Raw genomic sequence first — 249,349 nt, 5'->3', positions numbered from 1 at the left:
ACTCTATAAACACCTATTGAATGAATAAAAATGTATGAAGGTTATTTTATTTTAGCAACTTTTTCTTTTGTCTTCAGATCGTATATTCTTTATTAGCCCAGGAATTACTTCCCCAAGAAAGGTAAAGATAGTTTTAGGAAAGTGTTTAAATGTTGTGCTCAATCTTCACCTTATGTTTACTCTTTAGATTCATGAGAGCCTCATAATAATTTAAAAAATAATTAAATGAGAAAAAGTCCCATTAGAGCGGCTGAGAGCGGCGGCAGGAAATGAGTTTCAGGGACTTTGTTGGCCGGATCCAGCCTCCCACTATGTAATACAGTGATTCTCACCTAGGTGTGCATCTCCATTTTATCTAACAAGATGCAGTGGAATTCTGTCATTGTCATTGCAACTGATTTTGAATCATACAAAAAAAAAGCAAAATTTCATTTTTCCGTGTTGATGACCGTGCAGAAAACAGGACAATGTAACTTTTAAAAAGCTTGAAGATCAGGACTATCAAAAATAGAAAGCGAACTTCTATCGCCCATTAACCCAGTGATCAAAACATTCCGCGCACACTGAACTGTTTTTTCGGTGGTGGTGGTCCCTCGCCAGATTTTCAGCTTGTGATTCTCTCTGGTGTTTTTAGTGAGAGGAGTTACCAGTTTAGTACCAGCAGAGAGGAAATCGCCTCTCAATCTCTGGAGGTGGCCTCCTAGAAAGATCGCCGGGAGGGGAGGAGCCCTGATTGTCCTGGAAGAAAAGCATGGCCCCATCCGGGAAGTCACAGCTTGCTGGGAGGCTGGGGCTGGCGTCTCTGGGTCCTGGAGGTGGCAGACGCGGGAGCGGTCAGCCTCGGAGGGAGCTCAGTATGTGCAACTGAAAGACGCACAGCCGGACGGACAGGCGTGGGCTCTGGCCTCGCCACAGCCACGCACGTGTATGGGGCTGAAACTGACTAGGGCAATCTTTGCTTGGCGGACGCAACGGCTGCCTGGGGTCTGCTCCTGCACGGACTGGCGCCTCTGGGGGCCGGGAGCCCGGGGCCTCCGCGGGGCGCGGCAGCCCCTCCCCTCCGGAGCCCGCGCTTCCGCCTGAGACCCGGCGGCGGCCGTGACTGTGGCCGCGCCGCGCCTTCCGCCTGCGCCTGGGAGCTGCCGCCACCCGCCCGCGCCCCTGCGCGTCGCCCTCACAGGCCGCGGGAGTGGCGAGCGCCCGGGCCCAGGGTTTCCGCCACGCGCAGAAGATCCTCTCAGAGCGGGACGCTAGGAGGGGTTGGCTGGTCCTGCGTTTCGCTTCCAACAGGGATGGGCCACTCGGCACCTGCGGCCTCTCGAGAGCGGGGACTCGGCGGAGCCAAGGCCGGTGACTGCTTCCATGGCGAGCTGGGAGGGAGAACGGAGCCAGTGGAGACTCCTCCCTCACCCAGACTCGCAGCGACACCGGAGGGCCCGACCCCCAGCGCAGACGGGCGGGACCCTGGAGGGGACCAACTGGATTCTGGATCTCCTGCTCCACTGTCAGATTGGGGACGCCAGTACTAGCACTGTGAGCGTGTAGCGGGACTTTTCCGTTGTCGTTCTGAAGACCCTCTGCTTGGGTTGTCTTGCCACTTAAAGTGTGCGGTTTAAGATGATTCTCGTTCCTGACTCTCCCTTCCCCCACTCACCTTCGCTCACCTCTTGCCTTCTTCTCAAAAGGGCCAAGGCAAATATGGACAAGAATGAACAAGTTACGATACTGCAAAGTGTGTGTGTGTGGGTTCGCGCGTTTGCAGGGGGAGTGGTAGTGGGGTGAGAGAAAACAAAAAATTAGAACTATCAGAGTATTTAACACACACAGGTTCTCAGCTTGCTAGCGATCTCAGCTATGTGCAAAAGGACACAAATTTCACGCGTTCAGTCCTAAGAAAATTTTTTTACATGCACAAGGGTCAGTGGTAGCTTCCCTCTCAGTATTTACATTTCTGAAGCATATTCATATTCCCTCAAAGGGACCAGAAGAAATAATATGCTGTTGGGAGGCCATTCCTGGACACAGCTGGCGGCTTGGGGATGGTGGTTTTTGTCACCTCTGCAGCAGAGGTCACAGGACTTTGTTCAAGGTGTAATATAAAGGTACAGATGCTTCAGGGGCTCGGGAAAACGCCACGCTGGGCTCTAATGAATGTCCGTCCCCACTGAAGGCAAACGCTTTTTCATAAGGATAAGGTAGACTGGTGAACGGGAGGGTGGAAAACAAACTGACCCTTTGGGTATCCTGGCGCTCACCCTTCTGCCCCTCCCCAGCCGTCACCGAAGCAGCGTCAGATTGCTCTTCACAGTCCAACATCCTCTCCTTCATTTGTGAACATTTGTATTAAAATGCGGCTGTCAGAGCCGAGTGTCTGCGGAAAACAGGCACTCAGAGTCCTCTTCGCTGCTGCGTAGTCACGGAATATTCTTTTATTCAAGAGGCCCCTTCCAGTTGATTCTAACCGGATTCGGGTTATTGTTCGCCTCACCACCGATAGGGGGCAGCAGATGCCCTGCGGTGCCCTGGCGACGTGCTGGAAGAGCGTCCTGCTGACCCTGAGAATCCAGCTTAATTGAAGGTTTTTGGTAGAAGGCAAGACTTACCTTCTTTACGTACACCGCAGCAGCTCCCGGGCCTCGGGCCTCCGACACTGAGCCCCTGGGAGCGCCCTGTGCAAGGGATGGGCGAAGCCATCTGTGCACTAAGCAATGCCTGTAAACTTAGCGAGCGAACAGCATAAATTAGATGCATGCAAATGTTATGATTAAGAAAATATACAGACATTTGGAAGGGTTACAGAATCTATTGGTGCGTTTGATTATTTTTCGAAGTTTTCTTAATAGAAAATTTTAAAGTACGGGTACCACAGTCTGGATGGTAGCGGTGGTGGTGGTGGGGGTGGGGGTGGGGGTCTGTTAAAATGATTTTGAACTTAACAAGGGCTTCTTTCAGTAGAAGTTGGGAACTACTAGTGATCCAAAGAGTCGTCAGATTACTGTGGTAAAGATTCCAAGGCATTTCGGAAGGGAAACTGGGAGGATTTGGCAGGTTATACCAGGGTGTGTGTCTGCGAGCGCGGGGAGACATCTGCAGCGCAGCCCCTTTCTGAGATCGCGGAGCTGTGGCAGCTAGGGTTCGTCCAGACCCAAAGATTCGCCAGGGGCCGGATTTTCCTGAAAACCCACCTCCCTTGGTAGCCCCAGCACTGGAGTTTTCAGAATTGTCAAAGAGGCATTACACAGCTTCTCTAAAGCCTGTATTTCCTCAGAAATGAACACATTTTTTTTTTCTAAATTAAAAATACATTTGTGAACACACACACGAAAAACCCAAAGATGTAAAAATTTCGAGACTGGCTAGTACAGTCATCTAAATAGCTTTAACAAGTGAGAGCTTCTAAATTATTCTAATGAAAAAGTATGTAATAGTGGCGAGATCGTGCCCTTACTCTAGAATCTCATACACAATTAAAAGCCCTAATTAATCCCTGAAATGCCTTTGGAAGGTAGGGAAGAATTACAGTCTTTATTTATAGAATTTATCATAACATGATGCTTAGATTTTATTATAATTATAAACAAAACATATGATGATATCTACTTTTAATGTATTTTTTCTAACACCATCACAGATTCTAGAAATGCAGTTGTAACTACTAAAAGGAAGTTCGGTACACACTTAATTGACAGAAATTTCATTAATGTGGAAAGTTCATATCATGATGTAAGAATTTAGGATCTTTCCAAAATAATGATGAATGCTAATTAAGGTACTATAAAATTTGTAGGAAAATGTTAAATTCGTATTTGAGAGAGATGAGGAGGAATTAAGAAGAGGAGAAGGACTTCTGATCAATTTGGGGGAAAGAAAGTGAGTAAATCTAGGTGGGGGATTTCCTAATTGGGTTCAAAATCCGTAGAGAAAGCAGACCCAACTGCTTCTGTGGATAATCAGTCTTATAGCTGTTGAACCAGGGAACTGGCTCACCATGGGTTCTGATAACACAGATAGTTCTTTGTACCTAAAGATAAATCTGAGCAGTTTTAAGTGTGCCAAGGACCAATGCTATTTACCTTCAAATATATGTATTGAGTAAGCAATTACATACTAAGCATGGAAATATGTCTATTCCATGTTTTAAACGTGGCAAAAAGAAACCAACCGCAAAAGGTGTCCTTTTATAGAATCTCGAATTGGCAATAACATGAATATAAGTTTAACTTTTAAACAGTATATTGATATGTAACACAACTTATTTGTTACATTGCTATTAAGCTTATTTGCTTAATAATGATGGCCATCATTTTGTGTACCAACAACAGCTATGCAAAGCAGATGTCATTAGCTCCATTTTACATATAAGGACTCAAGTTCAAAGAGCTTAAGCTACTTGCCTAAATTTGCACAGCTATCAACTGGAAAGTCACTTTCTGATCCTAGAGCTCAGGTTTCTACACCCTCTCTTGCTGTAGACCTTAAGACTGCAGTGTATCCCTATAAAGGACAGAAATCCTGGACTCTCAAATGTCTGGTGACTGAGCAGAAATGGGCAAACTCATTTTTATCACATTCGAGACATTGTAAGGTATATTAATATTGAGTCACTACATTGTACACCTGAAACTAATATAATGTTGTGTACCAACTATACTTTAAAAAAAATTTAAGTCCCAAAACTAAATTTAAAATAAAAAATCACTACATGCACAGAGGCTTTCAACCTCGAGTTCCTGTATCCCAAATGATTTATGGAGGTAATAATGTGGTAGAGAGGATTCCACAACCTATTTTAAAATTTCAAATATCTAAACGGAAATTGCACGATTACTGCAGATAGGTGAACTAAAATTTCATTGTTTTTCCTTTGCCTGGCATTGCATGGATACAGAGCTGTATGCTCAGTCTAAAATAGGAAAATGAATTAATTGTGACTTAACCAATGTAGCTGGTTTGCTAGGCAATATAGATAAGGTCAATGGAGGGTTGTAAATGATAATAAATATTTAAAAAGAGAGTTTAGACATGAAAAGGAACCACTAATACATAGTAAAATCTCATAATACAATTAGTTGTTCTATGTGTAGTTATTAGTTTTGCTATTTAATAGTAGATCTCTGATTATATAGGGGTTTTGCTGCATTTGGGAGATTTTATATTGTATTTCCACAAGTATAACACATTGTTATGTGAACAACACTAGTGTAAATTGATCATATTTAAATAATACCATCCATTTGGGGCCTTAGAGGATTGCAGGGGAAGGAGTATGTTAGGAGATTACCCAGTACCTGGTCCCACGGAACAGTTTCCCAAGCTCCCCCTAATTGCTCCTTTATCTCTAGTCTAGCAATTCTCAAATATTTTGATTTCAGGACCCTAAAAACCTTTTGTTCCGTGGATTTATGTGAACTGCATCTATCGATGATCTTCATTGTATTAGACATTACAATTGGAGAGATATTTAAAATATTCATTTGTTACTTAATTTAAAATGATAAGCTCATTACATATTAAGATAAATGACATTTTAATGAAAAATAATGTTTTCCAAAACAAAAAAAAAAAAAGAGAAAAATTTTTTTTACATTTTGTAAATCTCTTTAATATCTACCTGGATTTACTATCTAGCTGGCTCTAAGCAGCTGGATTCTCACATTTATTTCTGCATTTCACCTATTGTGATACATTGTATAATTTGAAGTATATGAAGAAAATCTGGCTTCAAAGAAATGTATAGTTGGAAAAGTGAAGAGTATTTTAATAAATTTTTCAGATCATTATGAATATTCTTTAATACCACTTCAAAATTCTTCAAATGGTAATTTTTTAAAAGTTAGTTGCCATGTGAAATTAAAATCCATGTCAATACACTTTTCATACTCTGTTAGCACTAAAACGCATTGGTCTATTGGATGGACCTTTTACCCAGTCCTGATTTGTGATGTTATGCACTGGTCATTTGGAAACTATTGGTCATTTGGAAACTACTGATTCACTGAATTATGCAGATCTTCCAAGTGTTGACTAATTTCATATAATATAAAAAATATATTTATTAATTTCACCACTGATTTCATCAGGAAAAATTATACGTAATAAGATACAAGTTTTCTAAAATGCTATTTTTTGCTTGAAAATTCAAATTTTATCATTAGCAAGAAATACTGTTGGTTGTTTTTCTTGAAGTGACAGGCTCACTTTATTTCTGAGAAAATATCTGCCAAATACTTAAGTCTGAATAATCATAGTTTGTCAGTTGTTTTCAAATAAAAATGCTACCTTTTGGAAAAAGTGACTAGTTCCATTTGAAACTCAAGATAACCACTGAATGTAGCAGAAGCACTTCATGTATCCCTCCCATTTCGTCCCACAAACTATTAAAAGCATGCCTTGGTAGATCCAAATTTAATAAAATTAAAGATTTCACTGCTTTATTAAAGACATTCTTAAGTGAAACTGACTTTCTTCTTCTTTTTTACTGGAAGTGCTTGGTGGTTAAGAATACAACGACCGTTACTACAGCTGGATGCTACTGCCTTGCTCTGTGCTAAGGCAACCACAGTTAGACTATCAGTGACAACATCAACGTAATGAGAAAGGTAAATAGCATTTTTACATTATTATGCAAATAATTTTAACCTCACAGAACCCTTGAAAGGGTCTTGGGAACCTCCAGAGATCTGTGGACCCCACTTTGGGAACCACTGGAGACCTCCAGAACCACTGATCTCGTCCTATAGCAGTTGTTATTTGGATCATTCATCTGTATCATGACTACATGCTGCTTTATGTTGTTAGTTATCTTCTGCTGTCTATTAATCTAATCTACCTGATACGGAACTATATTATTCATATAATTGTATCCTGACAACTGTCGAAGTGCCTAGCACTCAATACGATTGAAGTTGTTCTTTTTTTAATTTTTTTTTTTTTTTTTGCTTTTGCATCCTGAGTTAGAAACCTAAAAGTGTAAATTGACCAAAATATTCTGAGTGTCAGGCCATGACCAGATTTAAAAAAATTTTTTTTTCACTATCTTTTCCCCTCTTCAACTTTGGCAACAAACAATTAAAATTTGATGACTGACAAGTTGGAATTAATGGTCCAAGTACATTCTTATATTATCACATACCACATTGTTGGTTTTGCTTTTTACTTATGTTAGTAAGTGAGGACGATAGTTTGAGGGGAAATACATTTATTCAGAAGCAGGAAAGGAGCATTTGTCAAGATATGTTAACATCACTGGCAGCCATGTTCATATTTATGTCCTATTTTAGCTGTTCCATTGCTAGTACTCAGGACATAACTTCACATAACCACTGTGCAAGTTCACTTGGTGATGTATTTAAAATATTGCAGTCACTAGCACCACCAGAGGAATTGCTTCAAACAAGAAAGGGCTTGTCCAGTTTGCATGGACAGACTGAAAAGCACAGCTGAGCTTTGGACAGTTTATTATTTTCCCTCCTTTGGGTCTTGCAAGACTTCTTAAATATGTGAGGAAATTCTGTTGCCCAGGTGGTTACAAAATACCTCTATTTTGCACTCTTCACACCTTCAGTTTTCACTATTAGAAATTGTATAGTGGCAAAATTATTCCTAAATCCAGTGACAGGAAGTGAAATTGTGCAGGCAATTTATTGCTGGGAGTAATACCTGATTTTCGGTATGGATATTTTCTTTTTGTAGATGAATTTGCTGAGAATAACTCATCTCATATGTGATTCAGCGATTTTAAAGAGTGGCCAAAAAAGTAGGTAAGGATCTATAATTTACATTCTTTTAACATAATTAAGAATTAGATTTGAACTTGCTAAGTAGTAAGTGTTAGGCCTGTTCTCCATAAAGTAGCATATCCAATGTCAATATTTCACTAGTAATCCCTTTCAGGAAGCAAGATGTCTAATAAGGTAAACTCTAGCCAAATGGGAAATGTGTCTAGTACAACTTAAGAACTTGATTTTTAATCTATTTAATTTTAATTTACTTAAATTTAAATTTAAAAACAGATTCTTAATTCAGTTATAGGAAAATTATGTTTGGAAAAAGTTGCGTATGTTAACCTACTTTTTCAATAGTAAATTTTATAAAATCTAAATCAAATATTTCCACTGAAAATTTAGCAACTAAATTTTTGTGCTACAAATGTAAAATTCACACCAAATACTTATAAAAAGGATAAAATATCTCAATTTTGGCCCTTTGAACCATGCTTCTCTTGCTCAGGCCCGCTTCCACATCTGGAAGTATACTTTCCCTTCTAATAAAGCTTTTCTTTTCTACTGTAAAAAAAGAAAAACAACTCAATTTTTAAATACTGATTACATGTTGGAATGATAATATTTGGCTATATTGAGTTAAATAAAATATATTATTAAATGTTATTTTACCCATTCTCTTTTACTATGCTTTTTACTGTGGCTCCCAGATAATTTAAAATTACATACGTATCTCATATTTCTATTGGACAGAGCTGTGACAGATCACTTTGGGTCCATCTGTTAGGATAAGAAAGCGAATGAAAAACTATTGTCTTAATTTTATGATCATTATGTGAGATACGGATTTCCTCAAAGCAATGATAAGCCAAAAATTTATTATGCACCTGATTAGCATACTTCAAAGGCTACACTAAATCAGTATTGTTTTTAAATTTCTACTTTGCATCCAATTTACATTCTGCGAATCTTTTTTTTTTTTTTACTTTTTGTTTTAGAGTAGTTTTAGGTTCATGGAAAAATGTAGCAGAAAGTACAGAGACTTGCTATATAAATCCTGTCCTAACACATGCCTCTGCCACTATCAACATCCTGTAACAGAGTGGGACTTTTGTTACAAGTGATGAATCTACTTTTATACACCTTATTACCTCAAATCCATAGTTTATATTAGAGTTCATTCTTGGTGTTGTATATTCTATGAGAATTGAAAATGGAATCATTTTTGGAAATGTATGTTACATATGATATCTCTGCTTTTCTATTAGTGTACCTGATTTAAAAATGGAATAGAAATAAGAGTTTTCATTGATTTATTCAGAAAAAAAATCGGTTGACAATTTATTGTTAGTCTCTTTTCTTTGTGTGTTATAAGTATACATTATAATTATTCTGTAATATAGTTTAATAACTTGCTTTAATCACTTTATAAATACGTGAGCATTTTCCAATCTAATTATTTCAGAAACTGAATAAATAACTGAATAGTATTCCATTATAGGTATGAACAATTATTTACTTTCCAATCTCTATTGTGATTATTCTTGTATATAAGTTTATTTTACATCTTGATCATTTCCTTGAACATAAAAGACTGTGTCCTACGGAACTGCTGGGTCAAAGGGTAGGAGCATATGAGTGCTATTTTTGCAACACATTTTCTGAAACCAGGTATTATAACTTAAAAAAATAATAATTGATTTTAGAGGCAAAAACTTGCTGGCTTAATTTGCATTTTTGATTACTAATGAGATTGAACAAAAAGATATATATGTTGAACAAGAATGTTTCTTTTGAATTGTCTATTCATAACCTTTGCTCATTTTCTGCTGTATGGGTATTAATCCTTTCTTATTTGTAGTACATCTTTAGATATAAGGATATTAAACCTTTATTACTGTTGAAAATTATTTTTCCAAGTTGCCATTTGAATTTTAATTATATTTATCATGTTGTTAACAGAGATGCTTTTAGTTTTCATGTTAACCTACATGTTAATCTTTTTTCTTTATTGTTTCTTTCTTATCTACATTATAATCCAATAAATATTCACTTGTATGTTAAAATGCCCTTTATTTTAAAATATGGTTCATTCCGCTTGGGATTTATTTTGGTGTATTTATGAGATAGAAGATCTAATTTTATTTTTTTCAAATAGTTAACCAATTGTCTATCTGCATTTATTAAATAAGCAATTTTCCCCACTTTTAAAAAATAATAAGTTTAACATGTGCTAAATTTTTATCTATGCTACGGTCTGTGTCTGCTCCATTCATCTGTTCTTTTCATACTGAGATTTTAATTTATACAATTTGTAAATTAATCTGGGGGGAGCTGACATCTTTGTAACTGTCTAATTACTTTAGAGGATAAAAATCGATTTTTTATGTGTTCTTTCTATTTGAGCTATGTGATTAGTGTTTTGTAGAATATTTATGACATTTCGCAGTGATTGTACTTAAAAAAACCCTGTGATTTTGAAACGTATTTGTTGGCATTGTCTGATAATATGGAATCGATTTTAAATAAAGAAAGCAGAAAGAGGGCATTGTATACGTTGCTTTTAAGACATAAAAGAAATGGGCAATGGACTTTCTAAATAAAGGAAAGGTAAACCAATGAAGAGAGGAGGACAACGGGGAAAAGATAGGAGAAAAAATAAGCAAAAGGAAAAGTAATAAAATTAGATCAAGAGCAGATTATGAAAATAGAAGCTGAATTTGTAGGAGGAAAAAAGAAAGTGGGAAGAAGAGTGAGTGGGCAAATTTTTGATGTAAGTGGGAATGCTCAATTTAAACATCAGAAAACTGGCACAGAGTTGCTTTTAATTTTTATGTTAACCCATAAATGAGGGAGGAACTAAATGTAAAAGGGAGGAAATGCTTCTATCTTAGAAGCCTCAAATTCATATGTTTAAGGAAATTTTTTTCTTATAAAATGTTTAAGTGGCTTTTGTAATTGATTTTTAAATCATGTACCTAGAAATTCTCTCTCTCTCTCTCTCTCTCTCTCTCTCTCTCTCTCTCTCTCTCTCTCTCTCTCTCTCACACACCACACACACACACACACACACACACACACTTTCTTTTTTTTTTTGAGCACAGAAAATATTTTGGAGCTTGTTCTTCATGCTTTTTATATAATTTAATGACTGAAGATCCCTGATCTTATTGAGATAGTTTTTATTTGATTAATAATAGTGAATTCTATTTATTATTTCTGGGCAACTTTTCAGTGTCTAGTTGTTTGGGAAAAAAAGAACTAATAAGGTAAGAAAAAGCATGCAAAATAAATTAGTAATCTTTAGATATGTAGGAAAAGTAACAGGTACTTTATAACTATGTTTAAAGAAAGGGAAGTTTGAAGTTTGGATTTAAGGGTCCCCACTTGAGAACGAAATTACAGACTTCCACATTTCTTCCTGCAGGTGGCAGTATTTCAGTGACTAAAACAGTGACGATGAGCTGAATAACTGTACCAAGAGCGCTAAGAGATCTACAAGGGTGTCATTTTGTGACGGGAAAGTCCCATCAGCAAAAATTTTCTGTTTCTTGGTTTGAATTATATTCTTGTACAGACACATGCTGCCTGTCTGCTGTCCAATGACTGCTTAGGATGTGGACTCTGGAGAATAAGGTAGAATTTTAATCCCTCAGATATTGGGGAAAAAAATTTGTTTGAATTGGAGAGAGAGGGAAAGGGAGAGAAAAGAAATATGTTACTAAATTTAGAATTTAGTGCAAAGTTGCAAATGTAAAGAGACAAGAAGCAGAGTGATGTGTTTTATGATTGTCAGCTACCATCTTTAATGGGTAAGTGGCTATATAATCCATGCTGTTATTTTTCTCAAAAGACAAACAAAATTTTCCAAATGTTTGGTAGATATAGACTATATAAATACAAATTTATTTTCGTCAGTAATTAACATATTACCAAAAGAAGTAAGAGCACTAAAAATTTTGGAACAAATATATTAATCAAAAGAAAATGAATTTTGTACATTTTAAGCAGCAAATTCTAAGAGGAGAATGTGTATATATTTATATGTATTAATTAAATAACATATGGAGAAGTAAATACACATAGGCAACAAAAGTCAATACAGTTAAGCAAAACTGATCTAAAAAGTGATTTTATTTTGATATTTTAAATAACCAGTAAACATTAACTATATTGATTAATGTTTAGAATTTAATTCATTATTTATTTTGATTAGTCAAAGCCAAATTAAACTGAAAATGTAATGGCTGATTTTTATTATTGTCTGGTACTTAAAATATCTGGATTATAGTTTTTACAAAGGAATTTGAAACTACAAAGCCCCATGGGATGCTGGGAATTGTAGTCCTCTGAAAATTGTCATCAGGAATGGAAACTGATTTTATTTTATTCAGTTAACAATATTTTTAAAAATTCTCTTGAAAATATTTCTTGTTTAGACTTTTCAACAATTCAGTGTAAAAACATACCTAAATAGAATTATAAATGCTTTTATGTATAATTAACTTTCCTCTTTTCTGTCCCAACAAAAAAATTAAGCCAATTTTGTTGGCAGTTTTAAAATCACTCACTATTTAGGGATGGCTTTGAAGGCAATGAGATGTTAATGTAGAGACAAACTCAAACACAAATGAAATATATCCTTGCCCTGTCTTTACCCTGACTCCTCCCTACACCTTCACTTTTAGCATGTGGAACTCAGCCTGGTGGTAGAAGGAACAGGATAAGCACAAGTTGATTACATTTCTTTTTTATGTTCTTTCTTTTAAGTGTTACAAAATATTTTTTTCAGATCTCAAATTACAGAATGTTCTTGAGCTATTAAATAATTTACCAGTGTGGTTAATTTTTCCACATGAATTCCCATCCCAGAAAGCTTAGAAAATAATTTTTTTGAGAGACTCTTGTTCTCTGTGACAAATATTAATCTTGAAATTCAGTAAGCAATACATGCTACTTTCCTAACTTTAGATCTCTAGAAAAATGGGTTTCTAATACTTTGTAGACATTGTTTCCATACTTTTATGCATAGAATAATATAACCTGATGAACATAAGGTTCAAAAATGATATAGAAATTCAGAGGTGAGTGAAATTATCTTGGTTGAGGTCTCAAAACAGAGATCAAGAAGCTAATGGCATTGAAGACAAACATTTTCAGGCCAGTAGTATCTATAATATCTTTAAAACTATACAATTTTTTTTAGTTGTTCCACTTTAAAGTTATTCTAATTACAAAAGTATTCATCATAATATCATTTAAAACAGCAAGAAAACTAACACTGGGAGTATAGGAAAAACAAAAACTGTTTTTTATCCTTTTGATGGTGAGCCAAGCAGCAATTTGTAATAACCTTGAAAATATTTGTCTTTCATTCCATTAGCTTCGTTATCTCTGTTTTGATCTCTTGACCAAAGGTAATTTCCCTCACCTATGAACTTTTACATTATTTTTAAACATTATACTTACCAGATTACAGAATATATATAATTATCTTATTGGTGCCCATTAAACTCTAAATGTCAAAGTGAGGGACATTGCCTTTCTCATCTGTGTTTTTCTTGAACGTGGTACACACTACTAGATTCTTAAAAAAAAAATACAGATAAAAAAGACATAGTCTCTCGAAGGCATTTCAGTTACCATGATTTAGTTACATTATACCTATCTCCCCAAAATATGATTCAAATTTCAGTTAACATGGTATGTTAATAGTGACTAATTGCATAAAGTACAAACTTTGCTGTCCTCTCTTCAGGCTTTAAATCACTTCCTAAATAGGAGAGCCACATTATGATCAGTGTGATCAGTCACATCACTGCTTTCAAAGACTGTTAGTGATTGGTCACTTTACATCTTTTATTCAGTTTATGCACAGACAGCAAAGCATGTTTAGCCTCCTTGTCTCCCAATGGTAAACCCAGACGACATTTTTATAAAAATGGATAGTCAAAAGAGGGAATTGGCCAAGAAAATGAACATGCACCAAAACAACAGAAAGTGGTGACAATGGAAGTGAAATTTGAATTAAATGTAAATGAAGTTATAGAAGAAAGAGCTGACCATGGGAATGTTGACACTGCTGATGTTCAAGTCTAGATGTGCAGCAGAGGCGAATAATGAAAGTGAATTTGTAGATATATATATCTGTCAACAAAATTAAGTTAAATACTTTCATTATTCTGCATTAATGTTAAGAGTATAAAGAAGAACTTATCAATAGTGTGCTAAGATTATACTGAATTTAAAAACATTATCAACATGAACATGCTAATATTCCTATAATAATTAGTTTTTAAAAAATTATCCCCATCTCTTCAGTTATGAAACTATAATAGTTTTATAGTTAAAAAATATATTAATAAAATAGAAAAATTAAGATAAGAAGCTAAGGTGAAAAACATTCCAAGTAAAAATTATTGCTTCACTTTGGAAAACAGAAAACCGTATACATCTCATTTACACTTATACTTACATGAGAAAATCCAGAGTTGCTTCTCCTTCCTTTTCTAATCTATTATTCCCTTTGTGATCAGAACTTTACATTCTCAAACTTCTCAACCTCTTTCCATCTCTAAGAACAAGACAGAAATTGGAATTCTACTGTGTGGCCCAGTCTTTGTTGCTCCTCAGTCCTCCTACTCAGTCTCTCCCCTGTATGGGCACTTTATCAAGAAACAGTTTCTTTGCCTTCTTTATACACTCCCAATTATCATCCACTGATATCAGGATGAGACAATATCATAAAATTGCTTTGTCCGGTCATGTTCATACTTTTTTTTCTTAAGGCAGCTGAATGTGTTTTTCAAAAGAATTCCAAAATGGAAGCTGAATGTAAGAATCAGATGAAAAATTAAGTAGAGAAGACTGGAGACCCATCTGATTTGGTTTCAAGAGAGGCCTCTGGGCCTCTGCCTGCAAACCTCCATGCTCGGGGTATTGTTGTTGCAACATCTCTGGCTCAACTCACCAATTATTCTTCAGCTACATATGCAGTTTTCCTACTATTTTAAGATTCCTTTTAAAGTCCCAGGTCTTTTCTACTTTGAACCTAACCTTAATAAAGCACATTCAAAAATGATTTTTAAATGGAGGTTTTACCACATGGAGGTGGAAAATTTAATATCTCTAATTTCCACTTACATGATCTGGCAGATACAGTAGACAAAGACACATTCAGTTTAGGATTTTCCAAGGTCAGTAATGCTGGTGGCATTAAAAGGCTAAGAGGAAACCAGTGTTTCAACTAGTTGCAAGATTGAAATTTAGGAAATGTAATTGGAGATGAATGAAATAGTGATGTATATTTTAAATAGTTACATTTGGTTTTTCAGGTGTCATGAGACTTTCAAATACACACCGACCATAGTTACTGTCCTATGAGACACACTGTAGGTAGACTGCACTTTCTCTTATAAGCTGCCATTTTGTTTAGTTTTGTTTTCCAAAATTCTTCTATTCACATATAGAAGCAAAGTCACCTAAAAGACTTCTCAGTGAAAACACAGTTACATTACCAAATGATATAGACTATATCTTTTATATCTTTCTTAAAAAATTATATATATGTATGTATGTATACATACATACATACATACATACATACATTACATACATATACCAAAAAGACAAAGAAAAGAATTTAGTAATAGTTTGCATAGCAGAGTCAACCAGGAGAAGCAGTTTGAGAACTTCAGGAAAAGGAAGGATTTTTTTTACTTTTACCTATGATTAAAATAACAAAATACATTTCAAATGTTATTGATTACATTGAATATTCTTAGACTTTTAAATTTGAAACCGTTTGCTCTTGTCTTTTTGTTTTCTTATTAGCAGTCCTATTTTAGACCAATTAGCTCTATTGATAAACAACTCATATTTTTGTCAAGCACCAGCTTTGAATTTTATTATATAACAAATATTATATGTAATTATAAATAAATTAATATATAATATATAATCCCGCTCCCAACATACTTAGAGCCGTAAGTAATATAAATAACATTTATATTTAATATAATAAATATAATAAATAATAAATAACATATTTAATCTCATTTGCTGAGAAAAATTGCTAATATTGTGAAAGTACTATACTAATTTAGGAATACTAAACTTTTGGAGAGGAAGACAAGTAGTTTAGTGCTGTGCTCTCTAACTTTTTTTTGACCATTCACTTCCCTATACCAACATTTTTTATTGCAGCTTCAATATATATTTATTTATAATTTGTAAGTTACATAAATAAATTACCGTATTATGTGTTATCAAGAACATTCAAAGATTGAAGAAATATATTAAATAATATTTAAATATACTTATTTTATTTTAATTTTGGTGGTATGTTGACATGTTTCATGAGAACACTATTAAATATACTTCATCATTTTAAAAAAGAAATTTTTTAGCATTTTTTTAAAAAGCAATTCAAAATTCTGGTTCTGTATTTTGTCTTAATCCTGTCTTCCTGAGGAAAAAAACTCACACAGATGCAGATTAAAAAGAAAAAATATCATTGGCTAAAAAATTTTAATTCAGACACCAATTTTTCAATTCAATTCACCAAGTTTTAGTTGAAATTTGTGTAGTAAATTACTATCTTCCGTCATGACAACCAGTTCTTACAAATTAAAATGAGGGTTTTATATTTTTTAACACTGGGCCCAAAATTTATTGGAACTCTTTATTTTATTATTATTTTTTAATTTTTCTCTTCAGCTAAGACAGCGTAAGAGGTCATTTTATGTACACGTTACATTCAGCCACAACTGAAAACAGAACTAGTCCAGAATGTCACAGGTCCAGAGCAAAGGACCATAAGGAACTTTGCTCTAGATCCATTGAGAAGTTCTAGAAAGCAGGCATACAGTCCAACAATTTATATCAGTGTCCCTGGGCTCCGGCTTTTCTTATTTCTGCTATGGCTTCCATCAACGCGCAAGCTAGCAAGATTACTTGGACCTCTGCCTCATCTTTCTTCTTTTGCGCTTCAGCCTGCTCATTCGCTTCTTCCTCCACTCGGCTCTCGTGGTGAGGAGGTTTCTAAGAAAATGGCGCTAAGGCCGAGAGCTGGAACTCTTTCTAAAGAGCATAGAAACTTGTTTCCAAGTTTTTGATTGTACACCTATGATGACTACTTTTTTAGCAACAAAATGATGGGAACATCTCCAACCACACATTTTCAAAATGCCTTCTCTATAGCACGAATTTCTTTCGAAAAAGAGTAATTATTTTCCTCATTACTTTTCCCTCAAAAGGAAAGATAAAATTTATGTATTTTTAAAAAATCTACTAAGTAACATACTATTCATAGCAATTTTTTTATTACAGAAGAGATCAGTAAATTAGGAGCACTTGTCAGTTGTAAAAGAACAATGTGTAACATGTCCTTAAGTTTAAGAACTCTCAAGTGAGAGTTCTTGGTCATGAGATAACTAAGGAACCTCAATTTTCAATGGCTCTCAACCCTTGGCTACATATTAGAATCACTTGGGCATCAAAAAACAAATAAATCAGAAACAAGCAAACAAAATAGTTTCTAGGGTCCACCACTGGAGATTAATATTTAATTAACATGGGGCAGGGGGACTTGGATGGTGCAGTTTTTCAAAAAATATCCTAGGTCGTTCTCACATGTATTCAGGATTGAGAACCACTATTATGTTTAGGACAAAGGTTTCCTTGAATATTTTCTATATCATTACAAAGTATTGTTGTATTCTATTTAAGCTAATATAATCTATAAATTCACTTAACTGAACCTAAGTCACAGCAGTATGTTGCAGTGTCCAAGAGGAGAAAGACTATGGCTGCCAATACAAATCTTCTGAATAACCTCGTACTTGCCTGTAGTTTTTTTTTTTTTTAATTAGTGGTAAAAAAAAAAATAGTACTGTCTTAATCATTTAAAATGTGCAATTCAGTGGTGTTGAGTATATTTATGAAATTATTGTAGAACAGATCTCTAGAACTTTTCCATTTTGTAAAACTGAAACTCTACACTCATCGAACAATGACTCCCCATTTCCTCCTCCCACCCAGTGCCAGGCAATCACCATTTTATTTTATGCTTCCATGGTTTTAACTCCTCTGGTTATCTTATATAAGTGGAATCATATCATATTTGTCCTTTTGTAACTCTCCAGTTATTTTGTAGACCTTATTTGTCATGTGGCCATCTCACAGAGGGAGGAATGAAAGAAGAGAGCTAGGTTTATATTGATTAGGTTAAATATTGATTAGGATTATTTTTCTTATTCTTTTAAACAAAAATTTTTAAATCAAAATTCCAGCATTTTCTTTCTCCAGCTCAGTGGATGGTCTTGCATAACTCACTGTCACTGCCCTCCAGCCAGAGACCACCAGGAATACACTTGTAGTTGAATAAGTTGGGTTTATTACTCATTGCAGCAAGGGAGAAACATGCACCATGGGAACAGTGGCACGTTTCAGTAAGAGGATGTTTAAACAAGGGATAGTACAGGATTGGGGGTTTCGATAGGTGATTTTGAGGAGGAGGGTCTAAGGAAGCAGAGATTCACTCTAGATGGAGGCTATCAAGAAGTACGGGCCATTCTGATTGGATAGCTCGATAAATCTTAACTGTGGAAATGGAAAGGATAAAGCTGTATTTGGCAAAGAAGTAGCAGAAACTTTATTATCCAGGAGAGAGGGCTGTTTGGTATTTTGTGAGTTTTTCTCAGTGACCATATTTTGGTCTGTGCTTAGACAAAATAATGAAATGGCCTTGTTTTATCTCTTTCTGTCATGGCCTCAGAGTGGCCTTGTTTGATGTTGATGTTCTGTGAAATTGTTTATGTGGAAAAGGAGGAAAGCATGGTCTGGATGCTGAATTCAGTCCAGTTTGTGATGACACTGAGACCTAGCTGCGAGTGTCAGAGCAGTTCCTAGATTTCAGGGGCAAACTATTATCTTCTTCTTCAAAGAAATGGAGGTTTGGAATCAGGAAACCTGTTATTCAACCTCAGTTTCACCACATACTGGCAGTGTGATCATGGTCAAAATGACTTACTCTCTGTCACTTCACTTTCCTACATGATACCTACCTCAAAGGAACATGGTGAGCATTAAATGAGATAAAGCATCTAGAATTCTGAGCAGGTTCTTATAGAGTGAGAACTCATATTAGCAAAAATAGTTCTCTCACATGGGAGATTCTTCTATTTATCTGAGAAACAGTTATTGGGTGACTACCCCATGCCAATCATTGTGCTAAGGAACCGTGCTAGGTAAACAGGACATATGAGGTCTCTGCTTTTACAGAACCGACAGTCCAGCATGAGTTTCAGAAAATAAAAAGAGCAATTAAATAGAGAGCGAAAGTCTGTATGGTAGTAGACTACAGGAGTCCCTAAAATAGCTTAGCGGGGCTGGAGAATTATCTCTAGGAGAAAATGATGTTTAAGTGATAGCTAATAGATGGACAGGAGTTATCTGGGGAAAGAATGCTCCCGGTAGAAGGAACAGTATAAACTAAGACAGAAAAGTGATAGAGAACATGGTACAGCCTATTTAGTGGGAAACAAATAAACAGACTAAAAAATAAGAACAGAAAGAAAAGAAACCTCACTTTTTAAGTATACTCTATGAAATGACTTCTTTCTTTTCAAATCTCACACACAGTTTTATACATTACTGCAATAGTAATCATCGCTCATTAATTAATGATGATACAATGCTTTGAAAATACTAAGTGCGACACATTTGCTAACAATTTGATGATTAACATGATTGCTGTTTCGATATAGCCTCTGTTTACTCTTTGCGCTTGGTTGTCCAACTGTCTGCTTGCCTTTATGCACCAAAGACAGCTGCTTCATAATAGGCTTGGTTTGGTGGCTATTTTCGGCCTTTCTTTCCCTGGGTTGTGAATGAGCCTAGGAATGACTAATAATGGAAAGAAAAAAAAGTAGTCTAAATGACTTCCAAAGTCCTTTGCTAATAAGTCATTCTGCAATGTTTATTGCTTTCCCAGTTTCTGATACATTAAATCTGGCTAAAAGTATTGGGAGTCTGTGCTGTAGGGTATCTGGTGAAGCAAACATACCAAGGGCTATTTTTGGTTATTTCAGTATATAAATTTCCTTGATTGGGGTCTACCAAATAAACATAACTTCTTGTAGATTCCACTCTACCATCACCTATAGTTTCAAGAGAAATAACTAAGCGGAATTCTAGCAGCTTGTATCTTTACCCTTGATAAGAAAGATCTCAATGTTATCATCTTCTTACATTAAAAATCAAAAACAGACCAACAAAAACCCCAGGTCTAATGAGTTTTGATTGTTGGTGTCCATCTGAAAGCAAATTTATAAATAAACACTATCAGAAGTATGTTTGTTTCAGCAGTGAATAACCAAGATAGGCAGAGTTGGTGGCGGCATCCTGCTAGTAAAAATTATGTTGGCCAGTAGACCCAGTTCCATCAAAATGTAGGCTTTAACCAAGTCTGAAGGAAGTTTCTGGTGAAATGTTCTTCTCTTGAGTGTGTAGAAAGCACTTCTTCTTTGTGTCAAGGGACTCATATATTTGGTTGGTTGCCTAGTTAGCTGATGGGAATTTGGCTTGGAGGGGCTGCACTAACCTAGGCCTGGATATGATTGAGGACATGTTTCTGTTGCAGTTGCTGAATGCTTGCAGCTATCTTTTGGCCTGAAGTATGGTCCTTACCATCAAGAACTTACTTCTAATAGGGGATAAAAGATGCATTTACAAATATGTTTATATTAAATTGGGTAGATGGTGACAAGTGCAGTAGGAATGGCTGAAAAAGGAGCAGGGAAGGGAGAGATTACTCTGAGCTTGGTAGTTTTCATGGCAGAGGTGGCTTTCAGAATAGGCCTTGAACAATAAGAATTATTTTAAACAACAGAGATGGGATTGTGGTTGGGGAAAGGGAGAGCATATCAGGACTTGGTAATGGCAATTGCAAGAACACAGAGGGAAGATGGTAATAGATGTTCAGTGCTGTCTATTCTATCTCTAAACTCTCATTAGGAAGAGTAGCCCAGTGTCCCAGTTTTCTTGGGATAATCTCAATTTATACTTTTGGCTATGGTAACTGTGGTAGGCCAAATAATGCCCCTCAAAGTTGTCTACGTCCTAATCCTCAGAACCTGGGAGTTTGTTACATTAAATGGTAAAAGAGATTTGAAAGATGTGATTATGTTAAGGATCTTGAGATGGGGATATTATCTTGGATTATCTAGATGGGCCCAATGTAATCACAAGAGTACTTCTGTAAGGGAGGCAGCAGTGTCAGAGTTAGTAGCAGTAGGTATGATGATACAGCATGAGGTAGGAGTGATGCAGGAAGGAGCCATGTCTCAAGCAATGCACACAGCTTTTAGAAGATAAAAAGGGCAAGAGAACAGATTCAACCCTCAGAGTGTCTACAAAGAGCCGGCCCTGGCAATGCCTTGAATTTAGCCCAGTGAGACCAATTTTGGACTTGAGACCTCTGGAACTATAAGCAGTATATATGTGTTGTTTTCAGTCACTAAGTTTGTAGGAATTTGTTGCACCAGCAATAGTTAACTAATCCAGTAACTATATTGAGCTCTTTTATTTCTTCACAAATAACCTGGTGCGGTGATAAATTATACGTTTTTTTTTTTTTATGCATAGGCCACAGCAGCTTGCAAGTCCATGATTATGTCAAAATAACTTTAGAAAGTAAAATTTAGATCCATTTACTCCACTTATCGGGGATTAGACCTTGGAGTTCTGAAAGGGGCTCACCTCTTGGAGGGTGGGGGATGGGTCGAGTTATATGTATACATACATTGGGGGAATTACCAACTAAGGAGAGTAAACGAGGTGAGATCCAGAGTATGCAAATGGGGAGATGGGAAGATACATGGAATTTTTACGTCAACAGCCCCCTGTGTTCAGATTTCCATGAGATCTTAATTAAAGGCTCAATATGGCTAAAACCATGTCTCATTCTGTTTGCTAGACTCCTACAGCAAAAAGAAATGTCTATTTCTTACAGACAAGAAATAGAAATTATGGAAAAATATTTTGAGAACCATATTTCCAAAACAGTTGGGAGTATTTATTTGCCTTTTAGATTCATGTAAACTCTTAAGAAGTTCATTTGCCCAACAGCATCTCACAGTTCATTTTCCAGAACTATATGGAAATGATATTTTTTTCTAAATAAATATCGCAGTTGTCTCTATTATCTATTTTTTAAAAAATGTGGTAACTTCTAATACCATGATTTCTTCAATCAAAAAATGTCTTGAAATATTTTAGTCAGAAAAATATCCTCCTGGGGCTAATTTCTGTAAGTTATATATTGCTTGAAAGATTAAATCTCTAGTCAGTTGTTTTATATTTATAAAATGTTTTGATTTCCCACAACTTTCTGAGGTATTCTTTGTAGGAGAATTAATTTAAGAAGGCATCTCATTCATATATGTACCATAATGGGTGTCTTGGCCCAGTTTATGATATAATAGAGAAATTCATTTCAGTAGTGACTAAGTAAAGCGGGAAAATAATTCTATCTTTGTGACACTATAAAAGCCAGCTATTTCTGTCTCATATTTGTTGAGCTTTTAAATTTGTTCGAATGACTATAAATGAGTGATTAAATTATATACTAATTTTAGTTTTCAGAAAGACCTTAAAAGACTTATTTTAATATTTTATGACCTTATAATGTGAGTCCTAGGAAAATTATCATTTGAACTTATAAATTGACTATTTTTATCCTTTGTGTTGACAGACTATTACTTTATACTATAATTATTCTACTAAAGAAGGCTACATCATTATTTAACTTTTCACAGCAGAGTATATATGGTCCCGATCTTTCTTTCATTTAGTTTTATTCTGTTGTAAATTTTAGACATTGTTTATTAATTATAGAAACTATGGAAAAAGGTCAATAGAAGAAACAAAGACAGCTATGTAAAAGCAAAATAAAAATTAGATTATGAAACAACAATGAGCACAAATTAAAATAGAATGCCAGTAATTCATGAGCAAGCTCTCAGAGTAAATAATTAAAGAAATATAACATGAAAGAAAAATTTCAACCATAGACTAACGTATTATTTTTAGTAAAAATTTCTTTATAAATATCCAAGACTTCAGGATTAAAAATATTAGATCTAAGAATCTATGAAAATAACATGAAATAATGCTAGATCATAGCTGGAAAAGAGCAAGCCAAAAGAAGAAAAAAACTGATTAAAAACAAATGTGTATACATCAAGACTAATAAAGCATATGAAAATACAATGACATAAAAATCAGTCTGAGTGGTGCAACCTCACATACTCAGTAATTAGTAAGCAAAAAGGCAATCCTAATTCCTCGGTTAACAGGAACTCAGTCCAAGATACCATTAGGACCATCTCCTTACCTTAACTTATTATTTTTTTCCTTGACTCTTTTAAGTGTTTTGTTAGAATGAACAAACTTTCATCAAAAGAGACAAAGCAACAATTAAACTGAAACAATTTACTGTGGCTTAAGCTATATTTTCAACAATACTCTGAAATCTCTTGCAAAGGTAAGGATTCATGATTCTCAGACAAGATACTCTATCACAAATAAGGAGATTCAGGCAATTGACTCCCAGTGTATCTCTGCTTCTTAATGAAGACAAATGGTCTAGTCTGGATATAGAGCTGAATTGCTTTGGAATTTTAGATACTTCACATAACTGAGATAACTTATTAATCTCCATTTATAGGTTTTGTAGAACATCATCTGAGTCTTTTGGGCAGTAGGCATATTTCTAAAGTTTGTGGGCTGTATTTGTAACATACCAGAGAAAGAATTTAGGACAGTCAGAGCCACTCAATAGTCTTGGCAAAAAAATAAGTGGGGATGACTCAAAGGTCACGTAAATATTGCACAAAAGCTCTGTGTGTATATGCAAAAGAAGGCTGAAAGTGTAAAACTCATGAACCAAGTGTTTTATGTTTCAAGTATTTATATACGTACATATGAAATTGTAATTATGAAGAGTAATTGCATTTATGACACCATTGGACTTGTAAATGCAAATCTAAATATATTTTAATGTTTCCTTAAAATCTGTCTCACAATTTGTATAAGTATTAGTGAATGATCGATTACTAGTAGAGTCATGTAAGTTACTCTTCAATTAACTGGGACTAGAAAATCATCAATTAAGTAGGTATTTCTTATACAAATGAGAAGATTCAAAGGAAAAAAGAAAAACTAGGAATATAAGAAGTATAAGCAAGTTTTGAACCATCAAATATACCTTAATAAACATCAGTTTCAACCCTTTGGATATAATTAATGTGGAAAATCTTTTGTGCCAACACACACACACACACACACACACACACACACACACACACACACACACACACACACACTCCTTTCCTTCCTCCCTCCCTCCACAGAATACCAGATGGTGAAGGTTTATGCATTGTTTACTGGGAAGAAACACGTTAGGTTTTATACCTGAAAAAAAAAAATCTTTAAAAATATCCACTCTAAACTATTTTACAATTAGAACCTGAGCCCCAAAAGGTGATTTCACATGCTTAGGTTTAGAAAACCACTAGGTGGCAGAAAATGTCATGTCACACGTAAGCCATGCTAATCACAGAAAGTTCCTTTAATTAACATTTGTTGAGTATTCAAAGAGTATCTGACTCTATGTGTTATAGATGTAGACAGGTTCTATAGAATGATATGGTGAGATTTAATTTAGTAGTCCAGATATCCACCCCAGCTTCTGTCCTAAATCTGATACCTCCTGGTAAGATGTCTCTCAAAATATTACTTAAGCTTCAATTATTACATCTATAAAATCATGATAATGGTACATGACATTCTTCACGGGAGATCATGTATGATCAAGTTTTATTAAGTATAAGACACATATAAGTTACCATCATTATATTCTGAGTTAATCCCTTTAGATGTAGTTAGACCAATGTTTATTGGGTTGAATAGAATTCAGAGTTTTATCAGAACCACAGGGGAAAAAAACTAATGAGCTTAATTCTCAAACTGGAGAATAAATGTAGAGAATATACTCTGACCCGTTAGGGAAAGCCTTCAGGGGTTCACATTGTACAAGGAGGATATGCCTTCTCTGTATGACCTTAGGCCAAATTTTTTTTCAAAAACAACAAGTGGAATTTATATATTACCATTTCCTCTGTACCTAGAGTTTCTTTCTTCTCAGAAGGTTTTTCAAGGTTCTTCTGCAATAGTGATTTTCTTTTTTTTCTCCAAATAACCACTCTTCCCATAATACTTGTCAATTGCTTGACTAGCCTAGATCTTGGCCTCTGTCCTTTTACAGTAATTTTTCTGGCTTGCCCTCCTCACATATTTCTTCTCTCAGTAGCTGGGATTTTCTTGTCCCCAGCTGTGGGTTCAGTCCCGCCTAAGGCTCTGAAATGAAACAATTAATCCTTTTCTTATACAAAAGAACTCGACCAAGGGTCTATTCAATCTTGCTATTTATATTTATGCCTAAGTTTTGGCAACCAGGATCCGCCTTGTTGGAGTCCAGGCTGCCAAACTATGCTCAGGTTCTAACCTTGGAGAAGCTGGATTTGCAGCAATGGAAGCAGGTTTCTTCCCATGAGAACATTCTGTAAAAATTAGAAAGTGTCAATATATTTTTTAAAAAGGTGATTATTACTATGATGAAAATACATTGATGAAGTAGTGGGAAATCAAAATATTGAGGAATATGAGAGTCAAATGGTGACTTCTTTTTAGATACTTAATCTCCCACCAAACATGAGCCCAGACCTTTCCCACATGTATCATATTGGAACCTTAGCTCTAAACCTCAGTTCCATGACTGTGTTCCTTCTAGATCTCTTTGATGTCAACTGCAACCTCCTTGGATCTCTAAGTTGTGCCTTCTTTCAAGGGAGACACAATGGTTGACATGCCCTGATTACATCTTCCTGGATGTCTCTGTCACCCACTGCTTATCAAAAGTACCACATATTGTTCATTACTGTATTGAAAAGATACACTATTTTGTCATCTCCACAGTCCTTCCTTGCAGACCTTATCTGCCTGGTCTTGTTTTAAAACCTAATCTCAAAGTATCACACAATACTAACATACTGTTTCTGAAAGATGGTGATAATGAGGTTGTTGGAGAAATGTTGGGTACAACTGGCCTGAATGTCGCCCACCCACCCTCTTTTTAAAAAAATGATTTAGACAATTGTCTGGGAATTTTCACTGAAATAAAACATGCAAGTTATCAGGCTGGCAAAATAATAAACCACCATCTTAGTTCCTTACTTGTTCTATATCAACAGATACTATGGCTAAAGTCAAGAATTCATGCCGCCTTTATCTCCCTTCAACATCTATAAATCAGTAAACCAACCCTTTGCTAAAAGTAATGCTAAATAATAAATGTTTAATGTTTTAGTATGGGTTCCCTGAAAAACAGACTCTGAGATGAAGATTTGTGTTCAGGAAATTTACTGGGGCATTCTCTACAGAACAATTGCTGTGAGGAAATGAGGGAAGGAATGTAGATGTGACAAAGGCTTCAGCTAATATCATAGGGCACTCTGGAGCTGGGATGGTTTTTTAGAGTTGTTCCGAATTGATGCAAAAAGGCCTAGCCTTTTTACACCCACATCGATTAGTCACTGAATGTGGACTGCCCCACAGGTATAAACTTGACTGATTCATTTCCCTTTCCCTGATGGCAGTTGCTAGAGACACCTGAGCTGTGAGCAGTCTTCTTCAGCCAATCTCCTTTGCAGCTGACAAAATGTGTACCTGAGTCATGAAGGGTAGATCTAGTTGGCTCCCAAGAGCATGTACATACACGTACACACACATATATTTATACACATACATACACACACATACACATACTTACACATATACATACATACATACAGACAGACAGACAGACACATACATGAACAGCTATATTGCTGCTTATCATAGTAACTTGACTTCACCCAACAGCTTCCTTGATCTTTTTATTTGAATACAGAATTCTTCAAGAGAGAAGTTAGTACTGTTTCTATAAGAAGTCTTGGAAATTCCAAGTTCAAATGAGGTTATTTTATACCATAGTCAGTATCAAAAAAGTCATTTTAGAGTCTTCAAAAATAGCATTCTCCCTACCTCCACATTCTCACCACTACCCCCCAGCCTTACCAGAAAGCCTTTATAATAAATTATTTGAAATGTTTCTGAAGGCATTTCTTTCACAGAGAGAACAATACCCTCATGTAAAAAAATCTATATCTCAGCTAATGGCTAAGGATTACAGTAACTAAGGCATAATGAGGTCACCATGTTGGGTTAATATTAAGGATATTTCTCTTTAGCCTTTTGGGCCTAAGTGTCGGAGTAGTTATTCCTCTGTGTTAAAAATCCTATATTCTTTCTCATTTATAATAAAAAATTCCATTAAAGCAGCACCCTGACCATAATCTCTAACCTTGACTAAATTGTAAAGTCCATTTTTGCTCCCAGCTGACACTGTCAAAAACTTAAAAAAAAAAAAAAAAGATTTAATGATACCAGTCTAAGACTAATTCTTTTATTGTTATTGTAGTGAATTTCTTATTGAATTGGTTTTATTAATTGGTTAAATGTCCTATCTTAGTATGAAAATACATTAACATAATATGTCTTATGACAAATTATATCTTACTGTAGTCACTGAAATGAATGTTTTTGGGACAAACTATGTTATACAATAATGTTTGAACTGATTACAATGTGAGTCAAATTGGTTATTAAGAGCTGGTGCTTTTCTTTACAAACATTGAATTTATTTTCCTCTGGTAACTTGTCAAGGTCAAGGTCACATTCTCCAATAATAGTCTTTCAGAGTGTCCAAGACACTCTGGACCAAAAATCTGAGTTCTCTCTTTTGACCTCTTGTGATTTCATTATCATTTGCATTATCATTTTTAATTACTATTATCTTTGGCACAATGATGGGCATTAAAGAAAATGATAAGATAAAAAGTTAAGGTAACAAGCTGAAAATGTGCTTGTAATTGAAGAGTGTAAAGCAATAGTCAATAGATAACATTTATAGAGTGCTTAATATGTGGCAAGCTGTGTTCTAAGAGCTTTAGTATTTTAAAAGTAGTATGAGGCAGGGATTATTTCTGAATTTTCAAATGAGGAGATCAAGGCACAGAGAGGATATGCCCAAGGTCACATATCTAGTGACCTTGTGATTTTAGCACAGACAACCTGGACCCAGAGTGAATGTTCTTAACCATTACACCAAAGTTGCTTCTAATTAAGAAATTATATTAGAAGTTTATATCACCCCCATTTCTATATTTTTGAATATTTTCACTGTGGTAAAAAATATTATTTATAATTTTTTTTCTTGAAATATAAAGGAGTGCTATGGGTAAAAGAACATTGGCCAAAACCCTATGATTAAAGTCGGAAGGCAAGATTTGAAATATAAGCAGATTATATGTAAGAAATTGGATCACTTTCCAATCTCTCCTCATAATAAGTCTAACACTTTGGGATATGGTGAGGAATGAGGTCAGAGCCAGAGATATTGGTGTTAAGTACTATGTTCACTTTTTAAAATTCTGGGCCTGTGGCTTGTCTAATGATTCTACTCAAACCTGAGACTGGGAAAAAGGTGCAATGGATTAACCAATAGCCGCATTTGTTGAAACTAATGATATGAAATTGGTCAATTCTGACTGACAAAACATTTACATCTGTGACCTGATTCTTGATTATTTTATAAATCTTTTGTATTCCAAACGGTATGAACCTCAGAAAAAGTCAATGTCCAACCCAAAGTAGCAAATTTATTTAGGGGGTAAAAGGGGATTTAGGCCCTGGAAAAATCGACCTCAACACGAATGTAATACTCATTGTCCCTGTCTGTTTCTCTTGACTGCTCCTTCAGAGGGAGGAGAAGAGCCTGTTTTATACCTCTGTTTATTGGCCATTGCTGTTTATCTTTTTAAATAAATAATAGTCTTAGTGCACTATGTCCAAAAGTCACCTTTTTAATACTACCCAGCTGTCTTAATCTGTTCAGGATGCTGTAACAAAATAGCAGACTGTGTAGCTTATAAACAGCAGAAATGTATTGCTCATAATTCTGGAGGCTAGTCCAAGAACCAGGGGGCCACATGGTTGGGAGAGAATTCTCAATGGTCTGAGACTTCTCATTGTATCCTCAAGTGGTAGAAAGGGATAGGGAGCTCTGTGGGATCTTTTTTATGAGAGCATGAATCCCATTCATGAGAACTCTACCCACATGTCCTAAGCACCTCCCAAAGGCCCCGCCTTCTAACACCATTTACATTAGGATTCAGGCATTTGAATTTTGGGGGGACACAAACATTCAGACTATAGCACCAGCTTATTTTTCTGTGTGCGTGTGTGTGTGCTTGTCAGCCTAATATTCTATACAGTAAATATTTTACCACTGATAGAATGTTTTACTTTTCTTTTGACACCTCCTTTCCCCCTAATTCAAGCAGTTAGGTTCTTTGAGCTCATTAACACATTGGAAGAATGTGACAAGGTGAGAAAGAGAAACCAAAAGTGTCTTCCTGTTTTGGTCTAAAAAACCCTATAATACCTTGGGGAACCATCACAATGAAAACAAGACCTCCTTCCCATGACTCCACAAAGGAAAAACATCCCCCAAACCTGTATTGAAGATGGAGAGAGACTGAGGAAATAGAAGAGAGGGTATTAGGATGAGAAGAAGATGGTTGAGTCTGAAAAGGCTAATCCAGCCAGACGTAAATGCTGTCTTAGAGCAGGAGCACTGTGAGAAGTTGTCAGATGTCCAAGGGCTTCCTGAGAGTAGAGCCTGTGTCTCCATTGTAGGGGCTCTGCTAGTTGCCTTTCCTATTGGAGCCTAATGAGGATTTCCCTTGCTGGCTGACTATCCAGGAGTGTTATCGCCCATCCTTGTGCAAGCCTTTAGTCAAATCCAACCTTTGTGCAACTACACAGTATAAATAAATTTCCCTCTTTCCCCTGGTTTTCACCATTTATAGAAGAAAATTGAGTCTTTGAAAACTTAGATCAAGTTGGTGGAATAGAAACTGTGAATGGAAATAGCTCAAAGTGCCCAACATTTCATAAGCAGTTACATAATATATAGCCCATAGTCCTGTTTGTATTTTTTTTTTTTAATTGAAGTAGCTATCTTACTTGAAAAAATGTCATTTGATTCTTCTTTTTTCCCCCTCTACTGTCTTACTTCTCTGGATGTTTCTTTCTACCATTGTTTGCTCCTTTTTCTCTGCAGATTATTTAAATGTTGGTGTTCCTTAGGTCCCCTTTCATTCTTCTTCTCTTTTGATTTTACACAATTTTGGGGAAATGAGCTCATTCACTCTCGTGACATTAACTGCCATTAATATTGTAAAGATTCTCAAATCTAGTCCACTAGACTAGACCTCTTCCTGAGCTCCAGGTCTACATATCAAGGTGCCAAATGAACATCTCTTTTCGAAGTAACACAATTTCAAAGTCAGAAAATCCATGAGTGAGCTTACTATCTTTCCCCACTCCCAAATTTCCTCCTGTATCTTAAAGAATGTCAACATTCTCCTATTCTTTCAGATTAGAAATCTGGCAATCCTCCTTGTGGTCTCTCCTGTCCTCCTGTTCATTTGACCTTCTAATTTATATCTTGCATTTGTAGAATTCTGACCCTCATATTTCCTTGTATGGATCAGTACCATAAACTCTGTATAGGACTCTGCCTATATTCTCCAATATTCTCAAAAATGCAAATCTATTTATGCTACTCTTCACATAGGCTTTGGGATAAAATCTGAGACCTTAACGAATCCTGCAAGGACCACTCTGAGATTAAAGGTTAGAGTGGTCTTGCTGAGGCCAAAGGTTGATAGACAGGAGGATAGGTTTATTAGCACTGAGCTGGCCTAGGGGCTAGGGATTTCAGCCTCTGGACATCAGTTTTTTATGTGGTACACGAGAGCAGACTGCTGGCCTCCTTCAGGCATAAGTTCAGTTTTTCAGTTTCTTTGGACATCTTTGGAAGTTTCAAAAACAGCATTTAGTACTACAATAATTTTATGTAAAAAGGACTATTTTCAAAGTATTAATATGCTTTAATCTTTTGCCATTTGGTGTACTTGGAAATATCTATTTGCTTCAAGGGCTGTTTAATGTGCAGGATTACATGTATTACATCAGAACTACAAAGAAAAAAGGGTTACTATCAGCTTCTAAAATTCAAAATAAGACTTTAAGCAAGATAGTATATTAGAAGATCAGCCTTTGTATAAAAGGATTATAAAAAGTCCTTCAGTAAATAAAAAACTGAGCCTGGAGGACTCAGAATTTAGTGTCTCTCCTATTGTGTAAAAAAATTTTCCTTTTCCTGTGACCTATATCATACAGCTTATTGTCATTCTCCCAGAGTTTACTATTCCTACTAGATATGTATCTGGATTATAGTTCTCAGCTTCCCTGGCATTCAGGTATAGCTGTGTTGCTGAGTTCTAGCCAATGGTACACAAGTGAAAGTGATTTGTGTCATTGCCACAACCTTATATGTTTCCTAGCAACCTTATATGTAGGATCCTTCAAGGACTAAGAAAAGATAAAATATGCATGATGAAAGAAACTTCGTCACTGTATGACCACATAGAAAGGGGTCTGACAGGATCACATGAATGGAACTGTGACACTGTGAGTGAGATATAAACTTTTGTTATGTTGTCTTAAATATTACAAGATATATTTGTTACAGTAACTAGTGTTCTCCTAACTACTACAAATATATGATTCAGAGGGCTTGAAAAGCTTTTACTGGGCAAATTAAAACCACAATGAGAAATCATCTCACACCTGTCAGAATGGCTATCATCAATAAATCAACAAACAAGTGTTGATGAGGATGTGGAAAAAAGGGAACCCTCATACATTGCTGGCGAGATTGTAAATTGGTACTGTCGAAAACAGTGTGGAGATTCCTCAAAAATTAAAAATAGAACTACCTTATGATTCAGATATTCCACTTCTGGGTATTTATCTAAAGAATTCCAAACACTAATTTGGAAAGATAAATGCATTCTTATCTTCACTGCAGCATTATTTGCCATAGCTGAGATATGGAAGCAACCTAAATGCCCATCAATAGACTATTGGATAAACAAGATGTGGTACATATACAATGGAATATTACTTGGCCATAAAAAGAATGAAATCTTGCCATTTACAACAGCATGGATGGACCTAGAGAGTATTATGCTAAGTGAAATAAGTCAGAAAGAGAAAGACAAATATCATATAATTTCACTTATATGTGGAATCTAAAAAGCAAAACAAACAGAACAGAACAGACTCACAGACACAGAAAACAAACTAATGGTTGCCAGATGGAAAGAGGTTAAGGGGGTTGGGTAAAGAGGTTAAGAAGTACAAATAGGCAGTTACAAAATAGTCACAGGGATGTAAAGTACAGCATAGGGAATATAGTCAATAATGTTGTAATAACTATAGTGCCAGGTGGGTACTAGACTTATTGGGGGATCACTTTGTAAATTATAGAAATGACTAACCATTATGCCCTACTCCTGAACTAATATACAATTATATTGAATGCCAACTGTAATTGAAAAGAAAAAGCTTTTACTGGGTTCAAGAGATTACGAGAAGGGAGGATGGAGATGGAGAGTAAGACTGGCAGGTGGTGAATTACCATCATCCCTCTCTAGGTGTTGGCTTGGACAGTATAGCTCTGGTGTGTTAGGAAGTTGAGGAAATATCAACTACCTCGTGGCCTTTCTTCACATGCAGAACTCAGGAAGGAGATGCCTTATAGACTGTCCCACACCAAGCTGTGAGTGATGGCATCAAAATACACTCAAAAGCTCAGCAAAGTTTGGAGGGGATGAAGAAATTCCAGTTATAACTGGGATCTAGATATTTTCTCCTATCCTCAAAGGGGAACCCAGAATTCCCTGTGAGGCTGGCTGGAGAGTTTGCAAGTGTATGGGAGGGGTATCATTGTGGAGGAGGGGGTGGGGTGCTTGAGACAAGGGCTAAAGGGTGGACAGAGCCAGGTGTGTGTGTGTGATCTGTAACAATAGAGAGGGTAAAGATGGGACTGAATCACCCAGGGAGGGATATTGGATCTTTACCACAGTACAGACCAGCATGTGAGTTACATCAATGTCCCAACATAAGCCACAAATACCAGAAGGCCACATGGTCAAGTGGTGGATAAAGGATTTGTTTTGGAGGCAGAGAGTAGAGCAAAGATCAGAGGACCTTTCTGCCTCTGTTATCTGTAGATTACATGAGCCACATACTTCCCATATTCTATATTCTAGATATCATTTTAGGGATGAGAAGGAGGAATAGCAGAAATCTGAAAGATATAAAACTGAGTCATCCAAAGGAGATTTTTAAAGCAGTTGGATAGGAAAATGAAATTCTCATAGATTAAACATTTAAAACAAATGCAGATAGTATAAACCAGAAAAATCAACAAGTATAAATTGCTGCCACTACTTAGCAGGATGGTAGTTTGAAAGGTTGAAAGGAAGATTCGGCATATTTTAGAGATTAAAGGAACCACAGATTATTTATGTATTTGAGTGTCTCTCCTTATGGTAGTGAGTCATCTGCCTTCTTCCTTCCCTTTTTTCCCTTTTTTCTTTCTTTTTCATCCTTCCTCCTTCTTTCCCTCCTAACCTCTCTCCCTCCTTTTCTCCCTCTCTCCCTTCCTACCTTCCTTCCTTCCTTCCTTCCTTCTTTCCATCTTTTCAATAAAAGCATTCCTTCTGTCAAAGCAAAGACTTCTATTTTCTTTTCCTCTTTTCCACTCTCACTTCTCATCTAAAATCAACTTTCTTGCTCAGCCTTGCCACATCCCACATCCCCTGGTCCACGGGAAAAAGGAGAAGTTTTCCTGTTGTATGCACTGGACTTTGTTTCAGGCCTCAATTTGCTTGAAATATGTTTTTGCCCTTACTTTTACCACTTCTTAAGACAGGAAAGCTGTTGCAATTAAAATATCTTACAGGTTTCCAGACAGAAGAGAGAGTTGCAGAATTGTGACTGTTGTCATTTCCTGAATATGTGTGAACTAAATGATGCATCATGATATCTCTTCATTCTGTTGTTTCTCAGTTGAGCTTTTCTTGTGCTAATAACAAGTGGTTGAATTTAACCTTAAATTTGGAGCCCCAATTCTTTGCTTATAATGTCTGCAAAATAATGTCTTTATGATGCGGCACTGAAATGAAAATAAGTTCTGTACATAAAAGATTGTCATATATAGTGGGTGATAGAATTAAAAGGTGTTGATCTTGCCAAATCTCTTGGAACAGATGACAGGCTTTTCAATAGGAAAAGTTGGTGAGATTAATTCATTTAAACAGGGACCATTATTTCATTATGGAATATTGACCTGTCAAAAGATTTTGGCTAACTTTTAGGAGAAGTTATTTGGTCTATAGTAATATGTAATTTAATAATGAAAAAACAAAACTCTGAGTTTAACCAAATAGGAAATACAGAAGAGGAAATCCTAATATAATTTGATATGTGTTGAAATTTACTGTTAATCTTTTAAAAAATCAAGACCACTGGCACCAGTGAAAAGCTTAATATGACCAACCTCCAAATGATCAAAAGTGATTTAAAAGGATCTCTAGACCCCCTAGATTCTCATAGACAAATATTGTCAAGAAGGTTTAGATGCAAATTGTGATTTAGGTATCAAAAAGAGTTTAGTTTTAAAAGAAATGAATACATTTAGTGTAATGTTTCCATTTTTTTCCCTTAAAAGCTCTTATAAAGTAGATAGCATGTCTTGTTGTCAGTGGCCTCTTAGACTCAAGAAAACATTGAAGTTATATTGCCCCCCCACTTCATGATCTTGTCTCTGTTTTCCAACGGATCTTTCAACACTCTTACCTTTCCTTGTACAATCTAGCAACCTTGAACAATTTCCAGCTCCATAAATATATTGTGCTTTCTCAACTTTTTATACCAAATGCACATCCTCTGTCCTTTTTCCCATCCTTTTTCTGGCACACTCATAGTCATACTTTAAGACTCAGCTCAGATATCACTTTTCTAGAAAATCTTCCCTGACTATGTACCATCTCCATATTGCACCCTGTGTTTATCTCTGGCACTGTACTTACAGTGCAAACTTATATTTTTCCTTGTATCAATCCAACAACACATAAACAAAAGCAAACACATTTTCCTTGCAGCATGGCCCCTGAATGGAAGCCAGATTCTTCATCTGGTGCTTAACTTAGGAATCTATTATCTGTTTTTGTACTAGGGGTGTGTGATCAGAGTATGTGATAGATTTGGTAGCTAGTACAGTTTGTTGTATAGAGTTGCAAGCTTCAATTTGCAAAGAAACAGAACTCATTCTAGATATTTTAAGCAGGGTGAGCTATAATTCAAGGAATCGGTCCCATATATATCCATCAAAGTGCTAAAGGCTTATGGCTGAATCTTTCAGAATAAGTTCCAGAATAATATTGCTACCTGGCCTACCAGAAGTGCTGCTGCTTCTCTGAGTCAGAAAGTGGAATTAAGAGCTCACTGCTGACCTGTTAAGTTCAAGAACACAGTGCCATAGTTGTCATTTAGGAGTCAAGAAGCCAACTCTATACCTACTGCACCTACCTCTAAACCTCCACAGAGCTTGAGACTGATACTAAAACACATTCAGGGAAAACCCAGAGTCTCTGAACAGCAAGTGGCAGGAAGGTGGGGTCTTCCTCACTTATCGGATTCAAGCTAATGCAAAGGACTGAGCAAATCTACACCAGAAAGCTTAGCAGCAAGGGATTCTGGGAAAAGTAGTTTTTGCTCTCCACTGGTGCAAGTCAGGAGGGTGCTCTAGGAAGCTGAATTGGATGTTGAGTGCTAATTCTCTGTTTACCATAATCAAGCGTACTGTGCATTTCAAGCAAGATTAGGACCTTTCTTGGGTAATTTTCTTTGCATTGAAACCTATGTAACTGAATACCTCACATAATTGCAAATCCATGGTAATTCTAAGACAACAGCCTTTGTCTTTTAGTGGATTTTCAGCTCTTATGAGACACTGTGCTATAGTCATCTTTGGAATGCAGTGTCTAGTGCTATGTCTTGTCTAATGAATTAGTGAATGTATGAGTCAATAAACCAGTGAATGATAGGAAAACTGTGACTTTTGGTGCTTTTTTGAATTGGCCAATCCATTTGACTCTTTCTAATTCACTGGAAATTTTTTCTCCCAGGGAACATTTGTTAATGTCTAAAGACATTTTCAAGTGTAATTATTTTTGGTTGGGGGAGCACCATTGGTATCCATTGGGTAGAGATCAAAGATGCTGCTAAATATCCTACAATGCATAGGACAGCCCCCTGCAACAAAGGGTTACCCAGAGTCAAATGTCAAAAGTGCCAAGATTGAAAAATATGCTCTAATTACTTCTTCCTCTCACTTCTGTCTGCCCAATATTCTTATGTCAATAGATCAGAACTCTTGAGAATTTGGACTTTCTCAGAATTCAAATCCTCATCAACATTTTTCCTTTTTGGCAAGGGCATTCCCTGTATTCTCTCTTTCCAAGTTAATCATTCTCTTCCCACTTCTATTTTTCATGGACTTCAGGGACACAGGCTGGCCTTTAAGTCTTTATATTAGAATTTTACTAGAGAAAATTTTGGGAGTATCACTCTTTAACTCCTTTTCTTATTTAATCTAAGAGCTCTAGATTGGGAATTAAAATTTCATTCAACTTAGAAAATGTCTCAAAAAAGTGAGAGATGTTATTCTAATATATTTTGAACCTCTATGGGCAATATACCAATTTTACTGAATTAGTCAATTTTTGACTTTTTTTCTTTTTTAAAAAAATACATGACGATTGCTTGGACAGCAGTCTTTAAGAACAATGAAATTCTGTCCCGAAAATTAGTTTTATAGAAAAATCCAGAACTTCTTTTAGTTTGTAGAAATATATCCTTTTTTATATTAAATACTTTGGAAGTATAAATTTATCACAAATAATTATCATAATTAAATACTTATAATTAAAACATAAATATTTAGTCATAAAGTCATATATGTCTGTGAACATAACAATAAGTCAATATAGGTCTAAAAGCAGAAATATATAAAGCTCAGTTTATGAATCCAACAAATGTATTGAGTACATACCACTCCCCTCTGCTTGCCATTGAGAATACGTTAATGAACACATTATACACAGTCTCTACCCTCATGGAGTTTACATTATCTAGGTAGGGTCTTCCTACTAGATAATCACACAAGTAGGATTTAATTACTATGATGAAAAGACCTAAAATTGAAAATTACAAGGCGGTATAAAAGTAAATAGGGAATCTATTTCTAACTTAATCAGGAGAGATTTTCTTAAGAAAATAGTAATTAAGCTCATACCTGGAAGATGAGTAAGAGTTAGCTATGCACGGTCTGGAAAAAAACCAGCATTCCTGGCATGTATAATGTCTAGAAGCAAAAATAAGAGCTTGTTTGTTCAGGAAAAACAAAGAAGGATTTTGGATTTCACACTTAGTACTGGGAAGCCATAAAATGGTTTTAGTAAAGGAATGATTTGATCAGATTTACATTTAAAGTGGTTGCTCTTACTGCTATGTGAAAAATGGGGTTGGATCAAGGAAAAATAGATTAGAGGAATCTAGTTAGAGAGTAATTCGAGTAGTCCAGGTGAGAGATGATGGTGACCTAAACTGGAAAGCAGATGGATTTAGGAGGCAATGTTTACTGGATTTGTGATTGATTTTGGGGAGTGGAGCTGGAGGAGAATCATTGAAGAAAGGGAAATGTTAAGGATGGCTCACAGGTTTCTGGCCGGAGCGCCTGGGAGGATGTTGGTACCATTTATCATGATAGGGTATGCAGTTTGGGGGCAAGATCATTAGAGATAATAAGTTTATTTGTGGGCAGGTTGTGTTTGAGAATCTTATAATGTATTCATGTGTCCCAAATGGAAATAGTATAAACATTTGGGTCTATGACTCTGTAACTCAGAAGAGCAGTCTGGGTTGGAGATATGATTTGAAAACAATTGCCTATATATGGTGTTTGAAGATATGGCAGTAGATATGAGATAACTTTGGGACAGAATGGAAGAGGGCCCAAGACCGAGTCCTAAGGATGGTCTACACATAAAGGTTGAATAGAGGAGAAGTAAGCAAAATGGTCTTACAATGAGTCAGAAGAAAAATAAACAGAGTATATGGACAAGGAAAGATGGAAAACGAGAGAAGAGACTTACTAGAGGGAGGTGTGGCAACCTATGTACAAAGGAAGCTGAGAGTTCAGATAAGATAGATATGAACAGTTTCATTGACTTGGCAACATGCAGGCCACTGGTGACAGAGTGCTAGAATTTAGGTGGTAAAAATAGAAACCAGATTGGAGTGGATTGAGAACTTAATAGCAAGAGGAAGTAAACTGAAGCTATATATAGCTGGGAGAATAGATAAGATTTTAGTTGGAGATTTGTAGTCTAGTAAAATTTAGATTTTTTGTTTGTTTTTTAAGATAGGAGAGACAATAGTATTTTTAAATGATAATAAACAAGGTCTTGCAAAAAAGGAGAGTTTGAAGTTATATAATAGACAATGGATATAATCCAGAGGAGGAGATTCCTGAGAAAGTTGGAAGAGATGGGATTCACAGCACAGATCAGGAGATTTTCTTATGACAAGAAAACACTTTTCATTTAGTAACATGAGGAAAGAAAGAGATAATGTGTGTGAAGTTTAGAATATTTAAATATGATTCTTTAGAATAAAAATATGACTTAAATTCTCTGGAATGAACGATCTCAGTGATCTGAGATCATTTGCATATATACCTCCAAAGTTCGAAATTAGTAATACGGATAATATTATTGGAGGGCATTTGTGGATGCCTTCCTATTAGGAGAGTATTTAAGAGATAAGGTGCCATAATCTTATTTGAGTGATTTGATATCTATGTCACTCCTCTGGCCTGGAGATTGAGTACCTACACATGTTGCAGCCCTCACTCCTCATACCCAGTCCCAATAGGTGATTTGGATAAGTATCCTCAGGTGAAAAACCACAATAAAAGTGGATGGGCACCAAACAACCAGGAGAGTCCTGATGTGCTGGTAGACTTTCTCAGGAATGAATAACACTTTGAGGTCAGTTTTATGCCCTTGTCTTGAATAGCATAGAAATAGAAAGATTCATGAAAGTCCTAGATGCAGAGACAGTTTTGGCTGTGATAGTGGCAGAGGCAATATCAGGAAGAATTGCATTTGACTGCAAGTTACCAAAAAAATCCAACTACACTGGCTTAAACAATATAGGTTTAATTCTCATATGATAAGCGCTCTGGTACAAGTTGCTGGTGTTTTAGTGGCTCAACACGTCAGGGCCAACATCTTTGTGATCCTTTTGATATTTCCTCATGTTCACAAGATAAGTGCTGAAGTTCTAGCCATTATTTCTGCTTTCAAAGCAAGAAAGAGAAACTTGGAAGTGTTTACCAGTAGCATGTGTCCCTTTTTATCAAGTAAGCATGCTTTTCTAGAATTCTCTCCAGCAGATCTCTGCTTACATCTGGGCCAGGGGATAAAAGGAAGCTGAAGAAGTATATATTTGATTATGTTGCCTCTGTATTTGGAGGCATCACAGTAGAAGAGGATGGGAAATGGCTTTGGGGAAGCTCAATCAACAGTATCTTCCACTTAACAATAGGAAGTCAAGGAAGCACCCTAGGAAGAGAAAGTAGTTCTCAAGGAAAGCGAGGGCCAGACTGAGAGTCACCACACAGCAGTGGCTCTGAAGAGGTTGAAAACAGTTGGCATCCACAAAAGTGTGAAGAGGAATCATCAGGAAGGCCAAAGCTCTGTGAGCCTCTATCCCATTCCCTGAGCCTCAGAATAGTATCATATCTGTTTTACTCACCAACATATTACCAAGTACTTAGCATGGTGCCTGTGATATAGTAGGCTTTCTCAACATTTGTTAAATTAATTAATGAATAAAAGAATCATCTATGACCATGCTGTGATAAACCCAAGAGTACCATAGTAGGAAATGGTGCTGCCTTGCTCAATTTGGGACTTACTTCAATGGAATTGGGTGATTTGGTAGATTAAAATTGTTAATTTTCACAGACTGGGAGGAGGACATAGCTTCTTCCTTTTCCTTTCCAATGTTCCTAGAAAGGGACTTATTTACAAAACCACACAGAATCACGGAGTTTGGGATTGAGATGTGTTTCAGGGCTTTGTGGGATTTGGATTCTTGTTCACTGTGGGGACTGTAGAGGAACACAGTGGAAGAGGGTTCTCATGTGGCCCAGTTCCATCATGTCTACACCCATCTTTCTTCTTTTTAAAGGACAGTCTGCACATTTAATTAACAAGAGACCAGAAGAGTTGACTGGAGAAATTTCACTCCTGATTAAAAATTCCATTTGTCTGTGAGTGGAACTTGTTTTAATAAAGTGAAAGAGAAACAAATCTGAGACTTGGTCCATTTAAATGAGTCATAGTGAATTGAATCTTTCCAGTTTTGCCAGTCTTCTTTAGGCTGTGTAGGCATATAATATTCCTAAAGTTATAAATACATTAAAATTGATTTTACAATTGTGAAAATTCAAAGCTATGAATTTTTTAAAAAGGCAGGAAGAAAAGGGGGAGCTACATAAGCTATCTTGTCTCAGATTCAGTAATTTCCAAAAATCTGAAATTTGTGTTTAATTACTTTGGTCATGTTATTTTTGTCTTTCTTTTCAGTGATACAGATAACAGAGTTAAGTTATAAGATCAGTGTTTCTGCAAAACGTGCTTTTCCTAAAAGCTATTTTCAGTGAACTGGAAAAAACAACCAAAATACCTTCTATCTCTGCTTACAAATTAAAAAAAATAATAATAATAACTTTTTAGACACCATAAAGGGACCGTATTATTAGAGCAAATAAAGAAAAGAAATTAGATTAAGATCTTTTTTCATATATTTTCTCAGGGTGGAGAGTTTTTTTCTCAGTTGACTATAGGAAAATAAGTAAAAACAACTACAATTAATGTTGTTTCCCTAGCTAAATTAGAACTTGTTCCATTCACCTGTGTTTGAAATTCAGCCTAAGGGACATTCAACTGTCTTCATTTTACAAAATAAATTCTATAATAAAATTTTATTCTATATTATGAGTAGCTCTGTGGTGGGGAAAAAAATGAAGGTTAGAGCAAAACCAGAAAGGCATGTGAGAAAAGTAGCATAGCGAGAATAACCAAAAATGAAGGAAGTAGTGAGTATTCGGGAAAGGTGTTTTAGGGGGCTACCCTAAAGAGTTAATCAGAGTGGAAATTCAATCCAAGATCAGAGCCATACAACGGGGAAAATCAGAGGGTGAAGTGTGGTTTCTGGCATGAATTAGAAACAGAAATCAGGGCCTGAGGAGGAAAGTTTGGGGAACCGATGCAGTATAAACAACCATACAGGGAAGTTGGAGCAAGAAGCCAGGCGTGAAGGTTAATTTTATGTGTCAGCTTGACTGGACTACCGCATGCCTAGATAAATGGTTAAATATTATTTCTGTGTGTGTTTGTGATGGTGTTTCTGGAAGAGATGAGCTTTTGGATGAACTGAGTAAAGCAGATGGCCTTCTCCAATGTGGGTGACCATCATCTAATCTGTTGAGGGCCCGAATAGAACAAAAAGATGGAGGAAGGTTGAATTGACTCTCTTCCTGACTGATGAGCTGGGACTTCGATCTTCTCCTGCCCTCAGAGCTCCTGGTTCTCAAGCCTTCAGACTCAGATTGGCTTCCCGGGCCTCCAGCTTGCAGATGGTAGATCATGGGACTTCTCAGCCTCCACTGTCAAGTGAGCCAATACCTTACACTTAATGTATATATTATATAATACATATGTGTGTGTATAGATATAATATGTGTTATATTATATGTAAATTTTAATATATTTTTTTGGTTCTGTTTCTGTAGAATTCTGGCTAATACACAAGAGATACCTGGAAGCAGAATCAGGAAGAATAGAGAAAGGTCAACATTAAGCCTCATGGGCTGAAACCAAGTAGGAGAAAAGAGAAAAGACAAGTGTATATGACCTTGTCTGGCAAGTGAATATATGTGTGACCACATGAGCTGCCACATCATCCTGAGAAAAACTGTGATGGAAGGAGGAAAGAGGGAGAGACACAGAAACAGAGAAAAAGAGGCAAAGAAGAGAGAAAAAACCATGGGTGAAAATAATAACATGTTATCAAAAAACACAGAAAAAGACATAAGGAAAGAGAAATACTCCATGTTTTAAAAATGGTGAGAAAGAAGACCGGGTAAGAATGGTTTACTAGGTTTTACCTTAAGTGTATTAATACATGTTTCTTTTCAAATTCTGTTGTTCCCTAGAATGACAGGCTTTGCAGTGTTATCATCGTGCTTTAAAACTTATATAAGAAGTTATTTTAACATTTTTCACAGCTCTTCAACTTTTAAAAAATACTTTAACATTTAGAGGTACTATTTGAGGCTTCTACCAGAAGTATGTGTATATATATGCTTATTATTATTACTTTTTTTTTAGCTCTAACTATGGTAACCAGAACAATATTGCTGATAATAGGCAAGGAAATTAATCAAAAGGTTTGTCTATACATATATATTTGGTATAGATATATATGTATACATATACCCAATATATAAGTATACATATATATTTAATGCCAGATATATGTATGTGTGTATATATATATGTATATGTGTGTGAATATATACACACAAACTATTGCCATATAATATTAGCATCTGATCTCTGATGAAATGATCACATAATAGAAGACCAACATGGCACATCTGGTATGAGAAAGGTCAAAGTTTCAAAGATAATAGAAAGCGGACTGAATGATCTGGGGAAGGAGGCTTTGGTTAGGTGATGGTAATTGTGGATTTCTTATCCTTGATCAATCTATTGCCCTATTTATGGAACATTACAGACCCTACACGAATGGTGAGAGGCACAGTTAAATGTGTCTTTGACCCCCAGGCCAGTGTATTACCTCTACATCTTGCTACTCCTTTATTTGCCAGAAGGCAAGAATTCAGTGTGGCCTAAAAAGCACCAGACCCACCATCTGGAGCCCTGGAATCTGGTCCAGACTTATAAGCTTGGTAACTTTCAGCAAGTTGTTTGCACCTCTGGATCTCAAGTTCTTCCTCAGTGGGTTGGACTGACTTTCTGGTCCTCGATCTTTTCCTACCTCAACATTCTGAATAGCTGCTGCCCAGCCCATTCAATAGTAATAATAGTAGAATTATGTATTAGTCAAGTTTCTGCAGAAAAACAGAACTAATAGAATAGTTATGATAAATAGAAAGAGATTTATTATGAGGGACTGGCTCACACGATTATGGAGGCCGAGCAGTCCCATGACCTGCAATCTGCAAGCAGGAGGCCTAAGAAAGCTGGTGGTGTGGTTCCAGTTCAAAACCAAAGGCCTGAGAACCAGGGGGAGCCAATGGTGTAAGTTCCAGTCTCAGCCAAGGCCCGAGAACTGGGGGACTGATGGTGTAAGTTCTCATCCAAGCCCAAAGGCCCAAAGCCGAGAATGCTAATGTCCAAGGGCAGGAGGAGATGGATGTCCCAGCTCAAGTAGAGAACAAATTCACCCTTTCTCCACCATTTTGTTCTATTCAGGCCCTCAACAGATTGGATGATGCCCACTGTATTGGGGAGGGCATCTTCTTTATTTGGTCTATAGATTCAAATCCTAATCTCATCCAGAAACCCTCACAGACACACCTAGAAATAATGTTTTTGCTAAATATCTGGGCATCCCTTGGCCCAATAAGTTACACATAAAATTAACCATCACAAGTTATATGGAACATTTATTGAATACTTACTATGTATCAGATGCTGAATGCAGGATTTTCCTCATATTGTCCTCAGCTCATAATTTTGTATTATATTGTATCATTATCTCCAACTTAGAAAAAAGAAAATTGGCTCAGAGAATTTAAGAAACTCATAAGGTCACACACCTGGTGACTAACATAGCCCTTTTAATTCATTCCTACCTAATATCTAGGTATTTGTTCTTAGTCCCTACATTTACTGTTCCTTGTAGTCATGATTCTCAAATGGAGTAGGGGGAAGGTTATGTCCCCCAGCCCATGGTCATATCATGATATTGGAGAGGGTTAATTTGCAAAAGTCTACTAGATTTAAAAAAGCCCCCTGGGGTACTCCTACTTGAATATCGCTGAAGTTGGTAATCTTTAGGCTTCTTTTATAGCCAGTCTTCTATGACTTTGGGATCCTACTCCTGAGAAGGAAGAAAATTTTCATTGTTATCGTTTGCAATAAGGTTGAATCTAGTAAATTCCATTGCTTTTTGTTGTTCTCCAAAAGCCTGCATAAATCTGCCAGTCATCAGTTCCTCTTTGTCTCCTTCAATAACTCACTGTCTTCAGAGCAGCCTCTGATCAGAAACATCATTAAATCAGCTCTGATTTGTCTTCTTATCTTACCTCTTAGATAACATATTAACTATGCCCACTGGATCACCTATGGTGCTTCTCTAATTAGACGGCCAAAGGCATAATTTTGTTCATATTGCTATAACAACAGATAACCGTGTCACTGATAGCTGTGATCCAATTATAAACTGTACATCAAGCAATTAATATCTTTAGGTTGGCAAATATAAGTTGACTGAGGGTCACTATAAATGAGTGACACCCACATTTTGATTTCTTATATCGGAAAGATGTGTTATACGTTCCAACAGGATATTGGCTCGTGAGAACTCCCCTTCTGAAAAGACTGGTGGAAAAGATCTGTCATCAGAATCAGACTATCGCCTGGGCATATTTTCATGTATTTCTCTTCCTGTCCTTAGTGAAAGTTGAGGAGAGGGGAAATATCTAAAAATAGGTGGCATCCTTAACTTAAGGAGACGATTGGAAGAGTCCTCTTGAGAGTCGTTCCTGGAAGCTTATGTAGATTTTTAAGAGCTAAAATGTAACATTAGAGTAGAAAAAGGATGACCATCACATTTGGTTAAACTGCCTGTGGAGGCACTGCCTTTTTTAGTATTTTCAGAGCACATGGTGGGGTGCCTTACCTCTGCCTGGTAGGAATATTCTTACTAGATGAAGGGCTGCACAAAACCTCAGCTGTTTCTCATTCCTAGTGGGGCTTTTCTTTCTTCTCCTTGCCCTTTCCCCTCTCCTCGACTCTGACTCTGGCTGTGCTGCATCTCCCCACACCTCACATCCTTGCACCTCAAGCTTTAGCTGAAAAGAATGGGGTGGGGAAGGGGAAAGATGAAGGGATATGCAAATCTATCTTATCTTTGTCACAAGAGCCCACTAGAGCAACACTTCTATCTGCACGTTCCATTGGTCCAACCATTAATCTGCTCCGCTAACTCAGTCTGTTTCTAACATTCATAGCTCAGGAATACTTGGAGTTTCATATTCATCACAAATAAAGTTATTTCCCAAGTACATTATATTCCAAATGTACAAATAAAGCAAAGCCTACAATTTTTGCCACTACCTCACTATCCACATTATCTCCATCACCATTTATTGAACACTACTGTGAACTTATGCTAAGTGCTTTACATGTATAATTCTCTCCCTTCTAGCTCAGCTTTTAATTTTTCATCACTGGAAGAGATCACCCTGATCAAACTTTGGCCCTTATTCCCTGGACTAGGTTCGCAGGAGCCGCATGGAACCCTTGTCTCCTTTCTTGCACAAGAACTCCCCATGTCAGCCTCTTATCTCTAGAGTTCCTGTCTTGGCCTTCATTAGATCCTGTTCTTTGTCCTTCTGTTCCCCAAAGTGTCCTCTTAATGTCATCAATATGTGAAATTTTCACTCTAATGTCAGGTAGAAGAGAGAGCAAAGAGAGTGGGACCTTCATTTAGCTGTCAGGATTACTGCTCTTGTAATTATTTCTTGAATACACTTTGCATAGGAATACACAAAAGCTTGGCACCACAGTTTCATTAATACCTTGGGTATATTGTAATTCAATTGGTTTTTACAGGTTAGCCAAAAAAAAAAAAAAAAATCCAACTCTAAGAATGTTTCTTTGTAATATACATGCTGACTTGTAAACACTGGATTTACAAATGACATTTTGGAGCATAATCCACTGATATGTTGGGTATGGTCTACATTTTTGGGGAGTATAGAGCAATACAGAAAAAGTTGCATTTTTGTGACTTGAAGAATTAACTTTAAAACATTACTTTTAGGAGTAGCAATGTCTTTTTCTACATGGGACTTGAGTTGTCCCATAAAAAAATGAAATTAAGTTTTAAGTGAAGTGTATAGTTTTCTACTCCAAATCTAAGCAACAGGCTAAAATACTTGGCAACTGGAGAGAACAACATTGGAAAGTATGTTTCTTCAGGACAAGACTGGTATCTTTTCCATCTCTGTTTCTTCATAGTCTAGTTTGGTTAGCTCCTGGCATAGAGTCAGATTTCAATAAATGTTAGTGAATGTGTTTTGAATGAACAGCTTTTAAAACAGACATTAATGTCTGTCTATGCAAGCAAGTATTCCAAACCTTAAACTCAGAGTAAGAACTAAATTATTTATCTTAAACTGAGTTTCTCCCTTTCTTCCAAATACTTTTCTCTGATGCCTATTTTTATAGTGTGCAATTAAAGGTTGGTGAATGGCTGTTACAAATGATGGAATATTGGTTGAATGCCTAGACTAGGAGGAGAGCTTCGCACCCTGTCTTATTCTTATCACACTATCTTTGGATGAGGGAGTCAAGAGTTGATTTGGAGTTTTTGTATTTAGGCTGTTACTTGGTTCATTATTTGTCTGGAGTCCTTTATGGCTGATAAACAAGAGGAAGAGTTCTCAATGTGGGCTCCTTGAGGCAAGATCATGTCTTGTTAATCTTCATGCCCCCTTTTAACATCTAGCCTAGAGAAGAAGACAACAACCACCATTTGTTAAGTACCTAATAACTGAGGCACTGTTCTGGGCAGGTTATACACATTGTGCCATTTAATTAACATAATAGTCTTATGACATAAATTGTTCTCAATTTAGAGTTGAGAAAACTAAAGAATACAGGCTTAAGGAATTTGCCCACATTACATAGTTATAAAGTTTACCATGGAACATCCAGGGCCTAGCTAGTACCTGATAACATAATAAATGTTTGATAGTAGCTGTTCTAAGGTCTGTTTTTCTTTGAATGTTCTGACTCTCCAATAATGTGTTTAATAGCAACAACAATGGTTTGAGACATTTTGGTGAATACACAATGGTTTTCGTGTTTGACATACACATTATAAACACTCATCTAATTATATATATAGACACAATTTTTTTTGTAAAGCAGAATGGTGGGGGTTTTCCATCTTTTTTTTTTTTTTTAATTTAAACACATTTTCTGAGAACCAACCAGTAAAACTGATTTTGGTATTTCAGATAAACAGGTATGTTTCTATCAGTATCATAAAAAGCTCAGTTTTGTGAGGGAGATAGACAGGTGAACAGAAAATGACAATGTGGTAGAAATGAATGCTATTCTTTTCTCGTGTGCATGTGTGTGTGTGTGTGTGTGTGTGTGTGTAATATATACATACATACATATATATGTGTAAAATCAATGGTTGGGTTTGTTGAGGGACTCCTCAGTTCTACCTCAGAGACTGAGATAGAGGAAAGTGTATTGAGGAAAAAATATTTGAATTGAGACTCAAATGACCAATTATTGCTTAATAGCCAGATAAAAGAAAGGCATTTAAGGCAGTAGGATCAGCAAGTACAAAGATAAAAGATATGAAAAAACCTGCAAGACATTTAGTTTGGCTGGATGGTGATTTGCATTTAAAGTTATCATGGGAAGATGAGGATGAGGAAGTAATAATAATAAATACCATTTATTGTGCATCAATTAAATTGCTAAGAGCTTCACATAATAATCTTCATTATTCCTGGCAACAACCCATGATTATTATTCTTATTTTAGGAATAAGGACACACAGGCCTTGGGGATTGAAACTTTGGCTTAGTTCCAAAGTTACACAGCGAGTGAGTGACAGAGCCAGATTTGAATCAGGTCAGTCTGATGCCAAAGATATTGTGCTTTACCACTATGGAACTCCCCTTTCCAAAGGTAAAAATGCAGCATTGAAAGAGTCATGTAGGCTCTGCTAATAAATTTGGATTTTATTTTGCTTGATATGAGGAGCAATGCAAAGATTTCAGAGCATTTTTTTTAAATCACTTTTTAAGAATTAGATTATGGACATCCTGGAGGATGGGATACCAAGGAGGAAAACTTTTCATTCAGAAAGAGATATTATTGAGGCTTGAACCAAAAGAGTAGAGGTGGGAACAGAGATAGAAATGGAGCCTATGAATTGCTCAAGATAAAGAGGGTAAGATTTGATGATTGATACATCAAGTGAGGGAGAAAAATGCTGAGAGTAATTCCCAGTGTGGAGATGTGGTTAACTTGCACTGTGATGCCATTAGCAGAGGATTACTGGAAAAGAAATGGGTTTGAGTCAAAAAAATGAAGAGTTACTAAGGTTAATTTTAAGAGTAAGGATTTTGAGACTGCTCTAGACGTCAAAGTGGAGAAGATAAATAGTCACTTGAGATGGAAGCTCAGGAGGTTCCAGAAGAGTCTGTGTTAGTTCTTTGATTCAGAAATCATTAAAGTGAAGCATAAATATTTTAAGGGAATGATTAGTGGCAGAGGAATCATCTAAGGAATTGCGAAGGATCTGCCAGGATGATGATGAGAGGACCAGAAAAGAGAGCATTGTTATGGACGAATACGATCTTATGAACAGTCAGGAAGAGAATGGGAAGTGGGGACAGGGAGGTGGGCTTCTCATGCAAACAGGGTGATGGGAAATCAGTAAGAGAGGAGGGAGACACAGGGACAAGGCGAACATATATTTTTGTAAGCCGAGTACAAAGAATTGGTAGTGGCGATTAAGACAGAAAAAGGAAGAAGACCCAGCAAGCCACTGGGGGAGGAATGTGGACCAGAGAGACCTGACCTCCTCTGAGCCAGGTAGGATGGAGGTGAGTTGAGTGAGAGGCAGGTGAATTTGAAAGCAAGGACTGGTGAAAAATTATTTTCTCACAAGAAGTTACGAGTTGAGTTTTAATTTTAATGAGTCATCGTCTAAGTGATGCTATTAAATAATCAACTCAAAAGCAAAATGCTCTTTCCTCACAAGGACCTTGGGTAAATTGACAGGACAGTCATCTTGAGGGAGTTTGAGACTCTGAGAAAGTCATGTAGTGTCCCTCTCACCTCCTCCACAAATATTCTTACATAGGTAAAAACAAACAAACAACAACAAAAAAACGAAAAAAGAGGTTAAAATGAACATGGTGCGGATCCCTGAAGAGAAATATGAGATCCATAAAGAGTTGAAATAATGGCCATACTTGGTAGCTTTTATTTCCCACAGTCCCTCCAGGCCCCACTCCTGTGCTCGTTTTTCCTTCTTTCTGGTACACTGCCTTCACCACAACTTTTTCTTCTTACCTTCTTACTACAAGCTCATCACCCTTTCTTCTCGGATACTGGGAGTACTTATTATATTGCTCTTTGCTGCCATCCCCACCTGTCATTCATTAGAACTATTATGTGTGCACACATTCTATTTATCCTATTTAATGTTATGTGTCTACTGTATAGGGAATGTTGTCTACTTTTTCGTTGATCCTCCATGATCCCTTGCTATTAGTGAACACTGAAGAAATATTTACTAAATTAATAGAACTATTAATTGACTCAAAAGAAAAATCCTCGTTCCTCACAAGGACTTTGGGTAAATTGACAGGACAATCATCTCGAAGGAGTCTGAGACTCTGAGAAAGTCATGTAGTGTCCCTTCCACCTCTTCCTCTAGGTAAAAACAAACAAACAAAAAACAACAACAACAACAACAACAACAGCAGATTAAAACAAACATGGTGGAGATGACAAAACAAATCCAGTTTAGATGAATAGAGCTTGTAAGTGTAGGACTTAAGACTGTTCAGAACTGTCTTGTGATTCCCAGACCTTATGCTCTTACCCTAAACTCTAGAAGGAATAAGCAAGTGCTAAGGGGGCGTGTAAGGGGAGGAAAAAGTGAAGGCATGCATTAAAATAGAGGCTCAGATGACCCAGGCAAATACCAGCAGTATCACTTTTTACTCTCCCAGAAGCCACTTGCGATGTTGTATGCCTGTGTCATAGCCTACCTAGTTACTCTCTGATGTGAGGACCATACCCAATGTGCTGATCTAGAACTCTGGCTGTTCTTTGTGGATGTCACTGATAGTAAATATAGATACATTGCTGCTGCCTTTACCAGAATGACACTTTGCTTTGTTTAGCACAATTATCCCATTTAAAACAAACTCATTTTATATATAGGCTTACTGTAAGTAGTTTAGAGTAGTATTATCTGTGCTGCACCTATCGCACATTGACATATTTTAAAAGTTATTTGTGTACACATCTGTACATTTGTAAAAAAGGGTCAAATAAAATGCATTTGTAAGTGAAAAAGTTGTAGTATATAATTACCAACAGACTGGCACCAGATAATATTGTGTCTTCTCATCATATTTCTCCCTTAGTTCCCTTTATAACCACACTAGTGCCTTTTTCTTCATTTGAAATTGGGTTGTTCTTAGCTAATTGCCAAAACTCTCTTTCAAATTATTAACTGAGAATAATTTAGAGTAGTACATTTACCAAGAATATTTGTAGTTTAACAGCATATGACTCTCTAATGGTAGATTTCATTTAGTGAATTACATGGTGAAGGAAGAATATTTTTGCAGTTATTCTGCATGATGTTCTTAAAAATTACATTTAGATAGCAACCACCTATTATGTCTAAAAATGAAGCCCACCTGGATAAGTAGTATATGAATCATACAAAAAGAAAGGCCTTGTCATATAAGAATCTATGGTAATATAGTGAGATTTAATTTGCTTCACTAATCCTTCCTTACATTCTGCCCCTCCCTTTTTCCTCTGTATCAAACAAGACATCATTTTTATCTCATTTTATGAAAATGTAAAAAATACTCAGTGCCATATTCAACCTTTTCCTTCTTTTCTAATTGTTTGGTAGAGATGAAACTGAAGTTGAAAAAAAAATCCCATTTTTGGAATAATATTTTTTCTGGCTTAACTTGTCCTGTCAATGCACTTCATTTTTATAGCTCTAACATTAGTAGCCTTGACAATGGGTATCTTTTTCACTCTACACTGTTTAAAATCTTGTTAGTAGAGTCTCTCTCTGGTATCACAAATCTTATTTCTAAAGGCCACTAAATTAAGAGTGTATAGAAAACTGACTCGGGGCTACCAAATGTGTTTCTCAGTCCCTTGACCCTTTATTTTGCTTCCAATTATCTATGAAATGGGCACCAGATGAGTCCTCATGAATTGCCTATAAGAAAACAAGAGCATTGAAAGAAAATGTGCCATAATTGCCCAAAGGGATGATATGCCTTCACTTACTGTTGACATATAGCATTTCATAGACAGTGGGCCCTCAGGGAGCAAACTACGAAGGCGTTTACAGCAACCACGAAGATACATGAATGCTTGGAGCCACCAGGTTACATTTATTTACTGCCAAGATACACAGAATACAATTCTATAGTCGAGTTACTTCCTCTTTTGAAGAACCAAAAAGACAGTAAATGTAGTTGAAAACAGAGAGACAGATTGTGGTCAAGCTCACAATAGGCCCAGTGAATGGACAATATCTCCGGGGTGTGAGTTGCGGTTCCTCAGGAGGGATGGTTGGTCTAGAAAGAAGCCACTGAATGAATTCTTCTAACTTGGTAGCACTGAGAAAAAATCTCCACTTTCCTCCATGGACAAAAGTTAGCTTGATCCATGTACTAAAGTCTGGGTAAATATAAATATTTGACTTTGCTTTTTTAAAGCTTAATGCATTTTGATGGTTATTTTTCTTCAAAACTTTAATTTGAGAAGAAATTGTTTTTTCTTCAAGGTGATCAGTGGGCTTGGAATAACTACACACTTTCTCTGGTTCTGCTGAAGAGATATCAGGGTCTGTAGAGGCCAATGTGTTTTTCAAAGTTTCCGGTTGTATGAGTTTGTGAAGCAGTTCCATGACCTCTTTACCCTTCTGTCCTTCCAGGATTTCTAAACAATGTATGCCTGAGCAAGAATTCTGGTTTTCCAGTTCTGTCACCTTCTTCTTTAAAGCATCAATGTCTTCTTTCATAGAGAAGATATCTTTAGTTATAGTGCATTGTTTGTCTTCGTTAACATTCATTCTGGTTTCTAGTACCTCCATCTGCTTCTGATAAAAGTCAATCTTTCCTTGGATTTTTGATATTGTGCTGACAACATCAGTCATTTGCCTGAGGATTTCAATTTGTGAAGTTTTAATATCTTGGAGCATTACTGTATGATTCATTTCTTCGTCAGTACTAATGTCATCTTGATCACAACCGTAGGAAGTCAAAGTTGGATTTCTAGTTGAATCTGGATGCTGGTTCTTACATTTATGGTAAACATTTTTAAGAGATTGTCTGATCTTGGAGAGATTTGAAGTCCACATCTGCCCAGCAGCAGCTTTTGCCCTTTTGGTTTGAAGTTTGTACATCTTTTACAGTGAAACAAGGGGCAAGATGTTGGGAGACCTGATGAGAATTAAAGAAAGGAGCAGTGTAAGAATGAAATGGTCTTTCTCTTACTATTTGTTGGCTGTCTTTCCTGGTAACATTGTAGAATGCCCCATGGAGAAAATCAAGGGCAATAGTAGGCACTCTAGGTGGTTAGCTTCCTACAGGGCAGTGCAATTGGAGAGCTCTGTGAAACAATGGTGTCCTGCATGGAATCCTTCAAGTGGTGGTTACTGACCTGATGCTGATGTCACAATGGCTGTAGGCTTAGAAAACATTTAACTTTAAAGCAGTATCTTCAAAATTTTTTGTCACAAGACTCTTTTTCCCTTATAAAAATTGAAGACCACAGAACTTTAATTTATGTGGGTTATATAAATTGATATTCTATATTAGATATTAAAACTAAATTAAAGAATTTTTAAAAGTCTTAAGATATTAATTTATTAAAATAAAGACCCATTACATGTTAACATAAATGACATATTTTATGAAAAATTATTACATTTTCCAAAAGAAAAAAATAGTAAGAGTGGCATTGTTTACATATTTGCAAATGTTTTAAATATCTGGATTAATAGAAGACACCTGGAACACCTGGATTCTACTTCTGCATTATATCTGTTGTGAAATGTTGTTTTGGTTGAAGTATATGAAGAAAATATGGCCTCACAGAAATATGTAAATGAAAAAGTGAGAGAATTTAATAGCCTTTTCAGGTAATTGAGGATTTTATTCTTTGCTACTTTGACAAAATTTGACAAATGATAATTGTTTAGAAGTTAGTCGCAATGTGTAATTTTAGACCAGATCGGTACTTTTACATTAAAATTCACTGGCCTTTCTTCCATTTTGAACAGATATATAATATCATGCACTGGTCATTTGGAAAATAATGATTCACTAAATTATGCAGATCTTACAAATGGTAACTTACTTTATTATATAATATCACATTCATTAATATCACCATCACTCTCACCAGAAAAGTCTTTGAGGCCAAGTTCATGGTGGCAGATAAAATTTTCCAAAATTTTAATTTTAGCTTAAAATTTATTAAGATTCTGTGTTGTTTTCCTCAAAGTGACAGGCTCCTAACATTCTTTATTTTTCCAAAAATGCTTGCTAAATAACCAAATATGAATATTATTGTATGCTGCCAGTTTTCAAGTAAAAATTGTATTTCATGAAAAAAGCAGCTAGTTCAGTTTGTAACTCAAATTAATACTTTTCCTGGAGACAACTTTGGTAAGCAGCAGACATGTTTATGTGTACTTCCCATTACATCACACAATATTAAAAAGATATACTGAAAGATTGATATTTAATAAAATTAAAAATGTTTACTGCTTCATCAAGAACATTCTAGAGCTAAATTGACTTTTTCTTGGTTTTTTTTTTTTTTTCCTATAATTTAATGGAGGTGAGAAATATAGTCACTATTGTTACAATTTAGGACCACTGCCTTGGTTTGTGCTAAGGTACCAACGATTTTATTCAACATTGTTTTTGCAATGCAATTTGAAAAATATAAATACCAACATAGTGAAAAAATCATATAGTGCCCTGATATTATTTTGAAATATTTTGCCCTTATGATCCATTGTATGCCACACTTTGAGAACCACTGCCTTAAGGCTTTAAAATAATATCATACATTTCTCATGTTTGTCTTACAGGTTTAAAAAAATATTTGAAATCCATTCCCTTTGAAATATTAAATATTTTATGCATTTTATATTTTGAGGTAAATCTTAATTTTTTAAAAAAATTTTCACATAAGACCGAATGTTTTGAGATTAAAATGACACGATAACCCTGTCTCTTAAGGTGCAACTCCGCTCTATTAAAGAGGATATTCTTTCTTGGGTCAGTGCCAGTTCCAGTCCTAACTTTTCTCCTCATTATGCCTAATTGCAGGACGAGCTTTGGCCTGGGTTTTGGTACAAACTCTGAATGTAGGCAAACTATGAACTGAGAATTTTGGCTCATCAGTGATGTCTGGGAAAGCTTTGAATCTCTGTTTACTAACCTTACAAAAACTTTTAGAAACCTTTTCAAAATCTTGCTGAGGAAAATGTTCTTCAGGAGGCAGACTATCAAAGGAACAGTATTTGGAGCCAGAAAAGGTAGCATTCAAAGCTGTTGCATTTACCTTAGCCGAGGCCATTCCATCCATCAAGGACTACGGACACAATGCTCAGGACCTATCAAGTTTTCAAGGGCCAATAAAAATATTTGAGACTAGGAAGAAAAAAATGGACTTAGAATATTAAAAGAAAGCTGTAAAATTGAAACAATGTTTAATTAAATATCTCGAAAGTATACTATTATATCATCTTCATTAATTGTTAAATTTAGTATTAAAATTTCATTACATTTGGAAGCAATTTGTAGATTAGGTATTCTCTCTTTACAGAATTCCCAATTAAATTAGAGAGACAGCTTGTAGCAAATACTCCCTGAGGGTTAGTAACAGCTAAGTCTTAATGAGTGCATACCAGACATGGTCCTAAATATTAGCCTATTTAACTGAAGTTTAGAGAAGTCAAATAATTTTTCTTTCTGCTAAAAAGTAGGCAGAGTCTATTTCAAATCTTTACTTTTTGGCTCCAGAGTCCATATATTTCACCTCTACTACTACACAATCATGATTAATAAAATACATATTTGTCAACTCAGAACAAGATGGACATTTCATTTTTAGAAAAATCACACTATAGAGTTATAGAAGACACTTTGATTACAATTTTATCTGTTTAGCAATCTGAAAAAGATTTGGTTGGTTATGTTTTATCAAAGCTACAGGAAGCAGAAATTTGTGAAGACGTTAGAAGTTGAACAATCTCTAATTCGAGTAAGTAAAGATGAACATTTAGAGGCTTTTCCTGACTTATTGTAGTAATAGTATAACAGCTGTAATAAAGAATAATAGATTTTTAAATTTTGCAACTAAAAATGTTCAGGTCTACTGATTATTTTTATAAAACAAATTAATCTACTAGGTTTGATACAAACATAAACCTGTCTGGGTTTCTAGTTACTTGCTTATCACTGTTAATGAAAGACACCTCGTCCTATCTGGGGCTTGTTGGACAGTGAAAAGCTGTAGTGAGAGGATATAAGCCTGTTGATTTGGGTGAAGTTGAGAGAGCAGTCAAAATGTGCATGACTAACAGGAAAAGAGCTGACTCCCTCTCTTTGAGTTCTTGCCAGAGATATGGAAACATTTAGAAATAAAATAGCATGGCAGACTGGAGCCTAGCAGTAGATTCTTACTGAGGAATATGTTCTCCAGGAAGCAGATTTTTACAGGAATGATATTTGGAGGCAGAGAGGTTAGACTTCAAGGCAGTCCCATTTACTGACTCTTGTACTCTCAGTCAAGTTATTAACCTTTCCCAAGCCTATAAAATGGGATAATACAGCACCTATTTCATAGAGTTGTTTTGAGGAGTAAAGTGCTCAATATTTGTAAACCCTTTTGCTCCTCCTTTCTGACCATCTCCTCCTCACTCTTCTTTCAAATGAAAGAAGGAATTGGTTAAGAGCTTTAAGTTTTAGCTTTACTTTCTCTCTCAGTCTCTTATTCTGCCTTTCATTCTTTCTCAGTAAAGAGGCCACTCCACCATCTGTATGACCAAGGCATAAAGCATGTACTGCTCGCTGTTCTATATACCACGTAGATAAAGAATTTGGATTAGAAGAATACCAGAATGCAGCAAACAAGATGGGACAAACCAGTATTCTGTCTCCTAGTATAGCTAGTACAGCTAGTACAACCAGCTATGGTGGTTAGGCAGACTGGCATGGAATAACTATTGGAGAGGTGGCTCTAATAATAGGTAATATAATTAATATTTAAAATGCTAGTGTTTTTGAGTAAGTTAACTATAAATTAATTATGGTAGAGCCAAGATTATCAATGTAAAAGCTTTTACATTGTCCTTTACCATATGCTTTTTTGAGTGAATGGGTAGAGTTATAGCTATCCTGCTAACAAACTGTACATTATTTCTAACCTTTATATTAAAACCTATAGTCTCTACTATTCCTTATGTACCCTAGTGGTTATAACCATAAAAAATTATCAACAGTCTTTTACTTCTCCCATAAAATTTGAGGGCCAGGTTTACAAGAACCTGAGCCCTCACTCCTGACTATCACCTGTCATGTGCAGAGTGAGATAAAAGATTGAGGGAACAGGAACCAGGAAGGTCTTTCAAATTTGATCAAGGTAGCTGACCCAAAGGGATAAGAATGTGTTAATCAGCAAGCTTAAATCTGGTGTTACATAAGCCAAGTAGTTATAAAGTATCCCAAAGTGAAGCCATCTTCTACTTTTCATTCTTTCTAGCCATGAGGAGTAGAAAAGAAAGATTGGCATCAGAGCTGTTGTTGCACTGGACCAAGGGATGGAGAGGAAAGCAAAGACATAGCATTTATAAGCAGGATGAGTCAGGCAATGATGTCTCACTATCTGCTGAATGATGCGATGGAGCTCAGTGACATTGATGAGGCAACCTGGCTAGAGTGATACTTGGGGTGAGAGGGCTGCTTCCATTCTGTGGTGTCAATAAATGTTCATGATGACACTTTAAAATCATATGAAACCTGGAGCCAAAACAATAAGATACACATCTCTAAAGAAAGGATGGAATAATAATTTTCATTCATATAATATTTGGTAGCGAGAATTTACTTTATCATATTAGTGAAAATTGTGGTCTATTTCTGGAATGCCCTTCATGTATTTTTCACCCAGGCAGATTTCTACTCTACCTTTAGGAGACATTCAGGTAACATTTTCTTGTCCTGCCTGTTCTCCATGATCCTCCATGCAGTCTTACTAGAGCTCCCAACAGGTTCTGAGTCTCCACCTAGCAGTGATCGACATACTGTATTGTTATTGTTGATGTTCCAATCCCCACTTGCTTTTCAATTCTATATCTCCAGTGTGAAAAGCTTAACACATAGTTGGTGCTCAATATATCTTTATTTAATGAATGAGTGAATGAATGTATTAGCGGATGATTGTTGATATACACTGGAACTTTCCTGAGCCTATTTCTTTTTACAAAAATTTTTATATTTGTATTTTTTTCAATTATAGTTGACATACAATATTATATTAGTTTCAGATGTACAACACAGTAGTTAGACACTTATATAACATATGAAGTGATCACCCCGATAAATCCAGTACCCATCTGACACCATACATAGTTATTACAATACTACTGACTATATACCCCATGTATGCTCTATATCCCCATGACTATTTTGTAACTACCGATTTGTACCTCTTAATCCTCTCCCGTCTTCATTCATCTTCCTGCCTCCCCAGTCTGACAACCATCAAAATATTCTCTATACCTATGAGTTTGTTTCTGTTTTGTTCGTTTATTTTTGTTTTGTTTTGTTTGTTTATTTTTGTTCTTTAGGTTCCACATGTGAGTAAAATCATATGGCATTCATCTTTCTCTGTCTGACATACTCCACTCAGCACCATACTCTTTAGGTCAATCCATTTTGTGGCAGATGGCAAGATTTTATTCTTTTTTTTATGGCTGAGTAATATACCATTGTATATATACATACCATCTCTTCTTTATCTATTCATCTTGCTGGACACCCAGGATGCCTCCATATCTTGGCTACTGTAAATAATGCTGGAATGAACGTAGGAATGCATATGTCCCTTCAAAGTAGTGTTTTGGATTACTTTGGCCTAATACCCAGAAGCAAGATTACTGGGTTCCTCTTTGTCTCTTGTTATAGCCTTTGTTTTAAAGTCTATATTGTCTAGTATAAGTATTGCTACCCCAGATTTATTTTTTTCATTTCATTTTCATGAACTAACTTTGCCCATCACTTTACTTTCAGTCTGTGTATGCCTTTCAATCTGAAGTGAGTTTCCTATAGGCAGCATATGTAAGGGTTTTGTTTTCTTATCCAATCAGCCACTCTATGTCTTTTGATTGGAGCATTTAATCCATGTACATTTAAAGTAATTATTGATAGGTATGCAGTTATTGCCATTAAATTATTCCTATTTTTGATCTTTTGTTTTTCTTCTTAAAGAAGTCTCTTTAAGTTTGGTGGTGATGAACTCCGTTTTTTTTTTTTGTCTGGGAAGCTCTTTGTCTGTCCTTTGATTCTAAATAAAAGCTTTGCTGGGTAGAATATCCTTGGTTCTAGGTCATTGCTTTTCATTGCTTTGACTATTTCATGCCAATCCCTTCTGGCCTGCAAAGTTTCTGTTGAGAAATCAGCTGACAGTCTTATGGGAGCTCCCTTATAGGTAACTAACTGCTTTTCTCTTGCTGCCTTTAAGATTTTTCTCTTTGTCTTTAACTTTTTTGCTTTTTAATTATGATGTATCTTGGTGTGGGCCTCTTTGGGTTCATCTTGTTTGAGACTCTACGCTTCCCGAGCTTGTATGTGAATTTCCTTCACCAGAGGTATTTTCCATCATTATTTCTTCAAATTAGTTTTCAATTCCTTGCTCTCTCTCTTCTCTTTCCAGTATCCCTATGGTGCAAATGTTGGTATGCTTGATGTTGTCACAGAGGCCCCTTAAACTATCTTAACTTTTTGGATTCATTCTTTCTTGTTGCTGTTCTGATTGGGTGTTTTCTGCTACCTTATTTTCTAAATCACTGATTTGATTCTCTACTTCATCTAATCCACTGTTAATTCCTCCTAAGGTATTCTTCATTTCCGACTGATTCTCTTTATGTTTTCTATCTCTTTGTTAAAGTTCTCATTCAGTTCATCTACACCTCCCCTAAGTTCATTGAGCATCCTTATAACAAGTTTTGAACTCTGCATCTGGTAGATTGCATGTCTCCATTTTGTTTAGTTCTTTTTCTGGAGCTTTGTTCTATTCTTTCACTTAGGACATTTCTTCATCTTCCCATTTTGACTGCCTACTTGTGTTTGTTTCTATGTATTAGGTAGGGCTCCTGTGTCTTCCAGTCTTAGTAGAGTGGCCTTATGTAGTAGGTGTGCTATGGGTCCCAGTGGCACAATCTTCCCTGGTCACCTGGGCTGGATACTCCAAGTATATCCCTTGTATGGGTTGTGCGTACTCTCCTGTTGTAGTTGAGCCTTGGTTGCTGTTTGCTTGTCAGTAGAAGGGACTAACCCTCAGGCTAATTGATTGTGATGACTGTCAGTGACCAGTGGAGGAACTGTCATATAGGGGCTGACCCTACAGAGCAGGATTTGCTTTAGCAAGGCTCTAGTGCCTGCCTTGTCTGCTTTTTTATGAGTCATCCTCAGATGCAACCCCAGGGGTTGCTCCAACTCAGATGATTGCTGGCCACTGGGCATGCAGGCCTAGGCCTCCTGGAAGGGGCCCTGCTGCAGGCCAAGTTCAGCCACAGCCTGGGTCCTATGTAGGATCACTTGGTATGAGCCACTAAGCAATCCACAGATGGCTGCCACCCACAGCGGGTTTGGAAGTGCCTCTAGAGGCCAAGTTGCAACCTGAGGCCTGCTGCCACTAGTGTGGGGCTTGGGCTGCTTAGCAAGAGGTATGGGTCATGCTGAGGCCAGATGCTGCTTGTTTAGGTTTTGTGAACCTTCTGTGCGTGGCTAGGGAACACATTGCTTTCTTCATAAAGGGATCTATGATAACTCTTTTCAGTTCCCAAGAGATCATTTAGCACTTTGGTATAGGGATTTAATAATTGCTTCCCCAAAGACCTGAAGCAGTTAAATAGCAGGAGAGGTAAATTGAAATCAGATAAGTGGAGGTAATTATGAACCTGGAAACAGCTATGGATGGCATGGATGAGAAAGAGAGCTCAGTAATGATGGTAATGGGACTGGTGTTAATGGCACTGATCATAGAGGTGACTAAGGTACCCAGCATATTTCCCTTTGTACTTCATATTAAGTCTTTCAGGCCTCAAGGGAACCACAAGTAATCAGTGTATTCTCCAAGCCCCTGGGGGAATGCCTGAGAATGCATTTGTCATCAACTTGGGTACTCAGGCACTTACCTCTTTATTCACATCATTTTAGATGCTGAACTCCACATTTACTCCACATTGACTATCTCTAGCTTATCTAGACATATCTTTCACCATTTAGTTCCAGAACCCTGGGGGCACATTAGTATTTTATGTAATCTCTTCTCCCTGTCATCTTCCTCCAGTTCTTTCTGTTATGCTTGGCTTTTGCTGGTAATATATTATATAAGGTTGTTTGGTTTCCTGTAATTCTCAACTTCACCTCTTGGTTTCCTTTCTCTAATATTACCTTTAAACCTCTGCTCCCTGTAGCTTATGATTGACACTATTTTTACAGGGCTTTATAAGTCCTGATATGCACAATTGATGTAACCATAAAAATAAATGGCCAGAAAAAGGAAGAGAAAGCTAAAGAGAAGTGTTTTTGCTTAACCATTCGCCTTCTTCCTTAAATGGAACTGGTGAATAAATTCAGTGAGCTAGTCTATTTAAACACCTCTGTTTCAGTGAATTTATATCATTTAGCAGATCTTTTTAGAAACAATTATGTGATGGGTGCAGCCCCAGATTAACTTGCTGTCTTGTTCCTGAATTGCAATGAACTTCTTTTGTACCCCAAATTAAAAGATATGGAATATATTGTGGTCATATAGGAAATAGGAATTTAAAATATAAACAAACTTAGAAATCATAAGGTATAAAAATTAAATAATGTTAGTTTTCTCATTTCTAATTATGAATATTGTGTAATTTGCAGTGCTGTCTTATTTGGATCTGTTACTATGTTAGTTTACCCATAATTTTAAGAAAAACTCTGTTTTAGTGTTTGGGTTTTCAGTTGTAATGATGCTCTATAAGACTTTGGACTACAAAATCCAGGGAGCTATCTTCTTCCATAGTTTAAAGTTTTAAAGATTATAATGTGAAAACTTGTACTGGATTCCTTTAATAATGCTTACCTGAAAGGCATCTATTATTATGGCATTTTTCGTTTCTGAGGGAATTTGCACCAGTATCTCTGTGAAGTAAATGTGTATTTGTCCCTTGGCTCTGCCTTTCTTTCTGTTATTAGTCTGCTCTCCATCCTGGGCATATTACTTCCCACTTATTTCATCTGTACAGTGAGAACAGAAATAATGCCATGTGCTAATATTTCAAGAGTACCATAAGATTAACATGAAAACGTCTAATTTTTAAATTTGTGTAACACCTCTTATTTAAGAATTGTAAAGTGTTATTATTATGCACTGTTTCTGCAGTGTTTTTTCTTCAGGAGTTTGATTTTAGAGTCATTTCTTTTCTCTCTGTAATGTTACATGCATCCTTTCTCCTGTACGAGTTTTATTACAAAGATCTTATTTAACTTTTCAAATATATTATTTCTCTTTATGCCTCTGATTACACACAAAATATAAAATGCTTAAAAGATAATCATAAAACTGAAAGTTTTCCCCTCCTCTTCTCTACATAGGCTTTTACAACTGTGATTTAAGGGGAGAAGTATTTACTCATTGCTTTAAATATTTATTGAAGGCTCCTTCCCCTTTCCAATCCCCAAACTATGTATTGCTGCTGCAGCTGTTTCTGGTGTGCTAAAGCCAACTAGACTCTAAAAGGTATTTAGGAATGTTTAACTGTAAGTTTGAGAATTGGGTTTTAAAATTCATCTCCTGTAAATTTGAGGTCTCTTTCTGATGGTCTTAATGTACTATAAGTATCAGATGACAGAAATGGAGAGTGACAAGGCAGTCTATTAGACACATATTTCAATAATTTTCAGCTTCAGTTTTTGGCACTAATGGCTATGATTCTCACTGTAACTTGTGAGAATTAATTACCACTCATTCTATTTAGGTGCCCAAGTTTCTCCTGAATGATATAGTGTAAAATGATAGCAAGCTGGCTTAAGCCCTAGGGTAATTTACATATTAAATAGGTAAAAATCTTTACCATAACCTCCATTAAACTTTATATTTAAAATTTTTAATGGCACTTAAAAACAAAAAGAACATATTCTTGGAAATCACATTCTTTGTTGTTAGAAATTAGAGCTAAAGTAAAATGGATGCCAAGCTCATTATAATGATTTAAAAAGTGACATAATTGCTTAAAACCTAGTAAAACAGAACATCTAACATTTTTGGCTCCAATATTCCTTTGAGAATCCAGAGAAAGCTTTACATGCTTCCTAAAGAAACAGCAATACTTATAATTTTGCATATAATTTTAAGAGATTCACAGACCTCCCTCTGGTGCCCTGCCCCAAAGGCATTTATGGACACTATAAATTATACCCAGCTAAAAATTCCTGACAAAAAGAGAAGAAGAATGGCTCAAGCTCCAGTATCTGTTTGTGAGTGTTTCGTTTTTAAGGGGCCTGGAGCCTTTAGGTAGTTTTGTTCCAGAACTTAGAATATACAAAGTGCTGAGAGTAAAGCATTTGATTATTCTGGGATCACAGGAGGAAGAGGCAGCAGAATGCAGTGGTTTTGGAAGGATTCCAGTGAGAACCTTTAAGAATGAGTGAGATTTGGGTAGATGAAAGTCAGAAGGGTCTTTTAGGATTTTTGCACCATGAAGTCGGGATCCATATTTGGTTTGTTCTTCACTGTCTTGCATGGTGCCTGCCATATGCCGCTAGGCTTTCAATAAATATTCATATAGTGTTTTGTGCCTCATTTCTAGTGAAAAGTTTGAACCAAGAGAAATGGCATTGATCCAGTGCTGGAGTTCTACCTATGACTCTGATGCAAAGTCAATGAAATGAATGTTGATGTCTCCTCTAGATAACTCTGGCGATCAGGAGGCATAGTGGGCATTTTATAAGTTATCGGGAGGTCAAAGCTGCATAATTAAGTGTTTTAATCTTGTTGCTAAGGAACTAGGAGACAATAGAAGGAATATCCAATATTTTGTTATGAAATTCTGAAAGCCCTTAGGACTAGAACTTGTATTGATTCCAAATCTGGGAACTGAACTGCTAGACCTAAATCCCCACAGCAGTGGAGAGGCTGCCAGTTCACTGTGGCTGTTCTAGCTTGCACTTTGCACCTGAGCCCTGAGCCTCATTTCTCAGAGTAGGGAGGGAAGAAAGGGAAGCTTTGTGGGACAACTAAGTCATTTTTAATTTTGACTTTTCCCTCTCTTCATCCAGAACCATTTTAAAAGGAGATGTTATCCTCAAACACAGACTCTGCTTCATCCCCACTCTCACCCCTTTTCTGCTCCTCCCTCCTCTTCCTATCTGTACAAAAGGTGGGCTCTCTGCTGAGTCATTGCTGCAAGGCAGTGAGCCAGCTGGTAGCTTTCTTTTATTCTGTAATGTAAATTAACCATTGCATACTTGATCTTGAGTTACTGGTGGGCATTTTTCTTTTTCTTTCTATATAACTTCAGATATTTACATATATTTGTCTGTCTTACACATATAATACAAGTGACAGTGAAGTTTTCCCTTTTTAAAACCTCAACTTTACCCACAGCAGAATTGTGTCAATTTATTTCTTATTCCCTACTGACTCTTATTAATAAAATGATCCTGTTCTGAAGTGCCTGAAGCCCAACATGTCCAAAATGAAGAGATCGGACTATATGACACTCCAGTACCATAGCACATATCTCTGTGTGTGTGTGTGTGTGTGTGTGTGTGTGAGACACATACATGGTAATACCTCCTTTCTCAGACTTCAAGGTTCCACAAGGGGGGACAAGAATTAGCATGTCACTCCTGCCCTATCTCCATCTTCTCAGGGGAGAAGAGTGCTTTTGCTTAATGTTGGATTGGGGATAGGGAACTGGGTATGCAAAACTCATAACTCATCTCCTTATTCCTTTTCTTTGTCTTTGGGATTTGCCTGCCTGGTGAAGGAGCTCTTCATTCTGTCCTCCATGTCACCAGCTGATCAAGGGAAGACTCTACTTCCACTTCTCCTCAACCCCCAATACCTACACAGGTGAGGGGTGGAGGACTAGGCTGAAGAGTAGAGAGACAATCCAGTTCTGAGATTGGGTATTAGGAAGACTACAGTTGCCACACATTTATGCCACATTCATCAAAAGGTGATATTTTTATCTCTGATTTACCATATTATTCTGCCTATTTTAATTGTGGAAACTGAGAAGGAAAAACAGCACAATTTATTTACCTTCTCTTACATCCGACACCAATGGGCTCATTTTTGGTTATTACAAATTTGAGTGACATTACTCAGCCTTCTGTTTTGGAAAAACCCAGAGTGAAGCCTATTTAAAGTGTGGACTGCATTTGGTAAGCAGCCTATGAATTTGAAATTTTGATTTTAGGTGCAGGCTTTATAATTTAGATATGACGGAACATTTTTTTTTCTTTTTTACCATAAACATGAAAAAAAAATCAAACTGACTTAATTTTTTAAGAGGACATTGTGAATAGTAACCTAAAATTACCAGATATAAGTGCTTCGGTTTCTTAAAATTTTCTACGCCCCTATTTCCTTATCTGTGATATAAGGATGGTACTACTTCACAAGCATGTTGAGAGGATTAAATTAAATGAGAAACTATATATGAGAAACAGTTCAGTACCTGGCCCATATAGGCATTTGATAAATGTTTCTTAAACATCTACGGTGTACTAGGTGTTGTGTCATAAAAAGACATTCTCTTTATATCAGTGGACTCAGTAACTCAGCAGTTTGTTGTCCTAAGAGTGACTTAAAAAGAGGGAAAAAGAAATGTCTATTACTGATGACCTCATATTTTTCCCTTCTATCTATTCTCTAAATTTCTCTTTTTACTTTTGATTCAACCAATGCCATCTCGATCCTGTAAGTCTGGAGTCAGGCATGGTAAGGTGGTAGAGAGAACTTCTCAGCAGAAAGCTCATCAGTGGAAGGCTCTGGTTCTGCTCTGTTATTAACTATCTGTAAGGAAATACACCTCATTCTCTGGGCTTCATGGTGATTTTCTGAAAAACAAAGGGACTAGACTTAATGGTCTCTTAATTCCAATGCAATTCCAATATTAGAAAAGGTATACCTTATGAGTCAGAAGGGGGCTTTAATTAACCTTCAGATTTCTGAATTTTAAAAACTGTCATGCATTTATGTATGATTAAATGTTAAATATTCTATTGTATACCATGTTCATAATGTAAACCCACTTTTATATGCTTATTAAGACCGAAGCTTTTAAAAATCACTTGATTGTTATCCAATATTTGATTATTAACAACTTAAATTAAATATTTGCATATTTAATTGAAAATGATCACATGTTGTGCAAAATATAGTAATCCCCTTTATCCATGATGAATATATTCCAAGACCCCCACTGGATGCTTGAAACTGTGGATAGAACCGAATCCTATATATACTGTGTTTTTTCCTATACATACCTACCTATGATAAAGTTTAACTTATAAATTAGGCACAGTAAGATATTAATAATAACTAATAATAAAATAGAACAATTATAATATGCTATAATAAAAGTTATGTGAATGTGGTCTCTCACTGTCTCTCAAAATATCTTATTGTACTGTCCTCACCCTTCTTGTGATGATGTGAGATAATAAAATGCCTATGTGATGAGGTGAAGTCAGGTGAATGAAGTATTCATTGTGACATAGTGTTGGGATTATTCCTATAAGGGTTACTTGAACACAAGCACTGTAATACCCTGACAGTTGATCTGATAACTGGGATGGTTACTTAGTGACTAACTTTTTTGGGGGAGAGGGGCAGAGTGTATACACAGAATGGATACACTGGACAGAGGGATGGTTCATGTCCCCAGCAGGTAGAAGTGGGATGGCATGGGATTTCATTACACAGAGTGATGTGTAATTTCAAATTTATAAATTGTTTATTTCTGGAATTTTCCATTTAATATTTTTGGACCCAGATTGAACTCCAGTAATTGAAACCATGGAAAGTGAAACCACAGATAAGGGGGACTATTGTAATTCAGAAATTGGAGACTCTTCCTTTATTAATGTCTGCTTCAGGTATTAGAAACACAAATTATCTGAGACTAGGAAATTCCAAGGTCATATAATACCAAATTTTATTAGATTAAAGATGCACTTTTTTTTACATTTTAATATCACCGAAATTGGAATTTGCCTAATAATAGAAGGCATCTTAACATTGTCTCATAGATTAATTGGTGAAATTTTTCTTAATGATACTTAAAATGCTTGTAATTAATGGCATTTTGTATTCATTGAAATACAGTAAATATTAATTTACTATAAATATCTAAATTTTAGACTAGCTTTGTAGTCTTACATAAATGCATGACACATGCTAATCCTCAAACTTAAATCAGCATTTCATGAACCTAATATATCCTAACATAATCATTTAAAGTACACAAAACTATATTGAACATTTTTCATTCAAGGGAAGTTCCAACTCGAACTTAAGCAGAGATTTAGTATGTATGGGCATGTTGTGTGAACCTGGGCATGCATATGAGATGTTAGTATAGATGAATTGATTTATATGGGGTTCTCTCAGAGGAAGAAGATTTCAGTGCCTGTGACAGGACACAGGGATATCAGTTGTGTTCTCTGGGAAGCAGACCCTGAGATAGATTTGGCAGTATGAACTGAAAAACATCCATGAACGATAAAAGTGAGAGAAAGCCTACAGATCTGACAGTGTTGGCCAATGCAATAGAGAGCTCTGGAGCAAAGATTGTTTGTGAGATTGATTCCCCTACTGAGCAGAAATGTCCTAGAACCCCCACCTTACTAACATTGTGGATGTAGCTGCCCAGGAAGGGTATGGTCTCTGTTTGAAAGCTGAGGTGGATCTTAAACATGCTACAGCTAGAGACTATTAGCCAACTGCATTCCCTGAAGATGAAATATAGGTTCTTTCTTGATGAGAGATCTGAGAACCGCTCAGAACAGCACAGTGTGTATCTTAGGTAGTGGTTCTTATTCAAGGATTTATATCTGAACCCAGTAGTGAGAGTTTTGTCAACAATTGTGTAGGGTCTAAGATTTTACCCTACTTTGAAACTAACAAGTTAGCCTGGCAAATGTGACGGATGCTGACAGAAGACATGAGACTCCTGTGTCAGAGACAAAGACCTTTATTATTCATGGCACAGTAGCTAGTATGTTTGCATGTTCTCCCATGGTAATGCAAAGAGGGCTAGGTGATGTCTGCGCACACAGTGGGGTGTGTTACCAGAGAACCTCAAGCTTAGGGAACCTGAATCTTTCATAATGTGCGGGCAGCAAGCCTGCCTGACTTTTGCCCCTAGGATAGTTAACAAATCTGCCCTTTGCTCCAGAGGCAGATACAATATCTTCCAAAGCTTTTGACTATGCAAAAATCCTCTAAGAGATAATTCAGAACAAAGGCAGCCAGTGCCTCTGCTCATGAGATGTACAGAAATGTGAGAGACCCATGAAGAACCATCTCCCAACAAGGTATCCTAAGCAGAAGATGAAAAAAAATTTCATGAGTGACTTTGGAATACAAGGAGCACAAAGCAGAGAGACAACTCTGCCTTGTTTCTAAAGTGATGTATTGATACATAGTAGGGGGAGAAACATCCTTCCTACTTCTTGCAACACAGAGGGACCTTACCTCAGAGAAAATTATAGAAGAGGCCATGCCGTGTAGCCATCTCAAGTGTTTTCAGTTAGAGGAGCACCAACAAACAGCATTATTTGCACTAACATCAGCACTCTCAGTGTTTGTAGCAAGTTGGGCCATAGCCTGGAAATGATGAGAAGATTGTGAAAACTTGGAGATAGTCTTTCAGGACCTCTAGAAAGGGCTGGGCAGAGATGCAGGGGCTGACTTTTCATGGAACCACTTTTTTTTTATATATCTCCTATACAGGTGAGAATAAAAGGCAGAAAAATCCGAGATGTGACCATTAGTATTATCCTACTAGTACCCATATAGTGGGGAGACCTGCCTAAGGAAACTCAGGTCACCCCAGCAGTGCTTATTTAGTAGTTCTCATGAATTCTTTGACATATGAATGACTACGTTTAGTAACTATTTTCAGCTTAATTATAGTTGGCAGTGTGTCTATTTTCATTTTTGTCCCTTAACCTTCCTTTCTCCAGAATGTTAAAGGAAAGGTTGAGTAAGCAAATAATCTCTTCTAGGTATAAACAAACAAACAAACAAAAAATAAAGTTTAGAATTTATGAGAGAATTTCTCATTTGCATTTCAAAGGTCAGTTTAATATTTATCTCCTCCTTGAAGCTGGTTTATTCCAGATCAAAGTGGTTTCTTTCTCCTTTTACTCATACGATTAATTCTAGCGATGGCAAAAATGTTTCACCACCTATACTTAGTCATTTGGGTGTGACTAGCCAGACTACTTTGTTGAGAATTGTGAGACCATGTCCCAACTCTTGGGAAAGGCAGCTACGAGCAAGGTGGACCCTGAAGTTGGCATATGAGGTTGCATCATGCATGTTATATATTTAATAACACTTACTTGACTAGTTCTTTAAAATTTTTTCCACAGAAGACAGGTTTTTTTTACACAGAAGCAATGAAATCTCATGAAACAAGTGGGTTTTTTTTCCAAACAAATTTGGAAAACATTACAAAGTATGAAACTCTTGGGAATTCACAATGAACATTACCATACAAAAGCTATAAAAAATTATACATTAAAGAAACCTTGAATATATATTATCTAGAATCTAAGATAAAACACAGGTCTTGAAATAAAGAAACCTAGAGGTTTTTGAAGAAATTAAATTTTTTTTTTATTTTCAGTTTTATTGAGATATAATTGACAGAACATTGTGAAAGTTTAAGGTGTAAAATGTGATGATTTGAAACATATATCATGAAATGTTTACCACAATTAGGTTAAGTTAACACATCTTTCACATTGCCTAATTACCATTTTGTTGTTATGGTGAGAACATTAAAGCTCTATTTGCATAGAAACTTTAGTGTATATAATACAGTATTGTTGACTGTAGTCACCGTGCTGTACCTTAGATCCCTGGAACTTATTTATCTTAAAATTGAAGGTTTGTATCCTTTGTCCAACATCTCCTCATTTCTCCCATCCCCAAAGTCCTTGCCAACCAATATTCTACTGTCTCTTTCTATGAGGTTGATGTCTTTTAGATTCTATATGTAAGTGAGTTCATACAGTATTTGTTTTTCTCTTTCTGATTTATTTCACTTGGCTAATGTTAAGGCAACTTTTAAATAAAGACAATGGACTCATGTTGTTGCAGAAGAGAATAAAATAAAACACAGAGAAGAGCCTGACAAAGAGTGTTGTTTTCCTTAGAAGGGGTTATCTGAGATGGGGTCCCATCTGGACTGAATGTGCAGAATACTGTACTTTAGATCCCTGGAACTTATCCACCTTAAAATTGGGGGATCACTTTATAAGTTATATAAATGTCTAACCACTATACGGTATTATTGAAACTAATATAATATTGACCGTAAACTGTAATTGAAAATATTTTTAAAATAAAAGAAAACATAGATTCCAAATGTAATTATGAATTAAGAGGTAACTGGTTCTTTCAAGTACTATAGGATATGTTAGCTGGCTACATATCTGAATTGATGCTTTGTATATTTTTTATAATATATGCATATTTTCTTAAAGCTTCTATTATCTTAGGTATTAACTATTTCAAGATAAATTTCTTGTAGTCTACTTGTAGAGTCACTACTACTGTTTTCCAACTCTCAAGCATTTACATGCTTTTTTAAATAGCCATTTTTCTCTTTTTTTATTTTTAGAATTCATTATTTATTTCCTCCAACAGTACCAATGACTCCTTCCAAGTTTAACACTGTCAGGTTCAGAATTATGTATTTAAAACAATTTCTCAATTGTGTTACCGAAAATATCATAGATGATTGTAACAAAGATTCTTTAACACCCCATTTGTTTCTCGCTATTTCTGTTGGCTATTTATGGTTTACTCAATTTAGATAAAGCATAGACTGAGCACCAGCTTATGTCATTTTTGTTCCTTCAGAAACCACGAGGTCTATTTTGGAGCTTGGCTGGAGGACTGTCCCTCATAACACTATTATTCTTCAAGAAAAACATAGCGAAGAAAAAATAACTTGATAAACCACCTCAATTTTTTACTGTTTTTTAAGGACTTGTTTTTATATCTGAAAGTTTCATAACAACCTTATGAGGGAAATACTAACATATTTTACTAAGGATCTAGAAGCCTATAGAAGTTAAGAAACTAACCTAAAGTTGAATTGTTGTAACTAGTTGTACTAAGGTTTAAGCCTACAGGTCAATCTGATATGAGTCCCTAGTTTTAACACTACCCTGTGCCACATTTTACTCATAATCTTTGACACAGTGGTACAATTTTTATAGTTAACATGTGAATGATTAGGCAGCAGTAGGCCATTTTGGACTTTTCCTGCTGCCAGGACACTGGAATACCTCTCACTTTTCTTCAAAAGTACTCCAACTCTCTGGATACGTTTTAATCTTAAAACAAAACAAAACAAAACAAAACAAAAATGTTCCACTGCAATTTTTTAAAAACTGTAATTTGTTCTGTAGACTTGAGTCTAGTTGTCCTGCTTTCACATTCACTCAACATCTACTGAAAACTTCCATTCAGCTAGTAAGGTGTACACACAATTCTAAAACTTATGAATAAGAGAATTGGGATGTCTGCCTTTGTGTAAATCTTTTTTTAAGCCAGAGTTTGAGGTTTAAATAACTGCTTGTCTTGATTACCTACTTATCCCCGCTGTAAGATTAAGTTTTTATATCATTGACTTATCTGAGACTTATTAGTCATCTATAGAGCAACCAAAATATAATGAAGAAGAGGAAGAATTAATTATTTTGCTTGTGTTATAAAGTATTTCAAAAATATGTATTTTTCATTAGTGGAAATATGTGTTTTTGTTGACTATTAACTTTAAGCTTAAACTTGGCTTCCATCTGGTAAGTATTCTGAGAATGTTACCTTCCTCAGAAAGTTCACAAAACAATAACTTAGGAAAAAGAAGGCAGACATTTTTGTTTCTGGACCTTCCATCATATGATAAGAAGATTGTGCATAAATCCTGCATTAAGAAATTTTTCTTGCATCACTGAACTTGCAGGGAGAAAGAAAAATCTCCAAGAGCTCCAAAACCACAAAGACATGAAGAAAAAAAAAAAAAAAATAAAAAAAAAAATCTATGATGTAAAATCAGAGCAGTGAGTAAGCATTTGTGAAAAGACAGGGTTACCCTAGTTGTAATGCCAGTGCCACAGCTGAGGTACACTGAGTCTTAAGTGTACAATAAGGTTGAATGGCAGATACAATGATTCCTAGATTAAGCTGTGGATCCTGGAATGGGCTAGAATGTTCTCAAGTCAATAGTACCAGCTGGGCTCATGAGAAACAAATTTAATTCTTTCCTGGATGATAGTATATTTAAGTTAGGCCCCTGTGTTTTCCCAAAATATTGGAGAGCAGGGCCTATTAAGAGAAATGAGCAATGGTAGAATCCTCATGTTTTAAGTTAAGACCCTCTTCATTCAGTGTTATTTTTTCTGTTTCTTACTTTCTTTTCTTATTGCTTACAGAAAAACAGCTACACACTAGGAGCAGTGGTGAACCAGAGATGAAGCAAACCTCTGCAGTGACTGAAAACTAGCTCGTAATAATCTCAATTTCTAAAGTTCCATTAAGGGACCCCAGACTTTTAGAGCCCTTAACCACTTGCCAAAAACAATACAAAATCTCTCTCTGGAAAGATAATATAGGCCTAACTTTAATTCTAAAACTTTTCTATACACTATCTGGCGCTCGAGTAAATAAATCATGAAAAGGGGACATAAGTAGTGGAAAGTTAATGAATCAGAAGATAGTTCAAAGAAACATATATTTTTAAAGATATAAAATAGATAAAATAGTATAAGAAATGTGGGGGGTAGTCTGAGAAAGGTCTAACATTTGGAAAATTAGAGTTCCTGTAAAAGAGGAGAAAGAAAATAAAGCAGAAGTATATTTGAAGTGATAATGGACTTATAATTTTTCAAAAATGATTAAAGACATCAAACCATAGATTTAAAGTACATTATGAAACCTAAATAGGGTCAATAAAAGTAAAATCACATATAGACACATCACAGTTCAAAACTATTGAACTACAAAGACAGAGAAATACTGAAAAGCAGCCAGAAAAAAATTTTTTTTTATAATGCCAAGGGAATCAGAGTAGAATTAGCCATCTAAATTTGTGGTACGCAACTGAAGCCATGTTGAGAGAAATTTTTTGTTTTAAATACATATATTAGAATAGAAGAAAGATTAAAGTCAATGAGCTAAATCAAAGCAATGGAAGCCAGAAGACAATGAAATAAGTGCTGAAAGAAAATAACTGCTAATCTAGAATTCCATTTTCAATGAAAATATTCTTTATGAATGAAAGTGAAATAAAAATATTTTCCATATGACCAAAAACTGAGAGAATTGATTACTAGCAGATCCACACTAAAAGAAATACTAAAGCATATCCTTTTTCAGAAAGACAGACAGGAGATTGGAAATGCAAGAAAAACTAAAAAGGGCTAAAAAGGGTAGGCAAACCTAAAGAAATATTTACCATAAAGTAATAATATAATTTTAACAATAATATCATCTTTAGAATTTAAAATATATAGTTAAAACACATGAAAAGTGTCATATAAATCTGAAGAGTGGTAAACTGAGGTCATGTGGTCTAAGCTTCCTGCATTGTTGTGGAAGAAGTAAAAGTAGTAAATTACATTAGACTGTGATAAATCAAGAATCCATGTTTTAGTCTCTCAGAGTAACCGCCTCTCTCAATTAAAAAAAAAAAAAAAAGTAGAGAGAATGTAACTAAAATAGTCGATTATTCAAAATGGTAAGAAACTGAAAAAGTAACACCGAATGGTGATATTTTTAGCTGGATTCTCTATGATCACAGAAAATTTGCTAAAATTAAATATGTACTAGATCAGAAAGCATGCCTTACCATATTTAAAGGGATTAAAATAAAATAGAGTACGCTCACTAACCACAGTGGAATTAAGATAAAAATCAATAATAGGATTAGTAGAAAATTCCTCAAATGCTTGGAAAACAAACAATATGTGTCTAAGTTATTTGTGAGTCAAAGAAGAAATTACAATGGAAATTAGAAAACATTTAAAAATGTTAATATACTACTTGTTAAGCTTGTGGTATGTAGCTAAAACCATGCTGAAAGAGAAATTTTTGGTTTTAAATACACATTAGAAGAGAAGAAAGGTTAAAGCCAATGAGGCAAGCATTGAGAAATTAGAAAAAACAGCAAATATTTTTTGAGAAGAGAGTAGAGAAAGAATAGAAATCATTAAGAGAAGAAACCAATGGTAGAGTTTTAGAAAATGAGATAAATCACCAAAACCAAAAGTAATACTTTGGAAAGAGTAATACAATTGATAAACCTTTTACGAGGCTGATTAAGGGAAAACAAGAGAGAGAGAAAGAATGCAGAAATACTTAACATTGGAAATGCAAGGTGATATTTCTACAGATCCTTATGTATTCAACTTCATGCCAAACGCATTTGAAAATTGAGATGAAATTAACAGTCCTTAGAAATATAACATTAAAACTGATGCAAGAAGAAATAAAATATGGATATTCTTGAATAAAGATATTTTCAGTAAATTTTATAAAATATTTAAGCAAAGAATGCGAATTTTATACCCTTTTATGAAGAATAAAATGGGAGAAAACACTCCCAGCTCACTTTATGAGGTCTGTATAATTTTTACAATAAAACGTTTAAAAGATTATTAAAAAAATGAAAATTATAGGCCAAACTGACTTATAGTTGTAAAAGTCCTAAAAGTTCAATAAGGAAACTGACTCAAACAATATATAAAAAGTGTAAAATACTGACCTTGTTTTATTTGTTCCACAAGTGTAAGGTAATTTTAATATTAGAAAATCAATAAGTGTAGTTTATGTTAATAGCATAAGAGAGAAAATGATATGATCATCTCAGTAGAATAAGAAACTATTTGATGACATTTAATGTTATTAATAATAAAGACTCTACTTTAACTAAGAATAGTATGAAAGTTACTTAACTGATACCAGACATTCTAAAACAAATTTAAAAAAAAACTTGAATAGTGATATTTTTGGTTTGATTCTCTGCAATCAGAGAAATTCACTAAAATTCAATATGTGTCCACTATAGCAGACATATTCAATAGTAAAATGGTGAAAGCTTTCTCTGAGGTAGGAACAATGTAAGGGTACTGGCTATCATTACTTTTAGTCAACCCTTTACTATAAGTTCTAGCCAGTGCAATAAATCAAAGAGAAAATAAAAATATTATAACTGGAAAGACAAGAAAGATTTTCATTATTTGTACATAATATAATTTTGTGTTTAGAAAATCCAAAAGAACCCCTGATAATTAGAATTAATAAATGATATTAGCAAGTTTGTTGTACACAAGGTTGATATGAAAACATCACTTGTATTTTTATATATCAGCAATGAGCCATAAAGTTTAATAAATTAACAATCATGGTAGCATTGAAAACACGCACAACAGGATAGTTTTGGCAAGCCATCCTGAGAAAAAAGAACAAGGCTGGAGGCATCACTCTGCCCGACTTCAAATTATATGACAAAGCAACAATAATCAAAACTGCATGATATTGGCAGAAAAACAGACACACAGACCAATGGAACAGAATCGAGAGTCCAGAAGTAAACTTATATTTATATGGGCAAATGATTTTTGATAAAAAAGCCAAAAACATACAGTGGAGAAAAAAAATCTCTTCAATAAATGGTGCTGGGAAAACTGGAAAGCTGCCTACAAAAGAATGAAAGTAGACTGTTTATCACCACACACCAAAATTAACTCGAAATGGATTAAGAACCTGAATATAAGACCTGAAACAATAAAATTCATAGAAGAAAACATAGGAACTAAACTCAAGGACCTTGGACTTAAAGAAGATTTTATGAATTTGACCTCAAAGGCAAAGGAAGTAAAAGCGAAAATAAATGAATGGGACTACATCAAACTGAAATGCTTCTGCACAGCAAAAGAAACCATCAACAAGATAAAAAGACAGCCATCCAAATGGGAAAATATATTTGCAAGCAATGCCTCTGATAAGGACCTAATATACAAATATACAAAAAACTCATACAACTCAATAACAACAAAAAAAACCAAACGATCCAATCAATGAATGAGCAGAAGACTTGAACAGACACTTCTCCCAAGAAGACATACAAATGGCCAAAAACATATGAAAAGATGCTCAACATCACTATTAGGGAAATGCAAATCAAAATCACAATGCGATACCATCTCACACCTGTTAGAATAGCTATAATCAACAGGACAAGTAATAATAAATGTTGGAGAGTATGCAGAGAAAGAGGAACCCTCATACACTGCTGGTGGGACTGCAAATTGGTACAGCCACTATGGAAAACAGTATAGAGGTTCCTCAAAAAACTAAGAATTGATCTACCATATGATCCAGCAATTCCTTTACTGGGTATTTACCCCAAAGACTTGAAAACTCATATCTGAAAAGATATTTGCACACTGATGTCCATAGCAGCATTACTCACAGTGGCCAAGACATGGAAGCAACCGAAGTGTTTTACAGTAGATGATTGGCTAAAGAAGCAGTGGTACATATATACAATGGAATATTACTCAGCCATAAGAAGAGATGAAATATTGCCATTTGTGACAACATGGATAGACCTTGAGATAATCATGCTAAGTGAAATAAGCCAGACAGAAAAAGTTGAAAATCACATGACATCACTTATTTGTGGGATATAAACCTAAAAGCAACAAATGAACAGGACAAACAAACAAAGACTCTTGGTCATGGACAATAGACTAGTGGTTATCAAAGGGTAGGGAGGAGTGGGTAGAGGGGAGGTAGATGGGGTAAAAGGAGTCAAATATATGGTAACAGAAAGAAATCTAACAATGGGAGGTGAACACACAATGTAAATATATATGCCTTACTGTTAAAGTGTATAGCTGAAACTTATTAGATTTTGTTAACCAATGTCACATAAACAAACAAATAAACAAACAAATAAATAAAACAGAACAAATACTTAGAAATAAATGTGAAAAAAATTGTGCAAAACCACTATTCAAAAAAACAATAAAAAATAAAAATAAAATTTTAAAAGGCCTAAGTAAACAGAGGAATATATCATATTCATGGCTTGAGTCAATATTTCAAAGATGTCATCTCTCCCCAGTATGAGCCACTGGATTTGGTGAAATCCTCATGAAAATTCTAACTGATTTTTATGTAGAAATCAACAAGGTGACCCTAAAACTTATATAGCAATGCAAAGACCCAAGAACCAGGAATAATCGACTATCTTAATGAAGAATAAAATAAGAAAACGTTGTCTATCTGACATTAAACTTATTATGAAGTTACAGTAATTATAATAATGTGGTGTTGGCACAAGGATGGATAAATAGACCATCATAAGAGAATAGTGCCCAGAAACAAACCCAAACATATATGTCTATTTATGATAAAGAAAGAACTACAGAACAGTGAATATAGGAAGATCTTTTCAATAAATGGTTCTGAAGGGTCAACTAGATATTTATATAGATAAAGGTGATACTTGATCCCTACCTGATACCACATGCAAGTATCAATTCCAAATGGATGTTAGATCTTTTTAAAAATTATATAAAATATTGTCATGACTTTGAAGATAGTGATAGATTTTTAAAGTAGCAGACACAAAACATTAATCATAAAAGCTTGATAAACTAGAGTACCTTATAATTAAGAACTGTTCATCAAATAAGTGAGAAGGCAGGCCACAGACTGGGAGAGAATATTAATTATACTTCTAATCAACAAAAATTGTATTCAGAACGTATAAAGAATTTTTAGAAATGGACAAAATATCGATAAAAATAAGAGATGTAAAAAAACCACAATTAATCTAAATAATGTAGAGAGAAAGAAATAGTAAAAATGTGCAATAGAAATGATCAACCATGTTAATTTCTGAAATATTAATAAAGTCAACAAGTTTTGGCTAGATTGACAAACAATGCATAAATAATATTATGAATAAAAATGGACATAATTATGGATTTTCTACAGAATAAAAAAAAAATGCAATGAACAACTTTGTGCCAGTATATTGAACACTTAGACAAAACGAATAATTTTTTAGAAAATTGACTTGCTAAAAACTGACTCAAGAAGAAATAGAAAACCTGAATAGTATTAGGATCATTATCATCAAAAAAAGAAAACAAGAACAAATACTTTTAGAGGAAACTTCTTTCAGACATTTAAGGCGCAGACGATTACAAGCTTACTAATGTTTTCTTGAGAATAATAAAAGAGGAAATATTTTAAACTCATGTTATTAGATTAGTTTGATCTTGATAACAAAATCATAAACAGGTGATAGTTAAAACATGTATGCAAATTCTCTGATACTCTTTCCATAGAGAGGTGGGTTTATATCACTCCTCTATGATATTCACTGCTTGTGACTGTTTTTACCAATAAAAGATGGAAGAAATGGTGCTATGCTTGTTCCTGACTTAGCTTATAAGAGAACCGACAGATGCTGCCTTGGTCTCATAAAGCCCTGAGCTACTATGTAAGAAGCATGTCTGTCCTGTTACACAGACCATGTGGAGAGGCCCTGAGATTACATGGAGGGGCCTAGCTGAGCCTAGCGTTCCAGCCTTCCCTGTTAAGGTGCCAGGCATTTGAATTTGTCTTGGACTTCAGCCCAGTCGAATCGCTAACTGAATACCACTGACTGATCCCAGTCAATGCCGTATGGAACTGAAAAATTTCCTAGTGAAGTCGCCCAAATTTCCAACAAAATCAGGAGACACAATAAAAGTGTTGTTGTTTTAAGGCCCTGTTTGGGAGAACTTTGTTATGCAGCAATAAATAACTGGAAAAGATTGTATGAGGGAGCACATTTGCAGTCCAATATCAGGCATGAACATAGATGCAAAAATTCTAAACAAATTATTGGCAAATCAAATCCAGTATAAAGTATAAAAAAGTACGTATTATGACCAAATGGGGTTTATTCCAAGCATGCAAGAGGATTTAATATTAGAAACATCATTAATGTAATTTACTGAATTAAAAGATTAAAAGAGAAAATCATCATTTTATTTCAATAAGTGCGAGTAAAGCACTTGACGTAAGTCAACACACATTCACTATAAAAACTCTTAGAAAAATAGAAATAGGTTATTTTTAATTTCGATAAAGTCTATCAAAAATGAATAGCATTCTTAATGCTAAAATGTATTAACATTTTATTTAAAATTAGGAAGTTGTCTATCATCAACATTTCTATTAACATGGTAATTCATGAAAAACAAATATAAAGCATTAAAAATATCACTTATAACAGTAACAAAATAGGTACAGAGTAACAAATCTAGCGAAAAGTAGGCAAACCTCCATGGAAATAATTTGAAATCTCGAATTTATTAAAGACCTATATAAATGAAAAGACATATTTTATGGCTAGAAATACTAAATATCATAAAGATTTGTGTTTTCCCCAAATTGATCTTTAGAATTAATGAAATTCTAAAAAAAATTCCAGCAGTTTTTTTAGTGAAGATTGATGAGTTAAGTCTAAAATTTTATATGAAAGATCAAACACCTAAGAATAGAAAGGATATTCTTGAAGAAAAATAATAAGAAAAAGTTGAAAGACTTGTCATATCAGATATCATGATATGTTATAAAGCTATAGTAGTTAATATATTTAATATTTGTGAAAAGATAGAGGCATATTGACCAATGTAATGGAATAGAAAGCCCCCAAATAATGTATAAAATATAATCTTTAATATTATATGTGTAATATCTATAATAATTAAAGAGTACTAAGTGTTACAGAGATATGTCGCTTGCAGCTTTAAATTAAGCCATTTGTCTATTTTTTAAAAAATCACTCATAAGGTATTGTATATCCCAGGAAATCCAATTTTCAAGGGCAGAAAATTCATGACAATTAGAATTGTTGTATCTGCACTTGAGCAGAACACATGTGTTACTGTGACACGGCCCCAGTGAACATTATGTCCCCTCGATTGCCTGACTAGTTCCTAATCATTTAAAAAAAATCCATTTTAGATGTTGAGATGTTCCCTGCTTAATTGTTTCTATGGGCTAGCTTAAAGATCAGTTCATCGGTCTCTTTGATGTACTGCCTTTGTGAGGAATACAAATTACTAATGTATTTTTGGACTTGAATCACAGTAATGTAATTATTTACATGTTTGCTCTGTCAGATTGAGTTTTTTGAAGATAGACATCACCTTTTATAGAGCAGTTTTTGCCAGTCTGTGTGCTAAGTATTAAAAATACAGAAGTAAATATGTATTGAGACATGGCTGAGTTCATTAAAAAAAAGTGAGAGAAAAAGGAAAGAAAAGAGGAAAGAATGGAGTGGTGGTACCATCTTTTGAATTATCTACTATGCTCTAAGCACTGTGCTAATCACATTTATGTATAGGGAGTCATGGAACTATAGAACTGTAATGGACTTTGAAGCCATCTATAAAATCATCTTATTTTACAGAAATAACTAAGTCTCAAATAGATTTTGTGACTCATCCAAGGTCACCTGGTTATTTGGTTGTAAAAAACACTGAAATCCAAACTTCCTGATTCTGAAGCCGGTCTTATTTCTCCTATATCATATTGTTCCTTGTTCTGGTCTTTCTAAAATAAAATGACAAAATTTAGCATCTCAAAATCCATGCATGTTATCTGACTATGACACACCACCAGAATGTCCTAATGTTTCCAAAAATAACAGTTTGCTTAAGAGGCTATGTGTCATTACCTTGCTTTGAGAAATCAGACACATATACCTATGGTTTATGTGATTTAATACTAAATTATGTGCCGTGGTTTAGTCTCTATATTATTTGTAAAACTCAAGTATCATTAGATTATTCTAATTTATGTTAGAGAAAAAAATATCTGTATGAACCCTGGGGTAGGTAAGTAGCATTATTCTTATTAAAAATTCAAGTGTATGTAAATTTATATAATTAAGCATTTTTAATGCCTAGATTATATGACTGTCTATAATTACATCAGGTCAAAACCTCTCCCTAAGATTTGGTTTCAACCTGGAATATATCTAATCAATAAATATACTTTGATTTAATATTTGTTTTTACAGTTTTCATAAAGTTTAATGATCCACTTAATTTGATTTAATTTTCTAAAGCCTGAGTGTTTATGAATAAGCTTTTGCCTTCCGTTCCTATTAGAATTCTTTTCCTTTCATAAAAAGTTGTTCTCATTTAGATTGCAAGACCTACACAGAAATAAAATATAATACTTTTCCTGGCTTATAATGATGTTTCAATATGAATCTGTACCATTAAGTCACCTAGTTAACTAAAAAAAATTCTACTAAATATCATGAATAATTCCAAAGTTTTAAATGTTAGGCCATTAGACACTTCTAAAAAACCACTGATTATTTGTCAGAGATATGAACTCAATAGAATTTCTTCGTTCCCTAGAGACAGAAGGTGAAGAAAGGGGAACCCTTATGAACAGAGACAATACCATCTAACTTCTGTTTCCTGGGTCACTGGAGATATTTTGACTAATATGTCCCCAGACTGTTGAGGAATGTGTTAGAAATTTTTTCCTCTCTTTCCTGACCTCTGCAAAAGCAGGTATTTGATTAATCCATTTAAAAGTCTGAAATTCTCAGCTTAAAACCAAATTTCTGAAAACCTTACTGTGTGAGTAATACATCACTGTGAGAGGTCTGTTTATTAAAATCTTCATAAATGATGCTGTTTGAATGTTAAGATGATTTGACTCTATTCCAGTTCCATCGTTCCACTGTGTGTATGTGTGTGTACATCTGTGGGCGTCTCTGTTTGTGTTAATCTGTGTTTTATTCTATTTTCTTATTTATGAGTGGGAAAAATAACTTTCCAGTAGCTGATAGCCAAGAAAGCTATTTTGAAGCAGGAATGATTGAGGTTTTGCTACTCCACCCTGACACTCTGCTCTTTTAGGAGAGGTGTTGTTATGGTTTTGCTGGGGGCTGCCAATCACACAATTACATCCAGTGCCTTGTCACAGAGGTAGATAATAAGCCTTATTGGGCCAATGACAGTGATTGCAGTGACCTGTCCAGGGGACAGCAAGGTGCCTAGACCAAGTTAACCAGTGTTCTTTTCTAGGATGTTCCAAACAGAAGTTGGAAAAGAAAAGGTATCTATCTATCTTCTGTATTCAGGAACTGTGAAAATGTGGCCATGTACCATGCCACATGAAAAAACAAAACAAAACAAAAAAAACAGAGAGTAACGTCATCCTGCAGTGATGAATAAAATAGGGCAGACAGAGAAACAAAAGACAGGGCTGATGACATCTGAGTCCCTGTGCCTGGCCTTGTTCCCAGACGGGTCCTTGTTCCTATTGTTCTTCTTCTAATTCTGGGGTATAATCCAGGATCTTCTGGAAATACTCTTTTCATACAAATGGATTTGAGTTGTATCTTCCTTGTAATACAATTAGCTACCTAACTATTCTTTTTTTTTTTTATTAAATGACAAAAATAAGAAAAGAAGACTGCTAAAAGTAGCATTTTTTAAGAGAGAAGTCTTGTATTTATATCTTATGTAGACAATGGATGAACAGCAACATGCTGGGGAGTTTCATCCTTGCTAGGTTAATTTATGGAGGTGTCAGTAGACTTTCAAATCAGAGAAAACGCCATTATATGACCTCTCTCTAGGGGTCTTCACTTCTCGTGATGGGCTCTTGGAAGTCAGACCACGTGATAGGGGATGGGGGAAGAGTCTGGCTGAGTTAACTACTCTTTCTAGGCAGCAGTACTTCTGGTCTAGACCAGTGTCCCAAAGCCACTCAGGAGTGCACTAAAGAGGAGTAATTTACTTATCCCCTTGGCCAAATTAGGATTGTACCAAAATGTGCTTTTATAGAAATCTGCAGCACTGATATATCAAAAGCATCTATTCTTGCTAGCACATTTATAAAAGACATTTTAAACAAAATATAACAAGATTTATGAACATAAATTAAAACAATTTTATGATAGTGTTGGTTCCTGTAGCTTTATAAAATTTTGGTGAGGTAGCTGGTAACATCCTATTTACTAGAGAGAGGGATAAAGAAGGGCAGAAGATAGATACTTGTTCCTAGTCATCTGAGTGATGTAAATGTAAGAGGAAGAACAGTGTGTTGAGAAATTAGATGGCATTCAGAGGTATAGCTTTGTCTTGAATTCATGTGCCTGTTCTGAAGTTTTTCCTGTGATAACAATACTGTAAGACATTCTTCTGAAAGATGTTACACCTCTGAAATGTACTGTAATAATATCGGCTTTTGGCAACGAAGCTGACATAATTCAGCCTGAAGACACACACACAGAAGTTATTTTAAAAGCCACAACCCAGCAATTACTCGTGATGTGATCCAACTTCATGCATCACATTGCTGGCTCTATCGAGCAGCAATTCTTAGGAGGAAATGTTGCATTTTAATTGATGGTACAATATGAAGTGTCACACAATAAAAGTGAAGTCAAGGAATGTCTATGTGTGGGGAAATTTTCCTGCACATTTTAGGTGGAGTTTTGTCTGTGTGTTGTTTGTTTATGTTGGAGTTTGAGTGTTTGAAGAGCATTGCCTGAGTACGTTTGTTCTTAATCATCATTATAATAGGCCAGTAATGTATATACTATAATGTTATATATAGTAGTATATTTTCTTTTGTGGGACTCAGGTTCATTTCATTTTCATGTCTTCCATGTTTCATTTGCTTTTACTAATGGATCATAATATAGTAATAAAATATTAATACATTGTGTTCATTTATATATTTCATTGGAAACAATGGGTAATCTTTCTTAATTACAAGACAAAATGAGTTCTAATGATCAAACTAAAAGATTGAGACACATTTAAGAAGTGAAACAAATATTCTTGACTAAATGCAGGTAGTGATGTAATTTCCATGCATGTTGTAAATGTCATTACTGAGCTATATATATATTTTTTTCTTTTATCTGAATTATATTTTTATGTTCATGTAATTTTGCGATTTATGTGTATGCCCTTGAAGGAACTTTCTTAAGAGAGTAGTTGTTTCAGACTGTGAGTAGATTAAATGAAAGTTTTTCATATAATATCATGTAAGCAAGTACCACCCAAAGTGTGGTGTGTGGACCTGCATCATCACCTGGGCGTTTGTTAGAAATTTAGAATCTCACTGAACCAAAATCTCTGTGTTGGTAAGGAGCTCAGGAATCTATGTTTTAACCGGCTGTCTCAGTGATTCAATGTATTCTAAAATTTGAGGACCTCTAATGTAGGTATGATAGCATTTCAGTTTCTCATGTATCAAAGTCGATTCAACCTTTGTATTCAAGATCCATCATAAGGTCTGAATTTTCCCCTTTCCCCCATGGACACTAAAAATAAATAATCAGATTCATTTAGAGAAGAACTGGGTCAATCACTACTATTGTGTTTGAAGTACTTTCTCCTGGGGAGCTAGTCATTCCTTCAGTTGATGGATTCTGAGTCTTAGAACTGGCTAAATTTTGGAAACTGTCAAGGGATTGTGACACTCCAGTGGGGCAAATGACTTCGAGCTAATGCTCATCCTTTTTTTTTTTTTTGTAAAGTTATAGAATTGTGTAACCATTACTATGATCCAGTTTTGGAACATTTTCTTCACACTCCAAATTCCCTTGAACCTATTTGAAGTCAATTTTTACTCCACCTCTAGTTCCAGGCCACCTCTGATCTGCTGTCTTTCTCTACAAATTTGTCTGTGTTGGACATTTTATATAAATAGAATCATAAAATATGTACTCTTTTGTGTCTGGCTTTTTTCAATTTGCATAATATTTTTGAGGTTCATCCATTTTATAGAATATATAAATATTTTTCCCTTTAATTGCTAAGTAGTATTCCATTGCATGGATATCACATTTTGTTTATTCATCCACCAATTGGTGGATATTATGAATAATACTGGTATGAACATTTATGTACAAACCTTTGGGTAGACATGTTTTCATTTCTTGTAGGTAGATATATAGAATGGAATTGCTGGGTTATGTGATAATCTTACATTTAAAATTTTAAAGAAATTACCCAGCTTATTTCCAAAGTGTCTATACCATTTATATTTCCATCAGCAGTGTATAAGGGTTTGAATTTCTCTACATCTTTGCTTACACTTGTTTTCTTTTATTAAATTTATCGAGGTGACATTGGTTAATAAAATTGTATAGATTTCAAGTGTACAATTTGATAATACATCATTTGCGTATTTCATTGTGTGTTTACCCAAAGTCAAATTTTCTTCCATCATCATATATTTGACTTCCTTTACTCTTATCTACCTGCTCCATTTTCCCCTTTCCCTCTGGTAACCACTAAACTGTTATCTATGTCTATGAATTTTTGTTTGTTTCTCTTGTTCGTTAGCTTTATATCCCACATATGAGTGAAAAAATTTGGTTCTCAACTTCTTTTGTCTGATTTATTTTGCTTAATATGATAATCTCAGGATCCATCCACGTTGTCACAAATGGCAGTATTTCATCTTTTCTTTTGGCTGAGTAATATTCCATTGTATACATATATCACATCTTCTTTATCCAATCACCTACTGACGGATTCCTTGGTTGTTTCCATGTCTATTTCTACCGTGAATAATGAGGTGATATCTCATTGTGGTTTTGATTTGCATTTCACTAATATCCAGTGTAGTTTAGCATCTTTTCATACATCTGTTGGCTGTTTGTATGTCTTCTTGGAAGAAGTCTCTGTTCAGGACCTCTGCCCATTTTTTAATTGGATTGTTTGGTTTTTGTTGTTGTTGTTGTTGAGTTATATGAGTTCTTTATGTATTTTGGGTATTAGCCCTTTATCGGAAGAACTCATATAACTTCTCTCATTAAGTTCGTTTTGTTGATGAGTTTCTTTTGCTGTGCAGAACTTTTTTAGTTTGATATAGTCCCATTCATTTATTTTTGCTTTTACTTCTCTTGCCTTTGAGATCAAATTCATAAAATCCTCTCTAAATCAGGGGTGGCTCCATAGTGTAGTGGTTAGCATGTCTGCTTTACATGCAGGAGGTCTTGCACCCCAGGTGGAGCCATGGACCATACCCTGGGTGTGCCAGGCCCCGGGTGCACTCCATGAGCGTGTGGGAGGAGACTCCCTGCCTTCAAAGTTCCAGTTTTTAAGGGGAAACAGCAACATCCATAGGTCAGAGGTGGAAGTGGGGGGCAGGAATTAAAGAGGGGGGAAAATAATCCTGTCTAAGTCAAAGATCTGTGAATTTTCATGGACCTTACTTACAGTTGTTATTGCCTGTATTTTTGATTATAACTATTCTAGTGGCTATGTAGTGGTATCTTATTGTGTTTGTAATTTGCACTTCACTAATAACTAATGATCTTTAGCATGTTTTTTATGTGGTTATAACCATTTTTATATTTTAATTGGTGAAATGTTTATTCAATCCTATTATTTAAATTTTTTTATTTAAATTTTTTTTATTAAGTTTATTGGGGTAACACTGGTTAATACAATTATATAATTTGCAGGGGTACATTGTAATTTCACATCTGTATACTCTATTGAGTGTTTACCACCCAAAGTCCAGTTTTCGATCCTATTTTTGTATTTGATTGTGTGTCTTCTTATTGAATTGTAAGAATTCTTTATATATTCTCAGTAAAAATCCTTTATCAAATACATGATTTGCAAATATTTTCTCCTGGTCTGTTTGTCTTCTCATTTTCTTACTGGTGTATTTGAAGCACAAAAGTTTTTGAATTTTAATGAATTACAATTCATCAGTTTTTTTCTGTTATAACTTGTGATTATTATATCATATCTAAGAACTTTTTGCCTAATCAATGTCACAGAAATTTTTATGCTGTTTTCTTCTAGAAGATTTATAGTTTTAGCTCTTTATGTCTGTGCTCCATTTTTGAGTTATTTTTATGTGAGCTAGTGAATTGACTTTATTAATGGTGTTAGTAAAGGGCTCATCTTTGTGTTTACAGACATTTAATTGACCCAGCAGCATTCATTGAAGAGAATGTATTTTCCCCATTGGTTGTCTTGGCACCCTTATCAAAGAAACTATTGAATATGAAGGTAAGGGTTTTTTCTGAATTTTCAGTCTTGCTCCATTGATTTCTATGCTTCTATGCCAATATCACACTGTTTCAATTACCATAATGTTATAGTAAGTTTTGATATCAGGTAGAATAAGACCTCTAACTTTGTTCTTTTTCAAAATTATTTTGAATACTGACATTGCTAGTAGAATTTCAAATCAGTCTGGAAGAAAGGTTAAATCTGTGATACAACCATATTAGGACCGGAAATGCAATATTATATAGATGTATCAACTTGAATGTATATGTAAGGGCTCCTGTCAGCATTGAGGGATCTAACAAATGATATATGACAGTAATTTCTGATTTTTAACTTATGCTAATTTTTTCACAAAGCCTGAGAAAGTTTTGAGAATGTAGAAGTCTGTATGTGATTGACAATTTTAATACATTTCTTAAATTTGTATGCATATCTCTACTGCCTAGGATTTCTCTGGATATAGCTGCAAGTATATGTGCAGAAACTCTACTGTACTAATCAAGTCTTCTTGTTAAAACAATCATCTTTGATACTTTTGTGTTTAGTCCAGTGACACTTCCTGTTTTTGTTATTGACTATCTGAATTCATCTATAAATTTTAAAAACACTTTTTTAGTTTTATAATTTGGCTGTGAAAAAGTTTTTATAGACTGCTTTATTCAGATTATGTCAGACAAAAAAAAAGAGATTATCCGACTGTATAATGTTAATGGATTCATCAGTCTGCAGAGAATTGTGTTGACTTAGTCATTCTCTGAATAATAATTATTGCTTTACTTTCTGTTCCTATCTGTAATTCTAAAGTAAACTCTGTTATTTGATAGAGGTATCTTATCAATCATTTTGTTTGCTTTGTTCCCAGCCATTGCTTTTGCCAATAGGATTCTGCATGTTTCACCAATTATTTCACAACACCATAAAGCTTTTGTATTCTTATTCTTATTATCTAACATGTTGGTTTCTAAGATGCTTGAATGTCCTATTTGCTTCAGAAATTTTGACAATTTCGCATAGCATTTTTTGTATGTGTCAAAATGACACTAGTGTTTCTAAACATAACACATAGTGAAACAGACTCACTCTCAGCTGGCAATGAAATACCAAATTTCAAATAATTTTCATCATATTTGTACAATATTTTGTGTTTTTTGTGGAAGCTGATATTTCTATAACACTAACAATTAATTCAGTCATTAATTTGATTTTATTACTATCATCACTAGTACTCATATTTGTTTTAAATCTCTTCTGTTATACCTAAACATCTTTTTAAAACTCTTAACAATCATAGTGTCAATTAAAAAACAAAGAACAATCCAGATTATAATTGCGATAGTACATATTCATACAGTAAACCGTGATTGACCTCCAGGGATGATGAATTGATATATTATTAAGATATACATGAAGATAATAGAAATTTGGTATATGAGACTCTATACCAGCCATTTATACATTCATATTATCCTTTCATCCAAAGCAGAAATTTTAATTAAATTAAAAATTTAATTATTTGACCCATTCTTGGATTTGCTGGAGTAACCAGACTTAATCTATGCAAAATGAATTACTATGGCACTAACTACTTTGGAACTTATTGCAAGTATTATCTGTAAGAGTAAGTTTTTCTGCTAGTTAATTTGTTTCCTTACTGATGTTAGAAATACATGATTATTAAAATGTTAGAACATATATAACTAGTAAAATGTTCAAATGTTAACTAAAAATCATCTTGTGGACCAGTGGTGGTACATGTGGTATGCTTTAGGTAATACTACCTTATTCTATAACACCAGAATCTTGAGTCACCTAACATACCCACTATCTTTAAGCATTTGACCATCTATACTATGCCATTCAAAGATATGAATTGTTATGGAGAATATCTGCCAATATCCTTGATTCCTGCTTCTGAATCTAACTTTTCCCCAATGAACAGTTGGTACTATTAACAGATGAAAGAGGCAAAGTATAAAATGGATAATAAAAACCTTTCACTTTCTCCTCTACATCTTTCTAACTGTGAAGCAATGAGCATGTTTTAAAAAATGTAGTTGGAGAAATAGCAATTCTAATCTAGATTTTTTTTTTTTTTTACCGGAGAGCTCTTCGGTAGCTCAAACTATTATATATGTGGTTACCTCCCATGTATATTGAAAATAATTGTATCTATTTCATAAGATTCTTGTGGGGCTTTAATTAACTATCAAATGTAGCATGCCTGGCATAGGGCTTGGAGCATAGTAGATGTTTAAAATATTAAAAATACATTTAATTATTGTTATTTTTTACTCTGGGCTAAGAATAACCTCCATACACTTTTTTGCTACTATAGAAACTAAATTATTTTGTTTGTAAAATTTCTCTAAGCTTCCTCTCTATGGAGAGTAAACAAGACTTTCTTTGAAAATTCCAAAGGCACAACAAATCTAAGAAGACAAATCATGGAAAAATGTAAACATTTCTAAAATATAGTACTTTCGTCATGAGTTAGCAAGGCCTAATAATATACAGTTGACTGTTGAACAGCATGGGTGTGAATTGCCTGAGTCTACTTACATGTGGATTTTTAAAAGAAAAAACAAATCTTCATATCCATGGATTTCACATCCGAGGATTAAACTGACCAAGGATTGAAAATAGTGTTTTCTCATTCCCAACCTCAGATTTCCAACTGCAGATTCTCAATGGCAGATTGAAAATACTGTCTTTGATCTGAGATTGATTGAATCCGTGGATGCGGGTGCAAAGGGCTGACCGTGGAATCAAAAGTTATAAGGGGATTTCAACAATGCTGAGTCGGCACCACATTGTTCAATGATCATCTATCTAAATTCATACTTTTTTTCCACCCGTTTATGTAATTTTTCACTTATCACAAATATTACGGGATGAGCCTAGAGCAAAGGGCCTTGACCTTAAAATGTCAGGAATATAAGAAACTATTGAAAAACCTTAACATCATTCAAAGACCACTGTTTCCTACAGGTATTAATGACACATAGTAATATGAAAGAATGTCACCCTTCTGAAATAGTGAGTGAGCTCAATGAACTTGTGTTTCATTCAGATCATGTATCTTTTTTTCTGGGCTGTTCAAAGTCACTATAAAAACTGAAATGGATTTACCAGGCAAATTTATTTTCTTTTTAGATCATTTAAATTGTTTTCTAAATTATTTTGAAATTTAAAATGTATATTTCTTAGTACAAAAGCATTTCGTAGTACAAGAGCAATGTGTGTTCACTGTACAAAAAACTAGATAACAGAGAAAAAATATATTTTGTATTCTGTGTTGAACATTCTTTTGTATAAATATTAATCTGTCTAAAAATGTTTCATCTTTTCCTCTCTATAAACATTTAATTTTTATGAAGGAATACATATTTTATTTTTTTATAGTGGGATCATCATTTTGCACATTATATTTAAAATCTGCCAACACAAGAAACAAGGAAAAAAAGATACAAATATACAAACAAAACCACACCAATAACCATCCAGCTGTAATCACTATTAACATGTTGGTTATATATCCTTCCAGAGTTTTCTCAATTTTTAAATCACTGTCAGAAATAATTAGGCTCTTAAATTTGTAAGCCAAGAGTGCATTGGCTCTGTGCATTCTAAAAGTGTACCTTCTTTCTTTCCTCCAGTACTCCATGTATTACTAAGAACTATTTTAAAAATTGCCTTCCAGAAGCTCATAGTTAAGTGAAGGAATCAGACAAGCAAATAACTGTTATCCTTCACAATATACTATAGGAACCTGAGAAGTGGCACCACTGAGCCCAGAGGAATGGGGATGTGGAGAGAGGCTTTACAGAGGAGATGGTGTTTGAGCTGAGTCTTGAATAAGGAGCAGGGAGATTATCATTCAGGCAAGTCAGAGGAGGCCATTTCTGGGAAGGAATATGTGCAAAGGCTGGGAGAGAATGTAAAATAGGGAGCCGCAGTAGGTCAATATGATGTATGATGGTGATAAATAAGTCTTGAAAGGTAAACAGAGACCTGACTGTTCAAAGGCCTGGATGCCCAGATGAGAATATAGGCTTTATCTGGTAGTTTATAGGAATCCACTTAGAGTGTGTGTGTATGGTATGCATGGGTACTATAAGAAGTTTACAAACTGCATATAGTGTCTTAGGTTTGGTTGCTAAAGGCATAGCTCAAGGATTCTTGAGAATCAAGGAAGAATGATAAAGTGAATGAAAAAGGCTAGGAGTGGCTATTTACTCCATAGGTTACTGATTTCTGTCTGATCCCATGGAGATGCTCTGGAGCACACCCTGTACCACAGAATTAGTCCAACACTGAAGCAAAGGGTTGTCCTTTAGCCCCTGGGTTAGTCATTGGGCATGGGGATTTTCTGTGTTGCAGGGGAAGGTCATGGAGCCTCTTGGGCTAGAATTGGATAAGAGCATTTCTCAGGAGAAAGGACATTAGTCAATATGCACAGCAGCTGGTGGATGTGTGCACAAGCAAGTAAGTTGGAGCAGAGCATCAACTACATCCTCTGCAGAGATCTTTAACACATCCGCACAAGCAGATTCCTGATAAACATTTCCGGCCTTTCCTTTGAAAGTTTGGAACCGTAATCGGTCTATGTCTTTCTGAATAGAAAAGGCCTGAGCTCTTTACAGCCAACTAATCATTTTATATTGATTCTTCCTTCCTGGCCCAAGGTAATATGCTCTTCTTTCTAATAAGTTACAAGGAAGAATTTGCTATCCACAAGGAGACACTTAGAATTGAAAAAAATCACATCTTGACATATAAGAATGCTAAACAGCAGTGGAAGAGTAGAGATTTCCATGAGGCAGCAGCACATGGGCTCTCAAAGAAATATAAGCCAAATTGTCAAATGAATGGTTATGAAAGGGCCACTTTTTTGCTTATTTAGAATACTTCTCTTTGAAATCATCTCATGATTCCTGAAGAGCAACATCAGCTTCGCCTACATTCGCTTACCTGCAGCACATATACAGTATGGGCATGGAAGCGATGATGGCTGCCTCTCAACATAAGGTACTCATTTATTCATTCATTTAACAAATATTATGTGGCATGCAGTATTCCAGGTGATAGGAATATTGCAATGAATAACAAAAAATCCCTAACTTTGGGGAGCTTACATTTTAGATGAGGGTGTTAAAGAAAAATTGTTCATGACACTTGTTAAAAATGATAAGGCATGCTTTATGCAAGGGGGGCTACAAATGGGGGTTTATATCCAAGAAACAGGGTGGAAATCAGTAGATGGGAAATTAGTAAGAGAAAACATTAGGGGTAAAAGGGATTCTTACTAGACTGACTCAACAGAATACTTATTGAGGGCAGGCCAGGGTAATAAAATATCAGAAGTGAGTGATTTTAGCTAAACTGATTTAGCAGAAAGTTTTCTTAAACTAGTCTACAAAGACAGAGAAAGAAGTCCAAGATTGGGTCTAGTCAAGCAAAGAACTCAGAGGAGGCTGATTAAAGTTAGGTCAAGGAGACAGGCTATGTCAAGAGGAGGCAGACAGACTATATATAAATAATTAAGGAAACATGATGTTAGCTTGTGATAAGTAAAAAATAAAACAAGATAAAGTAGGTAGAGAGTGCCAGCGTGTGGAGGAGTGGATGTGGGTTTCTACTTTATTTAGAGTGATTATAGAAGGCTTCAATTATAATGTGGCTTGAAAAACGCATGAGAACAAGTCATGCTAAGTTCATGTAAGAGTGTAGCAGTCAGAAGAGACAGCTATGCAAGGGCCCTAAGAATGAAAATACTCTGAGCATGTTTGAGGAATATCAAGGAGTGTATAAAAGGCAAAGTGATAGAATATGTAATCAGAGATGTGAGAGTGGGGTGGAAAGGGGTGTCATGTGGGTCCCTTGAGGCCACTGTAGGGCTTTACCTTTTACTCTGAATGAGAGGGGAAGCCTTTGTAGTGTCATGAACAGAGAAGTGATACAATCTGTCTTATAAATAAGCCTAATTGGATGTATTCAGGACTGACTACATAATTTATAGAACTCAGTGTAAAATGAAACTACATGGCCATTTTTCAAAAGTTATTGAATATTTCAAGATGGTGACAGATCATAAAACTGAGCACAATCATGATGCTGGTCCTAGGTGTGTTGAGTGTAGACCCTCAGGAGTGAAAGACAGCAGCAGTGAGACCTGTACGGAGGCAATGCAATAATCTAAAAGGGAATGGTGTTTTAGAGTACAAATATAGCAGTGGACATAGTAAAAAGGACATTGTTTTTAGGAACATAGAGCTGCTGGGATTAGATGATAGATTGGTTGAAATTTATTGAGGTGGGAAAGAAGAGAAATAGGTTTCATATTTGGACTTCAAGATGTCATTAGAAATAAAGTGAAGATCACATGTAGGCAGTTGGATATATGAGTCTGGAGTTGAGGGGAGAGATTCAGACTATAGGTGCAAATTTGGGAGACTCATCTCCATAAAAAAGGCATTTAACATAAGGTAAGATAAAATGATATGAGATAAGGAAGGGGTGGATGTAAGAAGGAGAAGGACTAGGATTGAGATATAAGATATTCTACTATTTAGAGATCAGAGCAGTAAGCAGGAACAATAAATGAGACCTAGAGCAGTGAATGAGGAGGAGGATCCAGAGGCCAAGTGAGAAAAATGCTTTCAGAATAAAGTGTAAATAGCATCAAGTGACCCAAATAAGTTGAGGACTGAACATTAGTTACTTGGGAGTTCTTGATATGATTGGTAGGAGCTATTTTGGCTGAGTGGTGGAGATAGAAACTTCTCTAGAGTGGAAACAATTTAGAATGAAGGGAGAGGAAATGAAGGATAGTAAATACAATCAACTCAAAGAGTTTTGGGGAAAAAAGAGAGACAAACTAGGAATGAATGGTGACTAGAGGGAAATGTAGGGCCAAGCAGTTGTTTTTTGGGAGAAATAGAAGTACGTTATTATGTGGAAGGACTTATCTAGTAGAGAGGAAAATTTTGATGATGGAAGAGCAAGAGGGGCAATTGGTAGAATGAGGTCCCTGAGTAGATGAGAAGGGATGAGGTCCAGGGCACCAGGGTAGGAGGGAGGAGGACCGGCTTTGGATCAAAGCACAGATAGTTCATTTACATTAATGAGAAGGAGAGCAGGAATATGAGTTCAGATTAAAAAAGGATGGGTAGATGTTATGTTGGGAGGTTATAGGAATTTTATTCAGATTAATTATAATTTTTCAGCAACATAGAAAGCAGGTTTATCAACAGAAACTAAGAATAAAAAGCATGGTGTTGTAGTTCAGTCTAGTTTCAATCAGAATGAACTCTAGTCACAAGCAAAGCTCTATGTCAGTCCAAATCGGCTGAATCTGAGGTTTCAAAGGAGAGTTTGCTACAGGCTGAATTGTGTCCTCTGTCATGTGTTAAAGTCCTAATACCCAATGCGTTGGCATTTGGAGATATGGCCTTCGGGAGGTAATTAGATTTACATGAGGACATGAGGTTGTGGCCCTCATGATGGAATTAGTATTCCTGTAAGAGACACTAGAGAGCTTGCTTTCTTTCTCTTCTCATTGCGTGAAGACAAAGGGAGAAGATGGCCATCTGGAACTCAGGAAGAGAGCTCTCACCAGAACCTGACCATCGTAGGTAACCTAATTTTGGACTTCCCAGCCTTCAGAACTGTAAGAAATGTTTCTGTTGTTTAATCCACCAAATCTATGGTATTTGCTATGTCACCCCAAGCAAACTAAGGCAAAAATAAAGGTATGATATAGTTGTCTAGGAGAAGACAACAGAAAAGGGTTAGAGAAATTAAAATTGCTAGTTAGCACTAGGGGCAAATTTGAGATTAGTATCAATACATTTAGAGTGAGACCTGGCAGCCTGAGAATGTTTTTTATGAGTTATCTGTTTCTGCACAGGTGCAGAGTTGCAGATGGTTATTTCTTTTTACTTCTCTTGTAGCAAGAGTTAATAAGAGCAGGATAAACTAAGCACTTAGTTTACATGTTTAACCACAGTGGAGATACCATAGGCAGATAGAATAAACAAATAAGAGGTCAAGAACCACAGCCTCAAACTCAATAGCAGAGCAGCATCTGTGGTTAAATGAAAACCGCAAATAGACTAGATAGCAGAATTTATGCCAAGGAGCTTCAAGGTCAGGATGCCCTGAATCCAGAAAAGCATGGATAATAGATTGCTTGCTCAGTTTTTATCTCTTATTTGGCATTCTATAGACTTAATCACAAATATGTCTTAGATGGAGTCATAAACAGTGTCAGGTGCTGGGACTCTTTAACTATTAACATTAGTCTAAAGGTGAATCTTCATAAGTACAGTCAATCTTCATTGTTCACAGATTCCATATTTGTGAAATCACCTGCTCACTAATATTTATTTGTAAGACCAAATTTATATTTGTGGTGTTTTCATGATCATTGGTAGACATGAATAGAATCATGAAAATGGGTGTTCTCTGATGTACACATCCCATCTTAGGTCAATAAAGGTGATGCTCTGCCTTCTTGTGTTATCATATTGTAAACAAGTGTCCTTTTCTAGGTCTATTTAGTGTCATGTTCTTTTGCATTTTTATGCTTTTCATTGGTGATTTTACTATTTAATATGGCTCACAAGTATAATAGTGTTTCTAAGTACAAGAAGGCTGGGATGTTCCTTATGGAGAAAATGTGTGTTATATAAGATTTGTTCAGGTGTAAGTTATAGTGCTATTGGCCATGAGTTCAATGTTAATAAATCAACAATATATGTTAAATAAGGTGTCTTTAAACAAAAACACACATAAAATAAGGTTGTATATTGATCAGCTGATGAAAATGTTATGATCAGAGACTTATAGGAACTTAACTCTATTTCCCCTAGGAGCAATGGTTTAAGTATTTGCTAATTTAGTATTTACAGAGACTTTATAGAACATAACTACCAAAAATAATGAGAATTGATTGTATCTGCTAGGTCATTCAGTAATTCATACTGTCATTTTCAGAAACACTCAGCTCCTGGTCTGTCTCATCCCCTTCCTTCCACCTGGGACTTACTCCATCACCTCCTCCCTGTTCTTTGGCCTTGTGGGCTTCCTATGTGCCCAACACTGTAGGTACCTTCCAACCCTGGCAGGGCTCTTCCTCCTCCTGTAAACACTGAACATTAGCCATTGTCATTTTGCAATGGAGTGTCCATTAGGGTTTTATGATTGTACTGCCCCTTTAATTATCTTTTAAAAGAAGCCATGAATGTTTCATCTCTTCTGTGTTCTTGCCCTTGGGATTGTCTTGGCTGTCCCACCATCTAGTCCCTGCCTTATGCCTTGTAGAATCCTCTTGGCTCCCTTGATAACTTTAGGATGTGTCGACTTGGCTAGAATGAAAAACAATCTACAGAATTCCCTTTCTAGTATGTTTCTGGTTGGGATGGGCTATAAGAGATATTCTCTTAGGACAGCTGAAGGACTGCAATTTTGTAGCTTACACACACCTTATTCCAGTTATTCACTGAAACATTAATCTAGGTTCTGCTCTGAAAGGATCGTGCAGATGTAATTAAAGTCCCTAATCAGTTGACCTTAAATTAGTCAAAATGAAAATGATTCTAGGTGCACCTAACTTAATCAGTTGGAAGGGCTTTAAAAGAGGGCTTAGGACTTATCCAAAGAAGTGGCTAGAAAGAGCTTTTGAGTCTGTAATTGTTCTCCCTGCTCCCCCTTCTTCCTTCCTGAATTTCACCCAAGGACAAGAAACTTTGAACTGTGTCTGTGATCTCCAAACCTGCTCAGAATCTTTTTCTCCTGCCTGCCTCTCCTACTGACTTCACACTTGCTTAGCCAGCCTCCATTATTGCATAAGTTGATTCATTGTTTTAAAAAAATCTCTTAATATGTATGTGTATATCAGCTACTGGTTTTGCTCCTCTTATTGAACTCTGACTGGTATACTTCCCATGTTGTAGGATGCCTCTCCTGTCATCCTCTCTTCCTCTATTAATATTTCACATTTTTATATGGTATAGGATAAATATTCAAATTCTGGTTCTGCCACTTTCAAGCTGTGTGAGTTCAGGAAAGTTGCTGGAACTTGCCGAGTCTCATTCTTTATCTGTAAGATGGGAATATTAACAGTATATATCTTAGAGAATTGTTGTGGTAATTAAATTAGTTAATTTGTGTAAAGCACTTAAAACAATATCTAGCATATTGAAAGCTATCAATGATTACAATTGCTATCATTATTATTATCCAGAGAAGTGGTCCCCAATATTTTTGGCACCGAGGACTGGTGCTTCTGTAAGAATCTAATGCCTGATGATCTGAGGTGGAGCTGAGGCAGTGATGCTATAGCTGGGAAGCGGCTGCAAATACAAATAAAGCTTCGCTTGCTCGCCTGCCACTCATCTCACCCAGTTCCTAACAGGCCACAGACCTATACCAGTCTGCAGCCTGGAGGTTGGGGACCTCTGATCTAGAGAATTTTATTTATTCCTTTCACATCCCCAGCACTGTGGAGAGCACAAAGGAAGCAGAAGACAGTTCTTTCTCTTTAGGATTTTGTAATGTGCTTGAGAAGAGAAGACAGAAATATGGACATTTATTTTCTGAGCCAAAAATAAAACCAGTAGATCTAATAGACTAGATTATATTTATAGAGACAATGGATACAGTATGTGAGATGTGTCGTCTAGGAGAGGTCAGATACTTAACCTTCTACTCTTCTCTTTTACTTCTGTTTCTTTATTTTTCTCAAGTAGAGGGGTTATTAATCTGGATACTTAGATTCAAGGACTCTGATTGGGTCATGTGCATTGGTAAACTGCAGTTAGTGTGCATTTCAAGGTCCCATGCATGTGCTTTTCCTGTTCTGCTCCTGCTTCCAAATTAGTAGGTAGACTATTGGAATGAGGCCTGTTTACACACTGGTGTCAGCTTCCTTTTTCCATAGGGTGACTCCCACATGACAAGATCTGTTCACCAGAGCTCTTCTTTCGTATGCACTTTAGAGTTCACTTTTTTAGTTTCTGTTCCATGTGGCTTACAAGAAATTGTTATAACATGAGATTTGGGTTTGGAGGTTAAGGCCATAGAGAAGCAAGACCAGGTAGCCAGAGCTCTCTACACTGGGGTTTTAGAAACCAGTCTTGCTAACAAGAAATTGATGCTTTGTTTTGTTTGGCTCTGTCTCCTGGGTGTATACATCCCTTAGGAATTTACAGGGAGGAGAAGGGCCTTGACCAAATCTTTCTATCTTTCAAAGCTTTGGAGACATATACATGGGATAAAAGCTGGCAACAGTATGTAGTGTGTCATCATTATTTGTAGTTTTATGTCCTTTTGGTAAAAATTCAAGTATGCTGAGCCATGTAGCTTTTTGCACAAATTATCAGCCTAAATGGCCCTCTTCCCGTACATTCAGATCCAACTCTTCAGATTTCATTACTCCAAAGATAAAGAGCCTCGCATGCCAAGAAGAAGAACTACGTAGAGATAGAAATTCTACTGTGATTAAATTGTAACAGAAGTCGCAGATGACCCTTTGGGGATCTCTGGAGCTGAGACAGCTCTTCAGAGTTATCCACAAATTGATGCTGGGGTAACGGGTCTCCATACTTTATATTTACCAGACATTGGATATAGGCTGCCCTAGGCCAATGATTGTAACTTTGGATGAGGTGGGTACCTTTGATAGAGGGCAATTCCAGAGGAGAGATGTGGCTATAAGATTTCAGCAGCAAATACTTCAGTGCCTTGGTTCTGGTATGAGTATCTGAATGGTGCACTTTAGCATCCAGTACAATACATGACACATTTCTACATTTATATGTTTATTTTAAGGTGATATTTATAAACTCCAAGAGAACAGGAAACTCGCCTGTCTCATACATTGCTCTATTCCCAGAATTTAGAACAGCCTGAGTTAGTATTTTCTCAATAAGTATTTGTTGACTAAATAATTGAACTAAATGAGTAATTAAAACATATTTATAGGTGCCACATTTTGTAAACTGACAATCACTTAGCACATCACAGGGAATACAAATAAATGTAAATGTAAATAGGAAAGCATTACTTCTCTACTCTCACATTTGAGTACAAAATCTCTAACATGAGATTTTTCTAGTTTTCTGAAATTGAGACCACTTCTAATGCGTTAAATGAATTGATGGATGGCATGGGCAATATACTCATTTTTAACTATGACCTTCTATTCTGATGTGGATTCTTAATGAAATGACTTGGCTGTTACTAGTGTTAAAGAATATTAAGAGGGAGATTATAATTGGATCAGCTCTTGTGGTTGGGTTGACTCACACAGGCAAATTTAGTTTTGCACCTAGATCTTTCAACTGCCTTCAAACAGATGTCTGGTTTTGATTTTGAACATAGATTTTTAAACATTTTTGTGATACTATAAACATATAGAATCTTCTGAAACTTTTTTCTAACATTGTTCTATTAAATATTGGTGCTTTCCCATATGGAGTGAGAAAAAAAGTAAGCCTGAAATGTCATCTTGTCCACTTTAAATATTTCTAATGCAAAATGTCACAAAAACTTGACATTAGTAAAAAATTTATGTTTCCTCATTTTAACAACGACCATGTGTGAGTTCATGTTTACAACTGAAAAGAAATGATTAGATAATTATGAAGAGCATGTATCAGGAATGGCAGCAGTGAGTTCTGTGGATCTACTCTCCAACCAAACAAGTGTGAACTGGTGGGAATTATTTTAAAAAAATTCAAGTCTCTGAAACTTGTGCTAAGGGCATGTAACAAATAAAGAAACATTTATTCAAGAAAATCTACTAAATCTTGGTAAGAATAGTAGATTCCTCTTGGCACTTGATCCATGACCCATTCTTTCACTCCCACCCCCAAGCACAGCTTGATTGAAACTCCATGCCGGTTGGGTATGGCCAAGAAGATGGAATTCCCTCTTTCCTAAACTCCCAGTCAAGAGATGCAGGATCCACATGGAGGGATGGGCTGCCAGCATTCCTCATACCTTCTTGTTCTAAGTTGCAGAGAATAACTTCCTGGTGAATATGGCTGAGAGATCAGAAGTGTCCTTCCTTCATCTAGTCTCCACTCATAGAGAGGAGGTTCTACCCCAGCGTGGCTGGCTGAGAATCCTGGGGCCCTATTTACTTTCACTCCAGCTCGCTACTGGGGTAGAAGTTTCATGCCGAGAGAGGCAAACTGAGAAGAGCAGAGGCTACCACTTTTGCCCAGAGCCCAGCATTGGCTCAGAGATTATTTTTCTAAGCAGAGAGGTAATCCATAAGAACAGACATTTACAAAGCTTTTCTTAAAGGATATGATTTTATTTGAAACACAATGTGGGGAAGTTTGAGACTAAGGGTGCTCTCGTAAAATATGGAGATTTTGGTGGACAGCAATTAAGAGGAAGTTGGTACATCTGTGAGAGCAGCAGCCAAAGCCAGAGGCCAGATAATTTACCAGAGAGACCAGCAAAAGAGACAGATCTGTTAAGAAGAGCCCTCCTGGGGCCAGAACAAACTTCAAAAACTGTCCTCCAAAAGTATTCCTGAAAAGGGGCCCAAATTCAATTAGATCAGACTATAGAATAATTTGTGCCCTAGGGCATTGTCAAAAACAATAGAGTGATCAGTCAATAAGTAATAGAGCAATCGGTCAGCAATTAATGGAGCGTTTGAACTTGATGTGATGCCAAAGGAGGCAGACAGCTTAACAGAGAGAACAGAGAAAGAGACAGTCAGAGAGTGCTGCTAAAACTGTTTTTCCAGAGTTACTATGTGCATGCCCAAAGCTGTTCCTTCTGAGGAGCAACATCAGATGTTTCACACTGAAGGAAATAAAATTCACAAAAATTGTGTAAGTCATTAAACAAATAAGCAAGCAAACAGCAATAACAACAACAAAACAAGCTCCAGAGAGGGGTTGGGGAATCAGTATCTAGTGTTGCTACAATAAATTACTTAAATGTCCAATTTTAGGAAAAAATTATGAGGCACTCAAAGGAACAGGAAAGTTCCTTTGAGGAAGGAAAAGCAGGCAACAGAAACTACCTGTGACCCGACGGTAATTCAAATCCACATAAAAAACAAAGAGCACCGGTAAGGGTAATTGTGCGATTATAAAAGACAGTATAAGTGCATATTTCACCTCCTGTCTTCTATGAACTGATTTAAAAGCAGCTGTAAGAATATATGTACAAAATTGTATTATTAGACCTATAATACAATATATTTGTCAATAAAAATAGAGCACAAAGAATGTGAGTGGGAGGAAGGCTATAGTGGACTAAAAAAGAGATACCAGGTGGTAACAAACCCATAAGTGAACAAGTGAAGTGAAAATGGTAAATAAGGTTAATATAACAAATTTTATATTCTTCCCTTTCTTTTCTCAGCTTCTTTAATAGACATAATTTTATTATATATATAATAGACATAATTTATTATATATAATAATGTATTGTTGGATTCAATACATGTACATGTTACATGCATAACAATAATACTACAAAAAAAAACAAGAGAGAATAGACCTATATAAGAATAACATTCACACAATGTAAATATATATGTCTTACCATTAAAATGTAAACAGCTGAAACTTATTGGATTTCATTAACCAGTGTCACCATAAAAAATAAATTAATGAATTTAAAAAAAGAACACTTCTATATTGCACTGCAATTAAATTAGTATAAATCTAATTATACTAATTAAATAATATGTTAACTTATCAGAAGTTAACATATATATGATAAGCCCTAGAGCAACCACTAAGAAATAACTTTTAAAAAAGTAAGAAAGATAATTAAAGACAGCCGTGTGAGGAAGGCAGAGATTGCAGTGATAAAGCTACATGACAAAGAATGCCAAGGGTTATCTGCAACCACAGAAAGTAGGAGGAAAAAGGAACACTTCTCTGGGGACTTCAGAGGGAATATGGACCTGCCAACACCTTGATCATGGACTTCTAACCTCCAGAACTGTGAGACACTAAATTTCCGTTGTTGTGAGTATTTTCTTAGGGCAAACTTTGCCAACTAGTATACCCATAATACTATTTCCAAGTTATGAAAACTATTAATTTTAGGTTTATCTATTTTTAGTTTCGTCTATAAATCTATAGATCTATATTACACATGTGTGTATATATGTATATATGTACTGCTATCCAAATATTAGAGGTAGATTCCTCTTAATAAAATTATGCAAAACTTGGAAATAAGGCAGAAAAATACTGTGTGACCTTCCAAACTCGTACTAGAGACTACCTAACAAGCTGGTCTGAGTCATCTGCCGATCAAGGGAAGGTGATTTTGATGTACTATTTACTAGTGATCAAGGCCCAGATTCTATAAAGTTGCATGTTAACTTGGAGAAGGTTGAAAAGGTGCAAATCACTTTTTTCTGGTAGAGATTTAAATGATTTTTGTGCTATAGAAGAGATAACCCCTAAAGGTTACAGCTTTATTGCCCTGTATATAAATTAGCAATCTTATTTCAGCTTTCTTTCTTTAGGTAACTCTCTTCCAATCTCTCATATTCTCCTTTGAAAAAGATTTACCATCCTGCTGATTCTCTCTTTTTGAGAAATTCTCTCAAAATTCTCTCAAGAAATCTTTGACATCTGTACACTATATATTTGTGTGAGTCATGATTTTAATTTTTTGAAAATTATACTTTGACATGCCTTAGATGAGCAGTTCCCAGACTTTCAGAGTTCACGAAGAAGAAAATTATTAAAATAAAATGAAGTTGGGTAACTGAGATAGTGTTGCCAATTTAAACTTTCCAAGCAATGTCATCACCATTTCATAAAAGGCAGTGCAGGGCTTTTAAAAACAAAAAGAGTAGACTAAAATGTAGTATAAACTATGTAACATTTTAAAATTTACCTCATGCTACTTATTTTTCTCATTGCACAGCATGTTTGTGAAAACAAGCATAATTTAAGAGACACTGCCTGCAGGCAACTGGTTTCCTTCCTACTTGGAAGGTTTCTTTTAATCACTTGTTTAAGGCCTTACTGAGGGCTTTCTATGTCCTAACAAAAGGGCACCAATTACACACTAAGAGAGCATCTTCTATGTACAAACATGGTTCCTGATATTGGGGAAAATATATTCTAGAGGTGAGAGATGCATTGAATAATGTCCCAAATAAATATATAATTAAAATTATGTTAAATATAATGAGCAAAGAGAGTAAGTTTAACAGTGTGCATTGAGCTGTTTATACACCAGTTACTTCTCAGTGAAAACTGCTGCCCTGATAGAAGAGCCTAGCAAATTATTCTCAGAGTTGCCTCTCTCAACAAAGGGGAGCCACATTTTTTCTTGTTAAGAGTTAGATATGTGACTGTGCTTGTAAGTAGCAGATTATCAATAGTAGATCAACAATAGACCTTGTCTTGCGTACCTATGTGGGCTTAGCAGAAACCCTCAAAGAGAGCAGAGACCTACCTCTCCCTTCCCTCTTCCTCCTCCTCCATGCCTAGAAGTAAGGAGCTGGGCACTGAAAGGTCTTGTCTAGATAAATTAAAATGAGGTCAGTTCATGGTATTTTTAAGAGACACAAAAGTACTTTGTTGTAGTTGATAATAGTGTTATATAGTTAATTGGCCCTCATTAGCTCAACAGCTCCACAGACTCAAGCCCTAAGGCTGTGAAGCAGTCATACGAGGGGAGAAGAACATTATCATGTGCAAATGTTCCTTATTATAAATTTTCTGGAGATAAATTTGACTCAATTGAATAAATGTGGACAATTTGGGCTTCAGGAGAGTTTGTAAATACACAAGAAAGGAACCACTAGCAGGCCAAACATTTCATGCTCTCCCATACTATGTCATGGAAAGTTGATGGAGAAGACTAAAAACCAAAACTCAGAAAAATTTAGAACCAAGAGACACTTGCTTTAGCAAAGATGAGAACGAATCTTAGAAGAGAAAGACCATCAGGTGTTTGGACTGAGAATCCAAGACTATGAAATTGTTGGAGGAGCATAGCGTGACTGACTCCTAGAAAACAAAGCATGCTTTGTTTGAAAGTGGTGGGTGGATTTCTCTTTGTTATATAATCAGGGAATACACCTATATGTTTGCATATAAAGATAATTCAACAAAATAGAACTTCGTAGGTTTGGCAGAGGAGTAAGGCAATGAATCATTTTCACATTCTTCTATCATCCCCAAGATTGACCTGCATTCCACTGTACTGTTCATACCCGAGAGATGAGCCATAGAGCTGAGGATCCCCAGAAGTGGGGATGAAAATCTATAAGCATCTGAGGAATCTTAAAGTATAATTATTTAATTTATAGAAAACCAGTCAGATAAGATATTCTGAGGACAAAGGCATGTTTTGCAACTTGGGGTAGGAAAAATGAAGTTTGACAAAAAGTTTAGTAGTGTCAACTCTCTACTCCCCAGTAGACTACTAGAGAAGACCATTGATCGACCAAGACTAAGTTTGTTAGACCTACAGCAGTGAAGGAGAATATCAACTTGAAAAAAAAAAAAAAAACCCAATAGCTTCTCAAAATGGGGAAATTATGGAAGAGTATTTACAGGGTTGTAGAGCCAACTACTTTAGGAAATTTCAAGCTGAATCCTATAGGTGGATAACTTCATCAGGATTGGGCAGAGTTTATGATATAACTTTGGATTGATGGGCACAAGAAGATAAGGATCTTGAAGAGAGTTGATAAATAAATTGCTAGTTTTGATAAGTAGGCTGTTAAGTTGGTTCACAGGCTTATCTTCTTGGAAGCGAGTAAATCCTGGAGCAAGCAAGTAGTTATTTTTGTTCTGCCCCGATATTATTTAACACAGGGACAGGAAAGTGCACCTGGTCCCAGTACTGTTTAACACAAGTACTGGGGATTATATCGCTTTCAGTTCTCAGGATTCCTTTTGGTCTTTCTCTAACCTAGGCTACGGGATAGGCCATAATTATCTAGGGATATGATCAGTCAAGATCTACATCACTGTTTGATGTGTCGTGGTCATGTCTTGAAGAGCTTCTGAAGGAGTTATTCCAAACTCTTGATGACAAATTTTCTTGTTCATTTTGTTGGAAGATTTGATTAGATCATTTGTTGGAGCAGCGACTGCACAGCAGAATTTAAGACTCTGAAGAGCACATATTTGGGAGTTGTAACATGGGCAGTTACTAAGAGAACAATAATGCTCTAAGCTTGTAATTACTTCTAAGACAAGAGCCAAAAATGACCAAATTAAACCACGAGAACTGGTACCATTTTCAATTTGCAAAGGCCACACAACCAGATATGTGGATATTAGTCAAATTACATAATTTTATGATTTTTATATTTGCCTCCCAGATAATTTAATGGTTGCAATCCAACAGTGGTCTGTAGCATTGTAAATACAGCATTCTGTTCCTAAGTCCTAAATCAGCACATGTTCCACTTTGATAAACCTCAATTTTGAACCACCACCTGTCCAAATTATGAACTTGTTGAGTGATGAGTTCTATGGCCTCAGTCCTGTTGTAATTTTCTGTACCATTACTTGTAAAATTCTGTTTACTTTTCGAGCCTCATGTAAAGTGTGAAATCAAGAAGAAAGCACTCTAAATTATTCATTTAGTGGTTATTTTTAAGTGTAAATCGAAGCTTAGAATTTGTTTCCTTTTTTAATTAAATTATCTAAATGTTTACTATTCTTAGAAGGGAAATTGTTGGGTCAGAATAGACCCAGGGTAATATTAAGAATTATTCTGAAGACTGCATCAGTTTACTGACATTACAGATACCTATCAAGTTTACAAATTTTAGATTGTAGCCAATAGTCTTTTGTGCTTCAAATACTCATATATATTGATGTTAAATAGAATAGACTGGCACAAATTTAATTACCTGGTGATAGGCCAATTCTATTTGACATCCACATATGAAAAGCTGATTATTGGGTGGCCCCTAACAACTAGTATTAGATTTGAAACACGAAAGTCTATTGACTGAAATCTGTAACTAGACAGGATGAGAATTTAGCTTAACTAATGTACCTTTCTTGCAAGGTCTGTAAAAGTGAGGTAAGCTCTCAAATATTTCATCTATTTCTTAGCTTTTTTCTATGCTCTATATCTGTGAAAGGCTATATCTGCAAACTAGCTTCTCTGTGTATTTTTTTTCTCCTATAGAAGAAGGAACGCCCTGTCTACATTTGACATACTAGAGACTCTAGATTGCTGTCTAATCTTTTGTGGGTTTGCCATCTAAATAAGTTGCTTGGTGGTTGAGTCCAATTAACAAAGATTAACAAGGAATTTATTTTGTCTGATTTGTAACAAGGGAATGGTACCAAATGAAGCTGGGTAGCACCCCAAGTAAAATGAGTACAAACCCAACAGTTTGATTTTATGGTTTAACCAAATCTCAATCAAATTATAGGTGGGGATGAGAAACATGCCAAGAAGTATGTATACAAAAAAATTATCAAGCATAGGAACTTTATAGGTATCATAGTTAATAAGTCATAGGGTCTGTTAATAACCAGATATCTTAAACTAGAAAAGAAGAGGAAACATCTAGGAAAATAGAGAACAAAATAATGTAAATTAAAGCAAGAGAATTAGTGGTTCTGGTCTTAAATGGAAGCTGTCTATTATTTATAGTTTTCTCCTTGATCTAAAGGTCTTTATTAGAAGCTGCCTCTACCCCAGATATCACGTGCTTCTGGAGGATTCCTAAAGATCCTCAGCTTGAAGTCCTCAGGCTGGGACAGTTTTTCACTGTTTCAAGAATGAATTATATCTCTTTAGTTGGGAGATGTAGATTTAAGGGTCTATACTTTATAGTTTTTTATTGTATTATTTATTAATAGGACCTAGTAAGGTGTTTTTTTTCCTCCATCAAACCTTGACAGTTTTTCTGTGGTGTCTCTTCTAAAGACTAAATCTCCTGGAGAATTAACAGAATAGAAGAAAGAATTTTTCTTGAGGTAGAAAACACAATACATTTATAAGGATATAGTCTTACCCTGGGAGTAAGAACATACTGTGAACAGTAAGGGCACTGACAATCTTCCAGGGCCTTTGATGTGTGCCATAAAATGTCCTATTATTACCCCAATTAACATAGCTATTGAGATTGAGTAACCTAGAAATTAAGTCTTTTTTAGACAAGTATACCAGTCTCTGCACATGGACATTAGTATGTTTCTTTAACATAAAAATGTACACAGTTATCGAAATATTTTGTTACATTAAGCTTAATACAATTAATTTAGTTTAAGGCAATATTTTGAAAACATACAATAATAAGTAAAAAAAATTATTAGTAACATTTTTTCTCAAAAATAAAAAACCTTTTGTTAAAACAAATGAAGAGTATCCCAGAAATTCAGAGAAATATCTTAGTGATAAAAAGGAAACTTTATTACTGAGCAAAGAATGGCTGAAAAATTTGAAAATTTGGTGAGGGAAAATAAATTGACATCCAACAAGCACAGCAAATTCCAAACAGGATAAACTTAAGAAAAATCTTCCAAACACATAGTAATCAAACTTTGGAAAACCAAATGTAAAAAAAAAATTGTTAAAAATGGCCATTGATAAGTGCCAACAATCAATACAAATGACTGAAAGTTTCTCATCAGAAACCAGGAGTTAGTGGAACAACATTTTTTTAAGTGCTGTATAAGAAAAGAACTGTCAACCACAAATTCTAGAGCCAATGAATATATCCTTCAGAAATGAAGGAAAATAAACACATTCTCAGGCGAAAGAAAACAGAGAATTTACTGTCATAACACCTTTAGCATAAAAGAAATGCTAAAAGCTCTTCAGGAAGAAGTGAAATGATAACGGTAAAATTTAGAAATTTGCAAATTAAGGAAGAACAACTGAAATGATAAATATCTGGGTGTATTAATTTCTTAAGACTGATGTAACAAATTACTACAAACCTGGTGGCTAAAACAACAGAAATATATTCCTTCACAGAAATCCACACACTCTCTAAGGATTCTAGAGGAGAAGGCTTCCTTGCCTCTCCCAGCTTCTGGTGGCTGTAGGCATTCCTTGGCTTCCTTGACTGTATCTCTTCAGTATCTGCATCTGTGGTCACATTATCTCCTCCACATTTGTGTCTTTGAATTTAGGGCTCATTCTGGCAATCCAGAATGATCTCATCTCAAGATCCTTAACTTTACATCTGCAAAGACTCTTTTCCAAATAAAGTCACATTAAGCTCTTACGTGCTAAAAAAAAAAATACACACATACATATATGTGTGTGTGTGTGTGTGTGTATGTATGTATGTATATATATATATATATATATATTTATACACACACACACACATATATATATAGCTTCTAAAATTAAAAATTATAACATTGTGAGATGGGGTTTTCTATGCATTTCTTTCTTGCATTACATGTAATATATATCACAATTATAGCATGGGGTGGATAAAAGGACATGTGAGCTGTAAGATTTTTTTATTTTGTCTGAAGTGGTAAAATAGAAACTGTAAGTTTATATTTTAAGTTAAGGAACTGAAAAATTAGGCATGTGTATTGTAATCCCAAGAGTAACCACTAAAAAAAATACATGGGGAGGTATAGCAAAAAAAAAACAATAATTAAAATGGTTTACTAAAAAATACTAAAGTAATCCAAAAGAATAGAAAAAAGGAGAAACACAAATGAAAGACAGAAAGACTACAGACAACTAATAATAACAGGGAAGGCCTAAATGCAATCACATTAATAACTGCATTAAATGTAAAAATTTTTTAATTAAGAAAAACAGGGATTTTCAGATTTGTTATAAAAACAAGACCTAATTATATGCTACCTACAAGAAACCCACTTGAAATATAATAATATAGATAAGTTAAAAGCAAAAGCCTGAAAAATGATATATCATGTAAACACTAATGAATTTTAAAAAGCTGGAATAGCTATATTTTTAGCAGACAAATAGACATCAGAACATGGAATATTATCAGGAAAATAGACTACCCAATGACAGAAGGCTCAATTTACCAAAAACACATCATAATTTTAATATGTGTGCATTTAACATCGGAGCTTAAAAAGTTCTATTTGACATGATGCAAAAACTGATAGAACTGAAAAGAGACATAGACAAGTCCATAAGTATAGACTTTACCATACCTCTCTCAGTAATTATATTAAAAAGTAAGTAGAAAATGACTAAGGGTACAGATGACTTGAACAATGCTATCAAACAATTTAATCTAATTATCATTTCTAGATCACTCTATTCAACAACAGAGTATACTAGTTTTCAAGTGCATATGGAATAGTCACCAAGATTGTCCATGTTCTGAGTCACATAAAAATATTAAATCAAAACAAGTGAAATAATACAAATTATATTCTCTGATCTTAAAGGAAATAAAATAGAAATCAACAACAGAAAGCCACCTGGAAAGTCCCTAAATACTTGCAAATTAAATAACATAGTTTTATTGGATATATTGGTCAAAGAGGACATCACAAGGAAAATCAGAAAATACGTTGATGAAAGTGAAATAGAACATATTAAAATTTGTGGGATGTTGTTAAAGCAGTTTTTAGGGGAAATTTATATCACTCAGTGCTTTTATTGGAAAACAAAATGGTCTCAAGCCAGTAAGTAAGCTTTCAGATTAATAAACTAGAAAATCAGTGCAAAGTACACCGAAAGCAAGTAGAAGGAAGGAAATAATAAAGATAAGAGCAGAAATTAGTGAAAACTGAAAAATAGAGCTAAAACAATAAATATCAAATAATATTTCCCTTAAAAGATTAACAAATTGCTATATCTCTAGGAAGACTGATGAAGAACAAAAGGAGAAGGCATACAATACCAATATTAGTAATGAGAGAAGAGATATTACTGCAGTCTCACGGATATTAGAATTATAAAGGATTGCTACGATCAACTCTATGCATATATATTTGACAGCTTAGATGAACTGATTTCTTGAAAGAAACATACAAGAATAGAGAGCTAAAGAGTTTTATATCTACTTAAGAAACTGAATTCATAGTTTAAAATATTAAAAACAAAACAAGACAAAACAAAACGACAACAACAAAACTCTACGCCCAGATGATTTCATTGGTGAATTATACCAAATATTTTTTGGAAGAAATAACACCAATTTTTCACAATCTCTTCCACAAAATAGAAGGACCATTTCCCAATTCATTTTATGAAGCCAGCATTTCCCTAATACTAAAACCAGACAAAGACAGTACAAGAAAACTATAGACCACTCCCTCTCATAAGCACAAATGCAAAAATTCTCAACAATAAGTAGCAAATTAAATTTAGCATAATATGAAAAGAATGATACATCATGACGAAATGGGGTTTGTCTTGGGAATGCAAGACTGGTTCACCATTCAAAAATCAATCAGTGCGATTCACCATTGATATTACATTCACCATCGATAGTATATCTGTCATGCTGTACTATCGATAGATATATATCCTATCAATAGATACATAGAAGTCATTTAATGACGTTCAATGTCCATATATGTTAAGATCTTCTCATAAACTTGAAGGAGGATGGAACTTTTGTAATAGAATAATGAGCATCTGCAATAAAGGATAAAACCAGAAAACAAACAAACGAACAAGAAAAACAACCTAGAACTAACATATAAACATCATGTCTGGTGTTAATGTAAAATGGAACAACTCTTTTGGAAAAATCTGGAAGTTTCTTATCAAGTTAAACACCTAACACATCTGCCTCCTAAGTACTTACTCTAGAGAAATAAAAACTTATGTTTACACAAAGGCCTGAACATGAATATTTATAAAGCATTATTAATAATTGCCCCAAACGAGAAACAAACTAAATATTCTTCAATGAGTAAATGGATAAACAAACCACAGAGTACTTCTCAGGTATAAGAAGTAATGAACTATTGGTACACACAACAGTGTGGTTGTATCTCAAATGTTTTATACTAAGCTAAAGAAGTCATTCTTAAAAGGTTAAATTTTTGCAACATCCTGGAAAGGGCAAAACTATAGGGACAGAGGCGCAGTGGTTACCAGGCTTAAGTATAAAGGGAGAGTGACTACCTTCTGGGCAGTAAAAGGGAATTTGGGGGAAGTTTTAAAATTGATCTGTTTCCTGTTCGTGTGGAGCTTACAAGAATCTGTGCAGGTGTTGAAACTTGGAAGTATGCACAAAAAAGTGAAATTTACTCTGTAAATAAAAAAGACTAACTTAGAGTTATAGTATATAAATATATTCATACATTTATTTATATATTTACATATATAAAATTTGTTTACATATATAAATTTATATAATTACAAATATAAAATTTATATATTTATATAAAAAACCATATAAATAAAATATTTTGAAAAACTCATATTTATTGTATATACATATTACAATTTCTTCAGTCAATTTTATTAATTATTGTGCTAAACAAAATTAACCAACACTATTTTTTCAAACACAAGAAAACTAGAAGATAAGAAATCAAGATCAGTGTAACTAATTTTTTCTGAGCATATATTTTATTTTACTTAAATAAATTAAGATGACAAACTAAATGTACTTGATATCATCTAAAGACATTAGCACATCTCCTTAATCTGTGTTCATTCTCTGTATAAAAATAAATAACAAGGAAAATTTAAAACTATATTTAATGACCAAAGTGTTAAATTTTTCTAACCGAGAAATGTCAAGGTATCTAAAGATTATTAAATAACGCAATTTAACATTGGTCTAAAATATTAAAATGACTAAAGGTCTGGAAAAACAATTTAAATCAGAACACCCTATGATTTGTAGCATTAGAAAACAAGATCAAACTCTTACAAATCTGTCAATTCAATTTTATTTATTAAAAATATTTTTATATTTTTTCCAATTTAAATAATTTCTGGAAAAAAAATTATACCTTCCAAGATCCATAAAACTAATGAAGGAAATTTCAAAAACAGAAATCATTACAAATTAAACTAATCTTATATTAATTAAAATTTTGCGCAAACATTTTCTTACATAGTGATAAAACCAAGTAGAAGACGTGGAGTTGTCTTTAAGCTAAAATTAAATCACTCTAATTTGTCCAAAGGCTCATCTATGTACCAGGCATATTTTAAGACTCTTGAATTAATCCCAAAACCTCTTGAGTGTCTAGCTTTTCTTTTAATGTGGCATTCAAGGTGATTAGCCAAATTCACAGTTAGACGTTTTCTTCTGAGTTACTGTTTAAGCCGGGAAAACATACAAAAGAAGCAGTTAACATTTTCTCTTTTCTTTTTGAAATTCTTGACTATGTGGAGTAGATACTTCCAGACTATATAAATTAGTCCAAAACAATTTTTCATGATCAATGAATCTCCTAACTTCCCGTAGGAGTAGGGAAAAGGAGAGGGAAAGAAAGGAAAAAGGAGAAAAGAAGCTGGCTTTAGACAAATATTAAAATTATCATTGTAAAAGTCTAATAATCTCCCCCTTTGCAAGGAGGGAGTAGGCTCAGATGCCAAAAAAACCCATCATCACACAAGGGGTGTGCACGTGTGCAAGCACACACATGGAGTCAGGAGAGGAAGGAGAGTGATAGAGGAAGAGATACAGAGAGCCAGACACACAGAGAGAGACTAAACCAGTTTAAACGGTAATTCAGGCCCTTAACATTCTAACTAAAAAAATTAGTTACAATGTACAGTTTAAAATGCTGATACTTTTTTAATCCCTGAAGTACAAAAACAAAAAAAGAGGATTTCTCCTTCGTTATCAAAGTGATCTCTCTTTTAGATCGACAAGACAGGGAATTTCTTCATGAGGATTTTCTCCCCGTTTTCTTTGAACGAAGCTCTCAAATGAACAACCTTATTCCTGTTACATTTTCCTCCAAGTGACCAGTGTGTATCTGTATCAGTGGTAGAATTGTACCAGTTGGAGAGAAATGCTCATGAAATTAAACAAAAAGCAAGAAAATATTGGACCAGGAAGGCAAACCAGATGGACAAGATCCTATCAGAATTGCAGTGATTACTAAGAACAATGCTTGTGCAAACCTCCGATCTCTACAAACTGCCCTAAGATTATTTGTCACCAGTTAGGGTCCAGTGAACCCTCCATCTCTAGGCAGACAAAGCAAAATGAAACGGTTCTCAATGATACAAAGAGACAAGACTGAGGAAGATTCTAATAAGGTGTCAAAAAGGTGACACAAGTCAAAGTGTGTCCAAGGAATTTGATCTGACAACTTTGGGACTTGTTGGTTCTTAGAGCTGACTTGAGGACACACTTATCAGGCCTATGTCTCTCCTCTTCCTAGACCCCGGGTCATATTAGACTCAAGCAGAAAGTAACAAGACAGGGAGGCAAGCAGAAGCAGGTTTCAACCACATGTGAAAATTTTCAGGGGAAGAGCTAATCAGTCATTGCATCTGGAGGACATCTCAGATCTTCTGATAAATGATCAAATGGTATTTTTTAAACTGATAGGAACAGATACTACCCTTGATCTTAGCCAAAAGGCTGAGAAGGCCAAGAAGCGATCAAATGGTATTTTATAGAACGTCAGACTAAAGGTTTCACCTGATCATGGAAATTATGGAATACGCGGTCCTCAATTTATCTGGGGTTGGGGTTGCTGAGGATTCCTTACTCATAAACTCACATTGAAATTATAATTCCTAGTTATTTATTTCAGTTTATTAGCTTATGAATAAATTGAGGTTTCCTTTCACTAAAAAGATTCTGGGGCATAAGAATATCATATGAAATACTTTAAAAGTGGTGATAAACTTGTGGTGATATAAATATGAAATAGTTATGTTGCAACCCTCAAGGGGTTTTTAGTCAAGGCAAAAAGACAATCATTTAAAATAACAAGAGGGCCTGCTTTTGTTGTTCCTGTCTTGAGGAGAATGTGTGTCCCAACGTTTAAAATTATGTTTACTACTAGTTTATGATAAATACCTTGTAAAAATCACATAATGGAAATGGTTGCGTTTAATCAAGTGTCTTCTGCATTTCTTGATATGATAATGTGATTTTCCACTTTAATAAATGTCTTAATATTGAACTGAGCTTTTATACGTGATGTAAAACACACTTGCTTTTATAGTTTATTACACTTCTGGAATAATTTTATGATGCTATTTCTAGGATTTTGGCATCTGTATTCATAGATGTGATTTCAAATTTTACTAGGCTAGTTTAACTACAGCTAGGAATTGTTTTAAAGAGCAAATAGGAATTCCTTGTTCCAGAAATGTTTGATGGAGCCTTTCTTAAAAGTCATCTAGTCCTGTTACATTTTGGGGTGAAAATCTTTTCATTTTTTTTCTTACCAATTTGATTCATTTAATGCCTCCCCAAGTATGTACTGAATGCCTATATCCAGTAAACTCTTCGAGGTGCTCTGGGTATGGGCAGTTACTGTGGTGAACACTGCAGCCACGACTCCTACCTTCTGCCTGTCTAAAGATCTTTTCAATTTTCCTACCTACTCTTGAATCAGTTTTGTAATTTTTGTTTTTCTAGTGTATGATATGTTTAATCTGCATTTTCAAATTTATCATCATAGAGTTTACAATGTGGTCTCTCAAAAATTTTTAAATGCTATATACTTCCCATATATTTCTAATAGTTTTTATTAGAAATAATAAACAGAAGGGTTTTATTTTTTCTCTTTTTATTTCTTGGTCAGGAGGTGGTACTTAAGATAATGCATCTAAAAAGTTGCATTATTAAAATAATAGCTGATACTTACATGGTACTTTCAATTTGGTCTATTTACCTGATATTACTTTGTGTAACCCTCACGAACTCTATAAGCTGGATCCAACTTAAAGTCTGCTCTTTTAAAGACCCCACACCAATTTCTATATCTGGCATATTGAAATCTGCTTTTCTGTGTTTTTTTTTCATTAATTCTTTTTCTTAAAGGAATATTTCCATTCTTTTTTATTTTTTATTATTCTTTTTTTTTTTTTAGCTTAAGTATTTCACTGTGTCTGTAAGGAATAATTACTAGAGAGAGAAAAAATGAGAACAGCAACAATAAAGAAAAAGACAGGTAATTTTCACAAAGAAATACTTCTTGCTATCTATTTCGTTTAGGAGCAAATGTTTATTTGTTAAATGACGAGAGTGAACATTCCAAAAACTCTTACAAGAAGAAGGCAGGAAAAAGCAGATGTACTGGAACTGTAAACATTACAAAGTCTGCTTGGGTGGACAGGAAACAATATAATATTCTTAAATATTTCTCCTAGCGAGGAGGTCCTAGAATTTAATTTGTATAGGTACAGAAGGCAGAACTAAACTGAGGAAAATTTACCAGGAAGCAGATATTGAAAAAAAAAGAGGAAGAATTGTAGCTTTTTTCTATGAACTGGAAGGACTGCCTCACAATGTAATGAATTTTATTCTCAGATGAGTGATCATGTAAAATTTCGAGAGTAAAATGGGGTGCTAATAATTATAGTTGCATAATTCTTGAAAAAATACTGATTGATAAATTGGTTTTATTTTATTGGTGAACTTATAAAAATTCTATTAAGACTATACTAAAAATAAAATTCTTAACAAATAAATAAGACATATCTATGCATATTAAAGCAAAATATAAAAAGTACATGTATGGATTATCTGTATATTAAAATTACATAAACAGAGTTGTGTTTTTTTTTTTTTTGGTCCTGTTTGAATACCTTTCTTTTTTCACATTTTTTGATACTTATTTGAATACTTTAATCAGTAACTTACAGGTTAGGACATCTTTGCCTTTATGTTCCCTGCATATTTTACATCTATCAGCCTTATAATTCTCCTATTTCCTACAGATGCCACAGACTGCCTTCAGGTGTCCTACTGGCTAGGGTGAGGACTGTGACAAGAATCACTGCCATCAGCTGCACCCTACTGGCTGGACCACCATGAAGCCAACAGGGCAGCAAGCACCAAGATGGCATTCAGTGCATTCCATTTTATTACTATCTTGCATGATGTCTTTGGGAGACTGGAGTTAGTTTCTTGGTTCTTAGAAAGGTTTGGATGTCTTTTAGATTTAACCATGTGCTAAAGTGCGAACTCTATTCACGACCCAAAGTCTCAATTACTCCTAGCTGAGTCCAAGCTGAAGCTGGAAAAGTGGAAAGCCCACCAGACCCATCTTAGCATTTGTAATGCAACTATTACTAATAATGCTAGATTAAAAATGAAAACCCAGAGCAAAAGCTAAACTGAACAGGCCAAGACTATGACAGAGTGTAGAAGGGGACCCTACCTGGCAAACCATCCGTGAAGATCTCAGACATGCAGAATCATTTTCTCTTTATTTAAGCATCAATTCTACCCAGACAGAAAGAATTCAAAGCAAATATTCATAGGCATTTTAAGTGTCTAAAATATGGTGATTCTAGTGCTGTTTTTTGGTGCATTACTCATTAGAAGTGTCCCTCCAGTCACGTAAGAGACTGGAGACATTGGAGACCTCCAGAAAGGGAGGAAATTATCTGACTGGTGGTGCTCAGTAACCTGCATTTGTATCTGGGCTCACTACTTGCTGGCCTTAAGCAAGTTCCTGTGTTCCGCTCACTCAGTATCTCATTTTCTCCTTTGTAAATTGGAGAAGGTTGCTAAGAGGGTTGAATGACCTAACAGTGTAAAATAGTATTTGTAATTTATTGTTTGTTAAATAAAATTGGCTCCAGAGCCATGTGGGAGGGAAAAGGAAATACGTCTTTTCCCAACTGTGTTCTGTTCTTCAAACTGTTGAACATTTCTCTTCACTCTCTACAAGGAAAGAATTGCCTTTTGTGGTAAACTAAGAATCCTATTTGATATGGTGACAAGACACAATGACATGATTGTTGCTACTCTTAAATGCTCTTTAATGCAAGAACCATCTTGCTTGTGATTCGAAACGTAATTAAGGGCTTTTAGGTCCTTGCACTCTGGTTAGGAGATATCTTTAAGATTTTGAAACTCAGAGCTATCCATGATACTTTCTGCAAAGAGCATCAGCCTCAGACATTAAGTAGCAGCTTCAAGAAGGAAAATTAGAATGAATTGAAAATCTCTTCAGACTCCCATCATAGTTACAAGGGAGAACAAAATGTTAGCACCATAAACAGGACTGTGACTCATCATCAGATGGTCCCTGAAATTATGGTCATGAAAACCAAAATACTGTATGTAAGAAATCCTATAGCAGCTTTGATATACTGTAAGATTATGCCATGATTCTGGTTTTAGATTTAACTGCCTATCATTCTGTGTTTATGCTAACCCCACACCACTGTAGGACATTCAGTATTTTTTTCATTCTAGAATAAAATGTTCTTTAACTGAAAAACCATTCAGATGAATCACAGCCTAAGAAGTGCACGTGGGCAGCACAAATAAAATAAAAGTATTACCTTTGCTAAAGCATCAGAATTTTTTTAAGCAGGATGCACTTATATTCAATGGTAATAATTATGTTTTTAAAAACAGCAGTTGAAAAAAAACTTGTATTACTGACTTGCTGACTCACCCGAATTTTGATGTCTCTAGATAATGCCAGGTTGATGGTTTTTGAAAGTAGCAGCCAAGATGTAGGCACAAATGAGGGTAATCTGGTCATGGCATTCACACTTCTCTGACACCACCCCTGTTCATTATCACCTAGTTAGGACAGTCTCAGTTCTGATTCTTATTCTTCTGACACTATGATGAAGAGATTTGAGACTATGTGTCAATAAATAGTTATGATCTCCATCAAAATCAAAGCCAAGCTCAAAGCATTTACCCATGGAGTGGACTTTGCTCAATTAAGACTTACTGAAAAGCTCTCTGCAGAGCTATGCAATAAACCAGTTAGTTGCTAAGGGATAAAGATCTGATCAGCCACACAGGAACATAGAAGCACTTCCACACACAGTTCACACACATTTCCATCTGTTCAGATTTTTAGACCCTTCAAAACAGAAGACTGAGAGTAAGAACATGGTAAATGAAGCTCTTCCTCTTTAATTTCAGAGCTTCCTAATATGCCCCATAATTTTACGTAGTAGAGAACAATTCGTTAGGCTGAGAACAAAATTCTTAAAAGGCGAGGTTTTGTTTGTGTAAGGAGAAGCTCTTGCATTTCAGATACTTGCAACAAAAGAATTTGAGTATTAACTTTATTGGTAAGACGTCAGATTTTTCGTGGCATAAATCCTTTATTGTTTCATCAATGAAAGACCAAGTAAGTTATATTTGAAGCTCAGACATAGAGTTGTGTTGATTTGATCAATGCAGAAGTTGGCACACCATGGCTTGCAGCCCCAATCCAGCCTTCACCTATTTCTGTAAATATTTGTTGGAACATAGCCACGCTCATTTGTTTACATATTGTCTACAGCTGCTTTCACTGAGACAACACAGGCAGAGTATAAAATAGTTGCTATCTGGTCCTTTACAGAAAAGTTTCTGATCTATGAAATAATACATACTTTCATAAAACTTTCTTAAAGACAGCCTAGGTTTTCTTTTGGTTGCTTATATAATAGATCCTGGGAGAGAGAGGAAAGTAATATAGGTACAACTGGGCTAAGATTCATTCAGTGGTATTATACTCTGTTTTCTTAGTTTACCCAGCCAAGCAAAGTTGATTCTTACTTCTTTTGTGTCTCTCTAGACTCTAGAAATAGGTCTATTTTTGTAGTCATTTGTTTAAATGTCTTTCCTTGTTGATATTGAATAACTTGAGAATAAAATTCATGCTCGATAATTTTTTATTCTCAAAATCAGATACAACACTTGGCATAACACTAAAAATTGTAAGGAATTGAATAAATTGGGCAGAATTTCTCAGGATCCCCGAACAGAAGCATTTTATGATAGGTGCAAAGAAAAGAGGCAGAGAATGCATTCTGTCTCATAGCAGTATGAATTATTTTTTAAAAAATTGAACACGAACTCTAACCCTATGGTTATATGGAAGATAAACAGAAACCGAAAGCCTCTGACGTGACTTGATCATATAGGTCAAAATAAGTAACCCAGAAGTATGTTTAACAAAGATGAAGATTTGTTTTGCTTCTGATTTTAATTTGTCTTTTAAAATAGTTAAACACTATGAATTCCTATTCATTGAAATGATTGAGGAAATGGGATTCTATAGTTAATTTAACAGTCTCTTTAATTATTATACATTAATAGGTTTTCAATTTTTAAGGAGAAAATAATGAGATAAAAAAATCATAAAACCATCTGGACAAATTTTAAATTTGCTTTAATGATTCAGAAGGCACTTTTAGATTTTGAAGTAACACAGTTATCGTAATGAACATAAATAGTGGGCGGTCAAATACTTATTGATTTATATTCTATACTTCAAAATGGACAGTCTAAGAAATTGGGCTGAAAATATGCTGACCCTGTGGTATATTTTGGAAATGGCTTCAAAAATTCCTGATATCATCTTATTCACTTGTCATTTGTATTTTTCTCATAGAGGTAAATTGCAGTTTAAAAAAAAAACTTCAGTTATTTGAGTTTCTTAGCTATTTGCATTGTAGATAAAGGGAAGTTTTATAGTTCTTAAATATCTTGAGAGTTAGCAGGCTTCTAAAGTACTTTTCCTTTCAATTTTGATACCAGTAATAAATATTAGTTTTTATCCATCTTAACCATCAGAAGCAAATATTCTACTATCAGTCTTCTTCCAAAATTGTTTTTCTGTTTCAATGTTCAAAGGGATGATTGTAATGTACTTAGACAGAGAGATGAGTTTAAATCCTCACTGAGCCACTTATTATATGTGTGATCATGGACAAGTTATTTAATCTTTCTGTGTTTCAGTTTTCTCATCTGTGTAATAAAGATCCTTTAATAAAAGGGTTATTAAGATAAGGATTAATAAATTAACGAATACAAAGCCTGTAGCTAACAAGTTTCTGGCACATAGAGATCTGAAAATGCTAACTATTTTTCTCTTTAGAGTTCAGATTATTTTTAAAAATTTAATTTTTAATTTTTAAATTAACATACAGTAAGATACAGTGTTTTGGTATAGAGTTCTATGAGTTTTAACATATGTATAGATTCATGTAACCATCATTACAGTTGAAATGCAGAACAGTTTCATCATATCAAAGAATCTCTCATGCTGTCCATTTGTGGTCACACTACCCCCAGTCCAAACTCATGGCAACCACCAATCTATTTTCCATCATTGTATTTTTCCTGTACTAGAATGTTATATAAATGGGATCATAGGATGTAACCTTTTGAGACTGTATTCTTCATCCAGCATAATACATTTGGGATTCATCCAAGATTTTGTGTGCGTCAATAGTTTGTTCCTTTTATTGCCGAGTAGTATTCCATTGTATGGATGTATCATAGTTTGTTTATCCATTCACCTTTTGAAGGACATTTGGGTTGGTGCCAGTTTTCGGCAGTTTTTTCTTTTAGGCTTTAAAAAAAACAGTTTTATTGAGGTATAATTGACATGCAGCAAACCACATATATTTAAAGAATACAGTGTGATACACTTTGACATGTTTATACCCGTGAAATCATCACCACAATCAAGATAGAGAACATACTTATTACCCACAAGTTTCCTCATTTCCTTTTGTAATATAAATTCCCATTCCAAACCTCCTCAAGCAATCACTGATCTGCTTTATAGAATTTCCAGTTTCCAGAATTTTATGTAAATTTACAAATATACTCCTCCACCCAGTCTTCTTTCAGAATGATTATTTTGAGGTTCATCCATGTCGCTGTGTGTACCAATAGTTTATTTTTCTTCGTGGTATTCCATTGTATGGATGTATGCAATGTGTTTATTCATTCACCTGATGATGGGTATTTGGGGTTCCCCTTCCTCAGTTTTGAGCTTTACAAACAAAGCTGCTATGAATATTCATGTCTAACTATTTGTGGGGACATATGCTTTGTTTTCCCTTGGGTGAACATCTGAGTGGAGTGACTGGGTCATGTGGCAGGTGTATGTGTGAAGAAACACACTTGACTTTATTTTGTATTTATGTCTGAGATTGAGCTTCTTTTGTTTGATGAAAATCTATGTGTCATTTTCCAAGAACAGGGTGCTCATATGCTTTGTCCATTTATTGAATAATCTATCCTTCTCCAACTACATGTGATGCTATTTTTTAAATAATTTATTTAAATTAGTTTCAAGTATACAGTACATTGGTTAGATATCTCTAGTTTTCGGTAATTTTCAATAGAGCTACTGTGTGAACATATATTATATAACATGTTTTCAGTTCTCTAGGGTAAATATCTAGGAGTGGGACTTTTAGGTCATATGACAAAATGTGTTTAACTTTACAAGAAACTACCAAGCTGTTTTCCAGAGTGACTGTACCATTTTGCATTCCAGGAACGTATGAGAGTTCCACTTTCTTTGCATCCTCACAAACACTTGGTATTATCAATTTTATTTTAAATTTTAGCCTTTCTGATAGGTGTGAAGTGGTATCTCATTGTGGTTTTAATAATAATATTGAGCATGATTTTATATGCATTTGAAAACCATGAATTTTTTTGGTGTAGTGTCTATAAAAATATTTTGTTCTTTTGGGTTGTTTTCTTATGGGTGAGCTTTTAAGAGTTTTAAAAATTCTTTGTATATTCTGGATGCAAATCTTTTGTTAGATGTGACTTGCAAATATTTTCTCTCAATCTGTGACTGGTCTTTTCATTTTCTTAACAGTGTTTTATAAAATGAAAATTTTAAAGTTTGATAAAGTCCAATTTATCATTTTTTTTCCTTTTATGAATTGTACCTTTCGTGTTATGTCTAAGAACTCTTTGACTAATTTCATATCATGTTTTCTTCAAAAGTTTTATAGTTTTATGTTTTACATTTAGATCTGGGATTCATTTTGAATTAATTTTTGTACAACGTGAGAGAGTTTTTTTTGTATGTATAAAAAATCAATTAACTGTATTTGTGTGAGTCTGTCTGTGGACTCTATTTTATGCCATTGATCTTTGTGTATATTTCTTCAACAATAGCACATTGCCTTGATTATTATAGTTTACTGTAATTCTTAAATTACCTCCAACTTTATTCTGCTGCCTCAAAATTGTTTTGTCTATTCTCTTGTTTTTTTTTTGTTCTTTTGTCTTTCCATATAAATTTTAGAATTAGCTTGTATATATTTACAAAATCCTTTTGGGTTTTGATTGGAATTACATTAAATCTATAGATTAATTTGAAGATAATTGACAACTTAATTAAGTTAAATCTTTAATCCATGGACACAGTATGTCTCTCCATTTATTTTGGCCTGCATTGACTTCTTTCAACAGTATTGTATAATTTTCAATATTCAGGTCTTGCAAATATTTTGTTAGATTTGTACATAAACATTTCATTATTTTGGAGCTATTATGTTTTTAAAAATTATTTTCAGTTTTCAGTTGTTCATATTCAGCATATAGAAATAAAATTAAATTTTGTGTATTGGTTATATATCCTGAGACCTTGCAAATTCATTAATTAGTTCTTGGATTTTTTTGTTTTTGTATATTTTTGTAGATTCCTTTATCTATCTATCTATCTATCTATCTATCTATCTATCTGATGGTAACAAAATCCAATAAGTTTCAGCTGTACACTTTAACAGTAAGGCATACATATGTTTACACTGTGTGCTTACCTTCCATAGTTAGATTTCTTTCTCTCACCGCATATTTAAGATTGCTGCTTTTAAGATTCTCTCTTTCGAGAATCTTGTTTTCTTATCCATTCAGCTTCCCTATCTGTTGGTTGGAGCACTTAATTCTTTTTCATTTGAGGTACTTGTTGATAGGAATATAGTCATTACCATTCTTTATTCCTGTTTTTGATACATGTTTTTTCTTTTTAAAGAAGTCCCTCCAACATTTCCTGTAATATTGGCTTAGTGTTGATGAATTCCTTTAAATTATTTTTGTCTGGGAAGCTCTTTATCTGTCCTTCCATTTTAAATGATAGCTTTGCTGGATAAGGTATTCTTTGTTGTAGATCCTGAGTTTTCATCGCTTTGAATATTTTGTGCCAAACCCTTCTGTCCTGCATAGTTTCTTTTGAGAAATCAGCTGCCAGTCTTATGGATACTCCCTTGTAGGTAATTATCTGCTTTTCTCTTGCTGCTTTTAAGATTCTCTCTTTGTATTTAACCTTTGACATTTTACTTGTGATGTGTCTTGATGTGGGCCTCTTTGGTGGATTGACACTTTTATTATTATGTAACATCCCTGTTTATCACTTTAGCTTTCTTTGATTAATGTTTGTATGGTATACCTATTTCCACCATTTTAGCTTTAACCTACCTAGTTTTTCTTTTTAAATCCTGACAACTTATGTCTTCTAATTTGTGTATTTAGACTATTTACTTTTAATGTAATTTTTGATGTATTTAGATTTAAGTCTACCATTTTATTATTTATTTTTTGCTTTTCTCTCCATTTTTGTTTTCCTGTTTGCCCTCTACTGCCTTCCTTTGAATTATGTGAACATTTTTAGTAATTCAATTTAATTTATTATGTTTGACTCTCTTTTTTAGTAGTTTATGTGGTGCTCAAGAATTATAATATACATATTTGACTTTCCAAAGATTATTTAAATTATTACCTTATATATTATACAATATATAATATATTACAATATACAATATGTTACCTTAAAATGTATTACCAGTATTTCAATATATTATCTTTTCTACTTAGAATGTGGAATGCTCACCACCCTATAGGTCCTTTTATTCTCCCACGTTTATGTTGTAGTTCATGTATTCCATCAACGTACACTGAAAATTATCAGAAAATGGAATAATTTCTATTTCCATCTATCAAATGTATTTTAAAGAACAGTTGTATTTACCCAAGTATCTACTATTTCTGTGGCTTTCTCTTCGATACTGATAGCATGTTTTCTTTTGGTATCATTTCCCTTTGGTCTGGAAAACTTTCTTTACTAATTGTTTTATAGCAAGTATTCTGGCAACAAATTTCCTTCATTTGAGAAAGCATTTATTTTATCTTTATTCCTGAAGGAAATTTTTGCCCTTGAAAATATTGAGCCAATTCTTTCTGGCCTCCATGATCTCAGATGAAAAAGAACATTTAAATTGTTGTGCCCCTGTAGGTGATATATTATTCTCTCTACTTTTGAACATTTTTCCTTTGTCTTTAATTTTCAGAGGTTTTATTATAATATGTCTTGGAATAAACTTCTTTGTGGTTATCCTGTTGGGGATTTACTAAACTTTATTTTTTTCATTTATAAATTTATGACTTTCATCATAAGCAGGATATTTCAGGCATTATTTCTTCAGATATTTTTTCTGCACCATCCTTCTTTCCTTTCCTTTTGGAAAGGATTACACAAATATTATCTGATTACACAAATATTATCTTTTTGGTACTGTCCAATAGGTCCTCGTTCCTGTCATCTCCATTTTTCTATGGAGCCTATCCAGCAAGACATTTTTTAGAAGTGTAAAGTTTTAAAAACAGCATGTTAGTGAAAAGTTTCATGGACAATCCTTTGTATCCTACCAAGACTTATATTTGCCCCAGATCTTATATTTTCAACAAGGTATTATTATTAATAGTGCATTGATGTAAGCTGCCAGTCAGACCAATGGACAAAGGAGAAATTATAAGTCAGTTTTATGTAAATTATATGTGAATGTCCACCAGCTTTTAAATATTCTTTCCATCGAATGATTCATTTTAATTACCTTCTCCTTGAATAGCATTCAGTGTTATGTTAGTGACTTGCATCTAACAGACAAAATGCATTGAAAGTGATGCTTTGTCACTACCAAGGTCATGCTGAAAAAGGCAAGACAGCTTCCTTACTGCTTTCTTTCTTGAAAAACTCACCCTTAGAAAGCAGCCACCGTGTCATGAGGGAACATGTAGAGAGTACACGTAGTGTGCTGATCTCCACAGCCAAGGCTCCAGAAAATCTCCAGACATCTGAATGAGCAAGACTTCAGATGATTCCAGTTCCTAGCCTTCAAGCTGCCGCAGCCAAAGCTGAATGGAGCATAGATGGACTGTCCTAGCCAAGCTCTGCCTGAATTGTTGATTTTTAAGCAACATATACATTGTTATAAGCCTCTGTATTTTGGGTCTTTTTAAAATCTAGCAATTAATAAATGAAATAGATTTTGGTATTTTGTGACTAGAGATGTTGCTGGGGGTGCTGCTATAACAAAAAACCTAAAACATGTAGGAGTTGCTTTGAAATTTCAAATAGAATGCTAATGAAAGACTAACACCTTGGAGAGACTATAAATAAAAAAAGAATAGCTTTTCTTCAAGCCTTCTAAGGCATTAACAAAATCCATCCACCAATGCTTTTCGTTCTTTTAATTACATCTGCTCCAATACTATTCAAGTACTAGAGATACTGCATATGTTAACATATGTTAACTTTTACCTGTACCTCATTCCAATATGTCATAGATGAGTCTTAGTCATTGTGATGCCACAGCATCCAGGAGTTAACCTCCCTCTCACACTCATGGTATGCAGTGGCTGCTTTCTGACTGTTGAGTAATTCGATTTCAAAATCTTATCCTGAGGGGCTGTTTTCTAAAGCCACTCCCACTCCAACTCTTAAATTGCATTCTCATGAAAGCAGAATTTGACTCTGTGCAGGTAGTTTATTTGGGAGATAATCCCAGGAAACAGAAGTGAGAGAGTAGAGAGAAGGAGACAGGAAAGGGAGAAAAGCCAATAAATGGTATAATATTGTACAGGTTGTTGCTAAGAACAATTGGGACTTAATCCCACTTGTGAACACTAAAGAACCTTGTAGAATATTTAGAATTGTCTTGCTAAAGAACTTGAGGCTAGTCTATTTACATAAAATCTCCTGTACATTTTCTGAGTGTTGTACTCTTGGTTATTAATACTTTTGCATCTACCGAGTGACTTCCAAGACTTCAGAAAAAGCCCTGAGGCAGAAAAGCCGAGAGATGACAATACATATGGGATTGTTTACCTCGGCTGAACTGAAATGGATGGACTGATTGGGATATGGCTTTGGACATCGCAAGCGTCTACTACACCTACATTTATAATTGAAGGATATGTATGCTGTGTTTCAGATAGAGGTTAGAGTAGAATTAGTTTTGCATCCAAACTAATAGCCTTTTTGGCAGCCCATGAGCCCTATGTTAAAAACTCCTGGTCTACAAGCTCGGTAACTCTGTATTCTCTTTCTAGGCACACAGGAAGCCTCACTTTGCAGTCTTCCTTACAATTAGCTGTTCATGTGCCTGTCCTGACTTTGAGACAATGGCTAGGGAACAGAAGTAAAGTATACTACTTCCAGCTGTGTTTTCTAAAATTACCCCATTCTTTGCTCATCAGCCAAGAGAGATTTCAGTAGGAAGATGATGGAGTCACATGATGGAAGGAACTTGAATCCTTGACTCATCACTTGGAAGACTGCAGCCCAGGTTAGTCACCTTAACTCTCATTAGACAGTGACTTGAGTGAGAAATAAGCTCTGTGTGTGTGTGTGTGTGTGTGTGTATTGTGTGTGTGTCTCCATGGATATTTATTATATGTTGTTTATTTTAGCAGTTGGTATTTATTACTTTGGTTAATATAGTCAGAGTGGTACCTTACATAAGACCTTTCTTGATTCTCACTACGCTTTGGTTACTGAAGAAAGTATTAGTTATTACCTTTTTATCTTATAGGCAGGAATGTGATAATAATTGACAGAATCATGTTTGTGGTTTGCTTTTAGTTTTTTATGGACTGGGAAAGAAATCAGCTCAAAGCAGTAGTATCATTATTTTTAGATAACTCATTGCTTTCTTCATAGTTGGGGAAAATTTCCCATTGCTATCTTACACGTGCTGAACACAACTTGAAAGAGAAATTCTCCTTCGTAATCCCAAGATAATAAACATAAGAGAAAGAACCAGCATGAAATACTGTCTGCTTTCTCCTTTATCATGAGGGGCCAAGAAATATATCCTGGATATAATAAATATGAATCAACGAAAGACAAGCAGATAATCACTTTGATTTTAGATAAATAAAAAAGAAGCTTGCCTGGAATTTTATAATATGTCTTATCATTTTTAGACAAACATAAGGATAATATCTATTCGGTGTCAGAAATGAACTGTGACAAAGAAGTAAGAATACTCCCTCTTGTGGTTCTTGAGAAAAGTAATCCCAGCTAGGAGAGCATATTGAGAAAGTAGAGATTCTGGGTTTAAAGGTAACTTCAATGGATAATTAGAACTTATCCTTTTCTCTCTGGCCTGGTTCTATGAAGCTGAGTAAGCATTTGAGGCTGTTTTGATGTGGATCATCTTGAGAGTAATTGTGAGCTGGTACTGCTAACCTCAGGAAGTTGCTGAGAACACAGCATGAGGAAAGGGCTCTTCAACCTGCACCCAAAGAAGGCTGCTTTCCACTAGGAATTTTTTCCATGAAAGGTTAAAGAAATAATAATTGTTGCTAAATTTATTTTTTCTTTAACTTGCAACTGGTTCCTAAATGTGGCCTTATGCTTGCTCTTGGGCAAGCTTTGATTTAAGAGGAGTAATTTGGTGTTAGGACACTGTCTCCTTTAAAACACATTTCTCATTGTTTTGTGAGGTGGGTGTAAATGTATTTCTCAGATATTTGTTTTTTCCCCCTATTTGGAATCTTATTTAGCAGCTTTGTTTTCCTCAGGAGATTCTTGGCTGCAAAATGCTTGAAATAGGAAATTTACTCATTTCTTAAGATGTAAAATAGGGATGGCATCGTAACTGGAAGACAGCATATATCCTATGTCTGTAGTGGTTTGATGTGAAATTATTATTCGTTTCTCATAATTGATTCCTCCTGCTTTTTGCTTCTAATGTTTCACCATTAGAAACATGATATCCTCCAGTTCTGAGGAGGGTTGACATCTGTGCAGGAAACTAATATCTATTTATCTCTCTATCTCTTTTTCTCCCTCTGGTTTTCTAGTTAGATTGTGCATATTGTTCTGGTTTGCTCAGAAAGGCTCTGGTTTACACTGCTGTCCCTGTGTCCAGTTTGGTTTAGGATGTGTTCCTTTTCCATTTTTTCCCAATGAAATTTTAACAAATTCAATTTTATTACTCTTAAAATGCAACTTTAAGAAGACTACAGGCAATTTTAAATTTAAAAAGATTGAAATATTACATTGAAAAAATACATTCTTTAGAAAAATACTTGTGATGCTATATTAGAAGCAAAGAAACTGATTGTAGTGCATGAATTGTAAGGGAAAAAGAAACTGCCTTGGACTGAATGAGACATATCACTTTTACTTAAGTTCCACTGGAGAGACAGGTCACATGGCCACTGAGGTACATGGCTGTTGGGAAATGTAGTTTAGCCGTTGGCCCAGAAATGAGAAATGGGTTGAGGAACTATCTATTTAGTCTCTGTCACATTATTTTAGAACAAAGATTTCTTATGGCCACCCAGTCAAAAAGAGGCAGAATTAAGCATCAAACTTGAGTCTACTTGACTTCAAATCCCGACATTTACCATTGTAGGGGCTCAGAACAAGTCACCCGAAGGTGTGCTTCTGTAGCATGTGGATTATTTTGAGCTAAAGGCAACTGGGACCCTGCAGGCTCAAGAGAAACTTCTGCACCATTTTCCCCCATCCCCTATCTCTATGGCAGAGCATTGCTCATCACCGAACATCTGTTCTTCTTATTGTTCTGCAATGAACCTCCTCCCTTCTGAAGCTCCAGGGCACCTTACCTCTTCCTTAGCTCAGAAGGCCATATATATAGCTTAGTTTTAATTCCTGTCCCCGAACTTCTCATGTATGTGGGGTCTCTGACTCTCATGCGTGTGGGATTTCCATACATATGTATGTTAATTAAATTTGATTATTTTCTCTTGTTAATCTATCTCATATAGATTTAATTATTAGACCAGCATAAAGAACCTTCAAGGGTAGGGGAAAGTTTCTTTCTCCACCATACCATCACAACCCAAACCTTTTTGTAGTTTCCAGAAATCACACTTTATAGCACTATTTATATCTTTGTCTATGATTAACAGAAGCCAAGATTTAAGTGATTAAGGTTATTTCTCATTTTACTTGAATTATAATACCTGCACACATTTTGGAAGCCATGACTAAGTATAAATATTGAAAGGATTTTTATACACTTGCCTGCCAATAATTTAGATTTGATATGAATTTTCTTGTTGTGGAAGTCTATTTATTACCTTAATTATACACAGATAGAAAAATAGCCTTCTCTTTTCCTTATGTATTCATCTATTTTATTTTTTTCTGTCTTGAGATCATGGAGTTAGAAACAGAAGCTCATAGGAGATTTTATTATTTTTTCTGGGTTGAGCATATACACATAACCTGATTTTTGCTCAGAGTTTTTCATTAGTTTTAGAGGTGAGTATAATATAAACCTGGAAAGTGTCTCTCTTTATATGCATCATTCTTTCCTACATAAATAATCTTGAGACTCATAAACAGAAAACAAAATTCCGAAATTAAATTCCCCATTGTCTTTGTTGACTCATTATATCAACTGTTGACTGGTTGGTTTAATAGAACAACTCCTTAAAAACACATAACAAATTGACTAATCCACTTCGCTATTTTCCCATTATTTTCCAGAAGCTAAAGCAGATAACAGATTTTCTTTTTCTTTCTTTCTTTCTTTTTTCTTTTCTCCTTCCTTCCTTCCTTCCTTCCTTCCTTCCTTCCTTCCTTCCTTCCTTCCTTCCTTCCTTCCTTCCTTCCTTCCTTCCTTTCTTTTTTTGTCAGACAATGAACAGAATTATATGAATCTCAGAATTTGAAGATAAAACTATAGTAAGACACATATTACATAGCTTGGGTAGTAGTGGTCTGTCCTGCTTTTTGGAGTTATTTTCTGCCAAGGATGATCTTACTTGACACCTGTTAACAAGCAAAGTTGAAAAAAAATCAAAAATTGCTTGATGGCCTTTAACTCCCTCCCACCCTTACATTTATGTCTGCCTCTTTTATAACTCAGCCAGAATTCACAGTTGGGCAGTCTGTGCATTTATAGAGAAAATTGGATAGGAAAAAGTGGCAAGAGAGGACACAATCATTCCTTCCGACAATATTATTTTTGCTTTGAGTCTGCTATTCTCTATTTTATTCTTAGAAAACAAGGCCTAATTTTTTACTTGATTCTGGACTTTCTTGTAACACTGACTATTTCTCTACTTATGCTTTTTGGAAATGTGTTTGGTTAATTGTTTCTTTGCCCTTATCCTTTCTAAGCACAAAAACTCTGAGGAAGCATCTAAACTAGGGAATCATAAATCCCCGTTTGTCTCAAACTACAAGTCATACATTTAGCTGTTCAACAGGAAACATACTCTGTCTGTTCCACAGAGAGCAATAGTTCAGTGTGCTCAGTGTTCTGACTGACACAAAGCTCACAGATTCCATATCGATGGTATGTGAATGTAGCCGGAGAACAGGCTGTAGACTCAACTAGAATTCGGACATGTCTGGACATGCCTGGTGCACTGGTAAGGCCATCTCTCCAAAAGACTTCTTTTTCTGATGGACTAAGGAGAGTTTTGAGAAAGTATTTGTCCTGAGAGAGAAGAGTTTGACCCTGTAACAAAGCCTTAGCTCTCTGGATGGATGAGTGATTCCGAATAGCATCACAATTTTCACTTTCATTTGACTTGTAGCCAAAACCACATTGGATTCAGGTTTAAATCCTGCAGAGAGCAATGGGTCTGTACTTAAATCCCCAAAGACCTGATTTTCTAAGAAATTTCAAGTGCAGGTGCACAAACAATGCTTTACTGGAGCTCTTTAAACCAGTGTTATGCAGAGACGAGAGAAGCCCTTCCCACATGGTAACTGTGTAGACAGGATTCTAAAGATGCTTCTCCACCCACCCCTGCTCCCCACCCCCAAGATTTCTATCCATGATTACTTATTTAAACACTAATCTAGGTACTTCTTTGAAGGGATTTTGCAGATGCGATTGAAGTCCCAAGTCAGTTGACCTTAAAGTAGGGAAATTATCCAGGTGGGCCTGATCCTATGACATGAGCCCTTTTAAGGCAGAATTTTTTATAGGCAGAAGCAGGAGAGGAAGTCAGAGATTCAAAGCACAAGGGGGGTTTGCTGCACTTGCTGGACTGAAGATGGAGGCCTGTGCTAAGGGATACAGATGGCCTTAAGGAGCTTAGGAGCAGCCACCTGTTGACAGCTAGTAAAGAAACATGGACCTGGACCTCAGTCCATATTTGGCCAACAACTTGAAGGAGTTTGGAAGCAGATTCCTTCCTGGGGCCTCCAGATAAAAACCCATTCCATGGGACACCTTGAGTTTAGCTTTATAGGACCCTACGCAGAAAACCCAGTTGAGCCATGTCAGACTTCAGACTTATGGAAGTGTGAGATAAATCATTTATGTTGTTTTAAAAAGTCACTACATTTATGGTAATTTGTTATGCAACAATGGAAAACTAATGCAGAAGCAGAATATGATGAGGCTTGTATTTTATGGGACTCAGGCCTCAGCCATGGTGGGAAGCCCCAGCATCCCACACACCTGCTGGTATACAGCAGATGCCCATGGTTAATGGTGGAACATGGTAAAAGATTTGGTGAGTGCTTGTGAAACATTGCTTAGGAACTCCCAGAAATTTTCCTGGGTAGGGGAAACAACCACTAAAATTTGGATTGTTACAATTAAAATGAGTCATTAGAACCTATAGGCTAATGAAATCCAGAGAAATTCTATACATCTCCATGAAGTCCAGGTTAGTTCAATCTCCTAGCATACATTTCATTCACCAAAAGGGACATAGTTGTTTTTTGTTCTTGTTTTCTGATTTACTTCTTCCCACTCCAAAATTCCCGTTCCTTTTTCTTGGGCTCTGATCTTTTTTGGTAGATGTCAAGTATCAGGGCCGAGCTGATCGAGAAGGGAAGGTTCGATAGTGAGATGCTCAGTTGGAAGAATGAACAAGAGGCCGACATGAGAATGAAATGGCAGGCACCAGCTTTACTGTTTGGAGTACAGTTCTATTGGGGGGAAGTGCAGTCTATTGCAGGGGGCGCAGTATTGCACGCACTTCTCCTGCTCCCCTTCTTGTGCTCCCCTTCCGCTCTCTAGAGGACCACATGGCTCGACACAGATCAGAGAACAATAGTGACATTCAGCCACACATGTGTGACACAATAAGCTGAAGTACATTTATATATGTTGGGCTCGGGCGCCCTACTACACTAATGTAACATTCTAAATCCGGGGTCCTATTTCTAGCCACAAGCCTGGATCACAGCCAGACCTGGGAACTGCCAGGCCTGGGACCCACACCAAGAGATGAATTTAGTAAGTATATCCTTGGATAATGAAAACAGTAGAAATAAATATATCTTTTTCTTCATTATTAATTTTTTTTTGCTACTAAGATAAAATAGCACCTTACTCTTGAGAGATAGGTCACCTTTTTTCAGTATACTTAAATGCCTTTATCACAAACTTCCTTTAAACAGTGAGCACACATTTTGTATTGGGTTCTTGACAAAGGAAACTTGATCAAAATAAGGAGAGTATGGACTTTTCATTTCGAAGCCAAGATAAAGATTAGTACAGAGATGGCTGTAGTATAATTGTACTGTAATTTTATAAGAATATTATTGGGAGACAATTCCCTATAGATCTTTTGCAATTCTGCACGTCTTCTGAGCAGATACACTGACAGCTTCTGTTCTAAAATATATTTTCAAGTGTGTTTGTTTGGCAAATAGCTTTGGAAGATAAAGATAGTGCCTGTCTCTGAGGCAAAGGGCGGATCTATTTGCTTTCCAGGATAATAAAGATAATGTCTCTTTCTGGAGCAAAGGTTGGACAAATTTGATGGCAGTCTTCTTTAAAAGTTCTGTGTTTACTAAGCTCAGGGCATTTCGGCTGTGATACAAACCCTGTGTGCACCAACTTGTTCCTAGTTTGCCTGAGACTTTCTTGATAATAGAATAAAGTCCTGAATAACAGGAACCCTTCAGTTTGGGGCAAGTCAGGGAGTTGATCATCCTAGTGAGCTGCATGCACCTGAGATACTCCATATCACACCCATGAAATTTTGAAGGCAGAGAACCAATATAAACTTAAAGTTCATGCTGTTGCTGTATTTAAATAATAAAGTCCTTTAGTTCTGACCCAAAAGTTCTTGTCTTCAGCTAGCACCCTTAAAACTGTGTAGGCTAACTTGTTAGGTAGACAGTACAGTAAAATATCAGACTCTCACAGTTCTTTATAAATATGTCTAGTAATTGTTGGAATCGTAGCTGGAAAAAAAAGTCTATTTTAGATTGGGGAAATGGAGTAAGTCCATAAGCTTCCTCTAAAGTTTTCCAAAAGCTGTTTTATGAAATGAGTAATTCAAAAGCAGATCAACTTATAAAAGTGAATTTGTAAGAACTTATTTAATTTATCTTTCCCTTACGATTACTTTTCTCTTACTCATAGGTTGTTTAGAAGTGTATTGCTTCATTTCCAAACATTTAGGATTTGTTTCCCTAGTTATCTTTATGTCACTATCCTTTAGTTTAATTCCACTCTCATCAGAGAACATACTCTATACTTTCAACTTTGAAATTTGTTAAGATTTGCTTTGGTCTATTTTGGCAAATGTCTAAGTGCATTTTAAAAAACTGTATTTTGTAGTTGTTGGCTATAGTATTGTCTGTATGTCAGTTAAGTTAAGGTGGTTTATTGTGTTGTGCAAATCTTCTATACTCTTACTGTTTTTTTCCCCCCTGCTTATTCCGTTAATGATTGTAACATTTCCAAGGATGATCATGGATTTGTCTCTTTTGCCTCTATATGTTAGATGGCAAAGATTTAGGTATGTTTTATCTTTCTATTTAATAGACTCCTTCATCATTTTGAAATATCACTATTTCTATTAGTACAGGTATATCTTGAAGATATTGCGAGTTCGGTTCCAGACAACTGCAATAAAATGAATATTGCAATAAAGTAAGTCACATGAATTTTTTTGGTTTTCCAGTGCATATAAAAGTTATGTTTATACTATACTGTAGTCTGTTAAGTGTACAATAAGATTGTGTCTAAAAAAACCAACGTACATATTTTAATTAAAAGATATCTTATTGCTAAAAAAATGCTCACCATCATCTGAGCCTTCAGGGAGTTAAAGTCTTTTTGCTGATGGAGGGTCCAGCCTCAATGTTGATAATGATGCAAACCTATAATTTGTAAAAATCACAGTGTTTGCGAAACGCAATCAAGTGAAGTGCAATAAAATGAGGTGTGCCTGTACTTACAGTCTACTTTGTTTGGTATTAAGAAAGTTGTACAAGCGTTCTTTTGTTTAGATTTTACATGGTGTACTTTTTCCAGTTTTCTGTGTCCTTCTATTTAAAGTGTAAACAGCATATAGTTGGATGTTTATCTTTTTTACTTTTTTAAAAAAGATTCAGTCTTTGCCTTTTAATAGGAGTCCTTGGTCCATTTACATATAACTACTGACATAGTTGATGTTACAGACTTAATGTTTGGATCTCTCCCAAATTTATATGTTGAAACCCCACTCCCGAATGCGATGGTATTAGGCAGTGGAGATGTCGAGAGGTAATTAGCATTAGATGAGGTCATAAGGCTGGAGCCCTCCCTTCTTGCCTCCCTTCTCTGCTTCCTGCCTTGTAAGGACACAACAAGAAATCAGTAGTCTGCAACCTGGAAGAGGGCTCTCACCAGAACTCAACCATGTTGGCACCCTGATCCTGGACTTTCAGCCCCCAGAACTGTGAGAAATAAATTTCTGTTGTTTATAAGCCATCCAGTCTATGGTATTTTGTTATAGCTAAACTAAAACTAAAACAGTTGGGTTTATATCTACCAACATATTGTTTTCTGTGTGTTCGATCTGTTCTTTGATCTTTTATTTTTCCTTTCTTTAATTACTTTAGATTTAGATCAGGTGTTTATTTTTCCATTTTTTTTTCTACAAGATTTTTAGTTATATATTGTAAAAATTATTCTTTTGGTGTTTCCCATATAATTACAATAAACATCATATCTTATTGTGGTCTACCTTAAATTAGTAACTTTATCAGTTACTGACCAATGTGAAAACACTTGAACAGTTTAATTCCATTTACCTACCTGCTACCATTTGTGCTAGTGTTACCATACATATTAATACCATTAGACACTAACATGAGTTGAGGGGAATTTGAATGCAGTTTTTTGGATCTCTTTCTCAATTCCTTTCCTGTCTGGAATTTTGGTGTTCATTTCCAAGCCACTTTGGCAGTCCTAAACTCAGACCTCTTTCCCCTCAGTCCAATAAGACTACCATGTACTCTTTGAGCTCTATTCCCTGCATCATAATTTGAAAAAATGCCCTCAGAAAAAAACCATAGCATGAATATAAAGCTCACCATATACCATATGTGCTCCCCTACTCTCAGGAACTAAGGGAATCTTGCATGTCCTGGTTTTTGGCCAATGACTTCAAACAGTTGATTTATGTATGTCATCTAGCTTTTGTGGTTGTTTTTGGCAGAAGGGTTAGTTCAGTACCAGCTACTTTATCATGCCTGGTTGAGAGTGGAAATCCCTTAGAACATTTTTATAAACTGATATTTCTCCTCACGTAATAGCTGGTACACCAGTGATATAGTTCATGCAAATGTATGATCATTTTCCTTTATTTATCAGTTTTCAAAATAGTTAGATTCCTTAGCATCCTCCAATGTTGACCAATTTAAAATTTTAGATATAATTGTGAACTCATGGATTTAGACATATTTGTTGTACTTCCATCCATCATAGATATTATTGTCAATCCTGCCCCAATTTTCCCTTCTTTGACTATTAGGAGCCTCTTTAAGTCAGCTCCTGAGTCCTTTAGACATGCCCCTGGTGGTCTTTGATATCCTCCCTGTTATATGTATGACAAGTTATTCCAGGATCATCTTGTGTATTTTCTCACTTTAGATGTAAGGAACCTGAGATAGAATATGAGAGAAGGATCAAGGGTAAATTGTGCTCTCAGGGCACTGCCAACTTCCAGTTAAAGCAGGAAGGCAAAGAGACTAACTAGAAGAAAAGTTAAAGATATAGGTGATTTTGATGATGACAGTTCATAATTTCTAGAAGGCACAGAGAAAAAAATTCTTGGAGGTAGGAAAAAGATGAGAGATTAAGTAAAACCAGTGAGTGAAAGGAGAAAAGAACATAGAGAATGAAAGCCAGGTGAGTACCAACATGTATTATATTTTAAGCCACTTAGTATATGTATGCTTATCTTTTGTTCTAAAAAAATTTCAGCATATTAAAAATCACCATTAAACAGTTCCCATGACACTGGTAGATGCATAGATTCAAGTACAGGACTTGACTGAGAATATTTGTTGGCCATGTCTTTGGTTTTATCTAGAAAATATTTCTGAACAGAACTCAGAAAATGTGAATATATCCTTCTTTTCATTATCCAACTAAAGTGTTCCCCTTTGAGTAGTGGGAAGTCAGACACTTGTGAACAAAAAGGGGCTCTGTAATAAATCTGATCCAAAGTGACCTCGCAGGGTGATCTGATCATAAATTCCTAACTGGGCAGGTCATGGTGAGTAGTCACACCCCAGGCCTATTAAAGGTTTATCTTTGCCTTAAGCAAGCCCTGTGCATTGTCTTTTGTGGATCTCGGTTAACACACCTTTGGAATGCCAGAGCGATCCTCTTTTTCACACCCCTTAAAGATGTAACCACCCTCAAGGGAGCACAAAATCTTGTTAACTTGTAATCCAATCAGTGATTTCTCTGCCTTACTTTCTGCCACCTTCATGTAATCTTCCTTAGTTTCCTCCTTAATTCCAAATCTATAAAAAGGAACTGCAAAACTGTCATTTGCTAAAGCATTTGAGAGCTTGCTTCCCGGCACGTTTTCAGTTTGGCTCAAATAAAGTCTTATATAAATTGCCTACAGGTTTGGACATTTCTTACATCGACATTGTAGGGAAAGAATTAGTAAAATGGACTATAATTAATTTGTACATTTTATTCAATAATAACTCTCCTCTACTCACTATTATGTTACTATTATACTTATAATACATTTAAAGATATTTCTTTCATCTACATTTATTGTATAAAGTGTTTTAGTGTTGTGGACAAAAAAAAAGTTTCTATGGAAAGTAATCTCGCAGGGTAATCTGATCATAAATTCCTAACTGGACAGGTCATGGTGGGTAGTCACACTCCAGGCATATAACTTTTTTAGTAAAAAGTTTATCTTTGCTTTAAGTAAGCCCTGTCCACTGTTTCTGTGGACCTAGGTTAACACATCTTTGAAATAAGCTAACCACCCTCAGAAGAGCACATCTTGTTAACTCTCCTGTAATCCAATCCCGGCCTTTCTTTCTCCCACCCTCACGTAATCTTCCATAAGTTTCCTGCTTAATTTTAAATGAGTAAAAGAAACTGTGAAACTGTCATTCTCTGATTTCAGATCTATCTTCCAGGCAATTGTCACCAGTTTGGGCTCAGATAAACTCTTATCAAAACTCTCTACAGGTTTGGATGTTTCTTATATCAACAGTGTGTAAACTGTTGGTTGACATTTTCTTGTTGAGTTGATGGATTTTACAGGAATTCCTGGGATGAAAAATATAGTTGTTTGCCATGGTGTGTGTGTGTGTGTGTGTGTGTGTGTGTGTGTGTGTGTGTGTGTGTGTGTATTACATGGTTTTGATTCTCACTGCAATATATGAGACAACATTTCTGATTTCAACAATTTCATTAAGTCTAGTGGTAGAGAAAGGTAAGTTACAGAAAATATTAGGATAAGTAATAAGTGCAGGAAAGTATGTTTGGGCAGCAGGGAGTACCATAGGCTTTACTGCCTGCTTGATGGAGTTCACCCACAGTGGAAGGAACCATTCCAAACAGAGGGAACAACATGTGTAAGGGTGAATAAGAGAGAAAGATATAAGATAAGGCTATAATGTGGCTAAATCTAATAGGCCTTTTTGCCATGATAAGGAGTTTATACTTTATCTTGTACCAGAAAGGGAAAATAACCATTGGTTAAAATTAGGTATAGGGAAGAGAAATTTAATTAGTAAAATATAATCAGAACATTTTAAATAATTAGATATGGGAGATTAGGGAAAAGGACAGGTTAAGTGTGCTTCCTAGGTCTCTGATTTTATAAATGGATGAATAATAGAGTGGAGTGGGGATAGAATGGAGTGGAGGTGGAGTGGAAATGAGCAGGCATTGAGGGAATGTGAATATGATGAATTTGATATTTATTTATCTCTGTTAATATATTTATCTATAGTTCTGTGTGAGTGTATCTCTCATGGTATTTTTTTGACCTCATATATCTCTTAGGATAACCTCTGTACTTTTCACAGATAATGAAATGTATTCTCATGTTTTTATTAGGAAACATTTATCTTGTCTTGCTGCCCTTTCAGCTGCTTACTTGTTCTGCAAGCTTTCATGTTTTCTTGAATAATGTTATGTACACAGTGGATATTTTTATAATGAAAAGTCACACATAGGGCTTTTTCTCATAGAGATAATATTAGTCACTTCAAGAAAGTGTCATCACACAAAAAATGGGCCATATTGAAAGCTGGCAGGATATGCCTTGTCATAGAGGTTCAGAACTTGTCAACTGATTTCGACTTTAGCGGGGGAGTTGACTGAAAATCCTTGAAGAAGACGCAGGCAGCATGGAGGCAGACAGACGGGACAAGGTCTGAATGGAGAAGGATGCAGTTTGGGAGGCTGTTCTCATGCACATTTCTGGCTTGCATTAGAGTCTGCCAGATTAACCGAGTTTTCAATCACCTTGCTATTTATTTCATGTATAATTTTACAATAGACGAGTTTGCGTCTGTAAATATAGAGAAAGATATAGATTTGAATTATTTTATTTAATCAAGCTCCCTGTCTTGGTATGAAGAGTCATGAAGCACTTTCATGGTGTCTCTCATTTGTCTCTTTCTGCCTCAGGTCAGGCCCACATTATGTCACTCCTCGCCTATTGAAACCACATCCCTGTTTTCAGACATCCTTCCTTCTGATACATTTCAAACACTGCTAGAAAGAACTTTAGATGCCATTCAAGCAGTCTTAACAATATGCATGTTGTTAAGTTAATTAAACAAGGAGGCCATTAGACTGAGGGGGCCTGCCTAAGCAGACCAAAATCTAAGCCTGTAAATACCTCAAGGTCATGAAAGGAAAAATGCTAAGGACAACCAATCACAAACATCCAACTAGGCTTTAATCTAAAGCCAATCCAATAATTTTATTTCTTTGCTTCCACACTTTCTCTGCATAAGTCTTTCCTCTGGCTCCTGTCAGCAGAGCTCTTCTAACCACTTTCGGTTTGATGCTACGTGATTCCAATCGACAAATGCTCAAATAAACTCTTAAATGCTTTAATAAGCCTCAGTTTATATTTTAACAATGTTCTCTGGGTCAGTTTGTACTTTAACCAGACCTTTATCTTTTGTTTTTAACATTAACATGAGGTAATGTTTTTGAAATTTCTTTCCCAAAGGCTGGAATAAAGTACAAATATTTTACATTGGCCTTTAAAGCCTTACATGATCTGATTGTAAATTTATTATCAGCTGCTCTTTCCTTCAGCCATCATGAACCACTCCATGTGTCTTGCTCACGTCATTTCATTTTCATAGGGCCTTGTTGTCCATCACTGGAGTGTAGGCACCATGAGGGCTGATCTCCAGGAATTAGAGCAATGGGGAAGATTTTGAAGTGAATGAATCATTCATGAATCATTCATTAATTTGTTTACCTCCTCCTCAATCTCTGCATATCTAAATTCTGTGCTTACTTTAAGGCTCAGATAAAATATCGCTTCTTCTATAATACTTGCCCAGTTTCCTTCACAAAAAAATTCATGTACTCTGAATTCCCATATTTTATTTATGCCTCTTTTGTGTTATTTTCTTTTTGAAATTATTCTTTACATAGCCTCTAGAATGGAGTCTGTATTATATTTATTTTTGTATCTTCCTTAGACCCTAGACTCATGGTACCCTACACTTAGCACATAGTAGGCACTTGGTACACATATGGCTCTATTTTTTTTATTTTAAAAAAAAACCTAGTGAAAATAAAGTTACAGCCAATTTTGGTATCATCATTCTAATGATTAAAAGCTTTAATAATAATAGCCACGCTTTACTGAAAATTGACTTTGTGCCAGGGAAACTAATCACTTTAAGCGATTATCATAGATCTTTAAAACTACCTCGTGAGGGACCATATCCAATTAAACGATGAGCTTATTGAAGCTGAGGCTGAGTCTTATATTGGCTAAGTATGTGAACTGAGATTTAAATACTGATCTGACTGACTCTAAAGCTCTACCCACTAGGCCATACTGCTTCACTCTTTGGATTAAGAAATACCTTTGGTTAACTAAGGTAAATGTCTTGTGTGATGTTCACAGCAGAGACACAAGAAGCCTGGGTATCTGTAGTGATAGGCCTTAGTCCCCCTAATGGATATCTAATGACTATGTTGCTAACAAAGGAAGAAGGGACCCTTACTAAAACTTTTAAGTGAAGTCCCAGAATCTAAGTTTATCCTCATCGCCACTTTCTATAATAATTAAATATTACACCCTGGAATCTGATGGTGAAAGGGAATTTTGGGAGTTTTCCTAACTGTGCTATCTGATTACAGTTTAAAGACCTGTATATTCTGAGGACCAGCAGTTCACAGGATTGCCTTCCTCTGTGCTGCCTCATTAACCTAACATCCCCTGCTTGCTTTATCTCCAGTCATCCCTGGGATTCACTAATTGTAATGTCTCTGGAGTTGATGGAAGGTAAAACCACACAAGTACAAAACAAATTAACTGCAGAATTGCCACTTTTATTTCACAGCATCAACAGATTTGTGTCCTTGTGGTTTTCTTTTTTGTTAAAAATATGTATCGTATGGCTAAGTCAATCGACGTTTAATTCTGTAATTGCGTAGTGGGTGTTCATTACATTTTACGTGGGAACTGGAGAACATTACTTTTCTTCCATCTATTTTGCTGACAGAACTAGGTAAATAAGGGATGTTCTAGCTCTTTCTTGATTGTCTTTTTCTGTTCTTCTACTCTGTCCCTGTTCATAAGGAGAGTTTCTGCCTCTGTTTCAGCTCTCCTTTTAATATCTCCCAGTATTAATAATTAATGAATGGAAATGCCCTTTTTTCGTATAGTGATTTCTATTTTGCATATCCATATTCTGATTTTAGCCTAAAAATAACAATCTACAGAGGGTAGACTAATATTATCTTCATTTCCATTTTATAGATGAGGAGACAAGTCCTTTTCCTTTTGAATGTGAGAAAAGTAGCATTTGTAGTCCTGCTGTCATCAGAATCATCCATTCAAGACTGTATCATTGTAGCAGAAGACCAGGGGATATGCAAGCTGAACTCGGGTTCTTATTCCTTGTCTTTTCTTGTACTTATCAATAAGTATAGTACTGAGTTAATGGCATGACCTTTGGACTAGGACAGCAGGAGCACAAGTCTCAGCTCTGACACTTAGTAGCTGCATGTTATTGGGCAAGTTACTTGATCTATCTAAGCTTCAATTTCCTATTCTAAAAAGATGAAAATTATATGATATTTATACCTACTTCAATAAAATTACATTAGGAACTATTTAATTTTTAGATTACCATTATTGTACTTACACTCAAAATAGATATGTTATTTATTCCTTCAACAAATATTTGAGTGTCCACTATGTACCAGATATTGCGCAATAAGACAGACACACAGTCTCTGCCCTCTCAGTAGAGTGTACATAGCAGAATGTCTAAGTTTATTTGGATATCAGAATGTATACAACAGAATATCTAAGAGCATTCTGATATCAAAAGTTCAGGAATTTGGTGAGAAGTTGAATAGACAATGAACTGCAGTAAGAGAGAAGGAAAACCAGGCATATGTACTGTTGTCATAGAAAACAAACCAAGAAAGTGTTTTAAGTTGATAGTAGTAATCAATTGCATTAAATACCTTTGAGAGATCGGCGAGAGCCAGAGAATGAAACTTTGATTTTGGCAGTATGGATATCATTGGTGTTTATGATAGGGCAGCTTTAGTGAAAGGCGGGAGAACAGAAAATAACTATTTCGTACATGCATCCTTAGCTCATGATTGCTAGATTTCTTCTGTGATGAGAGAGAATGTTCATCTTTTCGTAAAGTGGCTGATTTACTTAATTTGAGCATGTGTAGTACTGCTATCTGTTTACCTATGCACCTTCCTTTGTCATTACATCAGAGTACCTAGGAATGTGTCCTGTGAACCAGCCTATTTATTACTGGTTTTCTTTTATACTTACCACTGAGTATGACCTAATACCCAGGGACAAACATTCGTCATTCTTATTTTCTTAATATCTAACATTTTACAATATTGATTAAAAACAATAATTCTTGTTGGCTTGATAAGTTGTCTAATATTTTGAGAGTTTCCAGCTATTTTAAAAAACTCATGTGCCCTATTTTCAAACATCTTTTAACACACGGCATTTATTTTCCAGACAAAATCTGGACATCTTATCTTCTAACAGTGGCATAGTTGATTTCTTGTCAAGCAATCAAGAGGCAAGCAAATTTGAGTAAACCTCTAATTGATTTTTTTTGGGGGGGGTCTCAAATATTAAAGTGCATGATGATTCTGGCATTTGATTTCTTGTCTGGAGAGAATGTGGAGAGAGTCGAGAGATGGCACGTGAGCTTGCTTTTGAACTTTATGGTCAAGGCTGGGGTATCTAACTTTGGAAGAGAATCAACCTCACATTTGATACAGTACACAAGAACTCTCTCTGGAAGTTACCAACAATATTTTTTCTGAATTGGTTTTTCGAATTGCTAGAGCCAAAGGGAATCCATTCGGAAAGATTTGAATACTTCTTTTAGAAAGGTTTGAAATTTTGCTTCCATTAAAAAAATTACCATACAACAATAAAAGAATTATAATAAAATGTGATTGCATCATGTAGAATACTTGACATTTGACTACGGTATTTTCTCCTTGTCATTATAAGCACATTACATAAATTAGTGTCTTAATTTTAGAAAACAAATTTAATGAAGATTTAGAGAACAGTTTTGTTTTGTTTTTTAAGTGCAAGTATTTTGTAAGTGAATGAAGCAAGGGTTTATTTTTCAATAAAAGCCTTACCTTAAATCTTCTTTATTGCTATATATAGAGTACAGAAATTGGCTTTGTGACGAATAACAGATCTGTCAACATTTGAAAAGAAAAAATGCTATTTGCTTAGCATTTTGATTTGTAAAGAGTTTAAACAATGAATCCCTTCAAGATGTGTGTGTGTGTGTGTGTGTGTGTGTGTGTGTGTGAGAAAGGTCCTTAGATGAGAAGTTTTGTTTTTATCTGCATTCCAAGCCAAGTGTGATAATAACAAGCTTTTCACCCAGGGATGGGTTACCTGCCTCAGGTATATGGACCATGAGCAATTTAGGCTATTGCTTAATTATGTGAGATCGAATATGTTGTTATTAGATTCACAGTACCACTTATATGCAACCTGTAAGTGCTTGCCTATCATTGAATATTTGCCATAAGTCCATAGGGTGAATGAGATGAAGCTATTTCCTTCGAATAAAGGTTATTTGCCAAAAGAGAAATCATAGCTATCATGTTTAAAGGCACATGAGTATATAGGAAAGAAATAAGGCCTCCAGTTCACACGTCATGCCATTTCTTTGTGTGGATTGCCCTGGGGAATAATATTTTTTAAAATATAGGCAGTATCTACAGAAGATAGGAAGAGGAGATCATTTGCTTCTTACTGCTCACATTTGCTACGACTCCGAAGATTTTCCCTGGGCGCATGAATCAGTTTAATAATGATTGCTGCCAGTTGGTGGCTAGACATCAGATTGCCAGCCTACTCAACAATGCTGCCATCTGCTATTTGGATTCACAGTGTGCTGCTGCTACACACCGCCTCATTAAGAACGGGACCCTTACGAGCCATAGACAGTGGTTTATTCAAGTGAGCTGAAGCAAGCTCCTCCCCAAGCTGCATAGTAGAGGCTGCAGGCATCTCATTTTATTTGGAAATTGCTCTATGCTGATCATGCAGCCTGAGAGTTCACTGTCTTTGATCATTTAGGTGTTAGTCTGTCAAGCCAGTTCCTTGTTTCAAAGTAGTGTTAAAATACAAAAATGATTATTTCAAAGATTTGTTGAAAATATTCTTTCCTTTTCCTTTTTTTGGTAATACAGTCACATCTTGAAATGATACTAGTTAGTGGTTTGCTAAATATAAATATTTTAATAAGTGTATTATAACCCATTAGACTTTTCTGAATATTTTACAGTTCCGATGATTTTTTAGTTTTGTGGAAATCCAACTGCCTAGTTTTTATTTATTGGAAACTGATTTTCAAAAGGTTTTCCTTGTACTTTCCCTTTTTCTTTTTTCACTAAATATCCAAAGGCAGCTGTGAATGCAAAATATTCGCATTTGTCATACAGAAATAATTGCATTTTATCCAATACCACTGATCACCTTAGAGATTTAAATATTTTTACAGGAAAAAGAAAATTTGCATAGGTCATATAATATTTAGATCCTATCTGTCTCAATGGATAATAGATTCTGTAGCACATTAAGAATTATATTAAAGTGCTATAGTTATATTTCAAAATTGGGCTGCTTTAATATTCCAGAGAAATTCACAGGCCGGTATTCGTCTCGGGCATCCTTTCCTCACTCCCCCACAAATACTTACCCACTTCTCACACCTGTACTTACCAGAATCCAAAATGTGCTTCTTAAATCCTATGTTTGTTAGGTACTCTGTGAAGAAAGGATTTGGTGGACAAACAGAATTGGGAAATGGGACACTGCAGACTGGGTTTTCCAAGATTCAGACTCTGAAATGTAGTTTAACTTGCAAGGTATTTATTAAAAAGAGCTCTTGGGACCAACACTTGTAGAAAAGAGGGGAAGCAGCAAGATTGGGTCAAGGGAGAAGCTGAGTTGCAATGCAGGTCCAAAAGTGGCCTTGGCCGAAACCATGGGGTGCTCTGGAGTTGCAGTAACCTTCGCGGTTGCCCTTAGGTGGGCAAGAGGACAACTTTGTAACCTTGCACTGACAGGTCACTGGATATGCGTAATCCCGTGAAGGAGTGTGACTTTAGGTGAGGTGGTTCTGTGCAGCTGAGGCAATTCCCAAAGAGGGCTGATAGCTGCAGGCTGCCTGCTGACAGTACTCCCACCCAGCAAGACAGGAGCAAGTCCTTCCTTGAAGGTGTATCTGGGCCATACATCACAATGCTGCCACGTATGCCAGATCAAATCAAAGCTTTTGGAGAGTGGCACTAAATATTCACATATGAAAGACTTGCAGAATCTGGTACTGAAGAAAACTTCCGACTTTGTTTCTTTTCTAACATCAATTCATATCTTGTGGAACTAGTGTTCCACAGAACATAATTTAATAGATATCTCCCCAATCTTACAGTTCTTTGCAGTCCATGTTAAAATAACTGAATACGACGGTTTGCTCCACGCTCTCCTGCCCAGCAGTTCTGCTTGAAAACTTCGGTGTTGCTATATTAGCTATGGGCTTACAAGTCACATGTTCAGGTGTGTGAGAAGATGGCTTTATTTTTCCATAACTGAACGTAATTTATTTCTTAAGTTCTTATTCTGCCTGGTGACACACACACACACACACACACACACACACACACACTCTCTCTCTCTCTCTCTCTCTTAGTCATTTTCTAGATATACATATTACCTTTTAAAATGATTTAATACAACAACTCTTCCACTCAGGATTGCAGCTAAGCTCTAAGAGACATAACTCATGTCATGGCCTTGGGGGACACATCTGATTCTTGATTGGCAGCTGTCTTCAGCTGGCATCAGCTGAGATTAACACCGCCTTTTTCTGGTCTTTACTGGTATCACCACCCTTCATGCTTACAGCTGATGAGATATCTACATTTCCATCCAACACTTCTTCAGAGTTCACACTGCATCTTAGGCCAAGGTCTGTTGGCTCTTGGGGTCATTTCTCAAATGTTTTCAATCACACCAGAAAAACATTCACTCGATCCTGTGGCCCTGAAACGTCTGTGATCCATTGCCTAGTTACTCAGTGCAGATATTTCTACTCTATTCAATTTCTAATGCCACAGTGTTAAAATAACACTATGGAACCTTTTCAAGATAACCAGACAGAAGTTAGGGCATGAGTCTCTCCATTCTTAGATCACATACTTTTTTTTTTTCCTGGAGGTTCTTTCATGCTCTAATTTAGAATATTGAATTTCTCTTCAGAAATCCTCACTAGAAGTTAACTCTTTTGCTTTCTCTCCTACTGTGATTTTTCTTTTTCTCACTTAATGTTGAGATTTTTTTTTTTCTTCCTTTGAGTGAGTTTGGAGAGGGTAAGTCATGGAAGCACTTAGCTAGACAAGTATCCCTCCAATCCTAAATTTTATGCCATGAAAAATGTCTTTGGAAACTCAGAAGCCAGTAACTTGGTTTTTTTGCATATTTCTTTTGATGAATTGTCTATGGGCTCTCTTCCTCAAGGCATGAAGCTTACAGTCTAGTTTGAGTGGGGGTATGAGCTTTGGTAAGAGGTAGATACTGAGGTAGAAACAAAGCATTTGCCTCTATGGAAAAATACGGTTTTACTCTTCTATTCTATTCCATTAGTCTATTAATCTACCTTTGTGCAGGCGCTATTTTCTTAATTTTTGTAGCTTTATGGTAGGTCTTGATATCTGGTATTATAAGCCTTCTAGCTTGTTCATTTAAAAGACTATTGACTATTCTTTGTCCTTTCTATTTCCATATACATATTAGATTAAATTTCCGCAAAAAAAAAAAAAAAACAAAACCGTTAGGATTTTGATTAGTATTACATTGATTCTAGATAAATTCAGAGCAAATTAAAAATTTTGATCTTTAAAATATTGAGATTTCCTTCCATTAACAGTTTACACTTCCAATTATTTAAATCTTTAATTTTTCAAAATATTTGTTTTCCATATAGAAAAATTGTAAATATTACAATTAGTTTATTTCTAAGTATTCAATATTTTTATTATTTTAAATTAAAAAAATTAATTTATCCGACTGATCCAGTAAAAGAATGTGTAATTCAATTGATTTTGATAGTAGCCTTGTATCATGTGATATTTTGATCTTGCTAAATAGTCATTCTAATAGTTTATTTATAGATTATTTCAGATTTTCTATATGCACAATCACGCAGTAACAATTTTATTTCTTCCTTTCTAATAAATGTTCCCACTTTTTCTCCCTTTCTCTCCCTTCACTGTCCTGGCTACGACATCCAGTGCAATACTAAATAGAGGTGATGAGACTGAAGATCCTTTTCTTAATCCTAATATTAACGGGAAAGATTCCATGTCTTACCATTAAGTGTTATGTTAGCTGCATGTTTTCCGTAGATACCCTTATAAGGTTAGGAAGTTCTCTTCTATTTCTAGTTTGCTGGTAATTTATAATGTTAATGAATATTGATGTGTCAATTGCTTCTTCTGGATCTATTGATATTATATGGTTTTTCTCATTTATTCTATTATATAATAAATTACTTCAATTAATTTTCAAATATTAAACCAACATTATGGTATATTAACCTTTTTATATATTGCAGATTCTATTTAATAATACTTTACCTAATATTTTAGCATCTATGTTTGTGAGATTTATTGGCTTCTCAGTAGGGAAGAGTTAAGTAGCTAGCCTCCAATTAATTTCTCTTTTGGAGACATCTTGGCAGATGTTTCTAGGAAAGAAAAAAGGTAGGTAACCCAGGCTAATCTCCCTGTAAACATGCTGAAAACAGACTTTATGTAAATAAAGTAATATTAATTATTAGGAGGTAAGTCTTTATCTTCGTAGTGCTTTTAGCAGAATATCCCTAATTCAAGGTCGACTATGATAAACAAATCCAGAATCTATGAACTTATGGGGCATAGCTCCCAGGAAAATGTCATGTAAGTGAAACAATTGCCTGGGTATAAGAGAGAGGGGTCATGACCTAAAATGCTCCTCCATGGTGTGTGAAGTAATCTCACTTAGAGAACACATCTTTCCAGCTTGGCCTAATTGCTCATCCAGTGCAAGAAGGAAGAACTCGGGAAGCCACAGACACCACTCAGGATTTCTTTCTGCTTTGCCTGTCTTCTTGACTGCCTGTATTCTTGAGATTATTAGTAGAACTTTGTAATGGATAAAATCCTGTTCCTGTGAGTCTTTGAGTCTGATCAGACAATCCTATCTTTTATGTTGGCTCCATCTATAATTTTCCTTTATTATAATGTTCTGGTCAAGTTTTGATATCAAAGTTATACTTGTCTTATAAAACAAGTTGGAAAGTATTCGTGTTTTCCTGTTCAGCAGAAAAACTGTGTAAGCTTGGTACTTTTTTCTTCTTAAATGTTTGTAAGAATTTACCAATGCAGTCATATGGGCCTACATAGTACTTTATGGAAAGCTGTGGACTTCCCCATACGGTGGAAGATGCCACAAAGGCCCCTCCTCAACATGGCAATAGGTAGGTGCCCCCTCAAGAGAACCCTCCGTCTTCTTTCTTGGCTGTTGGGTGGATGACTAGAGCTAAATCCAGCATAACCTCAGTTGAGAAGTGCTGGGCCTGACAAAGGAAGAAAAAGATTATACATTAAAGGAGCTGCAAGAAATAGCATGTACCACCAGGAGCCAGGGGAGTGTTTCTGGGACTGGATTTTGAGGGTGCTTTATCTAGGGGACCAGAATATAAGACTTAAAAAACAAGAACTTATTTATTTAGGAGTATTTTATTTGGACACAGGATTTATCATCTTAGCAAGAGCCCTGGAAGATGAGACAAAATTACTGATAGGGTATGAACCTGATATAGTTTTAGCCAACACTGAGTGAAGTGGAAACGCCCAGGTTGTCCTGGTAATGGTATGAGAAGCAATGAGGAGGCTGAGAGAAGTGGTCATACTGGACTGGATATTTTATGAGGCTGTAAAACCCACTACATGATTTTGTTCCAAAGAAGGGCCCAGAAGACACATGATTCACTAAGGCACCAAGAACGTGCCTGTGAGAAGGCATGAACATCATAGGTTCAGTAGTCGCTCTCTTCCTTTGATCAGGCCTGATTGTGGATGAGGTGCTCACAGAGCTGGGCCTGTTAACGTCATTCAGAGGAGATGGGCCCTCTGGTGTTTAACTACTGAAAGCCAAGAGGCCATAATTGTTGTAACAACTGGTAAAGTTGGAGGGGCGGTAAAGGAGGTTTGACCCTCAGGGTGCTCGGGAGTGATTGATTGACACATCATTCCTACAGCCAAAATAGATAGGTAACAAAAAGGCTGCTTAACATCTATACCCAGTAAGGCAAAAACTGGAAAAGGAAGAGGCTGAAGGTCTTGGTCTGAGTGAAGTGTTATAATACCTTGTTCAGTTTCCAGACCTGAGGCAATTTTCAGATATGGAACCCACAGATGGGAAGAGGTGGCTAGGTCTTTTTTGGAGGAAGGGCCCTGCTATAAGTGGTAGGCGTGTACTGTGATGAATCACCAAATTCTTCTCTAAATGCATGCGTGTCCAAATACTAGGGTGACAGTACACGAGAAAGGGGAATATCCAGACATTTCAAGGACTACTGACAATAGAGTCTGAGTTGACACCGATATCTGGAAACCCAAAATGGCACCCCTTTAAAGTGGGGACTAACTGTGACCAGGCCCTGTGGTGCTGGCTAAAGTCTGGCCCACAATAGACACACTGAGTGGACTCACGATTGGTCATGTCTGCAGTGCCTCAGTGTATAACTGGAAATGACTGTAACATACACATTAAAGCCTTTGGCCCCTGGGGCAAGAGCTATCACAGTGGGGAAAGCCAAATGGAAATCTCTGAAACCCCTTCTTATCTCAGCCAAGGTAGGAAGTCACAAACATTTGGCTGGGATGTGAGGAGGCCGAGCTTACTGGCAGTCCTCATCATTTCTCCATTAACTTTGCCAGCCTGGGCTTTGAAGAAGCTGGATAGAATGACTGTAGACTAGTGCAGGTGTAACCTGCTATTAGTCCTGATTGCAAATGCTGTGCAGATGTGGTATCGCTTATTACTGAAAATTAAGAAGGGCTCACTCATGTACATAGTATGTAGCCAGTGATCCAGTGAATATGTTCTTTTTAGTCCCAATCAGGAAAGAGGATCAGACACAGTTGGCTACATTATAGCTATGCCCAGGAGTGGCCGTGAAGGACAGTGGAAAGGGCAAATATTTCTAATAAGCAGAGCTATGAATGGTATACCTAGTTATCTACACTGTGTGGAGGAGAAGTGGTTCTAGGTGGGGATACGTATAGCTTCCTGGTCAATGGTTTATGGCTCGGCTATTTGTTCAGGTGCCTGAATGGAAAAGGACTGGAAAATTGAAGCTAAGGAAGCCTGGCATAGAGGTATGTGGATGGACATATGGGAGTGGACACAGAGTGTTAAGATTTTTGTTTCACAAGTTAGCATCCACTAGAAGGCGGCCATCTTGGAAGGGATATTTAGCAATCAAGTAGACAAAATCACTTGGCCAGTGGAGATTGGCCAGCCTTTATTAGACCCTGAACTGGAATGATGGACACATGAATGAAGTAGCTATAGTGGCAGAGCTGGAAGTTATATATGGTCCAACACATGGACTTTTACTTTCCACGGCTGATCTAGCTATTGTAGCCTCTGAATGTCCATGCTGTCAGCCAGAGAGACCATCACCGAGCCCTTACCATGGCATTGTTCCTCAAGTAGACTATAATGGGCCTCTTCCATTCTGGAAGGACAAGTAGTTTGTCCTCTCAAAGAAAGAACCTAGTCCAGGTATGGGTCTGTCTTTACTACCTGCAGAGCCTTGGCCAGCACCACAATAAAGGACCTATACGGTGTCTGACTACTTTATGGTGATGAAGGTGCAAGAGTAGGCCCATGACCATGGGATCCCCTGGTCTTATCACCTACTACACTACCCCTGCAGCCTCATACATATGGTCACTTGTGGAGTGCTAGAATGGTCTTCTAAAGGCACAGCTAAAGTACGAGCACTGAGGCAACATTTTGAAAGGATGGACAGAATACAGTGTGTTCATTAAACCAGGGAACTTTATGGTGGTATGTGCCCAATATGATAATAAGTGTCAAATGTGGTGGCAAAAGGAGTGCTTTCTGCTCTGCATCTCTGCCCTCTGTAAGCTTGAGAGTTCTTGGTTCCCAAAGGGGGCATACTCTCACCAGGGGCTACAGTGAGGGTTTCATCGAGCTACAAGAAATGATTGCCACTAGGGCACTTTGTACTCCTTGTGCCTAGGGGTGTGCAGGTGAGAAGATACCATATTCACAGAGTAACTGACCGCCATGAGCAGGGGGTTGGCTGCTTCTATACAATGGGACACAGGGAGATATGTATGGATCCCAGGTGATCCACTGGTGACTCCTGGTGCTGCTTTGCCCTATTATAGCTGCGAACCAGACACACATGGCAAACTTAGCATGATTACTAAGGGTTCAGTCCCTCAGGAATGAAAGTTTGTACTGCATCATCAGGTAAACCACCAGGAACTACTGAGGTGATTAGTGTGAGGCTAGACTTCCCATGGGTTGTTTCCAGCAGGACAATGAGCAGAGCATGTATACTAATGTGGGCCCAGTCTGTATGGAGGGAGACTCCCTCAAGAGGCAATTTTGGCATGGGGGTTCTTAGTCAGCCTGACTTTAAACTTTCTTAGAATTGTGTTGCAGTCTGAGATTCTTGCTACTCAACTCTCCTTCTTTCTTTCAAGGGGTCAGACATGCAACACAGTCTGAAGACTGCCTCCTCTGCTTCCTCTCTATTTCGATCCTCACAGGTATTTCCCCAAATGGCTCTCTCGTAAATCTAATCCCGTTTCTGCATGTGTGTCTTGAAGGACCTGAAATATAATACATTTGGACTTTGTTCTGGCAGGTGGTTACTTGTAGATCGGCTCATACTACTGAGGCTTGTTTGTAAGCTTTTTTTTTTTTGAAGTCTCGTGTGGATTTTACTGCTAGGCTAGTTTAGCCCTACTTATACTAGGTATAAACTTCCTGGGATCTCAGTGAACGTCTGTAGTTCTCAGGACTCTCCACTAGGGATGAATGGAAGTTAAATGTTTCCAGATCTCATGCTAGCTTGGGGACTTGCTGAGTTCAGCAATGGACACCAAGAAATCCATAGGCAGATTTCTGGAATGTTTTTTCTCTGCATACCTTCCTTTTCGCTGATTCTCTGCCCTGAAAATTCAAGCCATCTCAGTCTCTCCACTCCAAACTTTTTTGTCTCCTCAACTCAGCAAGACTGCTGGGCTCTGCTAATGCTCCTGCTCCAGCAATGTGATCCATGGCTTGAACCTGAAAAGACATGGCAATTGTAGGGTCACCCTGGTTACCTCCCTGTGATCAGTCCTTTGCTGCCAGTTATCCAAGGTCTGAAAAGCTGCTTCAACACAACCTTCCCCCCCACCCCGCCCACCAGCTTCTTGGAACATCGGTAGCCAATCTTTATGTGAAAATTTTAATATACGTACTTAAATACGAGCTATAAATTTCCCGTAAGCATTTATTTGCCTTCACAGCATCCCACAAGTTTTGATATGTTGTATTTCCATTAGAATTCATCTCAAAATATTTTCTAAGTTTCACTGTGATTTAGTTTGACTCATGGATCATTAGGAGTATGTTCTTTAAATTACAAGCATTTGGTAAACTTTTTATCATTATGTAATTGACTTCTGGTTTAATTCATACTTTATTATTATTTCAATCTTTGGAAATTTGTTGAGACTTGATTTGTGATCAACCATATGGTGACTTTTGGTAAATGTTCTGGGTGAACCTTGAAAGAATATGTATTCTGAAATTTCTGGATATAAAGTTTTATATTGTCTTATTTGTATGTATAGTGCCAATACATAGCAAATAGTAGGTGCTCAACACATATGGAATGGAATAATTCAAAGGTATTATCCTACTAATGGCAATTCCAAACTAAACAAGAAAAAATGATGACATCACAAGTATATAAGCACAGAAAAAACTATTTTTGGTAAGGTAGAGCCTCACAGAGGCATCTTGAGCCAAGGCATGCAGGTCTCCCCCTATTCCAACCGATACTGATGTCAACCCTTTATGTGACGGAAATTATCCTAATATTTGTCTTTACTGTGTTTCTAACAATTTTCCTCTCACTGGTTTTGAACTCCATATTGCTAGTGCTATGTGACAGTAGAAAACAGTATCTTAGGAAAAACAATGACATTGATTTATAAAGCTCAGAGAAACACAATAAAAGGTTAACTTTATTTCTCTATTTTTTTCTCCAAACAATTCGTGATTGTTTTCTGGGATTACATGAGTTTAGAAGATATCTAATATCTCTATCCAATAGTCCAATTTTTCAAGTAGAATAATTTTTTACTTTTCCAAGTTCTTGTGTCACTTTCTATTTCTTATAAACATCCCGAGGGGTTAAAACTGGTATTAATGTATAGCTTCTAATACATTTAACCTTCCTATTTAACCCTTCTGCCAACCTTGTTCTGGACACTGAAATTTTGATTATAGGAAGAAGGGAGGAAATAGATTTGGACAAGGCTAACGGCACATTCAGAGGCTTATAAGATGCCTCTTGTGCACTGTCTCACATCTCTTCAACCTCCGATTCCAGCCACAGCTCTGGGGAACAGTTCTGGGAAGGTTTCACCCTGCTCTGTGCTGACGCTGCCTCACTTCCAGCATGTACCAGGAATCTAGCTTCCTGTCCTAAAGCTCCTCTGATGTGGCATTGTATGACGCTCTGGTACTAGTGAGGCTCGCCTGCCTTTGCAACCCATAGGAATGAGGGAATCAACACCCCATTGGAGCATCCCTCAAAACGAAGGAGATGGCTGCTGAGAGAGAAATCCTTCTCCCTTTCACTCCCCTGGCAGACCAGTTCTGAGACAAAGTTTTGTAAGAATCCTTAGAAGGTTCTGCACTAAGAAGCCATTAACAGTGGTGGACACTTCATAACACTACCTTGTTTCGCTTGGATTTTCTTTTCCTTTTCCTCCTGTTCACTCCTCTCTCATTTCTCCTTGTTCCCTAGGATCACAATCTCAACTAGAATATGTCTACCTTTGTCTCAGAATCAGGATCAGGTTCTGCTTTCAAGAATAACCTAGATGAAGACTGTAGGTAAGTAGACTGTTGGTAGATTATATAATGGGGGAATATAATTTTCCTTGACAGCAGGTGTTACAAAGAAATTCTTATTTAGTTGGCAGCACAGTTTACGGTAATTTTGGTGATTTTCCATCCTTTTCCTTTTTGAAAGTTCATCATCCATCCTGAAGCCTGACCACCTAAAGAAAAACAGTTGGTACAAATTAGCTTCTAATTGAATAGGCAAATATTTTTGTGATAGCTCTAAGCGGTTTCTCTTTGTGAGGGGGCCCTCAGCAATTTGGATACTCCACTCTAATACAGAAGAGCCCTCAGTCTACTTAATCAGGTGAAGATTTTTGTTGCTTTAGAAAACAACTATATCACATTTCTTTTTTTCCAGATAAAAATCTGGAACTTTTACTGCTATAATCCTTTTCTGATAAGAAACTCAAACATACCTTAAAAATAGAATACTCTCAGTGCTTTCTTAGTCGTGAAAAACTGAAGGAATACCCTGAAAGATATAGAGGTTATTAGGAATAAATTAAGGTTGTCCACATACCAGCCCTGAGAAAAATGTTAACGATTACAATTTTTTTACAAATTCAAGGTATTAAAGATATCGCAGAGAACAAAATCGGTAAATTCCCTTAATCGCAATTTATATTGTAGTGATGTGAGACAATAAACAAATTTTAATAATTAAAATACATAGCATTTCAAATAAAAGCTACAGATAACAATGAATGGGTGAAGGTGATCTAAAGGCACAAACTGAAGTTATAAAATACATAAGTCTTGGGGATGTAATGCACAGCATAGTGACTTAAGTTAACAATATCGTATATTTGAAAGTTGCAGAGAGTAGATCTTTGAAGTTCTCATCACAAGTAAAACATTTTACAATTATGTGTGGTGATGGATATTAACTAAACTTATTGTGGTGATCATTTCACAGTATATACAAATATAGAATCATGTTTTACACCTGAAACTATATGTCAATTATATCTGAATAAAAAAACAGACTAGGGATGGGGGAAAGAATGTAGAAGTTTTTTGTTCTGTTTAACCTACAGATCTCACTGAGAAAATAACATTTGAACAAAGACCTGAGGAGGAGAAAAGAATCAGTCATATGGGTATTTAAGGAGCAGCATTCATGAAGATAAAAAAATAATCCTAAAAGCTCTGAGATGGAAAGAGGCCAGTGTGGTTTGAGAGATGTGAGTATGGGAAGCTGAGGTTTGAAAGGGCCAGATCATGTGAGAGAGGGGTTCTCAGTGGATACAAGGCCACACTATGCACCTAAGGAATATTTTGAAAAACTGAAGACATTAGGTGGTAGTACGGAAGTTCAGTGGGTAGGTAATATTTATGTTTAAAATATAATAATGCTCAGGACAGTTCCATCCAACAAAGTATTTTTCTACATTATGTGCAACTTTAAAATGTCCTGCTGCTCATTCATGTAGATGTAAAACTTCATATTTATGCTAACTTCTAAATTCTATTCACAGCAAGCTAGGTTATTGGGATAAGCTCTCTACTAAAAACAAATAGACATCTTGAATAAAACACATTTGATGAAATTTGGAAAGCTTTTGAAAATATTTTTCAAATGATTTTCTGCCCCATACTCTATCTTTTTGCCTTCTGAGAGTCCAATTTCATGTATTTTGGATCACTTGATATTATCCCATGAGTCATGGTCGCTTTGTTTAAATTTCTTTTTCTCCATGTATATATGTGTGGATGATTTCTAGTGACCTGTCTTCAAGTTTAATAATCCTTTCTATTATTGTGTCCAACCTACTGATAATCCCATCAAATAATTTCAGATATTGTATTTCTAGTTCTAGGATTTCCATTTTGTTCTTTAAAAAAAATCTGTATCTCTCTTGAAATTCCATATCCATCTATTATATCTTATCTTTAGTAAGATTCTTTAATATATTTGTCATGTTTATTTTAAAGTCCTTGTCTACTAATTCCAACATCTATACTGATTTATGTTTCTACTGATTTATGACAAAGGTGACATCACAGAGCAGTGCAAAAGGACAGTCTTTTCAAAAAAAGGACCTGGGTCAATTGGATAGCTATATGAAAAAAAATTTTAACCCCTACTTCACACCATACTGCAAAATCAATTCCCATGGTTAGTAGATCTAAATGTTCAAAGAAAAACAGTATGCTTTTAGAGCATAACATAGGACAATGTCCTTGTAGGCAATGATTTCTTAAACAGAATAGCAACAACACTAACCATAAAAGAAAACTGATAAATTAGACTCTACTAAAAAATTTACATTCATTAAAATTTACCAGTGAGAGTTAAAAAGCAAGCCACAGATTAAGAAACTGTTTTTTTTGTAGCACTCATAAATGAAAATGCACACACATGTAGAATATATAAATCAAGTAGAAAAAGACAAACCATCCAGTAGAAAAATGGGGTGAAGACCCAAAATGCACTTTACTAAAGAGAATTTTGAAAAGAATAATAATCACATGAAAAGATGGTCTTTTTCATTAGTCAGAGAAGCATAAATTAAAAACACACAACCACCAAATGTTGAGGAGGGTGTGGAACAATGAAAACTCATTACACACTGCTGGTGGTGTGTAAATGTGAAAAACTGGAACCACCAACTATAGCTAATGGTAAGCAAAACCTATGACCCAGCTATTCTACTTTTAGGTATACAGCCCAATAGAAATATGTATCTCTATGTGATACATGTTTCTATAGATACATATAATATACAGATATACATAATAATGTTCACACTAATATTATCTATAATAGCTCCAAACCTAGAAATACCATGGATATCTAATATCTGTGTAAGAGACCAATCACAAGAGACCTCATGTTATATAATTCCATTTTTATGAAATGTCCAGAATAGGCAAATACATTGACAGAAAGTAGATTAGTGCTTGCTAAGGACTGAACAGGATAGGAGAATGATAGCTAAACAGGTATGGACTTGTTTTGAGGTGATGAAATGTTCTAAAATTGACTGTGGTGATGGTTGCACCTATCTGTGAATATACTAAAAAAAAAAAAGCCCATTAAATCGTACAATTTAAATGGACGAATTGTATGGTATGTGAATTATATCTCGATAAAGCTGAAATTAATAAAAAACAGTATAAAGAAAAAATAAATTGTGGTATATTCATATAACTGAATGCCACACAGCATAAAATAAAATTTTAAAAAAGATAGGTTATGGGCAACAACACAGATAAATCTCAAATATAATAAAGCGTGAGAGAAACCAAATACTACAGAATGTTTACTAGTTCATTTCATATGAAATTCAAAAACATACAATACTAATCTATGTAATTGAGGATGAAAGTGGTTATATTTCAGAAGTTGGCCCTGACTGGGGAGGGGATGAAGGAAGCTAGGAATGGTCTATTTCTTGATCTGGGTTGCAAGGGTATGTTTGTGCTAGTCTTTTAAAGTTTATTAAACTCTATATTTATAGTTTGCTCACTTTTCCGTATTTTGTACTTCAACAAAAGTTTATTAAGAAATATTTTTAAAAGTCCACTTATTCAGTCAGTTGTTTTATTAATATGCATTTAAAAAAACCGTCTAAAAGAATACATAAATATTTTGATAGTTATTTTTTGTGGGTTGGGATTATAGAGAATTTTTATTTTCTTCTACATACTTTTCAGTATTTTCCAAATTACCATACTGGACATATAAAAAATGCTATAAAAATACAATTATCTGCAATACCCCCATATTACTTTTATACTAATTTATTCACAACTTAAAGATTTTGGCTTTTGCTCCTAGATTGGAAGAGATTTCCAATTTAGAGTAAAGGAAGGTGTGGCTGTTGGTCTAGGGGTTTTCTGGTGGCTTGGCTGACTGCCAGCAACTTACTACCCGGCTACCCAGCAGGGAGGAGGAGCAAAAGTGCAGGTGTATGGACCCAAAAGATTGTGAACTAAGCCTGGGCAGGTGGGTCGTCCTAGTCCTCACGGAACCTGAGTCCTTCCTGCAAAACTGTAGCTGGACCTGGAACTGGTTGGGGCAAGATGGAAGCTGCAGCCTCCGTGAGTATTCAGAATCTAATTATTGTAATCCTCATGTTTTTGTAAGGCCAGGAGCTAAGAGTTGTTTTTACATTTTTATGAGGTAGTTAAAAAAAGAAAAAGCCAAATATGCGAAAGATACCCGTCCCGGCCTACAAATCCTAAAATATTTGCTATCTGGCTCCTTATAGAAAAAGTCTGCCAACTCTGACTAAGAGACTCAGAAATTTTAAGGCATTTAAAAGGTTACCTGGGAAAGCTCCTGCTGGCGAGAAGCCGGGTGTGCAATGAACCTGCCGGGGGCACTTTCTTCCGTGCTATCAGGAGATGTACTGCCCGGGCTCGTCAGATACAGGAAGTCGGAATCCACTAATGACAGCGTAGAACGCGCCTCCGCACCATCCAGCCGCGGAACGCACCGCCGAGCTCGGCGGCCGACGCACAACCGGCTCTTTCTGGCTGGGGGCTCCGAAAGGACGAGCGACGCTCGCCGCAGCCTTCGGCGGATCGCAAAGGAGGTTTCTGGGGTTCAATTGGAAAGGCATCGTTGTCGTTCCCGGAGAAGCCAAAACCCGGCCCGAGCAGTTGACTGCACTGTGCTCGAGGCAGCCGCGCTGCACTGAGCGGTCCACCACCCTATGTGTAACTTTTGAAGTAGCGCCGTGTGGGTGCGGCTGGCCGCTCGGCGCATGCGCAGTGGCCTCTGCAGGATGCTTCCCACCGCGCAGGCTCCGCAGGTCACCCCCACCCTGGAGGGATGCGACCCTCCTTAGTCGCCAAAGCAGGAAGGAAGCGTGGGCGGAAGGACAAGCACCATATTTTCGCTGGACAATTTGAGAGTTAGTTGTGATCATCGTAACCCTTCACTCTTATGTATTAGCAACATTTGATCTGCTCAGAAGACAACTTCATTTAATTCAGTCTAATATCCTAGTACCTATTCCCTGAGAATAAGGATTTTTTAAAATCGGAGTTTCTCCGTCAGGGCGCTAATGACATTTTGGGTAGGATGATTCTTTGTTGTAGGGGGAGGGGAACTGTCTTATGCATTGTACAATGTTTACTGGCACTCTTGGCCTCTACACACTGGATGCCACTAGAACCCTCCCCTCCCCCAGTTGTGACAACCAACAATGTTTCCAAGTACTGCCAAATGTGTATGTGTGTGGGAGGGTGAGGCAAAATCGCCCCTGTTGAGGACTACTGTCCTGTAGGATCACAAAACAATGTCCTTAGAAAATATATTGTTAGGCTTTTCAGACAGGAAGTTGTAATACACTAAACATTTTTACATTAGCATAATTTAATATGTAGTCTGTATTCTGATATCTTCAACTGGTTCCTTTTTCCTCTGCCCTCCTGCCGCAAAAAAAAAAAAAAACCCTTGCTTACCGTATTGTTATTTGTAAAATAAAAATCCTAGATTTAACAGGTATCACATATTGCATTTACTAGTTATCAAGTCTCTTTAGTTTCCTTCAATTTAGTAAAATTCTCTAGTTTTTTTTGTTTCTTTTTTCTGGCATTGATATTTTTAGTAGGTTCAGGCCAGTCGTTTTCCAGAATAGTTTTCAACTTGGATACTCAGATCGGTCCTCATAAGGTTCATGTTGAATATTTTTGTTTTTTTTTTGGGGGGGGTCTGGAATTCCACCTGAGTGATGTTACATCTTGTTTTGTTCTTCTATTTTCAAAGGATTATTTAGCTGTTTTAAAAACATTTAATTTTTAAAAGTCCATTTTCCTCCGAGTAATTTGAGATACCACCGTTATCACATATTTAAATTTTCACATTGTGCTTGGGGCTCTTTCTGTATTTTCTATGTTTTCATTGATTTGATTGTCTACTAATATGCTAATATTATTCTGTTTTAATTACAGAAACTGTGAAATATATATTCTAATATTTGTTAGGTCTAGGCCCACCTCATTGCTGTTTTTTTTCCTGTTTCTTGCTGTTTTTTTTTTTGCATGAACTCTAGACTATGGCTCTATAAAAATACTTAAAAAATTGACATGAATTTATGATTTTGCATTAATCTACTTGAGAACAAGGTCTATTTTCCTTTTTATTCAAGTCCCAATTTTGTGTCTTTCAGGAAAGTTTTTAAAATTTTTCTCATATAGGTTTTGCATATTTCTTGTTAAATTCATTCCTAAGATATTTTTTATTTTTGTTGATAATGTACATGGGGTCATCTCTTCTACTTTTCCTTCTGTTGCTTGCTTAAATATACGATGGTATTGATTTCTATGTGTAATTTTATATCTTGCTACCATATTGAATCTCTTATTGCTTCTAGTTACCCATCGATTCTATTGGCATCTCTATTTACACTTTTATATATAATTACAGTGATTATTCATTTTAAAGCTCAAGTTGCACATCTTTGGTATTTATGTTCATTTGACAACCACAAATGTCTGGATAGCTTCCGTACTTTCGAACACTGTTAGGAGTCCCACTGTTATACTGGAACAGTCTCCTTTACTGCTTCATACAAAAAAATTAGCCATTTCTCAGAGGAGTCTTCATTACTTTCAGTGAAAATGGTATTTGGTGACCACAATCTGTGCACTGAGGATGTTCATATCTAAATGGGTTGTTGTTACTTCTCAATCATTTCAATATGAGATTTAGGAAATATGTAATTTTTCAAAGAAAGATAAAAATAAATCATAAATTTGTCCCTATATTCTAATTCTAATGAAAGATTATAGAAATTTTAACATTTGATTTTATACTGCATATCTTTTCTGCTGAAAAGCATGGTTCCTAATCATATAATTGCTTATTTACTTTTTCTGTAATAGTTTCAAAATAACAGTACCAATATTATAACTAATTGAAAAAGTGCTAAATGCAATTTCATACAGTGAGGTTTGTTTCAGGTTGTTTTCAAATCTAGATTGCTTAATTAAAAAAAATTAAATCCAAAGTGAAAAAATAAAGCAAGCCTTAAATATTTCTATCTTTTTGAGCATAATGTCTTATTTTTTATCTCTCATTTTTATTGATGTAAATATTTAAATCTATGTATCTTATTCTGAACACTCTTTAGCAGTATCTCATAGATTCTGATGTCAGGTTTCATAATTTTTTCTCTAGAAATTCTCAGTATCAGTTGTATTTCCCTTTGAGCCAAACCATGTTTAATAGAAAACTTTAAAATTTTGAGGTGATAAAGCTTTTTTATGTTTTTATGTTTTGATTGTTATGGATTCCTACCTTTATCATATTGTTGATTGAGAATATTATTTTTATTTTTCTTTATATAACTTATTGAGGTATACTTGTCTCTATGTAAATTATAGAATCAGTTATCAAATGTTTTTCATACAGTCTTTTTTTCATGGACTATTAGATGTATACTAAAGTCTGCGAGGTATGTATATATTTCTATTTGAATCTCTTGTAGTTTCTGCTGCATGAAAGAAGCTACTGCTTTATTTCTTGCAAATTTTTCATAAATTTTTTATATTCTGTGTATTGTAACTTTAGTATTATAAGGTGCTCTTTGTCTTGGTAATGGCTTTGGTCTGAATTTTACTTAATTGGATTTAAAAATCTCAGTTCTTTATTTTTATTTGCATTTTCTTGATATACCTTTGTCCATCTTTTCATTGTTAGCATTTCTGAATTATTTTGTTTTAGGTGTGTCTTTGTCTTTTACATGCAACATAGAGTTGGGTTTGGTTTTGTCCTTCTAATAGTGACGTTTAAATCCTCTATTGGGTGATGCGTTTGGTCTCAGATATCTCACCTCATATTTGTATATGTAATATCTAGTATATTTGATGATGATAAGTGCTATTGAGGAAAATAAGGAGAAAAGGAGGATAGGAAATGCTGGGCAGAATATTCCATTTAAATAGGTGGTCAGAGAAGTCCTCACTGAGAAGATGACTTCTTCACATACTCTTGAAGTAGATTGCAGGAATGAGCTATTCGGATAAGTGAGGTAAGACTTATCCTGAGGGAGAGAACAGCCAAAAGAAAGGCCCTGATGCACATGGCTACCTCTGTGTTTCCAAAGAACAGCAAGGAGGCTGGTGTGATTAGAGTAGAGTATATAGGAAAATAGTTGGAAATTGGCCAGAAGAAACAGATCAGTAGGATCAGACTGGGCTCTGTCAGTCTTAGGGAGGGAACAAGACAACCTCTTCAAGAGGAATTTTGGTGACAGATATTGAAATAATATTACTTCTGCCACCCCACAGTCATCAATTAATAACCCTGGGAATTCCAGCCTAGATAGGAGAGGAAGCTAGGCTTATGGGTATCGCATTTTGGGGTGCAACTTAAATTATGCATGAAAGTAGTTTCATTTCTGCTGATTTTGAGGGTTATATTACTGAATACATTCCCAATGCAGTGGAAGTGGTTCTTGAATATATTCTTCAAATGTCTACTTTCTGTTCTACCCCAAACACATAAGATATAGATTCACAGGTTTTCACTATTTATCTGAAGGTGTGTATTTACAGGGAAACATACCTTTGAAATGGAATGTTCGAAAAAAACATAGAAACATTAAAATTCTATATTGGGAACCTTGACTAAAGGCCAAAACACGACATAGAAGTTTTTTAAATTCTTTTTTAAAGTCAAGTATTTGGCTTAAAAAAGTTTTTTTTTTTTTTTAAATAAATCTGTTGTTTTAATAGAAAACTATATGGCAGAGAAGGTACAATGAAATGGGTGTCTTCATGTGGTGCAGGAAAGGAGTAAATTAAGTCTGTAATCAATAAAAATAATATTCAGGATTCAAGTGGATGGAAACAGAGAAGGGACAAACTTTACATTTATGCACAATTACTTCTTTGACTTGATGTGTTTCATTTGGCAGCATTTTAATTTTCTCTTTCACCTTTTTATTATTAAGCTAAACTGGCACAGTGAAATGCTGTGTGAATAAGTCACAACTCATATAGAAAACTGGACAGCGCATTTTAAAATAGGACACAAAACAAAATACTTCATCTAAGAGCCGAGATCATCGCAGCAGCGCACACAGACCCAGCACAGCAATTCAACAGTGTTTCTCAGAGCCTGGGACAGTCTCCACAATTCTTGATATGCTATCGCCCCCTGCTGGCCATATGGAAGCACTGACTACAAAAATGGGTTGTCAACATTCCACGTTTTAGTGCAATGCTGTTAGCGTACCATCAGAGAAGTTAGACGAAGTAGTATAAAGATTTAAAATAGAATAATTTAAAGAATTGCCTTCTAAAAAGCTGAATGTAAAAGAAACCACAAAGTAGCTTTTCCTACTCGTCGATATGTTGAACGGAAAGCTATGATTCAGTTATTTGGCTAAAGAATCTAGTTTCCTTTTTAAGTTTCTGAGGGGAGCAGAATACAAGGCAATTGAGGTAACTTAGAGAAAAACTGGTAAAGTGAGAGCGGGGAGTAGACAGAGAAAACCGAGGGCATAATGTGAAAAAGGAGGGGGGTAATAAATAATTTACATACAATGAGGGTAAAGCAGTTCAATTCTGAACGGATCGTTTGCATTCCGTGGAAAGCCCGGATGGGTCATTTGTAAGCCTTCAGGTTTCTGCCTTTTGTTGGGTTTGGTCATGAAAACTTCTCAAAATCATTAGAATGTAGGTTGAGGTCTGTGAGGCAGAGCACATAATCCTTGGAGTTTACTCTGAAGTTTCTAAAGAGGTCAGGACTATCTCCTGGATGGAAGTCAGCCCAAGTACAAATGTGGGTTTTAGCATGGGAGTTTAATGTTAACGGTTCCAGGTTACACATCTCTAGTGCTCATGGGCTGCTAGTTCCCGCATGCCATAGCTTCTGGTGGGATTAGGTTATAAGGCGCCTGGAAACCCTCTTACTCAGTAAAAGCAATTTAGGAGCTTGGGGCCTTCCTTCAGCATTTGGTCTTTGCTCAGACTCCTTGTCCATGAAGAAAGTGATTAAAAAGAAGAAACCTTTTAATATTTAGAAAATTATATGCATATTTACATACAAAACTACATCCTGTTATGATAAAACTAGAAATCCAGCCTGAGCTATTGAAAAGACTTAGTTTGTGATTTTCTTTGTAAATTATCTTGTAAGATTTAGTTTTTGACACTGAGTGTCACTCCTAAAACCCCTGAAGTCCCTACTTCAAAGGCACGAATGATGGATTTTAAGAAGTAAAAATCTGAGAAGACATTTACATGATTTATTTCAGGTAACAATGAACAAGCTGATTCCTTAATGTTGAGGTAATTATATTGGTAATGTTAGTTTCAGTGCTCATAGCATTTTCTGTTTCTCTTGTGTGACATCTTACTATTTTTTAATTTACTCAGTTAAATCTATATTCTCCACTATGGCAGGTATTAAAGATGTGACAAAAAGTAATATAGACTATATCCTTAAGCTTTTTATAGAAATTTAGCGAAATGCAAGGGGCTAAGAGTAGAAAAATAATTTTCCCATTCCTTTTCATTTTATCACTTTATTCCATCCCATTTCATTTCTTATCCTCTTTACTCTTTCATTTTATTTATTCAAATTACAAATCAGGAATGCTGGGTATCCTCTTTTATGTATTTTTGCTCATTCCCTAGTACTCTAGCACTTGATACAAAGTTTGCTCATATATGCAATAAATATCTGTTGAATGAATATGAGCACTTACTAGTTGCCTAGCACTAGCACCTATGTAAACCAGAGGTACATTTGATTTCAGTGGAGAAGAGCGAAGTTGGGGGAAATTTATATAGACCTGGACGGTAATATTAGGAATATTTGTTTGTATTCAGACTCTTAGGGTTAATATGAAAATTTTAAGGAGGAAAAGAAACTGGAACACAAAAAATCCACCCTGTAAGTACCCGAGGAAATGTCTCTTTTTAATGGTTTCTTATGTTGCTAATGCATATGGATTTTTAACATTTCTGCCTGTGCAATTCTTTATCAGATTTGTGTACATGCACTTGCTGAAGATAGGGTAGAAACTTGTAATTTTCATCAGTCCAAGAGAGTAGGCAAACAGGATGCCTGTTTTTCAAAAAGAAGTTAAAACTTAGTTATTTCTCTTTTTGAATCAAGAACTAACTTAGTATTTTACTGTATAAAATTCATAGTATATTGGAACCTGATTTCTGCCACCATAATTATGCAACCCAAATTGTCTGTTTCTATTTAATTGTTCAACTTGAATCATGTTGAATACCAATATTTAACAAAACTACAGGCATAAATGATTCCAAAATTTCACTGAGTTACCGAGAAGCAGATCTTCTCTGCATGTGTACTGTGGGAGTAGTTATACTATAGAGTTTTATACATATATATAAATATGATAATACAGTATTTTATTTATTCTTTCCATTAATGACTAATATTTGACAGCACTGACAACATTAATGTAAGTTAATCTAAGAGAAGTTGCACTTATTATTTTGTTACATTTTAATACTGAATATTAATGAGAGATAGTCAAAATAATTATGGTCAAATTATGTCAAAAACATATAATAAATGCTTGGTGTTAGTCTACATACAATTCAGTTTTTGATGTAGAGGTCTTTGGCTGCATGAAAGTACATTTGATTTACTTTACTAATAAGGCTGTATCAATGCTGGAATGGCCTTTTGTTATTTCTCCTGTTGATTTTTAGTACAGTTATCTGTGATTGTATGAGGTACTTATGTTAATTCCAAATAAGAGTACGTAATCGATTACAATATTAATAAGGAGGTATTGCAACTGCCCAATATTTTTGAAGCCAATAGGTTAAGCCTAAGGAATTTAGTCAAAACCCAGGAAGAAAAGCTTACATGAGATGTAGTATGAAGCCAAGTGGGTTGCTGAAGAACAAAGCCATAAATCGCTCTTTCTGGCAATGGCGATGATGAATTTTCCACCTTTTCCCCCTGTGGCTGTAGACAATCTCGGGTCCTTCAAGCGCCCACTCGGACCCCTGCAGACTGCCCAGCCATCGCCGCCGAGTCCACTGTGCCAGCGCCCCGCCGTGGCCCAGGTGCGCCGAGACCCTCATACGGTCGGATTGCGCGAACTATGGTTTGTATGTACTCTCCTTTCTTTCCCTTCTAAAGCCATACGCTCCACATAGAAAGTTTGGAACTGTTTTCTAGTAAGTGATAGTGATGGTGCTAATTAGAATGAAAGAAGCTCCCAAGGTTAAAGAAATTGTTGACAACTATTTTAAATAGGGTACAGGCCTCTTTCAATTCTGGCATTTTGTGATTCTCCTTCACATCAAACATTGACTAAAAGTATATTTTTTCAAAAATGCCAACTTCTGAGTTTCACGTGTGAGGGGGCTTACTGTCCAGACAATCTCCACAAAGCATTTTGTAAGTGCTTCATTGCATATGGTGCTGGGCTGGGTGCTGATGAGAAAACTTCATAGGCTGTGTTCCCATCCTCACGTTATTTATAATAGAAAGGAGAGGAACAAAAAGAAGTCCAAATCATAGAATTAGATGAAAAAGTGAGTAAGGTATGAAATAGAAGTGTAACGTGTGTTGGGCAGCTTGGTTAGTATAGAACATAGTGGTTAAAACTGTTCAAGGTACAAACTTTCATCTCAAATTAACCACCTGAAAAATTGGAATTCATGAATATAGGTCCCTTCTATACAGCAAGGAATCTCTGTCTGTCTCTGTTTTGCATTTAAATGCAGATCTCTGGAAACAATGAAATTGTTTGCTGAAAACAATGGAAATTGTTAGGGTTCCTCTAATAATGATAGAGCTGAAAACAATGCAAATTATTAGGATTCCTCATAATTCTTGCCAAAGCCATTGATAAGGTTGAGATTTAGGACAAAAAAATAGTTCACATGGTGTTGAAAATAAAAATGTGCTACTGAGATGCTAAAAATATATCATTAAATAGCTCTAAGAAACGTCACAAATAATTTATGCATGTTTTAAACTAGCCAGTATGAGATTTGTCTATAAATGGCTTCTTTCAATTCAAATTGCCTTAGGCTTTTGACTATTTAAAAAAATTTGTATTCATGAACATTTCTTTTATAATTGATATGGATGTTTGTTTACAGCCCAACTCTAATTTGTAAGTGAGAAAATTCATTTATTTATTCATTCCACATCTATTATGTATTTACTATGGGCCAGGTATGATGATAGTGATGATTTTTAAGTTAATTTTAAAGCTTACTTAAATTTTTGTGAGCTCTATTTACCTAAATTCCAAGAAATCATGTATGGAGAACAAACCAAGTCTTGATCCAGTGGGATTATCACATTTTGTCTAGATCTTTATTGTAGCACTTATCACGCTTTCCTTTTTTACATTAATTTTGCCTGCTGGAATGAGAGCTGAGCACTGTCTGGATTTGATCATCACTGTTCTCAGCGACTAACACAAAACCTGCAACATAATAGAGACCCCAAAAGGGTGATTTAGATAAATAAAGCATCATATAAACATTCATTACTTTTCTAAGGACATTTTAATTTTCATTGGGCGTTAAGGCCATTTCACTATCTGGGATATCTTCCCTAGGAAAAGTCAAAATCTTTTCATAAAAATCCCTGTTATCTAAATATCTTTCTTCCAGAATTTGACTGACTATTGATCTGAAGCCCTTTGACTTGACTTGAATTTAATCTGAAGCATTAAGATTCCATCTTAGTAGAATCTGATAATAATTAGGACCTTCAGGTTCTGATTGAATATTTTGTTGACAGTTATGAGAACAGTTATTTTATATTATAATCTTAAGAACATTTTTCACTTTGGTAGGTAAAATCAGGTTTTGAGAAGCAATTCTTGTCTGGTGATAGGCTTTCTGAGAAACCCTTCTCATTCATCTACCATTATTTGCTTTGTATGTATTCAGTGGGTCTATGTCCACATAAATACACATTTTATGAGCTCTTTGAGTATGAAACAGTGCTGAAATGAGATAACAGTTGTATGCAGCCAGAGAGTTATGTAATTCGTGTGAAAATTTTGATCATGCTCATTTAGGGTGAGAGTCAGTTGCAGTACTTTGGAGTAAAATCCCTAGCACTGCATTTATTAGAGCTCATGTAGGACTGTCATTTACTGTTGAGTAGATTATGTACTGGACAAGAAAACCCCATCTGAAGTGCACGCTATTTATTTTATAGACATTATCAATTTGAATATATATTGAGGCGATTTTATGGTGGAGGGCAATAAAGTGTCTTGTTCTAATCAAATTAGTATATTATGATACATTTTTGTCTGACAAATGGAAGTAAAATATCTTGAGGAAGAGGTATCTTGTTTTTTTTTGTTTTTTTTTGTTTTGTTTTTTTTTTAATTTGCACAAATGCTCTGTATGGGCTAGTGGCGGCCTGAACTTAGACAAGTTACATAACTCTTTTGGCCTTCAAGTGGAGATATTAATACCTACCTCACTAAATTGTTGAAAATACTAGACATGACTGGCACACAGTTGGTGTTCGAAAAATGATTTTGAATGAATGTGAAAGCACTAAGCATAATGCGTGTCCTAAAGGTTTGATAAATTGCAGTTCACTTTTACCTTGAATAAAGGGAATTTTGGATAGATTAAGCAGATGTGTAAATAGTTGTATTGGACTCTTTGAACTTGTTAAGTGTTTCGCATTTTACACTTAAATACTGTATGGTACTACCTAAATGTTCCTGCTGATGTATTTGAGATCCTTATTTATTTTCCTAAGGAATACACATCCAGCTAAAAGAAAATTATGACTATGTGACTCATTGGAAGGAAAAATTAGTGACTCATAGTTGAATTTCTTTCGAAATCCTAAAATACTGAATCTTTGATTTAGAAGAGACAATTTGAAATTTGTTTTATTTAGCAAATATTAATCAGTTATTATATGGACGTAACGGTGCTATGCAATAGGGCTGTAAAGATAAATGAGGTATTGCCAAGAAGTTACAAGTCTTTACACGAACATTTTCAGGGACAATTTTCAGTTACTAACTTGAGTTTTAGGAATCTCTCATGATAATTCAGAATTTGTCTTCCTATAACTTTCCTTTCTTGGTAATAGCTTTACTCTTTCGGGTACAGAAAATAAGTCTCATTCTTTACTAGAAAAGCCTTTCTTATATATTAGGATAATTAAGTTTTTTCTTAAACTTCTACTCAAGTTAAATATTATTGTATTCTTCTGCTCTTCCTCAAGCCTCTTTCCCATTTTGCTCACTGTCCTAAATTCCTTCCAGATAGTCTCATCTCTAAAGCTGTGGTAGGTATACAGGGCTCCAGGTATAGACCGACCATCATAGGCTACAACAGGACAATCGATCACATCCTGCATTCCAGTACTGTCCCTAAAATCTCTGGCATGATTTTTATTCATAACAAGCAATCATTGTGTACTACAAGATGTCCCATTCCACCCATTATTAAAAAGCATTGTATTTATTTTGCACATGTTACCATATAAAGTAGTTTTTGCAAAAGGATAAATGACTTCCCTAATTTCTTGAGGAGCTTTACATACACTTTCCAACAATTGAAGTGGGAATGGTAATGAGCAACCTGGCTAGAGCTCGAGGTTATTGAGTTAGCATTTGGAAGCCATTTTTGGTCCAGTTGTTTAAAGCCATTATAATTCATACATTTTCTGACAGCTAAGAGGTGAGCAGCCAAGAAAGGTTTACTATAGCTTTGCACAATCAGTTTCTATAATTTACTCTCTCATTTCAACACTTTTCTTTTTGATGAACAAAGAACACGACAGGGAAAAAATTGTTCTACTTCTAACTCTGAGCACTTACTAAAAAAGTATTTCTCAACATTTTTTTTTTAAGTTAACAAATGGATGCAATTCTCTATACCAGGTGTCCTCTGACTCAGCATTTGGGACAAGTAGCCCTGCTTAGCAGAATGCCAGAAGATGTCAATTATAATTCAGCCACAATTTATAGGTGTTCACACTGCTTTGCTTTGCTTCGTTTAGTGGAAGAAAAAGACAAAGAGATGCAGGAATTAATTGGAAGATGGGGACAGGGAAGAGACTTCTGTCTAAATAAAGGAGGAGCATTTGGAAGCAGTGACGGGTAGAATGGTTGGGTGGTATATTAGTTTCCTAGGCCTGCCGTAACAATTTACCACAAACTTTGTGGCTTAAAATGACAGAAATTTGTTCTCTCATACTCAGGAGTCCAGAAGTCTGAAAGTAAGGTGTTGGCAGGGCTACGCTCCCTCTGAAGTCTCCAGGGAAGGACCCTTTCTTGTCTCTTGCTACCTTTGGTGGCTTCTGACAATCATTGGCTTTCCTTGGTTTGTAGATGTGTCACTCCAAGCTCTGTCTCTGCCTTCACATGGCCTTCTTTCCTGTGTCTCTTCTTTGTTTCTCTGTGTCCAGATTGCACCCTTTTTTTTTTTTTTTAAAAACATTGGTCATTGGATTAAGGCCCAACTTAATGTAGCACGATCTCATCTTAACTTGATTACAATTGTAAAGGCCGATTCCAAATAAGGTCGCATTTACAGGAAATGAAAGTTAGCATTGAACATATCTTTCTGGGGGATATAATTCAACTGGTAACAAGTGAGATGGCACCAAATCATGGAACATTTCAATGATAGATAGATGAGTATGGGTTTTATTTATAAGCCAGGGGTACCGCTGGAAACTTTAAGCAAGGGTTCTAATAAGGTAGTTACTACAGGAATGTCTGAGAGTAAGCAATATGCTCCCATATACTAAACTGAAGATGAAGTTTAGAGGCTAGGATATTAATTAGGAGTATGTTACAGTGCTTTAAGAATAATGTGGAGGAAAGTTTATAAAGGAAGATGTGGAAGATAATGTTTTCCAGTGATGGCTAGAACAATGTCTCTCATACCATTTGCTCTTCTGCAATTTTACACCCTCATCAGTAGGTGGTGTCTATTTCTCTACCCATAAATTTGGGTGGAGCTAATGATTACTTTGATCAATAGAATAGGGCAAAAGTGACACTGCAACAGTTATGTAAGCCTTTCCTGACCCAGCCACTTTATCTCCCTACTCTTGGAAGATAGCCACCATATAGGAAATGTGACTTCTGAGACCAGCATGCTGTAAGGAGACCGCCTTCTCCGCTTCCCCCGCCCACGAGCACATGGAGAGGCCCTGGAGGCAGCATCAGGGCTAGGGTGAGGCAAGTGAGGTACTTAGAGTGCAAAATTTAAGGAGGCACTCACTCTCGGGTGTCCTTGTATGATACTAAGAGTGAGTACTTAAATATTGCACTCTGGGAGCTTCGCTCTCAAGAAGGCACTCAATCTCAGGGTTGAGCAAGTATAGGGGCAACACTTGGGAATGAGTGCATTTGAAAATTTTATGCCTGAGACACTTCTTCTTGCCTTACCCTAGTCCTCTCCTTCTGGAGGATGAGACACCATGAGCTGGAGAGAGAGGCAGAGACACAGAGAGAGACAGAGACAGAGAGAGGCAGAGAGAGGCAGAGACAGAGAGAGGCAGAGAGACACCATGAAGTACCACAGAGGTGCAAGACAAATATTTAAGTGAGGAAACCGTCTTGAATATTGATTCTCCAGCTTTAGCTTGGCACCAGGTGGATGAGATGAAGCACCAAACTGAGCCCTCCTAGATTCCTGATCCACAAAACCGCAAGTGAAACAAAATGGTTCTTTTAAGTCACAAAATTTTAAGTTATGTAGAAATATATTACCCAAGAACGCCCCCAGCCAGTATTATGTGGGGCTAATAGTTGACTGAGATATACCAGGTAGCTCTATATTTACTCAATTCTGATGGATCATGTTTGATTGCTACTTAGTGAGTAGGGATGAAGAAAGTGATGGAGAGGGATTATAGTCACTGGCAGCCTAGGAAATAGAATTTAATTCTTTGCTTCTTCGGCTCACTACTTAAGCTACGTAGCCATACAACTTTTAATGTTTGAGGTTGGCCAGAACAAAACGATATCTCCACTCACAGTTTGATTCATTATAGAAATAAAATCCCTGTCTGTTTTGATCTGTGCCATGCAGAGGGATATGGAAGTCCCATTTCAAAGCAGATGGTCTGAATTCTGATGCTAAATGAATAAAACTGTCATTGGATCTCACTAGCCCTCATGTGGGAAAGAGGGGAGTCTGTATAGCTATTCATTCTTGGCTTTGTGTGAACAAATTAAGCTTTAAATGAAAGATTTATTTTTATGAAGGCTGAATTTACAAATTTTTCATTGAGTACCTCTGTTTCACGGTAATTTACACATTCTTTCAAATGGTTTTTGGCACATTTATTTATATTCCTTTGAAGCATTTTCTAATCACTTGTAAACAAGGCTGAAAAAGCAAATGTGGAAAAGAAGTTAAGAAAGGAACTGTTTGGTAGAGGAGGTGTATTACACATAAAATTAAAATATAATGAGTATTTTTAAAAGCTTTCATTCCATTTTATAGGTTTCTCTGCTCGCTCCTACAAGCAGGCAGTGAGTAAAGATTTTCCAACCCATTATTCATTTCTACGGGATGTTAGACATTTTTATGACCTCCTAGAGTACTTACAATCTGTACTACACAATTTAGCACCTAATTATATTCTGTCTCATAATGTTTGTTATTATATCATTGTATGATTCTTATTCCCTCAAGTAGATTATATGATCTTAAAAGGCAAGGACCATGTCTTATACTTCTTCCATATTTTCATTCTGTCTAACATAGTACTGAACACAGTCTCCAGTTGGGAAAATTTTAATTGTTGGAAGTATATTAATTGTAGTTCCTTAAAGCTCAATGAATGTGTCTGTGGAGCATTTGTCATGACTCAGGACATAAGGGCAGAGAAGTAGACAGTTTTCTTTTCCTTGAGGAGTTAGGTAACAAGTGGAAGTACCAGGGTGAGGTGTTGCTTAGGCTGGTGACGTGACTTCCTCTCTTTTGCCTTTAGTGTCAGAGCAGGGCAGATGAGAAGCAGAGAGGCATGGGCCATTGTGTTACCAACATCATTTTGATTTAAATGATGGTTGGCATTTTTTTCTCCTCATTTCTCCAGTCGGACAAGTTGACTAATGGTGTCTGACCTAACTGCTCTTGACTGAGCAGCTAGGCTAAAAGGATTGGCAAGGTTTACCTTCTAGTTTTTTGAGTGAGCATGCTGCTTCTCAGGGCATCAGAGCCACATTATTTTTTTTTATTGTTGTAAAGCATACATGACATAAAGTTTACATTTTAACCATTATGAAGTATACAGTTAAGTGACATTAAGTACATTTACATTGTTGTGCAACCATCCCCACTATCTGTCTCTAGAACTTTTTTGAAAAAAAATTTTTATTTAAATTAGTTTCAAGTATACAGTACATTGGTTAGACATCTATATAGTTCATAAAATGATGCCCCCAATTGCTTTCTTCCTCCCCTGACCCTCCACCTTGCCAGTGTATTAATGCTAACTGCATTCCTTCTGCCATGCTCCCCATCCCCTTGACCAGCTATCAACTACTAATTTGTACTTCTTTAACCCTTCACCCCATTCTCTCAGCCCCCCAATCCCCCTCCTCTCTGTCTATCACCAAATTGTCCACTATATTTGTGAGTCTGTTTTTGATTAGTTTGTTTTTTTTGTTCCTTAGATTCCGCATATAAGTGAAATCATAAGATATTTATCTTTCTCTGTCTGACTTATTTCACTCAGCGTAATAACTTCCATAGAAATTTTTCTTTTTTAATCATCCCAAACTGGAACTCTATACGCATTTAATAGTAGCTCCCCATTCTCCTTCCCCAGCCCCTGGCAACTGCCATTCTACTTTTTGTCTCTCTGATTTTGACTACTCTGTGTACCTCAATAAGTGGATTCATAACATATTTATCCTTTTGTGTCTGGCTTACTTCACATAACGTTACATCTTCAAAGTTCATTAGTATTGTAACATGGATCAGAATTTCATTCTTTTTTAAGACTGAATTATATTCCATTGTATGTACATATCACATTTTGTATATCCATTTATCTGTTGGTGAACATTTGAGTTGTTCCCAGCTTTTGGCTAGTGTGAATAATGCTGGTAGGAACATAGGTGTACAAACACAGATTATGTTATTATAAGCACCATCACTGATTTCACACCCATGGTGAGCAAAGTACCCTTCTCAGCCATTAAGATATCAGGAAGAATCAGCATACCTCTGGAATTTCGTAATTTGAATTCAAAGACTTAACTACTCAGGAAAATGTATCCCAACAACATTTTTTAGATTAGGACTATGACCAATATTCAAATCCAGTAAATGTATCTTGTTTCTTTATCCTTCAATATCCTTCCTATCTATCTCTATCTTTTTACTCTGTCACTGCCACGTAGATGGACTGCTGCAATCGGATTCTAACTGGTTTGTCTAACTGTCTCTCCCTTTTCAATTTTTCCTATAAAGCACTGCTTCGGTCATTTTAGTTTACTGAACAAAAATTTTCGGGCCCCATCATGTTTTTCTGGCATCGAGGGCCTTTTGTCATCTAGTACCAGATTACCTTTCAAGACCTACTTCTCTCCCTTTCTTATATAAATTCTGCTTCAAGTCAAAAGTATCTTTTAATTACTCTCTGGAGAAATTATCATTTTGACTTTTCTCTTTGCTATCTTCTCCATCATGTATATATATATACCTTTTTCACACTGCCTTCAAGTTTCAGCTCAAATCTCAATGTCTCTGCTAAATCATAAATAACCACCCTTGAAAATGATTTCTTGCTCTTTTGAATATTTATGCACTCACTGTAAGATCGTTCATGTTAATGATGTTTTTGTAACTTTTTTTTTGAGTTCTCAGGCATAGGCTAAGTGTTTCATTTGCATTATTTCATTTCATCTTTACAGCAAATAATCCATTATACAGATTATAAACTTGAGGCTTATAAACACTAACCTGTCCCAAATCACATAGCTAATAAGTGGCAGATCTAGATCTAGATCTAGATCTAAGTTTTCTGCTGCTAAAGCATCATTTAAAATGTATATTTATTGGATTAATTAGATTAGTGGCTTGTGGGTGAATAGGGTATTTTTTGCTCTTGCTATTTCTCATAGGAACTGTCTGTGGGATCAAAGTCAGAAAAAGACTACCCATTGAATGAAAACATGTTTTACTCTTTTTTTAATTAGCTCACTTTGGATGAGCTTAGCATGATTTTTCAACTGGTTACTTTATACTGTTTCTTTAAGACTGGGAAAGCTTTATGATGGTTCCTGTCCTATTAGGTGACTTTGTGGGGGCACTTTCTTCTATCATAACACACTGTCTGTATTTATCTGCTATTTGTTTGTTTCCTCAACAACATCTTTGCTTGGATTTCTGGTACCTAGAACAGTATCTTGCATAGTAAATGCTTATTAAGTGAATTAACTGCACCTGTGACCATTATCTATCCTGAGAGTTTATTTCTGAATGTGTTAGTGTTGTAGAGTTAAGTCCAATAAAGTTGAACAGGATATATCCTCAAGGAGGCATAATGGGAATATAAATAAAAAATTATAATTTATTTAATTATACCATAACTTACATTACATGGTGTAATGGTATCGTGGTTACTTTTACAAAGGCTGTTTGAAGGTAAGGAGTTGACATTTATATTCGAAGAGAGATCCTGAGTTGTAAAGGTGTGAGTGCATTTGGTCTGTAGATAATTTGGGAATAGGCATGGTTCAAAGTTTCGTACAATGTTTTTTTTAAAATTAACCAGTTCTATTTTATTTCTTGATATGTGCTCTCCACACAACCTTCTGATTAATAATTGGATTTCTGAAATACCTTGATACTTAAAAGCTAGTGCTATAGAGAGTAGTAGATATTAATTTTTTGTCACTGGGAAAAGTATATTCTCTACAAAAAATAGCAAACAATTAGTTGTTTCATTATTTATAAGTTTGCTAACTGTGTCTTAAAAAATTGAAGTTTAAAAGCTTAGAACCTGACTTAGACAATGGTGATGTCCCTGAGAAGTTCTTTCCTGAGAAGCCAAGAACACGGCAGCATTTGGCACAATGCTTTGCACTCAGTAGATGTGCAACAAATACTTTTTAATTTTGTCAGTTCAATAGCGTACAGTAGTCTAAAACAACAGTTGTCAGTCATTTTGCCCTCATGACACACATGATAGATGTTGCTTAAACCTAATACATTTCTACATGCCTACTCAAGGTCGTTTCATGTATACCAGCTATAACTGCACTTTCTCTCTCCCATTCTGGATGCACATGGAAGTATGCTTGAGAATACGTTATTGTAGAGGTGGTAACAACAATAGTAATGAGAGCTAGAATATTTCGAACATCAATGTGATCACCGTTTTGTTTATAACCTTGCAATAGCTTCTAGTTGCCCAGTGTTAGCACCTAAACTTCTGTTGGGGACATAGGGCTTCGCAAGGTGGTGGTGTCAGCAGCAGCTGGGTACTTGTGCCCCTGCAGGATGGAAATTTATTCTGGCAAAGGCCTCCACACCCCACCACATTCCAGACCACAGAATTCTCTGAAAAAACCTTCTGAGAAGCAGGAATAACCTCTTGGTATTCAGGGTGAGCTCAGCTTGTTTCCTAGTCAGACAGGGAGGGTATATATAGATTCTTGGGCACTCAGGGATTGTGAGCTACTCTAGGGAAATCTTAAAGAGGCAATTTGATATGAACCAGCCTCCACTTCAGGGCCTTCCACAGGGTTTGTTAAAAACAGAATGACAGAAATGCTTTGGCTTGCTGTGAGGTTAGAGGGACCTCACAACAAGGGTAAACTTATTTGATTTTGATGATTTTATTTTTGAGTACCACAATGTCATGTCTCAGTTCTTTGGCAATTTAATTCTGAGGAAAACAAAACAAAACAAAACAAAACAAAAGAAAGCTTTGCTTTTCTACATAATAGAATTTTAATATTCATTGAATTTGAGACATTAAAATTTTTTTTTGTCCCCTATATGCTAGTTTATGGTACTTCCTGAAAGATTCTCAAGGAGAAGTTGAGCCACTAATGGACTGTCCTTTAATATCTTAAAGGTAAAGTAGTAATTAATTAATTGATTTGTTTTTGTACTCACATTATGGTATGATGGAAAGAGAGACTAGGTTCAAATCCTGGTTCTGTAATTCACATGCTGTTAGAAATTGGGCAATGCAGTTTGTTCATTCATTTATGCATTCATTCAACAGCTTTCTGAATTCATACTTTGTATCAGACACGATATTAAGCCTCTGAGGAGAGAAATCAATGATAAAAATGACCTCTGTATTTTTAAGAGATTTCAGTCTATTGGGAGAGACTGTTAAGTAAATCAGCAATTACAGTAGTGTGCCATTGAACTGTGTAGAAGGGAACTGAAACCAAGGCAGATGTGTGTCAGGAATGGGGGAAGGCGTTAGTTAGGGAAGGCTTCTTGGGGAAGGTCATGCTTAGGTTGAGTCGTAGAGCCAAGTACAATTTAGTTGAATACAAGTATAGAAAGAACATTCTAGCAGCCTGAGCAAAGCTAAGAGAGGAACATGAAATAATAAGATAGGTTTTTTTTTTAAAGTTCTCAGTTTATTAATCCTCTCATGAAAAGTCTGCCTATCATCACAGGTAAAGTCATGGGTGAATTTTTACTCCTTCAGTTGTCCAATCTCCTCCTCTCTGCTAGACACTTCATTTCCTTTTGCCAGCACCAACATTGGCCTTTGTGGTTGGCCCTGATTCTCTTCATTCTGTTCTTGTGTTCCTTTTGCTATTTTCTTGAGATCTTTTTCTTTTCATACAGGCCATGTCTTGCAAGTCTATGTTCGGGTTCATTTTTCTTTGTATAATCCAAGGAATCATAAATCATGCCAAATTCAGTTGTTTTGCCGCCACCAAAATGGGTTCTGAATCCAGATACAAAGATGACATCTGTTGTAGTCTTATACATTTTGTCTAGTTTTTCCCAAATTTCAGTTTTAGGTACTGTTGCCTTCCTAGGGTGAAGGACACTGATGACCATTTGTTTCTATTGATCATGAACTTCCTGGTCCAGAGAGTTACTGTGTCATTCATGATGGCGTCTACCCTCAAGTAGACAGGAAGGAAAAGAGCTAAGAAAGGTTTACAGGTCAATATTTACTGTTCAATATCACTGACGTGAAAGTGATATTTTATCTTGAGGAGAAAGAGATAAATGTTTCCATTTTCTTTTATCTAAAAATGGAGATAATTATATCTACCTCATGGATTTGTTGTAACCAGTCAATAAAAAAGAGTGTCTAGCACATAGGTGCTCAAAAATATTAGCTCCTGATTCTCCCCAGCATCTACCCTCCCATGCCCTTTCTCACTGCGGATTTTGCTAAGTAGAAAGCACGCACCCTATTAATGGTTATTAAGTTATGAGTTTATAAATTATGACTGGGTTTAGGAAAGCTGAAGAAGAGTCAAAAGATTAAAAACTTTTGTTTTTTTTCCCTGACCTATATTGTGGCATGTTGAATTGATTGGGAGTGGTACTTGGCAGCAGCATTACTTTATTTTGACACTCTGGTTTCCCTTGTCATCACGATTGGTTGTGAGGAGGGCAGTAGTTCCCAAAGGGCACTGCCTTCATTTGTCTGTTTGATTTGCTAGGTTCAGCGCTGAACACAGGTCATGTGCACTGGAGTGCCTGGAAAAAACCTGGAATGATACTGTTCTGTATTCTCTTTTCTTTCACTGTTTTGACGTCTCTGAATTTGGATGTGCTTTAGGGACCTCAGTTTTCAAGTACGCACTTTTTTTTGAGGAGCCTATCCATAGTGTTTATGATCCAGCAAATATTATGGACCACTACTTTTGGGAATTTCTAGTCTACATTTTTATATTTCTTTCAAAGAGCTTTGCCTCAAATACTGGGGTGGGTTGTGGTAAGAGTTACCTAGTCTTAGAGATTTTCTTCAGCCCATCATTTTTTCTGTTAATAAAAAATTGTTAATTATATTCAAATGTAGTTTCCCCAAATGTTTGTTATTTGCAAATATCTTTCATGATTTTTGTCACATCCAAATATCTTCTGTTCTCTTATTTATGTAATATTTTTCTTTAAATCTTTAACGTTTAAAAAACTTACATAAATTTAGCCTCATCCTAAGTAATAATACTCATGAATTCATGGACTCGATGTGCTATTTCTATTTTTCTAATACATATTTAGACAAGTGTTAAAACAACAAATAATTTTATTCTACCACCTAATGTAGGGATCAGCAAACATAGTCAAGTCCATTCATTTATGTATTGTCTGTGCCTGCTTTTGACCTACAACAACAGAGTAATTAAGACAAAGACAGAATTGATTGCAAAGGCTAGCATATTTATTATTTGACTATTTAAGAAACAGTTTGCCAACTTCTGACATAAAATTATCTCCATCCATAGAACACATAGCACACTATTTAAAACATTACTGTAGTGCATTGGTCAAGAAACAGGGAGCATGAAATCCTTAATCACATTTTTTTCAGAACCAGCAAATACTTTACTTTTTTTATTCTGGAATTGAAATATTTAATTTTAAATAATTTATGATCAGAGAACCTTGATAACAAGGCTGTTTGAGACCAAAAAGAAAACATTGACATTAAAGTTAATTTATATTTTTTTAAATAAAGAGAATGCCTATAAAAATATCCAATGGTACAAAAATGCATAAAGAAGTAAAAATTTCAGCACAAGGAAATTCCATTCTCACCCACTAAAAACGACATTCCTTGTGTTTCCTCCTAGTCATTTTTTGTGCATATTCAAGATTAAATACATTATTTTTTGTTTTTTAAAGTATCCTTTTCTAAATGGAAAAATAGAATATGCAAGTTGGGTTTTTTAAATTAGCTATATTTCTGTTGTTTAGAAATCTAGGTAATATGGCTAAAATAATAAATTGTTTATTACTTAAAAGTGTTTTTTAGGAGCTTTATTGAGATATAATTTACATACTGTGAAATTTATCCATTTTGAGTGCACCATTCAGTGGTTTTTAGTAAATTTATAGAGTTGTGCAGCCATCAGCACAGTCCAATTTTAGAACATTTCTATCAACCCAAAAAGATTTCTCATGCCCATTTTCAGTCAATCTGTTCCTACCTCCAGCCCTAGGCAACCACTAATCTACTTTCCATTTCTATAGATATGTCTTTTCTGGACATTTCACTTAAATGGAATCATATATTATATGATCTTTTGTGTCTGGCTTCTTTCACTTAGCATTACAAAGTGACTTGAAGGTAAAAAATGAGGGAAGCGTTCAAATAGCCCCGAGTATCTTTATTCTTTTGCACGGGATGCTCTAGTTATAGTCAATATTTTGTTTTCTTTCCTTTGGAAATTAGCCTTTGAGACAAGCAGTGATACAAATACCAGATAACTTTTGCGGTCTCCCAAATTCACAGCTTTTCAAACCTGTTTCCCTTTGCACACGTGCAACTGTGGACATTTGTGTAGCACTCCAGAGGGAACAGAGGAGGCTGCTTAGTGCTGGCGGCAGCAGGTCTGGGAAGCTCTGCACTTTGGCCACTTTGAAGGAGACAGTACCTTAGCCCAGCTGTAGCAAATGTACAACATTTCAGGGTACTATGCCATACAGGCCAGGAAACTTTTCTGCAAGTCTTGCAACTTTAATGTCAGAAAACCTTCCAAATGTTAACTACATGGGCCCAGCCCCAAGACCCCTTTGCTCAGCTCTGCTCCTATGCAATAATGATGGTTAAAAGCCTGTTTGTAGTCAAAAATCAATGAGGAACTGGGGTTATTTTTCTCCACTATATCAGCAGATATAGGTCTACGTATTCCTTTTTAACAGCTGAATACAATTTCAATGCTTTAATAGTATAATTTATTTAATCAGTTCATTACTTCATTTTCTTCTTTTATTATTTATTACAAGCAGTGGTAAATTTCACATTGCCGTTTACATATTTTTGTCTCCTTGTGCAGGTATCAGTAGGATAGATTCCTACAAGTGGACTTGCTGGATCACAGGCTGTGCATGTTTCAAACGTTGATATCTATTATTTGAAGTGGCAGGTTAACTAACATCCTTCCCATGGCCTATTATGGTATCAGCAGTAGACTGTAGTTATGAGAGAAAAGATTCTTAATGGAGATGCAGGTGGGTGAAGATGAGTGCATTTCAGGGTCTCTTGGGAATGGGAATGAGTTTGAGTAATTTGATCAGTCTCTCCAAGTGATTCTGATACAGCACTACTGTACCAGAATTTGTTTCTGTGTTTTCTACCCTAGAATCTGAAAGCTGCTGTGAAAGGTGAATTTGGTACTGAGCCCATTAGGGCTGTCATAACAAGCACCGTGGTTTTAGGGTTTGTTCTGCTCAAAGGAAAGTAGCAAGTAGAGCATAGGTCCCTTACAAACTGATGCTAAAAATATCTCTGGTCTATGTGGAGAAAATAAACCCCTTATAGCCTCTCTTAAAGAAAGAGTATAGTTACTTTGCTTCCTATTAAATGTTCCATCCAGACTGTCCTTTGGTGATGCTGATTTTTCTATTCCTCATCATTTATTTTAACTTATGGATATGAGGAAAGGATGGGAGTGGGAAAGCTGCACACACAGCACCATTAAAATAACCAGCAGCCAACTGATCCTTGAAAATCTCTTTTTACATTATAATAAAATAATACCTGGGTATAGTTTCAAGTTATAGGATAATGGTACTCTGTTTCTAAGTGAGTGTAGAAACACTTCAGTAAAATTAAATAGTGATGAATTAAACTCTTTTAATCACAGTGTATTGTAGAATAAAGAAGCAGTTGTAGGTCAACTTCAAAATTCTGGTATTTTCATCTCTGTTGGAATTTCTTGGCAGTGACTCCCATTTAAAGGTTTATGGTGAATATAATATACCATTTCTACTGATCAAAGGAAGTTATTTGGTGTCAGAAAGCAACTTGGGAGCCAGAGTGTTTACTGGGTAATTTCTTAATGAGTTCTGGCACATGGTTCTCATCTTTGTAACAGGGAGGAATGTAACTTGGAATGTGCAAAGTCAAACCATGAGCATTTTGGCAGATGTGGAGATACGGCACAGCTGGAGAAAAACTTTTTCTTTGAAATCTCATATCTCAAATGCTACATCAATTTTTAAGCATGTTTCACTGCCAGTTCAGATTTTAACATGAACAGGAATGGGGGGGGGGCGTTTGATTGATATAGTAAAAAAATAGATCGGATTTGTTCACTAATTGCCCTCTTTTGTCTTTACACATAATTTGTGAGGACAACAGGCAAGGAACAATGAAGGAAAAGAAAAAGGTGCGTTGTTGTTGCTCTTTTGGTAAGAACCTTAACAACCAGGACAACTGAGATAGTAATTTATGTCATGGCATGATCTTCACCTTCTGAATCAGCACTTCTCTAGTGAATGAGGTAACACAGATACTGCTAACTATTCTTTTATGTTTTTCATTGTAAATAACACCTGTTTATTATATAAAATGTAGGAAATAAAGGAAAAATTGGTGGAGATGTTGCCTGTGCACCTCCCAGCTTTCTATCTTTAATATATCCTGGTCCTTCTGGTCCAATACAAGTTGAATAAATACCTCCTTTCCTCTGAGCAACACAATCTAATTCTTCAGTAGCAGTCAACACACATATATTAAGTTGCATATTGAGTCAGGAACTAGACCAGTGCTGAAAATATAAAGGTAACAGAGATTTGGTTCCAGACACACAAATCCTAATGGGTAGTGTATGTGATGAACAATTAAACTAGTGATTGAGTCTGAGAAGTTACAGTTTATCTGGAGGCTGAATGAGTCTGTATAAATAAGAGGAAAAAAGTACAAGTGCCATGGTTCACTAACTGCTTTACCTCATATGTTCTTCTATGGGCCTTGGCTTCTTTTCTTGTGAAAAGAAGGGGATTGGACCAGATGATATGTAGAATGACCAACCTGTTCTGGTTTGCCTGGGACTTGCACAGTTACAGCATTGAAAATCCCATGTCACTGAAAGTCCCATGTCCCACAAACCCCTTACTCCCAATTTTAAAAGTGAATGTCCTTTCTCCTAGGAGCCCCCTAAGTCCTGGGAAAACTGAGAGAATTGGGTAGCCTATTTATAGAGTTCCTTCTAATTCTCATATTCTATGATTTGTTAAAAAATGAAGTTCAACTGAGTAAATTTTAAAGATCTTATTGGCTTTATTCAATGATTCATGAATCAGGTAGCATCTAATCTAGCAGATAGAAGAGAACTGTGAAGAACTGTACAAAATGAGAGACTTTTAAAGGCAGAAGGGAACAGGAGGCAGTTATATTAGGCAAGAAAAGCAGGTTGGTTATTGCAAGATTACTTTTCTTTGTGGAATGAAGGGGTCCATCAGGCAGAATTACCTAAGTAGTGATGATTGGGTGATTTCTGATTGATGTTTAAGATTTCATTTCTGAGAGAGCCAAAACTATAATTAAGTCTCAGGTTGGTGGTGTGGGACTTAGCATAAGTAAGTACGTTTTGGGCTTGTTGTCATGTTTTTAATAGACTGTATAATAAGAAAAAATATTTGGTGGTTTATGATAGGACCACATGATAAGACAGTTAGACTGAAATACTATAGGTACCATAACGATACTATTGTTTTCATCTTTTAAAAAATCCTAAAGGGTAAGTTATTTAAATACATTTTAGGTAAAAGAAGCTTTGTATACAACCTTGTGTCAAAAACAGTAATATTATATTTATGGGAAAATGGGTTTTATCCTTCTAAGAAAAGATGGCTCATAAATAAATATCTGCAAATGCTTTGTAGAGTCAGAGAGCTTTCTGCAAGAAGCTGCCATGTTGTAATTCTTTACTGAATGCTGATGCATAAGTTTTTCTAACAAGGATAATAATTTTAATTTTAAAAGAAATATTTAACAAGGATAATTTAATTTTAAAAGAAAAATTTAAAGTCGAACTTCTTAAGTTTATACCAGAAATGATAGTTAATGAATGAAAACAGTTTTAACTTATTTTAGTGTGCATATATTATAAACACTCCTGTGGGAAGTAAGGGCCTAAAGTAAAAATAAGGCACACATAAAGAAAAAGAAGCCCGATGCCATAATGCATTTGAAAACAATGTGAGAATGCAGAGGTGATTTAAAGGGTAAGGGGGCACAGATCTTTGAAATGTATAACTGTTCAGTGACAAGTCAGAGTGTTATTAGCCTGTGTTCTAGACAGCCAATAATATATCTCCTCTTCCAGCTCTACATTTATACATTTCTTGGCTAGGTGACAGATGTCAGTTTGTATTTCATAGCTCAAGCTATTTAATATCTCTATTTTTTATTTGTCTGTTTAGACAAAAATGTTGGCTGCTGAAAACACAGTCTTAAATACTGAATTATCTAGTTCAGTGCTCATTACGGAAATGCTGCTGTGCACCCACTTTGTGCATGGGAGCTGTGCTAGGCACTGGGAGGAGTGATTATGAAGATAATTAATAACTAACATATCACAGGCATATTTCCTGCCCTCTAAGACTTTATAGTTTAAAGTCTTAAACTATAAGGGGAGGCATGAATTTAAAAAATTCAATGTACAAAATATATTTTCCTCCAGAATGCGAAAGATAGGACCAGTGCCAAAGTAGCCAGTTCCAAAGTGATGTCCGAAAACTTTAGAAGCTTTTTGGAGTAGCAAAAACTTTCCAGGAAGTGAAGCAGTTTATAAATAGTTTCAGATCTTTGTGGAAATATACTGAGAAACTGGTAGAAAATGAAGCCATGGAGCTTTTGATAAGACCCACCTAAGCAAGATCCAAAAACAAAATCAGATGAAGTTGTCCATGGATTATGTACCTATTATCAGAGACATTCATGCAAAACTATAAGGCAAGGTAGTGACAGGATTATATGCACAACAAGAAAGTGAGTTACAGTTAGTGAAATTCTAAAGCGTTCTCTTAAGCTGAATCAACCTTAAGAAAGAACACCCCTGTCTTTGGTAACAGATGAAGAAAGGCTATGGAAGAGAGATTCTGGTAAGGCAGAACATTCTCTAACAAACACCAAATATGGCATTTCTGATCTGTGGGCATGGGCTTTATTTTGCTGTGTTACGACTGTTTTGGGATCAAATGAGTTGTTCAGGATTTGTGATGTAATATAGGCATCGATGGAAAAGGTTTAGGAATTTTAGAGAACAGTATAGCTCATCTGTGTGATTTGATAGGTTTCAGGGAAGGCTTCTTGTATCCTATTAACTCTCACAGTTATGAAAAAAAATTCCCATTAATAGCAATTTTTGTGTGGTGGGCATTATCCTTTCTTTTTGCCTCTTTTGAAGGTAGAAGAATTGCAGAGAACGGCAGATCTGTTTCTCCTTCACACTTTAGATCAGTGCTTATTCGATCACTTTCCTGTTTGATGAGAGAGATAGGAAAACTTGAGAATGCTAGGGAGTTAGTATGGAAGGGGGCAGGGAGAACAGAGGCTGCGGAAATGGAGTCAGAGTCCTGGAGATGCTGACTTACCAAATTTTTTCTGGGTTCTGCTGAATGAAACATGAGATTTGTATACAAGGACTTGGAGTTAAATCTTTGCTTTTTATAAGAAATATCTTTTGTCCTATTCCATAGAGATATTGTTAGGATGGAAGTCATAATGAAATAATTGACAATAGTAACAATCAATAATAATAAAAGACAACTTTAAAGTTCTCTGAGCATTGATGAAGAATATGATTATAACAATGTGATGGTGGATGAGTTATCAATATCGACTTTCATGCAAATTTAGGTCAAAGAAAATTTAACCACAATGGGAAGAAAATAAATCCATGAGACTGCCTTTAGCAAGGTCACAGAGCAAATAGTTTCCGGCCCTGAGAACCCATGATTTCCTTCCTGTTTCTTTTCATCTTTAGCCATTCTATAGTCCACTATTTTTTCTTGAATGTCCCTTTCCCGACCCTTCCTCTTCTCAGTAAAGATATTTTTCTATTCAAGACCTGAGGACATTGCCACAGTTTTGGTTATTGCTTTTGCACTTGTGTATCAGCTTTTAAATTCCCATCTTTTTTAGCAGCTGCAGCCAGACAAACATATGAGTCAGTGGGAGGGGTTTAGAGGAACTGGCTCAGTTCTCCAGGGAGCAGTAACCTTTTGGCAGTCCAACAAACAGCACATTAAGAGTCCAATGACTGCAAAAGCTCTCTCTGTACATGTGATAGCAACTGCAGTTTTCCCAAGGTCTACTAAGAGTTTTTTTTTCAGAGAGAATCAGGTTTCTGCCTATAGAGAGACATTCCTGAAGGCTTAACTCTGACCTCATAGCTAAAGTGGATCCAGAGTAAAATCTGGAGACAGCTGGAAAGTGATAAGGTGGGGAGGAAGAAATTTGGGGATATGAAAATGAAAAGGCTTATTAAATGTTCTCAGTGGGTTTTGTTGCCTGTATACCCTACACCCCAAATAGCGAAGCAAAGCAAATCTTTCTTTTTTTAGTAGTTCAGGGTATTAGGACCTTTCTCTTTGCATTGTTCACATAAGTGATTCTCAAAGTGTGGTTTCCCACTTTGGTGGTCCTTAAGGGCTTCCTGGAGGGGCTGGGCATTTTCAACATAATCTTTTTCACCTGTTTATCCTCCAACAATGACAGTGCACAGGCTAAGATGTGCCTATGGCTGAAGCTTTTACTTCAAGTCTGTGGTTACTAATATTTGACTTTTTTTTTTTTTTAAACACCAATTTGATCGACCTAATACTAAGAAGAAAACAAAGATAGGAGTGGGTCGTTTACTCCTAAGAAATGATTTCTTATTTCTCCATTTTCTTACATCTTTCTTCCCCACATTGTTTTCTTCTTCATTGCTTATCATAAAGTGAAAAAGAATAAGAGAATCTCGTCGAAGGATGTATCATGGAAGATTTTTTTGTGGCAAGTAGGAACAATTGTTTCTTTTGCAAAATGAAAGTTCAGACAATAGTTTTCTTGATTCATTTTGCTAAAATAAAATTTCACAATAAAATCTGTTTATACTGAAAAAGGCAACAAAATAGTATCTTAGTTAACATAGAAGAAAGTGGCAATTAGAGGCCAGCTTGACAGCCAGAATCACAGTTCCAGTGAGGCTAGAAAGTTTTACTTGATGCCCCAGGGTACCAAGTGGGGTTCATGGTTTCAAATAACAGAGAACTTCCAACATAGGCAGGAAGTAATTTGTTGGAAGCATATTGGGTTTTTTACAAATTGGCCAGACGGCTAGAGATCTGATTCAAAAAACGACTGGGAACCGAGGGAGGATAAGCAGCTGAGGACACAGCTGATATCACTCTATTGGCACAGCTTGCTTAGAATTGGTCACTATTCCTGTTGGCATTGACATCGATGCCCCTGGGCACTCCCCACCACACCACTGCCCACTGCTTTCTGTGTGGAGGCCAGGAATATTCTCTGGCCAGTTGAACAACTTGACATCTATCTCTCAAGAATCAAAGGACCAGTCAAGAGCACCTAATTGGCTGAGCCATGGTCATGTGTATTTGTCCAAACAGCTAAGGATGGTGCCTGATTTTTTTTTTTGGTGGGGAGCGGGGAGGGTACAGGAAATTGGGAAGTGGGCATTTTCATTTTCAACTTAATTTTATCTATCAGTTCATCTTCCAACAATAACAAGAAGTCCCTCCCACCTTCATCCCCTTACTTATCCTGTTGGAAGTAAAGAAATCCACCCTTCTATTACTCTTGCTATACTTTGTATATTCTTGCTGCATTATTCTATTTATAATTTACATGTCTGTTTTTCCCCACTAGACTGTGAACTTATGGAGAAGAGGGATTGGGTTGTATTTTTAGCCTCATTACCTAAAGTACCTAACAAGTATTATATGCTTAAAGTATACTAGTTGAACAAATTGTATTTAATGATATCCCGGGGAAGACTTAATTAATAATAATATATAAAATAATAATAGCAAACAAGTATTGATGGAGCAATTGTATACTGGCTATTTCCTCATTTCATCCTTATGATCCTATGAAGTAGGTTATATTTTCTTCATTTATGTGTGAGAAACTAAGGCTCAGGTTAACTAACTTGTCCTAGTTTATATAACTGCAACTGACGGAACAGGGATTTCAGCAAGGGCATGCTGACTCCATATCCTGTCATCGGAACCGTACTGCCCCCTGGAGGTAAAATTAGAGAGAAGAGGAAATCTCAGAGAAGAGAGATCACTAGTTTGCTATTCTCTATTCTTAGATGTTCACCTAGAATGGAAGGTATTTATTCGATGATAGACAAACAAAGCAAGAGTTTTATTTTTACTGATATAAATGAAAATTTTTTTTGTTGATGTTATCCTAAAGGAACTGGTATTTCATAGTAACGACTAATAAAGCATTTCTTATTCATAGCAGTCTTGACTATGTATTTGTCTCATAATGTAAGCAAATAAAGTATAAATAAATCCACATATATAGAATATTCAAGTGAGATTTTAAAAATTTTGTGTCTCATCAAAATCTTTGTTTTCCTTATTTAACATGTCATAAAATGGAACTTCATATTTTACCCTTAAACTTAAGAATCAATTTTTTTTCTTCTGATTTTTGGAAGATGTACTGAAATCACATTTAGGTTGTCTGCTTTTAAAAAGAATTCTTATCTAAATATGAGTAAAAAAATAGCAGTCATCCAGATATTTTTATTGGCATAAATGTATATATTTTTATTTTTAAGGTGAGTTATATTTGAGAGAAAGCACATCATTTATTTTGTCAAAAATGGTAAAAACATGGTATTGGTTCTTGGGAAACATCAAAAGCAGATTTTCTTCATGATGCTTAAGAAAACAGAATAGATCGTATCTAGAAAGAGTGGCCAATCTGCATTTAAAGGTGATTGCTCTGTATTTGGATAACCAGTTGCTAAAGCAAAGATATGTTCTGTTATGCCGTCATGTCATTCCTGATACTTGAAATATTATTACAGAAACATGAAGAACTTATACCTGTAATTGCCTTTTTATACATAAGTCTTCTTGTATAGCTCTGTTACTCTTGGAGGCTAATTCCTAATTGTGGATTTACTCGATTTATGCTACAACTAAATGGACAAGTAGTACATGAAGACATAAAGGAATAATTTGAATTTAAGTAGGCTTGTGAGACTTTGTAGGTTATGGAAGATTGAATATATTTGTAGTAGAGGGAAGAGAGGAGGGAGAAGAAAAGAGTAAATGTATGTGAGAAGCAGGAGACTGTTGACAAAAGCATGGAAGGAAAAAAATAAGGTTTAATAATGGAGACAATGACAGTGGAAGGAAGAGTAAGGTTGCAAGAGAAGGGAAATGCAAAGGTCATAACCTTGAAGAAGGGGGCAGTTCTAAGTTCAAAGTGACTGCAGTGGATCGCAATTGTGGTTGTTTGACATAGAGAAGTTCAAGAAAGCTGTGATGGCAGATGTTGATGCTGTAAAAGATTTTGTCTTGAGTGCTAAAGTTGTTAAAGAACTTGGGAATGGGTCCTGGGGGGCAGCAGAGGACGATGATAAAGATACAAAAAAGTGCATGGATGCTCAAGTGTACCTCAACACTTGAGAGCTGGCGAGGGGCACTTGTTTGGAAGCAGCGGTGGAGAGTATGTAATGCCGATTCCTCCAGCCCACTGAATTCAGAGGAGTGGAAGAGAGCAACATCTATTGGCGAGAAAGCTGGGAGTGGGCATCAAAGAGGAAAATTGAGATTTCCAATAAGATTAGGAGAAAGTACATTTTTTGGGGGGGAGAGGGAGAGACTCCTTCTTTAATTACTGACAGTCTCAATGAGTAACAACCATGTGGGTATTCATCACGCTGGTTATTGGGATTTCAGAGATTTAAAAGTGTGTCGTCATGAACAGTGGTTGGATGTTGAAGCCAGCTGAAGTTGGATTTCAAATCTGACATCATCACCACTAGCTCTGTGGCCCTACAGGAGTTCTCAGCCTCTCTGAGACTCAGTTTCCTCATCTATAAAATAAAAAATAATAATAACTTAACTTGCAAAGTTGTGAGGATAAAATGTATTGTAAATAAAATATCTATCATAGTGCTTCTTTGTAGTAGTTATTACTATTACTATTATCATTATTATTATTATTAATCATGGTTTCCAATTTAATTAGTTGGGACAGATGATATGCACATAACTAATCACACTGTTAGAAAGACTGAGGTTAAATAACTCCTGACATTCCTATTTGGGAACTCTGGAGCTGGGTTAGAATTTCATGAGCCCTAGATCAGAGTTTTATCACGATGATGAGCTAGGGAGATAGAACACACATAGGCCACATTATCAGTAGTGCAGCGTGTGCGGTGGTCATGGTTACAGCCTGGACATAAGGCCCAAGGTCTGTGGTAAAAGGAACAATTACATCAGAAATTGGAGAAATGATCAATCTGGGCTTCAGTTACTCCATTTATTGGAAAAACAGACTTCCTTCTCTTCTGTTTGGTTGTGAAATTATATAATATAAGCGAAAGTGCTTTGATGGCTGAGACGGGTGTGTATATGAAAGGTGTTATGTTTATAAATATTTGTGGGCAGAATTTCCAGTGGGTGCTGAAGAGACACAGGGAAAATGTTGTACTGCTCTACAGGAGATTGAACACAAGGGTAAAAAAATCCTCCCCAATATAATTGAAACATTATGAATCCTAAGATAGTGAAAAGACAGAAAAGCTTTGTAGCTCTGAGAAGGCAGCTTGCCTGATAACTCCTAGTGTTATCTCACCAGTTATTAGAAACTATTTTGCTTAGCAACCAATACTTTAATATGATGATATATGATATTTTCTAAGTCCTTCTTGGATACTTAAAAGGGAAAAAAATCTTCCAGTGTTTATTTGGAATAATATTGGAAAATGAGGATTTCTTGCCCACTAAAATTTCTGTTCAGACTTGCAGGGCTCTTCTGTTTAACCAATCATCCATCTCCTACGCATGTTCCTTCCTTCTGCCTGTCTGTTGTCTAGTTGGAGCAGCTTCTGCTCACTGGGCTCATCTCTGTTTTATTTGGCCTCCAGTGATTGGTTGGATCTAATTATTTATTTATTTATTTTGAGAGGTAATAGGTGAAAGTGAATAAATAGAAGGGATTGATTCTCCAGAAAATACCGCCCATTTAAGACCAGATGAAAGAGATCAACATTCATAATAATAATAGCTAATGTGTTGTGACTGCATCTTTTAACCTGTTTAAAATCCTCTCAACAGCATTGAGAGGATTTTATTTTTGATATTACTACCCTATTTTAAAGATGAGGGGAATGAAGTAGCAGAGGTAAAGTCATCTGCTCAATGACTTTACTTAATCAGTAGCATAACCAGTAGCATAATCAGTAGCAGAAACCAGACACTGTAGCCTGAAGACCTAGGATATACTGTGTTTTTAGTTTTTTTTTTTTTTTTTTTTTTTGCACAAGACAAACATTTTTACATTATAAAATTCAATGAGTTTTTTTCAATTATAGTTAGCATGCAATAATATATCAGTTTCAGTTGTACAGCCTAGAGATCAGAGATCCACATAACTCGCAAAGCGATCACCCCACTAAATCTAGTAGCCTTCTTCCCTCTTATATATTTATTACAACATTATTAACCATGTTCCCCATGCCACACTCTACATCTCCATGTCTATTCTGCAACTATCCGTTTTTATCTCTTAATCTCTTTGCCTTTTAATGCCGTCCTCCTATCCCCGCTCTCATCCAGTAGCCCTCAAAATATTCTCTGTAACTATGAGTTTATTTCTGCTTTTGTTGTTGTTGATTTTGTTCTTTAGATTCCACATGTACGTGAAATCATGCAAAATTTGTCTTTCTCTGACTCATTTCATTCAGCGCAGTACACTCTAGTCCATCAAGGCAATATCTTTTTCCATTCCCTTCCTTTTAGTCTGTGTGTGTCTGTTAATCTGAAGTGAATTTCTTGTAGGCAGCATATGTAAGGGTCTTGTTTTCTTATCCATTCAGCTTCCCTATCTTTTGGTTGGAGCACTTAATTCTTTTCCATTTGAGGTACTTGTTGATAGGAATATAGTTATTACTATTCTTTATTCATGTTTTTGATACATATTTTTTCTTGTTAAAGATGTGCCTCCAACATTTCCTATAATACTGGCTTGATGTTGATAAATTCCCTTAGCTTCGTTTTGTCTGGGAAGCTCTTTATCTGTCCTTCAACTCTAAATGATAACTTTGCTGGATAAAGAATTCTTGGTTGTAGATCCTGGGTTTTCATCGCTTTGAATATTTTGTGCCAAGCCCTTCTGTCCTGCATAGTTTCTATTGAGAAATCAGCTGCCAGTCTTATGGGAGCTCCCTTGTAGGTAACGATCTACTTTTCTCTTGCTGCTTTTAAGATTCTCTCTTTGTATTTAACCTTTGGCATTTTAATGATGATGTGTCTTGGTGTGGGCCTCTTTGGGTTCCTCTTTTTTGGGACTCTCTGGGTTGTATGTCTATTTCCTTCATCAGGTTAGGAAAGTTTTCAATCATTATTTCTTCAAATAGCTCTTCAACGTCTTGTTTTTTTTCTTCCAGTACCCCTATGACACGTACATTTTTACATTTAATAGTATCCCATAGGCTCCTTAAATTATTATTATAGTCTTGGCTTCTTTTTTTTTTTGCCATTCTGATTGAGGGTCCTTGGCTTTCCCATCCTCTCTACTGATTGTTCGATCCTCTTCTTTATCCACTCTGTTTTTTCCATCTAATAGACACTTCATCTCAGATAATGTGTTCTTCATTCCCTTTTATAATTTCTATTTTTATATTTTTTTATCTCTTTGTTTAAAGTTCTCACTGAATTTATCTACACTTTCCCTAAGTTCATTGAGCATCTTTATAACCAATGTTTTGAACTCTGCATCTATTAGATTACTTAACTCTGTTATATCTGGATCGCTATTCTGTTCTCTCACATGGTTTCTGCTTCTTTGTCGTCCCATTTTGGCTGCCTTTCTGTGTCTGTTTCTATGTACTAAGCAAAGCTCCTAAGTCTTCCAGTGTTATCAGTGAGGCTTTGTGTAGTAGGTGTCCAGTGGCACTGTCCTGAGAGGGGTTCGGCTGCAGGCCAAGTTTAGCTCCAGCCTATGCCCCTCCAGGGCCACCTGTTAAGATTCAGCAAGCAATCCACAGATGCTGTGCTTATAGTTGCCTCAAGAAGCCATGCCAGAAACCGAGGTCAGCTGCCACCAGTGTGAGTCTAGGTACTACTCAGCAAGGGACACCTGACTTGTTGAGGATGCACCTGGATATGGCTTGGGAGGGGCTGCGAGGTGGCGAAGGCAGAGTTTCAGGGAATCTTCTGGGCGGAGCGACCTCTGTTATCCAGTTTGATGAGGTATCTGCTATGGCATTGTGTCCTGTGCACTGGGAGGGTGGAAGGCTCAACAGAGGAACTGCTGGCACTTCTGTACATAGCGAGTCTTCCCTTGGCCCTCACTCTGACAACTCAGTGTCCCCCTGTAAGTCCCTGGTGCCCCTGGAGCAGCTGATCTAGCACTGGTGCTCAGAGCAAACAGGTCTGTCACTGCGAGACTGATCGTGGGCATGGCCCCTTCAAGAGGCATCTTTAGCTGCTGCCGCCGCTGCCACAGCCCCTGTCCCACTCGCCCGCTTGAGACTGGGCAGCCTCACATCTTTATCCCCTTCTATCTTCTACCATTGCAGGATGATTAACTATTTCTCTCTCTAGTTGTAGTGCTTCTGTTTCTCTAGATCCCGGGTGACTCTCCTTGCTGTTTACTCCTTGTTTCTGTCACAACTTTGATTTGGTCGCTAGAGAGATGAACAGAGCCTTTATCATCTATGCCTTTTTTTTTTTTATCTCTTCTGTGTTTTTAGTTTTGAAAGACTTAGAGAAGAAAAGTTAAAGTAGAAAAAAAAATTCCTCAATCAAATCAATCACTGAGGGCCTGGAAAAGATATTTGGTTATTAAATTTTAGAATATGAGGAATAAGAGCACTTTTTGGAATGTGAAAGAAGTGATTTAGCATAATAATTTGAAGTATGTTTGATAAATTTTTGCAATTTCGTACCCCAAGAAATAATTTATATTGAAAACCTCCACCCTTTAAAGACCCTGAGGAAATAAATTTACATTTGAGTATCTTTGCTCTTAGGGCATACATCCTCAAAATTTTAGGCTTATTTCAGGGAAAATAATTAAACTATTTGCCTTTTATCATTGTACTGCTGTTCACAAAACCATAGTATGGTCTTTAGAAAACTTTTTATGCTCTGAACTATGAGAACTTAACTTCCTTCTGTGGATTTGACTTTGTTCTCATGTCTGTGTCTTCACAGGGAACTTTTCTTCTAGTTTTTCAAAATCACCCTGCCACTTTAATAGATTTTTAAAATAAATTGCCCTGCCTTTGGCTTTAGAAACTGAATTTGGGTAGGAACCATACAACAATGAATGAAACAATAAGAGAGTGATTGGCAAGAGGCAGGAGGCTAAAGTTTTCAATAGTTCGTATAACTAAATTTACTGTAACTTATACAGTACTCTAAAGAGGAACTTTTCATTGTGAAATAACAAGATAGATTTTTCGATCCTTAAATCTGATTTTGCATAATTATTCTGTTCTAATTTGCTGAAATGTGGTCCTTGACCTTTCATTCAGAAATATGGTTAGTAACTTAGTGTTATATATAACTCTGAATTTTTATGAGACATTCATTTCATTCTACATGGTTAATTGTAATGACTACTTCTGTTTTTTTGTTTGGTTTTTAAAAAATCATTTGAATTTATTTTCTTTGACTAGGTGATTTAGTAAAACTTAATATTTAAAAATATATTTGCAGGGTCAGAACTATGTTATATTATTATTTTGTAAAATATTTTAGCCAAAGAAGGGACCAGATAAAGAATAGAGTCATTCAGTAAGCTTGTAGAGACATGGATTGATAGTAAACTCTCAATGCAGTTACTCCTATGTTTTTCCCGCTCTACCTGGCAATAATAGGAATTAATTTTTTTTGATCATACTGTTTAGAAGTACTAAATTACCCATTCTAAATATACTTTATTGAGACATACTATGTGAGACAAATGATATGGTGTTTTGTTAGATACCTGAAAGCTGAGATGTTCCAGTGATGGTTGGATGTTTCCTAGGTGACCTGTGGGGAAATGGGACAGTGTTGTGATAAGGCAAAGGTTTCCAGGGGCCATGGGAGCTGGACTGGTAGCCTGGCTTAAGGGAAATATTCTGGCCTCTTTCTTGGTCTTTGCTCTCACTCTCTGGGCCTGTATGCTACATTCACTCAGGCACATTCCATGCCAACATGAGAGGGAAACACCCTTATTGGCATATTAAGGCACCAAGAAGTATTTACAAACGCCACCTCTGACAGTTTCTGAAGGGACTTTTCAGCTGTCACCATGACCCTTGATGGGCTAAACATATGTTTAAAACATGTGGGGAAATGGTCAGGCTTAGAAGCTCTGCTGCGACTCGTTATTATTCCTGGCTCTGTTTTGTGCTCTACTTGCCAACATTCTTATTGTGTGGGGCTTGCAGCTGCCACAGTCATGCTAGTCTCAATTTGGTGTTTCCGAGTCCCTGAAAATTCCACCATTTTTGCCAGATGTCCTCCCAGTTGTTACTACTGGATTGCTTTAAAGTTCAGAGGCAAAGCTGGGGAAATTGCTTCTTTCTGTCTCTGTCTCTGTCCTCTCTGTATCTTTCTGTCTCTCTGTCTCTGTCCCTCTCTCTCTAATATCTACCTGTCTACCATCTCTCTAGTGCTTGAGTTCATGTTCTCTTAATTACATACTCTTAGTTCATGGAGGACAGCTCTGTTAACTTTGTTTGTATGGTGCCCCTACAGGGCTCTGTACAGAGGAGCAAATTATGAATGGCTTAAGTGTTGCTTACAAATGTTTTTCTAGTTTCCTCTGCTGCTTCTTTTTAAAGAGAATGTCTGAGTTAACTTAAATGCTTCTGTTAAGCAGTAGGCCTTTCCTCTGTATCAATGTGTGATCAATAAATTGGTCATGAACAGATCAGTTGTGGTATTTAACTTTGCCTGCTTTTCGTAAGGAATCTACAGTGTTTATTCAAACGATTTCTTCAGTTTCCTGTTGTGTCCATTCCCTAATGTGGTGGTCTAGACTTGTTAGGATAAAGTAAATTAATGGATATGACAAATATTTCAGTTGGTCCAATGAGGTCTCATTGAAGACACTGTAATATAGTTGATTCTGATGTTTTTGAGTAGCAGCATTGAGGGAAAGGGGAGAAATGGATTGGAAGCCAGCCACATTTGGATCTTTATAATTATTTTCTTATTTAGTCCTGGCAAAAGCCTTATGATCTAGCGATTTTATTCTTATTTAAAAAATGGAGAAACTGAGTCTCAGAGGTTTAAGTACCATATTCTAAGATAGAATATGGTAGAAATAATTTCAAACCCCGGTAGGTCTGACTCCAGAAGTCAGTGTTCTTTCATTTGACTATACTGCCTCCAAAGTTAGTTCACACTTACTTTGCTTCGTAAGTATATAAATTGTATATGTGTTGATTTTGGAGGGCTAGTTTCTTACTCTGTTATCATCTGCCAAGACTGTTGGCCAAAATGATTACCTACTTTATAAGATTTAATATAAATTAATGAGGCTATTTAAAAAAAACCTGCCCTTTTCCTATTTGTGCCAAATAAGAGCTAGCCCCTAATATTACATATATCAGGAGGCTATGAAATTATACCGAAGCCTGTCCCTACTAGTGGCATTTTAGCAACCTCTTTCTGGAAATTACTTTCAGAGCAGATTTATAAATCGCAAAGGATTTGATATTTGTGCTGAGCGTTCAAGAAGAGTAAGTGTTTTCTCAAAGGATAGAAGTAAGAAATTACATTTCAGATGAAGGCCTAGACAAGCATGTTTGGGTCTTCTGAAAGGATTGGCATGGTGAGAATGGAGAGTACTAGAGAATGGACAGGGAACAAAGAGGGAGGTAATATAGCACAGTAGTTAAAAGCATGGTCCTGGGAGGCAATAGATTGGATAAATCTCTGTCACTTAGTAACAATGTGACTTTAAGCAATTATTTGATTTCTCTGATTGTCTGCTTCAAGTTTTATTATTTTTAAAATGGGAATAACAATTGTATTAGGGCTCTCCAGAGATACAGAACCAATAGGATATGAGTAGATAGGTAGATAGATAGATAGGTAGGTAAATGATAGGTAGATGTATAAACCGATTGATTTTAGTTAACATGAGGAATTGGTTCACATAATCGTAGAGGCTGAGAAGGCTCATGGTCTGCCATCTGCAAGCTGGAGACCCAGGAAAGCTGCTGGTGTAGTTCCAGCCCCAGGCCAAAGGCTTGGGAGTATAAGTCCCAGTTTGAGGGCAGGAGAAGACCAGTGTCCCAGCTCATACAGTCAGGCAGAGAGAGAGAATTTTCTTTCCTCTGCCTTTTTGTTCTAGTCAGGCCCTCGACAAATTGAACAATGCCTACCCTTTTGGGGAGAGCAATCTGCTTTATTCAGTCTCCCAATTTAAATGCTATTCTCTTCTGGAAACATCTTCACAGACACACCTAGAAATAATGTTTAACCGAATATTTGGGCATCCTGTAGCGCAGTCAACTTGATATGTAAAATTAAACTTTATGACAATTCTGTCTTCTTCCCTGCAGATTATTGGCAATAAACAATATAACATATATTCCAGCGCTTAGCACAATGTCTGGCATGTAGTAAGCACTGGTAAAGTGTAGACATCATCTCCTAGAACTAGCAATGAAAGGTCTTCTATGCTATGCCAAGGGGTATAGATGGTTTTTGAAGGTCTTCATGTATAATGTGATCAGACTGACATTTTTGCAGAATGGTGTGTAGAAGCTAGATTGTGAAAGTAGAGAAACAGAGCAAGTTTCAGGAACAATATAAGAAATAACAAGGTATTACGGGAGTGAAGAAGAAATGACAGGTAACAAACATAAAGAGATTAAATTGACTGGTCACTGACTATCAGGCATGAGAAAGAAGGAACTAAGATAATTCTGTTTTTGGCCAGAAAGACTGGGTGATATCAATATCCAAAAAAAAAAAAATCCATAAATAAGCATATTTCAAGTCAAAATATTGTTTTTTGAAATGCTGGATTTGAGATGCCTTTGAAAGAACCAGGTGGTAGCGTGTGACCTAGCGTCAGCACCCAGCAGAAAGCCTGGTTTATAGAAGGTGCTCAATATATTTGGTGAGTATATGAAATAATAATTCTGAGAGCCATATATAGAGTAAACGTAGGCATGGAAGTTAATGATATCATCCTAGTAGGATGAGAAGCAAACCAGGGATAGACCTTTGGGGCCCACTGACATTTAGGGGCTGCGGAAAATAAAAGCGGTCCAGAGAAGAGATGGATAAGGAGTTGCCAAAGAGAGAGGAGAATTAGAGAAAGTAGTGTTTGCAAGCCCGAGGAAAAGTTCCAAGTGGAAAGGAGTCTTCTACAATGTTAGCACTCATAGAGAGGACAAGTAAGATGACAGTGAAAAGAATTAATGGTGAGTCATTTCTTACCCTTGCCAAAGTACATTCAGTGGAGGTAGGGGCAATCAAAGGCTTAAGTCAGTTAAAATAATCAGAAGTGAGGACGTGGGTATGTCATATGGTGACTGAAAGTGACTGTTCTTTCAAGGAATACAGTTGTCAAGAGAAGGTGGTGTATGTGGTAGATAGAAGAGGGTTTAAACAGGGTTCTTCTACTTGACTGTGCTTGTGGAGATGGCAAGCAGCGGGGAAGGAACATATAGAATAGAATAACTTGTGAAGTAGAGAACTGAGCAGATAGGAAGGGGTCAGCACAGCAGCATGTGCAGTGCAATTAACCTTGAGCAGTAGAAATGCCAACTTGCCCTCCAAGATTGGTAGAAAGGAGATGAGATCGGGTGGAAAGCTGAGAGAGTCCATGCTTGCTAATCTCACTGTCTCTGTGCAGTAGGAGACAGAGTTTTCTGTTGAAAGCAGGATGGGTTATAGAGAGATGGGGTCTTGAAGAGATGTTTGGAATAGCTACTATGGGAAATTAACCAGAATCACAGGGCAGTGGTGCTGGGGGTCCATCTTAATTTGGAGACAAAGTGTTTGATTTATTCTAGGAGTGCTAGATGGTTGGATTGATAAATATACAGAGTAGGTATGGGAAAAAGAGCCATGGCAAGGAGAATAACGTCAGGACGCGGCTGAGACAAAACACCCTGGGTTCTGATTCTAGGGAAGAAACTGAAGCCATTGTGGGCGGGGGATAAGCGGTTAGGAGGATTGTTATACAAGGGAATAGGATAAATGTCACAGGTGATATATGGTATGAGTATAAAGCAGACACTTAATAGGCTCAGGGATGGAAGATACCTGTCCATATTGTCTAATCTGCTACTGTGAATATTTATTGGTGGTAGGGGACAGGAATCACCTGATCAAGTTGGGAGAATTCAAAATAGTATTTTTAAAAAGATGTAGATAGTCTTTGTTTATTATTTCAGTCTAATGTAGAATGCCATTTTTGTTGTAATTTAAAAAATTCAATTAATTCTAGTAATAACTTTTGGGTGACAAAATCAACTTGTAGCTAATTATAAAATGTATGTTCCTTTCCCTTTTGAACTTTTCAAAAGTTCAGCGGTAAATTGAAGTTGATAAGAAACCAATGATCCAAGATCTTTCAGATTTTTTATTCTTTAGGTTCCAAGATCAGGCTCTTATATATGTTTTTTAAATTGAGAACAGAGGCTGGTTTCTATATTCTGAAGCAGAACACATGAAGAATAACTTAGAAAATTCAGCTTATAATATTCAAGTTTACAATGACTACACACAAACATTCTTGGTGGTGATATTAGCCATATATTTGTCCTTTAAAAAACAATTAACTGTATTTACAGTAGAAATAATTTCAAAGCTCAACTAACTAGCATGGTATTTCATGAATAATGTCTATCTTAATATAAATTGAACCCTACATACAACAGTGGAATGTTTTAGTATAAATTTACAACCTGTATATTGATAAGTTGAAGATTTTCAAAATGTCACAAAATTGTCATAAGCAATATCATCACTGAAATTAGTTTTTGCAAAAAGACTGCTCTCCTTTATTACTTCTGTTGAATAATTTATATGTTTTGGAAATGCTGTGTTAATTTTTATGAAAGATAATAATGTGATTTATTCGAAAGGTTATTTTTTCTGAGAATAAATTAATATTTCTTAATCAGTTATCTAATCTGCAAAAATTGTAAGTATAAATCATGTTACAAATTAAGTTAGAAATCTAAGTCAGACCCAGATTGATTTTGACAGTTGCCTGCAAGTGATATAGCCTGGGCCTAATAAAATTCTCTCCATTGATTTCCAGAAATGGCGTTTGAGATAGCCTCCTGGTATTAATGTGATGGTCATAACCTGGTATTTGTACTCAGCAATGGTAGTAGAGTATGTTTAAATTGATAAGACTGAGTAAATAGCATTCTTCAGATGTTCTGGATGACAGCATATCTAATGTAATTGCATTTGTCTGCCAGTTTTATGTTAGAGCACAAAAGATTTTTACCATGTATAATTTTGATAGAGACATTCGATTTACTTCCATCTATAATATACTACAAATTATGAAGTTTCAGTACAACTATTCAATCATTTGAGAAAAGAATGCATTTTAAATTAGGTTCCATGCCAAATATCTCATTTATGAAGCCATGCTGTTTAAAATTGGACAAATTGATTACCTTATTGAATTGAAAATATTAGTTGGAACCATTAAAACCATCTTTATTAGTTCTAGGATCTGGCAATACATATACTTGTGTAATAAATATTAAGAGCTACTAATAGAGCAGCTTTTAAAGTGGGAAAATTTCCATCGGCTTAATTGTGGTAAATTGTTGGGATATGATTATGTAGGCCTGGGTACTGAAATATGACTAAAACATTTAAGAATCCTATCAGCTCCTTTAGGCAGCTAATAAATATGCCCATTATATAGTCTGATGAGATATTGTGGGCTTCAAGGCCTGATCATAATGGTGATTTATGCCTGTATAGCTACTTTTATTATAAAAACATGAAAGGCTATGTGGTCACCATAATCCTCTCAAGAGCTACATGGCTGGTATTTATTTATTGTTCCTCCAGTATTTAGTCACTTTTCAATAGGCTCAGATTTAATCAATCTCTTTTGGTCCTAGTAACTGCATAACTTGAATATATGACATTTAGTTGAACTATAATATTTAGAAACTCATTGATATATCATTTCAGAAGATAGTGAGCTCATTTTATCAAAAGTTTTGTTCCTAACCCCACACACTCTTTCCTTACTTTTTAACATTAGATTTAACTCTGTAGCTTTGCAAAGATTTTCTGATTTCTGTCATACAGGATTGCAGATTCTGACTCCAAGCATGAATTCCTTCCTTGGCATCTCTGAAAGATGGGCATTGGACCAGGATTGTAAATGTGTTCCCTGGAGTTGCAGTGAGAAAGCCCTGATTTGAGTACCTAATGAACCTGGTGGAGTTATTGCAAACTTTTTGAGATCAACTTTTCAGTTAATAGATAACTTGAATGGTTATAGTTTAATTTTTAAAAATTTTTATTAAAAGTATTTTTAAAATTAAATCTATTGGGGGTGATATTGGTTAATAAACTTATATAGTTTTCAAGTGTATATAATTCAATAGTACATCATCTGTATATTGTATTGTGTGTTCACCACCCAAAGTCAGATCTTCTGTCATGATATATTTGACCCTCTTTATCCTTATCTACCTCTACCCCTTCTCCTTTTCCTCTGGCAACCACTAAACTGTTGTCTATGTCTATGAGTTTTTGTTTGTGTGTCTTGTTCGTTTGTTGCTTTCAGTTTTATATCACACATATGAATGAAATCATATGGTTCTTGACTTTTTCCATCGGACTTATTTCGCTTAGCATGATCATCTCAAGATCTATCCATGTTGTGGCAAATGGCAGTATTTCATCTTTTCTTATGGCTGAGTAATATTCTATTGTATATGTATACCACAGCTTCTTTATCCAATCATCTATCGGCGGATACTTTGATTGTTTCCATGTCTATTCCACCATGAGTAATGCTTCAATGAACAATGGGGTGCATGTATCTTTACGAAGAAATATTTTCAAATTTTGGGGGTAAATATTGAGAAGAGAGATTGCTGATGCATACGGTATTCTAGCCTTAATTTTTCAAGGAACCTTCATACTGCTTTCCATAGTGGCTATACTAATTTACATTCCCACCAGCAGTGTATGAGGGTTCCCTTTTCTTCACATCCTCGCCAACACTTGTTGTTTTCTAATTTATTGATGATAGCCATTTTGACAGCTGTGAGGTGATATCTCATTTTGGTTTTAATTTGCATTTCTCTGATTAGTGATCTTGAGCATCTTTTCAAATGTCTATTGGGCATCTGTATTTTTTCTTTGGAAAAAGATCTATTCAGGTCTTCTACCCATTTTTTAATTGGATTGTTTTTTTTTGATGTTGAGTTGTATGAATTCTTTATACATTTTGGATATATTAACCCCTTATCCAGATGTATTATTGGTGAATATCTTCTTCCATTCCATAGGTTGTCTTTTCATTTGTTGATGTTTTCCTTTGCCGTGTAAAACCTTTTTAGTTTGATGTAGTCCCATTTGTTTATTTTTTTTCTTTTGTTTCCCTTGCCTGAAGAGATATATCAGAAAAGAAATTACTGTTAGCAATATCAGAGAGTTTATTGCCTATGTTTTCTTCTAGAAGTTTTATGGTTTCAGGTCTTACATTTAAGTCTTTAATCCATTTTGAGTTTATTCTTGTGCATGGTATAAGAAAGTGGTCTAGTTTTGGGTTGTGGCAAATTCTGGTAGAAGTTTAATTTTAAGAGTTTTTTTTGTGGTGCTGTTTTCATCTGTTTAGTGTCCAAAACTACAAGGAACTTCCTAGTTCAGACTTTCTGTTGCCTCTAGCTGGAAGAAAGGAGTCTGTGGCTCATGGGGATGACAAACACTTTCTATGCCAGGCAGTTGTTGCCCCATTGGTGCCCCTTAGAGAAAGGGATTCTTTAGTCTGTGGGGACCAAGAGGCTTCCTGAGCTGGCCACTTGATGTGGTAGGATTCCTCCTTGCTAGTGCTCTCTGATCAGGGTACTCTCAGGCTCAGCTGACAGAGTGCTTTCTCTGGCCTTTTACTGTTAGTGGGGTTCCTAACCAATCTTCTCTGCTAGTATTGCTGGGCTTGATGGTATTGGGACTCCTATTTGATCTGGGGGTAAAAAAAATGAGCCTGTGTGGGTTGCCTTCTATTGATAGGTTGAATGTCAAGAAATGCCAGTCCCAGGTTGCCTTCTTCTAATGAGTTAGATGTCAGGAGAAACCCTACTGCTGTATTCCTCCAGTCCTGCAATCCATAGTCAGTCTATCTTCCTCTTTCCATACTCAAAGTTCTCTTTTAGTTGTCTCTTGCATTATTATTATTATTTTTATTATGGCAACACTGATGAACAAAATCCAATAAGTTTCAAGTGTATAATTCAACGTAAGTCATATATATTGCATTGTTTGTTCACTGCCTATAGTTAGATTTCTTTCTGTCAACACATATTTGACCCTTTTCACCTCCATCTACTTCCATGCTCCCACCTCCCCCCTGCCTTCTGGTAACCACTAGTTTACTGTCCATGTCCATGAGTCTCTGTTTGTTTGTCCTGTTTGTTTGTTGATTTTAGATTTCTATCCCATGTATAAGTGATATCATGTGGTTTTCAACTTTTTCTATCTGGCTTATTTCACTTAGCATGATTATCCATCCATGCCACAAATGGCAGTATTTCGTCTCTCTTTATGGCTGAGTAATATTCCATTGTATATATGTACCACAGCTTCTTTATCCAGTAATCTATTATAGGACATTTCAGTTGCTTCCATGTCCTGGCCACTGTGAATAATACTGTTATGAACATCGGTGTGCATGTATCTTTTTGGATAAATGTTTTCAAATCTTTGGGGTAAATACCCAGTAGAGGGATTGCTGGATCATATGGTAGATCAATTCTTACTTTTTTGAGGAACTTCCATACTGTTTTCCATAAGTGGCTGTACCAATATGCAGTACCACCAGCAATGTATGCAGGTTCCTTTTCCTCTGCATCCTCTCCAACACTTATTACTTGTCCTGTGGTTATAGCCATTCTAACAGGTGTGAAGTGGTGTCTCATTGTGGTTTTGATTTGCATTTCCCTAATAGCTAGTGATGTTAAGCATCCTTTTATGTTTGTTGGCCATTTGTGTGTCTTCGGAGAAATGTCTGTTCAGGTCTTCTGCCATTTTTTTAATTTGATTGTTTTTTGTTGTTGTTGTTGTTGTTGTTATTGAGTTGTATGAGTTCTTCGTATATTTTGGATATTAGGCCCTTATTGGCGGCGTTGCTTGCAAATATATTTTTCAATTCAATGGTTGTCTCTTTACCTTGTTGACGATTTCTTTTGCTGTGCAGAAGCTTGCCTCTTGCATTATTTACAGGGTTTACATTTGTACTTAATGGGGCAGAACAAAGAGAAATGAGTCTATTCTGTCTTGTCTAGTATGCACTATATATTTTAATTTTAGGAACACCTTATGATACAGAAATAATTGCCTCCCTGGTGCTGCCTGCCAAGTAAGATGTTTTCCCTCAGTAATTGGTGTTATGGCTATCAAAATGTTTTGTAAATTCTAAAAGACAATATTATTATTATGTTAATTCATAGTCTAGTAAAATAAAATGACATTTGTTTTAAGAAGACTGTATTTCATATTGTTTCTAGTAGTTATCTTTTTTTTCTCTCTCTCTTCTTTTCCTCAGTAGTCTAATAAGCCACTTTTGAGGTTTTCTCTAAGTTAAAGTCAAATCTCATAGTTTCTGGAACCATTATATCCATTTAAGAAATTTGCTTATATTTCATCATTTGAGATCTTTAAAAACTATATGACAGCCAAAATCTGTAAACAGTTCAAGGGTTGGTTCATTAATGGGTAATATATTCATTAACGGAACATGGCTCAGCAATAAAGAAGAGTAAACTACCGATACAGAGAAAAGTATGGCTGAATCTCAGAAACATTAAGCTGAGAGAAAGCCTTACATAAAAGAGGACATACTATATGTTTCCATTTATATGAAGTTCTATTGCAAGCAAAACAAATCTTGGTGAAAAAAGAATCAGAAAAAAACTATGAATTCTCTATCCTATGCTTTGGAATATAATATCAATATGGGGACTTGCATCATTTTGATATTCTCTTTATTATGTACATATCCCTCTTTATTTAACCATTCCTTCTGGTAGTGTTTTACAGGGGTTTCAATAGTATCCTTCAATTTATTGGTGAAAGTAGAAGAAAAATAGGAGTTGAATAGGTCTATGTACTTTATTAACATTGCACCATTTTCTTCAAAAACAAGACTAGCCATCCTTCTACTTCCATTTATTCCGAACATAAGTTTTGTTCTTTGTTATATTTTCTATCATTTTGCTTTGATTTTTTACTCCAAAGTTTTTTTTTCTGGATCCCACAAGTCTTTACCAGTTCTCCTAAACAGAGAAAATTTATCATTGTCATATAAGAAGTAGTTAATTTTTTTCAAATGTCAAAGTAACACTATTGCATAAATGCATTCATTGTATTATGTGCTTTCCATAATATACAGTGATAAAAATGATCTATTATCTTGTGAGAATGGAGTCCCTTTGGATAGCTCTGTGTATATTTATGTATGTGTGTGTGTGTGTGTATGCGTGTAACGGTGAATTTTGTTTTTATCCATGTGTATGATTTTATCTTTTACTCCTTTATAATAAAGGATGTGTTTTTGATGTATCTGTCAAGTAGGTATAGGGGTAAAATTAGATTTGGTCTGCTAGTCATGAGATTTGAACCCGGACAGACTCAGAGCAGTGACTGGATTGAGATAGTGTATCATAGTACACAGAATTTTTTCAACTGGGTGGGCTTTACAGTAGGGTTAGGAAGTTCTTTTTTCTCATGTGTAAATATTATTTCAGTTTCCGAGTACTGTACTCAACATTTTGTTTGAACTGTTTACTTTTAGGAATGCATGGTCATGAAAGAGGTATTCATTTACCTATGACTATCTTAGATGACACTTATTTTGTTGATAACTCTTATTTTTAGACAGGCCCAAGGGTATTTCTCATCCTTATTTTCCATATGAACAAATACACCTCCCCTATTTTTGCTACTCTATCTCCTTCTATTTCTGTGAACAATAGCTGTCTTGTCTAATGTGAAGAATTGTCTCACCCACAGACCAGAGAAGATGACATAGTTAAGTATATGGCTTTGCAATCAGAATGTATTGTAACTTCACAACTGTGCAGCTTAGCTTTGTGACCTTGTGCAAGTTAACTATGGCCCTCAAACCTCTGAATAAATTGAAAAGATGATGGTTTATTTTTTAGGTTGCTAACAGTTAAAATTGGTCTAATTATTGTTGAGTTTTGTCTGGCCTGAGGCCCACCACATAGGTCTCATCCAGTGGTGTTCCCCTCCCTCCCTCCCTGCCTCCATCCTTCCTTTCCCTCTTTCCTTATTTTTTAAATTGAAATATAATTCATATACATAAAATTCATCATTTTAAAGGATACAGTTAATGGCTTTTATTATAGTCACAAGGTTGTGCAAATATAACCATTATCAATTTCAGAACAGTTTCATCACCCTAGAAAGAAATCCTGTGCCATCAGCATTAACTCCTGCCCCTCCAACCCCTGGCCACCACTAATCTACTTTCCTTCTCTACGGACTTGCCTATTCTATATTTCGTATAATAGAATAAAAATATATGGCCTTTTGTGTCTGACTTTTTTTATTTAGCATAATGTTTTAAAAGGTTCACTATGTTATACATAGAGTATAAAGTATAGCTTTATAATATTCCATTGTATAGAATGGGTATACTGTACTTTATCCATTTATCAGTTGATAGATATTTGGGTGGTTTCCACTTTTTAGCTTTTTGCTCCTATCAACATTGTACAAGATTTTGTATGAACGTGTTTTAAGTCTTTTGATTAGTTACTCGGTGGAATTGCTGAGTTATATGATAACTCTGTGTTTAATTTTTTGAGGAATTGCCAAACTATTTTCCAAAGAAGCTGCACTATTTCACACTCCCAGCAGTGTATAAAGGTTCTGATTTTTCTCTACATTCTTGTCAACACTTGTAATTTTTTTTTTACATTATAGTCATCTTTGTGAGTAAAGTGGTGTCTCATTGTTATTTTGATTTGCATTTCTCTAATGATTATAAGCTCATCTTCCACCTTTCCCCAATATATTGCACTGTTAACTCAATACACGTTTATCTAGCTCTATCTTTTTTTAAAACCATTTTATTTCTTATATCTAGAATGTCCTTATCTAAACTTTTTTTGCCAGCACTTCGTCCTTGAAGACTCATAGCTAAAGCAATATGTTATCCATGAAATAACTCCTGATTCCTCCATATAAAAGTGACCTTGCAATCATTTAAATATCTATAACACTTTATGCTTTCTTTATTATAATTATTTTAACACTTAACATAATTTTATAGTGATCTTATACCTCTGCATAATAGATTTTAATATAAAAGGCAGTCTAATTTTTATTTTCTCTAAAGTGTCAATTTGCATCTTGTATATCATAGACAATCAGATATTAGTGAATTGAGCTTATTATCCTGCAACTCTGTCCTTTCCTTTTCTGTTCCACAGTAGTTTGAGCTCTTAATACTTCCTGTCTGTCCTGATTTGATAACACTCTAACCTATTTGCTGAGTCCATCTGTTTTCACTCTAAATCAATCTATATATTGTGTGATAATAATTTTACAATCCAAGGCAAATCATATCTTTTTTTCTGCCTGGCACACAGTATCGTGTTCTGAATAAGATCCAGTTTACTGAGTATGACACCAAAGACCCTCCTTTCTCTTCACCTTCTATCTACACTGTACCTGCCTAAACTCTATGCATTCATCTTGGTTGCTCAGACAAGCTCTGTGGTATCTTAGCACACGGAGGAATGTATTAGTAAGTCACACAGGGGTAACTGCACACAACTACTTATGACAGGGGTCACAGCCTGGGGCCTCTGGCTGCTGCAGTCTTTACTCAGCTTCCCCAACAATTGAGGAGAGTTTATATAACTAAAGCTATACCCTATTTATAATACAACTTGGAGGAAACTTCGTACAATGCTTTTGTGCACCTTGGCTTTGGCTCATGTTGTTTCCTTTCCTGGGAAACTTTGCCCTCCGCCAATTCCATGGGGCCCTCCATTCCCCCCAACAACGTTGCTTCTGTTGTCAAAATATGTCTTCTTTTATGACCTGACTCTGATGTTGCCTCAAAACTTTTTCTGATTTCTTCCTCTAAAATTATTTTCTTTTTTCCCTCTGTAGCATTTTGTTTATACATTTTCTATAAAACTACAAATAATCTCTCTGGTATGAGTTAATCCTTATTACCTTTCATCCCTTCAACCTCATAAGGTTGCAAATTCATTGATATGTACTTTTCTCGCTGTGTAACCCACTCACATTTTAATCTTCCTCAGCAGACAATGTAGCCTGCACATATTAGACATGGAATAAACACTTTTTGAGTTTTATGTAGGGCATCTCATAAATAATATTTTATATTATATGTAGAATCATTAGTTTGACAGTGTTTCTAGTCATTTCCTTTTTGAAATAAATTAATCTTCGTTTTCTTACATAATTTTTTCTTCAAAATCATTAGAGCAAGTAGTTCTCAAACTTTAGTGAACATAGAATAACCCGAAAGGCTAGTCCCCAGTCTCAGAGTTTCTCATTTAATAGGTGTGGGGTGGTATCCAGAATTAGTATTTCTAACAAGTTTGAATGTAATGCTGAAGCTGATGATCAAGAAATTGCATTTTGAAAAAATGTTGCATTGGGCTACAGAAACACTTATTTTTCTTCAGGAGGTCTTATAAAAATGTGATTTTTAGGAGGATTTTTTTTTTTTTTTGCATCTGTGTTGGGGGATATATTGAAACCAGAGGTTAGGCTTCCTGGCCTCAACCATTTTTTGTTAGGTTTATGCATAGGAAATAATGATGTTCCTTTGGGTATTACTCTTTTGCAAATATACTGGTACTCTCAAACTACAAATGTACAATGCTGTGCCAGAGAAGTTTCTCCTTGTGGCCCAGGGATCAAGAAACAGTCTTGGAGCCTCTATATTTTGCTTACAATACACTAGACACCAGAGATCATCAAGTCAACACTATATTTGAGTTTGAGTTCTAGAGGAAAGGAAGAAGGGCCAGGTTTATTGCCTAACTTTGTCGTTCTTTTGAAAATGGGTGATTACAGCAAATGTGTGGCAGAGAGGAAAGTACACCTGTGAGTGAGCAGATACGTGTTCCGGTGCCACATGATTCTCTTTGTATGTCCTTTGGAGGGTATATTCCTCATAAAGAACAGTCCATTATTAAAGGCAGTGTCATTTTAATTATATTGTGAGTTTACTAGGCTTTGTGGATGACACTGTGAAGCCAGTCATAATTTATAACACTGCTTCTGGGATAATGCATTCTGAGTTCCAAAGTGCCAGTTTGCAAATCAACTCAGGGAATACAACCTTTCTGCAAATTAGGCACTGGTCATATTGTAGTTTCTAGAGAATATTTGGTCTACCCATTTCCTAAAATGGTCCATGTATATACAACAAGGCAATGACATGAGCAGGTTCTTAGTCTGTATAGTGGAACTAACAACTTCCTACAGCTAGACACTGTTTATTCACATATTGTAGCAGTACTAATGTAAAGACCTTCATGGTGTAGTTGCAAATTTTTGTTCTGTCCAGGCTAAAGGCTATGTCTGTGTTAACCACCATTCCAGTGTGGCAAGTATCCGGAAGTGTCTGTGTAAGCAGTGGCCTCTCTGGGATGTGCTAGGTTGGTGGGCAGGATGAAGAAGACCCTCAGGAAGGAAGGGCCAGTACTTAAGGATTATCTTGACTGAGGCATGTAACAGTGGTCCAAAAATAGTGGCCAAGTGGGTTATGAATGTTTATTTTACCAAATTTTGTATTTGGACGACTGAATAGTATCAACAATGATAGTTGGTGAGTGGTTTTGAGCAGGGAGTGTGGTTAACTTATTGTCACTGGGTGGATTCCCTAGAAGGTCAACTCTGATCCAGAGATGATATGCAGGATATTTATGAGGCAGGGCTCAGGAAAAGGTACGGAAGTGGGATTGGGCTGAGGGTAAAGTTGGACTGTGGTGCAGTCACCACAAAGCCTCCCTGGGCCAGCCCTGCTCGGAGGCTAGGATGACCTTTCCGAGTTTTCCTGTCTCGGGCCAGTGGGACTGCCCTTTATCCTCCAGTCTTTGGATACAGCTGCTCCTCCAGGAAGCGGTTATGACTGTGGCTGAGGAAATTCCCACAGAAGGCCGATAGTGTCACCACCAGTAGGGGAAATACATCTGTCAATCCTGAAAAGGATCTGGGTGGCAAAGCAGAGCATCCATGACACCTCTTCTAGAGGAAAGAACATGTGTGAGAAGCTGGTAATGCATGGAATAAGCTTTCTCTATGGGGAGCAGAGCAGAGGCCCATGGTCAATGTTGAACAGGCTATTATAGGGCCCTGGGTACAGTGGAAGGAACTGGAGTAATATTATAAGGCTTTTATTTATTGATTTGTTGTTAATCCTGATAATAGCCCTCAAAGTAGCTATTATTAATTGCAATTATCATCCATGTGGCTTGCCCATAGCCACATGGATGACAAAGGCCTGAGTCTCTTTTTGACACTTCTCCTCTTTTAATTCTGTTTCCTAAACATAATCAGGAAATTAAGTCACAGAAATTTTCGAAGGGCAAATCCTGGAGTTGCCTCAGACTGGATGAATACAGGCTGCTTGGCTGACTCTTGAGTGCCAGGCTTACAGTAGTAGGGTTCCTGATAATTAGCAGTGGGGGCTTTAGTTGGAGCTCAGCCCACAGGTGAGTGGACCTGGGGAGGAGAGATGACAGATAGAAGATGCAAAGCTCTGTTTCCACCTCAAAATGAGATAGTGCACTGACTGAAATGCAGTGATTCAATATGGCTGAAGTAGGGCTGCAAAATAAACTCACCCTACACTGAGTTGTGCAAAGGAATAATGGCTTTATTTTCTCTAGAACTGATCTTCTTTAAGAATGCCCTTCTATCTAGGTAGTCAGGGGAGTGGAAATAAAACACTTAAATTTAGTCATTCTAATCCAGTAATTTATACAGGCTCTTAACTCAGAATCTTTTAGATCAAGTCTTAGTCTTTCAGATTTTTACCATCCCTTCACATTATCTTTCCAGAGTGTTACTGGGGGAATTGGAACTAGAAGTGACTTGGTCCCATGGTGCCAAAGAAGAATGGCGGGGCCTCCAGAAGCCACAAGCAGGTCTCTTTACTGCCTCCTTTCCACTGGCAGCAATTTCCCTCACTTGCCTCTAAGGTTGGCTCATGTCAAGTTGAGGTCCCTCTGCTCTGTCTCAGTCATGTTTCTGAGGATTTCCCTGGACACCTTGTCTCCCTTTGCCTTTGACAGCCCTATGTGCCTCCCTGTAATCTGCTTGCAACTGATTTGACTCCCAACTCTCATCTTTCCTGCCGCTTACAGTCTCTGGTCCATTTGACCTCTGCAGCAGACCCCTCTCTTCCCAGCCAGCTTTATCAGCTACTTTCTACGTCTCTCCACAGTGCATGTGAAAACCTTTGCCTGCCATCCAAGCCTCTCAGGAGCTGATGAAGCCTCCAGACAGTTAGGAGCAGGCCTTCTATCTCTGACCAACAATGATGCATCACCTCTTTCCCTGAAATGGTCATCCCCATGCTGCTCTGAGGGTGGTTTGTTAAATCATCACCTCACTATCTCAGAAACAAATGGGGTCAAAGCATGTAGACTTTTGCCTTGAACCTTTAATTCTTTACCATGCCTCCTGCGTTGGCCGAAAGGGATGGCAGAGCAAACATCTGCTCTGTTCCATTATTCTTCTCACGAACTCCTCAGTGCTGCAGTACCAAGTTTCTTCCTCCGGACCCTTGGAACCTCTTCTTTCATTCGCTTCTCTTTATCAGAGCAATGATGGTGAAATTGCTATTGGAGGACAGGGAGAAGATCAAAAGCACATTGATTTAATATTTCCAAATATCTTTTTCTATCAGTTATGGCCTGAGCGGTGAATCACTTTTGTACCCAGTTTTCTCTGTGTGAGGCATTCCCACTGATATTCCCACTGATGTTAATTTCTACTGACTTACAATGCTTCAGAATTAAACATTTGGCCAAAGTGAAGAAAAAAGCCTTTCGAAAAAATTTACATATTATTAAATTGCTGAATTCAATAATTTAAAGAATCTATTGGTTGTTAGATTGTATAGTCAAAGTAATAATAAAAAGCTGCAGATTTCTCAGAAATTGAAATATTCATACACTAAACCATTTCTGATGTAATTGTAATTGGGTACTTTTAAGCCCACAATATAGATCAGAAGTCTAAGAAGAGGTCAAAAGAGCAATTTTAAGTCGTTAATATTAATGACTTCTTTAGTCATTCAGTTTCCTTTAAAATCTCATCAGTATGTTGTTTACTGATAGAACATTTCTAACATTTGACAGCTTAACAGTGTTTTTACCAGTCTTAATTCTGAAGCTTTGTGGTTGACAGTCTTGCTACTCTGTGGACCATCAGACCTCGCATCACTTGGAGCTTGTTAGAAATACAGAATCTCAGGCACACTCGAGATCTGCGGAATCGGAATTTGAATTTAACAAGGTCCCCAGCTGATTTGTATGAATATTAAAGTCTGAGAAGCACTGGTCAGAAACAGAGGCAAAAAGCCTCTAAAGAGGCATTGTAATTCACCCAGTTTGTTTTTATTAACTGTTTATAGAAATGGTCAAATGGAGTGAAATCAAACCATCCCTTTGCACTCTGGTTCTTATATTATTTTTCAAATCCGCGCACACTTCCTTCCCCTAATTAAAATGGAGACAACTGTTCACTGGTGCACCTGGGTTACGCCTGGCCCCAGGTTAGGTTAGGTTTCTGCATCAGTCAAGCCAGCTGAAAGCAGCTGTGGCCTAGCTTCAAGTCAGCAGTTCTCAGGCCACCTGTTTCAACAAACAGCATTAGAATACTCCCAAACAATCTCGTCTCCAATTCTTTCCTCCCCCATCCCCCAAGCACAGCCCATAGTAATCGAAAGCAACATATTTTCTCAAAAATAAATCTCTATGAGGAAAAGCAGCTGTGTTGTATGGAAGGGACCTAATTTTACTGAGTAGTTTCTTCCTCCCCATCACTTAAAACCACAGGAAAGAGAGGAGTGGAATGATGGGTTATAAAATTCCCCGCAGTCCCACCAGGAGAAGCCTCTACAGCCAAAGCAAAATGAGGATCTAAACACAGATCCTCTAATGTAGGCCAAGCCCAGAACTGTCAGGATAATTGAGGATAAGAGTTCCTTTGTTCTCCCTTCCTACTCCCTGCTATTTTCTACTGTGTCAATCCTCCCTTTAGCTTTATCCTCAGCTATTGCCCCACCTTTTTCACATTCCAAAAATACCTCTACATATCTACCTCTTCCTGTGTACACCCACCCCTTCCTGCTCAATAGTCTTTTGAGACTTGGTTAACTCAGTAGCTAGACTGATTCAGAGCCATGCCTCTAGCTCAGTTCTTTGATGACAGGGGACTAGAACCCATAAATGGGCACATTCAAGCAGCATAGATCAGAGGCTTAGGGAGGAAACAGTGCCATGCAGGCACAGAATCCAGTGTGCCTAGTTTTTAGTCTTTACTAGGAAAGTCCAGCAATGATTATAAATAAAAATAACAATAGCTACATTTGAATACCCATGCCATGTTCATTTACTTATTACAGAGCTTTGAGGCAGGTACCATTATTAGCGTTACCCTCAACACTGCTTTAGGAAATTGAGGCTCTGAGAGATTAAAAAGAATTCCAGTCAGTAAACTGTGCTGTCAGGATTCACACCTATGTTTGACTCTCAAGTCACTGCTCTTGCTACAATAGCCTGTTTGCCTTATGGGAGTCTCAGCTGATGGGCACGGTATGAACACAGACGTGTCTGGCAACAGGACAATGCATGGATATGCGGCCAGGTAGCCATATGGTGGGCATTAGGAAAGTCTGGTTGGAAGTAATAGAACACCTGCTGTGGGCCTAGGGTTCAGATGCAGCAGGATCTGAGTGCTGAAAATGTGGGCAGAAACCAAGTAGGGTCCAGTCTTAGGAGAATGAGGGTTTCTGGCAGTTATCAATTGTAGGCCTTCTAGCTGAGTAAAAGTAATCATCTGGAATAGAACGTGGGTACTGAGTGAGTCCTAGCAGCCAGCTATTAAGAAGAACGAGGGACAAGGATAGAGTGAGAACAAGGAAATGGGAAAAACATATTTCATTTTCACTTGCGATATAGACCGATGAATTGTGGAATTCCCTCTAATGAGTTTAGAAGTGCCCCCAGACCAGGGTGTAATGGAATCTGAAGGTGGAGATTCAGACAAAGAGGGAGTATTTTGGGTGCTTCCTTTTGTGGTAGTAAGAATTTAAGTCGAAATTACCAAGAGTCAGACTCGAGTATAAAAAGGAGCCTCTAAATTAGGACTGTGGTGTAATAGAATGTTATATGCTTTTTTATTTCCAGGATTTTTGAAGACGCTTTCCTGCTTACAGGGCATTTAATGATTTCGGTTGCACTTCTACACTCTTAAATGTGGCCCCGAAGCCCTATCTAATTGGCCCTCCATCTAGCTCTCTGACCTCTCCTTTATCAATTTCTTTCACTCACTATTCTCTGTCAGAGTTGCTTAAAGGAGATGCTGGTATTTTGCATGGGAAAATCCTTTCTGGAGCAGGACTGTTTTGAATAGTGCTAGATATTTAGTATCCTTGGCCCCTGTTCATGAAATAGCAGCAACACCTCTGGGCTGTTATGTGACGATCAAAAGTGCCCCCACCCCATTTTTAACAATCCAGTGGAGACTCCCTTCATGGCTTTCTGGCACCCCTTCTCTTTAACGTGCCAAGCTCATTCCCATCTCAGGGCTACTCCATTTGCTTTGGATCTTCTTTCTATGACATTTCATATTCTCATTTTTCAGTCTCTAAGTCACTTTCTCTGAGAGCATCCCCCAAACCCCATTCTGAGCATTTATAATGATCTGAAATAACTTTTTCTTTGCTTTCTACTTGTTTTCCTCTCTCCTTAACTTGAATGGAATTTTCTTGAGAAGAGAATTTTGTGCTTCACATTCCCCACTGTATATTGGCATACAGCGTGCCCAGTGCACAGTAGTTTTTGAATTTTATGAATTAAAAAAAAAAAAGAATTTTGAGCATTATGAATGAAGGGACAGATAATCACTTTCTAAGATCCTGTATAAGAGATGGCATAGAAAACTGGGTTCCATATCAATGGTAAGGTTCTATTATGTTTTTTTCTATAGCTTTTGAAGAGTTTGAAGGAGAAGAAATTGTCCTTGGTGAGCCTCCAGTGTTCTATTTGCATTTATTTACCTGAAGATAAATGTGATTGTATAGTTAACAGCACAATTAAATCCCTCCTGGAAAAGACATTTTAATGATAAAAGATTTTTACCTCATCAAGAGGAAACTGCAGGGCATAGATTCATAAATAGACAAAGATTGAACATACCCTGGTCTTTGCGAATGATTGGAAACATAATAGAATCAGTAGAGAATCCTGAGAAAGCTTCTTGGAATTAAAAAACAAAGACAAAAACAAGAAAACTCAAGAAGTCATTCATCCATTTTTGTGGCATATCCCCTGCATACTGGCATTCCAATAGGCACTAGAGGAATGGTAATTTGGGAGAATCATTTTATTCAGCTGCCAGTGAAATCAAGGATGACCCCAGGTCATCAAGGAAGAGGTTTATTTGGTTCAGAAGTACCTCAATCCTCTTATAGTCGAGGCTTAGAGGACACTGAAGTCTGATTGGCTCACCAATACCATCGTTTCCAGGCACCACACGGCCTGTTTCCAACCCAGGCTCAGGGATTCTTGGAGGGTAAAGAACTTCAGTCTCCTGAAAAGAACGTGGCCGAGGTTGCTTTACATTGAGCCTTTGAGTGTTTTCAGTTCATATACACGTCTCCTTGCTGGGTTGAACTGGATCTGGTTTCAGAAATCTAACACTTCATGGACCTAGAACTCATACCCCTACTGTGCTAGTCCTTCCTGATACTTTGAGATCCACTCCTACCCTACCTTACTTTTCTTCTGCGTTGAGGTGTTTGTTCTTTGCAGATGACATTTCCCAGATCTCTTGTCAACTAGCTTTTGTTAGGTTAAGAGGATGGGAGGTGCTGGAACAGACTGGATGTCAGGAAGAGGGAGCAACTAGAGTGTTTTCCTTTCTCCTTGCCTCAGTGTCCATGCTGACTGTGTCTTCTCTGTGGTTCTAGCTCTTGCTGGGTGACCTCTACCCTGGGCTCCAGGAACACCCTGTGATGGTATGGTAACCTGTATGTGTCAGCTTGGCTAGCGTATGGTGCCCATTTGTTAGATCAAGCGCTAGATATTGCTGTAAAAGTATTTGTGGATGTGATTAACATTTACTATCAGTTGAGAGTGACCTTGAGTAAAGCAGCTCACCTTCCAAAATGTGAGCGGGCCTCATCCAATCAGCTGAAGGCCTTAAGAACAAAGACTGAGGTTTTACAAAGAAGAAGCAATCCTCCCCCAAGGCTGCAGCATCAAATATTACCTGAATTTATAGGCTACCGGCCAGCCCTACAAATTTCCAACTGGCCAGAGACTACAATCACATGAACCAATTCTTTAAAATAAGTCAGTCTCTCTCTTTTGCTCCTCTCTCCCTCCTCCCTATACCCCTTCCTCTTTATGCTGTTCCCCACTTTGGTTCTGTTTTTCTGGAGAACTCTAATACACCACTTCTTCCCATTCTTCCCAGCTTTAAGGGTGAGAGTGACTTCCTATTATTGTCGTCTCTAGAATTGCCTCACCGTCCTGCTGAAAGCTCGTTAGTGTTTCCAGTTTCTTTGTGAACCAGTTCTCTGCATTCAGTTTCTTGTATTGAACTGTTATCGGAGAGTGGGGTCCCCTCCTGACATGTTGTCCAGGTTCTTGATGTCTCGAACAAAAATTGAGCAAGATACTGAAATACAGTAGAAAAGAAAAGTTTTATTAGAAGGGAAAGTACACTTCCAGAAGTGGAAGCGGGCCTGAGCAAGAGAAGCATGGCTCAAAAGGCCTGGTAACAAAGACTTATCCCTTTTTGCTGTTGTTGATTACTTTTCTTAGAGGCGTGGGCTTCCTTGATTGACAACTAAGATTGACAGGACTCAGTGAATCATCATTTTACTTTCTGCACATGTTTGTTCCCAGAGTTCAGTCTGTTATAATGATATTAATGAACTTCTGAGCATATGCATCATATTATAATGATGGTATAATGAGGCTCAGGTGAGTTGAAGGTCGTTGGGGTCTTCATTGTGCAGGTGCGAGTGACTGGCTTAAACTGGTACCTAAATCTCTGCCTGCTGGTTTCTTCGTATGAGTTAAAAAATGCCTTCTGTGTTGCTTAATTGTGGGTGGATTAGGGCGACCCCTTCTAAGATAGGATGACCTCAGTGTCTTTGCAGGCAGACCCGAAAACCGCTAACTAACTTTCCTGCCTAACTCTTTAAGAGCCATGAACCCCCTTATTATTAGTATGGATGTTGAGGGATGGGAGGTCTCTTCTTCTGTATCTACTTCCTGCTGAGAATGGCCTTAGTCCTTGCCTACAGGGGTTTCATGGAGCTCTTTTCCTTTCTGCCTCAGTCGGGGTGGGGTCTTGGGTTTCCTACTGAAGTGCCACCTCAGTCCCTAGACAAGGAAAAGAAAATACAAACTTGTTATTTAAATCATACATCTATTAATTTCTATTATTGATTTGCCTATTAAGTGAGTAAAAGGAAACAGGCTTGGTTAATATGTTTCTTAAAGAGTAAAAAGAAAGACCTTTGGTTTAAAGTCCCCTCCACCCTCAAACTCTAAGGGCCCTGCCTGGCTTAACACCATTTCTGCTTAACAATGGGCTGATGACCCTTATCAATAGCCAGAGGATCTGAGTTGCCAGGGCAGTTATCAGGATTTGAGAGAGAGGACCTTTTTCCCAAAGAAAGGAGGGAAGAAAACTTAAGTAGTTTTACTAAAAAAGATTAACTCTGCAAGAGATGTCCTATTTCATTTCCTGCTAAAAGATTAAGAATTTTACAAGTAACATCCCATCTCATAACTACAATATGGGTGTCATCTTCCTAACGGAGTTTAGCTTTATCCCAAGGCAGTTTTCTAAGTCACTTGAAAGCTGAAGTACCCTTCATTTTCTTCTGTAATCCACCTAAGGTGACCTCTGAAAATGGTTCAATATTCACTTGACCCAGAAAATCCCACAAAATCATGCAAATCAGGGGGTTCAAATCTTCAGTTCACTGTAAGAACACTCATGAAACTGCTCAGGCCATCAACGGTATGAATATCCAAAAAGCCACCACGTATCCGAAGGATGCTACTTTACAGAAGCAATGTGTGCGATTCCCTAGTTACAATGGTGGAGTTGGTAGGTGTGCCCGGGCCAAACAGTGGGGCTGGACACAGACTCGGTGGCCCAAAAAGAGTGCTGCAGTTTTGCTGCACATGCTTAAGGATGCAGCACAGAACTTGCAGAGCTCATGAGCAGATTAAATCCTACATGAGCTCTCCCTGCCTCACTGAAATCCTCACTGAAAAAGAACAGACTGTTCCTGAACCAGAAAAGTAGGTTGCTCAGGAGACAAAGATGCTCTAGAAGAAACTGAAGAAAAGCAAACTTATGGCCCAGGAGTAAATTCACCATCAATAAACACTAATAAAAGTAAAAACAAGTCCAAAAAACAAAGTACCCTTCTCTCAGGACAGATAGGATTTACACACTTTAGCACTTAAAAAGGTATACCATGCAATAAAACCTTAGAAAAAGGAGGAGACTATATTATTATTTCATTCTCTGCTCCTGTTTAGTTAAGAAATAACACTTGTGGAAAAAGACAAAATTATTGGGTGGAGCAACCCTAGGGAAGTTAGGTGTGAAGCTGTGACTGAGTATGAGAGAGGAGGAGGAGGGTAGAATTTCGAACTGGGTAGGTGGGATTCTGTGTGAGGGAGTAGGACTGGGCATTTATGGGAGTGTGAATGAGTAGGGCCCAGTTTGTGAGCTTGTGTATAAGTGGGACTTGACTGTGTGTGTGTGTGTGTGTGTGTGTGTGTGTGTGTGTGTGTGTGTGTGGAACTGGGCATGTTTGCCCACATGCATGGGACTGGAGGTGAGTGTGAGTGAGTGTATATGTGAATGTGGTTGGGTATTACTGTATAAGAGTGCATGGGGCTGGGTGTGAGTGTATGAGTATACTTGTGTTATGGAGTGTTTGTGCTCCCACCAACCCTCCATCAAAATTCATATATTTAAATTTAATCTCGAATGTTCAATATAATGGTATTAGGAGGTATAGCTTTTAGGAGGTGCTTAATCATGAATGGGATTAGTACCCTTATAAAAGACTAGAGAGCTACCTTACTCCTTCTACCATGTGGGAACACAGCAAAAGACACCTTTTTTGAATCAAGAAGAAGGCTCTCACCAGAGACCAAATCTGCTGGCATCTTGATCTTGGACTTGCAGCCTCCAGAACTGTGAGAAGTGTGTGTTTGTTGTTATTAAGATGCCCAGTTTGTGGTATTTTGTTATAGGAGCATGGACAGATGAAGACAGCTCATATGTGGAATGGGGAAAGTCTGTGTGAGAACTGTGATTGAGCCAGTGTGAGTGAGTGCAGAGGGGTGTGACCTTTAATGTAGCAGGTGAGTGTGACAGCAGATGGCTGTGAGGGAGTAGGATATCATGGGATTCTTTGAGAATTAGTAGGACAGAGTGTAATCAAGTATGAGTGGCATCATATGAGACTAAGTGTGAGAGGAACTGAGTTTGACTAGGTGTGAGTGGGACCAAGTGTGACTAGGCATAAATGCAACTGAGTGTGGCTAAGTATGAGCCTGGAATTTTGTGTGGCTTGGCATGTGAATGTGAAGAGTGCAAATGGCACTGAATATGAATGTGGTTCTGTGAATGAGTGTGCAGGACTGAGTGTTTATGAGGGAGAGGGACTGACTATGAGTGAGTGACTGTGACTGAGTGAGCTGACTTAAACGAGTGTGGGTGGGTGGGGCTGAATGAGGCTAGCAGGACTGAATGGAAATCAGTGGGGTGGCCGGTCGTGAATGTGAAGGAGTGTGAGTAGGATTCTGTGGGACAGAGTAGGACTGTGAGTGAATGGGACTGTTGCCTTGGTGGTGGGTGGGTGAGACTGAGTGGTTGTAAATGGTGGGGACTGGATGTGAGTGACTGTGAAAAAGGGGGCCTGGGTGTGTTGCTGACTGTGAGGGTGAGTGAACTTGTGCTGTTGGGTGTGTGCGAAGAGGACTGGGTTTGTCTGTCCACATTCTTGTACCACTGGGACTCAGACAAGGAGGTGGGCTAAAATTAAATAGGCATTTAAGGATTAGGGGACATCATGAAATTAGAATCTAAAGCAAGGACGAAGTTAATATGGCAGAAGCCAAGAGAACATAATTATTATAGAATAAGTCAAAGAAAGAAATAATAAAAAAAAATATCCTGAGAATAGCGGGGCAGGGTGAGAGAATAAGGTTATCCTATACCCAGCAGCATAAGCACGTGGGCTTCATTGAGATAGAAACTAAGAAAACACCTGGGGAATATACATAATGTTCCAGCTACAGAGGAGAAACCTTCTTAGATGCTTCTTGATAGAGCATGGACTAATTCCAGGGCTTGGATCCCTCAGTGCTCATTAATGAGACCAGAAAGTTGATTGAAAGTTCAGTAAGAGGAGAGATGTCCTGACAAAAGAATTAAATTGCTTAGTTAATTGAGTTATTTATTCTATCTCTTCTCACCTCCGGAATTCATAAAAACTTCAAAACTTTCATTCAACACAGAGATCCTAACACACACACATCAAAGAGATTTGATGAGGCAGGCTGGTCTTAGCACTGTCTTTCTTTCCATCTCTGAGCAGTGTGAATTCTACTGTGTTCTATGCCTCCCTTGCCCTTTTTTGTCTTTCAGCCTCACTTATGTTACAGAACTAATTTTTTCCAGTTAAAAAAAAGAAAGATTATTGCTCTTAGGTAAGTAAACAAATAAATTGACCATCTGAGTCATAGCTGCATGTCAGGAATGTTTGTAGTAAGTTATATAAAGGTTATTTAAAGGGAAGCTGTGTCTTTCACATACAATAAATAACCAAAATATTGATATGACCACTAGATAACACTTCCTTTAGAACCAAGGAATATAGTATATAATAATCTCTAGATGATAAATCAATGGTTTGTTAACTAAGTTCCATGGCCATGTAATTTAGGTTCAAGTTACTTTAACTAAGGTCCAAGAACCCTCTGAATTCATATGCAAAAAAATGATTATGTAGTTTTTTCTGGGTGGAACGACATTAGAGTTTCAGAGAGACTCCGACCCCCCAAGGTTATGAACCGATGTTTTAGAGATTACCTTCTGTATAGACATTGAGTTCCTTGTGGGAATTCTGTCATAGTAATTCCACTAAAGCTGTTCCTGCTGCTTCGCTAATGCTGATTCTGAGTCTTGACCTTCAATGGGTTGTTATTACAGAAACTTTTGCAGTCTTTAAAGTCAGCATTACAGAAGGAAAAAAGAAAAAAGAAGTGGGAATTTGCCATCTATCCACGTTAAAAGCAATATAAATAAATTCAGTTTATCTGTATATATAATAATTTTTATTGTACCAGTTCCCACGGCTGGTTCTTTAAGATATTCTACTAGTTCTTTAAAATATTTTACTCTTTTAGCACTTAGGTTTGTTCATTCGATCATCTTATTTTCAGGTATTGGCATACCCATAATTTTGAATATTTTAGATAATATTCTTTCAAAATCAAGAAGAGCATCTCTCTATTTCTTTTTATCTGTGTTGCCTTTAACCAAGAGGGAGTTACATCTGTTTTAATAGTATATAGGGGTAGATCCAAATTTTGTAGGACCTGAAGCTTATACAATTTTGGGTCCCACTTTAAGAAAAAGAATAAATATTATGAAAATATAACAATGTTAGGGACTTTCTCTGGTCCTTGGGCAAGGGGCCCTGAAGCTTAGGTTTCATTAGCATCACCCCTTATGAATACATGCACATGGAGAACAAGCCTACTTAATGTTTTAATGTTGGGTCAGGGGTTAACTTTGGTCATTTTCCTTTAATTTGAAAATAAGTCTGCCAATAAGAAGAGCCACCTGGCCAAACCATTTTTCAATATTAGCTTGTGGGACTTATACAAATTTAGACTATGCTTGAATCCACAAGAATCCAAATACCACAATCATCTAGAACCAAATGAGCAGCTCAGGGGACAACGGATGCTGTTTTCAAGTTCAAAAGAAAAGAGAAAACTACCTCTAAAACTTGTTTCTTCGAGATGCTCAGAGAAGCGTCGTAGTTTAGAAAGAAAAAACAGAGAAAGGAAGCTTTGATCTAAAAGAGCATTCTCTTTAGGAAAAGGGTGGCTTCATACTCACTGGCTTTAAATAAATTAGTGAAGAGAAAACCAATGTTATCATGGAACTATCAACGAGACTTAGTTTCAAAAATAGTTCTGAATGGGATGAGAGCAAATATGAGTGTACAGAAGAGATTGGAAGGAGTTACACAGAAAAAATGTTATATATAAACAAATATTGGTATGAGCATGTAAACAGAAATTACAAATGTGCCATTAATAATTTCATTTTATAATTAATCTGTAGGCTGCTAAGGATTGTGAATTTATTGAAGAAATATCTGATTGCAGCAAAAGAAAGCTTGCCTGGCTTTGGGAAGAAACAGCCTTAGGAAAAAAAATGTAAAGGAATTTGAACTATAAGGTCAAGGTCAAAACATTGCATTTCTTCAACTGCTTCACTGAATAATCTAAAGATGTCTGGAAAGGAGCCAATCAATTAAAAATGTAGCTAGAGGGAACTGTTGAGGGAGAAGGCTTGCGGCAGTAGCTGTCCATGAAAACATTCCCTCTCTCTTCCCAAGTGAAAAATATAAACCTTGCAAAGCTATTTACCAGTGAAATGTGGAAATCGCATCTCACAAGTATCCGGTCATCCTTATAGAAAATATTTTTATTTTTCTGTTATTTACTTTAAACAGACTGTCTCTTTGGGTGTGATTATTTTTTGTGTGTGCACATATGCAAATAACCCCATTTAGGGTAATATTTAAAACTCTGGCTTGGATTTCTTGAAGGTTTCTGGTTCGATTAGGACATCTGAGTAGATAAATAAAGTAAGATGTTAACGTGGTGATACAGAAGATGTTTCACACCCAGGAGTCTTATAAAACTTGAAAATGTATCATATATTTCTCATCGTTACATAGACATACATACTTATGTACCTCATATATACATATGTGTTCTATTTATATATATACGTTGTGGGAAGATGTAGGTCTGATCTGTATAATTTGTGTGATAGTCATTAACAAAATTCTTCCACCATATCAGTCTTTTCACCTTTTGGGCTCATGAAAGGATTGAATTTCATAATTTCATGGTCCTTTTATATCTAGGTTTGGACTATGTGACTTGTTTTAGCTAAATATTTATGAGCAAAGGTGATATTTTCTTCTATGACTGATTGCAAGGCCACTAGATCCCCCTTTTGCTCTGTGACATTTGAAATGGTGGCTGTTCTGTGAGTCTGGGTTTCTGAATGATGAGGTGAGCAGAACCTCTTGTCGACTTATGGACATATAACATGAGTAAGAAATAAATCTCTCCTGTTTAAGTCATTGAAAATTTGGGGTTGTTTGTTATTGCATCATAACCTAACCTATTCAGGATTTCTACAATCTGACAGTAAAGATAGATTTGGAGACAATTTAGCAAAAGTATAATTCTGGTGACTCAGGTTGGAGAAAGCAAATGCCATTTGATACCTGGAGTTGCCATCTCTAGAAATAAAAGGCAATTATTTCAATTTGCACAGATTCCAGTTTGTTTTTTGACTGGAACTCCAAAGAGTTTGTTGTTCTGTATAAGTTTTAGAAACTTAAGCTGAATAAATCACTTGGAAAATCCATTTTTGCCTCTAGAGCTGTTCACGGACTGTTTTCAATAGTAGAAACCCGTCTCACTACCTTGAATACAATATAAACAATGCTTGTTTTTCTTAGCAAAGGTGAAGTTTCAACTTACTGTAACCATGACTTATAATGTATATCTATATGATACAAAAATTGACAGTTTTTTGGGGGGATTCCTCATCAAAATGAATAAAATCATAAAACATTTTATTGATTATAGTATTGTATAGCCAAAGATATTATAGAGATTGTTGGCAGATGCTTAAAAATGCTGAGTTTGTTGGTAGAATCTAGCTGATTCTTAATTTCCAACTGAATGTGACCTTTTTTGAGGCACTAGCCAAATGTATTGTTTTAGCCAAGCTACTTGAAAAATTATCCTATAATTTCTTTTCCTACTTTTTGACAGTTTTACTTACTGTTGTAAAGTTTTAGTTACCATCTCCACACCAAGTCTGCTGTGAAAAAGGTCTCTAATTTACCTTAAATCACCAAGGTCTTTGGACACATTTTATATTTATTATTTTGATCTTTCTGCAGCTTTGGAAATGACCAATTGCTTCCTTCTTCACTTTCTCCTCTGCCTTTGTTCCTTCAGACCACTCCAGCTTAGAGGTTCTATTTGTCTCTACCTTAAAGCTCAGTCATGGGTACAAGAATTATATCTAAAATATTCACCTGCTGCTGCTTTGATTAGGATCCTTTATGGGGGACCTATATTCAATAAGTCAAACAGAATTCATGATCTTTCCCTCCCCAAGCATGTCCACCTCAAAGCCTGTTTTTTTTTTTTTTCTTTTATGTTTTCATTCTTGATGATTGAAACTTCTATCTGTTGTGCTATTAAACCAGAAACTTGGGAGTCATTATTGAGCCTTCATCTATAACTGTTTAAATTTTGTTTCAAATGCCTAAATTGCTCTTGAGTTTATCTCTCCCTAAATATTCTTGTTAAAGCTACAATATCTCTGTCTTTTTTTTTCATGAATTAATATAGCAGCTCCCTAACCAGTTCACTTTCTTCCCCTCATCTTAACTTTCTAATTTATGTTCCACAGGGCAGTCAGAATGATCTTTTCAAAGACAAAGCAGAATACTTCACTCATTTGAGCAAATCTATCAGTGATATTCCACTGATTTAAAATTATACTCCAAAACTCTTCTGTATGGCACATAATGCCCCTTAAAATGATTAGCTCCCTACGTTTTCATTTATTCCTTGTCTTCCTTATGTATATTCCAGAACTCTGGAATTCTTTAGGTCTCTTAATATCTATATTTTCTTTTACCTTTCACACAGGTGATTTCTTCTGCTTAGACTAGATGGTCAATGTGTTCCCAGAACTTACCTTATTTTAGCATTGAAAGTCTCCGCCATCCAGGCAACACCTCATTTCCAGGCAAATAGGAAGGTTTTATCACTCTAGCTCAGAATACTCTTTCCCTTTAGTTTTCCTGATTTGTTCTTCAAGTGTCCGCTTAAGTTGACGTCTTCTAAAACCTTATTCCAACCCAAATTTTCCTCCAGGCTGAAATGTGTCTATATATCCCCCAAAGAAAGGGATTACCATATTTCACTTTAATCTGGTCTTGCTACACTTTGCACTCTGTGAAGAGATGCTCTGTTTTGTTCTCCTCTACATCTCTTCATTGTATGCACATCTAGTACAGTATTTAGCACATGGTAAGGCAGTGATCAATATTAATTGTACAGTATTAGAAAAACCCAGGACATCTACCTTAATGCTCTTTTCAGTAAATATCATAAATACTTTGCTGATTAAATTAGTCTAGTATTTCCAAATGTTTCCATTGTTTTCACCTTGACATAAAATATATTTGTCCCTCATTTAATTTACTGCCATTATTTAACTCAAAAGTAGTGATTATGTTGCTTGTTTTCTTTTTTAGTAGATCTCCCATCATATGTTTAACACTTATTTGAACATCTCCCATCGGTTTCTTCTGTTCTAAAAGATTTAGAGATGTTTGGAATACTTAACAATATTTTTAAAAAGGACTTATTATAGCACCCAGTTATACCTCCAAATGTCCTGGGTGTGTGAAATGCTAGGTGTAAATCAAGGAAGTTTGACTTCTGCTCTCCAGAAGTTTACAATCCATCTGGAGAGGCAAGCATGTATAATTAACTAAAAAGATTTCCTGAAAGATTTCCTTTGGCATTTGGTCCTGAGAGCTAGAGATCAAAATTATGGATATACAATTTAATGACCGGAGAATCTCTTTCTATATTATATAAAATGTGTAGTTAATAGAGATAGGCAGAATGCAATATTCCTTAGGAAAAAACTCCAGTCTACCTCCTGTGTTTCTCCTTTACTACCACACTACTACTATACTTATGGGCATTTCTCAACACAAAATGTATGGATTTTCCCCCACCAAGCAACTCTTTGCAATATCATCTGGGTGTCTTACAATTTAACTCGATTCGGTCACTGTTTAAGTGGAGTTAGCATCAGATCCCACAGATTAAGGGCTCAGTCCCACAAGACTGTTCCCACCCCACTGCAGATAGATGCCAATTGCAAGTCCAGGTTGTCACCTGCGCTTCTGACCCATAAACTATAAATGAGAAGTTTCTATGACTTCCTTTTCTGGTTTAATTTGTAAGAGCAGCTCACAGAATTTAAGAAAACAGTTATTCATATCCTTTAATTAACTGGTAAACTCTTTTAACTGATAAAAGATACAGATAAACAACCAGGTGAAGAGATACATAGTGCAAGGTCTGGGAGATTTCCTAAGCTCAGGAGCTCCTGTCCCCTTGGAGTTAGCATGTGTCACCACCCTCTTAGTACATGGTTGTGTTCACTGACCTGGAAGTGCTTCAAACCTCACACTTCTGGGATTTTTATGGAGGCTTCCTCACATAGGCAAGATCAGATATCAACTTCATTTCCAGTCTCTCTCCCCTCCTAGAGAAGGTGGGGTGGGGCTGAGAATTCCAAGCTTCTAATCATGGCTTGGTCTTTCCCTTGACCAGCCCTCATCCAGGAGCCCAGCCAGAGTTTCTCATTAAGCAAAAGATACTTTTATCACCCAGGAACTTATAAGGATTCCTATGTCAGGAAGCAGAGTCAAAAGATTCTTCTAGTTCTCTCTGTCATTTAGGAAATTACAAGGGTTTTTAGGAGCTCTGTTCCAGAAACTGGGGTCAGAGACCAATACAGACAGTCCCTGACTTACAATTGTGCAACTTACTATTTATTTTACTTTAAGATGGTGTGAAAGCTATATGTGAAATTACAAAATATTCAACATTATTATAAAATAAGCTTTGCATTAGATTTATCCCAACTGTAGGCCAATGTAAGTGTTCCGAGGATGTTTAAGGTAGGCTAAGCTAAGCTATGATGTTCTGTAGGTCAAATGTATTAAATACACTTTAGGCTAACTATATTTTTAATTTACAGTGGTCAAGGAGCATCTGTATATATATTTTCTAATGTCTTATAGGTATTTAACTTGTTAGTCACCAAACACAAAAAGGTATAATGTAAGGTAAAGGTACAAAACAACATTTCCTTTTTCTTTTTATTGATTTGTTTTAAATTTTAGCTATCCTATTTTTAAAGAGCTTCTTGTCTCCCATTGTTCCTTTTCAATAGCACTCTATCGTTTGTTATTGATATAAATTCATTTCTCAGAGAATGTTCATAATAGGTTTTTTAAACTCTTTATTATACTCTGCATTGTCTTTAATTGGTCTATATTTCTATTTTATTCTGTTAATTTGTTCTGTTAGAGGACTCTCCCAAATGCTGGTGATACTTGGCTGTCCATTCATATTAAGAGTGAGGCAATATAAAGTTGATTGAAAGCCTTGGGTTAGAGGGGTTTATCTGCTGATGATTTACCGGGAGGTAATCTGAAGGGATGCAACCTTTTCATTAGGAGCCCTCAAATTCATGGTGTCTTATTTGGGACTATTTGATTTTTTTCTAGGGAAGAATCCTCTACTGCTCTGGGGTGGAGATTCAAGCCTAGCTCGTGGCATTCTAGAAGCAGGAAAGAGAAAGGGTTCTGGGAACTATATACTGTGAAACTTCTCTTCTTTCATTCTGTTGTCAGCTCCATGCCCCCACCTCTTACCCTCTAGTTATATCTGTTGTCTTAAGTCTGGAGCCTTTGGGTTTGGTTTCTCCAGAGAATCTTTTAGGGAGGTAGTGGTGGTGGAGTTATGCTAAGGGGAGGGATAACCACAAAGCTGTGAGGGATGATTGGGAGAGGCCTATGGATCATCTTTACATATAGACTTTCCTTTTAATTTGTCCTTTCCAGTCACTATAAATGCAAGAGAGTGTGTTGTTGGGAACATAAGGCACCACTACCTTTACAGAACACAATCTATGGGTGAACTAGAAACTAGTCTTCTTTAAGAATTCTAGAAAAATCACATTGCAAACATACCTAATCTCTAAAAAAAATTCTGTGTAATCTTTTTGCTAGTTTTTAAAAGGTTATTTTCATGTAAAATAAAGATACAACAATAAAAAAAGCGTTCACATTTTTAAAGGATCAGTCTTCCATTTGATGGCCCTTTTTTCCTTTCTTTTTTCAAATTTCAGACATTACTAAAGAGTAATATCTTTTTTTTCCTTTTCTTTCCAAATAGATATAAAAACACAGCTTTCAATCTCCAGGTTTTGTTGATTTTATTTCCTAGTTTTCTCACTTTCTTTTGCCTCCACTCTGGTCAAACCATCCTCACTGCTCACTGGCTCTGATGAAAGTGGAAACTACCTTCCATCCCTTCATTGTAGCCTTTCTTGGCTTGTCCCAACCTATGCTGTCACCATAATGATGGCTTAAAATGAGCCTGGAACAGATGTTCTTAACCTGAACTCATCCATGGTTGCTGTACTCTAAAAGGCTGTGAGGCACTTGAATTATAGACAAAAAATGTTGTTTATGATTATTTTATTTCATGGGTGAAGTGTTAGTATTTTATCATATTCTCGAGAGAAGCTGTATAAAAAACCACTCCACGGAGATTTAAGATGATGACTAATGAAGAAAATAGCTGATGATCTCAACACACACATCGTCAAAAAGTCTATTATTTATCTGAAAGCATGGTTACTAGAAATCTAAATGGCATCTGTGATTAATTGTTATTCTCTTTTGCTCATATAATGGTGGCAAAAGAATGACTGTTAGAAAAGTGTCTATCAAAGTAAAACACAAATAGGTTCATTGGAAAACAGGCTGTTAAAATGAATCAGGTATAAATATAATTTGCATATCAAAAAAGGCCTAAATTAAAGAATGCTGTGAAAGAGCAGATAGCCATTTTTTAATTATATATGACCAATGTGGCATTCTTTGCTATCTTAGTAATTCAAAGATCTGGAAATGCCGCGCCAGCCTATGTAGCTTGGGGTCACTGCTTTTAACACAGGCAGTGAGTCTAGAAATGTCTACCCCACTCAGAACGATCAAGCTTTGACTTTTTCCTATTTGTGTAATTACCAAGATTGCACCTCATTGAACATTTTTATGTTTACGCACATGAATATTTACTGGGAAATAGGCCTGGGCATTAAAAAAAGTCATCCAGCTTCCTTGACTTCATCAGGTTGTTCGCAGAGAGGCTATTTCACAAACACACAAGCTACAAATCAAAAGGAGTTGACACCTTTTTATATTATCAGGCAACATGGTGAAGGGAAAAATGAAATGGAGTTTGTGAACTTTATTACTCAGGGTGACAAGTTAATATGTGGGTGATGGCATGCCGCTACCAAATGAGATTTGTTGCATCCTCAGAACTGAGTAAAATGTCTAAAGAGAGAAAGAAGTTTCCATGCTGTAGGCAGTCTCATTGGCTCTCCTGAGGAAGTTAGATTGGAAACTTAGAAGTCTACGATCATTTGTAGGCGATAAAGTGTGAAGTACAGAGCAGGGAGAAACTGTGCTTGCGTGAAGAATTTTAATGACTTAAAATTTCTTACTAATTTCAGCAGAGGGAAGGCAGTGAGATAAGGAAGTCATCAATCTGGCAGACGTCTTTTTCCCCTCCAAAAGGCAATGGTTGATTTGGTATAAGCATCATAAAGCAGGAAGTCAAAAAATCAAATCAAATCAAACAGGATTTTATAGTTGTTATCATTCCTAAGAATATCTGCACTCCCATAGGCATATGCCATAGATAGGAGAATGCTGTAGGAATTCCTGGTCTGTGTGCTGCGAGGCTGTTGGTCATTTGGAAAGAATGTGCCTATTGGATGTGATAGGCCTGCTCCAAGAGGCATCAAGGTTGTGAGTCTCCTCTTTGCACATAGGACAGGTGACTTATGTTACTTGCTGGATAAAAAAAAGGGCAGGAGATGAGTTACCTGAAACCATTGGATTCATTATCATCTGCTTCAGTAGTGACATAATCTCATAAGAGGATCATGAAATCAGCTAGAACTAAAGCATTCTTTTCAACCTGCTTTCTGGGGGCTTGTCTGTCAGGCGAGCTAAACTGTGCAGGCACAAACCAGATAAACACTGACCAACTGCTTGATTAAATGGAACAACTGTTTCAATCATGGCTCAAATAAATGATGTTTCTATGTCAATTTCCACACATATACTTTGGAGGAAATTTTTAATACAATATTTTCATCTCATATTTTCCAGAGGAGACAGAAGTATTGGAAAACTGTTTTGAAATCCTTATTAAAATCTAAGATTGAGGCTGACAATATTTTTTCTCTTTGTGAGTATTCTCAATTTAAATAACTTTATAGTTTTACTTTTTTATTTAACAAATGTAAAATAATTTATTTTGCTCCCCTTTGGGGGCTCTCAAAGAGGATCATAAGACACTTACTGCTTTCCACTTGGCCCAGAATTCCTACCTTTTTCTGAGATGGCACTAAAATGTTTTATCTACAATAGCATGATATTTTCCAGATCAGACCCTCATTCATTAAAAAAAAAAAAAAATTACCTAGTATGAAATATCAGAACTTGTACTTTCAATCTACTATTCCTTTATTAAAACCAGTGACCAAAGTGGCCTTAAAAGGGATATTCAGTTGAATACAAAACAAAACAAAACAAAACAAAACAAAACAAAACAAAACAAAACAAAACGACCATGATTTGCAGGCCTATTATATGTAAAACCTTGTGAAAGGCATTGGAGAGTAATGGGCAAATATTATGTCATCTAGGAATACAAGTAAAGATATTAACAAACAGCTCTAACACAATGTGATAAATGTTATGCTAGGGAATTTGGTTGCATGATTTCACTGTCAGATTTCTGATTCAGTTAATCTCATCTGCCAAAGAAAATATTTTGGTAGTGAAGAACTGTCACCTCCGTTCACCACTGGAAATTACTATTTACAAAGTTATCATTTATTTAAATAATTTTTGCAAGTATGAGCATACCTAAGAGATATTGCAGGGTCAGTTCCAGACCATCAGAATAAAGTGAATATCACAATAAAAAGAGTCAAATGGATTTTTTTGGTTGCTCAATGCACATAAAAGTTACATTTACACTATACTGTAGTATAAGTTCGCTATAACATTATGTCTAAAAAACAGTGTACATACCTTAATTAAAAAATACTTTATTGCCAAAAAAAAGTGCTAACCATCATCTGAGCCTTTAGCAAGTTGTAATCATTTTGCTGGTGGAGGATATTGCTTTCAATTTGTAAAAAATTCAATATCTGCAAAGCACAATAAAGTGAAGCACAATAAAATGAAGTATGCCTGTATTGCCTTACAGATGATACCGAGAGACTACGTCAATAAAACTGTTTTTAGTTTTTAGAACCACCTTTGGCTTATAAACTATGATACTCATAATATTTAGTGAATGGTGCATATATAGCCTCCTGCCCATGTAGTCTTTTGTTGAAGGACAGAATAACTGGTTTCCATAGGATCTAATACTAAAGCAACACCTCACTGTTATAGTTTTATTATTCTCTTCCTTAGTCATTTTTTTTTTTTTCCAAACGAGAGTATTTACTGAGTACAAACTTAGTTGCTTCAGAGGTTTTCAGAAAAGGTCTTCGATCCATGTTCTTGATTTGCTCCTTATCTCAAGGCTGAATTTTAATTGATCTTCTTTCCTCAGAGACTTTTTCAGTTTCATTTTTTACCACTTAGAAAAAAGGATCAGGAAGTCCCTGAATTTCAGAACTCTGAATGAAGAGCAAGAAAGAAAGAATCAGGGATGCCCCATAGTCTTCCCTATGTGTCATATGTGTATCTTCTTCATGTCCGCCCACTATGCCAGGAATTAGCACTAACCCCCAAAGCCATCTGCAAAGATTTGCTCCATAGTCATCTTCCTATCAACCTCAAGAAGCCTCCTTGGCTCTTTACCCTTTTGTCTTTTCAGAAACACCTGCTCCTTGTCATTATGCTCTGTCATGAGCAGACTCTTAGTGGCTGCTCTGGAAACCCCAACGGGCCTCATCTCTTAACCTTAACTTGGGCACTTGCACTGACTCATCTCTCTTAGTAAACGTGGGCAGGAGTCCCTGCCCCCTTGTCCAGTTCCTTAATGACATAAACTGGAAACCAGTGTGTGTGTTGTCCCTAAAAGAGATCAGACCATGTTGACCTATCATAAAGAATATGATCACCCCAAATAGAGTGGCCACAGTGCAGGAGGCCTTGGATATAGAGAAGAAACTTTGGGGTTCTGGAAGCTTCCCATGACAGGAAACAACTCGTACCTGTTTAGTTAAAACTTCCATGGGACTTGGATAAAGGCTAATGTATAACTTGAAATGATAAGAGTTGTATGACCTTAATAAGTAATATTATTTAACCTGAGTTTTTGATACAGATTTCTGTTGCACAGTGTTCCAAGGCAGTCTCAGATTTACAGAATGATTTCTCCTAAGTGAATCACCTTACTCTTCTGAGCAGAGCCCAGGTAGCCTAGCTACCGTAACTGTTAGAATTAACTGATAGAATTCTCTAATCTCCTTGGGAGATATTTAAAAATCCATAAAACAAAATTATATCACTTTAAGTATATTATGACTTTAAAAGCATGCAGTCAGCCCCATCAAATCTTCCTTTGCCTTGGAGATTGGAATAATTATAAGAGCAGACAAAATGAGGAGGTTTCTCTTACAGGCAGTTTTTGTGATTCTACCCTGGACTTTTGCTTAGGAATTTTCAGTTTTTCAGAGGAGCTAAATTAAATTGCTGCAGTGAAGCCAGAGGGGGGCACCAAATAATCATGATTGATAGAGTGATTTTGCTGAGCAATTGTGGGAGGCTCAAGCATCAGGCCTGGGAAGCTTCTGTGCCTGTTTTGAACATTTTGGGCAGAAAACATATTGAAGTCTCTCTGTTTAGTAAAGCATTGTCAAACCAGGAGCTGACACTCCAGCTTCAGTGGCCCAAAAAGTGCTCAGCTAAAGAGGAGACAGCAGTTGGCAGGATCTGTGGTTGCAAACATTAACAAAGTTCTGCACTCTTTTATACTCTTATTTTACCAATCAGAGCAACACTGTGGGGAGAACTGAGAAACAAACTGTTCTGTCCTTGGAAAATACTGGATGAGTCTTGATCTTTGTCTTTGAGGCAGACACATTATTAGCAGTTTTCTAGCTTTAACTCTTCTTGATAAGTTGCCACAATGATTCTTTGGTCTTCAGAAAAAGGGGATGGACACAAGTGTCATATTTTAACATTCATCTTCATCTTTGGCTGTTTGAGAAAAGTCTGCTTCCTTTGTTGCATTTTCTTAGACAGGATTTCTAAGTTGAAGGCAACTTTTAAAAATATTTCATGGTAGTTGTTGCAATTTATTTAGTACGGAAAAGTCATGGTTCATGTTGTTGGTATGTACTACCCTCTGTGATGTGTAGATTGCTTACACATCCTTATTTGTAGTGGCTTGAGGGCAAGGAACTAGGATGAGGGCAAAGAGGTTAGAATTTCCTCTGCTCAGTTGAAGAAAATATGGGTGTGCTTTCTGAGTTCTTTGCTAATGCTTGATGGGTTCCAGCTGTTTTTGCAAAATACACTTGAATATCAAAAGTAGTTATCATGTGAAACTATCATATGATCCAGCAATTCCACTTCTGGGTATTTATCTGAAGAAATCTAAAACACTAATTCAAAAAGATATATTCCCCCCCATGTTCATTGCAGCATTATCTAAAATAGCCAAGATATGGAAGCAACCTAAATGTCCATCAATAGACAAATGGATAAAGAAGATGTGGTACATATATACAATGGAATATTACCTGGCCATAAAAAAAGAATAAAATCTTGCCATTTATGAAAACATGGATGGACTTAGAGGGTATTGTGCTTAGTGAAATAAGTCAGACAGAGAAAGACAAATACCATATGATTTTGCTTTTATGTGGAATCTAAAAAACAAAGTAAATGACTAGAAGTAACTTTTAATGACCTATCTATAGGGCAAGACAAACTTCTAATTACTGAATATCTGTTCTTATCATCACGCGAATTATTTTCCTCCCCTCTGAAGCCCTGAGATGCCTTACCTCATCCTTAGCTCAGAATGTTATATATACTTCATTTCCCCTTTTTATCTCTGAACCTCTCATATAGGTGAGGTCTCTGACTCTTTTATATATATATATATATATATATTTATATATATTTATATATATATATATATATATATATATATATATATATATATATATATATATATATATATATATATATATATATATATATATATATATATATAGGGTTCCCAGACATATGTATGTAATTGAATTTGGTTATTTTCTCTCGTTAATTTGTCTTATGTAGATTTAATTATTAGACCAACTGAAAGAATTTTGAGAGGTAGAAGAAAGTCTCTTTCTCAGCATCATAGGGATATTGTGAGAGTTGAGTTATTATATATAAAGCAGTTGGAGCAAAATCTGATATACAGTGTTTCAGAAGTACTTGCCAAATAAATGTTTAAAGGCAACATAAAACCTATCATGACAGTACTACAATATTTCTTCAGAAACATTCACTGTCAGTTGAGTTTTATATGGGTGCATATTGACTTAGTTATTTCCTGTGCTCAGCTTCCTGGCTGGTATTTCAGGGCTCTCCCACTATCTCTTAGGCCATAGAAACCTTGATGAGAGAAGACATGGAACAACCAAAATATTTAAGATCATGTTATAGTCGACTCTTCAATATATTTTATTTAACAAACATTTCTATAGCACTTACTATGTGCCCCACACTGTTTTAAACACTATTCAAATATTAACTTTTAATTCTCATTAAAGCATGAGAAGACTTGTTGAATTCCAATTAAGCGATGTAAGAACATCCTCTCTCCCAGTGTCAGACATGATAATCTTTCAATAAATATTTATTAAAGGAATGAATACCTGTGAGCGATTCAATCAGTCCATCTTGTTTGGTATCAAAAAGCAAACAATACACTAGGATGTTATATTAAGTAGCCTAATGTGTTCTCAGAAACTGGAAACAGTTGAAACTCTTCCACAACTGTATTCAATTTGTACTTAAGGGATTAAAGAAGCTTAAGTGGTCCTATCCTTCTTTCAATATTAAATAATGTATTTTTTAATATTAAGTTTAGCTGTTTAAATATCAGAATAGATAAAGTCTTTGGTGACTTGTAGATTGTTATAATCACCTATATTGACAGTTGAATGTACCAATCTAAATTTCCATTTTTATTGTTATCTTGATTTTTGAGAAGAAAGTATTATGGCTCTGTTTAAAACATTAAGATTTGCCATTTTTTTTTGTTTGGATTACAATCTTTATTTTTGTTCTAATCTGGGAAAGCATATTTGCATCATATTTCTTAATTTGTCACAATCCTCAGAAGATTAGCAAACAAGTATTTGATATTTTGTAATGCTTTATCATAACTGAAAATATTCACATATTAAGCCCAAGGAATAAATTATCTTAAAAAATATGTCAGATCTACTCAAATATCTATTTGAAAACAAATGAGATGCCAGTTTTTTTATGAAGCTACAATAGATGGTTTTATTCAACATGTTATTGCTCCAATCAATTATAGACTTTTTTATAGTCACTAAAATAGTTGCATGTAGTCTTAAATCATTCTTGTTGAAGCACAGTGAACGTGATGGAAAAGAATCAATATAATAACTACCTAAGACTTCAATAGTCTCTGTGTCTTCTTTCTTTTCTCTTGATCTCTTGGTCTCTAGGTACCAGTAGAAATGTTTGTCTCTTTCTAACTATGACAAACATCTGGTAAAGTGGCATTTTAATTTTTTCATGGAACTATTGAGATATGGCAACTGAAGGGCTTTTGGAAAAGTGTGAGTAAATTTATACGAGGATTCATGTTCCTTTGGTGGTTATAAAGAAGTGGAGAGGAGATGCCAAATATCTCTGAGCTTAAACATTATCAGTATGGCTGGGGGTAGACATTGGTTGGTGATTGTGGGCAAATCCTGGGTTACAGGAAGCCAACACGGTTCTAAAATCACAATATTGGTAAAAATGACAGGGAATGGACTGCCTTTGTGCTTTGTCCAGAGGTGGAAGGTAGGTTGAAGTGTGTGAATTGATAGTCAGTAAAATCTCTCAGTCCAGCCAAGCTTGAAGCCAAGTGGCTGTTCTAGTGACCCTAAAAATTCCAGTCCAGTTTGGATACCCTTGTTTGTGTAGCTCTGGGATGGGAGAGGGGCAGTCTCCTCACAGCATGTTGAAGTTTTATTGATGCAGGTGAGGAGCAGAGTGACGAAAAGAGAATATCATTGTAAAGTCTAGATTTCTGAAGCCTCACATTTTGGCAGTAGCCACAGAGTGCAAGCCCTCAGAAAAGAACAACAGATTTCTGAAAGAGGTCGTGGCACTTTTCAGTCCTAAGAGACACATGTGAACCTTGTCTCCAGAAATAAAAAGTACGCACTGTTGATCTTAGATATCAGTAAATGTTTTAGAAGATTCGTGGACAATTTCAGGATGTTGATGTGGGGCTGGTTGCCTGGAGGAAAGATATTGGATTTATTTATTTGATAATAAATACCTACTTGTCCGTGTAGGTATTTAATAACAATTTAGGTGGCTCAATAAATATTTGTGGAAAAATATTGATTGGAAGTAGAAGCTTGAGGATTGTGCTTCAAAACTCCATTGGGGGTCTCATTATTCACATGCCTTTTGTGAAGAAGGACCCTCAAGTTTCAGTTTATAGGTATATCCACTTCCCCACATATGTATTCAGTCATCCTATAAACCCTCATCTACCTTCTTCTGCCCTTTCTGCCTCTTCTCGTGAACTTTCTGCCCCATCTTCATGAAATTTAGCATGTTGGTCTCTACCTCTCATACCTTGATCAAGTGAGATTGATCCTCTCAGCTTCCCCTAAACTTGCCTTGTTCATTATCACCCTAAAGTATTTCTCATGCCATTTCTCTTATCTGATCATCCTCACCTTTTCTTTTTAACCTTTTTAAATATTGCCCACCCTTTAAGGTTGAAGGAACCTTTTAAAGCTACTTTCCCTATTTTCCCCACTTTTTATAAACTTCGGCAACTTCATCTATCTTAATAGATAGAAAGCTTCTTAAGAGTAAGGGCCACAGATCTTTGTTATCTTCTATTTACTACTCTGTACTTTAGTGATGTGCAACCATAAGCCAGGCATTCAGAAATCCTTATTTGCTTGATATGCTTTGTATGCTCTGAACAAACTCAACCTATGCCCTCCCATAGTACAGATTACTTCAGATAAATTAGTTAAAAAAAAAAAAATGGAACCAAGAATCCCTTTTTGTTTTGTCTTATATTTACCTCCTTCAAACTCTCCTTGATTCTACTCATGGCAGAAAACTTGAAATAGAAGTTTTCTCTCTGTAAACAATGGTGTTATGAGATTAGATGTTTCAAAATATGACTTCAGTCATCAAGAGCATTATCTAAATAGATTTTCTAGTAAGTTATTGAGGAATGTTTTTTATAAAGTCTTCTAAAAGACTTTAATCTAAAACTGATCTGATTAGCCAGATATATCTTTCCAAGCTACAATGCTAGAATTTATGATTAGAGTAATGGTGAAATAACTTACTTTCACAGTATATTTTAAGCTCCCCATGACCTTAATGTAAAACATGTTGTTAGGCACACATATTAGGTTCTCAATAAATATTTGATGGAAAATTAAGACATTTTAATATGTAATTTTTTGAATAGGCTATTCCATTTTGTTACATTGCTAAGTATAATGTAATTGAATAGAAAATTCTGTTAAATGCTTATTTATGACCAAATTTAAAACTTCCTTGAGGTTAGTAGAGGTACCTTTGTCTTAACATAGCTTGGAAGATAATAAACTATATTTACACCGAGATTATATTTAGTTGTTTTCTGAGATTCACGAGTGTCCATTATTATGCTTGTATTTTAGGACAGCCTGACAAATATCAGCATTTTTGTCTTTTTCTTCCCTGTTTCAATTTTTGCTTCTTTTTAACAGGCTATTTTTTTCCCTCAAAACTATCCACAGGCATTTATACTAAATTAGCATTCTTTAGGTTACATATGATATAAATTAACATTTCTGGATAAGTGCTCAATTATTATTTTCATAGATGCATTATGGACTTTGGTGTTATTTAAAGAATATATAAATTAAATTCTGACAAACTTTTAAAACATTTTCTTGTGAGTAATGCCTACAAATCAGTCTTTCTCTTCTTAGACTGGGGTTGTGACTGAAATGTCAGATGGGAATAGGATCATAAAATTCTGTTATATCTGGATTTAGATCAGCAGGAGGACCTATGGGTAAGTAAGTAAAAGCATAGTTATGGATGGATTCTGGAGCCTCCTCCTTGCTGATACAGGCTGTGGCTGTGGGCTTTTTAAGTTTAGTTTTTAATCTGTTGTCAACTAGCACAATATCATAAATGGCACAAGAAAATATTTAGTCTTATGAGGAAGGCTACATTCACCTGACCCTTTCTCTGAATAACTTGACAAAAAATCTTATTCTCTATGATTTGAGAGAAAAATACCAGTTACAATGTTTTGCTGCATAAAGTATATTCTAGTTTAAATTAATGTCATATAAAGTTATCATCTTACTTGAACAAAAATTAAAAACTCAGGCGCGTTTTTATTCCACAAAGTGAAATTAAATTTTTAGACAGTTATTTATTTTTTTCAATTAAAAATTTACTGAGGTCATAGAAGACAAGTTACACTGCCTTCCAAAGAATATATTACACATTTTTGCATTTTGTTTTTCTTTGACATCGTGTGATTTTTAGAAAATCTTGCAAGTTAAATATACTAAAATAGGAATTAAGAAAAAATGACTGGAGATAGAGCAACAAATTTATAGATAAAATTTAATTTAAATAAATATTCACTTCAGTATTATTTATAGGAATAATCTGGAACTACCAAAGTCTTCAGCAATAAATATATTGTTAGAAAACTTTTCCAGTAATGGATTATTAGGTAGACTTTAAAAATAATTTAAAAGAAGTTTTAAAAGCATGGGACATTTTTTCTAGTGTAAGAAAACAAAACAATAAGAACAATTCCCAGAAAATCAACTGTATATAAAATAGAATTTTGGTTTGTAAAGGCAATAAATGAGTGGGCATAAAGCAAAGTGTTAGTAAGTACTTTGAAGGCCTTTTCACATTGAATCCTCACAGGAGCACCATGAGATTATTGTGGCAACTTAGAAAAGTCCACTGTTGAGAAATAATTCCCCGGACAAATAGTTTTAGATCATTTTGAAGTTGAAAATCAGAGGCCAACAATTTGAAGCCATGTAAATTGTGTATTGGAAGAAATTAAATATTCAAATGTAATGAATTTATAATTGATTTTAACAGTACGTTTCTTTGGAGGAGAAGCAATAACTGCTATTGTTGAGAATGGTTCTTAAAGTATAAACTAGCAAAGTAGGTTTAGGCATTAAAATGCCTAACAATGATTGGTTTCCTCTGTTGCCATGGCTAGATTATTTCTCTGAGATGAGAGAGGCTATCCTAAAATGAACTGCTTTGCCCTGATGAGATGGAACAGTCTCTTTGATGGAGCCTGAGTTTCAGTCATTGTGGTTCCGCCCAAGGAACTCCAAAGAGAAGGTCATCTTCTCCCAAAGCAGAACAAAAAGACTCAACATGTTTGGAGCTCAAGGCTCTGGGATCTGCCTTTACCATTCTTTTGCACTTGTTGCTGTCCTCCCATCAGCCACACTGACATCTTCAGGGTTAAAGACTGGTGTTGCTTGTTGTGCTAACAGTCTTAACTTATGATTTTGGGGGCTGGAGTAAGTGGCATCAATAAAATGTGTGTGTTAGCATGTCCATTTTTCTCCTAAGAATCATTATATCACGTTTTGGTGCCAATGCATGCAAATACAGGCTAACTAGTTTTAATACTGAAAAGAATCAGACTTTGATTCCTCATTTCAGAATAATACCTTAATGTTAAAAAAATATTTTCTTTCTATTTTCAAAATCGTATGATGAATCTCCCTTTCTAATTTGGATGCCTTTAATTTTTTTCTCTTGCCTAGTTGCTTTGTTGAAGACTTCCAATACAGTGTTGAATAAAAGTATCAAGAATGGGCATCCTTGTCTTGTTTCTGATCTTGAAGGATAAGCTTTTAACTTTTCACCATTGAGTATGATGTTAGCTGTGCGTTTGCCATATATGGCCTTTATTATGTTGATGTACATTTCTTCTATATCTATTTTCTTGAAAGTCTTTAATGATAAATCGATGTTAAATCTTCTTAGATGATTTTTCTGAATCTATTGAAATGATCATATGATTTTTATACTTTACTTTGTTAATGTATGTATCATGTTGATTGATTTGTGGCTGTTGAACCATCTTTGTCTCCCTGGAATAAATCCCACTTGATTGTGGTGTCTGATACTATTAATGTATTATTGAATTCAGTTTGCTAATATTTTGTTGAGGACTTTTACATCTATGTTCACCAGGGATATGGGCCTCTAATTTTCTTTTTCGTGGTGTCTTTGTCTGGTTTTGGTATCAGGGTACCAAAACCTCATAAAATGGCCTCATAAAATGAGTTTGGAAGCATTCTATCCTATTCAGGTTTTTTTTTTGTTTTTTTTTTTTGTTTTTGTTTTTTTTTTTGCGGGGATGGGGAGGGAATAATTCAAGAAGGATAGGTATTAACTCTTTAAATATTTGGTAGAATTCACCCGTGAAGCCATCTGGTCCTGGACTTTTGCTTTTTGGAAGTTTTTAAATTGCTGATTCCATTACTTATAATCACTCTATTCAGGTTTTCTATTTATGATTCAGTCTTGCATTTCTAGGAATTTAGCCATGTCTTCTAGGTTTTACAATTCATTGGCATGTAATTGTTTGTAGTAGTCTCTTGTGATCCTTTATGTTTCCGTGGTGTCAGTTGTTACTTTTCTTCTTTCATTTCTAATTTTATTTATTTGGGCCCTCTCACTTTTTTTCTTAATGAGGAGTAAAGTTAGATTTTTTTTTTAGGATTTTTCTTTTTTGTTTCTTGAGGGGGGCCTGTTTCACTATGAACTTCCCTCTCAGAACTGCTTTTGATGCATCCCATAGATTTTGGAAAGTTATATTTGCATTTGTCTCCAAGTATTTAATTTCCTCCTTGAAATCATGGTCGAACCATTGACTGTTTAGTAGCATGTTGTTTAGTCTCCACGTGCTTGTGTGTTTTTCAGTTTTTTTTTTGTAATGGATTTCTAATTTCATGTCGTTGTGGTCAGGTAAGATGCTTGATATAACTTCAGTCTTCTTGAATTTATTGACTCGTTTTGTTGCCCAACATGTTATCTGTCTTGGAGAATTTTCCATGTACACTTGGAAAGAATGTTTATTTTTCAGATTTTGGATGAAATTATCTGTATTATCTATTAAATCCCTATGATCTGATCTATCATTAAAGGCCACTGTTTCCTTACTGATTTTCAGTGTGGATGATCTATTCATTGATGAAAGTGGGGATATTAAAGTCCCCTATTATTATTGTATTAATGTCAATTTCTGTCTTCATGTCTATTAATATTTGCTTTATATAGTTAGGTGTTTCTATGTTGGGTGCATACATATATGTGAATGTTATATCTGCTTGTTGTATTGGCCCCTTTATTATTATATAATGCCCTTGTCTTTTGTTACAGTCTTTGTTTTAAAGTCTATTTCATCTGATATGGATATTGCTACCCTGGCTTTCTTTTTGTTTCCACTTGCATGGAATATCTTTTCCCATCCCTTTATTTTCTACATGTGTCTTTAGATCTGACATAAAACTCTCAAAGGCAGCATATAGATGGGTCTTCTTTTTATAATGGACTAAATCATTTAGTCCATTTACATTTAAAGTAATTATTGATTGGTGAGTACTTATTGCCATTTTGTTAATTGTTTTTTGGTTGTTTTTGTAGTTCTCTGTTCCTTTCTTTCTCTCTTGGTCTCTTTTCTTATGGTTTGATGGTTTGCTTTAGTGTTATGGTTGGGTTCCTTTCTCTTAATTTTTTGTGTATTGTAGGTTTTTGGTTTGTGGTTATTATGAAGTTACCATGTATTGTTACTATGTATGTTTGGTTTGTGGTTATTATGAAGTTACTATGAAGTTACTATGTATGTATTGAAGTTACTATGTATCTCTTAAAATATATAGTAGTCTATTTTAAGCTGATAATTGCTTAAGTTTGAACATATTCTCAAAGCACTACATTTTGACTCCTCCCACGTTTTATGTTTTTGATATCATATTTTACATCTTTTTATTTTGCATAACCCCTATTATAGTTATAGTTGATTTTACTCCCTTTGTCTTTTAACCTTTGTATTAGTTTTTTTAATTGGATTATCCACTATCTGTACTATATATTTGCCTTTACCAGTGAGATTTCTTATTTCATCTATTTCTTATCCGGTTATGGCCTTTTTTAATGCTTAAAGAAAACCTTTAATATTTCTTGTAAGGCAGGTGTAGTGGTGGTAATGAACTTTAGTTTTTGCTTCTTTGGAAAACTTTACCTCCCTTTTAATTCTGAATGATTACCTTGCTGAATAAAATATTGTTGGTTGTAAGGTTTTCCCCTTCAGTATTTTAAATATATCTTGCTGTTCTTTTCTGGCCTGGAAAATTTTTGCTGCAAAATCAACTTATAGCCTTGGAGCTTTTCCTTGTACATGACTTCTTGTTTTTCTCTTGTTTCTTTCAGATTCTTTCTTTATCTTTGATTTCACTATTTTAATTATAATGTGACTTGGTGTGGATCTCTTTAGGTTCATTTTGCTTGAGACTCTATGCTTCTTGGACCTGCATGTCTGTTTTCTTACTCAGGTTAGAGAACTTTTTAGCTATTATATTTTTCAAATAAATTTTCTTTTCTCTCCCTCTTCTCCTTATGGCACTACTAAAATGCAAATATTAATATGTTTCATGTTTCCCAGAGGTCCCTTAAATTATCCTCATTTTAAAAAATTCTTTTTTCTTTTTTCTTTTTCTGATTAGGCAATTTCCACTATGCTGTCTTCCAGATCACTGATCCTTTCTTATATATCATCTAATGTATTTTGAATTCTCTCTAGAGTATTTTTCATTTCAGTTATATTCTTCAGCTCTTATTGGTTCTTATATTTTCTAACTCTTTGTTGAAATTACCACTGTTTTTTTTTTTTTTTCATTCTTCTCCTGAGTTCAGTGAGCATCTTCATTACCATTACTTTGAATTCTTTTAGCAGGAAAATTACTTATCTATGTTTAATTATTTTTTTTTTCCTTCAGTTTTACCTGGTTCTCTAATTTGGCATACATTTTTTCTGTCTCATTTTTTTTGACTCTGCGTTTGTTTCTATAAATTAGGTGTAACAGCTGCCTCTCCTGGTCTTGAAGTAGTGGCCTTTTGCAGGAGCAATACCTGTGTAGACTTCATGTGCTGGGTGGCTTTGGCAGGCTGGTTGGAGCTGGAGTGGGGGTAGGCTGAGTGAGCCCCAGAGTATGCAGTATTGGGGCCAGGGCAGTTGGAGCTAGTGCGGGCTTTGGGTCCTGGGTCATGCTATACTGGGGCTGCCTTAGCAGGACCACTGGAGCTGAAATGAGTGTGAGTTGGGGGGGATGGCGGTCCTGGGCTGCCTTGGCATGATGGCCAGCTCAGATACAGGCTGAAAGTGTCCTGGAGATTGTCTTGCAAAAGCTGCCCTGGTGGGACCACTGGGACTGGGGAGGGCATGGGCTGGGGCATGCCACACTAGTGCCACCTTGGCAGGATGGCTGGATCAGTCATAGGCTGGTGAGGAGCGGGGGTGGGATGTGTTGTGTCAGGGCTGCATTGGCAGGAATGCTGGAACTAGGGTGTATGTAGTATTGGGGGTCCTGGGGCACATCGCATAGGGACTAGTTTGGCAGGATGGCAGGAGATGCAGCCTGCATTGACTGTGGGGGTCTTGGAGTGTGCAGCTCTGGGGCTGCCTGGGTGGAATGGCTGGATTGCATGCAGCCTGGGGGGTCCTGGGGTGCTCTGTGCTGGGCCTACCTTTGCGGGATGGCTGGAACTGCTATGGGCCAGGAGCCCAGGGAACAATGAGGCAGCCTTGGAAGGCCAGCTAGAGTGCCTGAACTGTGCTCCTGCCCATGCTATCAAAATAAAGGGAGAATATAAAAAGTGGTACTCACTGGCACCTCTAATTCCAGTTCCCTGCCCATTTGGCAGATGCTCTAGGGCTAGTGAATGGATTTCTTTCATGTATAGTCTAGGTTCCTTTTAAAATGCTGTTTTTGTTTGTTTGTTTGTTTGTTTGTTTGTTTGTTTTTTGCTGTGTCCCGTGGCAGGCAACTCTATGCACCGGCCCCTAAGTGACATCCCTTGGTACTACAAGTTGCAGCACTGGGGCTCGATTCCTGTCATTATTGTGTTTCAGTCCCTCTCCTTACCATGTCTTAATCCCTCCTACTCTTCTCTTTGTGGTCCTTCTATCATTTGTCATGCAGAAGCTGTTTAATCAGCCCTCAGTTCTTCAGGATGAATTGCACTATATGCAGGTACATATTCTGTATGTCCATGGGAGGAGGTAGACGAGTTCAGTGTTATCCCACACCACCATTTTGAGGAGGTTTAGATGATATTGTTTTTGTAATAAAGTAATAAATGTTATGAAAGTAGAGATAAAACATTTTTATGTAGTCTGAAGAAATGAGAAAAAAGACATTTTTTTCTTGTTAATGAGAAACATGTTCCATCCTAGACTGTTTGCTGTGATTGCATCTGCCATTTTATGCTGAAATGACCTGAAGATAGATGGAAACAATGTGTTCTACAAGCCTGAAAATATCTATCTTGTTACAGTTTCATTAACGCTTATGTGATCACATTGTGCAAAAATTAGTGTATATTATTAACTGAACTCATTCAAGTACAAATTCTTAACAAAAACATAGAATAAAAACAATTCAGAAGATATTTTTAAAATAATTACTACTTTATTTCTTCAAATTCCAGCAGGATTCTGTTTAGTTGTAGAAACTTGAATATGTACAAATTGGCATGGGTATAATCCTTAGTTCTCTTTACGATAGGTGTCCTTGCCCCTGAGAAAGAAACAAAAGTTTTGGAATACACTTTTATTTATGAAGGTGTTCTCTTTAGTCTTTTGAGGAAAAGAACTGCTGGACAGATGAGTTAAAATATGCTACCCCTGTTCTGACATGTCTATGTATCAAGTCTAGCTGATACAGTGCACTTTAATGACCCTTCTGCAGTCAAAACTGACACTGACACTAACAAAAAGGATTTGGGACAAAGAACTGTATTCACCTGCAAATCAGCTTCAAGCTTCACCACAAGTCCTGTAATTTATGCTGCGGTATTCTGTTTAAGCACATATTTGTGTCTGTATAAATTGAATACTCTTTTGATACTTAAGGACTTTATCCTGGGGTGGGGGAGAATTAGGATCATATTGTTTCAGCAAGCAAGCTTTTTGAAAGGGAAACTGTGTGGCTTTATCATTTAAGAGCTAAAAGTCATAGAAGCGGGAACTACTGAAATTCCTTTATCTTTAGAAATGTGGCCTATTTGAGCCATGTTTGTAAATGAAATAGTTCAAAGGCATTTCAAAAGTATGTACATTCAAAAAAATGTCATTTGATTCTGAGAGTTATATAAAACTTCAAGTACTTCATAAAAAACCCTAAATATTGAATGATTGAAAATTGTTGATGGAAGACTAGGCAGTGAAAAAAACATGGGAGTTGGAGAAATGGAGTGGTATTCAGAGATATAATTAATTTAGATTGCCTCCAGGGCAGGGCTTAAATAACTGAAAATTTGAATGGACTTCTGAAGGGCAGCCTGTTTTTGTTTGGGTCCTATAATAGAATATTCAGCTTTAAATGGTGTCTAGGAGTATGGTGCCAAGGAGCTTGAGAGTCTCCAGCTTCTATGAATCCTGGCATAAGTCAATAACAAACTTTCAAAATGATAAGAATTCTTCTGAATTGTCAGTGCTTCTGGAGGCATAGCAAAACACTTAGTTGGAGAATCACCAATGCCTGTTAGTTTTAGAGCAATAATTAGAACATAATTAGCCTAGCAGCTCTCTCAAGGATTTTATATTTGAGTGATCAATGCCAATATTTATCTGCATGATTTCAGTTCACCTATGTTTGTTTGCTTTGTATCAAATTGAGGCAACCTTGGCTGTTTGGGATGATCGACTTGGACTGCTAGGGGCCAACGCCTCTCTGACTCGTTCCAAGAATATTGGTTACTCTGCATCCCAGGAAGAAGTGAAGGAAATAGCTAAAGAGACAACCCCTAGTGATTACATCTGCGTAATATTTAATGCTGGTAAACAGAATATTTCACAGAGATCTTAACTGATCAAGGAGAGTAACTTTTTTTCTGTATAAATGCACCCCGAAAATTCTCCCAAAGCAAGAGTGAAATAAAAATCCGTCCACTGACACGGCTAATGATGGATAAGAGGTGAAATACAGCAGAAAAGAAAAACAGAGGCTCACAGTGGAGAATATGCAGAGAAATTTTTCAGATAATAAACACTCACAGTCAGGATTTTACAAGGTGTTAGGGAAGAAAATAGCACCAAAGAAATGCATTTAGAGAAGACCACGTTGAAATGATGAATTTTAACATCTATAATAAAGAGACCAAAAGTTACTTTTGAATTACACTATGTCGACTCAAGAAACATAGAGAATTTTAACGAGTTTATTTGAGCCAAACTGACAATTGCTGGGAAGCAAAATCTCAGCGGATTAAGAAAATACTCTAGAAAATGGTAGTTTTGCAGCTTATTTTATACATTAGAATCAAAGGAGGAGACGTAAGGAGGGTTCATTGGTGGTCGGTTCAGGGAGTGGGAGAAAGCAAAGTGGGGAAATCTATGGGATTGGATAAATAGTAAATTGGAGAGGCACACACATCTTTCACATTGGTGGATACAGGAGAGTTAATAATTAACATTTACAGCACATTGAGATGGTAGTCCAGGAACAAGATAACCATGAGGGATTCTGTAGTCTTGTGCTCTGGTGCAGTGGGTCGTGCCCTGAGGGGTCTGGATAAAAGGGATTACTTTGGCATTCCAAGAGTATGTTACCTTAGATGCAAAAAGACAATAGACAGGCTCACTTAAGGTAAAGATTGACCTTTATCAAGAAAGCTAGGATGTGACTACCTGCCACTACCTGCTTTTGGTTAGAAATTTTTATGTTCAGACCATCCTATGTGGTTACTATCAGTCTCTGAGTTAGTAAGGCCCACCATGCTGGCCTCCCCTGAACTTGTCAGGTTAGTATGTAGTCTTTTTTTGGTCCACAATTGGAAACATTAACAAAGAAGTGATCATTCCAATAGATATTTGTAGAAGGTATAATTAGTGTCAAATGTAGACAAGGTCTGCAGGTGAAAAGAATTAGATGGCTAATAAGGACCAGAAGCCCAATTAGCATAGTGCCGAGTCATTTCCGCCAGCTTCTGGGATTCCTCAGGAAGGAAAAGGTGAATGCTTAGCCCAGGACAAGGCTGCATGTTGTAGAGGTGGATGAGTGAGAAGGTGTGTTGGAGGGTGAGTGCAGCTTAGCATTTGTATCAGTAACAGAACATTTGTTAAATTAGTCAAAAAAAATCTCTTGTTAAATTAAACAAAGAGCTCATTAAACTGAAGTGGCTCTAATGCCGAGCCGGCCAACCTAAGCAAACCAAAATTTAAGTCTGTAAATGTCTCGAGGTTACAAAATCATAATGCTGAGGACAGCCAGTCACAAATAGCCAACTAGGCTTTAAACTATAGCCAATCAAATAACTTCCTTTCTTTGCTTCATATGTCTTTCCCCTGGTTCCAGTCAGAGGAGTGTCCTGAACCACTTGTAGTTTGGTGCTGACCTATTCCAGCTGATAAATGCTTAAATGAACTCTTAAAAATTTTAATACACCTTAGTTTATCTTTTAACACTCCTCTTGAATTCTAGTGAGGGTAGACTCCTTGAGGAGGGACCTTTATTTTGCTGATGTGGATGGTGGGTCAGGATTTCTGAGGAAGTTAAGGATGAATTGAACTGTCCCATTTAAAGAAAGTGTGTTGAGACATTGGGGAAGGTAATTCTGGGAGCAGAGAGGAGGCTACAAATTCAGAAAAGAGTTACTGGCACCTGAATTAGGAGAGAAAGTTGAGAGTAAAATAAAAGCATATTAAAGAAGAGGATTTCTGATGTTTTGCTGGGCAGAGCACAATGGAACCTTTCTCTTTTGCATTTCCTTTCCACATGGACACTTCAGTGAAAGCTGATTCTGTAAGTTTGAAGTTATGTTGGTATGTGAGATATGACATAAAAGCCTGACTTGAGGGCACATTTGGGAGCATACAGGGAATCCCAGTGAGATCTAGTTTCATTTGGGTTACAAGTGAATACACTGAATTTTAAAGTGTATACAATTATTCTTCTGAAATCTATCGTTTGCATTTAATCATTCTTCATCCTTGTTTATCTTTATAAAATACCTATTTAACCTCCCTGTCAGCACCAAGCTGATTGAGCAGGGAAGTTTCGGTGGTGAGACAC

The 249,349-nt window shown here is 36.0% G+C and overlaps 1 protein-coding gene, 3 long non-coding RNA genes and 2 pseudogenes across 4 annotated transcripts; 1 reads left to right on the top strand and 5 right to left on the bottom strand.

Annotated features, from left to right (window-relative positions):
- Window positions 1-16,459: 16,459 nt before the first annotated feature.
- On the bottom strand, window positions 16,460-37,780 carry LOC120598175 (uncharacterized). The gene is made up of 3 exons (XR_005651530.1): window positions 37,770-37,780; window positions 28,352-28,357; window positions 16,460-16,545 (listed from the first exon to the last, which is right to left on the bottom strand). It is a non-coding gene; the product is annotated as an uncharacterized LOC120598175 (long non-coding RNA).
- Window positions 21,386-157,014, top strand: LOC120598173 (uncharacterized). The gene is made up of 8 exons (XR_005651529.1): window positions 21,386-23,268; window positions 41,517-41,611; window positions 41,731-42,080; window positions 86,532-86,625; window positions 125,849-126,084; window positions 133,566-133,635; window positions 153,861-153,949; window positions 154,999-157,014. It is a non-coding gene; the product is annotated as an uncharacterized LOC120598173 (long non-coding RNA).
- On the bottom strand, window positions 51,258-52,406 carry CCDC54 (coiled-coil domain containing 54). Its single transcript, XM_039857018.1, has one exon. It carries the CDS (start codon window positions 52,404-52,406, stop codon window positions 51,423-51,425), a length of 984 nt encoding a protein of 327 aa, XP_039712952.1. The 3' UTR covers window positions 51,258-51,422.
- LOC120598221 (uncharacterized) lies at window positions 113,028-113,152 on the bottom strand (annotated as a pseudogene).
- LOC120598172 (uncharacterized) lies at window positions 153,036-158,657 on the bottom strand. The gene is made up of 3 exons (XR_005651528.1): window positions 158,238-158,657; window positions 154,378-154,433; window positions 153,036-154,116 (listed from the first exon to the last, which is right to left on the bottom strand). It is a non-coding gene; the product is annotated as an uncharacterized LOC120598172 (long non-coding RNA).
- A 6,848-nt stretch (window positions 158,658-165,505) lies between these two features.
- LOC120598136 (phosphatidylinositol N-acetylglucosaminyltransferase subunit P-like) lies at window positions 165,506-244,511 on the bottom strand (annotated as a pseudogene).
- Window positions 244,512-249,349: the final 4,838 nt, after the last annotated feature.

This window comes from Pteropus medius, unplaced genomic scaffold, assembly GCF_902729225.1.
Source record: "Pteropus medius unplaced genomic scaffold, Ma_sr-lr_union100, whole genome shotgun sequence".
In the NCBI taxonomy this organism is placed as follows: domain Eukaryota; kingdom Metazoa; phylum Chordata; class Mammalia; order Chiroptera; family Pteropodidae; genus Pteropus; species Pteropus medius.
Note: the sequence above shows the minus strand (reverse complement) of the source record. Positions and strands in the feature narration are given on the sequence as shown.

Excerpts from the sequence above, each read along its gene's own strand:
- CCDC54 (XM_039857018.1), bottom strand. The coding sequence starts at position 52,406 with ATGTACAAACTTCAAACCAAAAGGGCAAAAGCTGCTGCTGGGCAGATG.